The sequence below is a fragment of the Dicentrarchus labrax genome, unplaced genomic scaffold (genome assembly GCF_905237075.1).
Source record: "Dicentrarchus labrax unplaced genomic scaffold, dlabrax2021, whole genome shotgun sequence".
NCBI classification, from domain to species: Eukaryota; Metazoa; Chordata; class Actinopteri; family Moronidae; genus Dicentrarchus; species Dicentrarchus labrax.
In genome coordinates, this window is record NW_026136720.1 from 23425536 (window position 1) to 23713893 (window position 288358).

Genomic DNA, 288358 nt, shown 5'->3' on the forward strand with positions numbered 1-288358 from the left:
TATTGTCTCAGTTAAATATTCTGTATATATATTTTTTATTGGCAATGTTCAAGTTTTATTTAAGCACATTTTGTGGGTTGCTTTTGTAACACAAACAAATACCTGTTCTACTTTAGAGCCAGAGCCTTCCTTCTGCTTATTTAACTTCTTTTGCTGCTTTCATATGTAATAAATTTGACTTACATATTGAATATTGTGATTCACGCTTGCCCTACAGACCAGTTATCCTTAATGTATCTTGTTTTGAATTGAGGATTGGCTCCCCTAGGTCTTTCCTATATCTAGAGTACACAAATGTGTGCATTCTTTGTGTCTGATACAGTTGCAGTTTGAGCAAGTTCAGTGCTACACAGTACACCAGTGTCACTGTGCAGAGTTTGATCATTTGTCCACCTCTGAGCTGAAATGAAACCTGCCCCACTGCTGTTTATGTCACTTTAACTTAAATAAAGACTGATGTAGATTTTCTCCCATTATACCATCTTTATTCATCAAGCAAAAACTTGATAGGATTATTACATTGGCTTTTTGCAGTGCATTTGTATTACTTGTTCTCTTGGGTAGCTGGGTAGTGCGTAGGGAAATCCTGACTTTATAGCCAGAAGGCTGCCCTGCTGCTTCAGTCCAACAGATAGTTATGGGGACCAATTGAGCATTTCTTCCAGCAGACCCACCCAGCCTGTGTGTCATTCTTAAAGTAAGTAACTGAAGTGTGCTGAAAGTGAAGAAGGCTTATTACCACATCTTCACATTTTATCTCTGTTCCCGTATGGAATGTCAGGAGGTTTTGATCCTCCCTCTCCTGAAACTGTACGTAACCTGAAACTGATAATAATAATAAAAACAGTTTCAAGTTCTTTTAGATGTCCCAGACAGTTTCTGATATTTTGTGAATGATAGTGAAGCAGCTGACTGGAGTGAAATAAGCAACAGCTTCTGGGATGAGTTTCTACTATAAAGCTTTTAGGCTCTGTTATGTTTATCTGGTCATTTATACTGACATAGAACAAAGAGGACACTTCTTACACACTGTATGAGAGACATTAAGACCAGGCCATGCTGTTCAGATGTTCTCTTTCATGTTAACACATGGGTGAGTGTTGTTTCATTTGACTGTCATCCACATGATCATATGTTTACCCATATAAAATATTTTCAGTTTATTTGGGAGGGGCAAGAGGCTTTTACAATTAAGTTGATTAAGGTTTTTCAAAGCTCCATCAGCACCACCTCCCAGTTTGGAAAATGTTTCCATTTTTTTTTAAATATCTGATTTGGAAACTATGCGAAGGGGTTGTGAAGTTATCTTGTGAACATTTTAGGAATGATTCTTTAGGCAAGACATATTTATTAGCACATTTTATATGCATACTTTCAAATAAAACTGGATTTGCTCTGATTGAAATTAAAGTGCATTAAAAAAAAAATGCCACAGCTCCCTCAGGCCACGCACTGGGAGACAGGAGTTGTATATGGATCAATATGTGACTGCGAAAGCGGCCTCATTGGGATCAGCTGGCTTTACTTCTTCTACTTGTTGCCACAATATGCAACCTGAGGCTCGTCGGCGTGGAAATGACGTGTGGAGACACGTTTTGGCGAGCTCATAAAGGATGGACTGTCCTCTCGCTGTCGCACTGAAGGAGAGAGCAAGACAACGGGAGCGGAAAGAGCGAGCGGGGCCAGAGAAGACCAGAGGATAGAGATACCGGTCTCGATTTGGGGGAGGAAGATAACTTAAGAGTGACATCATATCTACCGGAGGCACAAAGTGGAGGATAAAACAGGCGAGCACCCTATGTGTGTGGGGACGGAGCCACTCAGGGGACACACAGATGTGAGCGACGCGCACGAAAAACGACTCAGGTGCAGAGAACCCAAACTGGCGGCGCAATTATAGGATGCAGAAGTCACCAGTGGAAGATGCAAACTTCTTTTCCAAATATTTCTTCTGGTAAGACATGTTTCATCTACATCCTTTTATCTTTGGGTACTCGCGCACTTGACTCGCATGTGAGAAAATCATCACCAATCATCAGTTGGTAATTATTAGGCATGTTTGGAGCTTCCGAAAGACCATTGGTGAAGTTTTGTGAGGAAATAAAAGCCACATAAAACCTTGGAAACAAGTGTGATTGTGTTCTTGAGTGCTGTACACACTGTCGTGGACCGCTTTGGTGTCCTGTTTTCTTTCCAAATGAGATCACAACAATATATTTAACTCAAAGTGTCAGTGAGACGGTGGTTGTCGGCTTAAATTGCGTGCGTAAAATGCGCACCTGACTCGAAATGTGAGTTGTGCTCCGAAACCGATGAGGAACTTGTTCTAGAAAATTCTGTCAGGTGGGAGTGGATGCTTTTGATTTTTTGCGAAGTCCTTAAAAATTTGTGGAGTGTGGTCATTAAGATGAATAAAAACATGATTATTAACGATATTAACTTTACAGTTGAGATTTAAAGGGCGATTATATGGTAACTTTATTATATATTTTTGATAATCTTTATGAATATTCTCCCCCCAGTATGTATATATATAACTCTAACCCACTAATGAGAGGTCCCAAAGAAAGAAGCAGACCAAATAATCAGATGATGTAATTGTTACAGCCTTTCTTTAAATGGTTTAGTCACAGGGACTAGAAAACATCTGACTTTATGTCCCTTCTACAGCAGTTTACATTAAAGGTTCCAGACACTGTGCCTAATGCCAAAGGCTTAACTTGTAACCACACAAAAACAAATGCATTCAATATAATCTTTAACATATCTTTACCTAATTATATCATGTATTTTATATGTGTTTAATACATGATATGCCCACAGTGTCTTTCAGCTGGGGATAAAATAAAAAATGCATCCCAGTGCACTTTGAATACATACTGTACATATCAATAACAAATAGATTTTGTAGCCAATTTGTGCATATGTTGGACTGTAAATATTAGCATATTCCCAAATACATACATTTGTTTGCCTGGTTTCAAACAGCTGATATCCAACAATAGTTAAATCTGTGGTTTCCGTGCAGGTGGGCATCACCGCTGCTGAAGAAGGGCTTTACAAAGAAGTTGGAGCTGTCAGATGTGTATAAGGCTCCTTCCTTTGATCTGGCAGACAACCTCTCTGAGAGACTCGAAAGGTTTGTGCACTTCTGTAACTTACTGGGTTGTTTTTTTTTTCAGTGTTTTACGTCCCTGCATTCTGGCTGGTAATTGACCTGCTGTAGACCAGGTTCATAAAGAGATTTAGATTATGGCACAGGTCAGAGGTAGTGTTCTCCCTGATTCACTGATTGTCACTTTTGCACAGTGGGTTCCTCAGGTGTGATAGGGTTAAGAAGTCTTGTTTTTGATTAGTTTTTAAGCAAGTTGTCTGGCGTGCATAAGTTCCAACCATATTGGAATGCTGCATTATACCTAATTGATATGTAAATCAAATTGCCATTATGTAATACGTACTCTGAAATAAACATGAGCCTGTCACCTGTCTGGTAGTTAGAGATGATATAAAAGTGAGGAGTTTCATTTAAAGGAGCAGTTTTTGTCATTTACCCTAACCCCAAAGTTACTAGTACGGTGAACTGTTCTCTTTAAAAGGGCAGAAAAATCCATCCAGACCTATATCAACACCTTAAAATAAGCATTTATGGGTCCGTTCTATTGTTTGGTGTGGCACATTTCACATTAAGTGCTTGCTGAACACAAACAAGGTGATCTCTTAGCATATCTTCTGCATTTTCAATGGGGTGTGCCACCAGCACTAATCTAAACCATCAACAGTAAACATCCAATTTTTGGCATCAGTCCATCAGAATCAAAGACCAAAGGCCTCTTTGGACAGCCTCCGTTTGCACCAATTGTCAGTTAACCCCATTTGTTTTGAAGCTGGTTGTAGGGAATTCTAGGAAATGCATGAAATCACTGACTGACATGCATCTACAAATAATGAAAATACAGAAATTGTCTAGGTATGAAACTATTTACTGTATCAACTACAGCCATCTACCTAGAAGTCTGCATGCTCAATGTTTTTCATACGTGCCCTTTACATGTGTTTATAGTAGCCATTCTACCCTCAGACTAAGGTTAAAATATGGGCTGGCATTTAAACCGAGCTAGACACAAACCAAATGTGTGTGCCAAACAAACAACCAGGCAACAGATGATGGACAAGGTTAACTTTTCTCTCTGTACTTTCAATTGTCAATCTGCCTCGGTTCATCTTTTCTCATGTTATTTCCCTTTCTCACCAAGCAACTCCTTTTTTCTGTTTATGATCCTCTCTCTCTCTCTCTCTCTCTCTTCCTCTCCCTCATTCTTTTGTTAAATTGAATAAACCTTGCATTCGCTTGACTTTTATTCTCTCTTTCTCCTTTCTGTGACTGTCAGTTTTATACCCCTCTTTTCCCTGCCTCATTGAAATGGCAAATTTAAAATTCAAAATATTTTAACTTTAAAACTCTGTTTCTGATATCTGCAAATACTGTTTCTACTTTGTCTCTTTTTCTTTCATTTTTTTTTCTTTTTCCATCATTACGTTGCTCTCTTCTGTTAATTCCTTCCCTTCTTTCTCCTCTCCATCCTGTATTTTACTGAAGATTTTATAGTGAGCAAATGCCAAACCTTTGACAAAATTTTATTTGCTAACCCAAAGATTAAATAGTCCTGTGTCTTCTTTCTTTTATTTGTATTTTTTACCTTGCCTAACAACCACAGCAGTGTCCTACATTAGCCTTGCCTCTTGGGTTACCCAGGGGCCCACGTCACGCTGAATGGTGCCAGCAAGCCAGTTAATGTACATGGGTGTTAAAAAGTCGACCTTTAGAAAGGGCCCGATGCCCACCGAGTGATGAATGAGCAGTGGTGGGTGATTTTGCTTTCATTATTCTGATCAGGCAAACAGTGAAGGCTTCTGGGAATGTGAACTTTACCTTCCATTAAAGCATGCTGTGTACCTTCAGCCCCTTCATCACCCACTCAGTTCAATTGAATGAGCTTTTCTGGCATGGAAAGTATTTCATTATGCTGATATTGTAAACATCAAAACCTAGAAAGAAATATCAGTAAAGAAATATACAAAACATAGATTATAAAGTTAGCATTTTAAAAATACATTTCCTATAGAAAATAACCAATATAAGTGGTATTATTACAGTAAACAAATACTGTTTGCTTGCCTCTAACACTTTAGTGTAGTGCTAGCAATTGTCCCTCATGCGCCAACCATATTTCCCATTAGTTTTGTTAAATCATCTACAAGCTCTAGAAGAAGAACTAGAAGAAGATACATTTGATGAAAGTATTTTTTCATCCTGTTTGCCATTGACCACCACCAGCAACCCTGAGAGCTCCACTTCTGTTTGTTTTAAAGGGAAAAAAGACTGCTTCCTGTTTCGTGCTATAAAGCCATTTTTTTCAAATTTACCTGGTGGTGATTTATAACATTTATATATTGGCTGTGCACTATTGAAAATGATAACAAATTCACTTTGAACTGAGTGATATGAATCTGAGATGGTGTCCATCCATTTGTGTTTACACTGTTCCAGGGTGTGGGCATGACGTGGACCCTGACCAGGTCATCAGTGTTAACTCTAAACCAATGGGCAATTTAGACTTTCCATACGTCTATCAATTGTTGTTTAACTTCAGGATATCAATTGGGTAACACTTAAGTCTTTGTCCTCTTACTCTGTTTTTATCACTTTCTTCCTTGATGGTGTCCCCTCCGTCCTTGTCCACTTCTTGTCCCATCACTCACTGTTGAACTGGTCAGCCAAATCACCCTGGTTGTAAATGACCCTCAGAGAACAATGCAGCTACTTACTTTAGCTGTAACTGCTTGCCAGGGAAGTTGTGGGAAGTTAATCAACAACAGTGTTGTAACAAGGGCAACAAAACTTGAAGCCACAATAGCCGATATCCAATAATATGTGTAGAAAAATTTATAAAACTTGATGACCAACAGCATGAACATAAATGAAAATAAATTAATACATTTCAGCTTCTTACTTTGTCACTGAAGCACCTGCCAAAGTTAAGATAGGACTCTGGAAACCTCTGAAAACTGGACGGCTGGTTTGTTGCCAAAACAGTAATAGATAAATAGAACTTTGCTGGCATTTGGCTGGTGGATGTTATTCTCCTACCCTGCTTGCACTGCTGTTAAACTGTGTTGTAACTATGTCCTTGTTGTAGAGAATGGGACAGAGAGGTGGTCTCAGCCAAGAACCAGCCCAGGCTGATGAAAGCGCTGGCCCGCTGCTTCATTGGCCCGTTCGCCTTCTTTGGTGTCCTCCTCTACCTCGGGGTGAGTCTGTCGGTCTCTCTGGAGGAAACGGACATGCTGTAACTCAACTTAGAAAGTGTGGTGTTAAGTCTGTCATAATGGATCATACTTGTACCATTGAGTTACCGAGGTACAGTTGTCATTCTTATTTTATGCTCATCAAACAACACAAACTACAGGTATGAATAAATACAGTATCAGGTAATGTCGAGCTCCACCTGTATGTGTCTGTTGGTGTGGAGTGGTGAGGGCCTATGGAGCTACAATGCCCTGATGCACACAAACATCACAAGCATGTCGCACCATAGTGTCGGAAACCATCTCACTGTCCAGGATTTACAGGAAGGTGGTCGCGTCACTTAGTACAGTTGTAGGTGGTTGTCATGACAACAAGAATGCCTGTTAGATGTTAAGAGGCTATGTGAGAAAACAGAAACGTTTTAGAGAAGAAGACAAAAGAGTTTGTGGTTGATTAAGGTTCTTAGATATTTAACACAATCTAACTTATGTTACAGTTTAATGTCAAATTGTGATATTGACACTGATGTCCTCTTATATTGGCCATCTTGGTTAGCTGGACATGTTCTGATCCAGATATGAATCCATACATTTTGGTGTCCAAAAAATGGTGTGACATTGGGTGTTATGTAACATTTTTAAAAAAATATATTTTTATATACTACAGCACTGAATTATCAAAGATATAAATTGAAATTTCAAAATTATTGGAAATATTAGGATTATGCACCCTAGCAGGGGTATGCATTAGTGATATCTATTTTTAAGCTAGACACCTGAAAGTTAGGACACCAAACAAGCTGACTGATTTGTGTTTCTCAACCAGAAAGAAAAATGTAAAAGTCAATCAGATCAGTTAATCTCTTCTCTTATTGTCACATCTTTTGGTGTAGGAGGCTTCCAAGACAGTGCAGCCACAGCTTCTGGGTCGCATCATTGCCTCCTTCGACCCGTTCCACGCTCCGGAGCGGAGCCAGGGTTACTTCCTGGCCCTCGGTCTCTGCCTTCTCTTCACCGCCCGCTTCCTCCTGCTGCAACCTGCCATCTTTGGCCTGCATCACCTGGGCATGCAGATCCGCATCGCCCTTTTCAGTCTTATATACAAGAAGGTAAGGAGAGGACAGGGTATACTTATGAAACTGGGACTTAGTTGTTTCTTTATTTGTGTAAAACCTCACCTGGTTTTCACAGGATGGTCGATTTTCCAACCTCATTTCCTTTTTTAAGCTCTCTGTCCAAAGATATGTCTAAAAGGTACAAACAATAATATTTAATTATTTATTATTTTATTATCTTTATTATTTAAATTGCAACATAGTGAGGGTAAAAAGTATAATATTTGCCTCTGAAAGGTTAATTAGAAAATTTCCAAAAACATGTAGCCAGTGGCACTGTGGGCCTTTTTCTCTGATTATACTTGAATGAAACACTCGCTACTTAAAGTCACTGCTGGAACAACCAGTTGTTGGAACAAAACAAAACCACCTAACTGATAAGATGGTAAGACAGTTGCATGTGAGCATTTGTTTGCTTTTTTCTTTCCATTGTTTTTAAGATTGGACAGAATAATCAACTGAATGCTTGTTTAGCATTCGTGACCAGAAAGCATCTCATATGAGGAAGTCCAATAGTGGTGATCCACAGGCAGCTGAGGGGGGTGTGGCAGCCTGGTGTCAAATCATGGCCACGTGTCACTGACTTCCTCTCAACCAATTCACTTTCACCCTTTCTGCTTCAACTGACCCTAACCTTTGACCTTTTCAGACCCTAAAGCTGTCCAGTCGAGTCTTGGACAAGATCAGCACTGGTCAGCTGGTCAGTCTGATGTCCGCCCACCTCAACAAGCTGGATGAGGTGAGAAAACCAAAGTATTTTGTCTACTTCAACTTTTAAATCAGGTTTCTTTTTTTATTTTACTATCCCACAAACCACTAATCTGGCAATTTGGATGCTCCAAATCCAAATGCAAGGTACCTCTCGTACACTGTCTAGTGCCAGTGTTTGGTTTGTCCCTTCTAGGCTACTGCGGCAAACTCCATATCTGTAGATATAAAAGGCTCATTCTAAGGTAAAAGAAACATAACGATTCCTATATTCAGGTGATTATACACATATTAAAACATAGATATGAATATTATATTACATTTCTGCCAATAGATCCTCCTACATGTCACACACTGGATCTTTAAATCAAAGGAACAGTACTGTAGTTTTACACTCATAATTTGCTGGGAGAAAGTTGTTGTCTCCACAGGCAGGATGAGGCACAAGAGAACTGACAGTTCACACCCTCACTGACTTCAGTGTGTCTGCTTCATTACCCCACACCTTCATACTGAGGGTCAATTACATGACAATAGATCTGGAACAATACACACACATATACCATGCAAATAAACACACACAATTAGGTGTGTGTGCCTAAACAAAGTATTCTGTAACTGTAAATCAGTGTTGAAAAACAAAATTCAATGCAAGACAACATAGCTTGTGTAGGTGTGTGTGTGTAGACTGAACTCAGTCTCGCCTTGGGTCTCACTGAGGCGTTGAATTTGGAAACACTCTGACACATCACAACCTGCTTTGAGACAATTATCACCTGGCTTGGATGTGGCTTGGCCAATGCACCGCTCTCTCCTAATAATGACTAGTTGGGGTTACCTAGGCTTTTCGTGTGTGTGTGTGTGTGTGTGTGTGTGTGTGTGTGTGTGTGTGTGTGTGTGTGTGTGTTTGAGTTGATTCCTTTGTAAGTGAGTAGATGGATAAGAGCTTATTCAGGTGAGAGCTGACAGTTTCTCACTTACAGTACAGCTGAGGCTCAAATGTCTGAATGAAAGAATTCCTCTAAACATAAAGTTTGTTTGATACATTCACTCTTCTATCTTTATTTCTTTCTTGACTAATTCTGTCTAGTTGTCAGTCATTGTAATAATGCATTAATTAATTCAAATATGTGTAGGGAATGGAGAATTTACATTAAGTAATCCTGCCAAAATGCCATCTGGTTAACCCTGCACTCTGACCTCACTGAGGTAAATAAAGGTGTAGCTGAATGTGTGCCACAGTGGTTGAGAGGGCTTTACTTTTACAGTAGGACCAGGTTCAAATATTTGACATTCTTAAAGTAATACTCATACAGAATGTTTTAGTGTTGCATACTGACTCCTCTAGTCAGCTTGGATTCACAGCAGTTCCAAATTATTCTTATGGTGACCCAATTCAGCAGAAAAGTAATTGAAGTAACATAGTTATACACGTCACATTTAGGTGCCAGACATTATGTAATAGTCTAGCATAGCATAATCCACTTGCAATACTATACCCAAACTGCATGTTTTCACAAAAATATGGCGAAATATGTATTTGAGTGGATGATAGTATTCCTTGAATCTGATCTTTAACCTCTTTGTGGTCAGGAGCAAAACAACATTTCCAGTATTGCTCCTGCAATCAAGCCATATCCCAATGTGTACCCAATGTACACTAATGTCATCATTGTGTACTGTGTATGTTTATTCCAGAGCTTGGGTCTGGCCCACTTTGTATGGATCACCCCTCTGCAGTGTATATTGTGTGTGGGTCTGATCTGGGAGCTGATCGAGGTGAACGGCTTTTGTGCTCTGGCAGCTTTGACTCTGCTGGGCATCATCCAGGCTTGGCTCAGCCAGAAGATGGGACCACACCGGTGAGCAAACCACACATCCTCTCATAGTATAGAACATATATCAGTGTCAGTATATGTAATCTCTGTATGTGTGTGTGTGTGTACACTTGCCTGTGTATCTTCGTTTACATTTGTTTCAGTGTGTACATCATTGACAGTATATATTAGGTGGACATACAGAAATCCGCTTCTATGCATATATGATGCTGCCATAAGTTGGTAAAAAAAAACTGTATCCTGTAAACAGGATGAAGCGTGCAGGGATGATCAACCGCCGCCTGGCTCTCACCTCAGAGATTGTGGAGAACATCCACTCTGTGAAGGCGTATGGTTGGGAGGACGTGATGGAGACCATCATCAAGAACATCAGACAGTAAGAGACCAAAACACATAACAAAGGGAACATTTCCTACTGCTTTTTTTGATTGTTTTAATACCCAAGTTTAGAATAGTTTAGTCATGTTTGCTTCATGCTGACTGCTCTGGTCATACGTAAGTCTGCATACTGTGTACAACTCCTCATCTTTTAAGTCATCCATCTCTCTAGTATCTTTTCATATACTATCTGTGAATTGGTGATATAGATTGAGTCAGCCGACATCTGTTTCAAAAGGCTTTGACTGAACAGTAGAAATGGAATCAACCTGGTGCTAAAACTGAGAGAGAGATGTTAAAACATGTGGTCAACCAGCAGAGCCACGCTGGCGTCACTGGTGGCTGCCAGAATCCGGATCACAGTAATTGACAAGTACAATAAACGTACGGGAAAGAGTTTTGGTGTCATGGTGCAGAAATATGTTGATAAGTATCAGAGATAACACAGAGCCACCAAGACTTCACATTTAATTGATAATAGCAGCATGAAAAACTAACATGCTGTTAACCAAAACCTTTTTGGGTGTTGGTTTTTCTTTGAAAGCAAAAGACAATTCCTCTTAGTCTGAGAATTCAGGCATTAAGTCTATACGAAGTCACTGAAATCAATAATATGACCTGAATAACAATGTTTTTTACTTTCCCAACCTCCTCAGGGACGAGATGACGCTGACAAGGAAGATTGGTTCTCTGCGGTATTTCTACAGCGCCTCGTACTTCTTTTCCGCCATCTTGGTCATTGTATCTGCCATTGTACCACACGCACTCAGTAAAGGAATCATCCTGCGCCGTATCTTCACCACAGCCTCCTACTGCATGGTGCTGCGTATGACACTGACTCGCCAGCTGCCAGGATCCATCCAGATGTGGTACGACACGCTCGCACTGGTCAAGAAGATCGAGGTAGGTTTCTGAGGGGGTATGCCTGCTAGAAATGATCATCAACAGATTAAATATGGCTTCCAACAGCTAATAACGATTGAGCAGTACATAATTAATGTATATTTAATACTGATGTACCTGCCTGTGTTTTGTTTTCTCTAGGAATTCCTGATGAAGGAAGAATACAGAGTGCTGGAGTACAACCTAACCACCACCGAAGTGGAGCTGGTCAACGTGTCTGCATCTTGGGACGAGGTTTGTTCATCTCTGTGTGCCAAAACTGAATGTTAGTGTCACTCAGCAGTTATACAAAGTACTGTATGTACCAGTTGAGAACATTACTGCCTAAACTCGAGTAACACCAAAAATGAAAACACTAACATTCCCAAATCTCAGTGTGGCTTGATTGGATGCTATATCAAGAAGGAAATATAGCCTCCTTGGATCTGTTGATTGCAAACAAAAGTCTTACGTCTTTAAGTCTTTAAGTCTTTTATTTAGGTGCCATGCTCACATCATACCCTCTGATATGGGTGGCTTAAGGTGCAGTCCTGCTGAAAACACCTTGGAAACCGATCCCTCTGGCTTATACAAATAAGATATATGTTTGTCCAACTGAGAGTACTGTAACATATTAAATACTATAAGCTGATAAATCATTATCTGACTTACAAATGTCGATATTGGTACTGGTAACAATCCAGTATTGAAGAGGCTAGTACATTTACTGTAAGAGAGCAAGGCATGTATTACAGGTATAATGGTTAATTCCTCGCCATCACTGTGAGTGGGTAGTATAATCTTATCTATAGGCAGGGGCTGTAAACTTAGTCTAACAGGTGTGATTCATTGACCACCCAATACCGTGAGAAAACCATCGTCCAACTGTGTTTTTTTCCGTCACTTTGCATAATTGATTATCCCAGTGTCGTCACCATGCTTTGCCTTTGCTGGGAACACTCTGAATCTCCCTATTGAGATTCAGAGTTGTTCATCACCTAATTCCCAGATTCTCCTCTTGCCTTCTCCTCTTCCTGGAATGTGCCATTCGCAGATGAATGGGAGGGGTGTTGCCTTTCTTTACTGCCGACAGCACGTACGTCAGTTCATTAGAATGAGAATCACACGGACAAACGTATACGAACCACAGCAAGTCCCGGCACTAGAGGAACGGTGAACCATAAAATGTCACAGGGGTCAGTCATTAAGCTGGCGAGTCAAGCAGAGTTCCCCTTTTCTAACAGTGAGATGTGTCACCCGTTAATCTTTACAGAGGCAGTGACAGATGAGGTGAAATGAGGCCATTGTAAGACTTTGGGAGTCTTCTTCTGTCTTCGGAGAATCTCTTGTTTCTCACAGCAGTTTGACCTGGTGCTACTGTCTGAAGGCACAGCATGACAGACACACTAATTCAGCCCTGAAGCAGGCAGTTATGTAAACTAAAGGAAAAACAATAATCAACTGCATGCCATGCACACTTACAAGCACAGAATGATGGCTACTTAAGCATAGTATGGAATAGTATTTTAAAGTATAGTGTAGTGTATTGTAAAAGTATACTGTTGCACCAAAGCATGTGGCACTGTACCCTAGTATAGTAGAATATGGAATAATATAGCACATTGTAGTACAGTGAAGTATTATAATATGTATAATGAACTACTGTATAGTTGAGGCTAGTTGTTTTTATTATGTACACTATTAGAGATCATGTTAAATCTCTGTAATAAAAATCAAGTGTGGATTTCTGATTATACAAATGTCATTATTATTTTTTGTACATAAAAAAACAAACCAAACAAAACATGGAGAAATGGTTAAATATGAACTTATGCTAATATGATCATTTTATACTATTCCCCTTGTACTTATTACTGTTACTGGAAGCATATTCTGAGCTGTTTGTTTTGAACAGTGTAGACTTGCTAACCTGATTTCGCCAAATGATTTGTTACACAGAACTTGATACATCTTTGGTGTTTATTCCAACAGTGAAGAATGATTTTGAATTGTAGGGCATTGGCGAGCTGTTTGAGAAGATCAAGCAGGAGAACAAAGCAAACGGACACCTGAACGGTGACGCCGGCCTCTTCTTCACTAACCTGTACGTCACACCTGTTCTCAAAAACATCAGCCTGTACCTGGAGAAGGGAAAAATGCTGGCGGTGGCTGGATCCACTGGCTCAGGGAAGGTAGGTCAAAGAAATCATCTCATCCAAATGTGAGTGTTTATGAAGACTATGCTGACTCTGCAAGTGCTACTGAATCCATCTACTGGTCAAAGTGCCCTCAAGCAAGGCATGTTGTACATGTTGACTCATTGCAGGCTGCTACAACTACCTTTTGCCTGAGAATAAAAATGTAGCACAAAAAAGTGTGACCAGTTTTTTCCCTGTTTATACCAGAGCTCCCTGCTCATGATGATCCTGGGAGAGTTGGTGCCTTCAGAGGGTAAAATCAGACACAGCGGTCGCATCTCCTTCTCACCACAGACCTCCTGGATCATACCGGGGACAATACGAGACAACATCTTGTTTGGCCTGACCTATGACGAGTACCGCTACACCTCCGTCATCAAGGCCTGCCAGCTGGAGGAGGTAACTTCACTTTATCATACTATACATTATTTTTTCCTTCCCTGCTTCTTCACACTTTGTGACGTGCAGATGAAGTGGATTTATGTAGGTGTGTGTAACCTGGAGCACTATTACTCATGCAAACTACACAGATCGTCTGTTTGTTCCAAACATAAACACTTCTTTAGTAGTAGAAGATTTGTGGTAAATTGGTGCATTTGGTCAATGTTTTCACCCAGGTAGCAATGTTCTCAACCCTCTCAAAACACTTCAGGATAATTTACTGAGCATTCTAGTCAATATGGTCAGGGAACCTCAAACATAAAATACCCATATTGTGCTGAAAACATAAGCATTTGGAACATGTGAGTGTTCAAAACATAGAAACAAACTATGTTTAGCCGTACTTTCAGAAAATGTGGGTGTTTGGAACATAATAAGAATATGGAAAAACAATGGAAGTGATCACACTATAGTAACAGTTTTTGTGCCGCCATGAAAACTCCACTCAAAGCTTACCACAGCCACTCTTCTCAATGGAAAAAGTACAAACAAGTGTCAGTGAGAATATGTTGAGTCACTATAAATCAGCGACACAGAGTAGCAACATGTATTGCTACTTCAGTTGCAAACTTTTCCAGCTTCCTCCTCAAGTCCTCTTCTCTTTCATTGGACTGATGCTCTCTGCTCAGTTGTCTGTTTGGAGCCTCTGCTCAGGTTTCCCAAGTCCACATTTACACCCATTATGTCCCTCACACACACAAAGACACACATGTTTGCACGTTCTCTGCCTCTTACACTGATACACGTACACACGCACTCGCACTCTCATAAGCCTCAGTGTTGAGTGACGGCCCCTCAGCAGAATAATGTCTCCTCTGTTGCCATGGAAATCTCTCGTTATATCACTGGGATGGAATATGAGCTTGTTGGTTCCCAGTGACAGACGTTGCAATACAGACGAGCTGTATGGACAAACCATCAGCTCTGTGGGCTTGTTAGGTCTCTGATTAAATATTAACTTATCAAATATTTTTTACATTGATGAGCATACAAACATGATGTTACATACATGAAAGTGAAGTAGGTGTTTATTATGATTAACTTGTTTTATATTTTTGTATATACTGTATATACACTGCTGTACATATATACATAAATTATTTAAATTTCAACATCCCAAATTCAGAAATTATGACATCTGATAGTCATAGGGTATAAAATAAGTCATTATTTCTGTGAATATATAGGAATAAATAATGTAGCACATTACAGTGACAAAGTATATTAAATAATGAACTGTTGCATCCATCTGAACTACCGCAACCATTTAAAAAATGTCCATAATCAAATTTTTTGAATAATTTTTGTAACTTATGTAAATATATAGTTTATACTGACAATCGTGTGACATTTCCTTATTATGTTGATATTTTAAATACACCGAGGGTGACACCATCATATTTATTTACTACCACGCCCCATCTCCTGTGGCACTGACGGTGCCTCAATGGTTTTGACAAAAACACAACATGGTGTCACAGCAAACAAAGCTAGCATGCAATATTGACCTCTCTGTAAAAAACAACCTCCATTTTGTCTTTGAGGAGAGGCGTCAAACTCTGGTAGAAGCAGCATGAAGAGGTGTCATCAGTCCTGCTTTGTACTGTGTGTAAATGACAAATGACTTCTGATTGTGGGTGTTGAGGCAGACAAACCGGAGAGACTATGCCTCTGAAGTATTGTTAAAAGAGCCTTTAACAATGACACAGTGTTAAAAAGTAGCTTACCTTCACACAGTGTTGGGGCTGATGCATTGTTTGAAGTAGTCAGTTGTGGTTACCAGCCAAGTTTAAGATATTAATGTCTCTCTTAAATTGGCTATAGGATTTAGTGACATCTAGTGGTGAAGTTGCAGATTACAATAATATGAATACAGCTCAGCCTTCCAAGCGTGTAGGAGAAACTACAGTGGCTGTGATACTCGGGAAAGACCCTATCGAGAACCAGTGTTTGGTTTATCTTTTCTGGGCTCCTGTAGAAACATGGCAGTTCAACATGGCGGCCTAAGTAGAAGAGGACCTGCTCCCTCTGTAGATAAAAACAGCTCATTGTAAGGTAACGAAAACACAATGATTCTTATTTTCAGGTTATTATGTATATATATTATATATATTATAGTTTTAGTCTTTCCTGTGTAAGACCTGTAAATCAATTTGATAGTGATGACAGGTTTAAATCTTAAGTTTTTTTTACCAAACACACCAATTGTGCCTTTGAAAAAAACACTTGTCTGTGTCTGCCAAATTACTTTAAATATGAATACATGATATGAATAGTTTTCAACTGATCATTAATAGATGCTAGGCAGCATAAGCTCTGTAGTAGCCAATCCAAATAACATAAAAGCATTTGAAGGTTACCTGTAGCTTTTTAGAAGTACAAATTCTGAACATTAATTCTCGATGCATTGTCTCACCAATCACTTCAAGACGCTCAAAATTTCTTAAGAAGAGGAGCGAAGGTTTACTCTGTACTTTATGCTATAGGAAAAAAAATCCCAAGGCAACCCTGTCAGACAGGAGTGACAACTAGAGTAGATTTCTCCAGACAGAGACAAGGCGTTTAGTGGGCTTGTGACTGCAATTCCTCACTATTGTTGCCCCCTGAAGCACCAGACAGACTGCGGTGGGTGGTCTTTCCTCTGTAAACTCATCATTTGCCTCCAGCCTCTAGCTGCTGGCGCGTCAGGTGCTTTTTGTTCACAGCGAGACACACAACATGTCTTTTTACTGTGGTGCCTTATTTAACAAGCTGTTAAACAACATGTTAACTTGATTCCCTATGCGCTGCTGTCAGGACAGCGGAAGCTGCCGTTAAAAAGGTAGGACGTTTTAACGATGATAAACTTGTGCTGTCACTTCATCTTTATTGGTGTGGGCATCTATTTTCATTATTAATTACCACCGAACACAACTATATGTCTCTACTTGTGACATCCCTCATGTGTCTATCCCAACTGTGGTTTGTGCTTTTTGTGTGGTTTGAACTTTGACAATGAATCTGTTAGCCTATGATCATGAATTAATTTGATTACTAGGTAAAAGTCATGTATACTATAAAATACATCTTTTGTGCATATTAGTTAAAGATTTTATTAGGATCACTAAATATTATTTTAATGTTTAATGTGCTTGAAATAGTCAGGGGCGGATCTGAAGAAATATTCTCAGAGGGTGGCATTAAGACTTTAGGGGGCGGCAGAAATATATGTTGATTCAATTGAAAACAATCACATATGTCAATATTTGCTTGAAAAGGCCCAAATTAAGACATTTTAATTTTAAAAAATTACATTATTGTGGCAAGAAATATCTAAGTGTGGAAAATCAAAATCTTAAGACAGTTTTCCAAATACGTGGACTTTTTCATTGAACTTAAACCTATCACTTAGTCTAAAATGTTATCATAGCAGATCAGTGAATTCTCGTTTTTAAATGTGTTACTTTTAAATCAATGTGTTCAATTTGACAGCATTTGACACCAAACCAGGAGCTAGGGTGGGCAGGCATTTCTTAGGGGTGGCAACATCCACCCCATTCCACCCCTCTAGATCTGACCCTGGAAACAGCAATTGCCCATACGAAACAATTGTATATTTCTTCTTTTTTTTTTTTTTTTTGTTAAATTTTCTGGTGAAAACCCTGTTTTCCCTTTGACTGCATGGTGCCAAAATTCAGTGCCGTTTCAAGCTACCACTGGTGTTTTCCATTGAGAAACTATTGTATTTCCTTGCATAGAACACATTGGAAAATCACCAGATCCCAAAAACAACTATTACTAACCAATAACTAACACGTTGTGTAGCAACACAAATGTTACAAGGGGCTTTGCAGCAATTTTCTGCCCCTAAAAAGAGTTGAGGGTGGGCAGGGAAAAGTGTGTTAGGTAGGGTGATAGTCGGCACAAGGACTGTGCAAGGACAACAGGCCCACATACAGTGCAAAGGGGACAGTTCAAGATGTCACACTTCAACTATTCAAGTGGTAAAAGTGGCATGAGACACAAACAAAGCTTTAGTTTTCCTGTTTCAATGTCCCAGCCTTGCATATTGCAAACATAACATTTCATCTGCTAGACGTATCCATGTTTTTAACATTCAAGACCATCAACTTTTGTCCCAGTGGCCTAATATTAATGTTGTGTTTTTATTCTGTATTATAAGTTATCAGAATGAGTAGATAACATTTGAGTTAACTCATTGACCTAGTTTGAGTAAGTGTAGCATTTAGCACAGTGGAGTGCACCTTGCACCCTGTTTATTTAATTTAAGCGTTTAACTAATATACTAAGTACAGTGTGCAATTAATTAAATTAAATCTGTCCTCACTGTTTTTGTCCTTTCGTCAAGCTCTCTGCTGTCACACACTCCCTCTTGTTGTTGTATAAGAGGTGATCATTGCATGGATGCGTTTGACCCGCTGACCCCTCGTTTTCCTCTCTAGGACTTTGCCTTGCTGCCTGAGAAAGACAAGACGCACCTCATCGAAGGAGGGGTGACCCTCAGCGGCGGTCAAAGGGCACGTCTTGGCCTGGCCAGGTACTTTCTGTCACACCTGAGCATCTGTCAGCATGCCAGACCACCTCTGCTGATTAGTCATAATTACGGCCTTTGTCCAACCATTATAGGAACATGTTGTACAGAGGACACAAATAGAACATGTTTTAAGATTTGAGTCATACTTCTAATTGATGAAGAGGTCTGGAGAGGTAAATATAGCAAGCAGTGGGTTGTTTTTAGAGATCATCAAGAATAGAATCTGCAATATGATATGGTTCAATAAGAAATGGGAATTTAATTGCCTTTGTAGTTTAAGAAGGAGTTCAAAGGGACAGAATATCAGCCGCTCCACAGCGCATGGATCAAAGGGAGCAGCTCAAATAAATGACTGAAGAATACACCAAACAACATTTTTTTCCTTAAAAAACCCAACACATGTTCACTTCTGCAACCTTTATCTACATCAGAGGTCTGCATACACACTGTAGCTCACAATGAATACATTTAAAACATCAACCATAAACTAATCAGTGTTATTAATATTATTATTATCCAAGGTAAGAGGTCCCAAATAAAATGTCTATTAAATAATAAGTATCTCTGATTTGACGTCTTTGGCAATGCTTCAAGGTTCAGTGTTGGTTCCCAACAGTGTAAAGGATCGAGCCTCTTCTGTAAATAGTCGTCACCTTCCAAAGCCAACAACCATTACCTGTCATTCTTATCTGTCTGTCTGCACGCAGTACACTGCTTTATGGTCTCACGTTTTAATGAGTGCTTTCTACAGCCCCAGCAGAGCTTTATTACTCCATTAAATCTTTGTGTAGATTACAACAGTCAGACACTCTCATATTCCCATGCATTATTTATTGGTTTAGTGTCCTGGCATCAATTTGTCGCCATTCGTTGGTTTTTGGTTTCTGCTATCAGTGTAATCAGTGTAATATTCACTGGAAGTGATTTATCCCCACGGGGACCTGACTTCCTCATTTACACTATTTTGATTGAGTTTTCCTCTCTTTCTGTTTTTCTTATATTCTCTTTTCTCTTACCCTGACATTTTTAGTTTTCTCAGCACATGTCATTATTTCTCACACTTTCTCATACATTTGCTTCACCTTTCCCTCTGACTCACTATGTGTGTTTTTATACCTCAGGGCTGTGTATAAAGATGCAGACCTCTACCTGCTGGATGCACCTTTCACCCACCTGGACATCGTGACAGAGAAAGAGATCTTTGAGAAGTGAGTATCCCAACAGAGAGTCTTTCATGTTGAGGAGGTGGGGGTGGTTGAGCTAAAGTTTAAGTTCAAGGTCAAGGTTAGCTCTTGTTGTGTCAGACATGCTGGGGTTGACTTTGGTGAGTAGTGAGTGCTTCATCATACTGTAACCTTCACAGGAAATGGGCTTTTTTTTCAAGTCGGGGGGGGGATTATCCTTTGATGAAATGTGGACTTTGGCAATCTTTCAAAGGAGAAAATCAGGAAAAATCATTGCTGAATAAACATTTTTGTTATGTAGTCAAACTCTGAACATGGTAATAAACACATACAGCAGCTTGTTAAGTTTGAGTGCTAGTTATTCCTTGAAGACTTGATTTGTTCTTTTTTTTAAATAAGCAGCAGTTCTTTTGTTTGACAGTAAAGCTTGGAGAAATATATAATAGTTGACACATAATATATGATATTTATAAATATATATATCTTTACAATCTCCATTTTCTGTATCACTGCACAGATGCGTCTGTAAACTCATGGCCTCCAAGACACGTATTGTGGTCACCAGCAAGATGGAGCATCTCAAACGAGCAGACAAAATCCTCCTGCTGCACAACGGAGACTGCTACTTCTACGGCACCTTCTCAGAGCTGCAGGCCAAGCGGCCTGACTTCAGCTCCCTCCTCCTCGGCCTGGAAGCTTATGACAACATCAACGCAGAGCGACGTAGCTCCATCCTCACAGAAACTCTACGCAGGGTATCCATTGACGAAACCGCTGTCTTCCGAGGCCCAGAGTCAATTCGCCAGTCATTCCGCCAGCCACCACCTCCAATAACCGTCTCCGGATCCCAAGGCCATCCTGGAGGTGATGGCTACCCAGAAAAACGCAAACAGTCCCTCATCCTCAGTCCCTTGGCAGCTGCTCGCAAATTCTCCTTCATCGGGAACTCCCAACAAACTGCAAATACTACCCAGTCCATGACAATGGAGGACGGGGTTCGTGAACTTTCTGAAAGGAAATTCTCTGTCGTACCTGAGGATGATCAAGTAGAGGAGGTGCTCCCCAGGGGGAACATGTACCATCATGGGTTGCAGCACCTCAACGGGCAGCGGCGCCAGTCTGTCCTGGCGTTCATCACCAACTCTCAGGGCCAGGAGCGCCGAGAGCAGATACAGTCTTCCTTCAGGAAAAAGCTGTCAATCACACCACAGTGCGACCTGGCGTCTGAGCTGGACATTTACGCCCGCCGCCTGTCCAAGGACAGCGTTTATGATATTAGTGAGGAAGTGGATGAAGAAGACATGGAGGTAGAGATTTGTTAGAGCCTTCTTCAAGGCATATTAGAGTACATGATACATTTTTATGTTTAGACATCCAAGAATCTGTTTTCTTTACCTTCATTTTCAAGATCTTGTTAATACCCTCAAAATGTACTTGATTTTGTCTCCAATTAAGGCTTTGCTGGATATACAGAGTAGCTGATTTTAGTTGGGGTCTGTATGGTGACATTTCTGTTTTCTTCACAGCAATGCTTTGCAGATGAACGTGAGAACATCTTTGAAACTACCTCATGGAGCACTTATCTACGCTACATCACCACCAACAGGAGCTTAGTCTACGTCCTAATTTTCATCGTCTTTGTCTTCATCATTGAGGTTAAAATCATTACAATTTTTATTTATTTATTTATTTATTTATAAGATTATTTATAAGAACAAATGTTTCTGTTTTTTTCCACCAATAGGTTGCTGGTTCGGTCATTGGCATTTTCCTCATTACAGAGTAAGTGTCATGTTTCATGTTCCTTGAGAGACACTGAGACTAAAACAGCAAAAGACATCAGTGTCGTTGTTATTTCAGCCTGTACTGAACTGTTGGCATTTCCAGTATTTGATGCCCACATAAATAACCGTTATGTAAACTTTTTTTATTTGACAAAAGTATTTGTTGACTAAAGTGATGTTTTTTTTGTAGTTGATGGTTAATCAGAATAATTGTTAGCAGCATAGTGGTTTTGTGGTAATTCTTACCAAAAGACTTTATTTTGAACAATAAGATATATAATTATATTAATGTTAAATATATTAAACATATGTTTAAAAAAGTTGAAATTGCCAAGTAAAATGTAATACTAAAACTAAACTAAAACTGGTAATCGTTATGATGAATGATTGCTTTTAAATGTTGGATTTTATAAGTTGAAGATGTGTTCATATTATTTTGCGTATTATGCATGCATATCATTCATTCAGCCTTTTTTGTTATTATTTGTTATGCTCCCTATTATGATTTTTACTCTAGTAGGTGTCTCATGACCGACAGATCTACACTACAGTCTGTTTCATTCTCAATCCTTTGCTCTGTTCGACCAGCACGATCTGGAGGGACGGCGCCAACCCTTCATCACCCAACTACATCGATGAGCAGCACCCCAATGCTTCGTCGACCCCCGTCCACCTGGCAGTCATCGTCACACCGACCAGTGCTTACTACATTATCTACATCTACGTGGCCACATCGGAGAGCGTGCTGGCTTTGGGATTCTTCAGGGGTCTCCCACTAGTGCACACATTACTCACTGTGTCCAAAAGACTGCATGAACAGATGCTTAGCGCTGTAATACGAGCACCCATGGCTATGCTCAATACTATGAAGACAGGTGATTGTCTTAGTTTTTCTTAACGCTGATTCTGTTTTGTCTGAAGAACTAGCCGAAAATGCAAATGTCGTAAATGTCATGGTACAATATCCTTGCATTCACCTGGTTACTTTTTTTTCTACTTGTAGAACCACATCTGTTTATCCATATTGAATGCCACATTGGCATACTCATTCACTTCAATGCTAGAGTTTTTCCTAATTTCTTCCAGGCCGCATCATGAACAGATTTACTAAGGACATGGCCACCATAGATGACATGCTGCCTCTGGTGCTGTTTGACCTCATACAGGTATTTAACCAACACAGTGGAAAACGTAACACAGTATGCAATATATCCCTCAATTTAACAGGCATTCAGTATCTGACCAACATCAGAGCATGCAAAATACAACAATGCAATGTAACGTAGTATTACAAAGGAATAATAATAGTCAGTATGAATGGCGGTTCATTCAGTAGAGCTACGTCATGCATCTTTATTAACACTGACCCACCTCTGCTGCAAACATCATGTGGCGCAACTTTTATCAATCTATTATTAAAGGACCAGTGTGTAGGATTTAGTGGCATCTGATTCCTGTTACCTACACTCATTAAGTACGGGTCCACAGCCCCAAATGATACACATTCTGTCCACAGCCCACTGTGTATCATTTTGGGGTCCTCGACACCAAAAAGGTTGAGAACCACTGAAATGCATCCTAGGTAGTACACCTGTCCAAGAGATATAATGCAAACTCCACAACAGTATTGAAGTTCCTGAATCCCTTCAGTTCCTCAAATGTTGCACTGATGTTCACTCAGGTTTTAAAGGAAAGAAACAAATCTAGTAATTCAATGTTTTTAGTGGGACTTTACACATGTAATAATGTAAGTACAAACGCTAGTTCTGATTCTCCTCTTTTTTTTTCTCCTCACACCAGCTTACATTGATTGTTACGGGGGCCATCTTCACTGTGTCAATCATGCGGCCTTACATCTTCCTCGCTGCCATCCCATTGGCTATCATCTTTGTTGTCCTCAGAAAGTATTTCTTACGAACTGGACAGCAACTCAAGCTACTGGAGGCTGAAGGTGAGAGTCGGGGAGAAATGATGTATGTGTGACATTGCATTATTATTGTAGGAATAGTGCAATGCTGTTTTGTTGTTGTGAAGAGAAATAACATAATAATAAGTACCAGAAAGGACAAGCAAAGAAAATTTAAATGTAAAAATCTGCTGCCACTTGATGGATATATTTAATTAAATGTAGCAAATGCCTTCTTAAATTTCAAATATAGATTAGGATTGTCACTTAAATTGCATTCTGAAACCATTCAGATATATTTTATAATATACCTATGTACATAAGGTGAGTACTACAGAATGTTTTCTTTGTAAATGTAAAAATCTAAATGCTTTCTTGTAATACTATGCAATAGAAGTTTATTGTGCATTGTGGATAAAATATAACCTATAAAATATATCCATTTTGCTGAAGTATTCTTGAATAGCAGGTTATATTTTACATTTCTTTTATTTGACGATTTAATGTGTGAGGACGAGAGGCACAGAAGAAATCTTCAAGAGTTAAAATATTCAGGAGTAAAAGTGAGAACATGATAGGAAAACCAACAGAGCGAACAGAGGAAGCGGGACTTTGGGACAGATGTTGCAGTCATCATAACTGCCCGCCAGCAGGCAGAGCTGGTGGATGGCGCAGGGCCAAGGGGGGCAAAGGTTAGGCTGGATAACAAAAACATGACAGAGGAAGGGTTGAATGAGAGGATGGATGGGCTGCCGCAGAGGGGCGGGAACAGTTAAAGGAAGTGAAGCAGGGTGAATAACATAACTGTGATCCTTCAATTAGCTAAGAGTTTGATATCCATGTGAAAGGAATTTAGACATTTCTAAAAGCTTTTAAGTGTTTAGGCATCAGTGACCACATGACATCATGGGGTTTGTAGGGGTATATTTGCAGGACAATCTCTAAAACTACAATACTCCCCAAGTAGGAGTCCTGTTATCAGTGGTGTGTTGCAGGAATGGTTTGTCTGCTGAAATTGCTCTGCTAGTGATGAGTAAGGGGGCATGGAAGCTGCTTTGACCAGTTTTCCTACAGTTTAAACCACCAAAACCTCCCCTTGATTCAGAGCAGCCAGCAGGTAGCCAGCACTGCAGTGCGGTTCTGCACAACCAAAGGATGAGAAAACAGGTGTACTGCTGACTGAAGTTTTTATTGAGTTTTCGCAGAGATAAAAAGAGAACAACACAATAAAATAATACAATAAGAAATAGCAATAAACTCCTCTCCTTAATTTGTATTTTTCTACAACAACAGTCCACATTTCTAGTGTGAATGCTGCTCTGCTACTGTGACTTCCCTGTTCTGCTCGCAACTCTGTGGCATTAATGTGTGTTTTGGTGATGATGCCGGGGTCTTTCCGGAGCCGCTGAAAGCATGACGGGGTCAGACAGAAGAGCTGAGCTGGGATTTCCTCCAACCCCATCCTGGTATCACAAGCAGCATGTCAGATAAAATAAAGTGGAAATTATGTGAAGTAGTCACTCAAATGTTTATTTGAATGTTTCTGCTTTTTGGCAGCATTGTTTTATTTACACTACTGAAAGAAATGTGTGCCCCAAAAGGATTTAGAAAATAACGTGACTACAACTGCCAAATCTGTTAGTCAGTTAGAAGTGAAAAAGTCAATATATCGAAGGTGGAAACGATTAATCGATTATCAAAATAGTTAACTACTTGTTTCAGCTCTACCCATGACTTCACACAACTGTAGAATGAATGAGTCAGCACTGTACCTTGATAGTGTTTGTGTTCTCTGCTCACTAAGCCACATGCAGAGTTTTATCTCTTCATAAGCAGCTTTTTTCTGGCCATTGACCACTCTTCTTAATCACTTCTTTTCATCTGTTGTCTGCCTTTTTTTCCTTTCAAATCTCCATGACTATTTAGGCAATATTTACTATTTGTTTGGTGTACTGTCCCTTTTTCCCATCTTACACTGGTAGGCCTCCAAATTCCTATAGCTCTTGCTTTTACCTCTTATCACTTGCTTATTATTGATCACCAATTACTGATCATTTTAGCTTAAAACTGTGTGCACTCAAACCTTAGAAAACTTGTAAGATCATGTGTCCCTTCTCCTCACCTGCAGCTCGCAGCCCAATCTTCTCCCACCTCATCATCTCGCTGAAGGGTTTATGGACAATTCGGGCATTTGGGCGTCAGACCTACTTTGAGACACTGTTTCACAAGGCGCTGAACACTCACACAGCCACCTGGTTCCACTACCTGGCCACACTGCGATGGTTCCTCTTCCGCTGTGACATGATCTTTGTCCTGTTCTTCACCGCCGCTGCCTTCATCGCCGTGGGAACCAACCGTGAGTGACAGGGTGACTGTGGGTAGACAGATGGCGTTATGCACATATGAATTAATGATGGATTACAGGATTCCCAGGCGATAAACAGGCTTGTTTAATACCTTGAGCACAGCATACAAGGTTCATACAGTAAGTTGAGGATTGAGAAAAACTGTAGCCAATTAACACAGTATGCTATAACTGTGTTATTTGGCTACAGTTTTTCTCCATCGATTTCATACGACAAAGGTGATATGTGCTCCAAATTTGGTGAAACTGAGAAAACTGCATGAGGTCATTCTGTGAGTGGACCCTTTAAGAGAATGAGAGCAGCAGCAGTAGTTTGTACACATAAATCCCAGGAAGGGCGAAGGAACTTCTTGAAATTCCAGTAAGTTAGTTAGTTAGTAAACACCGTAGTATTTTCCACCGGGCCTATCAAGTGAAGAAGCTTCAGTCTTATCTGTGTGTTACAGTGTGTAGAGTCAGATATCAGGATCATAACAGACAGTTTGTCTGTGAAAACTGTTCGAATGCCACTGGATAAAATGTCATGTACAAAAGGAAGTGTGTGTTCGATTAAACAAATGGGAAACACAAGGACATACACACGTACACACAAACAAACACGTGTTGTTGTATTATACCCTGTGTTTATGTTTTGAGCAGATTAAAGGGTCATTTCATGTCTCATTAGTTTCCAATAGAGCCAGTAGCAGAGATGCAATACCTGAGTGCTGGTCTGACATCAGAGAGAGCAGCCTTGATTGGACAATATAAATGACTGTGTGTGTGTGTGTGTGTGTGTGTGTGTGTGTGTGTGTGCGTGTGTGTGTGCACTCTACAGAGGACAAACCAGGAGAGGTTGGCATCATCGTGGCCCTAGCCATGCTCATTCTGGGGACTTTCCAATGGGCTGTCATCACCAGCATCACTGTAGATGGACTGGTATGTGATCCACACACACTAAAATCTGTCATGGTTTGCATCACATCAACACCTGAACTGCATTAAAATACCACACAACCAATGGCCAGTCGAGAGTGTATCACAAACCCACATGTATGAGTTGTTGTGTTTTTGAACACTTGGGTCAGCAACCAGATCTCTGCAGCGAAGGGATTTCTGCTCATCTGGTGTTCAACCTTCCTAAATTTTCCCACACCTCTCCACCTCACCATTCATTACACCAACTCCCTATTCTTCAAAACATGGACCTACATTCTGGACGATTGGCTGCCCTGTCACAAAGAGGAGGTGATTGTGGTCAATCCTCTTGGTTGACATGTGTTTTTTTTTTTATACAATATGGAGACCCAATCCCCTGCCCCCGTGGAAGGATACAGCCAGACATGTGCTACCTCAGGGATACAGGATGTCACCAGCTGCCAACACTACTATTCAACAGCCAAAAATATGATTCACCAGGAGGGTATAACATGTGGGAGGATCAAGCTTGAATCAGTTTGTACCCACCCAGCCGTTGTTTTCACCCACATTTTGGTTAGTGGAACTGACGGAGCTTATCACCGTGCAGAACATCTTGTTCAGTATGCACACATACACACACACGTGCACACACATTCACACAAGTGTGTTTTTGGGGGAGTTGGCAACGTTCTTCACAGTGTTACTGATTCTAATGTAAGAAAAAACTCATAACAGTGACTCCCTCTGAATAACATGGTCAGTGGTAGTAAGGGAAGCTACTAAAATGTCTCTCAAGCACGAGTGTGTTTAGTTTGCTTTTGCTTAAATATGGTCTGAGTAACAAAACCATTTATCTCCAAAGAGACAACAACCCTGTTTTCAGCTTTATGAGAGTGTACATTTCACAAATTTAATTTAATTTAAAATAGTTTTTTTTTTTTAGCTTAATAAGTAGGAACCATTCTCAAACCTTTAAGAACACTTTATACTTTAGTTTATCATGAAAATAAAAAATCACAAAATTTAAAGATGAATGGTTGGATGCCATAGAATAATGGGAAATGAATTCAAACTAGGTTCATGCTGTTAAGTACAATATTTCAGTCAAAACAAAAAGGAATATCACTGTATTTACTCACTTCTAAAACGTGTACAACAGGATGTGATTAATTCTACGGTTAAACACCAGGAGCAGCGGTGGTCTACAGTTATAGAAAAGCTGCCTCAACAGCTCAATGAAGAACAACTGTACATACAGGTAACAGGGTGCCCCGGTAGCTCACAGGTAGAGCCTGTACCATGTGGTAAGACTGAGGTCCAGATATGAGTCCAGCCTGAAAATTTGTGCTGCATGTCATCCCCTCTCTCTCCCCTGCCTTTCCTGTCAATCATTGGTGGTCTTATCTGATAAAAAGCATACATTATAAGTGTATATATGTATACACTGATCAGCCATAACATTATGACCACCTGGGTACCCCCCCTGATATATCCCATCCTCTGACAGGTGCCATGATAACCAGATAATCAGTGTTATTCACTGCACCAGTCAGTGCTCATAATGTTATGGCTGATCTGTGTATATGTGTGTATATATAAATGTAGTATATATATATGTATATATACTGGCTACTCCCAGTGACCTATGGCATGCCTCACCCTCTCAATCTATTTCTCTCTCTCTTCCCCCTTCTCCTCCTCTCAGATGCGTTCGGTAGATCGAGTGTTTAAGTTCATCGACTTGCCAACAGAGGAGCCGATGCCAGGGAAATCCGGTGGTAAAGGAGGCCCCGACCTCGTCATCGACAACCCTCATGCCCAAGACTATTGGCCCAACCGCGGTCAGATGGACGTCCAGGGCCTCACTGTGAAATACACAGAGGCTGGACGTGCTGTCCTCAATGACATCTCCTTCTCTGTGGATGGTGGTCAGAGCGTAAGTACTGAGGGATGGGTAAAGGGTGTTTGTGTGTGTGTGTGTGTGTGTGTGTGTATGACTGGATTTTAATGAAACTTTGCAGAGTAATGTATGTTAGCTCTCCTTTATTTGATTTTAAAACATCAAAACACTAATTAGTCCAAGAGGGGCGATTTAAAGGGTAGGGTAGGATCAGAAAGGTTATAACAAGGTGTTTTATAGCCAGCAGGAAGGCTGTGTAACATTTGTGGTTACTTGTCAGCTACTTTTAGCTCATTGTTTTGATTTTCTGGCTGCAATTACACTGTTTTTTTTAGTCTCACCACACTCATCGGTGTCATTTCTAGATGCAGCCGTTAGCTGTTTTCAGTAAAGGAGTGATTGATGGCTTACAAGCAGCAAAACGACAGACAAAGATAGTGACTATCTGGTGAAGAAAGGAGTTGTGAATATTATTCTTATCAAAATTTGAATAGACAAAATGTAATTCCCCTCTGGGGCTAAAGAACAAACAAAAGGCAACCAGGCGGGCGCCCGGTTAGCTCAGTCGGTAGAGCTGGCGACCCATGTACGGAGCTGCTGCAGCAGCCCAGGGTTCAAGTCCAACCTGCGACCCTTTGCTGCGTGTCACCCCCAGTCTGTCTACCCACCCTTCCTGTCTATCTTCAGCTGTCTCTATCAAATAAAGGCAATGAAAGGCCAAAAATAACTTAAAAGAAAAAATACAGAATGTTTGAAATAATGGAAACATTAGTGACAAACAAGTTCTTGCTTACCGAAAACACTTCCCATTTTTTATTATTATTTCAACTCACATTCATATCTGTAATATTTCCCTTGTATCTCGATTTCAAATGCTATTTAGTTAGGGCAGAGGAACTCAGGCAGTAGTGGCCAAATAGCTTTCAGTGGAAAGAGACAAAACATGTAATATGTGACCGTTCTCTCTCTCTATGCTCCTGGCAGTAATTATAGTCAGTATGAGCTCCGCATAATGAATCCTGGAGGACAGCAGAGCTCAGTCAGTGTCAGCACTTTCGCCGCGTCCCATTTGCTTCTCTATGGCCTCCTGATAAATGGACTAATTGTTGCTGCGAGGCTGCATAAGAAAGGTTGGAGAGCTTTTAGACTAGTTCATTTTACAGTGTCATGATGAGTACACTTTACTTGCATCAATATGAACTGAAGTTTTTTTTAGCTGAAAAGTTAGAAGTGCATTAAAAGCGGATTAAAATGTTTCTGTTCCGTGTGTGTGTGTGTGTGTGTGTGTGTGTGTGTGTGCAGATTGGTCTGCTGGGTCGAACAGGTTCAGGGAAGAGCACCCTGCTCTCCGCTCTGCTGCGTCTTGCCTCCACTGACGGAGAAATCTCCATTGATGGAGTCTCCTGGAGCTCTGTCTCCCTGCACACGTGGAGGAAGGCCTTTGGAGTGGTTCCACAGGTACGTCTATGGCTGCTGAGCTGCCTTTCAACAAGACATATGGCTATATATGGCTGCTGGCTCATATTCAAATACTGTTTTAAAATGACTTGGGTGAAGTTGAATGAGAAACACATTTAAAAAAAGCTGATATCAGTAGAATGACAATATGGAAGTGCAGCCAGGAAGGTAAGAAAGTCTTTTAAATTGATTTATGTAACTTCTGCCCAACATGAATGACTTCTAATACACTCCATTCATACTGTTCACATTTGGAAACCTAGAGAGTAGTTGATAAATATAGTGCCTACTGCAACATTATATTTCCTGTGGTATTCACTTCCTCACACCACCTTAAATAGCCAAAGACTTGTAACCTGTTACACTGGCAGATGAGAGGTATTTGTAACTGTAACCATTGCAACTGATCCAAATGATTATTATTATGAGAATTTTGTAATCCAGCCTCCTTGACTATGTGATTTAAATGTTTTCTCTGGTTTGTGTTTGAACAGAGAGTCTTTATTCTGACCGGCACTTTCCGGATGAACCTGGACCCACACGGACGTTACAGTGATGAGGAGCTGTGGAGGGTAGCTGAGGAGGTGAGGCCCTCTTTTCTCTTGTCCTCTGCTGTGATGTGATTGAATCGTACATGCAGAGGAAAGTCTGTTCTAACAGTTCTACAGACAGATGTTTAATCAATCAAGTAGTTGTGAGTCTGGGGAGTTTCTAGATACGGTTTGCATTGGATTTTCTTCTCACGTTAGTAGAAAAAAATAAAGGTCCAGTGTGTAACATTTAGGAGTACAATCATACTGAGTGTGTTTTCGTAACCTTAGAATGAGCTGTTTCTATCCACCATGTTGATTGGACACACCAAACCTTTAGCATTTTTTGCAGCCACCCTAGTTTCTCTTTCACGCTTGGAAGGCTGAGCTGTATTCAGATGGTTGCAATCTGCAACTTCACCACTGGATGCCACTAAATCCTACACACTGCTCCTTCAATAGCACATTCCCTTTCAGAAATGTTGCTTTGTGAGTGAACCTAACCCCTGAGATGAAAACACAAATCCAGGATGGTCAGGGGAGTGAATTCTAAAGTCAGATCTGTCCTGTGTGTCCTCAGGTGGGTTTGAAGTCGGTGATCGAGCAGTTTCCAGACAAGCTGGACTTTCAGCTGGAGGATGGAGGCAACGTGTTGAGCAACGGACACAAACAACTGCTGTGTCTCGCCCGCTCCATCCTCAGCAAGGCACGCATCCTGCTGCTGGACGAACCCTCCGCCTACCTCGACCCCATGTTAGTATTAACGCCAAAACGCTCTAATCCGTGTGTGTGTGTGTGTGTGTGTGTGTGTGTGTGTGTGTGTTTGGGTGTGTGGAATCTGAAAAAAATAAAACAGTTTTCAGCAAAAAAAAAAAAATAGAGGAAAGATGCTTAGTTTGTTTGTGGCCACCTATTTAAAAATGTAAATACAAGAATCAGAATATTATATCAAACACATGGTAATGGCATTTAAATGTTTTAGAATATTTAAGATTTTACAAGATGAACCTGCAGACAGGCTGAAACAGACAGGGGCTTTGCATACACTTTAGATCTACTCATCCCGTCGGCCTGCGTTACTGTAGTCTCTTTTTTTTTATATTTCTTTTGCTCCTTGTGTGCTTTTGCGTAATGTGTTTGTGTAATGTCCTTACTGTACACTTAAACACAGCTGATGCTGAAGCTGATCCAGGGCTTGTATCCATTTCCTCTGTGTGTCTGTGTGTGTGTGTGTGTGTGTGTGTGTGTGTGTGTGTGTGTGTGTTTGTGGCATCCTGAGGTCACGGTGCAGCAGAAGTCACCCAAATCCAACATGGGTGGTGCTCCTGTCACTGCATATGGTGACAATCTCAAGTGCTTACAGTAATTCTGACTGTACGTGGTAGTGTGTGTGTGTGTGGGTGTGTGTGTATGTGTGTGTGTAGATGGTAAATGAAGCCTGTAATGAGCGATCTAGGTCAACCTGAGGCCAGCGCTGCCTGTTCTTTCATGTGGGCCTCAGCAGGAACAGAACGCTGAGCTAATGTGTTAGCAGTAGAGAGAGACGGCCTTTGATGATGATGATGATGATGATGATTGTGGTGTGTGTGTGTGTGTGTGTGTGTGTGTGTGAGCAGAACGTTACAGGTCCTGAGGAAGACGCTGAAGCAGTCGTTCTCTGACTGCACCGTCATCCTATCAGAGCACAGAGTGGAGCCGCTGCTGGAGTGTCAGTCATTCCTGGTAAGTTTTGGATTTAAGTTGGATTTTACATTTAAAGCTCAGGTGTTGTAGAACCTGCTACAAAGAGTTTAACTGGCTATGAAACAGTCTAAATTCAACCAAGAAGAACAGGTCAGATTCCCCTTGAAATCAATGAAACGAGAGTTGTTGTTGCTGTTATGAAGTGACAGGAGATTAAGCCCCTTTCTTTTGTGCTGGCTGTGGGCGTGTGGGTCTGCACGTGTGTGTTGGAGTGGTTGTCTGCATGTTAGCAATGGGGGTCTGTTTGTGGAACAAGCTGTTGCCGTGACGGACAAAAAAATGATAGAATTTTCCAGATATTTTAAAGCACTCAAATCTCCTGTTACCTTTAAAAGACCAATTTATTCACACAAAACCTGGAAAATAATTTATTTTACAAAATGAATTCCCTGCAAAATGTCCATCTCAATCAGCTTTATTTTTAAAAAACTTAGAAACATCATATTTTGCAAGAAGACACAACATTAGAGGCCCAGATAAACTCGCATCCTCTCCTCCCTGTCTGTGCAGATGATTGAAGGCAGCTCCATGAAAAGTTACGACTCCATCCAGAAGCTGCTGAACGAGACAAGTCATCTGAAACAGGCCATGAGCCCCGCTGACCGGCTCCGCCTCTTCCCAACACTGCACCGCCTCAACTCTAGCAAGAGGGCGCCGCCGCAGACCGCCAAGATCTCGTCCCTGCCAGAGGAAGCTGAGGATGAAGTCCACGACACTCGCCTCTAACCGGCCAGACACACACACACACACACACACGCACCTCTAACTCTAATGGACAAAAAGGAGGGTTTGACCCAGTGTTTTGATACTGAGTGTTCAGTAGTTTTACGTTTTTGAGCAGTTATTCCCTCAAATTAAAAGTGAGACAGCATCTCAGTCACTGTGGGACACTAAAACCCTCAACCGGTACCCAGACAAATTATTTTATATAACTGTAGGAAAACTCACTTCACACTGAATAATTAGAGAATAAAATCAAAAAGTAAATGTGAGAAAATTTTCATCATATTGACATCAAACAAAATTGACTTGTTTATTCTTGATTTTAAGTAAACAAACACCAATGTATATATTTAACCCTCATATGCATACATGTAACACGTACAGTAAAAACACAGCAAAGAGCCGTCCACTGACATGCATTTCACTGTCTCACAATGATGCTGATGTATGGAGCTCATTTATTGGTGGGAATATACACGAAAAGAAGTGGTAGAGGAAGTCTTGCACACAATAAATTAAATTCTAGATGGATTTAAACAATGTACAGGGAAGAATGAGGGCTGAGGTTACAGAAGTAGAACTTCAAATTACAAGTGTGCAACACTACATCTTGAATGTTGACCAACACAGTACAACATAGCTGCAAGTTTAGAAAAGATATTAGTAAAAACAAAAATCTGCAGGTACCAAAATTGAAACGTTTGTTCTGTGTGTCACTAAATTAGTATGAAAGATAAACTCCTCCATGTAACATGGACCACCTGGGAGCAGAGCCAGATAGAAAAAAGAAGTAAATGTGGTGTGTAAATTAAGCACATAATAACTTCTGCAAAATCTATGCTTCAGTCTGACTGACTGGACACTTTTTTTTAACCATTTGAGTGCCTTTGCAGGTTTCAGTCAGTCAGTTTGCCCTGCAACAAAAAAAAAAAAAGTTTTTGCTCTGAAAATGCAGAAACTGTTTAAATAAAAATGTAATTGACTTGAATTAATGGATTACTTTCTGTTCTGACTAGTGAACAACCAGCCTTTCGTTTGTTTTAACTCAGACTGAACACAGAATAGCAGCCACTGTAGAAATCTGACTCGCTGTATGTATCTTGCATCCGGGAGTGATCAGATTGGAGCTTCCTTCTCCTGTAATTACAATGTGTAACTCAGCAGTGTGAGCAAACAGACAGTAAGGACTTCACAGCACAACATTAACCCATCGTATGCACATAATCCAATCAGCTTCAGGTAGCTAGCAGGAACCCTTCGTGTTTGTTAGTGTTGCTTCTGCTCTGGGGGTGCTTCACAATCCTGCCGGCAGACATCCCATCGTCTACATGTTATGAACTGTAAAGGTTATTATCTAGATATATAATGATCAATCAAGGCACCCAGCTTCACTGTTTGCTGGCAATAAATAAAAATATAGTGCTGCTTTATTCTTAAATGCTGCTTGTGGAGGCTTGTTGAAAACCATTTTTTTTCCGATTGACTTTGTGATATTAAGCAGCCTGGTGAGCAGTCAGTCCAGCCACTGGCGATTCAAACAGCTGCAGCATATGTTAGAATCAGCGTACACTGAATGGATGGATGCATCAGTAGTGCTTAATTACCGCTGACTGTCTTGCTTCTGATGTGAATTCCCAGTCAAACCTCGGCTCAGTTTGAATAAATCTCACATTTTAGTGTGGACGAGGAAAACAAAGCTCCTCCAGCACTTTCATGTTAAGAGAACTACTTTCTTGTGGCTCAATGAATCATTGCTGCAATCATTTCAGCGATACAGACGTTATACCTTATTTAATGTTATCACACAACAAGTATTTGATTAATGTCGCTGTTGTGAACAGAAAGCATTAATGAGCAAAGGACAAATATCACCGTTTATATAACAGAATAATTCACTATATAGTAACACTACTGCTGCTAACACACAGTTTAAGCACTCTGTTTGTATACAGGCTGTTGTATGTACAAACTGTACGTAATAGGCTGGAAAGAGACAAAAAAAAAAAGGAAAAATCTGAATATCCTACAGATAAAGAGAGATCAGAGCTCTGTGAAACACTTGTAGAGAATCAAAGGAAACTGCAGCTCAGAGTCTTCTACAGTGGCTTCGAAAATCTTCTGAATGTTTGCTTTAGTATCTTTGGTTAGTCAGCATAAGCCTGCAGTAACTTCACACACACACACACACACACCAAAGGTGACGCTGTTCTCTCCGACTCTTCTGACGAGTGTTGACTCAGATACCCTTATTTTTCTATCTGAATGCACTTTAGAGACACCCTGAGGTACTCATCAGCTTCCACAGCAAACAGTCAGATGATTAAACGCTTTTCAATTCCTCCATAAAATGAAGTGTAGATGTAGAATTGTGACCTTTGATAACAAATTATTCTTTTTACTTTCATTTTTCAGCCTCTGTTGCTTGATGAATTACAGAGAGGAGCCAGTCATTCATCCAAGAAACAAACATTTTCTATGTGAAATAAAGTATATTTTTTCAGAGCCTGTGCTGTACAAACGCAAACATTAAGCATTTCTTTTTTTTTTTTATCATTTTCCAAGTTCTATCTGTACTTTCCTCGGAAACTGGAAAGCATTTTGACTCTTCTAACGTCTTTATTTTCTTTGGTTGAGGGAAGAGTGCGTTGCTCCTATCTTTCTGAATAAGAGTTTTGTAAAGCAGTGATGCAGAAAATGAAGGTACCATGGAGAAATGCCTTGATGTGTTAACTGTGACCAATGAGAGTTTTTTTATTACAAAGTAAATTAAGAAAAAAGCTGTTTCTTACTCATAGGAAAAAGGGACACAGATGTCCAAAACATGTATAAATGTATTTGTTCAATCAACTATATTTCCAGTAAAAATAAGATTTTGAGAATTTTCAGTGTGGTTGTGTCATTTTTGTTAAAAGCTGACGAATTGTGTTGTAGGGAATTTGTTAAATTGTTTTTGGTGTGACGTAAAAGTTGCATGAATTCTAATACTACTGTTCACGCTGACGTCACATTGCAATCAGACCTGTATTTAGACCACATATGTAAGTGTCCCAAATCAGAATGGAAAAGATCTGATTCCATGTGAAAAACAGATCTGAGTCACAAACAAAATAATCAGATCTGGGTCCCTGAGTGCCTGCAGTGTGGACGTAATGAGGTCTGATTCGCAGTCAGTATTCCAGGTCAGTCTGTGCAGGCCACTCAAATTATTACTCACCAAACTGGGACCACAATACATTTATATGCGAAACAATGATCTGAACATTAGAACAGACTTACTTTAACTGGGACTGGGTGCTAAAGACAATACTATAAAAAGATCCAAAATGTGTGCACACAAGATTAATATTTTGGTACTTTGGGGGCTCTGTAAGGCCCTGTGTTTCATTAAAAATGAAAAATGGAGAATAAAATAACAGAAAAAGTCCGGTGGGGATTTTTAACAGTGCCATTTTAATGTTTGTGCTTGAAAGACAATTCTTTAAACCTCAAACAGCTATCGTACAGATCAAAATCATAGCTTGACTAAAATCTCTCCTGTACATATGTATAGATTTATTTTTTATTCATGATTTTATATATAAACAGTGTCCCCTTAAAATAAAACTTAAAAGTAAAAACATACGAAGAACACAGTGATAATGGAAAGCAAAACAGAAAGTCTGAATTACACTGTAGGGCTCAGCGAGGGTTAAATTGAACATGACTCGGGGGGAAATGATGGGCATTTAAAATATTTATTATGGCTTACAGTTGATTGAGGACATCCTGTGTTTATACAGTTCTATTACTTATTGCCACAACCCCTTCACTTTGAAACAAGTGAAGGGTTCAGAACCAAACTCGTTTTACAAACACTATGTACAAGTTCTTTTTTTTCAGCAGTTTTGCTTTAAGGTTTCGTCACTGTACAAGCGTCATACCACATACACCAATCTATAGAGCATTTAAACTTACTAATTCTTATTTACAAATATATTTGGTAAAACCCTGATTAATTTCAACAGTATTTAAACCAACCTTGCAACTATTTAAAGATAAAACAATTGAATATCTGAAAAATACTTAATAGCAAAAACAAAAAAAAAAAGAAAATTAAAACCTGCTTGTTACTTTCTTTGATCCAAAAACACTTTTCACTAAAAGGTATAATCTGTAAGTACCTTCAGTTACTCTCCAATGGCCTTATACCAGTAGAATTACAGTATTTCACTTTAAGTACACAAAAATACTGTCAGTACTGTTTTGAGGCAGTTTTCACCGGTCAAATACTTTATATATCCTAGTCATAGTCATCATAGTCCTTACACTGTATCCTGTCTACTCAATACTGTCATATAATACGCAGGTTGATACACTGGAATAAGGCAACAGTAAAGTAACCTGCTGCATTACCTTCTGTCGTTTTTACCCAAGTTAAATCTTACCAAACCAAACGATCAAATACTTCAAATACTGTAATAGAATATAACTATGGTCCCCAAGTACACAACTGTAGTACAGTGTAACAAGTACGGATAACAAGTACAAATACTAAGAGTCAAAGGTCGTCAGGTACCTAGTCTTTACATTATGGAGGGAGGTTCACAGCGGAATCATGGGGGGGGGCAGGGGTCTACTTGCTGTTGATGTTATTTTCATGCAGGTCTCTGTGGAGGATCCAGATGTCCTCGTGTGATTGGTTGTTGTCGATGTTGTTGCGGTAGTAGTTGTTGTTGCTGCTGCTGCTGCTGCTGCTGCTGCTGGGGGGGGCCTGCTTTGTTCTGCTGCTGCTGTTGTTGGTGGTGGTTCTGCTGCGGCTGGGGGGCGTCTGGGTTCGACAGGGGCTGCTGCTGCTGCTGCTGCTGCTGCTGCTGTTATTGTTGCTGCTGGTGGCAGCAGTGGAAACTCGTGTCTGCTGCCCCCTGCTGCTGGGGACGGGGAGCTGAGATTTGGCGCGAGGGCCTGAACGCCGGTCGCTGTTCTGGACGGCTGCCTGGCTGGAACTGCGGCTGGACTGACGGACAACAGTCTGCACAAATAAACAGAGAGTTTGGTTGGTCACTTACTGAATTAATTGTTTATAGTTGCTTCGCTACTTTCAGGCTGAAGCACTATGACGCAAACTAACACCTTCAGAGGACAGATTTCAATCATTAGACTGTTTTACACTCTGTTCATGCCGGGGGTTAACACAAAATACAAAGCAAGAAAAACAGTCCGAAATCTAGAAGGATATTCAGTAATAAAGAGAAAAATGTGTGTATGTTCTTCAAGGTCTGTCCATTGGTATTGAAATTATTCAAAGATCTCTTCTTTATTGATAGAATAGCTTTTTTCCAGCAGTTCTGGTGGTGAAGGTCCTGAAAAGGTTTAATGTCAGGATCCAGTCATAGTTGTTCAGAAATGCAAAATAAATGCAGTGCAAATAATTCATACATGAGACCATCAATCTTCTATAACACAGAAACAATGAGCTTAAAGAAGCTAAAAAGGCCCCACAAAGCTGCCGTACACCGACCTTACAGCTACAAGTAAACCTGAAGTAATGACACATGGTACAACAGTACAGTCCTAAAACTCTTAATGCTGAACAGGTCAATTATGTGTGAGGCAACGCCAAACACAGCACAGACACATGATTAAAAGTTGCACAAAACAATCTCACACACACTCATTTTAAATTTGAGTCACTGGTTTGTGGCTCAGTCGGGATGCTTAGTGGAGTGATGATAACAGAGGGTAGAACAAAAAATCATAAAAAATAGTTGCTGCAGGTAAAAATGCACTTAAAAGTAGTATTCTTTAATATATCCCTGTGATTTAATAATGGTGTATGTTTAAATAGCCTTTAACTATTCTGTTGGGTCAACATACACACAGGTTATATACAGTATTATTAGTAGTAGTGATGTATTTGCACTCGTTCTCACCGTCTGTGGTCTCTGCTGGGTGGCGGTTTCCTGCTCGGCCTTGTGGGGGGCCATCGCCTCACTGGGAGAGCTGGAGAACAGGATCAAGTCGTCTTTGGCCCGAGAGATCTGCAGGAGATGAAGGAGAGGGAACGTTAAGCGGCAGGTCAAACCTCGACTGAAGGCAGGTAACAACACGCAGCTTACGCAGCGTGCCTGTTGGCGTGCAGCTGGTCATTATTTTTGCAGTAAATAACCGGGTGGGATGCTGGTGATGAGGAGTCACCTGCATCAGGCTCATGCAGGTGAAGGTCCAAGATTAGCAGGGCTACTTTTTAAAGGTCAATTCTGATACCAGTAATTTAGAGACAAAGCTGTTAAGAGATTGTGTTTTGGGGATAGTTGGTGAGTATTTCTGTGAGGGATCTTTGCGTCTTCGGACACCAAACACTCCACTGAATGTCAGAAACTCAGATTAGACACTTTAGATAACTTATTAAATGGTAGCCAGGTTTTAGAGAGTCACACCCCTGAACCAATACACTAGAATCATTTCTTGTTTAGTAATTTTTAAATCTTAAAAATCAAAAGTCCAATATCTAGTTCTACTCCTCATCTCAAACAGCGCAGGAGCTAGTTTAAGCTGAAGGTCATTACCATGGCAGTGCGGTGCCCCGGACACACCTAGGGTCTCTATATTTGGAAGGATGACAGCGACGAATTAAAGAGTCAGGCATGAGTCAAAACATGTGACCTAAAAGCCCAGTGTTTGGAAATGTCAGTGTAATTAAGACCCATGTGGCTTCTGAACGGCCAAATTGTTTTCTGCGGAGGTTTATTTTGAATTTTCCTGGTTGACAGAAACACACGGTCCTCCAGAGGTCCTTCATTAAAGAGAGCTCATTCTATACCGCTTCAATCTGCTGTACTTCCCAATGTACATTTGTTGTAGCAAACACAAGTATTAGATTAAAGCCCTACAAGGAGTATTCATATTGTGTTGTTTCTGGCGCCCCTTGTGGACAGTGGTAGTGGTTTCTACTGCCCCATTCATTGATTTCAAGGGTAATCGGACCTGTTAGCAGGCATTAAGAATAACTGTATAAACATATCCAGTCTTCCTATTGTTTTTCTTTTTTGTTTAAGTAGTTCATACAGAGGCATCAGAATTAAATTTTGATTTTGTTTCATAACCAGTTTAAAACTCCTTGTAGTAGCTTTAAATAGATTAGTCTATCTAAATGAGTTCACGCTGCTATAAAAGATGGAGAATATTACAAAATGGACTGTCATGTTAGTCTAAACCTGCAAGGGGGGTTATGAATGTATGAGTGGCAGTACCTTGCTGATGTCTGGCTCGGACTTGCTGGAGCACATGGTCTGCAGCTCTCTGATTAAATCAGTCTCATCATCAGAGAACACAGACAGACCAACAGGCTCCCTGAAAGCAGAATGAAACACAATGAAGCGTCATTTTCTAGCTGTTAATACAGGGACATGTCCTATGACAACAAACGAATGCTGCTATTTAACACGCTTATTATTACACACTCATTGGTGCTGTCTGAGTTCTGTTTATGTGACTGAACCAGACACCAGTTTTATGATTGAGACGAGTCTGCTCTCTGCTGTCTTACTGCTGCAGTGCCAGTGCTGCACTGTTGGACCAATACTACTGCTACTACTAATATTGCATAATAATAATAATAATAACAATAATAACACATAGACAGAACACCAACCTCTGATCTTTGTCGTTGGAGATGAAGCTGACATCAGTGCTAGACAGTGAACCTGCAACACAAACATATATGAACCAATTTCAGTTCACTCAAATTACAAAAACATATTTTCACACTTACTCCTACATGAATCTATCCGAGGAAATACTTTTATCCCCATACAGTGAAGGTGAATGGAATTTTGTTTGCTGTACATACAGCATTAGTCTATTACATTTAAAAATAACTAAACAGCCTATTAAACACCGCCCTCTTGTGGATACTGCTGACAAAGCCAGCGTCAGTCAGTTCGGGGCTGGATCCATTTCTAGACCTCTACACCTCACAATGGGTCAACAAAGTCTGTCTCATTTCCAAGAACCCTTCAATTGCAGATCCTTTGCAGCCCTCTACATCCTATGGTCTGTTGTGCAATAACATTTAAAGGAGCATTCAAGTCCTCTTCAACTTGTAGAGTCAGGAATGATCACATATATTTTATATTATATCATATAATAAAGGTGTTTGAAGCCAGCATATGTCATTAATAAGAAACATATAAGTCATACAGATATTCGTACCATTTAGCCTGTGCCAACCTTCCATCATGTTATGTTAACTTAATATGGAACCTGTCCAAGTTCATATCACTTGTCTTTACACTTTACAAGTTTGAGGGAAGGTTCCTGGTGATACTTGTGGTATTTTTGGACTTTACAAAGTGACCAGGAGTGGCTGAATTCCCCATTAGATTTGTCCCCGTGAGGCCATATCCATGGGGGACAAAGTCATTTGGGGAAGAGAAGCAACAGGTTCAGTCTGACTTCAAGGTGATCTGAAGGACAGAGCATCCAAACCCCTGAACTAGCAGCCACCTTACCATCTCTAAAGGAACCGCCACAGCTCCAGTTTAAGGCGGGACTTCCCTTCTTCCGAGGGCTGGTGTTGGATCGTCTCAACTTGCTGCCATCACGTCCCTTTCTACCTCCTCCTCCGCCGCTGCTCCCTTTATAGGAGCCGATGGCTGACAGAGGGAAGGTCCCACCTCGAAATTCCAGCAGGTATCTGTCAATCTCTGCAGGAGATGACGGAAAAAATACAAATCAGTATCGTCTCATGTCCTACAACTCAAACACCGGCTGATGCAACATGTGAATGAAGCCTCTCTATCATCTGTGACGCCCACACACCGTGCCGAGGCAGAGGGCAGCCCAGGAGAACAGCCTTGTTGACCAGGATGCTGAGGGCGGCTTTCACCACAGCCTGCTGCCCGGCACTTAGCCCACAGTTGCTAGGAGACTGTCGCTGCGACGACGGCGAGGAGGAAGAGGAGGTAGTGGTGGAGGAGGAGCGCTTGGCTGTTACCCGGGAGATGATGGCTTCTTCCACACGGGGAACGACCACGGCGTTCCAGAGCCGAGCCAGCCACCTGAACACACACACACACACACACACACACACACACACACACACACACACACACACACACACACACACACACACACACACACACCATTAGTTATGGTTTATAAAACTACTAGTTTCTAGTTTAACTTCACAGTAATATTTCACGGCAATATTTGTCTTCCCAGTTCCCAGAGAAACAAGGAAAAAGATTTTTTTGTGGTGTTTGTCTGTTGGTCAAACACATTTTGCAGAGGTCACCTTGGGCTCCTAAAATATGCAATAGAGCGCTGCAGGCTGTGGCGCAGAGGCAGATCAGGTCGTCCCCTAATCGCAAGGTTGTTGGTTTGATCCCCGGCTCCTGGTGCCACATGTCGAAGTATCCTTGAGCAAGATACTGAACCCCAAATTGCTACCGATGCCGTGCATCGGTGTGTGAATGTGTATGAATGAGTGAGTTTCTGTTTGATGGGCTTCGCCATCGCTCTTCTATTCGTGTGAAAGGGTGAATGTGGCACGCAGTGTAAAAGCGCTTTGAGTGGTTGGAAGACTAGAAAGGCGCTTTACAAGTACAAGTACAGGTCCATTTACCATTAACCATATGCAGGGATGATATATTTTGTAGGCCAGCCTGGAAGCATAATCCTACTTCCTTTGACAAAACGTCAATGGGGGTTTTTCCATTGGATTTTGGATTATTGCAGAAAATAAACTCTGTGGCCAAAAGGTTTATGATACATGTTCTGCTCAGTGAGAGAATAAATTTTCTCATAAGGAAGGAACAGTTAAATATTCAATGTGATAACATAAGGAAAAATAGGTCAGGCCTGGAGCAGGCTTGTGACAGAAGCTAACATGTTAGCCAATGTAGCTTGCCATTGTTGGCCAACCAGGCTGTCTTGAACTAGCCTGTGTCTGCTATTGTAAACTAAACCTGAAAGAATGAGATCATTAACATGTTTACTCTGTATTCATTAACGCAGTAACACAAACACACACCTGACGATTGCCTGTGTGTTGTTTGGGACCACAGGACAGGATAGGAAGAGCTGCGGGCCCAGCAAAGCCTCACTGGTCCCCAGGCGGGACAGACAGGCATTGAGCTGCTGCCAAACCTGGTTCACCCACAACACCGACCGCTCCATGACGCCATCAGGTGACCAAACTCCAGTCCCCATCTGGAAGAGGAGTGGTGGAAGATTCAAGATTTAACATTTGTTTCTTTTGAAGAAGAAGATATACTTTATTGATCCCCTAGGGGAAATTGTCTAGCTGATAATAAAACACAACAAACAAGACAGTGATGGAACAAAAAAAGAGGTTCATCATTGAATTTCTTGACAGGTAAATCAATTAAAACAGTGCTTGACAACAAAACAGCTCGTTATTTATTCTGAGGATGTCTCCATGAATATATTCTTTATTTTACTGCCACAGCACTCTGATGGAGCACAATAAATACTGACTGAAACTAAACGTGTTTTGGAATTACAATTCTTATAACAATGCTTGATTCTAGTCAACAACTTGTTGAACCAACCATCTATTATTTGGTTATTTTTTTACCATTAACCATTTTAACACTTTTGCATTTATTTTTGTCACACAGTGGCAAAGATGGTGGCGAATTTGAGAAAGCTTTATCCAGGGAAAAAATATCTATAATTAAAACACCTACACTTACTCATTTCAGTCCAAAAAAAATTTAAAATCTAAATTAATATATTAATGTTTTGGGAAAAGAACAGATTCAGAACAGAGAGGATTTTATAAGCGTTTGGTAACAGTGAAAAAAAGGTCTGACCTTATGAAGCAGCTTCCTGCGGAGGTGCCTTCCCAGCAGGCCGTGCAGTGGCTCCTGGTCCCAGCGCAGTGATACCCAGCGGAAGTGCTGCTGGAGGCGGAGCTCGGATCCCTGTAGGCGGGGCTTTGACAGTGTGGCAACCAGGAAGCTGCCTTCATGAAAGTGGTGGGGACCTGAGGGATGAATAAACAGGAGGGTAGTTGTTATCTTGTTTTATAAAGATGACAATCTTGTTTTAATTATCTGACAGTTTTACCCAAAGTCACATCCATTAAGCCCAATTCTTGTACATTTCTCACTTGTTGGACAGTTATTCTGACTTTGGTTCAAACATTGTAACATAGTCTTACATATCAGATACTGCACAAACATGGCTAACTATATCTGAAAGGTTAATAGTGAATTAAATCTTTTGTAGAAAATAGACAAATTAATGCTATTCGCTTATTCGATAAGAAAGATCTCTGGTTATGTTAAAGCTACATTAATCAAATTGAATGGTTTTATGTCTATTCTTAGATAAGTTTAATTCTCTATTTCTTTTTTCCTCCACAAATAAACCAGCTTTTGACTTTTTAACACTGCTCTAAAACAGTACAACTATACAATCTTAGGTGCAGGCTTTTTATTACCGTACTTTTTACCCCCATAACACTATGGGGGTAAACGAGTATGCAGTAATGCTATTATCATAGAATTCTAGCACAGAGACTTTAAGGAGTCAAAGCCTGGCTGCAGTGAGTCATACCAGTGTTGAGAACCAGAGGTGAAGCAGAGCTCCGGTTGTCCAGACTGTGGCAGACGTCTCCCAGCAGGCCTGTTAGAGATGAAGCCTTCTCCAGTCCCTCCAGCAGCACTACTACACAGTGACCGGTTTGACCCCCCGACCCCACCGCCGGCACCAGGAAACCTGAGGCAGGAAGAGGCATTAGCCAACAGTAAAAGTGTTTCAGTCATGTTGGGACAGTCCTGTGGTTGTTAGCAAAATGGACATAGTGGACAAATAGGACGGTGATGTGTATCATACGTAATTAACTTCAAGTCTGAAAAGTAACAGTGAAAATGTCTCTCCCTAAAATCACCATGGCAACAGGAAGGCAGTTATGGACTGGCAACCCACCGCTGCCAGACGTTTCTTCAGATTGAAACAGTGCTGAGCTTACTCAAAAAGTAATGATTTACACATTACTCATGACTTTTTTTTTTAAACAAATGCATTACTTAACTTAATTACTCCCTGTAGAAAGTTTGTTTACCATTTTTTTTGCATAAGTCTACTCCAACAACATCGCACACAATATGAACTGCATTTAATGCAAACACAAACACACTCACTGGAGTTAACTACGGCTTTACAGTGGACCAGTCCAGCTTATTGAACGTGTTTATCACTAAAGCCTCAAGTCTCCCAAATTGAAAATCAAATTACATTACTGTATGTATGTGATTACAGTAATGCATTACACCCAACACACTAAAACATAGATAAACCCAAGAGGGTACATTAAGGAACCTTTAATTCTGACAATCTACACCTTGATTTAATATTAGCTGCTGCAGGTTTTACTGCTAGGTAGGTACTGATACTTGTTTCTTACACAGATGTGCTCCAGACTGCCTGACTGACCCTTTTATGTGAGGCCTTTCAGTTCCAGGTTAGCCCAGATTTCCTTGTTTTCATACTAAAGAACCTCATTTATAAATGTCACTACCTAATGGTATTTTTTTAAACACACTAACAAACATGTAGGGATTCTCTGATAAAAACTTTTTTGTTATGGAACTGTTGAATGATTGTCAAGTGGGAATGCGTCCCAATGATTATTCTCATTATCGATTAATCAAAGGATTATTTTCTGATTTGATTAACTGATAATTTGGTCTAAAGTGTCAGAAAGTAGTGAAAATGTAAAGAAAAACGGAGTCTTCTATGATAATAAATGGAGTGTCTAAGAAGAATTAAATATTCACATTTGAAACCAGAATGGATGCTGACACCAGTGATTTTTTGCTTAAATAATTGATTATAAAAACTGATTCAACTACTAATTATTTCTCTAAATGACTGCATCCAAAAATAATCTACTAATATAATAATCTAAAAATCTCATTGCTGCTGCTGTGTGAAACCTGCATTTGCTGTGCATGTACAGTATGTGTGTTTGTGTGTCAGTGTATTCCTGTCAGTGTGTGCATTATATATTTATACATTGGTGTGCTTGCGAGTATTTAAAAGCACCTGTATCTGCGTGTGTGTGTGTGTGTGTCTGTGTGTGTGTGTGTCCCTACCACAGGTGATGAAAGTCTGCAGCAGCTGCTCTTTGGTCAGGCTCTCCTCCACTTCCACCCTCACCACGTCACAGCCAAGCCCCCCCGCCTCCTGCTTTGACTGGTGGAGAGAGAGATGGGTGGGGGAGATGAGTGAAGAGACAGAGAGGTGAGAAGGGAGCACGTTGTCATGGAAACAAAGGAAATCTACTACTACTACTATGCGCTGTGAGAAATGGAGCAAGAGGAGAATTTGAATGAGCATAAAGGGCTTTTCCAGACACATCGCTGTTATCAGAGTACGGTCGAGATGAAGCTGCTGAAGACATCTTCCTTCCTTTCTTCATTTCTTTTTACATGTCATAGTATAACACACATGTTTTAAATGATATGGCATAACATCAACAGTGACAGGTTGAAAAGGCAGAGGTAAGAAGCAGTACTGGGGAAAAACAGGTGACAGAGAAAGAATAGATATGTATTCAGCGGTTCTCGAACTGAATTCATATTAATTAATTAAACACCATCAAGTAGGAGAGGACAAGTTGTTTTTCAAAGAGGTCAATGTACATAAAACCTTTTTCATTGCATACATTTAACAATTTTCAGCACCAATTTATTCTTTATACTATCACATTCACTTCATCTGCTCATATCAGATTTCTGTTCCGCTGCAGAAAAAAAACATTGATGCCATGGTAACACGAGTCATGAAAACACTACAAAATGTGCTCTGACCGGTAGAAATTATACCAATGATACAAATGTCATCCCTACTGGTGTTCATTTCTACTGTATTACTGAGTTATCCTTAAATCCCAGACATGTAGACATACCCAAGCAGGACTGGGTCAGTGGCTGACCTCAGGTCTCTTGCCCTTTGCATCCAATTTCTCTTTCATTGCATCACACTGTGGAACAGAGTCAAATTGAACTTTCCCAAACTTTTTAATCTCAGAAACCTCTGACATGAAAAAAGGTCAGAATTTCACCTCTCTCACAGTCCTCTTGTGTGGCCGTGAAAGAATTTGCTTTGAAGAGGAATCGATTTAAGAAGGGCTGCAATGTTTGACAGATGGTTGACAGTTCTCTCCTTCACTCAGACATCTACATGAAACCTTACTTCACCTGACTGGACAGGCGCACCACTCGCTGGTATGCTGTTGGCATTTGGGTCTGACCACAGTAGCTATTCTGGGATTAAATCCTTCCTGAACTACGGGAAGGAGCATTAGCGTCATATATATATGTGTATCTATGTTGGTAGCTACAATTTACTGTCAGTGAATACTTAACTGAAATGGATTTTTCTTTAATTTCAATTACTGGGATGACGTACCTTGATGCGGTGGGCAACCAGATTGGCGATGTACTCCTGACAGCTGCCCTCAAGCCCGTGAAAGATGAGGTTCCCGTACTGTTCCACCTGGATGGATAAAAGAGTTAGTCAATTAACTGACAAACAAAAGTGTTAGAGTACTAGTGAGAATTATGTAATAATGAATGTAGTGATGATGATGTACGAATTGCTGCACTCTTTAAAACTCACTCTGGTTCAGGGCATGAACTAAATACATGTTGCATTGTATTTAAGGTAATCACAAAATAAACAAGAATCTGTATTAAGGCGAGAATGAAATGAATGAATTGGTTTTTGGGTAAATTGAACTTATTTTTTTGATAAATAGTTTTTTATAAATTCCTAATGTTCCTCCTTTTTGTGTTCTTATAAATAAAATACTTGATTAAATGCAACATACGTGGATTTGTAATAATAATGATAGTTGCAGCAGAAACTACCTTAATTCAGTTGCATGCTACAGCAGTGATCTAAGCTGTGAAACATATTTCACTGACACACTTTCAAGTCGCTGTGGATTAAAGCATCGACTTACTGTCAAAATGTAAATCAGTTGTGAAAAGTAGGACAATAAACATTTACAGATGCTGCTGGATAAGATCTCAGCCCAGAGATTGTTCAGTTCCTTAGTCTGTACTGTCACTGATGTTTCTTTTATCTTCATGTGCTACCATGAGTTTTATTCTCTCGTAAAATGTTCTCTTGTGATGACAAAATCTCGCCTCAATTCCCTTCAGCTCTCACTTCTTCACCTCGACACAGCCAGCAGGGGGCACTGTAGCTGTTAGAAATATTGAGCACTTTAATCCTCCCTCTCTCGCTACTTCCTTTCATGTGTCCATCACCTCATCTCTCTCTCTCTCCTTTGCCTCTCTTTACCATTCTCTTGTTGCAGTCTTCGAGCTTCCTCTCCATTTTTCAACGTCTTACTCATCTAATCCCTCGCGGTCCTTTGTGTGTGTTTGCATGTGTGTGTGTGCATGCTTGCGCGTACCAGGCGGACGTAGTTGTGCAGCAGCGGCAGGGGGAAGAGGTATTCCAGAGCCAACTCATCGAGACACGACTCAGACAGACCTGTCAAAAACACACACACACACACACGCACAAGAATCACACAATAAATCCTCAAATCCGCTCTGGTTTACATGCTCAGTGTCAGCAGCCGACAAGAGCAAGCTTTAACTCTTCAGTTACATCACCAAGCGTCAGACCTCAAGGTGCCCTTGTGGTTAGACTGTACTGAAACTTAAACCCCACACGTTCAATGCCCACAACATTCATCAGCCGTTGGTCCTGAGGTACGTTTCAGCTAAGGCCCTGCAATATAGGAAATGTAAGCACGAGTGGAGATTAATTAGAGCAGAATGAGCGGTCAGTGTGGCTGTTTACTCACTTAATAATTCTTAATGTTTTATATCAATGAGTAGGATGAATCACAGCTGTCAGAGGTTTTAATCTGCTTCCTGAGGAAATACACACTAAATCAAAAGCACTTAACTCCTCCTCCCTCAAGGATTCCCATTAAACAGCTTTTCAGATGCTCCAAGAGTCCTCTCTAATTTTGAAAGCTTTTGTAATTATATTTGATGCACTGCTAAACATCAGCTTGACACGTCAATGAATCTACTACTGCCTCAAATCTTCTTGCTTCAAATGCAAGAAGATTGCTGAATCCAGTAGAGTAATTAGTCTTAATTACATTATTCTGGTTAGTCCTTTAATGTCTTATTCTTTCTTTAAAGATACAGACAATTGCTTCAAATCACCAGCAATGACTCGTATGCATCGACAACATCCATTGTTTTCTCTGCGAGACCACGGCACACGCCTACAGCTCCTTCAAACGTGTCCAGACAGTTCCATTTAAACCCAAGTATATATTCATTTTCTTTAATGCGAATGACATTCTATATACATGTTGAACTGTATCTGTACTTGTAGACCAATCAACATTCTTCCATGTTCAGCTGACCCGCTGTGCACTAACAAAAAGACTCCTGATTAAGCTAGCAATTCATTTGAATGAACTGATTGGAGGCGTATGAATACCGTCTCCATTTCCCCTATAATTAGTCCTGAATTACGCAAGTCTTTCCAGGAGCCTTCATATGAATTTCAAGTTACATATTAGATCCTTTCTGGGAATTTGAGGAAAGTTTGAGGCAAAGAAGAAGAAAGTAAAGATGAAAATGAAGAAGAAACTTGAGGGGTGAAATATGCTTGGATTTTATGGGTGTGAGTGATAAGTATCAACCATTATTTTACACACTGTCTCTTAAGCGTCTCTTATCATATTTCCTGGGAGGCAATGAGTATTAGATTTATTATTACAGCTGTTCAGTAATAGATTTTCTTCCACTGAATCCCGTGAATGCTGTGAGTGAAAGACAAGAGAACAAGAGGAGGGTGAAAACTGAAGCGTTGGATGTTTCCTGGCACAGTAATGGTGGGCGGACGGACGGACGGACGGACAGGCAGGCCGATACTCCTACTATATACCCCACACACACACACACACACACACACACACACACACACACACACACACACACACACCTTCATACAGATGCACTCCTCATTTCATGTCACGTATTCTGAAGGGAGATGGGTCAGAAAGACGGAGATGAAGGCAGACATGGAGAAAGACGCCTAGAGAGGCAGAAAAAGAGAAAATGAACTGATGAACGAGTGGACAGCGGAGGTGGAGAGAGAAGGAAAGCTTGGCTGCTGCTCACTCTGATTTCCACAGTGCCAGACTATTGTTAAGTCTTTTTTTCCCCTGACTCACTGAGACGAGAAATGCACTAGATAAAGCAATTGAAGGAACGGAGGCAGCAAAACAGAAGCAGCAGCAGACAGTAAGAAAGATTATTCCAATATCTGTAGAATGAGAGTGTCTGCCGCTGTGACTCATCTATAATCATTAACAGTGGTATCTAAGGAGCCATTCTGGTTCTATCTGCGGCCCTGTTCTGCTCCCAGGTATGTCTTCAGAAATGGTGTAAAACAAAGATTAATTTCATTTAGGGACCGCTTGGATATTTACAATGCCAACATGACTAACACATAAAACAGTATTGTGTATCTCCAGTGTAGTGAGTGTATCATTATCAGGCATAGAAGCTGAGAGTGGAGGTGGTTGCAATCAATTTGGTTTGGTATCCTCACTGGTGACCATTTCCCCTGGTTGGAGACAGAGTCCAATCAACTGGGAAGCCATCTTTCACTATTAATGTAGATTGTCTAGCTAGGTAGTTTGTTTTTAGCTAACTTAAGATGTGACTATATATGTTGCTTTTATCTTTTCAGTCTAGCACATAGCCTATCTAAGTACAGGAAAGGAGAAAGCTAACCGAGGTTCTGACCGAGTCCTGCACAACTTATTGGAGCACACAGCAAATGGGAGCGGGACTTCGGAAAGGTCAGTTCAGTCTAATTATCTGGGCAGGTTGCCTCCACATGCAAAACTACCAAAACTGGAAACAAAACATCTGTTTAAGCTATACAACGTTGTATAAACTCTTGTGTTCATTCTGTTAAACCATCTATCACTGCAGATATTTTTCTATTTTTCCTATCATGACAATACAGATTTTGTCTTTTTTTGTCACATCATAATTCTGTGCTTCCACATTAGATGTCTGTCACAGGTCTACATGTAACAATAAAAATCTGAGGCAAGAAAAAGAAAGAAGAAGATGATGAAGCCAGCAGCGGCTGGCCTTGGTAACCCATGTTATTTTTCAGCAGTCCACAAAACTAAATCAGAGTGAAACTGGCATGTGTAAACCCAACTCAAGATTGAGCGATGTCTGTCTCTTTTTAAGTGTCAATCGCACTTGTGACAAATAGGTTGACTTGCTTCATTTCCTCTCAATCAGACCTTGTGTCCCTGTGCAGCCTCGGTGTCCCTCGCAGCCGCGAAAACGCCCAGAATGTGCCTCCACGTCTATCATTAGTGTTGTTATTTTTTGCACGTACTGGAAGAGCAGCAAGCAGCACATTTTCATTTTTTGAAATAAAACTGACAGGCTGTTCATCTATGTGTGGATTGAGACCTGAGGACAGACCTATCCTCTGTGCCAATGGACAATCATCACTTATGATAATTTATAAACTCTGATTTAGTTTGGATTTTGACTGATTGTTACTTCAAGTATTCAAAATACTTGAAAATGTTCTGGCTCAAATTTTCCTTCATGCAGTGTAGCTCAGTAGGCAGATCCTGGTCCATCTCTGCCCACGCTACAAATGCATCCAAACTGATTTGTAAGGGCCTTTCATCCACCAAATGGCGTTTGTTACCAGTTGTGATAGCTCTGATTCCTGTTTTGGCTTTTTGCTGCTGAATGAAAACTCTGGTCGGCAGGTTTGTACCTTTCAGGCGGATCGTGATGCACTGGCTGAGAGGCTTTCTGACCAGGTCCCAGGGGGATACAGGCAGCTCCTGACCTGGCACCCACTCAGTATCTCCTGGAAGAGAAAAGCAGAGACATAGACGCATTAGGATAATAAGGCTGTACACACACTTGTTGTACAGAGTGTAAATGAGTACACTCACACACACACACACACACACACACACACACACACACACACACACACACACACACACACACACACACACACACACACACACACACACACAGTGTATGCATAAATTATATATACTAAATATTCTCCTTCTTTAATATATGATGCAGGAGAAACAGTATGACTGCTTCTCTCACAGGAACTAATTAGAGCAAATACACATCGCATTAGGACATGCAAGATGATGCATCATATGGGACATTTTAGAAATTAAAATGTAATCTGCATTTCCTGGAGAGTGGAGCAGGTCCCTACCCTACTGTCCCATGAATAGAGAACCAGTATGAAAGTAGAGGATACAGTTTGAGAAAACCAGCGGATGCTAAAAAAGATTTTTACATCTTCTCTCCTACTAGACTACATACAATATGTTTACCATGTATCATGTGAACACTGTCTTTAATAGGAGAGCTGCGCCTGGAATCAAACTGGATAGGTAGAAGTTTTTCCTTCTACCTTCCCACAGGCATCTGAATGCATTGAAACAGTTTTTTAAACAGTTCCTGCTCTCAAGGGCCTCACCATGCAATATCACAACAACCCGTTTTTGTAAAATGTGTTTATCATCACACCGACATGAATGGAAACCAGTGTCTGCCTAGAGAAATACAATTATCTTTCAATCACTCTAAAACCCAAATATCCATTTTAAAAAGTGGTCAGCACAGATTGTCTTTTGGTTGTGAGACATAGTGCTTATGTATGATAACTATACAGGTAAAACCACATCCCTGCAGCTTACTTAGGGCCACATCATTTGAACATTGTTCTGAGGACAGGTAGCAATGGGGAAATAATAAAGCCATTTGGCAATTGAACACAGGGGCTGACAGTTCAGCTAGAGGCTCAGTGACAGATGACTCAAACCTGCAGTTTTAAAGGGGGGCCGCTCTACACTCTACAGTAAAGTCATAAAGCTTCCAGAAGTGGGGGTTTCATTCCCCTGTGGTGAAATACAGCACCGCTTTTGTAGAAGTCCCAATTTATCCTGAGTTAAAGTTACCAAACTATTGCTGCACTTTTGTTTCATCCCCAAGAGAAACTGTTAAGGAAAAAGGAGGGTTCTCTCTCTAACTGAACATGAAAAACTTTTTACAAACAACTAAACTTCCTCTACTGTAAAAAGTAACTGAAGAGTACAAAGCAACATAAGAGCAGAAGTTGCTGGTTGTATTCCCACTGGAACTAGCCGTGTAGAAACCAGGGCAACAACTAATTATTTTCAGTATTGATTACACCGTTATTTTCAATTGATCTTTTTAGTTATAAAATGGCATTGTAAAAAAAATGACCATGGTAAGGCCAAGGTGACATTTTTAAATTGCTTGTTTTAACCAACCAAAAGTCCAAAACCCAAAGTTACTCAGGGTATAGGGTGGGGCGATATGACGATATATTACATGCAATGGTAGAATTTAGCTCTCTGCTGATTTGGACAGCAGGACTGCTTACTAACGTTATCATGTGATGTGAGAGCGATAGTTGGTGGCAGTAATGCACCTCTAGCTAGTTTGCCAACAACCGCAGAAGAAGAGAGTGACAAGAAAACAAGGAGGAGGAAATTGTAAATTACATAAATAACACTTAAATATTTTATTTTTAACCAAGTTTTGACAGTCCAGAACTATATACTACAGTGTAGGACACTGAAACGCAGCAAAGTCTCACATTTGAAAACCTGTTACCATCATATTTACAGATCAAATTATCAACTAATGATTGATTGATTGATTGATTGATTGATTGATTATCAGAATAGCAGCCGATTAATCCTCTGTCAAATAACTTATTAATTAATGACTTATCATTACACTTTTTAGGTGAAGCTTAGGCATTTTTGTTCAAAAATCATTCAAATCAACATCTGATAATCAATTAATAATTTGACTACTAATTGTTTCAGCTCAAAAATGTTTTACAACCTCTAAGTTCTTTGTGCTGTGGCTATCTTGCTCAGGACATTCCTCTAAAATATTGCTTACTTTTCTGCTGACTAATTGATCAGCTGACTATGGGATTAAGCACTAGTTGAAACATGTAAGAAGTTTTAGTGCAGTCAAAAGGCTGCCATCAAACTGCAGGGATCTCATGAGAATTGCCCTCAAAAGTATACAGTCCTGAGCCACACCCACACACCCACCCACCCACACAGAGGGAACTGAGAAATATATGCAGACACACACAGACACAAAGCCAGACACCAAAGAGTGTCTGGATGTCAGCAGTTTGATCCCGGTTGACACAGAAGACAGACATTTTCTCCTAAATTGGCATCTTCCTCCACCCCCCCATCTCATCCATTATGCATCCCTCCTCTGCTACTGCTTTCTTTCATCATCAGCCCCAAACCCCCCCCCCCCCCCCACCACACACACACACACACACACACACACACACACACACACACACACACACACACTTTTCCTTATTGCCCTGAAAACACAGTAACAGTATGAGAGGCCGTTAACGTGTGACACAAAGATGCGAGGTGAGACTAATGCAGACAGACAGAGAGAGAAGCAGTCGTTGCCATTTGAGGTAGAGGGCATCAGTTTACTTTTTATTAGTCTCTATCCGTCAGATGGACCTGCACTGCAACACACAAATACACACACATGTAACTCTAACCCTAAACCAGCCGCTCGTTGAGGAGAACCAACCACACACTGATGACATCTGATCACCAGAAAATCAGACCCAGAGGCAACATATGCACCGACAGATTAATTATTCATCAATTCAAAGAAAAAGAAAAACGGTATCGTGTTTGAAGCTCTGACCCTCCGCCAAACAAACAGCGTGTCATCTAACACTGCACATCTTGTTCCAGCTGAACATACGGGGAGTAGCTTCACATTAAACTCTAGAGGTTTTACAGTTTAACAGGTAACAGCCAGTCTGAGATAGACTTAAGTAACAGAGAAAAATAAATTTCATAGTGGTTCTTACTCAATATATCAATATAGACCAAGTGACAGGTTTGTGAGGAACACCTAGCTAATACAACAGCCCTACCCCCACATCATACATTCACAAAGGTTTTAATGTAGGATGGCATTCTGCCGAGCTCATGACATTTCATTCGCTTGGCAGATTTACATTTGTGAGTGAGTCTGGCAATGCTGTGCCAGGTTAGTTAATGTTCAGTTGTTGATCAAACTGTTTTAGGGAAGTGCTGATTGAACTGTATGGTCATTCTGAAGGCTGTGCTTTGTAGAGCTGTTTCTTAAAGGTTGTGTGCCCCATTTATATCAGTTAGGGTGGACTAAACATCTCAGTATAAAATAAACTAAAATAAAGCACAAACTACAGACTCCAACATAATCCTAAAGTTTAATCAACAGCTCACTGAAACAGTTTCTATTAAAACTGAACATTATAACCTTTAAGATGGGAGGGTTTCTCGCAATTGTGTCACTGTACAACATTACGCTAATCAAGTAGACTTCTGAGCTCCGATTTTCATGATTTTATGCGACACATTTTAAAAACTGACACAATTCAATACCTTTAACATCGAACTAGTCAGCTAATCTAGCCCGCAGCTTAAAGGCCAAATAATGGACTTAAGCGTCAACACACAAGTACTAGAGATGCTAGTAGATTAACTTATGGTTATGTTCCTGAAACAGGTACAATGATTGATAAGTAACTATATAAACACAGAATCAGGCAAATGAGTCAATGTTATTTTCCCCATCAGCACAGAAAGAGCTTATTTACATTTAACTTAATCAGCTGTTTACCACTACACGGACAGACGCTGGCAACATAAACCTGTAGTTACACTGAGTGAAACACAACAAGAGGGAATGGACCACTGCCAACAAGATTCACCTCACCCCATTATTTATCACATTTAGGTGCCGGCAGCTACTGTAATTGAAAAAAGGTACATGGGAAGGCTCAGAGCAAACTAAGAGCAGCAGCTTAAACATCAACAGATAGAGATAAATCAAGGCGGGCAGAGATATAAAATTACACGTCTCCTCACCTATAAGGATGGAGGCGATACTGGCAGGCCCGAGGCCTAGTGGTGGGCGTTGTGCCTCCTCACTAGCGGTCTGAGATTCTCCACAGAGGGTCTGGAGATAGGAGGTAAAGGCGTGGCTGAGGGCGGAGCTCAGCTGAGACCAACGCATCGATCGGTCTACTGACACTCTGCCCAGCACCAACTGGCTGCTGGTGACGCCCTTCGTCTCTTCCTCCAGGGCCTCCACAGGACACATGGACCCCGCTCCCCCTCCACCTGAACACTGGAGACGCACCAGGACCCGGTACAAGTCTAGAGGCAGAGGGAACAGAGGAGGAAAGAAGTGTCTTATACATGTATATACAAGTACACATTTTCAGGCCTATATATATATATATATATATATATCTTGCAGATCTCATACTGCTTTTCAACCTTTAAGTGATGTAAATAAAATGGATAATTAGGTAGTATATAATTATTATATTACAGTAATTGTCCTGTTAATATGATCAGAAGTACAAAAAAGATTGGGCCACTGAAAATGTGTAAACCATCTTTGTTTTAGAATCAACCTGCCCTGACTTATATTAGGAATGTTGTCAGTATGACCATGACTCAACAGTGCTGTGATCTCAGCTTGTCTCAACCTGTCTGATCACATGACCGCTCATATCTTTTCCAATGTTGGACTATACTTGACATGTAATCATCGCCATGTCCCTAAATCAGCAATGGAAAATGGAGTTATATTGTAACCAATAAGAATGATAGCCAAAATGGCAAAATAAGACCCGTGTATTTAATAAGCAGAATCTGTCTTTAAGGCATGAAACCCATGTGCTAATACACACAGACACACTCACACAGGTTTTCAAGTAGATCTTTGCAGTCATCAGTTGCCACATCATGAATAGTGCGATTACACTTGTCCCTCCTCTCAATGTCCTGTTCACTGTGGCTGCACAGCACCTCCAGACACTCCTACGTGCACACACACATGCACACATACAGATCACAATCACAAAACAATTTGATGACAAGACAAAAAAGCTTTTTTCAGATGGACAGCTTATTTGGTCTTTGTGAGTAGTGTACAGTCTGTATATAAAGAATTTTTGCAACACAAGCTCTTGTGTGTCATGAAAGCACATATTATTGACTGGTCTTCATTCATATTCAAGTCAGACTCTCCGTCTAGTTTAGTCTGGAGTCTCCTGCATTCGTTTGAGCTGAGCGGGATGTTTCAGCCAGCAAGGTCAACAGTCCCATTAGCCTGCCACTGTGGAGACTGATGGAAGGGCTGGACACAGACAGAGTGGACCGATCATAATCAGTCAGGGTAGTGTACATAAATACACACAATGGTGGAAACATTTTAACAGTATATCGACTATAGCAGTAGATGAGTAATGAAAGCAGGAGGTTGACTTAATGTAGAACCACTGAGATTAAAACAGTCCTTTTGGCCACCAGGCCCAGATACATTACGCTTTATACAGTTAATGTTAGTGAGCTATTGCCTATTTACACATCAGGCAGCCATGGAGCAACATTAGCATTCATTTGAATTCGGTCCATCTAATGAATGTAAGGCCACTGCTCTGCCTGCCCTTTGGCGGGTACAGTATCAGAACTTAAACCACGCAGAAAATGTGCCTTGAAGCCAAAACAATAAACTTAAAAGAGGCCAAAGAGCTCTGTAGTTGTGCACACTGTATAACTGTGGTTCAGCCTTACAAGTTAACCCTTTTACACATCAACATCACTTACTTTTTTTACTACATCAAACATAGTTCAAGTTAATTCATTGTAATAATACATTTTGGTGGCTCTTCCTCACCTTGAGGCCCAGGGCAGCAGCCATGTGTGCAGCCGTCCAGCCGTCATTGTTGGCCTGGTTCAGCAGGGCAGCAGGCAGAGCCAGTGTGGTGGGGGGATCAGGGGTCACAGTGGGATCACCCTGAGTCGGGTGGCAGAGGAGGAGACGCAGCGTGTCCACGTGTCCTGAGCGCACCGCCGAATGGAGAGCCGTGCAGCCGTCCTGTAGAGATAAAGGGGAATTTATATCCATATGCACATTGTTACTACTAACACCAGACTCTGACTTTAGCTTTAAGGAAACCAGTGAATATTCCCATTCAAACTTTACTGAAATGATTGATAGAAAATCTGAATTGTTACTGATTCATTTTCTGTTGATGAACTAATCAATCAATCAACTAACTGTTTTGGCTTTAGTTTATACACACAGAAGCACACATTATGATACATACACCTCAAATTCTCAGTCTAAGTTTTTACTCAAAGTCACAGAAAAATACCCAGAATCCTTGACCATTTTAAGCTCATTTCCACCTCCACTCGTATAAAAGTTGGCGCCAGCTCTACCAGGTGAGCTACCAGGGTAACCTGTCAAGACTGCTTTTTACCCAAATTTTTATATTTTGTATTATGAATCTACAACATGAAAAATGAACCCCAATACAAACAAATTTTTAAAAAAAAATCAAGCTCTGACTGTACTGATTGCACATTGAGACTGTACTCTCATATCACAGCATAGTACTCTTCCTCGGTGTTAAATCGTTACGTTTGACCCAACACACGGGCCAACATTTCTGGTGTCTAAAAATACATCTGTGCTGAAGAGGTCAGATATGCTATAGAGACTTTGGCAGCTCTCTGGCTCAGCAGGGAAGCCAAGCTAAATGTAGAACAAAGCAGGTAACTAAATATAGGGCCTCATCACATGCTGCCACGGCAACTAACAGGAACCTATGGTTACCATGGAGACCCTGGAAGCCCATACATCAATTAGCTTGCACCAATTAGACAACGGAACCCCTGAGAATGCTTAAATCCTTTACATGAAGCAAGATATGTGTGAAACAGTGAAGAGTAACAAGTGACACAATGTGAGAAACACCAGACCAAAGTAGGAAACAGGAAATATATCTGTAAGGCTACATTCCTGTGTCCAAATTATTGTATATACTGATACTATACTGACTATTTTACACAAGATCTTGTGTCAAACACAGTTGCGCCATAACTCTAGAATCTAGGAACAAACACTATCTTGATATTTAAGGAGCAGCAAAAATGGGAGCACCATGCAGAGCTGCCTGTGTTATTCACAGGAGATCAAATGTTTTCTTACTGTCCAAAATTAATTTCCTAATGTTTAAATCTTGTCTGGTACATCTACAGCCAATGGCCAGTATGCCTGGAGCAGACTTACCGTAGGTGTGAGCGAGCGATCGGCTCCGGCGCTCAGCAGGACCCGGACACAGTCCAGCCTGCCGGCCTCACAGGCCAGTAAAAGAGGAGTCTGTCCCCCTGCCGCCGCCAGATCCACAGCAGCTCCTGCAGCCAGCAGCACCTCCACACAGCTGGGAGGCAGGGTGGGGTAAGAAACACACATGCACAAACAAACATATAAATATATATACTATACAGAATACGCACATACTGTACGGTGTTAACTCATACTGTGTAATATATTGGTCTGGCAGATATTAATGGTTGATAATATTTGTTAATTCTGTATTGTAAGAAGGGCATGATATGCAGACACCTTTTTGGTCAAAAATATATTTGTTCATCTCACATATATCTGTATGTGTGTACATTTGGGCAGATGCATTTTTTTTATTATTTTACCTTCATTTTTATTATTTAGTTTATTATATATATTGTGTTGTATACAGACATTCTCATTTTGCTGTACATACACATATGTAAACCTATAGACAAAAGAAATGCATGCAATAATTACACATGTAAACTTCTGAGTCTGAGCAGAAACTGCTCAGAGACAAGAGAAGACATCAATCAGCCCTCCACCGGTAACTGATCATCTGAGGAAAATTGAGCCTGTCTGCTAACACGACAACTGAGTCACGACCACCGAAAAAACAGTTAACCCCATCAAATTGTTGTGTGGGGGGGTGTGTGTGTGTGTGTGTGTGTGTGTGTGTGTGTGTGTGTGTGTGTGTGTGTGTGTGTGTGTGTGTGTGTGTCAGCATGCCTTCTGGATATCCCCACTCCATAAATAACAGTGTGATCAGATATTACAACACTGCACATTCCCCAGCTGGTCCTGGGCATCACACAACACACACAGACACACACAGACACACACAGACACACACAGACACACACACACACACACACTTCAGTTGACAAAGCCTCTCTGGCTTTGAGCTTGGGATTCATCCTGGATCAATACGTGTGATCAGAACTGGCTGTGTATAGTGTAGGAGAAGATGTTTCCATCATCATTAATAATGAATAATGAGAGCTCTGGCAACGTCTGAGGGGAAACTACCAGCTGGAATGATATCAAGCTACAAACATGAATGACAGCTGCCTGTCATTGGGCTTATTTTAGCTGTGGGAAATCACCCCATAAAGCTTCATGAGTGATGCAGAACTAGTCTTAACCTGACAGTCTATACTGTATGCCACAAAGCTGCCAGTTCATACTGGTGCGCTGACACTACCGAACAGACATGCTGGCACTGCTTTTGGCACCCAATCCCAACGTGGTTAACGGCACTGGTCTAGCAGCCGTATTTCACACATGGGACGTTCCAGCTGTGCTCGCCTCGCAGCAAAACATGTGATGAGTCATCAATTGAAAACTCATACAATACTGTGATAATGTCACAATCAATAACATTGTCACAGTGATACATGAGGAGAGGTCCCAAACATCAAGAACAGTATAAAGGCTCTTAAATCCCATTTTCACGGGACGAGTATTACCAGTGGACCTCTAGTCATTTTTCATAATTGCAGAGGTCAGCTAACAACCTCAGCTTAACAAGTAAAGCCTCAAATTACCATATTTCACCAAAAACAGAGGTCCTGTGGTATTATTAGAGCGATTTGGCATCTCTTTAATGTGGGATCTTTTTTTTTTTGCAAGGTGTCAAACTGTTATTTTAATGTGAGTGAGCGGAACTTAACGTGGAGAGGCAGGGGGAGGGGGAGAAATATGGTCCTGCATGCATACAGATCATTGATGTATTAAGATCAGTACAGTTTTTTTCTGTGTGGAGCGAAGTGATTTCCTGCAGCTGTCTGCAGTGTTTCAGGCTTTTATCCACATTTCAGCACTGAGATTGGTCTATAATGAAAATGGGAGTGCAAACGCCTTTTCTGTTGTATCGCATCTAGAACATAATCTACTGAAATGTCCATCAAAATACAGCTATTAATGTGACTGTGCAGGTCTGAAACGAGTTAGATTAATGAATCTTACAATAATGTCGTTCAGGTGTCGCTGAATGAGTTTGGCATGATGGATGTTTGCTCTCCACAGCTGGCTGCGTGTCACATTCTTTCCTTCGACTTAATTCAATATTTGCAGCATCACACAGCAGCAGAAACCATAAGTGAGTCTTTAAATTGAGAGCATGTGACACAGCGGGGGTAGCTTCAGTAACATGTAACTTTGGGGACGATGTCAGCAAATTCAAGTAAAATGCAGACTATCCTGTGTGAATGAGCTGTATGAAGCACAGACTTTTATACTCACATCCTGGTTAATAATAGTTCTACAAGGCTAACCATGTGTGTTGAGGTTAAGACTTTTTAGTTAAAGCTGGAATAAGTGGTGGTGAAACAATTAGCTGATTAATAATGAGTCAATTTTGATTATTGATTAGCTGTTTATGTGATATATTGAGGTATAATGCCAGACACTTACCAGTTCTAGCTACTCAAATGTGACGGTGATTTTCTCAGTTTTATATCGTTTCCTGCTGGTAAGACATTTGAAGATGCCAGTTTGGGCTCTGTGTACTTACGATTGGCATTTTTCAGCATTTTGAATTTATTTTAAGGACTGCATAATTAACTTATTAATACAAAACATGAACAGAATTTAGGTGAGAATATGGTGGAGCTACATCCCAAAGATATAGGCTGTGGTGCAGAGGCACAAGTAAAATTTAATATAATACTCTTCCATGATATAAAAAAAAAAATCAATTTCATCTATTTTAAAATATTTAAAAGGTCGGGTTAGGCCTTGGGGGTATAAAAGAGTGATCTTAGCCTGTCGTATTCGATATATTTTTCTGCAGCCTCCCAGCTGAGATTAAGGTTAGGTTTGGAGTTGGGGGCTGGGCATGTAGCGGTTTAAGTAAAGGTAAGTGTCTAGGGAGTGACACGAAGTCAATACAATGTTATCACAAGTACTAAAACCACTGTTGAGTGTGAGTGTGTGAGTGTGTGAGTGTGTGTGTGTGTGTGTGTGTGTGTGTGTGTGTGTGTCACCTGCTGTGGCCGTGGGCGGCAGCAAAGTGTAAAGGTGTGAATCCATTTTCATCCGATACATCAGCAGGTGATCCCGAAGACAGCAGCAGCTTCACACACTCTGACAGAGAAGGAGAGATGATAATGTAGTAGCTTACTGTTGTACAGCGTGAAACTTAACTGTAACAGTAGATGTGAGCAGACAGAGTGAACTAACTCTAGTAATTATAGCCTAAAATATCATAAAAAGGACTAAACATCTCAGAGTAAACAACCACAAACAAAATGTTGGATAATGTAGGTAGTGTGGTAGATATGACACTATAGGTAAAGTCAGTGTTAGTCAATTTATGAAAGAGCTTTATATTTATCACTTGGTAGCACACAATGCCATGAATGTCATTTTAAGTCCGCAGTCCTGCCACCTTTTTAAGCTAGCTTCTGTTCCACCTACCTCAGCCTGTGTTTGCGTTCACTGGGTGTTATAAAAAGATGAAACATTATACAGTACTGCTTTTTCCTTTCAATATTCTGAAATACATATGTACTTCTCAACTGGACAGTGAAGTTTCAGCACCTCCTCATTTTAAAATAACAAAGATAAATCAACAATAATTGTTGTGGTGTTCAACTACTACATTTCCCACAAATTTAGCCATAGAGGTCTTTTATCTTTATTAAAATTACATGTCGTCCAAATTTTACTTTCCAGTACAACAGCATAGCACCCATTTATCTTTGAATATGGACAGAATTCCCCTGGAAAGTGTTCCAGCTTTTCAGAAAGACTGATGAAAGAGACCTTTTATGAGAAATTACACTCAATATTAAAAGCTAGTGGAAAAGAAATGGGGCAGGACTTCAGCCCTCTCTGGTGACATCAGCCTATACATAACAATTTTAACAAATACAATCACTGTACAGCATGTTCTGTTCTCATTTATTAAAAGCAAGCTAAATAAATGCATAAAAGGGATCACCTTAGTGGTGCCTTTAATAATGCAGTTGTAGACACATTCATGGCTCAAGAGTGAAATTGTAGAATAGCAACTCAGTAGTGCAATAACAAGGTAGCTATGGCTTACTGCTACATAGCATGAATCTAATTTTACTTTATTTGAATAAATCAATTAGTAGTCATCCGTGGAGTTTGTGCAGTGCAGATGTCTCTTAATCCCGTTATGAACATTTTCTGTTGAGTGTAGTGAACTTGGAATTGTTATTTGGTTCCAAGAGGTAATATTGTTGGTAACAGCTACGTCTTTTTCCCCAGTTTTAACTGGAATTGCAAGATTATAATACATTTTTAATAATAGAACCTTGTAGATTGTATAGAGGGTTACCAAAGTTTTTTTCTAGTTGACTAACGGTTTAGTTGACTATTAGGAGACAGCCCTAGCCTGAAAACCAAGGGGAGGTTGGCCATTTTGAATTTAGTTGTAATTTTTGGTGATTCACCCACATTAGAATAGGAGGTTTGATAACGCAAACAGATACATACAGATGATGCTTTTAAATGAAAGCATGGCAGCATAAAAGACAGGTGTCCGCTCCTTGGCCTGCTTGAGAAGAAAACAGCTTATTCCACATGAGAACTACTTCCTGTACAGACAGGTGACTTCCTGTTCACACAAAACCCCAGCTATGAGGCGCTACAACACTGCTTAAAGAACCCAAAGCCTGGGGCAGGACACGACACATCCGGTGCTATATGGACCAATCAGAACAACATGCAGAGTTAATACAGAGTAAATTGAATGTAATATATCAAGTTTTTCTTGATTCTTTCTACCCTCAAACCATTTGCCTGTCTGTTTCATGGCTTCCTATTGCATGTTACTCAGTGTATGTTTCATGTTACCAGTGTTGTTGCACTGTACCTCCCCTGTCAGACAGAATTTTGCAGTTAAGTGCACTGTAGGATTACCACTACAGGTAAAAAATAAAAAATACATTATGGGAAGGTTTGTGGTCTTTCATGTTTTCACATTGAACACTCGACCATCCATGTGTGGTTTACAACGCAGAAACATGACTGTTGGTTTGGGAAATGAAGCAAGTGAGGGAGGAGAGGTAAAAGGGTCTCAGATTATCAGATCAGATGAGAAGGAAAGCTCTTGGGAAAAACAAAGGACAATTAAATATTGATGGGAGAAAGAAGCCTGTGTGGTGTGTGTGTGTGTGTCCTCTCTGTAGGTCCACCTATAAGCCTTCAGCACAGCTGTCCTTTGGATGCATTAGTCGTATTCGTGGATCTATACTGCTCGACTGACAGTGTGTTACTAAACATCTCAGCAGGGAGGCAAATCCTGATAGACCTGCAGTGGGAATGTGTGTCCGTGTGTGTGTACACTTTGGTCCACATGCATTAATTACTCTGTGTGTGTGACGGCATGCTCGGCACTGCCAGCATTGGTAATTCTGTGTGTGTTGTCTCAGCTGAACGAGTATGTAGTCAACATCCATGCTGAGATTACAGCCCTGACATGACAGTCCATCTCATTTAATGGCAGCCAACATAATGGGATCAGCAGCAGCTCATACAATTACAGGATTTACAACAGCACAGAGTGTTTATCAGCACCATGTCTTTGTCCTCTCACTGCATCTTCATCTAGTGGCGAGAGGCACAACCAAGGAACTGCTTGCTTTACAATGCTACAGTATGCAGAGTCTTTATGGGTTAGCTTAACTAATCAGTTTAACCCAGGGCTATTGAATTACAGGTTTAATTGGACCAGATTTGAAAACCAGGAAAAGGTAGATGGGCGAGACATTTTCAGCATTTAAAACCCCTATTTTTAGCTTTTGATAATAAGATATTTTAAACAAAGACAAAGCAAGATTGCAGATTCATAAACTACTTCCACACACACAATACGCCGATCAGCTATAACATTATGACCACCTGGACACCCTGGTGGTCATCATTTTCTGCAGCCCCTTACCAACAAACTATGATGCACTGTGTTCTGACCCCTTTCTATCAGGACCAGCATTAACTTCACAGGTTTAGAGATGCTCTGACCCAGTCGTCTAGCCATCACAATTTGGCCATTGTCAAAGTCGCTCAAATTCTCACACTACCCATTTGTCCTGCTTCTCTTCATCAACTTGTTCAACAAAATGTTGATGATACTTGCTGCCTAATATATCCCATCCTCTGACAGGTGCCATGATAACCAGATAATCAGTGTTATACACTTCACCAGTGAGTGCTCATAATGTTATGGCTGATGAGTGTATTTTGTCATATCGGATTAATGTATGCTGGGCCACTCGGAGATTGCTTCAGGGCTGGATTGAACTATTTTACCATTAGGTTGTGCGAGAAATTACAAAGAGAGTTAAAATCACAAACCAGACTAACCCAGTGGTTAGAGACTTTCTTGTTTGTGTTTATGAATTATGAAATAAAGCTGCTATAATCAATATTTACATATTAACAGTCGATCATATGACTACTTGTGTGTGACAGGAAGCGCTCCTCGTGACAGCCCCAGAGAGAATTATCACATGACTGAGACTCTATCCGCAACTTCACTGTTTTGGTTCAGCCTGACCATAACATGCAGCTGAATTCAGTTCAGCAGACAGACAAAGTTACAACTCGATGGTGAAAACAGTGCAACCTCCAGCTGATAAAGAGACCGAGACGCTTGGTGGAGACCAAAACAGAGTTAAAATTACAGTGAATATTGGACTTATACTCATCAAGTGAACACTACATGACTTCAAATGAATGCTCATGTTTTGTACCTGCTGGATGTTTAAATAAACAAATGTATGCAAGAAATTTTCCATATCAGCTTTATATTGTGTTTACAACTGCCATCAAGTGGCCAAAAATCTGTTATTGCAGTTTTAAGATAAATTGAGTTACGCTCAAAAATCTCCTGAGTTTGTTTAAATAATAATGTCTTTTACTTTGTATGTCAGTGCCATATGCAACCTGTGTGATGTGAGTAACTGAAACACATAGTAACTCTAAAATAAAGTTTTACTTAGCTTTTTATCATCTCTTCTCAGTCAGTGCAACATCAGCTGAACCAGGTGCAAGTTTATGACATGTTTCCTTTGTCTTGTCAATCTGAATACTTAACCTAATGATTCCTCATGCATATAAATCAGAACCTGAATTTTCGTCAATAAAGCCTGTACTACAAGTGATGCTGCATGAAAGAGGAAATCTTTTATTCAAACTGAGCATTAGCATTTGATTTTCGTTTCACTAAAGGCCAACAAAAGCACAACATCATGTATAATTTAGCTGAAATGAAAATCTCATGAAAAGACCGTGTTTCTTCGGGGACTATTAGTCGTGAAACCATGTGTCAGGGGGATTTGGGGTTAGAGTATCTCTTTAAAACAGAAATGTCACAGATTTGATGTCTCGAACAGCTCAAGTCATGTTCCTTCTGAGGGTTTATTTCTGCAAGATATTCAACCTTCACCCACTGTGAGCTTCTCTGGAGAAGGGCAGCAACTAAATGACTAAAACAGAAAAATCTCTATGGAGGTGTATAGTGTCTAACCAGTGAGTCAAGTCTCTTATCAATGTAAACCTTCTTTCTACTCTTCATTTAACAGAAAGTCAGTGGAGCAACGGGCTCTTCTTTAGCAATGATCTTTATATTTCTGCACTTCTACATAGTCACACCTGAGAAAAGAACCTTATTCAAATGCCACTCTGTGAGGGCTGTTGACAGAGGGAAAAACATTATCACAGGTATGTTTACAGCAGTTAACTCAAACTGTAGAGCCTATGCAGTTTGTTTGTGCGGACTTGAACAATATAACTGAATCTTAGGTGTCACCTGAACACACAACTGCTCCTGAGGAGAGTCTTTTTCTTACCTGAATCGAAAGGAAGGACAGAGGGTATTGTACACTGTGCAGATTTCAAAGGACGCGAGGCAAACTGTGATTTGTAATTTTGGGCTGTATAAAATTTGACTGACCTTGTGAAAACACACATTGTACTACACTATTGTTTCAAAGATGGCAGAGTACATTTGTTTCCCTTTTCCATTTTACCTTTGATGTGCAGTAAAAGGAAAATGCTGAATACCAGAAAAAAATTTATGTATTTATGGATTTACTTTATAATCACTACTATGGTGGTGTGTTGTGATCCTGTGTGGATTGCAGCACATATTTCAGTCAGTCACGCTCATAGAACAATCAATCCTGTGTGAAACTTTGTATTTTAATGTATCACCATCTCTTTACCAATCAATACAAATCAATAAAAGCCTCTGTGCGTTCCTTGAAGACTAATCAATCAACCAGCCAACCACTGACCAAAACCACCGACACGGATTCCATTCCCACCGGGTTCACCTACACTTTAAAATACACAAAGTGTGTGGTGCTCTTTGGACGGGAAGTTTGCTGTCCTCAAACTGAGAAGCACCTGATTCAGCTGCTTACTACAGGAAGACACCCATCTGCTAAAATACTACTACCCATCCAATAGTTTGAGAAATCAAGTCTTTGTGAAGGTCACAAGTGTATCATCAAGGACCAGTGTGTAGGATTGAGTGGCATCTAGCAGTGAAGTAGAGCTAACCCTTCCAAGCGTGTAGGAGAAATTACAGCGGCTGCGAAACCGGCAAAAAACACAAAACAGCCATCTATCTATAGCTAGTGTTTGGTTTGTCTGTTCTGCGCTACTGTAGAAAAATGGCAGTTCAACAAGCGTGAAAGGTAAGGTAGGTGGTCATACACTAATGAAAACGTTCCATGTCTGCCAATAGATCCTCCTCAATGTTACACACTGGACCTTGAAGAAAATGTGTGTTTATCTGATTTCTGAAGGTCAAGAGTTCCACTACACCCACCCACAGAAGGATTCAGTCACCAAAAATAAAGTATGTAATGTTTTATTGTTCACATTTTGCATTTATCAAGATTTTGGATTTATTTAATTTCTGTTGGCCTAAAAGTACTCAAATCTAATTATACTGAGACTAAATACACTAGAATCAGTCTACAAATGTAGACTATTCCCAGGTCTCTAAAACACCCAAATTCCCATAAAACTAACATAGTGGACATGCCCCCTTGTCTGCATTAAGAAAGAGGCAATCATGCCCAATACGTGCAGTGACTTATTTACCACAAGTCAACCAGTATTGATTAATCAAATGTCAGTTACCTGTGTGTCCATTCTGAACAGCAGCAAACAAGGCAGAGGTTTGGTTGTAGTTGTGGTAGAGGTGGTGGTCTTGGTCAAGATGATTGGGTTTGTTCTCCATGGCGGTGGTAGAGGTGGTGTTGGTGGACGTGTTGGTGGACGTGGAGGTGGTGGTAGTGGAGGTGATGGTGGTTGGGTCTGGTTGGTTAAGCAGCATTGACAATAAAGTGACATTTCCCTGGGAAGCAGCTTGGGAGAGCAGGGGGCGCCCACCGTCCAGGGCAGCAGGCCCACCGCCGCTAGGAGAGGAGACTACGGAGGGACACCAGCCTGCAGGGGGAAGGAGGAGTAGGAGCAGCACAGGTTAAACTAGGAGGAGAAAGAGTGGGAGGAAGAGGAAGCTTCTAGAAGTGCTGAGCATGAGAGAGCAAGGTTTAAGAAGGTGGGCGGGTTGGAAGGGAAGGAGGGCACACTTCAGTTCAGCACATTCTGTAGTACAGTCTCTTTTCTCTGAGCAGCAGGCGGAGTAAAGTAGGAGATTGATTGTTAACGGGTCAGAGAGTACAAGTTCATGTTGTGCAGCCAAACATTGTTCAAATCCCCATATCGTTATTTCAAATTCTAGTGGAGATCCCAAAGTTAAAAAAACACGTCAGGCTAGATTTGTGGAAAATTTTTATAAAATGAGGCAAAGGATATCTACAATAGGGTGTAGCCATGAAAACAAGGAGTCTTGGGTCTTGATCTTAAACTCAGTGTAAACATCATATAGATGTGATGAAGCGTGAGAACAACATTCATTTTTAAAATATAATATATATATATATATATATATATATAGTGTGATATTGTCAGACATTGAGGAATACAAGGATTTTTACAACCTTAAAGATACTTAAAGGGGAATAAAAAGGGGAAAGTGTTTTCTAGCTTTCTACACTGAACGTCCAGAATGTGTGTTTGGAATTGCGAAATGCTCTGCTTAGAGACCTTTCCATAAGGGTAGGTGCTCTTATTCCAGTTAGTACCACAGAAATCAAATATTCAACCACCCAGTTGGTTTCTGTCTCTGTAGCCCGAAGCTATTATTGGCTAAATCCCATGTGGTGGTTAGTTATGTTGTGAACAAATCAGTAGGATTATGGGAAAAACATGTAGACAGGTAAAGTGACACACTGAGGTTTTATTTCAGCTTTAGCTGGAACTCATCCAGGGACACTGTGTGGTTAAAGCTCCACCCGCTTTACTCAGCAAGTGAGATTATCTCTCCCCTCAGACCTGCTGTGAGAAATATCTGTTTAAATAAAACTCCAAACTCAGTGTGAAGCTGGACAAACAATACCCAAATTACAACTCTTGTTACCACCTTATCAAGCCCATTAAAACTCCTGATTACCTCCTTAAAATGACCTTTAAGTGTGTGGTTTCTACAAGTGTAGAAAAAGAACATGTTTCACACCATATCACAGTATCATATATATTGTGCACTGTATTAAGCTTTTGAACTTGCCATGTTTTAATAGCTGACAAACAAAAATATTACAGGTGTCTGGTTCATCATATTTGGCGTCTTTGGACACTTTGGGATCACCGCTAGAATAAAAAAAAAAATCTCAGTTTGAACAATACTTTGCTACACAACACACAGCCTGTGAATATTAACCCACTAGTAAGTCTAGCAGAGTTTAAATGTTAGGGAGATGAACAACAAATTCAAGTGTCATAAATCAATGTAGGACACAGAAAAATAACTGCTGTTAAATGTGCTTCAAGTGAATTTAAAAAAAAAAAAGGTGCAGGATTTAAATTGTCGGAACAGGACAAAACCTCCCAAACTTGAGCACGATATTACATTCTTGCATTCGCTCATCTTGTGTTTCATAAAAACAAGATTTTTAGATACTTTCATCATTTTTCACATAAATGGTTTAGTGTGGTAACACATCATATTTTTATTATATCCTCCCCTGCCCCAACTTGCAACTTAAGTTCAAAACCTTTCCAGGGATTTCTCAATACGCAGGAACTTAATTCAATCTAGATCATTTAGTCAACATGTGAAGCGTACTGCTGACAAAAGAGTCTGTCATTGCATCAGATTATAAGCGAGATGATAGATAGCATTCATCTTTCAGTGCAATCATTCATCCACAATATTCACACCGTGGACAGAAAACATACATACATTATTTAGAAGGACACTGGAATGATACAGCATTATTTTAAATGATTAAACACAACAAACAGAAAAAAAGACCTAATTACTAAAGTCCACAACTACTAAAATGACTAACTAAACAGCTACTCAGAGGTGTCATGCTACTTTAACCTAGCTTTATACGGCTGTTCTGAACTAGGAAGGTCAGAAATGAATTGGAAAAGGGCAGAACGGAGAATTTCAGTGCAGAAATGTATCTCAAAGACTGAAGAGAGATACAAAACAGACTAAAGGAAAAGTGCAGCAGAGAACCTCAAGGACACAGATAATGATAAAGGCAGCTGTTTTGGTTGCACTTTCTGTCTGATTGGGTGGTGGTGGGGAATAGGAAAATCACAAAGTTTACAATAACATATCTGGCTGCTGATAGGTGAGATTGTGGACCTGCTTTGAAACTGTGATAAATAAGTCTAGGAAGAGCAGGATTTCTACTCCACAGCTTTATCAGATTTGTAAGTGAGAGATGGTGCAATCAAATGCAATGGAAACCGAAAGGTCGGCAAAACTGGAGTTAACCATTTTTACTTGAGATCAGTTTGCTGTAACAAAAATATAATTTTAGTCTTGCCGCACTCAGATGGACCATGTTTTAAGTGATTGCCACATCAGCAGATCTGAAGACTTTTTCAGAGGAGCAATAATATGACCATCGACAAAAACATGGTATGACTCATGTTTCAATGGAGTGCAGCATTTTTAATGATTAGTTTTAAATTTACTTTCAGGTCTTTTGTTCTTGGCAAAGCACTTGGTTATGTGACTGGATAGAGCAGCTATATATATATATATATATATATATATATATATATATATATATATATATATATATATATATATATATATATATATATATATATATATATATATATATATATATTTTTTTTTTTTTTTTTTTTTATTTGGTATACATCTGCATGCAAAAAACAGGACTTTGACAAATGCAAACCTAGTTGTCAGATTTCACAGGATCCTTTAAAAATTAATTCCAGCTTATTACAACTTCAGTCTTGTTGTCCTATGTTTCATCATCATTTCTTCTGATATGATAACTGGGAACAGAATTTAGATGGGGCAAGACACATGAGCAGCCACATGATCAGACAGCTGGAAGACGAGACTTAAGCCAAATTATCTAAGAGGTTAAGAGACCTTTTTCACAGCAGCCACTTTGACATGAAATAGTAGGATAAACTCAGGTGTTACCAATGATCTAGTATGTGTAGCAGAGCCTTTCCAGTGAGCCACCATGCACAATAACATGATTTTGTTTGACCTGAACAGAATTGAACCTTAATTACTGTCATTGGTAACACCTGTGTTTACCCTACTATTTCATGTCAAAATGCCTGTTGTGAAAAAGGTCTACTGGAGGTAAAACCGACAGTGAGCGCAACCAAACTGTTGGTAATAACCCCTCAATGAAAAGTGTGCGCACTTGGGTAACAAGTTTCCTCTTCCAAACCTGTCCGACCACCTGACCGCTCGTATTTCTTTCCCCACCTGGCTAATGTTGCCATCGTTACTGATCTCTTAAATACACTTCCTGAGATGTCGATCACAGTGAATACAATGTTGTTATTACAGATAGAAATGTCGGCCAAAACTATGGAAATAAGTCTAAGTAATAAACTGGAATTATTCTTTAAATCGTGCTACACAGTCCAACCAAGCATTGCACTAAAAGCACATCACAAGGTAAATATAAATGCCAACATGTATAAATAAATGATTAAACTGCATTCAGAGAGCCGTCAGTGACACAGGAAGCAGAATGGACAGGAGGTCAGTGGGACAAGTTAATGGAAGCTGAAACAAGATGAGTGCAGGAAGTAGAAGAGTGGTCATGGCATGCTACTGGAGCATGGAAAAGGGAAGGGGAGGAGAGAGCAGCCTCTGGCATCAGCTTCAGAGAGGACAGGGGTTACTGGTGGGAGGGCCTACAAACCAATCTGAATACACGAGAGGGGAAACATCTGCTTTACCTCAGTTCACCCTGACATGCTTCTTCTGCTGTGGGATGGCTAACCTCTAGTCCCTGAGCAACAGTCAGGCACATGTTAGCAACATGTTGTCACTGTCCGCTGTTGATGCTAATTACGACAGGGTGACAACATGGGAGACGAAAGGTGCCCAGAGGGAGGACATATCAAGGGCAGAGAGAGAGGGGAGTAAAGAGAGAATGCAGTGAGTGACATCGGGTCTTTTAATTATTAATTAGGGTTGAGGGATAGAATCTGTCACAAACTGAATTGACCCATGTGCTATTCTGAGTTGCATTTCAGTGTTTAGAGCAGTTTCCCTGTGATCTGATTGCTATGCTATGCTATGCTATGCTATGCTAGGGTCATGGAAAGACAGTCGAAGAAAAGAGGCAGTGGGGAGAACTGGAGGGAGATGGAGCATGGAGGAGCCCCTTTACCTGATGCTGTTGCCAGGGGGCTGCCTGCTGAGGCACGGGAGCTACGGGAGGATGGAGCACTAATGGAAGAGGAGGTGGAGGGGGGGTTTATGGAGGAGGGGCTACTGACAGTGGTGGCAGGGCTGGTGATGGGGGGGTACTCTGCACATGCTGCTGCCGGCTGCCGCTGAGGGCCCAGACCAGGCCCTGGGGAGCGGGAGGAGGGGCAGGCACCCACCTGAGAGGCCGTCAGGGCTGGGACCAGGTCCATGGCGGGTTTGGGCGGTAGCTGGGGCGTGGCTGGTTTTACCCCAGCCCCAGTGGGGCGGCTGCTGTCCCCCACCACCTTGATGGGTGGATGAGGAGGGGAGGGGGTCTGGGAAAGCCCAGGCTTTTTGGGAGGGATAGGGGGAGGGTTTCCCCTGTCGATCCTGGCCACCGTGGGCGACTTGAGGCCAATGGGATGGCTCAGGCGGCCGGGAAAAGGGCCTCCCTCTGAGGCAGAATGGGGCAGGCCTGGACGCAGGGGTCCGGCACCTCCTGCAGGAGGGCTGGTGAAGCGTGACAAGACCTGTGTGACGGTGTGGCGTGCTTGCTGCTTGGCGGCAAAGTTGTCCCGATTGGTGGGGGAGAGATCACGGGCCGGAGGACTCTGGGACGCCGTGCCATTTTGGTCCTGTTCCTGGAACTTGTAGCGGGCCGCCTGGACACGGGGACTGACTCCGCTGGGTAAGCCGTGAGGGGCTTGGCCCTCTGAGCCATTCTCTGTCTGTGCCAGTCCTCCTGAGCTGCTGTGGACGATCCCACGGCCAGTCGTCTTTGGCAGACTCAGGCCCACATAGTTGGCAGGCGTTGGTTTGACGGGTATAGTGAGGGGAGTCTTCTTGGGACCCTCCACCTCAGTGGGGGGCAGGTCCGTTTGGCAAGACACTGTTCGAGAGCTGATGGGCTCTGTGGCTACAGAAACAGACGTCAGAGCTTTAGGTTCAGGTGGTAGTCTGGTGGCAGCAGCAGGTTCTGCTCCAGCAGCAGCAGGCTGGGCAACAGCAGCGCCATCCTTCCCATCGCTTCGTTCAGTCCTGAGCTGCTCCACCTGCTGTCGCAGACTCTGGCTCTCAGCCTCCTCGCGGCCCAGCCTGGCACGCAGCTGTTCCCGCTCCGTGTCAAACTCCGACAGCTGCTTTTCCATCTTGGCCTCCATCTGTTGGCTACGCTGCCGCTCTGTGCTCAGTTCCTCCTGCATCCGGCCAGAGGTGCGACTCTCCTCGTCCAGGCGAGCCTGGAGCTCGTCAAAGCGCTGCGACTCCTCTACCACCCGTGTGGCAAGCTGCTTGCACTCGCGCACCAACATCATGACAATATGCTTGTTCTTCTCGCGCTCGTCCTTCAGCTGCGCCGTCAGCTTGCGGTGCTCCTGCTCCAGACTCTGGAGCTGTAGCTTCTCCATCTCCAGCTGGAAGAAAAAATACACACAAAGTCAGGGGACAGTAGCATAGATCAATGTGATATTTGACAAATAGACAGAAAAATAAGTACAGAGAATCCTAACATGGGTTTTAGAAGTTTGAGTTGGGCTTAGATCTACACAACACAAAGCCTTTATCTAGTGCTGAAATGATTAGTCAATTGATCTCTCACAATAGAGAGAAAGATAATGGTCAACAATTTTCATAATCAATTCATTGTTTCACTAATTTACAGACGAGAATACCAAACATTTGCTGGTTCGAGTTTCGACTTCCTGATTTATTTGTTTTGCAAACTGATCTCTTATCACTATCTTCTGATATTTGATCCACTAAACAATTAATTGAAAAAAAAAATAAATAAATCTACAACTTAATTGATGAAAAAAATTAAAACAGTTAGCTCCAGCACTGTGTTCAGCATTACATGGGAACAGATACCAGAGTGCACAAAAGAAGTGTCTTGTTACAGCATTACCACCTGACGGTGATAGATATGTGAGACCTGTGAGACACTGACATAAGCCACGGACATCTTTTCCTCCCTTTTAACACAGCTCATCTGCAAACCACCACCCATACCGACTGTACATACTGTACAAGCTCCATGAACTTCACATCTTCCACAGAAACATTTCACACACATGAGTTGCAACCATCATGTCTCAACAGCAATTCATCTATGAGATACTGGATCTTGGCACACTGGGAGCCACATGTATGCTGGAAATATCATCAATCACCTGAATAACTCACAATTAAGTCTGTAATTGAGTATTAGATAGAAAACTGCGTGTATTCTGGGTAATGCAGCCATCCAAATCTGAATATGGAGTCATTGGTCAGTCACAAAGCTAAACTGAACCTGAACAATTTTCTCAAGAAGAGCACAGACAAACCAGATTAATCAAATGAGCTAGACAAAATAACTTGATTTAAATAGACAGGCAAGATAGATCGTTAAACGGATATTTACACAAACACTTTATTAATCCACGTGGTAGCTTGGGGAAAGAGTCCAATTTATCTATTCAGAGACACAGCGTCTCTGCATACGGTTGAATTTCGATGACTTGTCAAAGCTCTGGCCTCTATATCTGGAGTGTCACTGCTATTGTTAGCTCAGAGCTGGCTTCTCAGAGGGTAACAAGGCTTAACCGGGGCTCTCCACCCAATTGCCAAGACCCCATCGCTCTAACAAGCCTCAAACAAAAGAGTCAACACCCCGCCACCCCAGTCCCAAACGAGACCCCCCCCTCCCTTCCCTCCTCCACCCCCCTACCCTCCTCCACTATTCCAACACCATCAGGGAGTGCATATAACCACCAGCTGATGCTGAGGAGGAGCGAGGGGTTAATAAGCAATGGGGAGCAACAAGGGAACGCTAGTCATTACTCAAAGGGAGGTGCTACAACTAGCTGCTAATTGGGTGAGGATTATGTCTGTTGTAAGTCAGTCTAATGCCTCGGAAAGACAAATGTAGGGATGCTGGAGGTAGTGACACACTGGACAGCGTAGAGTGAAAGCAGGCAGGATTAAGACGAGTTTAAAATCTGTATGGCAATTAGGTATAGCAAACGCCACCACTGATGCACTATAACCCACATGCACTGCTGGAAAAGCTTTCAATCTGTGATCACTAAAGGGGTAAATATGCTTGAACAGAAGTGCCTACAGCTCCCCCCCTTCCCCCACAACATCACAATTTTGGAATTGTGGTGGCAGGGTCCGATATTCTGTAACTTTCCAAAGACGACAATCTGGCATTCACACCCACTTCACAAAGGCTATATTCACACTGCAAGCATAAGTAGCCCAAATCTTTTTATTTATTTTGCTCACATGTGAGCTTGACAGTGTGAACTGCACAAATCACATGAAATCTGATCTTTTCCATTCTGATCTGGGCCACTTTCATATTGTGGTCCAAATAAGATACTTTACAAAAAAATCTGACCTGTGACCTCAGGAATCTGATCTGAGCCACATTCAAAAAATAATGTGAACAGCCAAAAAAAAGGTTGTTCTGAGCAATAAATCAGAACTAAATGCTAATGCTTGCAGTGTGAGAGTAGCCATAGTGATTGCATCAGGCGTGAGAAGGAGAGAAAGTTCAAACCTTACTTCGTTTGAGCTTTCTGTGACTTTGCATGTGCAACAATATGAATGCTTTTCAGGAGAGAAGTGTATACCCATATTATTGCCTCGCCTCTCTCTATGATGAGTGTTGCCGTTTGCCCTTTTGCCTTCTGACGTGGTCGGACAACACGTCCCACAAACCAGTTATTTTTAAGCATAACCTAACTATGAGTTAGGTAACCACAAAAATAATTTTTAATTCTCAGGAAAGTGCATGAAGACTCCTTTTTAGCATCTGCTTCACATTCATAAAAGTTCCACACATCCACACTGGGAGCTGCCAAGTATAACAAGTTGTCTAGAAAGAGTAGGAGCTAGAGGACTTCCTCTAAGGAGTAATTTCAGACAGAGGGACGTTTCTCTCCTTTTGTATCCAGGACAGGGTTCTGAAATAGCAAACTTTCCAGCTTTAGACTTATTTCAAGGCTCTCCATGAAGCCATGTCCAGACTGACACCAGCACATAACCATCCATCCATTATTTTCTTTTAGGCAAATTTTTACGACTGTAGAGTTTTCTCAGCTGATGTCATTTCTACTCCATCTTGACACTTGCACAATGCTACAAGCTACAAGGTATTCTATCTGGTCTTCCTTGCTGGCTGTTGAACTCCACTGTGGTAAAATCTGAGTCAGGATGAGCTCTTTTGCTGGATGATCCTAGAATTTATTTTTCTGCAGGAACCCCTATGTGGCAGCAAGCCCCTGGAGCCAACACCATGGTCTCATTAAAGTTAACAAGACAACAAACAGTGTTGTTCTGAATGCATAGCTAGAATCCTACTTGATAAGATTTTTCCTCTGCAAATCTCTTCTGAGACCATTTTTTTTGTTTTATATAATATAATACAGCATAATGAAGTGGTTAACCATAGCAGAGTAAAATCTGTGCTGATACTTGTCATCCATATGCATAAGCTCATTCCGCCATCATCTACAGAGTGAAATAATAATGACATTAAACTGGAACTCGTTTTTGTAGAGATATCTTGCAGGCACCTCAGGCAGCACCTCAGGTAGCACCAGTGCTGCTTGGACTGCACTACTTACTGAAATATTTAAATAAAGCTTATAAGTTGAATCCCTCCAGGTCTATTCTTACACCTGAAAAGTTGCAGCACAGAGGTATCAGCTAGCCGTTCGGCTGAATAAAGCAGCCTATTCACACTGTGGAGAAGTAGGGATGAGAGAAAAAGGACGAGGCCTGAGGACTATTTTAAGATAAAGGAATTTCAGCACCGGCGGTTGTGACCTCGCCTCCAAATTCAGCCTCACAACACAACATCAACAACACTTAGGTTTTGTGGATACACATGCTGCCAAACAGATACAGTGTTTCTTCGTCACTGTTAGGGTAGAGGAGGGTGGGGGGCTTTCTCCAACTTCATGACTGATTCATGGAGGGGGGAGATGAGGGAGTAGAGGTGTCTTCATTATGCCCATAAACCGATTCAGAGTGTGTTATGTATAACTGCCTGCCTTCAGCTTGCCTAAGACCTCATGGATAATTCAACAACTTACTCACAAGAGAACGGTAAAGGGTGGAAATGGAGGAAGGGGATAAAGATAGCATGGACAAACCTGGTGAAATTCACTCTACCCAGCAACCGGAACATCCCGCCGAGTACGCCGAGCCTGTGTCTTACAGCAGTGCTGGTTTGTTGTTGTTGTGTCATTCAGAACCATTTATCCCTGCCTGTTGGGTTCGTACCCTGTTGTTGACAATTTAGGTACAACTGTGTAATCAGCTGTGGCACGGTGATTTATTCTGCGCTTGAGAGGGTAAACCGTTATTTTGTGGTCGGTGCCTCTACATTTACACACATTTTCAGGGTCAAAAGAGGCAAAAACCTCTCAAGGACGACACTGTCTTGCATAGCTGTTTTTCTGATGATATTGAGAGTGCCTCTAGAGGAGGAGTAGATCTTAGACGGCAGGGTTTCAGGTGACATGTGGGCCCTTTTCAACCAAATATGTGTGATGAGAGCCCTGAATAACCATGACGACATAAAGGCAGTAAAACCAAGGTAACAAAAGCATTTCAATATGCGTACCCAGCACTAGTGAAAGTATACTATGATAAGTGGTCACAATCAGGCCAGAACTCCCTGAAATAAAAACTTAAATAGTGTACATTTATATTTGATGGACGAACACAAATACACTCCAAACTGCTTTTCCTGTGGAAACAGCGACTTCCTACCTCTCCCTTCCTTCTCCCATACCTCCTCCTCATCTGTGGAAGTGTGTTTGTGTTGTTAAAGGTTCCATTTGGCTCAAAAGTATATCATCTATGTTATTATTACAGAGTTCAGGGACAGGACACACACACACACAGACACACACACTTTACTATTACTCACCCACATTCACTCTGCCAGTCTATCATCCAAACCCTTTCACACATCCATATTCCTCAACACAGAGAGCAGAGAGAGAGAAAATGGGACAGGGCCACAGCAGACATCTGGCTGTCCAGTTAATCACAGCCACATAATCCTAAAGAGACCTGGAACAAACAAATACACACACACACACACACACACACACACACACACTCTCTCTCTCACACTCATATACACACACATTCACTCACTCACTCAGTCATACACACAACCGTCAAAAACAGAAATGATACAATTACGTTCAAACACAAAATCCTGCTCTGATCTGTTGGCTGTGTGAATACTTTCTACAAATAACACACACACACACACACACACACACACACACACACACACACACACACACACACACACACACACACACACACACACACACACACACACACACACACACACACACACACACACACACACACACACACACACACACACACACACTCTTTCAAATTCAAATAATGCTCATTCATACACCAAAAACATTAATACACACAGACAAGCAAATCATTCTCTCTTAGCTGCGTTGTCCTCTGGAGGATTTGAGCCACAGAGATTTGATTCATGTGTAAATAAACACAATCTGTGGTCAAACAGAAGAAATCCCTCTTCCACATCTGCTGATGTAAACACTGACGCATCTCAATTTTTTTATTTCTCTTTATTTAATGTGACTATTGACTCAAAGCAATTAAACAGAATTTTTATACAAATTTAAAATGGTGCTTTTTGTAATACATAATAGATTTTTTGTCAAGCTATAGTAGCTGCAGCTCTAAAGAATAGAGAGTGAAAAATCTGTTGAAGCTAGTAGACGTTCATGGTCCAGAGGGGATGAATCTGAATTAGTTTCCTATAGTTTTCACCAGTGTTAATGTTCAACTTCATTCAACATGATACCTAAAGAACTAACAATTAAAGATTAATGCTACAAGTGTAACCAACTAGTTGAGCAGTATCAGATTAATGTTGACAGGCAAATTACGAATGAAAGTATTGTGAAAGAACAACTGGATCTTTATTGGCTTTAAGAAATAAATGTTCTACATTTCTGTTACCCCTGCGCCCTTATCTGTTTCCCCCCACTATACTGTGTTGTTTTTAAATGCTATGTACATTTAAAAATAAACATAACAAAATCAAACTTTTTAAAAAGCGTTAATGTCATAACCTATTTGCTGTATAAAACAATCCAACCATGCACACCACACTGTTTTTCTGTTGCATACTATTTTTATTTCTTCTACAATGATAATGAAAGTGGTCAGTGGTCTGCACTCCATTCATAAATGCCTGTTCATGCATTTTGTAAGTAATATGGATGAGAATGATGGGCAGCAACGGACTCAGAAGCAAACAATTACAGTTATGAAACACCTCATACTACGTGTTTTCTTTCTCTGATGCTCAACCCCAACTGGCCCAGACTGTAACAGAATCAGTCACGATGCCCTAACATAACGATTACTGGCCCAACATTTGTAATATGTGCCCCTCGCTTGTAGTATTTGTTAATCATAAACCCTGTAATGGAGTTTCCACTGACATGAAGGGTAAAAGCTAATAACAGTATTAAGGAAACACAGTGCCAATCGCTACACTAATGAAAATTTAGAACTAAATTTCAATGTGTGAATTTTGTTCACAAAACAACAAACACCCACCAATAGGTGCCCTGGTGTCTTACCCTTTTTTGGCGGCTCTCTGCGGCAGCCAGCTGGGCTGACATGCGCTCCTGCATCTTCCTGCAGTGGGCCATGACAGCCTCCAGGACAGAGATGGGGCTAGAGCCGAGTGGCCGCCGCTCCTTGTCTCCTCCAGGGACTCCGCATTCAAAGTCCCTCTGAAGTGCCAGGAAGGGGTCGGTCAGGCTGTAGTGACCGTATCGCTCTTGGAGAAACACCTCCTTCCTCTGAGCCTAGAGAAAAAAGAAAAAGGGAGCAAATATTATTTAATTGAACGTTTCTGTGTGATATGTTGCAATATACTGTAGTCATCCACCCACCACTAAAAAGAAGCTGATTTTATAAACAGCACTTTCACTAAAATCCCTACAAAATGGGGTTTAAGGAGCCAAAAAGGTTAGGAACCACTGAACTAGACACAAGGTACATTTATACACAAATCCATGTGGGATATCAACCCTTACAAATTAGTCAAGATACATTTCAGTTTCTGCAGTCTCAAGCCTGTCCCCAGCTTCAGCTCAAGATCTCTGCAGGCTGTCAATCAAAGAAAAGTTTGTGCATCTGCTGACATCAAACCACAGATAATGAGAGAGCGCAAGCAAATATCTATGGTTATAATAAGGCTTTAATGGTGCTACTACTCTATGATAAGTCCAAGCAGGAACAGCACACAGCCCCTGTTGTGCCCTTATCCCCAGGCCGGTCCATCAGATCGTGCTGTAGACCCTGAACCCCCAAACACTCGCCACACTGACCACTGTGAGCCCGACTGCCTGACTCCACAACCACTCAGCACTGCAGCAGGCACGGCTGCTCTCAGGTTACACAGACAGATGGAGATGGAGTCCTCTGAGCTGGTCAGAGGTAGTATGATCACATGTTGAACTGGGTTTCACAGCCAGACCAGTTATCACAGAGCTCATATTAGGCCTCAACTGTCAACTGAGAATCTGCAAAATGCTAAAAAAAAAAAAGTATTTCTGTGGATAATTTAACTCAATGAGCCTCAGTTGACTGCAAACTTCCACCATGGCTCAGAAATTCTTCAGCTGCACAGCTGCAGCCCCTAATGTTTATCATTCATCTTCTCACTCTGACTTCCAAGAGAATGTAAATACAATGATGTTCAGCAGATAAATCGGAAGCCCAAGATGGTAAACTTTCCAACTGCGGCATAACGGTTACAGCTAGAAAACAAAAACAAAAAGGAAACAGCCATAATGCTCAATAACATTTGGCAGAGATCTATGTTCTCACCAAATGAAGTGAAGCTGCACTGAATTTTTTTGTGGAAAATAAATCTAAAATTTATGTAACTCAACGCCAACTTGCTTGAATTCATACGCCTTTGGAAATAAGTGTTGGTTGGCCGTACACAAAGCAGCCTTTTCCTCCTGTTCTTCAGATGATTGCTGATGCTGACATTTGGGTGAAAGTTTACATCATTCCCATGTGTCGACACGCAGCAGGTGTGACGCCACCAAAATAAAAACATGACAAAGATAGACAGACAATTGTAGACAAGAACAGATCTACTCTCTTGTTTCTTCTTAAAGCTGCAGTAGGTAACTTCTATGAAAATAATTTGCTGAAACTTACAGTGGTAAGTGAGACAGAAAATCTGGTTTCTCTGGCTCCTCCTAGTGCTCTTAATGGCATTGGCAAGAATCCACCGGGTCTAAACGAAAACAACCAATCAGAGCCAAGAAAGAATTAGTCTCACTGGTCATATACAGACACTTTGGGTTGGTAGCTTGCAGATATTGTTGAGAAATAAGGCTCAACAATTATCATCTTCCTTGGCTCTGATTGGTTGTTTTTGTGGATTCTTGCAAATACTTAAAGTTTGAGCAAATGTGATAGAAAATTGTTTTTTATAAAAGTTACCCTAGTGCAGCTTTAAAGTCTGTTTTACTAGATGAAATATGGTGGTGAAAATTATTAAAATACATGAATTACTTTGTCGGACTGCTGGACAGACAAAATAGTTAGACAAGTTAATTCTGGCCCATGGTTTGATACCATAATAAATGGTAAATGGTAAATGGACCTGTGCTTGTATAGCGCCTTTCTAGTCTTTCGACCACTCAAAGCGTTTTACAGTACATGCCACATTCACCCTTTCACACACATTCCCTCAGCGATGGCAAAGCCCATTGAACAGAAACTAACGCATTCATACTCATTCACACTAAGATGCACAGCATCTGAAGCAATTTGGTGTTCAGTATCTTGCTCAAGGATACTTCGACATGTGGCAGCAGGAGCCGGGGATCAAACCAACAACCTTCCGATTAAAAGAACGACCCTCTCTTCTTCTGAGCCACAGCCGCACATATTCACTCCCTGTCAACTTCCCCCAGCCAGGTTTTTAGATAGGTGCTCACTCTAAACAGCTAAAGGGATCGTTGTAAAGTCCAGTGTTATCCAAACTGCTGCTCCGAGCAGAAGCTGGCATCGGTTGGCCCAGAGTACAGTTCAGTAACATTAGCCTCTCGTCAAACCTGCTCTTAATCATTCTGACCACAACCAGATGACCACACGCAGTAATCCAACGGTCAAATAATACCAGACAAAAAAAAAAAAACACCTGGCTGCAGTACAGCAGCTGCACAGAGACCAAACCCTCTGACCATAAGTGGTGGTGAGAGAGGGAGTAATGACTCAGAAACATCCACAGAGTAATTCACACAAACATAAACGCAGAATTTAGTAGAGTATGAGAAAGTGATGAGGATTTATTTTTTCCTATTTAGGTTTAATGAATGAGTCATAGATTTAAAATGGAGATAAAGTTCTATTATGAATGTAAATAAATAACAAGGTCTTTCAATCACGTTTTCAAATCAGTCACTTGTCGAGGCCAAGCGTGTGTTTAATCTTTAAGCTGCTTTTCTCTTTCACAATGTCAACTGCAGGCGTGGATTAAAAGTTTTTTTTTTAATGTTTTTTTTTTTTTTTTTAGAAGAGTCGTTATTCATATCCATCAGTGGCAGAAGGTTGGTGAAGGAGTTACTGAATAATAATGTGTGAGAGACGTTTAAATTAAATGTGGAGGCGAGAAAAAGACAAAGATCCAGAGTGTGAGAGGCTGAGGAACAGACAAAGAGGAACGAACGATAGGAAGGTGTTGCGAGAAGCTTTGCCAAAGAAGGAGATGGAGTTTGTAGACTGAACACACACACACACACACACACACACACACACACACACACACACACACACACACACACACACACACACACACACACACACACACACACACACACACACACACACACACACACACACACACACACACACACACACACACACACACACACACACACACACACACACACACACACACACACACACACACACACGTTAAGATTGATGGTGAATGCAGAGAAGACTCTTGATGTTGATGGCTGACTGTGAGCAGCCCAATATAAACACAGCGCAGAGAAAAGGGGTGTGTGTGTGTTGTGTGTGTTTGTGCGCGTGTGTGTGTGTGAGAGGTTGAGAGAGAAACAACAGATAGATTAAAAATTATTCAGAGGATGAAAAAGCAAACAAAGTGGATTCAGACAGATAGGTAAGACGAGAATTAAATAGAAAGTTATTTCAACTTCAAATCTCCAAATCCTCTCTCAGTCTCTAATAAACACACACTTTTCTCTGCGCTGTGTTTATGTTGGCCTTGTCTTCTTACCTCTGCTCACAGTCAACCCAGTTAACATTTGAAACCACACTAATCTAAATAAGCAGTTGTTACCTGCGCTAATTACACGTTTGCTGCCTAAATTTTCCACTCAGTCAACAACAACTAACCTTTTTGAATAAATGTTATGGTTTTCTAAAGCCCAAGTTGACGTCTTCAAATAACTTTTTTCCGATCAGCAGTTCAGAAACCCCAAATTAGTGAATTACGTACAAAAAAAAACAGCTAATCGTCACAATTACGGAGCTGGAACCGCGTTTGCTTGGATAAATTGCAGTTATTGGATTATCAAAGTAGCTGCCAGTTGACTCTAAAGTCAACAGATAGATGCCTCAACTCTAAAGCTGAAATACCCAGAAGCCCTTCTGAACCGTATGAAGGGATTCCTCCACAAAGCTCCAGAGTAAATAATTGTGATGCCATCTTTAAACTGCCCTTCACCTCTCAGGACCTTCCTATAAATATTTACACAGAACCAGAGACCATCAGTCAGGAGGCTGCTGCTCTTCACTTCCACATGAGGATCATCACTTTTCAGACTGAAGGCTTTCGGTTGCTTAAGTGTGTTCCCGGGTGTTCATACCAGACAAAAGAAGACCTTTAAAATGCTGCAGTATCCTAATTAAATCCTACAGGCCTCAACTCGTAATCCTGGTTTGCTGTTGCCTTTTTCTTTATTTAAGGCGAAGGTGTGACTTCAGTGCACCATCATTTGATATATTCCTGTTTCTTCCTCTGATAATTAGCCTTATATTTTTAATTATTTTGTATATTGTTACCTTGTATACTTAATTATATTATAATTTTGTCATCTGGAAGAGGTTATGACCTTTAAACTCATAAAGAAGCAAGCTTTTAAAGATTATCAAATGGTTTGATCTGGTGTTCAGTGTCTTTTTTCAAAAATAAGAGTCTAAGTTAAATAAACTAGGAATTACATTTTTTTATGTTTTGATGTTTAATTATACTTTTGTAAAGAAATTCTTAATTTGAAAGTAGTAATAGGAGTCAGAGTTTCTATCGTCAGTGGCACAAAAGCTAGTGGTTCATTGCTATTAAAGTGATCCTTTCTAATACATTTCCAACTACTGAATCTTTTCTCTCATTCAGCTTGGCTTGTTTCTCTTTGGAGCTATGGAAAGATTTGTCAATATTTCCTACTTGTGAGGCTCAGGGTCATGGGTCAGCCTATTACAGCATCCGTGTTAGAGCCAAATCCTTTGAGATCGCATCAGCTGTCAAATGCTAGGCTGCCCCGAGGCTCTATTGATCCCATAGATCCATTGGTTGTCATTAGAGGAAAGCCACTGGATACAGTAGGGTTTAACCAGTATAGCTTCGGTAGGGTGATGTTTTTAGACTGAAGCTTCCATAAGAAAACATTTAGTGCCTTTATTCTATATCTTTACATTAAGTTGTTGTTGCAATAATTTTGAAAAGTCCTATTGACATGTGCGTACGATCATAAGATCAAGGAATTCCAAACACTGGCAATAACTTATACCTGTATTGATAACAAATAAATCTAAACTCAGGATCCAGTTACTATGTCATGGACAACTCTTGAAAAAGTTAGACAAACTGACCATAAGCTGATATTTCTTTTTCGTTTATTTACTTATGTGTCTTTATTGACTGTTTTCAAGGTCAATAATGAACTAATGAATAATGAAGCTTCATCATGAATTGACAATTACGGTCCTACAGTGAGATCTTTTTTTTTTTAGTTTAGCAATCTTTATTGATTTTCCATTAAACCTAACATACATTTGTTTAAGGCCACAAACTTTGTTAATGAAATTGATTTTTCTGTTCCATCTCAGTACTTTTACCTCTGCAGAGTAGGTTCTGTTTTTGGTGCCATTTGTTGTTTGTCTGTCAGAAGCATTATGGGAAAACTACTGCCCCAGTTTGAAACTTGGCAGTGGAAGGGTGTAGCATGGGCCATAAAAGCCATAAATAAATAATAAATTTGTTTCGGATTCCCGAGGCGGAAACACAAATTATTTTTTGCTTTCGTTAACATTACGAGAAGGGTTTTGTTCTCAACAAATTCAGTAACACTGGTGTGTTACTGAATTTGTTGAGCATGCGTAAACCCATCGTAATTAAAGTGAATGGTGTTTAGTGTATGACTAAACATACAACAAAACAAAAGCCCTTGATGAAGGTTTGCCCTTGCTTATTGCAGCATTTTGAGAGAAATAAAGCCTCTGAAACAACTTTGAAGGGACAAACTCATGTTGCCATGATGCTTCAAAACACTCAAGATTATTTTCTCCTATGTGTGTGGCCTGCTGAGAATACACTACTGTCCTTTTCACAAATTTTACTGCTGTCATTCATTCATTCATTCATTCATTCATTCATTCATTCATTCATCTGGACAACAACATCTTGACTACTACATCTGCTTGTGCGACGCATCCAATATAAGCTACAGGGGTCACATGACAAGAAATAACGACGGCTGGTGATTTGCCCTTAGACTGTGAGTGAACGTACAAAATGAAAGCGTTTTAGGGATGGCAGCACTTCAAGGCACTCAACATGTCTATGTTTCAGCCAACTGAGGCTTCTGGCAATCATAGGTCTCAGTAAGATGTTTGCACACTGGTTTGGAGGAGGCTACTGTATTTACAAGAGAAGCAGCAGTAATGCTATAGTAATACTATAGTATTTACAAGTGCAGCCGTGGTGGAGGGCTCTGAGTTGAGACCTCAGTATTATTAGCATCAACCTTTACAGGCATGCTGCTCTCAGTGGGTGAGAGGGTTCAGGGAACACAGCCAGAAAGAGAGAGTTTGTCTTAGTGGAGAAACAGAGATGGATCGCTGCAGGAGGAGATGGAAAAGAGTGGAAGACAGATGAGAGAAGTGGGAAAATGACAAACGCTGCGAGGAAGGACGGCAGCAACATATACAATCAGATAGAAAAGAGAGAGAAAAGAAAGAGACAGAGGGCACTGCAGCAGGAAAAAGCCTAGCAACTGGGGCACAGAAAGGCCGTCAGCAGAAAAAAGCAGAGGGTACGCCGAACTTTATATGGCGGAGAAAAGAGCAGCATGTATTCAAGTGTCTCATTTCACTCCATTCATGAGCGTGTGAATGTCAAGTCAGTGGCCGTCTGCCAATCCAGCTCTGATATAAAACTCATCAGGTCAAACAGAGGAGCTGTTCATGTCCGGAAAAATACACAAGCAAACGTTTAGATCGTGAGAGAAGGATGTGCTCGAGGGGTGCTGGGTTCAAGTGTCTGATGCTCAAGATGCCGCTCAGTTCAGTGTCCAACAGCAGAGTGTGAAAAAAACCGCAAAAAAAACCCCCAACAGAGTGAATGAGAAGGACTCTCCTCTTTCAGTAGCTGACCCAGTCTCCGCCCCAATGATGAGTGTTCACAATCAGCTGGTTAAGATTAAAAGGAACATAAATAAGAAATTAGATGAGAAAAAGAAACATCCTCTTAATGCTGTATCCAAAATGTCTCTCACAATGTCCTGTAGGAGGCATAAAAGCGGTCATAATTTGTGATGCACTCAGTCTAATAGGTGTCGTGTTCCAAACTGACTCTCTGATAAATCACACCTCTACATCAGATCCCCGTTTCTCTCTGCCAGCAGCCGGCTGTTCATCACAATAGTGTTTTTTTTATTCAGTCTGAGAAATGTGCAGAGCTGTATCCCAGTGGCAATGTGAATGTAAAGGTATAACATCCAGGTCATGGTATATGTAGAGGTGCAAAGTCAAAGCAACTTACTAATCTAAACTTCACTGCACTAAGTACTGGCACAGAGTCTCTACATCTACAATTTAAGACCCATAGCTTTAAAACCATGTTAAAACCATTGATTCAAGAATTACATCTTGAGAATATTGATTTTATCAACTAATTCATTTTTAAGCAAAAATACTCAAATGTGAGCATTTGCTGTATGTTTCCACTTTATCTTTGTAGATTATATATTGTAGGGTTTTAGACTGTTACATAGACAAAACAAGCTTTTTGAAGATTTAACCATTTTTGACATCTTATAGACTAGAATTAATAATAATAATAATAATAATAATAATAATAATAATAATAATAATAATAATGTTGCAACCCAAGTTAAACCTTTAAAAACACCATAAATGTCAATATAGACACCCAAAGCATAAACACTGAGACTGTTGCCTATGGAAATACAGTTCTGTCACATGGCTGGATGCTGACTGATGTCATAACGCTCAAATGAAAGTCTAACTTATAATATTAAAAAGACACAGAAAGTCCCCTTTTCTATTTCAATGTAAAAGTAAAATGATAATGTAATTGAAAAAGCTCTCTAGCAACTGTACTGGAAACACTTTAACGTACATTTTGAGAATAGACGCCTGTAAATATCCTTTTATATTAAACACTAAGTACAATCATGCAACAGTGCAGGCAGCAGGAGTCCAGCAGAGAGATGAAACAACCCTGAATATGATAGAAATGTATGGAATGGAGCCTCGAGGAGCAAACAATCGCAGCTGCTAAAGCGTTTTTTCATAAAGTGGTGCCGGTTTCCTGCCACTGGGCTTTTAATCAACACTTCCTGTCAGCGGCTGTGTTGCCGGTTGCGTCTGTGTCGGCGCTCGCTGGGAGGACGGTCGCGTCAATATATCGACCTTTCCCTCTGCGGGTTCTTGGTTTCAGCCACACAGGGTCGGGTCACTGCAGGTTGTCAACTGTTCAGTCCGACCTTTACCTTCAAGCTGAAGCAGCTCTAATATCTGGGATTTTTTCTGTGATGTGTTGTGACTGATGCCGTGTGTGACAGCAGGGCTCAGCGCCTGCTCAAGGACACTTGGCATTTGAACGTTCGCTCAAGTGCTATTATTCACTTTATCCTGTGTAATTTATGTTGTGAGATTTTTACTTATTTTTCATAACGTGACTGAGTGACGCCCTCTAACTCGGTTACTGTGACTAGAGAGTATACGAATACACTTGATTTTAACATATTAAAGAATATAGATACTGTATATAAAAATAATAATAACCTTCGGCTTAATACAAGCAACACATACATGGAAAATTTCAGCAAACCCTGAATTTTTGTGCTGAATTTACAGACTTCCACTTTGCCTAAAGCCTTCTTTCACATACTCGGAAGCATAAATCTATGCCATCACGACCACAAGAAATTTTGAGGGTACGAATGTGAGAAATTACATCTTAGAGCATCAACGACTCCAAAGCTTCTCTGCATGATAACCAACCTAATTTATGTTGCACTCCTGAGGTCCCTCCTCATTGACTCCAATCTCGATTCGGTTTTGTAGGTCAGAGCGACGACAGGCTGACAAACAGCATCGAGCGAGGAGTGAATTAGGAGCCGGGATTGGCTGAGGATGTTGTGGGGGGGCGGTGATCTTTTTGGATCAATTTCTGGTCTCTGGAGATCTAGATCCAAAACATTGGAGGACTCTCTCCTATCTGTGTGTGTGTGTGTGTGTGTGTGTGTGTGTGTGTGTGTGTGTGTGTGTGTGTGTGTGTGTGTGTGTGTGTAGTCCCTCAGGATGCACTGGCCCTGGGGATGTTGGCAGCAATCCCGAGGCCCATCTGTCATTCACACACACCAATTAACCCATCTTCGCTTCAACGCGCATTGTACCAAATGATCAGTCAATGAGCCATGATTTGGCAGTGACATTTAAACCCAATAAACGGTGGAACATTAAACAAACCTCAGACGCTTGTGACTGACAAGTGGTCACCTACACCTCACATAAAACTAAAGCTAAAGAAGGTCACCAGCTACAACCACAAGACTCTACGACAAACGTTGCCGCAATCAACAAACGGCACGAAGGAACCATCTCACTTCCACAAGTTCAGGACATGACAGACTGGTGCTGTATACTCTTAAAGTCTAAAACCAGCCCCAGTATGGACCAGTGGAAGGCAGCAATACATTAAACTATACCTGCCGGAAAGAAAAAGTAGAAGTATCGATGGTTGCAAAACAGACCATTGCTCTTGTAACACAGAAGTCCACCCCACATCTATAGCTGAAAATCAACCCGATCCAATAAATATATATAAAAACGTATATCAACTCTTTTAATTTACCATGCTAGCCTATCTTTGGTGCTAGCAACGGTAAAGTTGCCATACACAGGGGAGGGATGATGTTATACCGTGTTGAAATAAATGAACTCAATGTTCAGTGTACCTGCTGTTTGTTCCGACACAATCAGAATAATTAACCCGTTTGACGTTAGCAGGCGGTGTTTCGGTTCGGTTCATGTGACTGAGATGATTGTGAGGCAATACGTAGGTGGTGCAAAGCACTGAGTGTGTGTGTGTGTTTAAATGTGAGGATGCCTCTCGAACACATCACATAGATCTCAATCAGTATGCAGAGTGATGTTGGTTGATGGTTACTGGAACACTGAATCAGAGATCTATCCCAGCGGTGAGTGAAAGCGAGCATCTGACACTCGACCTGTAATCACAAGGGATTTCACTTTGCTGGGGGGATCGATATGAGCAAAAAGATTTGATTTGACAAAGAGAAACAGATAACGGAGCATGAGCTACAGTATGGACGGGGGAGGCGGAGGAGGTACAGTATAAATTAGATTGAGATAAAAGGGAAGAATAGAGGTTCAGAGGGAAAAAAGTATGGGGAAACGGGAAGAAAAAGCCTGGGAGAGACTGAAAGGCCCCCCCCCTTTCAGTCTCTCCCAGGCTTTTTGAACGGCATCATCTTTTTATCATCCAAAACTCATCCAACACAGAGATCATGTTTCAGTTAATCATGTGGGAGAGGCAGCAGTGTAGATGCAACTATTCTTTTATTGATTCATTAGTCAATTATTTCCTCTGATGAATGAGTCACTTTTTGAGACAGAAAAGTGAAGAATGCCCATCCTGATTTCAAACAGCAGAGAGTGACACCTTCACATATTTGAGAAGCTTTAACCAGTTAATATATGGCATTTTTGCTTCATAAATGGAGTTACGCAAATAATTTATTAATTGATTTATATCTAGAAATTGACTTTGAAATTAACTGAATTGTTTCATAATACTCCACTTCCACAGTTACTACCATTGCAATGACAAGCAAGGTATGTCATCCACATTAATAGACTGAGGTTGAACTGGGCAGGTGCAGGTGTAAAAGTATAACTATATGAGCACAAAGTCAACTGTTAGAGAAAAGCTGGATGTATTCTTATACAGATTGCCTACATGCTACTTTGTGTACTATATTTACCTTACGCCACCGTAGCTGGGTCAGAATAGTAGTGTGCAACCTTCAGCTTTTAATTGCAGTGTCTACTTTTGGCTTCCATAAATAAAGTTTAAGTTTAGAGCTATGTAAGACATGTCAAAAACCAAAACATAATGAAGGTGTACTGCTATTGTGGAGGTTTGACGTTTTGAATTTGATAAAAAAAAAAAAAAAAAAAAAAAAAAAAAAAAAGAAAAAAAAAAAAAAAAAAAAGGGGAAAAAAAAAAAAAAAAGGAAAAAAAAAGACACACAGAATGCTCTCAATAGCAGTGGAAAAGTGGTATTGATGGATCCCCAACAATGCGTGTGTGACCTTTTATATATGTGTACAGCAGATATCAGGTGTTAAGAACTGGGTAGCTTAAGAAAATCAGTTTGAAAACAAAACAGTTTTGCCATTTAAGCTACACGTTCCGACAGAAATCGTGTAGCTAAAATGGATTGTTTTTCTGAAGTTGATTGATTTTCCTTCATACTGGTGGTCGTGCTGTACAAACTAAAACCTCAGTGCCTGCTTGTGGCGTCACGTCTGCAGACTATTTAAGTTGATTGGCCCCACGAGTGGCAGTGATTCCAGTCATTTCTCTCTCAGTGTGTCGGTAGCTGGGTTGAGGCGGGGGGGGGTTGGTCTTTGTGTTGCCCTGGGGCATCGGTGCTGTCAGACAGCTGACATCACTCTGACATCAATGAGGAAACAGGACATTGTTATATAACCAGCCCAACAACAGGGCAGGAAGGGTTCGCTCCTGGTGTTTCCAACTGTAGTTCGGCTACAGTGGAGGCCAACAAAGCGCAAGTGATGTGTTCTCACAATATTTCTTTAGCAGGTCCAAAGAAAGAACCGTGAACTTTGACAATATTTATCTATGTTTCTATTCAGGCTATTGTACTAGAGCAGTTACTATAAGCCAAATAAAGACGGCAATTATAATTAGATTTTTGTTCATTTAAAAAAATTTAACAATTCATCTCCACAACTTTAAGGTTGCTAGCTCTGAATTGTCAACTACTTTGATAACCGAATGATTAAAAAAGCCAAACATTCTCTGGTTCTTTGTCAGATGTGTGGATTTGATGCTTTTCTCTGTTTTCTGTCATTGTAAACCAAATAACTTTGGGGTTTTGGACATTTTTTCACCCCTTTCTGACATCAACCCGCTTCTAAAATAGCCTGACAAGTCTGATAATGTCTGAAAATGTCTGAAAACTTTGGGATCTACACTATAATTCAAAAGAGCTTTCATGGGTGTGGCTGCAAAGTATAAGTTTGCAATGACTGATCCAGCAGGAGGTTGATGAGGTTTAAGGAGTTTATCAGATATAAATCTAAAAAATATTATTCCGCCACATCTTCTCAACTTGTAAGATTTTGTTTTTGGAGTTAGGGTATGTAAGCATATGATGCACATTGGTGTGGTAAGAGCTAATGTCTAGTGTGGGGTCATACTATGTACTATGTGTCTTGCGATTGCTTTTTTCAAATTAATTCGAACAAACTGAGTGTCATTTCTAATTTGTTTTAAGTTTAAGTTTTTGGCACCCCAATCATACACCTCTAGTCTTTACTGTATGTGTTACTATGCAGACTAGAGACTGAAGGAGCCCTCATGTGGGAATATTTTTACCCAGAATCCCACGCAGTGGAAGCTTTCTCCACTCATGTTTAATGAGCTCAGCTGACAGCCTCAATGAAAGTTTGATGAAGCCCCAGATATTGTATGCCCACACACACAGACACACACAAAACACAACAAAATACAAAGACACACAGGGGACAGAAAACACACACACTGTAAACCCGTACTCTCACAGCTTGCAGCAGAGTTATCTGCTGTGTGAAAAAGTAGCTTACGATCCGATGATAAGTAATCCTCATGTGAATGAGCACAGAGACCCACTTTATACTGTCATGTGATGTTTCATCACTGCACGCTAAGTCTCTCTCTCTCCTACACACAGTAACCGATGAAAATCACGATTCAACATTCCCAGGACTTCCTAACCTTCCTATCCTAAATCTCTTGCTCTCCACACACACACACACACACACAATGCAACACTCACAATACAGCAACCACAATAAATTGGGCTCCTATGGATCACTGGATATCAGCCAATCGCCCACTGACCAAGATGGAGGTTCCGCCTTCACCACAGACTTTAAAACCTACAATTTCTTTTTAATGGTCACAGTCTTTAAATGGCTCCAGGCTAAGAGCATTAAATGTGTCTCCAGTGTCCGATGATGGTCTGAATGCGGTTTCCACCCTGAAGTGAATTCAGACTTAAATCAAGCCAACTATGGCACCCCTGCTGACTGACAAACTACAGTTTTATATTTAACATTTTAGGAATTATACTTACGCTCCGTCTTTCTGAGAGCGAGACTGATACCAACCTGGTCCTTAAGTCTGGAGCTAAAGCCTTTTAACTTAGCTTAGCATGAAGACTGGAAGCAGAGGGAAACAGCTAGCCTGGCTCTGTCCAACACAATACAACATGTTATTTACTGAGCTTTAAAGATGTTAGTAGACGTATTTTTGAACTTTAGACACTAGCAGTTTAACCCTGTTTCCAGGCTTTATGCTAAGCTAGGCTAAATATGTCTCAACTCCAGCTTCATACTTCACCCACAGACATAAAGTTTGATATTGATCTCACTCTCAGAAGTATATTTCTCAAAATGGTGAACTAATCCTTTAACGCATATGTATGGAGCAGTTTAGCATGGATTGTTAAATAAAAAATCCCATTGGCACTATCAAATATGTTTACACAATACACAATACTAGGTTTACTTTTCACAGACGACAATAACAATAAATACAACAACAGTAACATTTAAACAGCTTCAGTGAAAATGTAATTATGAATTAATACAGAGTCAAATACAGCTAGTCAACATTGGCTTTATGCACATCTGCCTTTTTTAACTAACCACGCACACGCACTTAGAACTTGAAATCCTTCAGCTATATGCAAAAGTTGTTCTTAAAAACATAATGCTGGAGAGACAGACACAACATACAGAGGCAAACGCTTCAGAGCAAGCACACAATAAGTTTAATGCACACACAAACACACACACACACACACACACACACAGAGCATGACTTGCAGCTGTGTGGCTGTGATGCCGAGTAGAGTCAGCTCCTTCTAGCCTATTTTTATCCTTAATGCCACAGTAAACCAACACAGGCCTGCTGCTTGATTAAACCTCATAGTCCCTGTGGGCAGAAGCACAAAAAGCCCCCCCAACATCTGATAGGGCTGAAAGTGTGTTTAATACTTAGTCTGTGTGTGTGTGTGTGTGTGTGTGTGTGTGTGTGTCAAAAGTTTGTGGTGCAGTCATGTGCATACATATACATTTTTCTGATTAAATGTGTGTCAGCACTTTATATCCGGCTGATTAACCCCATGCTGAAAAAAAAAAAATCCTGCAAGCACAATACAGACAGACACACAGAAACATGCAAACACATATAGTAAGTGGACAAATCCAAAAACTGAAGGAATATTTTATGGCTACTTTGTGGATAAATACAACATTTAGTAAGTTGTTGTTACAACATAACATAAGTACAACTCAGGTGTTAGACAGACACACACACACACACACACACACACACACACACACACACACACACACACACACACACACACACACACACACACACACACACACACACACACACACACACACACACACACACACACACACACACACACCTCAGTACATGTAAACACTTGAACCTGAATGTGTGTATTACCACCAGCTTGGCAAGGGAGGCGAGATGAAAAAGGCAGAGGCCCAAGCCCAAGGGCTTGTTTCCAACAGCTCCTCTGATATCGCACATCAGTTCAAAATCACAGAGCTCAGCAACTGGACACCTGACCCCCCCCCCCACACACACACACACACAGCCCTATCACAAACACAAATATAGACAGAAAAACACTGTGATGCTCCAGGCAGGAAATTAAATTGTTTGTCATAAGGCCACAGCAGCCAGTAAACACTGAAATTTCACCATTACCAGAAATTACACTTTTAGAAGGAAACGAGGCGTCTGAATGATGGTTTACCTGCCAAAGTGGCTAGTAGGGAAGACAGAACGCCACAGCCACAACCACCCTCTTTTTATAGAACATTTTGGTTATGGCTGGTGGTCACTTGTCACCCTGGGAAATACTGCCGTGTGTTCACAACAGCACTGAGGCCTGTGTGTGTTTTCACTGTTCAGACTCCCAGCAGGAGCGCAGAACAAAACTCAACAGATCAAAATGTGTCTAGAATTTACATGTTTCCAGCAGAGTTTTGTAGTGAAGGTGGACTCAGAAATATGGAGCAACTTCTGCCAATGTCAGAAGAAATATTAAGTGGAGTTAACTTGAGAGAAAACAGTTACATAACACAGCAAAGACCACGTATTTAATAAGAGCTAATTGTTTATATACCACCTCCACTAACCAAATCTGGAGACACCCTGAATTCATCTAAAGCTTCCCAGGGTACAAAGTAACAAATTCTCACATTTCTCAGGAAATGTATTTAAAGAAATCTTCAAAATAGGAAAAAGTTAGGGATATTATCTTCACATCTTTCCTTTGTGCTTCTACCATTAGTATTTAATCACCACACAATGGCTGTAACCCTCACAACTGGGGGCTTATCAAGTCAGTGATCTAAAATTTTAATTTCACTCAATCATTGCTCGCCACAGAGCAGGAAGTCAGTCTGAGAAAACATCTTAAACGTGATGTAAACGCAAAAGGATGGCAGTAAAAAAAAAAAAAAGAGAGAGACGAAAACAAAGAGCGAAAAGGTGGCGAAAGCAGGCGGTAACCCAATGTGGGAAAAAAAAAATCAATAGGATCACCAAGGAACTGTGTAGTAAGAGAAAGACAGAAAAGGACATGGAGGTGTGAGGGGAGTCTGGATCAGTCTCTCGCAGCCATTAGCTATAATATGTCTGGAGCGACGGGTGTGGGCTCCTGCTGAAGTTCCCAATGACAAACAGCCCTGAGCACACAGGAGCTCCACAGAACCTGCCTGCACGCCTGCTCTCATGTGGACTGACAGGATTATCTACCAGCCTTTTACATTTCTGCTTTAATTTAAAGTAACTTGCAAGGAAGAGGAGGGAAATAATTCAGATTATTGGCCCAGAGAACTTTCTACCGGTTAGGTAGTTGCAGATGGCAGCTCCCTCACTTCACCCTCCCCTTTCTTGGGCAAAGGAGAAACGGCAGTCACAACAGAACACATGAAAAAACGCACACACTCCTATCTAGAGTCAGTGTTTGGTTTGTCCCTTCTGGGCTACTGTAGAAAGATGGTAGTTCATTCTGAGGTAACGAGCACAACGATTCTGATATTCATGTGATTATAACCTATGAATATTATATTCCATTTCTGCCAACAGATCCTCCTAAATGTTACACACTGGACCTTTAAGTACAGACATGGAAGTAAGAAGTAAGGAAATGGCGCTACAGCTCTCTAAAGTGGAAAATATCGGTGGTTGAACATTGGTGAACTACTTATCAAGTGCACTTAAAAAAGGTTAATGCTCAACCAATCTTTAAAACCAGGATGTTCTCTGGCTTTGTGTTTCCCATTACAATTGGCTACAAGACCATCACTTCTACTCACCACTGTATGTTTATTGGATCACAATTTCCCTTCCAGCTGTTCAGGATAATGTCACACACACAGAGGGAATATTCAACCAATACTATTGATTGGCCTGAGGCAGCCTATAAAAGGGCACTTAGGGAAGAAGAGACTTTCAAACAGGATGTACAATCTATGAGGGAAAAGATTAAGTGGTAAAGGTTAATTAAGATGTTTTAATTCACAATACTTATGAGTGCCACAACAGAATATGTTTCAATTACTAAATGACAGACAGTATAAGAGACCAGGTATCAGTCACAGTGATGCTCTTTGTGATATTGTCATTCTATGTAAGATAACGAGGTACAAGGATGGGTGCCCGGTTAGCTCAGTCGGTAGAGCTGGCGACCCATATACGGTGTTGCTGCAGCGGCCCGGGTTTGAATCCGACCTGGGCCCCTTGCTGCATGTCATCCTCTCCCTCTCTCTCTACCCACCCTTCCTGTCTATCTACAGCTGTCACCTTAAAAATAAAGCCAAGGCCAAAAAAAAAAAAAGAGTACAAGGAGAGGAACAGCAGAGGAGAAAGGTAGAAGGGTTTCTTTATTCTCACATAAGAGGTTATTAGAGTCAGGAGAGAGGAAGTGGGGGAGATAAAGTGTGTGGACAGAGGAACATTTTTCATGAGGCGAGGTCATTCTGTCAGATTGTCTTGTGTGAAAAGAGTCAAAACTGGAGACGTTTCGCTGGTTGGTCAGGTGTGGCCGAGCTGAAATCTGATAGCAGCACAAAAAGGGAAAAAAGAAGGAAAAAAACTAAGAAGGAATGGGAGAGAAAGCACTTCTGAAACCTCTCTGTCACACATCAGCCGAACATCTGAGCCTTGGATACACAATAGTAACAACATCTGTACAAGATGATGCAAAACGTTTTATAATGATTTTTAAATGCAGGTCTCTTGTAATGGATTGTGTTATACTAAAAAAAAGGTTCAGGCTTCAGATGAACAAGTCTGATCAGTTCAATTTACTGTTTGATGGAGCTGCTCACATGTCAAACATGCGCGCTGCATGCAAGGCAAGTAGTATTTGGTTTGGTTTGTGTTAAGGGGTCTCAAGCTAAAAAAGGTTGTGGTTCTGGTCAAGTTCAATTGGAAGGAGATTTTGTATTTGATGCACTTGTACCATTTTAGCAGGTAGCCAGAGTGCTACTTTTTGCTACTGGATAGCAATCCAATCTGAAGTGATGCATGAAGTAGTCTGTAAAAGTAGAAGTGTAAATGGGCCATATGACACCATCCGAATAGGTCAACGCGTGTCATCTGACCTGGCCTCAGGATCTTTCAGGGTTAAACAGACAGTGCCCAGCCTCCAGCAGGAAGGCAACTTTGTTTATTGTACATGACAGTTACATGACATCTAGGAACATTTCTACACTACCTACATGGCAGAACATACACTAGTGATCGATGTGAAAATAAACTACAAAACAGACACTAATTTATGTTGTTCTTCATAATTCGGTATATGTAATGCAGTGGTTTAGCAGTGATGGGTGTGGAACTGTGTGTCAGACCAATGGGTCTTTAAAAAGTTGTGACAGCAGCCTAATATGAAAGGGGTCAATAGAGGGTTAAATGCATTCAGTAACACGCATCATATTGCAGGAAAGAAAGGGGTATGTTACACGCAAATTAGTACATGCTATATGAATGTGTTCCGTGTCACCACACTCCTCTCTTCATCATCCAAAAACTCATAACGTTCATACATGAAACCCATTTTTTATGACCTCTGAGAACTCACTCTTGGGAAACTTTCACTGCTTTCCTCATAACCACAACTTAACATTTCAGTACGTATCTCAGCCTAATCTTAATTAAACCTTAAACCTAAACCCGAGTTCCATTTTGGTTCCTGGAAGAAGTGACAACCAGCCAAAACTTTGCAAAAATGTCTTCATTCTAAAGTATTTTCATGACTCTCCTCACAAAAGATAGAAAAACTGGACACACACACACACACACGCGCACACGCACGCACGCACGCACGCAGAAGACAACCATTGGTGACTCAACATAGGCTCAACATGCGCTCCAAACACCCCCTGTCCCTTTTTTAATCCCTCCTCCCTTCACAAAACCTCTAATGTACATACCAGGGCTTCCCATAAAGAAACCACGCTGTAATGACGCAGTGCCTCCTGGCACTGTTAAAAACAACATCTCACAGAGCGGAATTAAATCAGCCTGGGAAGGGCAGAACAAAACCAACACCAACGATGAAGGCCTGTGGTGTAAACGGAGCAGTAAAAAGACACTGGCCCGACCACAAACTGGCTTTAACGTCTTCTCTAGTATTCAGCTTGATGAACAACAATAAGCTTGGTAAACAGTTTTATTAAATCTGGGTGTGTGGAATCATTAGTGTTAAATAGCAAAATTGTTTGGAATCAAGGCATTTGGTGTATAGCTGCAATAAATTACATTCCTTATCAATTGATCTGTCCATTGTTTTTCAATTAAATTAGTATTTAAAATGTAAAGGAATGATGACAAATGCTCTTTAAAATTTCCAAGTAATGTTGGTAAATTGTTAGTTTACAATCCAAAATCCAAAAGATATTCAAATACAATCAATAAAACTGAGAAAAACAGCAAATCCTCACATTTGAGGTGAAAACATTTTTGCTTGATAAAAGACAATGATCAAAACTGTTCAACTGCTTCACTAACTATATTTATATTCAAATCAACCCATCATTTCAGAGCTAACTTGATGCTTTTAATTATTTCCCAGTGATATACTGTATATTTTCAGACGTCTCCTATAGCGCTAAGTGATCACTGCTGCCAACTTTTCCATTAAGAATGAGGGTTTTAATTCCAACAGTATTATCAAAACACAGATCATTTTATCCCCACAAATGTAAGCAAAAGTCCTGAACTAATTTCTGATTCTTAACAGCACCCCACAATGTGCACAGTCTGTCATTTTTTCTGCCAACAAGTATTCTAAAGTGCATACATTTTGCCATTAGTGTTAATCTTTTGGGATCAGACGGTTTAAATCTTTTAAAAGTCCGGCCCTAGAGTTACAGCTGAGAGATTATATATTTCTAGTATGACCAAAAAACATTTGTTTTTTCAGAAAAGCACTTGGCTCGCAATCGTGTAGAATCACACTTTCTGTAGGCTGGAGCTCCTTTCACACCACCAACATGACCTGGGCGTCCAAACAACGCTGGCACAGTCCAATCCCACCACGTGGCCAGTTGGCGAGGTGAGAACCAGCCCTGGTGTGAAACAGGGGCTCACTGGCACACACCAGCAGGGCCGGAGCAGCAGGTACGCCCTCTTCTGTGTCTGTCGTACAGAGAAGACCTGGCACTTTCTAAAACAGTTATTCTGTGCCATTAAAGCCCCGCAGTGTGCAGGTTTTTATTCCAACAAACCACCACAGTGGCGGATTCTGCTGATTAGCCTGGTATTCACCCAGAGATGGGGAAACCAATTAGTGAAATGAGCTGGATGGACTAAAAGCCTGCACACAGTCAGGCCTCGATGACACCAGGATGAGAGCTACTGCCTAAAACAACTGGAGCGCCAAGGTTGGATGATTCTTCACAAATAAGCTACATTTCTTTTTAGATCAGTTGTGACATAAGAGAAATTAATTATCAATATTCAGAATGTGGCCACAAATCTACCAGTGGTTTCAACATTTTCTGAAGTCGATTCATTGATTAATTTACCATCAAGTCAAGTATCAAGCTAGAAGTCCAACATTCACAGTTAGTTAGTAGTTAATACTGACAGCAACTGTACTTCTCAGACACTGGTCATGTATGGTTACCACTTAAATGCAACCTTTAATTCAATTTGTTTGTGAGAAAAGTAGGGATGTAATGATATGCTTAACTCACGATGCGGAGTTCAAGAAATTATTTTCTCAATTTAACAAAATGAGGCTGAAGACAAATTGTGACTCCTTTTCTTTCTCAGACAAAAATCAACAAAATGTTTTCTTTTTTATTCCTGAGGTAGGGTATGAACTGTGAAAAACAATGCATATTGCCTATTCTTTACACAGCTACTACTGCTGAACAAAGTCAAAAGCAGATAGCACCCTCTCCTATTTAAAGAGTATCAGGATCCTTTTTTATCTCGCTGATTTGAATCTTCACGTATTTGTATCTCAACTTTATCTGCCTCATGATATTTTGTTACATTCCTAGTGAAAAGCATTACTCTGCACCTGCATGTGTATTTATATAAGCCCCACATGATTCCCCAAACTCATCTTACATCAGGGGCATCTTAATTCATTTACTTTTGAAGGAACAAAGGCTGTGTGTGAATGACACATTCACATGGAATGGTTAAATAACTGCATTAAAAGTACCAACTTTAAGGGTTTGATTCTCACTTACAGTAAAAAAAAGATTTATTTATTTACATTTCTGTTGTTTTGGATAGACTTAAAATGAAACTAGTAAACGAAACCACAGTATAGTCCAACAGGTGTGACTCGCTGTACCCAGTCTGTCAGATGTCAGATGCAAAATGCCTCAAGATGAGAAGCAACAGACATGTAAGAGCGCATTTTTTTCCCCCACAGAAACCTCGCTTTCTGCAGATTTGACCAGGAATTGCTGTCAAGGGCAAGAACAGAGCTGCCAGTGTTTCTCTGGAACTCAGTGTCTAGACAAAGCAGTAGCTGTGTTGAAGCAGAACTCACAACACCCTTGACAGCACTTTCTTCCCCCACATCAGTCACGACCTGCAGCCCCCTCAGGGTTCACCCTGAACAGAATAGCGCGAGCATCACACCATGAAGAACATAAAAGTGGAGATGGAGAGGAGGGCTGGGTGTTTGTTACTGCCGTTGCCTTGGAGAAGAATGGTGAATACGGGAGCAAAAAAAAAAACAAAAAGAAAAACCGAGATGTAGTGCTGTAGTAGCTGCTGAATGCTTGTAAATTTAATTGCTTTCGCTACAATGCATTACTGTGAAGCCAACAGGGAGAGAGTAAGTCGTGCTGTAGGGAGGTGTAATCGATTAATGGCTCAAATGGAGAACCCACACTGACTCAACTAAAAACTCCAGCACTCAGGAACATCAGGAACTGATGATGGTTAAAACAACGATGAATATGCTAAATACCAGGGGTCGATTCACCCAAGTATTATGATTTTTACGTTGTGTTTTTTTATTCCTGAATGGTTTTTATATATGTAAATAACTAGTGCGATCGATAGACGTCTGAAAAACGTTGTCTCCCTGACGCCATCTCTCATCCTGTGTTCACAATCCCACATAACTGACATCCGTCATTTTGTAATGACTCAGAGTCTTTCTTTGACATTTAGATTACAGCGTCTCCTCCACTCACAGCCTCTCACACACCTCCTACCATCATTTAGACTCAGCCGCCATCTTTCTATCACCATCTCGTACGCAAGCTCGACAAATCTGCCTCTTGGCAAACCCCCCTGTGACACTCATACAGTACATTCACCTGAGATGTTAGACCACTGCTGGGTGGGTTGTTCAGTTCATTTTGCTCAGGGGCACTTCAACAGAGGGGAGCTTGAGAAATACCCTGAAGTGTACCTTTCACAGGATTCTCTCTCTCTTCCTGTCTATTTTTAAAGCTCCACCAATACAGCACAGGAAGCATTGCTAAATCATTAAAAGATGAATAGTTCTGAGCACAAAGGATTGAAATGTGGAGTGGAAATTAAGAACCAGGCCCTCATTTAGGTCTGCAAAAATGAAAGGCCATTATTGAAAGGCTGCTTTAATTGTTGGCAAATTGCTTTCCTCATCAGAATATCATTTTTAAATTAATTGTGATATCTTTCTGGAAATGACACTGTATTGTTGGTGTTGGTGCATCTCAAAGTTGAGACCATATTTCCCCTGAGCTGTAAGAATATAGCTGTAAAAAAAGATTCACTTAGACACAGTCATACTGCATTTTAGATGCATTAAACCTCAGAGTGTCGCTAGTGACACCACAACAAACAGTGTCATAGCAGGTGTTATTTTGTGATTATGTATTAATTGCATCTGGTCTCATTTGTACCACAGCTAATAGCAGTTAAGTTATATCTGCTGGGTTCTCTTTGAGCTTCTCGTCCTACTGCTGCAGCTGGAAAACTCCCACGCTCCTCTCTGCGGCCTCTGGCTACACCGGCAACAGCGGCACCAACAGCAGCAAGAGAGAGGCGGGTTAACAGGCCGAGCACATAACCACAAATATTATTTCATGTACAGAAATAAAGAAGAAGACAGGACAATAGCACTGAAAAGATGAAAAACCGAACAAGAAGGTCCTTCATATTTTTAGTGTTCCACTCTCCCCCTCTCTCTCGCGCTCTCTCTCTATGGTAACCTGAAGTCGGCCACAGCTGCTGCTCTCATTCTGCTTCAGTTGAACACCCACACTATTAAATGCAGTTTATGTGTGTGTGTGTCACTCTTACACACCAACACACACCTAAAGGCACTGTGTTGCTAGTGCTAAGAGTGACAGAGTGAGAGTGTCAATGGAGGTGAGAGAGTGAGAATGTGTGCGAGATAGAAATATGCACATTTACAGTATGTGTGCGTGTGTAAGTTATCATCATGTCTATTGGTTTGAATCCTATAAAGCACATCATGGGCAGGCAGTCAGTTACCCCACAGCCTGTTGCTGCTATGAAGTCAACATATACAGTAGCTAAACAAAATGGCAGGTAACTAAAATAGCACCCGCTGGGGTCGAGCAATGTGAAGATACACGCTCAGCGGCCACTTAGGTACACAAAATATAATGCAATGCAACACAACAGCTCAGCCATAAATGATGCTGTTTACAGGATTCACTATTAGATGGTCGGCTTGATTTATCTTTAGAGTGGACAGACCATCAAACCGAACTCCACTCTGAAAAGCAGGTGTTTTATGGTAGGTGGGGATGCATTATATGGATTTGTTTTTCAGTCGATACAATAACTGATAATGACCTGCTTCTTGCGGTCAATACAGATAAGATCATTTCCCATTTTTGTATTTCAAATAGAAGTTCATAAACTGTAGTCTTTATACACCTGGGGGTAGGAAAGGCTAAGATGTAGAGAGCAAAGATAATTTAATTTAAAAAAAGACTCTTTTCTGATTCCCTTCGATCTACAGGCACCATCTGCTCTTACTCAGTAAATTCATAAACTAACCTGTGATGAAGTGTTTGCCACAGATGGAACGTACACATATTGACTGGCCGGCTCAAACTGTTTACCATTTTTATGGTCTAGGTGGATGGCCTGAATGCAGGGTTGTTGTTGAGTCATGTCACAGGAGTGTGTGAATACTTTCTAGAAATACGAAACACACAGCAATAATTAAGGCAGCAGAGTGGACTATTTCGGCGTTTGTATAATCATCTCTCGTGTGTGTGTTTGCGTGTGTGAGTTTCAGTGTTCATGGCGCTTTCAGCCCACATCAAACAGCAGCCATATCATCAAACCAACTGGCCGAGAGACCCTGAGAGAGAGGAGTAACAGAGAAAGGTAGAGGATGAAAGAGAGAAGGGCGAGAAGCACAGAGAGATTTTGGACTGAACTGCTTCATGAAACACGTACATTATACATAAAGAAGGAAAAAACTTGAGGAGGAAGAGCAGAGCAGAAATTACACAATATTTAATGTAAAATAAAAAAAATAAAAAAAGCTTAATTTAGGGTATGTTCAACGTCACATGTACGCTTTAATACAGTTCAGTAACTCTGCAATCAATACAACATTCAGAATATTAGCTATATTAAACTCTATTGTCTGGATTATTCATGTTATTTTATCACCGTATGTACGGGGAGACAAACTGTGGCTAAAATAGAGACGAGGAACTCGTTGACACTAATTGAGAAACCACAGATCTGAAAACAAATCATCCAAAGGAAACACATAATGGAGGTATTTTCCTCTAAGTCCTTTCTGTCCCCTTAAAAGCATCAGCAGGCGTGGTAAAGTGGATGTTACCTCTCCCTTTTATATGCAGCAACAAATCAGGGAAGCTACTCAGACCAGCTTTCAAACAGTGATTAGTTGATTAATCATGTAATTAAATCAAAAGGACATTTATCAATTCTTACTAATTTGTTGCTGTCTGTTATTACAGCTTCTCAACTGGGGATTTGTTGCTTTTCTATTTGGTATCTTTGTAAATTTAATATCTTAGGACAAGACAAGACATTTAAAAAGATGTCAATTTGGGTTCTGGGAACTTCCTAAATCACATTATTGCCTACTTCCCTCTGAACTTGTGCATACAGTAACCATCTAACAGCACTGTGATGTTTTTCTGAAAGAACTATGCAGCCAGAAAAAATGCTCGATGCTTGATTATATTCCTGACCCAGAAACACCAAAACACACAGTCAGGTGACTTGAGAACATCCCACTGAATGCAGAGCAAAGCACTGATCATTGCCAGGGTTGGAGGTTCAACTCCCACCGGGGCCACCCATGTTATAGACGTATGCACCCGCAGCACTGTGAGGCACTTAAGATAAAAGCCGCCACATAACGGCATGTGTTATATAATTATGTCAACAATGAGGAGAGGGAAGGGAGACCGAGGAGTGAAATATAGGCCTATAAAAAAAAAAAAAAAGGGGGGGGGGGGGGGGGTGGTACAGTTAGAGAGAAAGGATTAAGAGAGAAAGAGAGTGATAGGGACGGTTGCTATGACCTACTTCCTAAGCACTTCACCAATCGTTTCGTTTCACAGTGAAGATTTTCGCAGGCACACGACACACGCAGTGAACACACACACCGACACATACATACAAACACACAAAAATAAGACAGGAAAGAGGTACTGTACAGATAAATGCTTAAATACTTACATTCAGTGGTCCACCAAACACAAAACAAATGCAAAGGCCTGTTACACGTGCATTAAGTCTTTAAAGTCCTTTAAATCTGGGCCCTGTTTTTAAATATTTGGAGTCTAAATGAATAACGGGTACAAAAAGTTTTGAAGTTGGTGCAGATCATCACCTCAGCTGGCAGCCGCGAAAGGGGCTGCAACTTAATCCTTGGGGCCAAATGTGCTGATCAAAAGTATGTACACTAAAAGCTTGTTTTTGAAACTGATTGCTCAGATTGTTATTCTACTTGTCTGACAACATCAGGGAAAGATCCCAACAGAGATAGACCTTTCTGTTAGAGTAAGATCCTTTTTGTTTAAGCAGAATCAGAGGTCTCACTCAAGGAGAGGTGGAAAGGGATTTATCAACGGTTTTAATAATTGGTTATCATTTATATCCTTACTCAAGCAAAAATGCCAAATAAACTAAATATGTATTGAAATTGGAATTTGATGTAGTCACCTTGGCCTGTGGGAACTTGTGATGAGCTTTATTAAAATCACTTTATAGACTAAATGCGGAATTGATTCATCCAAGAAAAATAACTGATAGATTCGTCAACATGAAAATACTTTGCCCTATATACATTATACATGCATATAAACACACACTCGCTCACTCAGACATGCTCTTTCAACTCTGAGACAGTCCACACCCATGGGAGTGATCCCTGTCTTCTGCACTGACTGACAGCACTTCAAAAACCACCCCAACCACAAAAAACATAAAAAAAACAGGCTCTCCGAAGACGTCCACTAACGGGTCGTACCACTTCCCTCGAAATGGGGGGGGGGTTGGCGGTGGTGGCTTGAGTAAGATTGACTCTCTGAGTCTTTGTAGCCTCATTCCTAAGTGTCATGGTAGTGGGTGGCAGTGAAACACGAGCCTGGGAGCTTGTGAAGGAAGGAAGGTCCTGGTTGAGGGGGGGTCTGGTTGCTAGGCAGCCAACAGATCAGAGCAGGATGCTGATTGGCTTGTGTGTGTGTGTGTGTGTGTGTGTGTGTGTGTGTGTGTGTGTGTGTGTGTGTGTGTGTGTGTGTGTGTGTTGTGTGTGTGTGTCTCTGAGGTTAACCCAACAAGTGTAGAACAGATTTTTTTAAAAAGACAGAGACAAAGAAACATACAAATATACAAAGGTTGTCTTTTATGCTCTAACTGTATTTAGAAAATTTTGCATTACATTTGCATACTTAAACATTACAAATATTAAAATTGTTGTGCTCTATGTGTAGGGCTTTGTCTAACAGTAAAGATTTACTTGCCAAACAGCTCCAGCAACAGTGGTTTTGACTAACAATCATGCCAACACACACCATGCCAGGGTGCTGACAGAAAAAATTACTTCTCTTGGTTGACGGGCGTTCTCGTCCCAATTTCATTTCCACTATCTACAAAACTTCCCCAAAAATATGGGTCAGGTGTGGATGATGATAATATTGCTCAGTATTTTGTTCCGTTTGAACAAAATGAAAAGATTATTTCCCTTGGCCTGTGGGGTCACAAATTTTGCACAGCACAACTGAACTTGTTGGGGAACCTTTCAAAAAAGCATCCTTCTCTCTCAGGGAGGGAAAAAAACTGGCAGTTTCTTGTGATTCAGGGAGTGCGCTGTGATTTTTAATATATTTCGGATTAGCCGTGCAGCCCAAAGAGAAGGGGGGTGGGGGGGGATGCAGCATGAGGAGGACAAAAATTCAAAGATTTATGTCAAGACTGCAATAAAGACAGTAATGATGAGCAATGAGCTCCACACTATCTGTCCAAAGAGATAGGAAGACAGAAAGTAGCAGTGAGCGACAGGGAGCAACACTGAGACAGGGCAGTGTGTCCAAAAAAAAAAACGGATTTACGGGAACAAAAAGAAATGAAGACCTACAGAAGATGACAAACGTTGCATATATGTGTGTGTGGGGAGGGGGCTGGAAAAGCCCAGCAACAGGGCATGCCTTAAATAGCAAGATGGTCGGAAATAACGTGATGCTTGAGAAAGCCTGATGGCTCGGGGCATGTGTTGTGTTGTCCTAAGCATGTGCCAGCTCACAGCAGCTCCATGGGTTCTCTTAGTCATATGGTAGATCACATGACCTCCCGGGGAAGCCTGCCCGCATGAGGCCAGATGCTGGTGGGCAGAAACGCCGACCGACCATCTGAATTCCCAAACATCGCCGTCTGTGGGGATGTTACCCCAGTGCACCTCCAGAACAGCACTCAGTCAGTGTAACAGAGAAAACCCATTTGTTTATGGTTTATTCAGGAGTAAAAGCATTGAACGTTTATAACACTTTAAGCATGCAGCTGCCACAGAAAGGTACCACCAACCCTAGCAGGGATACCATTACCTTATCTCAGTCATAGCACTACTTATCAAGCTGAAGAGGACGACTAATGTATTAGAGTTGCAACAGGATGCCATTCATTGTCAATCAAACCTCTAAAAAAATATGGTGGTGCCACACAGCATTACTCAAAGATGAAGGGACGTCAAGAATTATTCAACTATAGAGAACAGTGTGCGTTTATTTTAAGAGAGAGATACAAGCACATCTTTGTTTTCTTCTCTGCTCAAATATGTAAAAGTACATCATACAAAACAGTGGAACAGCTAATCATCTTGGCCAATGGCTTCCAATTCTACTTCAAGTAAGAACATAACTGTCCTATTTCATTATTCAAAAGGAATACTATGGAGGATTTGTCTGTTGCTGTTTCTAAACGCACCATTCAAAGTTGGCCCCTCCTCTCCAGCTAGAGCGAGCCAGAGAGAGCACAAACAAACACAACCACATCTCCGCACAACCCTGCAGGAAGGAGCCATATTCCTGGATTTCGTGTGACTGCAGCTGAAACATAGCTTCATCCATCTGCCCTCGGTCAAACAGACACTGACTTGTTGCTCGATATGCATCCGTGACACAGACAGAGAGATAGACAGAGACAGCAATGTGACCTGGTTGCTACATTTTAGCCCTGAACTCCCTGCACGCTGCCCAAACGACCCCATAGACAACAAAATAAGAAAATACAGGCATCATCAGTATCAACATGATATCAGCCTCTTTGGTTGTCTACAACTAGTTTTAAAAGGTTTTAAGATACTTTCTCATTGGCCTTCCACTAATTAGTCCTTGCCAGTGAAATCATCACATTAAGTCATTTTCACAAAAGCACAGATGTCCAATCTGGTCACCTCCGTCTGTACAATCCTTCTCTCCTGCTGAGACCAAAGCTCACATAGCATAACTGCCCAACAGTTACAAACTGTCCAACTGGCCAGGATGTCTAGATTAGAGTTTGTTAGAGTATTATTATTTTTAAAATGAACTACTAACCTGATGTTATTACTACTGAATCAAATCAATCTGCCATTAGCCTTCAGTATCTTTTAGCTTCTATTAGCTTCACACAGGCTGCATGGTTGGTCTGTAGAATTAGAAGGGGCCATTATAAGCCAGGTCAGACAACGTTAACTTCCCAACCTACCCAGCAAGGACAAAGCAGAGAGCAGAAGTAAATGACTAACTGGTAGACAAAATGAAACATCTAGCAGCCAGCAGGAGTTGGTGGAGAACAAACCAGAGCTAAAACCATCATCTACTGCTCATCTACCACTACTTACTAGTGGTTATTTCATTCCAGTGGCTCACAAACATTTACTTCTTACCTGTGTGGGAATGGACATATCAAGGATGTTTAAAAAGTGCTTTAATGACTGAAGTTTTCTCATTTGATTCTCTGAAGAGGCTTTACACAGTGTCTTTGTAAAACTATTTCTTTGTGTACCACTTACCACTGGCCATCAGCCAAGGGCTTAGCCTTGGTTCTCAAGTTTATCCACTTTCACTCAAGCAGCTTCTCAGCCATCCAACCAAAATCTCCTTTTTTGTAAGATAGTGAAAGCAGCTACATCATTTTGGAAATGCACCTTACATGTGTGACTTGTCAATACAAATTAAACAGTTTGTGTTTTGCTGTTGGAACTGGGTAAAGATGCAGTCACCAAATTCCCTCTGAAAAGCTCTTGGCGTGGATGAATGGGTGACTTGTGTAGCCGTCGGCCACGGTAATCATGTGATATCACTGTTGTTTGGTTAATCTGTTTACAGCTTTCTCTCTCTTTTCTCCAGGATGAACCCTGATACGGCAGCTCAGCCAGCTTTAGCCACACGCTAATTAATCTGCGGCACCAAAGCTTTCTAATAAAACCCAACGCCAAAAACAATCGTTGTAGTTGTGCCAAGCCATGGAAGTTTGGTCCAAGCTTTTGGTGTGGGAGCAGTAAAAATGGTACGGCGGGGGAATTGGTAGTATGTAGATAGAGGACCTGCACTAAAACCGCCATGTCTGAGGGTTCAGTTCCCTGTGTAGCTCTTTGTAACTGTGCCACTGCAAGGTGCTTTGGGAATGCTGACTAATACGGTTGGTTAGCTTGAGTTTGTGGTATGATTTAAGGAAAAAAAAAAAAAAAAAAACGGACAGCATTGTGCAATGACATTGATAGCCCTGCAGCTGGTGGCCAGATGATTCTTTCCAGTTTTCTATCCAACCCCCCGCAAATAGCCAAAAGAAAAGCAAGTGGATGGGGGAGTCGGCTTAATCCTCTCTGTCACACTGTCCCGCTTTGCCAGAAACTATCAGTCTTCCATTTTTTACCCTCTTTTTCTGCATCTCACCCGTCCTCCATCGCTTTGCACTGATTTGAACCGATGATCCGAGCTTCTCACTTTAGATATATCTTTCTTAACTCTTTTCTTTTTAATTTCTCGCCCCCTTCTTCATAGCTGTCCCTCCTCCTGTCTGCCTCTCTGTCTCTCGAATGAGGCTTATCAGCGACAGAACAAACAGGCTCATTGTGTTTTCCACAAGCCGTCAGGGCACGGAGAGTAGGCTTATTTCATTGAAACCTGGATAGGAAATCCATTCACAGGGGAGATTGGGCCTACAGGGATTCCTAATGCCAGCAGAAAACATGGGTGAAGTGGCAGTGAGGGTGGAAGAGTAAAACAACCAATACCAGAAACACAAAGAGACAGAGAAGAAGTGACATTGGGGCACAGACTGCCCTACATTTAAAGAAAGGGAGATAGCCAACATGATAGATGAAGCAAGACAGATAAACCTGCATGAAAAAAAAGAGCAGGAATACAGCAAACAAATAAGAAAATATAAAAAGATTCAAATTACAGTCTGAAGCCAAAGATGCGATGCAAGGCGAGGTAGAGAGTCACTAAGTGCTGTTCAATATCAGCAAAGTCGATGACTGTAAAGCCACACATGGGCTCAATATCAGGAAAATTTAATAAAATGTCTGCAAGCTGAACAGCTTGCCAACAGCGGAAAAAGGAACAGCAACAGGGACAGCTATCAAAGGCTGCTATGCCACTTAAAAAGGTCACCGGTTCGATCCCTGCATCATGTGTAAAGTGTTTGTAGCGCAACAGTGCAAGACATTCAGGCTTTTACTTGTTTCAGAGGATCACCAACGGTGTAACATTTGATCGGAACATCTCTCTGCTTCCCTGTAGTCCCAACACTGAATGAGTTGCACATTAACAGCCTATTAAAAAAAGCCTGCGAGGACAGCGTTAAAACGGAGGTGCAGATCCTGACCTAAATACAGAACTGCAAAGAGAGAGAGAGAGAGAGAGAGGGGGACATTCAAAGGTTTGTTCGGAAATAACACGGAATTTGAACGAGCGACAACGTGAGGGCGAGACAAGCTCTTCAGAATGCCACACATCAACTGTGCAACGCCAGTAGTCAGTGACCACAGATCAATACATCATCCATTTAAACTCATGCCAACCATCGCAATCATCGCTCTGCCACCACGTGGGTCGTGTGTGTATGTATATATATATATATATATATATATATATACACACACACACACACACACACACACACACACACACACACACACACACACACACACACACACACACACACACACACACACACACACACATCAGAATCACTTCAACCATCAAGGACAAATATATTACAAATATATTACAACGTCACAGTTTGACAGTGCAAACAGCAACTTATGTCTTATTTTATACTGTTTAAATAAAGTGCAGAACATACCGCACAGTGCAAAATATAACCACAAGTAGTCCACCTGCAGACTTTACGCCCCTTAGTCCAACACTCATTACAGCTTTTAAACTCGGTTCAAACACCACACTGGTCTGCCATGTGTGACTCCTCGAACCCTTTCCACACCCCCTCTTATTTTTTTTTTTGATTACAAAATGGTGTCTCTACTGGAGAAGTTTTTAGGACCAAGGAATAAGTGATTTCATTTTGATTTGGAGTTCTCCTTTAAAACCATGATTGCTTTTTAACCCTAATAAGAAAAGTTACATCAGCAGCAGCAGCAGAGCTTAGTAGAGATTAACTGATGAGTTGTCAACTATTCCGTTAATCTCTAACTGTTTTGATAATCAATTAATCGTTTTGAGCAATTTATTATGAAAAAAATTCCAAATTACAGCTTCTCAGACATGAATATTTTCTGGTTTATTTGGTCCTCTACGACAAAAAACTGAATATCTTTGGGTTGTGGACAAAACAAGATATTTAAAAAAGGACATCAAATTGGGATCTGGGAAACAGTGAAAGACATGTCATAATTCTCCAAATTTACTGCCTTACCATCCAGTTACATTTTTAGAAAAGAGCAGAATTCTCCAGGTTGCCTGGCGGATGAAGCTGGTTGAATAGACTAACTCAAAATTGACTAAATGCATAGTTGTATTCCCCTAGACACAAATTCCACAACCAAAACAAAAACGATTTCACCTTTTACTCAAACAGCATCTTCCTAATTGGTTTTCAATAGTCACTAAGGAACAACAGGAGCCAGAAGCAGTGACTCTTACTGTTAGCCAAGCAGGTGGTTCTGTGCGGACACAAGGATTTGATCACACTGGCATTTCTGGCAAGAAAATAAATGCTAACCAGTCACTCAGCCAGCTCCCATTCAACAAAGGCAATTAGAGAGGCTGCTTATCAGCGGGTTCTTACAAAGGAAAGAAAGAAACAGTGGGGCAGAGTCTTTCATCGTGATCACACAAGTGTTCTGAACATTTCTGGGAAAAAGCCACCGACTCAGATTGTGTGATATTGCATTCATTTAGCACCCTTCATGACTATTCATCATCCATTAAACTAACTCTGATACTAACTCAATTCTGGGTCACAATTACAGCTAATCATCTCATCTAAAGCCTTTCACAAAGGCAATCTGCTCCGAATAGGTTGTGTTCAATTTAACCAGACAATGGCTAAGATGGTGGAGGCTTAGCTAATGAGTACAGGAGTGTGTTAGTGTGTTGTCTGGACTCACCCTCAGGGCCTCTATGACCAGGTCGCGGGCCTCCAGCTCTCCCTCCATGATACTCAGCAGGGTGAGCAGCTCTGGCTTGCTCAGGTTATCCATGTTGAAGTCACATTTCTGCAACACAGGCCAGAAACAGCATTTCAGAAACATACTATACAATATATAACTATATAACAGTGCATTTTCAATTCAGGGCTTGGTATAAGCCCCTAATACTTCTGGCACCCACCTACCTGAATTCCCCCATACAGGTGAGCCTTTTTGTTCACTAAGATCTGCAGATGAACAAAGACTAGTCCCTCTGTGGTGTAATGAGTTTATGTGCTTTCTGTCTTCAAACATCCTAAGAAGACCTAGCCTACCTCTTCTGAGAGTCCTTGATCATTAATATGCTCTCTCTTTTTCTCAATTCTTCTGAGCCTAAAAACATGGTCACTTACGTTATTTCATGCAGCTGCAAGCCTTGTGGGACTTCTTCGTCAGGTGCAGCTTGACGGCTTAGATTGTACCGCATGTGTACGTCGCTTTAGACAAAAGCGAGCACTATGTATGACCGTGGACCCTCATCAGCCTACTAACCAACCAAGAGACCTACAGCGCGGACGCTAGCTAAAAATGTCTTACCAATTTAAAAGCTAGCCTACTTAAATACAACGCTATTTTGCAGCAAAGTCTCAGGCGTCTTATTTCACTCATCCTTATCCCTCATGCACAATGATAAAAGCAAACCAAAACTAAATATTTGTCAACTCATCCAACATTTCATCGGCTGTTACGACTCCAACATCTCCAGCTGGTCTCATTAAGTGCATCCCTCCGATTAGGCTGGATGTCCCATCCTACCTCGAAGCTATTAAAAAGTCTAATTACATCTAGCTAGGTCATTAAGCACCTATTTGGTCAGTAGCGACCGCAGGGCTAACGGGTGGAGACGACTGTAATTGTGAGTGACCAGACCACTTCATGCTTCCTCTCATGTCAATTAAAAGCTTTTTCCAGTCTACTTATAAAAAGCAAAACTGCTGTGCGGTGCCTCTAGTCTGTTCACAGGATGAAGGCATGAGTGACAATTCGCTCCTTCAGCATTATGTTAATTCCATGTCAATTAATCAGTAACAATAATGATAAAGCAATATAATGTATATACAGCAGACTAATAATAATACATAATAATAATAATAATAATAATAAATTAATAATTTAAAGGTCCAGTGTGTAACATTTATAAGGATCTATTGGCAAATGGAATATAATATAATATTCAGACGTATGTTCTCATTATAAATCACCTGAATATAAGAATGAGCTGTTTATCTACAGTGGGAGTGGGTCCTCTTCTGTGGAGTCCGCCCAAGCCCCCAGGAAGAGACTTTGAAGTGCCGAAGTTTGACAAAGTGGCCAAACTGTAATTACAGTGTCGCCGTATACGTGATGCACACCGGCCCAAAAAAAGACCTTTTCCCATAAGGTTACATTGTGAAATTAGTGTTTTTTGAGCATCCCCACCCCACACCATGTGGAAGATCTGGGTAACTTGTCATACTATTTTTGGCTTCATGCACCTCTGAGCAGCTTCCACAGAATGACCAGAGCCCGCCCCCATGGTTGCATCCAACTCTTAATACATTCATGAGTCCGCCATGTTGAGCCACCATGTTTCTTCAGTAGCCCAGAATGGACAAACCAAACACTGGCTCCAGATAGTAAAAACATGGTGGCCTCCATAAAAGGCAACCTGCAGCGTCTGTAGTTTAAAACTCCTCCCTCTAAAAAAGTTACAAAAACATAACTATTCTTATTTTAAGGTGATCATATACTAAAGAAAACATAGGTATTCATATATTATATTCCATTTCTGTCAGTAGATCCTTTTAAATGTTACACACTGGACCTGCATCTGAGTATTTCTTCAAAGACTGTTTTGTCATTAATTTAAGTTTAGAAAGTGAGTGACAGAAAATGTGACATAAGCTTGAGCTTTCCAGAGCTAAGATGTAAAATTCAACATTTAACTGAGACTCAATTGTTCTCAAGACATCATGACTTGGGACAATGCAGTGAGTCCTATTCACCTCTGATTCCTCAGAGTGAGACAACAGCATCTGGTTAGTTGACATTCCAAAGCACAGCGTCAAATTGTTGTGTTAAGGGACGTTGAAGGAGATGAACTCATTCAAGGCTAAACATAAGTGAGGAAAATGAAAGAAATTCTTGGCTGTACAGTCAAAAAAAATGAGGTAACTGTACATAAAAAGGCCAAAAGATAACATTGGAGCCCAGTCAAAGAAGACTTTCCAATTACCATGTTGGCGAGTAGTGCAGCCATCTGCTGAAAAAGCCACATCCAGCTGCATTACCAATATCTTGACTAAAGTACTTGTTCAATTAAACCTTAAATAATCCAAAGACAGGAGATGCAAATCTAGGAGGTGAAATGCAGCTCAGTCTCTGGTGCACATCAGCCAGATTGCTACCTGCTCAATTCGGTTGATGTTTAGTTGTCAGCCAGCCATTTAAGCCTGATTTACAAGCCTACATCCAAACCACAGCCAAGATTATTCCATTTCATCAAGGAGTCCCACATGTCTCCAGAGGCCTTACGCACAGAATATGACTTTGAATATGCCGGTGTGAGACAGATTTCAACAAGCTGCTGCCTTCTCGGAGTCCTGTGACATTGCTTATTTCCCAGTATGGGGGAAAAGTTCATGCTCAAAACAAGGGGAACACATGTTATTAATCCATATGAATAAACAGGCCAACACTCTCTCCTTTAAAAGCGTTTGGGATGTTTTAGCCAATAAAGCCTTCTCAGGACAGGTGCTGAAAAATCACTCAGGTTTTAACAATGGATGATTTGTGTCCTCTCACTCTAATATGGACCTTCTTTTCAGAACAAGGAGCTGGAAAGTGTTAGGTCAATCACATGTTTCAGTTAAGTCAAACCACGTTTTTATCCCGATGCCATCACAGCGAGCCTGGAAATAAAAGCAAGGAGGGATTCCAAGAGATTGATTCATTCGCATGGAGCCTTCCAATCGATCCCAGAGCCCCCTTTTTCCCGGCAGCATTTTCACCACTCAGAGAATTGGACGACTCAGGGAGCCTTGATGGACGGCAACCCTGAGCCCTGAGCTGTCCTGTCATGGGGCATCGGATGGTGGGTGAGGGTGGGGGTGTGGGGCCGCTTCTCTCTGGCATTTCTGCACAGTGAGCAGGTGAGGGAAGCGAACACTAATTTGTTCCATGAGCCGTGTGCTGCGCGCCAAGGGCACGAGCAGCCTGGCCGGCGCTCAGAGGCTCGCTGTTAGCCTCGGTCCACCTAATGAGGCCTGTGTCATTTCACTCTGAGCCACAAGGGAAAGGAAGTGCCCACTCTGTGCAAGTTCCTCTACTGTGTTCTGCTGGCAAAAGCATTCTTAGGCCTGTAGGTTTCTCACAGACACAAATCCTGTTACTGCGAGCGCAAAACTGTGTCATTTGACAGCCTGTAAATGGATGCCTGTGAGGGGTTACCAATGGTTACGAGGAAAATCCCACCAAGTTGGGTGGCAAGTGTTCAACACTTACTATCACATAAAACAAAGGACAACTGCAAATCACCCCAATTAAGAGGCTCAAACAAGAGGACCTTAGTTCGAAACATTATTTAAATGATTAACCAATTATCAAAATTCACAAATCAACCAATTGTTTGAGCTCTACTGTGGATTATACAGAGTTACAGAGACAAAAAAACACATACAAAATGTGAATACCTCACTGTGTGGGACTCGTTAGAATAATTTATTAAGTCAGGTAATATGAAACCAGGGATTGTGGACTGAAGCCCGCTGTGACTGAATGAACAGAATGGTCACATCATGGCCAATACCTGATCCACCTAATTGGGTCAGTATCAGAGCCAATACCATACCAAAATGCAACTCCAGCTGGGAGCAACACAAACAAAACCTAACGCACCTCCATTGTATTGGGATGGCAGCATTAATCAGAGAGATATCTCAAAAACTGGACAAATTAAACAAACTGATTCTGCATGGTAATTAAGAACTTGTGTGTTTTCTGTAATTTGATTGAACTGGCCCTTTAATAGATGGTACAATTATACTTAATCTTCTCTGATGACCTCTCCAACTTGTTTACAGGGTCATTTAAACCCCCCAGTATCTGGGCACAGACATTTTGTTGTCAAGAAGAAGGAGCAATGATATCACAACCAGTCATGTTAAATGGAACTGCTCCAGCATGGCAGCATATCCCACATAACCGCTGCTGACCCCACTCAGGCTTCCATTACACAATAGTCCTGCCAGGAAATAAAGCAGGGTCTGAAGATGAGGCTGAACAGGTAGCTGCACAACATTTAAAAAAAGAAAATTATGCTTTTTAAACAAAGCTTTTTTGAAGTTTTGCCCTACATTGCTATTTGTTAATGATAGCATTTTACCCATGAACTTAATTTCTGTATAACAGGATAAGGGACACAAGCAGTCAGACAATCAGACCAGTTTTACTCAACTTATTGTTGTTGTGTCAACAACAGTGATGGGTTGGCTCAGAGCTATTGGATATTAAATCATCCATATTTGCTCACTACATCTGCACCCTCAGGTGTCTAAAAACTACAGGTTATGAACTTATTTTTCAAATACAAAAATGTGACATTATCGGCAACGTATCAGCAGAAAACAATCTATAATGTGTATCTCTAACTGGTGACAGATCAGCTGGATCAGCTGTAGATAGTTAACATTAATTCTATAAACAGCTAAAATTAAAGTTTGTCTGTATTCTGACAAAGAAGCAATCCCAGTGCAGTTAAATCCCAGTTAGACTTTCGTTCTATTAGATCAACATTTTAATCTGCTCAATTTAAAAAGGTCCAGTCTGGAGCGGGTCCACTTCCAGGGAGGCCGCCATGTTGAACCACAATGTTTCTACAGTAGCCCAGAATGGACAAACCAAACACTGGCTCTAGATAGGGCCTTTTGTGTTTTTCGCAAGTTTCACGGCCACCATAGTTTTACTCTTGGAAGGAATGCAGTATTCAGTTGTTTGCAATCTGCTAATTCACCACTAGCTGCCACTAAACCCTACACACTGGTCCTTTAATAGCTCTAAAACTGGAGTATTTGCCATTAAGTAAAGTAGCTGGTGAAGTACAATTGGCTGAAGTTGTTAACTGATTAACATTTCATACATTTTGCTGCCCCATCTCATTTTCATGTTGTAGGAACAGGTTGTGAAAATGAGCTACAATGAAGCTGTTTCTGCCTTCTCAGCTAACAGCTGACAATAGCTATTTTAGATAAAATACTATCGAGCCCCATTCTCATTCATCTTTGTCTCTTGGACTCAAAATCCCCAAAAACACAAAAATAAGACCTAGATTCGACATAACAGGCTGTAAACACGCTATGTGCGCCACAATAACGTGTACTGTGGTAAATGGGTGGGATGTGACCAGTAGAGTGCCATTTTCATTGACCTCTGACCCCTCTCTGGACCATGAGGACCGGTCCTTCAGAGTCCTCACAAACGAAAAACTTCCCCCACCTCAGGCCAACAACAGAGAGTCTAACAGGGGTGAGCAAAGAGCAAAGTGCTTTATTTAACCACGGCAGGCATGATGGTGGTTGTTGGGAGGGGGGGGTTGGGTGGGAGGGCACGGAGGCGGAAGCCCCCTCGTTGGCTGGAGCCTGGGGAAGGAAGAGCGTGGCTGGCAGAGCGACGGGTGAACTGAGGAGGCTGCCCAGCTCCCATGTCTCTGGAGCACCTGTTCACCTCAACGCTAAATGTAAAGTAACCTCGAGGCAGTTCTGAGCGCGCTCAGAAGAGGGGGGCTGGCTGACACGGTACTCCCAGCTATGCCAGCTGAGTCACTGAAATTAAGACCAATTTAGAAAGGTGTCTGGTGAACAGGGCCTCCACCCCCTCCTCCATCGGGCTGCCTCTGCCCTCCATCCACCCCCGCAGCTCTTCTCCCACCTTTTTCTCTACTATCTCTTCAGCTTGCCGCTCAAACCTACCCCCACCTCAACACCCACACTACCACCCACCCACCTCAGGGACCATGGCTGCTTTCTATTCCAGCAATTCCACACATTTGCACCAGCCTACCTTTTCAATCTCAAATCCCAAAAAGTGCTTTTTTTTGGCCATTTTACTGGATGTGGTACAAAGGTTCAATAAAGTTCAATAAAACAGAGCAGGGACAAAACCTCATATGGCAAAAGCGCCCCTGCCTATTTTTGCATTAGTTGTCGATAACACTCTGACAGGTTGCATCATGGAGCCAGCACAGAGAAGGGAAAGGTTTCATGACCTCCCGTTGGTCGGGGGCCACAGATTGATCAAGCTGCACAGACAAGTGGGCAGCTGGTGCACTGGCAGATACGCTGCAACCTGGGAAGGGGCAAGTGTGAGAAATCCCAACTAGGTGAGTATAAACAAGTGAAGCTCAAACCTAGTTAGTGACAACAAAGGGCTACTTTTAGAGAAATACTTTGCCTCGAGTCAATCCTCTGGTCTGACAATCAGTGTAAACCTGTGGATGGACTCACAGCTTCTTAAAAAGGTGAGCTGTTACAATCTATGGAAGCCTGTGAGGATCCATGTAGGACTGACTGGTGGAGGACCACTTCAGTTAAAACAAACATGTTTTAATGCCACAACCAGCTCCGCAGGCCAGGTGAATATCATCTGAAAATGTAAATAAGAGATTTAAAGAAAAAGGTGGAATAAAATGTTTTCACCTTTAGCTGGGAGAAAACCAACCAGCAGCCTTTAAAAATCTTCCATGTTCAGATTTCTCTCTCTCCTGCAGCCGCTTGAAGTCTCTGCGTATTAACCCATTTACTGTATATATATATATATATATATATATATATATATATATATATATATATATATATATATATATATATATATATATATATATATGAGCTCCAACCTGTGTAGCCAGCGACGCTTTCTCTGCGATCAGACGCAGGATAACGTTACAGCGGCGGGATGAATGTTCACAGCAGCCGGTAGAGGCGAACAAAAGAATTCACTATAATGTTAGAATTCAAGAAAACACACCATAGTGGCCTCTTGAGAGCCGCGGCAGAGCATTTCTGAGTCATTTACGACCCTAAAACGAACACAAACCCCATGTTTTTCTCCAGACACTGTCGCGAGGCTCCCGCTGGCCACCGCTGTTGCTTCACGAGCCTGTGCGAAATAGATGCGCACTGCATTTCTCCCTCCTTTCCCCGAGGCTTCTTCACCGCCACACCGACTAAAAAAAACACCCGTGTAGCTTTCGTGTTTTCTTTAACCCTCATGTCTTACCGTGTCGACACTTCCCAGGACCGCGGTTGCCAGTGTTTGTACAGGAGGAGGCTGCTCCCCGCTGGCTCCCTCCGACGCCATCTTCGTACTGTAGCGGTCTGCTGGAGTGAGGGCGCATCCGGCACTCATTAACTATTGCGCTGCTGAATGCAAATCACGCCACGGACGGCCATTGAAAGGAAAGAGAGACGAGATTTGACAGATTGAAGGAGCTGTAAAGGGGGAGAGGGCGACAGATCTCCGTCCGTGAGAAGCCCACAGAAGAGTGTGCGGGCTGCGGCGGAGGAGGCGGGCAGTCTTGTAGGCGTGGACCGACCGACGCGTAAAATCCAGATGCGAAGCCCCGGTGCGCTCCCAACTGGAAAGGAGGTGCGTCTCCACAGACTGATTGACAACAGCATTTGTCGGCCTCTGTAGCTATAAAATAAGCCGGTGAGTAGTTCCCAAACTGGGGCTCAGGACCGGTGCACCAGTAACATGACAAAGGTACTTCAGAATAGGTGAATAAAGCTCGTTTAAGAGCCATTTTAGGATGTATTGGATCCTTTCATTGTAAATCACTATATATTGTTTTATGTGGCTTATTTGAGCATGTACAAAATCAAGCAGTGGATGTAGAAATACTTAAGTCATGAGCCCAAACAGCAAATTCAGTTCCATGAATAACTTCTTTCTCCACAAATACATAAGTTCCACATTATGGCACCAGTGTAAAAAATGAGCCTCTGGCTGCATTTGAGGCTTTTGGGGGGGGCAACATCCGGTCTGTTTCCAGAGGTGGAAGAAGCATTGCTTTTATTTCAAGTAAAAATTGCAATTCCACACTGCAATATATTCCAATCACCATCAAAATGTACTTCAAAATGAAAGTACTCAATTGAGTGTTTTTGTCTGTGTTCAAATTATTGTATGTCAGTTCTGTACTATAGTGACATAAATTGTTGTTATTGCCGATGCATTCATGCAACCTGTAAGCAATATTTGAATGTTATTTTAACTTACTTGAGGTGCATACAGGCACAAGCAATATATATGGCAAGTCCTCATAACTGAACAACAGAGTGGGTTTGTTTCATTGCTTTCCAAAGCAACTGTTTTCTAAAATGATTTATTTAAACATATGGGATAAACAGAAACAATGTACTGGGGTAAACATGTATAATATGTGTCATGAATATCATTGGAGCTGATATTAACTAATACTGTTGTATAATTAAGATAAATATAACAATGCATCACATTTTATTGTTTATTATGTTTTATATGTAGTTTCTTAATCTTCAAAACAAGTAGCAGTCCGCAGTAACGTGTATGTGCAAAGTTACTTTCTTCAGTGGTCTTTTCTTTTGTGACAATGTGGGTAGGTTCACTTATTTCAACTCCAAGAAAATGAGATCTGAGTCTTTCCTCTTCTGTGCAACACATTATGTACAAAATGAACCTGTATGTAATGTAATGGCTGTCTGAAAATACAACCTTCAACAAGAAATCTCCCTGTAATTTGCCCTAACATTGTAGGTCATTTCATTTGATGGACTACATGTATACACTGAAACCAAAAAAGCAAAGGATTCAAACCAAACGCCCAAAGTTAATCTTACACGAGTCGATGCTCAGAGTTCAGATCTCTCAGCGCGGGTCTGTTTATCCCAGAGAAGCAGAGAGAGGATAGGGGGCCTCTCAGTTCCCAGATGTGGCATTTAGGATTAACTGATGCTGATCCAGCCTGGTCATCCAGAATGAGGTTATTAAGTCCCTATTTAGGTCAAATGTTGCATGATCGACGTTCACTGGCAGCAATGAGAAAACGTAACCGTGTGATGACTTAAGGGATCTTTAGTGGCTTAACTTGAGAATGTTTTAAAAAAAAATGTCCTGTATTATACTATATTATTGTATTGTATTGCAGCAATAGAAAGTGTGGAAAATTAGATACATAGATGTGTTGAAATATGTCTCTCTCAGCTCTCTATGATGGCAACTCCCACACACACACACACACACACACACACACACACACACACACACACACACACACACACAAAGGTACCTACAGATCAGCGTAGATGGAGCTATCATGTAGAGATAAACCCCCCTCCCCGCCAGAAAAAGGAAGCTTGTCATTAGCCAGTGATTATGGGGGGACTCCAGAGATGTGGCTTGGAAACAACAACCTCCTCCCTCCTCCTCCCCCTTCTCCTTCTCCTCCTCCTCTCCAAGTTGAAGCTGGCTGTGACCTTAAAGTTCCAGGGAGTTTTGTGATTATCTGTAGTAATTTACTGTTTTGGTGAAAACATTCTCCTGAGGGATTCCCAGAGAAAGAGTTTATCGGTGCAACGGTGACAGTGAGGGCACAGGAGGAGAGAAAGCTCAGAAAAAGTGAGAGTCGTGCCTCTTTATTAAATACAGTACATGTCTCTGGCCTCTTTTCTGCTGCTGTGGGTGTATACATTGGTTTCTAACTGCACCTGTCCTACATTTGATTTCTCACTCCAACAGTGACTTTGATTTAAAAAATGTAGCTCTAAAAAGAAACTCCTTGTCAATGAGGGACTGATATCAAAACATGAAAATAATGTCCCAAGGCAAACCACATGGCAAGCATTTCTATATGACTGTCTGGCAGTGCATACAGGCACAAGCAGTATATACGGCAAGTCCTTATAACTGAACAACAGAGTGGGTTTGTTTCATTGCTTTCCAAAGCAACTGTTTCTAAAATGATTTATGTAAACATATGGGATAAACAGCAACAATGTCCTGGGATAAACATGTATAATATGTGTCATGAATATCAGTTAATACATATGTTCAATATACTCTTCAGATTGATGGATTCCTTTTGATATTGATCTCTAAGAAAGAAGGTGTTGAATACGACATAAAGGATATGATCCTGATATGATCTGAGTAACAGAAATGTTTGTTTGAAAAAGAGACTTTGAAATGGGAAAGTTATTTAGTGGACGCATTGGGAGTTCAGGAAAAAGACCTTATCAATAAGAACTGTATGATTATTAGTGTGATTTCTTATTACTATGGTGGCTGTAAAAAAAAAACTAGAGCCAATGTTTGGTTTGTCCATTCTAGGCTACTGTAGAAACATGATGGTTCAACATGACAGACTTAATGGAAGGCGACAAAGATTCATTTCCAGCCTTCTTTGCCTACTGGGTTCTACATGAAAATAGACATGCACGACTTGAAACCAGCTTCAGATAGACAATTCAATACAGTAAACAGTCTGTCAAAGTAACACTGCTGTTGTGAGTACTGCTGAAGCTTGTGCAACATAGTATGTTTCGCAGTCTGCAGTTCTTGGCAGCCTCTGAAGTCAACCCTACACAGAGCATGAAACATAAATGAGCAGTTGGGCCAGAAACACAAGTTGGCATGCCAGCTGTCTATTGTTTGATATCACGCTGAACAACATACTTGAAACATAATAAGGTAATGTGAAGGTCTTGCTCTGCTCTCTTCAGGTAAAAGAGTATGCTGAGGGTTTTAACTGTATTTAAAGGTCCTGGTCTTATCATGAAGAATAAACATGAACAAGTTTGAAACTAGTATTTATTATTAAACTTACTCAATAATTTGCTTATGAAGTTGTGAACACAGATCAGCACTGTCTGTAAATATACACATTTGTTACCTGTACAGTGTTGAGCTGGGCTTAACCAGCATTCACTGAGGTGACACTTGATTGACACAGGTTTTCTCTACCTGTCTGATCCTGTTCACACAGTGAGTGAGCTGGAGCCAACTGTGACAATCATGACAAGTTGCTCATGAACATGGATAGATTAATTCCTGCAATATGGCTACAGTTGGAGTATCTGATCCACCTGACTTAAATGTATTTGGACTGAAGGAAACGGAGGTTGCACAGGGTGACATGTTCCTTCATCACCATGAACATACACACACACACACACACACACACACACACACACACTGCAGTTTATTTTGACTCAATCTTACATACACTGCACCAAATACACACTACAGCATCATGTGTGTTAATCCGCAGCTGAAACTAGTCCCTAATAAATATACAGTGTTGAGAACATTTGCCAAAAACTAAAGTGCCCAGCGTTTTTCTTAAATAAAAGTATATATTTAACAACCATTTTTAAAGATTTATGTCTTCAGCATGAACAGGGCTTCATGCTCAAATCAGAAAGTTTTGAAAGATGGACTAAGATGTTGTTGGTTTTGTTCTTTTCACTACATTTGTTGAAAAATCTACAACAACACCAAATCTTTCCTTTAATACTTAACTTTCTGTCATGCTTCTTCCATACTCCTATATTTCCTAGACATATAGTGACAGCGTCCTTCCATTGTCAGAGTCATCCGTCACTGTCGATGAACTTTTGATCCGTTTCATCCATTCTGTGAATCCAGGAATTGCAGATGTAGTCTGCATTTTGTACAAGCAGCTATGGGGAACTGCTGTTCCCACTGGTTTGATCTAACCGAAAACCAAATGTGCTTAATCATGTTTGCTCTAATTGACTTGACTGGTGTTAAAAGGGGGGTCTGCACAGTCACAGAGGAAACTATTGATTCATGGAAGAGGGATTGTGGATAACCTTGCCTCCAAATTTGGAATCTCAAATGATGTTAGGACCTGAGGAACATCTGTAGCATATGAGCGCATGTGAATGCTAATGGGAGGAAGTCTCATGCACATGATGAACATGCGGTTCCGCACATGATAATTATCCCAGAGATGGGACATTTTTACCCAGAGGAGGGTTCCACATTTAGTCTTATTTTTAAGTCGAAAGAGAGCGACAGCGACCGACAGCGATGCAATAATAAAGATAATAGCAACAATAACAACTATAAAAGTATAAATATAACTAATATTAATAATGATAATGATGATATATAATGAATAATAATAACAATAATATTACCAGTGGGTGTCAAGCAGGACCATGGCAGCAGGTGCAACCACAATCCATGGGAAACGTTGAGACCAGAAAGTGAGACATTTCTATACAGAATCTATTGACATTACTGAAATAGTGATATAAATATTCTGAGCGTTTGCATACATATTAATAGCCGTATTACAATATAAAAATGTGTACTCTGTTATAAAGTCCTACAATCAAAATCTTATCAGTTTTAGCAGCACAATGTACTTGAAGTATTAAAAAGTAAAAATATTCATGCAGGTGTTGCAACTGATGGAGGTGAAGCTAATAATAAATACTTCTATTGGCTATTTTAAAGGACCAGATTGTAGGAGTTAGCGGCATCTAGTGGTGAAGTTGCAGTTTGCAACCAACAGAATACTGCTGAATACTGCGTCCATTAAAAGTGCTTGTTTTTGCAAGTAATAGGCTCAGACTGTTACTGTTAGTGTCTGACAGCATTATGAAAACGATTCCTTTTGTACTGCTATCACTCGCCACCAGATACACAAAACAATTATTTATGGCTTTTCACTGTTCCACAATTGCCAACTCTTCTCTGTTGAAATAAATCCTAGTTTTGCAGACATACATGAGAAAAACAGTAGTTTTCTAGTCACTCTCCTCAGTTGGAAACAGAAGGATTTACATGCATGCACAGACCGAGAGGCTGGGATAACAACACAGGCAAAGGGAGTGTGATGTCACCATTACTTCACTATATCTTTACACAGAAAATAGTGTTTATTATTGTCACCATAACAATGAAGGTCCCCTCGCCTCAACAAAGTACTTATTTTAACCCAAACCAAGATGTTTTCCTAAACCTAACCAAGTCGATTTTGAGCCTACACCAAACCAAACCGGTAATCAGATCATAAAACGGACAAATGATGTCGTCCCACTTATTCTTTGTGTTATTCTGGAGGGCAACGGCAAACAAACACATTTTTTTTATTTTGTAGTTTTAATTTAGAGGACTTGTTACAAGGACTTGTTAAATTGCTCATGTTCAATTGGTAATAATGCATCATAGTTTACAAACTGATCTCATGTTTTCCTGTAAAATGTGGAGCAGAAGTATAAAGCAGCATACAGTTGAACTACTTGAGGATCCTGAAATCTTACTGATGTTTTTGAGTAAATGTATTTTATGTTACATTCCATCACAGGGACTAGATTACTGTAGTTGTAGGCCTACAGTGCTTCTCTGTACGTGTTGGAAGCGATGCATAGATGACCCATAAACCATGTCCGCAGGGTCCATTGCAGAGAGGGCAAGCAGGGATGTGAGGACAAGCCAGCAGCCCCGAGCTGAAATGATGAGGAGAGAGGAGAACCGGGAGAAAGCAGTGCAACCGGAGACAACGAGACAGACACTGATGGATGGGGCCAGAGTCAGGGAGCGGCAGCAGGGACTCTGAGGCAGAGCCCCCCTGCCTCATTCCTGTGGGAATACTTGGCTCATATTAACTCGCTCATTGTTGGGACACACAGCAGGCACAATGACTCCCTTTTTGTCGACGAGGGCATAGTGGACTGAGAGGGCAGCCGGGCGGCCAGTCGGCCATCACTGGGTCCTATGTGCTGTGGCTCTGAAGCTGGGTCGGCCAGCAGGCTGACAGGAAAGAATAAAGAGAGTGAGACAGTGAGCCCCGGATCCCATATCCTGGCCAGAGCTTCAAATGGGAGGACATGGAAGGTCTAGATAGTGACTCTACTGACAGAGAGGGAGGAAATAGAGAGAAGGAGGAGGAGGAGGAGGGCCGGGATCTGGGCCACATCTCTGTCTGATTGTCCCTGAGGGGCTGCCAGTAGCTGAACCAGACCTCTGTTCACTCACCATCCCTGCTGATCTGAAGTCAGCGCTGTTCTGTCTTCTTCTTTTCCCCCTCTGAGTTATAATCTCACCCAGTTTAGTTCGATGTCTTCTCTTCACTTTCTCCCACACACTGTCTCTCTCTGTGCAACCAACCCATGACTGTGGAGTGCAGGGAGCAGGTGCTTCTACTGAAAGGCTCCAGTCACTGTTTTTGTCCTAAAGTCAAGGATTCAATGTAACCACCCAGAGAGGAAAAGTATAAATACTGAAATTTGATATGTATAAGGTTCATGTGACAGTGGTAAAGAGTGAACTTGTACAAATAGTTTGTCTGCTCTCACCCTCAATCTCAGTTTAATGTGTACATATGAGCTTGTCAAACAACTAGTTTCATGGTCCAATATACAATATATAATTACATAAGTGCCACGTGGAAACTTCCAGAGCATAAACACTGAGAATGGACTTTTCAGTGAAGTAGTAAACACCTTGTGTCTTGCAGTTAAACATTTGAAACAAACACTGTTCGCATATTTTCCAATTTCTTCGGTGAGGGAGAAGGAGTAAAGGTTATTTTAGGATTTTTTAAAGAGGTAATGAAACCTATTTATGGAAAACCCCATATCAGACATGAATTCTGAAGTCTGGATGAGATTTAAAACTAAACTTTATACGTAAAGTTCTATCTTTAAGATCTTTTAAACTTGCTACAAGGAGTTTTTAACTGGTTATAAAATAGTCTAAATGTAATACTGATGGCTCTATATGACCTACATAAAGACCAGAGAAGATTGGCTGTTTCTATATAGTTATTCTTAATGCCTGCCGAATCATTCAGGGCCGGATTCTGCGAAAAATCAATGAAACGAAGCAGTGGAAACGTTACCACTTTTACACCTTTATCAACAAAAAATTAAAGTTCCCTGTTGCTGCTTTAACTAACGAAGAGAAAAAGAATGGCCCTATAAAAAAAATAAGAAAATATAAGTATAATTTTGAGGGATACTTTTTTATTTGTTCTACTTTCGACTTTATATACTTTATATATTACAGTGAAGTTAAAGATTATACAAACAAATCTAATCTTGTAAAATATGTTTCCTTGTAAGATTCACACTACTTTACACATTTACAACATATAAGTGCTACTGAATGAATCTGTGATGACAATCCAATAACATGATATAGCACTCTTACAGGGGCCATTCTGGCACTTAAGTATACTTTTAAATTTGATGTTTGATGATTTCTGAACATTCAGCCAATCCAGTGCTTGTTGTAAAGTCTTCATGTTTATTCTAGGAAACATGTTTACAAAAGCACCCACATCGAAAATCAATAAATACCAGGGGCTGGACCGAAGTACATGTGAAGAACAGAGAAATAAAAAGTAAAAAAGTAGATAAACTAGATAATATTTTCCTCCTCTCAAATGCCAATAAATATAAGTATAAGCATAATAATTTACCTGATGGTTCTGTTTTGATCTACTTCAGTGGCTTGGGACATGGTGGACATTTGAATTGTACTTATAGGGTTCATTGTATCATTGTATATAATTATTGTATTTACTGCATTTATTATCTTTGGTTCACTATTTGTTACCTTGGTGACCTCTCTGGGCACATATAACTTAATGCCTGAAAAAGGGCTCATGCCTGAAACGTCACATGTTGGTATACCAATAAATGTTCATGGGAGCAGTCTCTACTTTGCAAACTCTACATGTTTCTGTTCTTTAGTGTTTATCCAAACTTCCTTGTTATGATATTAGGATTTAGTTGCACATACCCACCACAATGCACCATAGTTTCTTGGTGTCCTTCTCTGAGACTTATTGTGTGCTCATTCTGAGAGAACGATCACAATGCACACTTATGTAACTAGTCCTTCAAATACTCACCTTGACATTTTTTGCGAAAGGATGTGAAACATTTAAGGAATAAAAACCGGCATCAGAGGAAATCAGATAAAGCGAGAGAAGAAGAGGCTTTGGTCAGAAAATCCAACGTCTACACTTTGGGCCGGGGCACATGACAGAGTTGAGCCCTCGCTGATTCAGTGTCTCATCCGGTCCAACCAGCATGTGGTTGGGGTCACAACCCTGATACTTGGCACCCGGTTTCAGGGAGAGTGAAAGTCTAGCTCAGAACCTGCTCCGATCTAGATGCCAAAATGAGTCACCCACAGCACGGAGCTGTGATCTCCTCTAGCATGTTCTCCTTCTCAAACGTTACGGTCTGCTTGTTCTACCAGAGTCTCGCCCTGATTAAACATCAACAATGTTTTGGATGAAGTGTTTTGTTTTTTTTTAACTTTCATCCAGGCTTTACCTACAAAGATCACAGGCTGAAAAAAAGCAGGCAGCTGTCCTAGGGGCTAAAACCAATGTGGGGTCAGACGCCTATTTGTTCACTACATTGTGGAAATTAAATGAATTGCAAATGTATTAGTTAATAGTGTATGCATCACTAAAGAAAAGCAGCAAGGGGCTGCAGGTCAGATTCAAACCCTGGGTTGCTGCAGCAAGGACTCAGCCTTGGTACATGGGTGGCCAGCTCTACCCACTGAGCTAACCGGGCGCCCCTTGCTCTTTAAACTAATACTGCTATACTACTATTGCGACTGACTCAGGTGGTAGGGTGGATCGTCTAGTAATTGGAAGGTTGGATGGTTCGATCCCCAGCTTCCCCTGTCCAGTCGAAGTGTCCTTGGGCAAGATATGAACCCCAAAGTTCTCCAGATGAGTGTGCCATCGGTGTGTGAGTGAACGTGTTTATGGGTGAGCTTAGTATCATTGTGAGCTTTGGATAGGAAGCGCTGAATCGCTTGTGATGAGCAGTGTTGCACCTCATGTGGCAGCCTCTGCCATCAGTGTATGAATGTGTGTGTATGAATGGGCGAATGTGACAAGTGCGGCCCAGAAAAGTCTATTTACCATTTCTAAATATTATTCTTAATATATAATAATTCATATTATTATTCAGACTCTGTCAGTCTCATTTCCTCTTCTGATATATGGCGTTTTGATATGATGAGATTTAAGTGAAATATTCTGGTTATACATCTGTGTGAAATTAAGTCGTAATTACCCTATCAATTCTGGAGTTATTACCAAAAACGTGTTTGTCAAGGTCATTTTAAGGTCACAGTGACCTTTGACCTTTAAGTCAAAAGTGTCACCAATTCATTGTTTGGCTCATTGTGAAACTTGGTTATCAGGTCTTAAGTTGTGGCCAAAAATGTGTTTTGTGATGTGACCTTTGACCTATGACCACCAAATTCTAATCAGTTCATCCTTGAGTCCAAGTGGACATTTGTGCCAGGTTTGAAGACGTTCCTGAGATACTGTGTCGACAAGAATGGGACGGATGGACTTAGCTGACTTCAAACAAGTGGAAAGGACTATTTGATCAATTAAACTGTATGGTGTATATTTTACAATCAGATTATGACAATTGTGTGAATTGGTTTTGGTTATGCACCGGATATGATTTGTATGGATTAGTGATATATTGTAATCCCATATAGAATGGTATACACTCTGTAGCTAATTTTGCAATATATATATTTATTGCTGCTAATATTAACACTGGAACTATCTCTACTACTACTTCTTATATAATGAATACTATTAGTGTAATACATACATAATATTATATATGCTGAGAGACAGATGCATATCTCTTCTGGCACACACATTACATGGTATTGTTTGCTCTTAAGTAATACTATAAAGTCTGACATGTTTAGATTGTTACTTCTGCAAATAATCTGCACTTCCTCTCGGAATAAAACTCCTGATGTGACACTTCATGCCTCAGGGCAGCATCAGCTCTGCCACGGTGACAGACTGTCATTGATTTCAGACGACCTGTCAATCACAGCTCCAGTCACTGAAGAATGTCGGAGATCCAGTTTAGGATGGTTCAGGTGACTTCACATGAGAGAGAGTCTTAAAACTACAAGCTTTTAAAGCAGTGATTAATCAATCCAGTGGAGGGATGTGTTCATTGCAGTCACTGTTTCAAGACTTTTCCTGAATCAAATGACAATATTTTGAAACACAACAGATCGCCTCACTATCATCACAATGGTAGCAGATCTAAGAAATGTACTGAACAGTGGTGGAAGAAGTATTCAGATGGCAAGCAGCAATATCACGGTGTAAAAATACTCTCTAGTTCAAAGGCATCAAAATATTCTTAAAGTACCAAAAGTAAAAATACTCAGAATGCAGAATGGCCTATAAGTGGATTATAATTTGTGAAGGTAAAGGTAAAGCTACCTTTAATTACTGTATATGGGTATCTTAATCTATAACAATACATCATCATTTATTTGTTGATTTATGTTTAGTGTTTTTTATCTGAATCTGCCAAGTAACTAAAGCTGATATAAATGTAGCACAGTAAAAAGTACAATATTTCCCTCTGAAATGTGGTGGAGTAAAAATATAAAGTAGCATAAAATGTACATTTCATGCTTACTAAGCCAAAGTCCTTGAATAAAGGTCCTTAGGTCCTCATCTTCCCACCCTGAGGAATGCCGACCCCTGCGTCCTACGTGGTTGTATGTGGCCTAAAGCCACTGATGGCAAGGTCTACATTCCCTATGTCATAGCTAACCATTACTGTAAGTGCCTCCATACATTGCCCTGTTAACGGTTACATAGACAGATAAAAAAAAAGTTATCATCTTTGTGCTTTCTTAAATAAGCTAAACCTGACTTTCAATAACCAATACTGGACAAGAAATGGTGACAGTGGGTCTCTGTATGTGCAAAGTCATTGAGAACTGTGATGAAGTGTCGCCTCCTAGTGGACAATAAGTGAAGTTGGTTTGAGAGAGCAGCAGTGCAGCCACGTCACAAACAACCTGAATCACAGACCTTTTTCACAGCAGCCATTTTGACATGAAATAGTAGGGTAAACACAGGTGTTACCAATGATACTAATTAAGGCTTTGTTCCATTTAGTGTAGCAGAGCTTTTCCAACATGCACAACAGCAGCACCCTGACTCTGTTTGACCTGAACGGAACCGCAGCTGCCTCGTCTTAGTTGTTCAAAGCCAAACCTGCTCTCTTCTTTTCAACCCTTTGCACACTTCTGACCTTTGCCATGATTTTGCACCAAATGAAATACATCTTTAAAATAGTGTTTTTATTTTAATTATATATGAAGGGGTAATGTATATTGATATGACACAACTAGAAAAAATATTTTAAAACAAAATCTTGTGGCAGGATTGTATTATATTTTTGCCTTCATGTTTTGGGCTGGAGGGCCGGGAGTTTAAGATCCCTGTGCTAACTCTCCTAGTTGACTTTAGATCAGGATAATTTTTATCTTATCAACATACCAATCCTTACAAAATACAATAAGTAAATACAGGGCTGATCAAATACTGGGCCTGTCTCATGGTTCATGATATATCATGCTGGATGTGCGCCAGGATGTTTCAGCTGTAAATGTATCACGTTTTGACATGTTAAATGTAAGGTAAAATCAGGTGAGGTGATGGGGGTGTCAACAAACAGATGATAATCAATGGCGCAATTAAACTGACATTGAAATGTTTGGGAGTTCCTGTCACTCAACAGAACTGAAAAGCCTCAAACATCTTCAAGTCTACAATTTCAGTCCAGGATCCCCCAGTGCAACATAGGGCCAGGACAGGGCCAGCTATGGTCATACAGTTGGCTGAGATATGGCTATGTTTGGGCCATAATTGGCTACCAGATCTGGCCTACATGTGGACTCTAATTCACTGCTGTGTCTGGGAGTAAGCGTAAATAGGCCATCACTGAGCCCAACTGTGCTGTGTAAAAACTCACAGACATCTGAAACTTGAGAAGGAGCCCCAGCTAGACACTTGACACTAGAAAACAAGCCAAAAAGGTTGGGTTGAGTTACACTTTTTTCAAATTTGTCAAATCTAAATATAATGGACTAAAACTATAAAGTAGTATAAAATGGAAATACTCAAGTTCAAGCACCTTTGTATTGTACTGAAGTTTAGTATTTGAGTAAATGTAATTGGTTAAGTTCCACCACCAAACAACAGTCATAGTAACAGTGGTTCTTGTAGTGATAGCAGTAGCGTTGGTTGTAGTTGTAAGCACTGGTGGTACAACCGGTAGAGACGGTAGTAACAGTAACAATGGTGGTGGTAGAGCTTTAATAGATGTGTTCAGCAAATAATCTCTGTCTATGGAGTAGCTCACAGCAAAGGCCTGTTGTCAGGGTCAACTCTGTACAAGGCCACCATTGTTCATTCATTAAGTCAGTAAAGGTTCATTAAAGACAAGCACACAGAAGGGACACTTTTAAACCTGACAGATTCATTTGGCCGTGTTTCAGTGGCAGGCTGTCAACCTCTGTGGCCTCTTCAAAAACACTCCCATAGCATCTGTAAGCGACTCCCACTATGTTCCCAGACGATGAACACTTAATCCCAAAGCAGTTAGGATTCTTAGTCAAGATCAATATCAACATTAAACACTTCTTACACCTTCTTCGATGTCCTGGATTAGTGTGGCCATATATCTGCACCCTGTGTCAGTAAGAAAGATGTGAAAAATCAACTTAATGGTTAATGAGGTTCAAGAAGGTAAACACGTATTAGCAGGATTAGGGAGATAATTCCCTCCATATTTACTGCTGAAGGTGGACCTCTACAGGTTTTGATATAAAAGAGGCTGACTGCTGCCTTCACAGAGCATCACATTTCCAACATTCCTACCTGAAATAAAAGGAGAAAGGTAAGTGAATAATAATGCCTGCCTGCTCTTCATGCTCCTAACTTTTTCTGTTTTATTTCAGCCTTCAAGTTTTTCTGTAACATGGCAGCGATGAAATGCATTGTGGGTCTCCTGGCCCTGCTTGCAGTCTCAGCCTAGACCGAGGCGGGGGTAAGTCCCACGACTGGAGCTTTCACTCAGGTCTTCATCTCTTCAGCATCACATTAACAGTTATTTTCCCTATAAAGTGCAACTTCAAACACATTTATAGCTACAGCAGAAAGTTTGTTATAAGGAGATTGTCATTTTTCATTTTCTGACTACTTTACAGACATCTTGTCCATGTTGGATTCAAAGTTGAGGTTAAAAGTTAATTCCCGACCTTGCTGGAGTTGACTACACAATCTCAACACAAGGTCCATTTGGTGCATTTATTATTATATTATTTTTGTAATATTTTTAAGTCATGAATAGCTGCTATTGTGTTGTGTGTACAAATACAAAAATAATATTGAATACGTACTTACAGAATATATAGACAGGGCAGTTAAGTTGAGTTAATTAATTATTTTATTTTTATGAGTTATTAATACATTTTACTACGTCATTTATACATATATTTTAGGGTTTTTATGAGTAGAATAACAGAAGCTACAAGCTGAATTTCATTATTACAACCCAGTGTTGTAAAATAACAATTAAATTACTTTGTGTTATGGTAGTTAAGGGGCATTTTGAAGCTCATTGTTACTCACCTCACATTGAAAGTTCTTCCAGAGGATTTGTAGTAGTAGCAGTAGTGTCTGAAACAACAGGAGCTCTGCAACATTATCAGCACGTCTCTACCGTCCAGAGTGAAGTCACTCAACCTAACAAGACAAATGTATCTATATAAGATAATTCATATTATAATAATATAGTAGATATACATTTTTTATCCACCGCTGGTTGCTTGATAATGCATCAGAAACGCTGTCACTTTCTGTTTACAGGTTGTAAAGAAATTTGTCAAAATTGGCTCAACCAATTAGCTTTCTACGAACACTCTTAAATTCCTACAGTCGTTTCTCAAAGCAGCACCAAAGAAGAGAGCTTCTTACTGTTGACCGTCCGTAATGCTGCATTTTTTTACTGTGTGTAAGTTGTGATATGTGTATTTTTAGATATACATAAGTGCTGTAAATGACACCAATTGTTTGTGATTTGTTTAAAGGTTTCATGAACATGTATGTCATTTGTTGTGAATGTCATTCTATATTAGACTGGCTGTGGAAAACAACTTGTGCACCATAAATAAAAAGTACATAGATGATATATACGGCAAGTGAAAACATTGCATCAGGAAAATGACACTTAGGCAAAAAGGATGAATATTAGGTAAGAAGAGGGGGGGTGAGGAGGAAGGTAATGGGATTTTTTGAGAGGATTCAGATGTGTGTTGCACACTACTGCTGCGTCTAACTACTGTTATTGAACAGGCTAAATCAGTTGCAGCAATCAACAGTTTGATTGTTTTGTGCTTTCCAACCCTAATAATGTGCAAACAGGACCAGTATCCCCTAAGCCATCTTACATTGTAAGAAGCTGGATGTCATCAAAAGAGGCCTCAACTCCTTCTCCTATTCCACCTGCATTTGCTTCTTTCCCCGCACTAACCAGAGGGTCTACCTCAACATTCAGTCTCTGGATGGGTACGTAGAGGATGTCTGTTAATGTGATATAATCTTTAGTTGGTGGTTCATTCCCATGCCTCAATGACATTCGCACAGAACATAATCAGTATGAAAGCAGCTGTTTAAAGTGTCTTGCTGAAGGAGGGAACTTACTGTCCAATCCATCATCTCTGCAGATGCTACTCCTATGTAGGACGCCAAGGCAACGTCCAGACCGTGTCTCTGAGCCGTTTTGGCTGCATTTACTACGGAACAGTCCAGCATGAGCTGCTCCACGCCCTGGGCTTCAACCAGGAACATTGCTCTCTGACAGGAACCAGCACATCCGGGCCCTGCTGCAGAACATCATCAAAGGTAGGCTCCAGCGATGAGCAGGCAGAAAAAACAGATTCCTCTCAGTTTACTGTCATCGTTTTAAAAACTAAAACATCAACAGTAAACTTTGGATTTGAAGTTTTGAATTATGAAACTGCCATATAAATGTGCTATATTTTAAACTGTATATAATGTAACTGAAATACCCTCCAAAGACTGCTTCATTCTCAGACCAACAGTGGTGGAAAGTTTTTTTGGTTTTTTTATGATTCAGAGGTGACAGAGCCAGGTTAATTTTGGAGTTATTTAACTTGAGCAAGCACATAGTCATCCACTGCAGTGATCTCTGGTGTACAATCACATGTTGCTCATTACCTACGTTTATATAGAAAAAGGGAAAGTAGTTCATTCAGCTCCATTTAAAAACTGCATGTACAGGCATAATCAAAATCACAAAAATCACAGATTCAACCACACGTATATATAGAGTTAGAGTGGGTCATCCAACAATCATGAAGGTTGGTGGTTTCGATCCCCAGCTCCTCTCGATCAAGTATCCTTGAGAATGATACCGAGCCCCATGTTGCTCATGATGCTGTGCCATCAGTGTATGAATGTGTGAAGCAGTTGGCACCTTTAATGGCAGCCTCTGTCATCAGTGTGTAAATGGGTGAATGTGACATGTAGTGTAAAATGCTCCATTTCACTTTTGATTTAAAACAGGAGAGTTTTTACTTTCTCAGTTTTCTGTCAGGGCAGCGTTTGCATGCTGAAGAGTCAGCAAGCAGCACTGACACTGAACAAAAAATCTACAGGTGACACATGGATGATTTTGTATGTTTGATCCCATAATCACATTAATAAAACGAAAACCAAATAAGTCCATCTCTCAACACTTTCTGACCTCTCTACACTGTCTGTGGCTAACACCTCGAAATAAATATATAGTTTCACTTTTTAAAAAGTAATAAAATAGATTTCTAAAATAGATTAACACTGCAGTTTTCAACAAACAAAAATAGTGAATTTGTTATTACCTATTAACTATTTTCAGCAGATCAAGAGGATCATTTCATTGTTGTTGTTTTTTAGATTTTTTTTTAAATAAGAATAATATTGAATATCACCAGACTTATCCTTTAAGGACCACATGTCTTTTATAATAACTGATGACTCTGGTGGTTCACTCTACTCTCTGGTAGTTTTTTCCTAAACAGGGAAAGTCTGGATTTATGTAAGGTAAAGGATTTTCCTGTTTGCTCAAAGGTGGTGGGAGTCACATTTCCAAATTATTTTAATCATTAAATGTTCATCTAACACATGTTTGTTTGTTCTTTCATTTAAAAATATTTGTTCTCACGATAGATATTGTTTAACTACTGCGTACCTATTCTATTTTTATTAGGTATGTATGACCATAGAACTGAGCAAAAATATAGATGTTTCAGGGAAGAGTAAGGAGTTCTGCATCCCTTAATAAATCTGATTTTATTTATTACCAACAAACAAATCAAAATAAGTTTATTATCACAATACACAGTAGGCTACCACACACACTGACATTTGTTCTCTGAATTTAACCAATCACATTAGGAGCAAACAGGCAAACTTCATTGTTCCTTTATAAGCATTACAGTAAGAAAAATCCAGAGAAATGAGGCCATGATCGTGTTTTTTTGTGACATTTTATTGAAGCTGTTGACCTCAAATCAAGGTCAATCTATGTGTATTTTGATTGAGAGTCTCAGTGTAGAGGCCTTGTTGTAGCTGATGTGTATTTCAACCATTACCATAATCAAACATAATTTGGACTGCTGCTCTCACAGAAGGGCATCCGTTTGGTAGCTGAACCCCTGGAAGAGACTCCTGTGTTGGGCCTTAGACAGAAAAATTTAAATCAGACAGAAATCGTATATATATTTATTTTATTACTTTTCTTTTTTTTAACATCTGTAACACCCCAGTGTGGAAAAACAGCAAAACATCCACAATTTGTCATTATATATATATATATAGAACATATTATCATTTCAACAACAGGCCATAATATTTCTTTCAAGAAAATACTCTGATTCTGGAAGGGTACACTGGGTGCTCTGCTACAGTGACAGTCAATACTTTGGCCTCAGTTTACAAGAAATACACACAATTTATTCATTAAGTAATGAATGGGTGTATTTATTTTGTCACCTAAAGATGACACACATTCAGGCCCTCACCTCTACATTCAGCTGAATTCATGTGTGTGTGTGTGTGTGTGTGTGTGTGTGTGTGTGTGTGTGTGTGTGTGTGTGTGTGTGTGTGTACTTACTAGTCTGGTTTATCTGCAGTTGTACAGCCTGTTGAGCCTGGTGATGTCGTTCTGGCTCATCTCAGTGGCCGTACCAAAGTCCACATTTGAGTCAGGGATCGGCACCATGGTGGGCTGGTTGTTCTTGGAGAAGGCGTACCTGGAATTATACACATTATACTCTGAAAGTGGCTGATGGAAGCTATAAGGCGCAGGTATCTGCGCCACTGTGGGTCAGATTCATGCTGAAATGTTGTTGAATACATAAATGAGTCAGATTTTATGTTGTCTTGGTTCTGTCTGCCCTGAGGAGGACAAATCACTGAGACTATTTGGTTTAAACGGTGCAGAAGAAATGTCATTAAATTAACTTAAAACACATTGGGGTCTCTGTACTTACTTGCTGTACTGCATAACTGAGTTGTAGTCATAGGGGGTTCCCTGGTTAAGAGTGTTGATCTTGTCAAAGGCATACTCCCAACCTCAAAGGAGAGCAACCAAGCAAAGCATTGTATTAGTACTGACCAGTGAGTACTAGTAAGTATTGCTATGTTTCCTCAACATTAGTTGTACTGCACAGTGCCAAGTCTTCAACACATGCATTTGTTCCACAGTGCCCATAGCCAAGGCCAACTTGTGACGCCCCCTCCTCCAAACAAAGCGTGTCTGTACTTTTGTAGCTTCTTACTGACTCTTTTGAGTGCAATCTCCCTCCAATGTGCCCGTCCATACCCTCACATATTATATAATTGTTAGTATGTCCTGCTGCTGCTCCTGTTCACTGGCTGCTAGTGGGTAGCAAACCAGTAGGCGGTGTTTATTGTAAACCAGCTATAACAAATGCAATTAAAGGGGTCAAGTGGGGTCAATAAAATAAAAGGGTTTGTCCTCTTGAATGTGTTCAGTAAATTTCTTGGCAGTCAGATTTTGTCTCACATGTAACTTTTTCTAAAAAAAAGATTTCGCAAAAAAGTATAGGGGTCACCAAAACTATTTGGGTTCATCTTGGGGACAATGCACATAGGCCAGAAAGTTGATATTGGATGATCGGGCAAATGTGCCTCACAACCATTACTTTCCTCCTCATTACATAAAGGGGCACAATACTTCATACATTCTAGGATAGGACATTTTGAGCTGATGGAACCAATAGACAAAAGGTCAGGGTGTCACCCACCAGGTATGACGTTCTCCCACAGGATGCGGATGTGTTGGTCTCGGTCGGAGCGGCACTGCTCGTGTTTAAAGCCCAGAGCGTGCAGCAACTCGTGCTGCACCACGTCATGGTACAGGCAGCCCTGTCGCTTCAGAGACAGAGCCTGTTCGTTGAAACGCCGACCCACATAGGAGAAGCACCTGGGAGATCAACAGTGTGTATATTATATGTATGTGTTTAAGTATGGACGGACATAGTTAGTTATATTAGTTTCACATTAAAATAAGCAATTGAAAGTGGAATTGTAAATACTTAAGAAAAGTCTTTTTGATATTAATCAAATATTAAAATGAATATCAGTTTTACCATCTGGATGCCTAACATTTTGAAATGATCAAGTAGTAATCTGTTTTTAAGAACAGCTGTTTCCTCATGAATGAACTTTATCACCAAATGGAGATTCAATTACATGAGTGTAGCAATCTTATATGCTGAAGTTACTGTATGTTATTATTATGAGGCAGTTTGAATGTCTCATACACATTCATTGATATGATTAAACCATAACATTTACTGCACCATAGAACCTAATTAAGCTCAGGTAAAGTGGTTTTCTGGGAGTTTATATTTCTAAAGGATTCCTCAAGTAGAAAAAGTACAACTGCACAAAGGGTTGATCAGAAATGTGGTAAAACATAAGATTAGAAACCTCTGTCTGTCATTATGTCTACATTAGTGAGTGAAATAAAGGCCGAACCCATCCAGAGACTGGATGTGGATGTAGTCTCTTTCACTGGCTCGAGGGACAAATCGGATGCAGGAAACACTGTGGAAGGACTGCAGGCCACGTTCAATGACAGCCCGCTCTCTAGAGCCTGAAAATGTTGGAACAAACTCATCATTACATAATTCAGGTTAATTGGACAAACATTCTACTGTCATACCACTGATCAAATCAAATAACTTATTGGCTTTCTTGTTAAGAGTTAAATGAAGAGATCAATACCACTCTGATGTTTATATGCTAAATCTGAAATTACTGCCAATAACTGCTTAGCTTAGCTTAGCTTAGCATAAAGGCTGGGAACAAGGGGAAAACAGCTAGCCTGTCCAGAGAAAAGTTCCACCTCAGCACATCTAAAGCTATCTAATTACCACATTAAATCTTGTTTATTTAATTTGTACAAAAAATAAAGGGTGAAAACTTAAAAGAATAGTCAGGTGCCCATATGAACACTGAGCTTTGCTTGGAGTCCCCCATCTCTTACATTAGAAGCACATTAGGAGAGGATCTCTTCATGGCCAGTAGGAGGAATGATTACAGCAAACACAACCTGTTTCAGTGCTCATGTGGGCACCAGACTATTTTTTAAAGACAGACCAGTGAAACCACCACTGGAGTGAAAACTGCAAAGATCTGACACTCACTGTAGTCGTTTGCGATGACGTAGGGCACGTAGACCAGACCATCACTGGCCTGGTCCCATTTGCAGTTGTGGGAGGTGCAGGGGTCGGCGTTCCTCTCACTCTCAGAATCATAAACAATGTCACCCTCCAGGAAGAGCCCATCAAGAGATCCGACTGAGATCCGTCAGTGTGACGTGGAAGACCAAAGAGGACAAAACAACCAAAATAAAGAGACAGTATTTAACCTGACATTTGTATTCATTCATTTAGGGATGAATCCCAGTTGGGTAATTGGGACAACAGGTGGGAAATAATGGGATTCAGGGATTATTTCCCATGGATTTTACGATACGAAACTTAAGGTGGTAATGACATTACGTACATTTTTCTATGTTGAAATTAAAGTTATAAAAGGTCTGAGATCAGTTTCCTTTACATCAAGTTTGAAAATCCACAATGTCTCTCTCTGGTTGAGCGTACGCTGATAAATTGTTTAAGCCATTCCAGACCTGTACGATCACTGCTGCTATGTGTCTCCTTAAAATGCTTCGCTACTGGATAATCCACATTGTTCAAATAAAGCATTCAAATGTCAAATAATACCTGTACCAATCTGGGTGAATAATAAAAGTTATTAACAAAGTTTTGAATTCTTATAAAATATCTCACCAATGTTTGTGTTTGTTTCCTCAATCCGCTCAGAGACAGATTTAGCCTGTGATGAGAAAAATAGAACAGTGTTATGATTTATAGTCTTGAGATCTTTTAACTTAAGTAAAATAATATAAAAGCACTCCTTCTTAAATCCGTCTTAAAAGTACAGAAGTATTAGTATAGCAAAATATACTTAAATTATGAAACGTAAAAGTACTTGTTCTGCAGAACATTGGCCGCTGTGACTGATATATCATTATCTATTTTATCATTAAGCAGTTAGGATTAATGCATCATTGCTTAAGCAGCAGTTTACAGTTGTAGATGGAGTAACTTTTCTTCTGTTTTGATTTGCTTCAGTTGAAGTTTAGCGGCAGAAAACTCTCCAAATTATTATTAGAAATTTACTGATGAGGTGAATTCATGAAATAAACTCACTAATAAACTATTACTCACTGATTTAACTCATTAAATTCAAACGACATTGATAAAGAAGGAGATGCAGATAAAGAGAAGCAGACTGTACAACTCACATTTTATACACTTGGGGATACAGTTTATGTTTTTATTTTCCTTCTTTGATTTCCTTTGATTTTGGTGTATTTGATAACCCTGAACCTTTTTTTTAAAATGTGCTAGCAAATTTTTTTTTTAAATTTTAAGCAAAAAAACTCACCTTATTCTCATCAGCTGTGATGGAAACCACCATCAGAGCCAGAAGACCCAGAGTGCACCTCAGACCAGCCATGTCTTCTGAAAACCTGACGTTAATAACGCTCACACCAAAATGCTCAACAGAAAGTTAGGTCAGTGGTTGTGAGCAGCTTTGGATAAGAGCTGTTCTTGTACTCTGGGTAGAAAATGATTGGAGATATAAATAAACACATTGCAACAGATAAGACTATTTCACCTTGATGCCAGATGCTTATTCCCATCATTCTGTTTCCTAAAAGAGTCCATGGAGTATGCCATAAGGGAAATTATAATATATATATAATATAATTATAAACACAGAGTGATTCATTTAATTCACATTTTACACGACACTGGGACTGCCAGGGCTCGCTATATAGTATTAAATGTACATTTATATTTTAATATGTCATTTTCTTTAGCTTTACTTCTGAAACATCACTGAATGATGATGATCTAAATGGATTTAATTTCAAAGGGCTAAGCCAAAATTGTTCAAATCAACTGGACCAGGAGATTTTGACTTTGTTTTTGGCTTTATTGCTGAAACACTATTACCTATGACAGAAATAGCCGACAGTCATCAGAAAAGGAAGCGTGGAGTTTGAATTACACAGAGAGGAAGACAGCTGGGATAGAAACCATGCTGGCCGAGTTAGGCTGCTCCTGGCTAATGATGATGAAATGGGACTCAGGCTGGCCAGACAACAGGAAAACAGACACTGTTGCAACCACATCTTTACAGAGACCTGCTCCATTAACATCCCAGATCAGGCACTTGACTCTGTTTACACTGATGCACTGTGCTCAAATTCAGTTAAAGGGGACACTGTTTCTTTTTATGTGAAGATGAAGTTAATCAGTTTGAGTTAATCAGGAATGACTCATGAAGAAAGTGGTCTTTATGATTGATTGACAGATATTTATTAACTTATCATTACCTAATGATTCATTAATACAGAATCTCCCATTCATTTCTGCAGGTGGAGGCGAGCAGATGCTGAGAGCTTCGTCAGTGTGTGTGAGAGGCTGATAGAAAGCATAGATGAGAAAGCAAATACACAGGAAAATGAGAGTAAAACTCAAAGAGACTGTATGTTTGAATCCAAATGTATTGATGTTGATTTAATCAAACAGCATTTGTTGTCAACCCAGTGACTGAATGAAGACGTGATGATGATGATTCTCTTTCTGAAGTATGCAGGGCCTCATTCACACCTGTTTAAAAAGAGAACGTTATAGTTGATTGACAGATCAACTTAAAGAAATATAGCTGAGAATATGTTGCTGTGGTTGAAAGGACGTGTTGTGATAGTTAATGACCTGTTCAGCATTTGTACAGCTTGTTGAGCCTGATGATGTCCATCTGGCTCATCTCAGAGGCCAGGCCAAATTGAACACTGGAGTCAGGGATGGCAACCAAGGTGGGCTGGTTGTTCTTAGAGAAAGCATATCTGAAACCACAAAAAGCAAAAAGTTGATGAGTTTTGTACTTAAAATGTATGTGTTTGCTTAATATTTTCATTTTTAAGCTAATTGTTTTAATATATTTTTTTTATTATATATGTAAAGGGAATTTTATTAAATTTAAAGTGTAATAGTGCCCAGTGTGCAGCCCATTGTCTTTAATAATTACACTACTGTTTATCACAATAACGATAAATAATTATTCATACACAATTATCATAATAAATAATGATAAATGTGACAGATAATTGAAGAAAAAAATAAGCTATTCCTGACATTTTAGTAAAAAATCCTGCATTCTTACATAAGTGGGGGAGTCATTTTTAAAAGTAGGTAGACGAGAGAGGACATCCTTGTCTTTTGCCTCATCAATAGTTGATGAACATCCCCTCAGTTTTCACTCGTAACACCTGCTGTGTTCATCTCTAAGGCCACGAACAGACTCCAGCCTTCTTATTCATTTGAATGAAAAAAGTTTAACCTGGCTCCATTTTTGCCAGACTGTGATATCATCTGGGAAGGCACTGTGATGGCCAATCATGGCAGATTTTACTCTCAATAAATTGCGACCATGATAATTTTCCAGAGTTGTAAAATCCCTCCTCATAGTGTTATAAACCACTGCGCAGTTATATGCATTACTCTCATACTCAAATTGGACTTCCTGGATCAAATTTAATTGTCTTGCCAGTACCTGAAACAACACACCCCCACCAACCCAGCCCCTTGCATTTTTTAAATATTCTCAAACACAACAGCCACAGTCCCCACACAACAACCTACTGGTGATAATGCATAACAGAGCCGTAGTCGTAGGCGGTTCCCTGGTTCAGAGTATTGATTTTGTCAAAGTTGTGCTCCAGTCCTAAAGATTTGAAAAGAAAACAGAATTACCATGAGATCCATCTGTGTTTGTGTTCAATATTCACATATTAAGTGGTACCTAGAGCTAAGTCCTGCCTATCTATGGTTGTGGTAACATATATTGATGTTAAAGGAACACTTTACCTACATTTGCCTCCTTATTTGCTTCCTTGCAGGTAGTTTTATTGGGTTTGTAAGATTATTTCTTGGCTACAGGATTCAAAAGACTTTTTTTCACAGCAGCCGCTTTAACATGAACTACTAGGGTAAACACAGGTGTTCCCAATGATACTAATTAAGGTTCCATTCCATTTAGTGTAGCAGAGCCTTTATAGTGTGCCAACATGTACAATAGCAGCAGCCTGACTCTGTTTGACTAAAAAGCTGTTTCCAGACTGTGCTAAGCTAAGCTAACAGGCTGATAGCTTCATAGACAGACATGAGACAGGTATCAATCTTCTCACCTGGCTTCCAGAAAACTACAAAACAAGCGTATTTCCCAAAATGTTGAACTTTTATCTCGTTTAATATCATCTTATCCATCTCCTGTAAGTCATTTCATCCTTCAATTCAACAATTAAATAAAGTGAAAAGCAACATTTTCGCCTGTTCAGTTATTAAATTACCAGGGGTGACGTTGGCCAGCACGATGCGGATGTACTGGTCACGGTCAGAGCGTTTCTGCTCATGGTGGAAGCCCAGGGCGTGGAGCACCTCATGCTGGACGGTGTGGTGGTAAACGCAGCCTGAGCGCGACAGGGACAGATCCTGCCCGTTTTTAAGATTGCCAATGTAGGAGTAGCACCTAAGACGGTTCAGAACAGATCTCAGTTCATTCACTCATGTTGTTTCCTTTTTTGTTTTGTTTTAGCAAACAGTGAAATACCTCAAGAGATTAAATAAATGAGAACGTTTTATAAAAAGCTACCTACTAAAGAAAAACCTGTCCCCTAGAAATTAGGCCAAAACTGGGACAACAATTTAGTACTACATCATTTCTAAAAGGTAGGATTGCTAAAGGAAAACAAGCAACTAGAACAAATCAGGGTGACATGCAAAGTGTTTTCTACACATGCTGTCACACATCTTTACCCATTTAAGGACTGGATGTTCAGGTAGTCTCTCTGATTGCTGCGTCTGACAAAGCGGATACAAGAGACATCGTGGAAGGACTGCAGACCACGCTCGATGATTGACAGCTCACGAGTGCCTGGAAAATCAGAAGTGATGCTACACAAGAGTGTCATGATGCTGTGCTATTAATGTGATATATCTTAGAGGATAAACTGTGAGCTGTGTAGAGGAAACATTGGAACTACTGCTATACTACTGTATTTAATTATGAGCTGTAGAGAGACTCCTAGAGAGTTACTTTTATGTCTTCACTTCCAATCGGATTTAAGGGTCACAGTATGAGCTACTCACTGAACACTCTGGAAATGGTGTAGGCTATGTAGACTTTCCCGTCGGTGGACTTAGGCCACATGCAGCCTCGAGATGTACAGGGGTCAGCATTTCTCTCAGTCTCAGACTTGTAGGCAACATCGTCCTCTATATACGGCTCATCAGGAGAACGGACTGCGGCACACCAGGGGATCAAAATAAAAACATTTTTCACTAATTCATTCATTTTCTTCCATCGATAAGATCGGATTTGTAGTTTGTAGTGGATCACAGGACTGATAACTCTAAGTTTAGGTCCTCTGTACTGGATGGAGGATATTAGGTGGTTTCCAGCCTTTCTGAGACTACATATATGAACTGTTGACCAACTAATAAATAAATTAAGGATTCAGTATTTTCCCACCAGATTTGTATTCCTGGAAGGAGAAATCAAACCTTCATGTTGGAAAAAAATAATGAAAAAATGTATATATTTTATTATTTCTATTGTCCTTGTGGAAGAGGAACCAGGTGGTCTTATCTTGGATCAGTGCTAAAACTAAAAGCTTAAACTTAACTTAACTATAAAAAATCTTACCAACATCCTTGTTGACTCTCTCAATCTGCTCTGAAGCACTCAGAGCCTTGGGAACCTGATTGATTGAAGACATATTGAGGTTTTAGTTTATAAACTGAGCTGAATGACACTTTGATAAAGATTTTAAAACTTCACTTTAAAAATCTAATCTGATTATAATATTTGGATTTTAAAAAAAATGGCAAACTTACACAATCAGGAGTTTTCCAGAAATTGTACATTAAGAGAAAAGGAGACAGGAAAACAAATTTAGACTAAAAAACTATGTACATTTACTCAACTTTTGTACTTCAGTGCAAGTGAGGTACTTGTAGTTTGATAGATTTTATACTTCTACTTCACTCTGTTTCAGAGGGAAATATCACGGATACAGTAACACATGCATTATTAAAGACTGAACTAGGTTCAGCTTGTGACTTGTTACAAAACAACAGCGTCTAGTCGGGCCTCTTGTTATGTTTCAGATGTCTATGAGTTGTTAGCAGTTCCCCTCAGCCTTCTCACATGGTTTATTTTAGAGCCAAAAGAGGTGAAATTATTGAATAATTTACACACACACACACGCATACACACAAAGAAAAATCATTAGTGAAAAAATAATAATATAGATGTGCGTAGTAACCTTTAGTTTTATCTGGTGACCCTTTGGGGGAGCCAAACCCTGAGGTTACATCATTGTTGCATCAGTATTGTCGCTTTAATAATGTCACATATAACAAGGCCATTTTTCTTTACTTTTATACTTTTGATACTTTAACTACAATTAGCTCGTAATACTTCTGTGCTTTTAATTACAGCAAGTGTCATTTTGAATGCAGATATTTTTACATTCATGTATTGGTATTTTTACTTAAGAAAAAGATCTTTATACTTCTTCCACTACTAAAAATGTGTGTGGTTGTTGAGCCAATTGGAGCAAAACTCACCTCCTCCTCAGCCCAAGCTGACACAGCCACCAGGACCACAAGGCCCAGAATGCACTTCACTTCCATCCTAACAGATAACCTGCAGCAAGACACAAACAACCAACAAGACATCTAACCAATGACTTCATTTCCCTGTAATCAGACTTTTGTCACTTCGGTTAGTCAAAAAACAGCATATAAAATTACATTATTAAAATAACATTAATGAGAAGGTATAAATGATACTTACTACTAACCCTGAGGCGAGAGAGACACAGCGAGTAAGTGGTGCAACATCACATTATAAAGCATAAACTGCACCGGAATAAAATCCTTTTAAGGATAGTTTATGTAGGGCAGTGAGGGAAGCAACAGAGTGGAAACAGACCTCAGAGCCTGATAAGAATATTTCACCTTGATGCCACATTGCGTATTCCCGTAATTAGAGCCTTTTAATCTTGTTTGATTTGGATACAAAGATTCCCCGTCAACAGTCGGCATGTTTTTCACATACTGTTTTACTGAGGCAGGGGATTTATTATACATTGTAAGTGTTTATCAATTCAATTTTAAACTTAGTTCATTCCAGACTGAATTGTGCACAGAAAAAATTATTTCAAATAGTTTTCACTACACGTATCACTGTTCGTTTACCTTTTTTCTGAGCCCAAATGCATTGTTCCATTTAGTCTTGTGACATCTTAATAGAGTCACTCATCACATATATTTATGCCTGTACTCATAATACATTATCCACATAGACACATGTACAGGCACACAGTCTGTTTGATCAGTTCTGTTGTCTTTTTCCTGAATCTGTTTTATCCACATATTTGTTTATCTGTTTTTATCTTTAAATAACTTCAGTTAGACAACTGATGCATTGGTTCTCAGTGTTTATCTGTAATGTCCCTGCTAAAAAAGCTAAAAAACTACTAGTGTTAGTTACTTTTCAACCATTGATGTTGCATTATCAATAGACATTCAGTAAAAAGTGGATTCCTCAAATCTTCAGTTCCTAAATTATTCCTAACTTGTGCACTTTCTCTGCTCGGTGTGGTCACCACTCCAAACCCTGATGCAGCATTTTATAATAGTTTTCACTGGCCCAGTCTTTTTTGCGGCACATGGAAAAGATAGAACCGACACCAGCCTCTGCAGATGGTGAGCCTGCCATGGAGCTCCATGGTGTGGTAAGTTAACAATGATTAACATTGGCATTTTGGCCTACTTAGTATCAAATTATGATTTTAAAAGTGAAGCAAAGTAGATAGACATAGTGTAATGCATACTTACTAAAAGAATAAAATTACAGGCTTAAAAAAATTATTTAATTACAATACTATAAGTAGTTGTAATTAGTTACTTCCACCTTTGGAGGCAGTCATAAGGAGAAAATATTAAGCTGTCCCTCCAGTAGGCCTTTATTACAGCAGACACAGGTGTAAATATTAAACATTAATGGCTGAATTCCATTTAGCTGCTTTAGTTTCATGGTCCTGGTGTCGCGCATTCTGGCTCACTGTCACACTGTCAAGGCACTGCATTGGTTGACACTCTAACAGCCCCGCCCATTTTTAAGGAGGAAGCTGAGACGATGTACCAGTGGTGCGAGGAGCACTTTGTGAGGAAGACAAAGGTCAAACTAGGGAGGGTGATCACCTTGGGGTCTAAGCTCTGTGGAAAGCAGCGCTCAAACCTCCAGATGCTCCATGACCAGAAAACGGTAAAGAAAGCAACTTAGACTGCAGATTGATTTATTATTGTTTGTCTGTTAGTATGACACTGACCTGAGCTAAATTAGTTTAAACTAGGTTCGGGAACAAAGACCACACCCCGAACTCACCTCATTTCCGCTCAAAACATACTTAAGCACACATTATCCGTTCACTCCCTCCTTGACTCATTTTCTACATCCCTGCCCCCCTTAACCCTATTTTATTTCTCTCCCTCTCTTATCCAAATACAGGAACCACTGGGGCTCTTGAAGAGATAAAGAGACAGCTCCCCCACTCAGCGTCTCAGCACCCACTCTGTTCCCTCTGACCGTTTCGCTGAACTTCTCCCTCCATCCACCTACCTAACCAGTCTTCCTTCCTTTCTATCAATCCTCACCCGTCCTTCCCATACCCCCTCATCCCTCGACCCCTTCTCCTCATCCCTCGAAACTTTCCCCTCCATCCCTTAACCATTTTTCCTCCCTCAGTATTCCACATTCGTTCATAATGTGTAATAAACTTTTCTTATTCCATACAGCTGTTGGCGTGGTTTTTGTTAGTGAATTTCCCTTTGGGCACAATAAAGAACATCTGCTCTAATCTAAAATGTTATTATATGATATGTTATCGTGGAGCATAAAGACAGCTTTAATCTGAACTGAAGCTGTTGTCAGCTGATGTTACAGCATCAGTTCACAATAAATATTTTAAAAAGTATATTTTGAGGGGTATCTAACCACGCAGATGGTTATGGTCTGCTGCCCCCTCCAAACACCACTGCCATTATGAGAGGGTGGGAGGAAAACCCCCCTGGGATACATGTAAGCCAATTCAATCAGATGGTGCAAGAAGACCTGGACCTCATTATGTAGGTGCTGAGGATCCAGTTTAACAATATATCTGTGATACAAGCTGCCAGTGTAATTACTGTCATTGTAAACTGGTTCAACTCTGAATTCAGGAGCATTTGATACAACAGTGTCAAACAAACAAGGTTTCAATATTTGAAGGTTTATTTTCAATACAATGTCTTAGATTGTATTAAAAAGTGAGAAAACATTGTCAGAATTTTAAACAGCAAGTTTGATGTGTCAGGTGGCTCCATGTTGTCAGGGTTGTTTTCATCGCCTGTTGGAAAAAGAAACAGAAACACGTTAAAGGCGACAAACACACATTTTCTTATGTGTCTCTCCAAACCATAAATTAGATTCATAGAGGGAACACTCACAGCAACAGAAGTATAGCATACAGACAAACCCAATGTGTGTTCTCTTACTGTTTAACATCTGTACAGACTGTTCAGTCTGGTGATGTCATTCCTGCTCATCTGTTGGGCTGTGCCAAACTCGACATTTGCGTTGGGGATAGGCACCATGGTGGGCTTATTGTTCGCGGAGAATGCATACCTGCAATTATAATGAGTACAGAGGATGAATTGTTTTTGGTTTGTATATAAAATGGAAACTATTAGTTTATTGTTTAAAGGGTCACTCACTCACGTTACAAAAAACAAACAAAAGTAAACAAAACTAAAAAGTGCCACAATTAGCTTCATCAACTAGATCTCTTGTGTTGCCCATTGTGTGGATGGCTAAATAATGAATTTTTGTGTAAATGAGAAAAAGGACATTAATTAGGGACTGTATGAAAATGATTAACTAATTAATTCCTTCCTGTTGATGTTTATTGTAAAAACGTTTTTTAAGACATCACAAAGATGGCTGGGGTTGAACTAGAGGGGTGGCAGCTGCCACTGCTATAAAATAACTGGCCACTACAATTTGGTGGCAAACGCTGTCAAATTTAACATAATGATTCAGATAAATAAAAATAACATGTTAAAAAAGCAGAATTTATTTATTGATTTGTAATGCCACCTTTAGATAGTTCTATTAAATTCTTTACAGATGTGCCGCAATAATCTAATGTTATTTAGTTAAAATATTTTATTAAATTAAATATAAGACTCAGCCACCCTCTTTACCCAACATTTTTCATACAGTCCCTTAGTTAAAGGTACTTTCAAAAATGAGGAAACAAAGATATATGATTTATGTTTATCTGAATAAAGAGATGAATGGTAGCCTTTCAACCTGTGGTACTGCATGACAGAGTTGTAGTCGTAGGGAGTGTTCAGGTTCAGAGTGTTGATCTTGTCGAAGGCATACGCCAAACCTGAGAGAATACAATCAGGACAAAGGGTCAGAAAAGACAGAAAATGACAAGCATTCGGTAAACTGTCTTTAAGAGTGTCTGTTCAGATCTTTGCACTTTGGATCGATCGTCAGTGATAATCCCATTAATTGACATAATAATCTCCAGATGAATTAATAACTAAAACATGAATTACTTGCAGCCTCAGATTAGTGATCATTTTAATGCTGTAATGTGTGTGGAGGCCGAAGTACAGACCGGACTGGATGTTCTCCCACAGGACCCGGATGTGCTGGTCCCTGTCAGAGCGGCACTGTTCGTGGTTGAAGCCGAGGGCGTGGAGCAGTTCGTGCTGGACGGTGCTGTGATAGAGGCATCCCTGACGGTCCAGAGACAGAGTCTGGGAATAACCACGGCGGCCGACGTAGGAGTAACAGCTGCATTCGTACAATTAGATAAAAAATGGGGCGGATTGGATGAAATAATGCAGAAAACATATTTGAATTTTGAGCAGCTATGTGCACTCTCAAGGGAAAGGGAACTCTAAGACAAATGTAAGTCAAGGTCAACTTAAGGGCAACTTCCAAATTAAAGATTTAATCACTGATAGCTGATGTTAATGATGCATTATTTTGTCATACACAAGCAGAGGTTTGAGTTAATGCACTGCATGTAGTTTACACACACACAGAGACACACAGTTTGTTACCCATTGTCGGACTTGATGCTCAGATAGTCTCTCTGGCTGGTGCGTTGGACGAAGCGGATGCAAGAGACGTCGTGGAAGGACAGCAGCCCACGCTCGATGATGGAGCGCTCACGAGAAGCTGACAAGACACAAGCAGGTCAGAGGAGATACATATGATCAGTACGTACACACACCTATCTGCAGCCAACACAACAAACCCTCCAAAATAAACAACAAAATATGATCGATGTGATAACTCTATGATTACGGTTTGATTTGGTTTAGTCGTATAAATGACTTGGTTAGGTTTAGGGAAAGATGTTGGTTTGGGTTAAAATAAGTACTTTGATAAGGTTAGGACAACATAATGGTACTGAGTCAAAATTACTACTTCATTTAAGTTAGGGGCAGTGCTGGAGCACTCAAGTCTGGACTCGAATTTGTCTTGGACTCACTGGTACTTTTACTCTGACTTGTCTCAGACTGGGCCATTGGTCTCACCAAATATTCTAACTGGTCTCGACTGAGTCCAAAAATATATGGGGTTTTCTCTAAAGCAACATCCTCCTTCAAAATAAAACCACGGATGAAGTGAGCTTGTTCAGAAAAGGATCATCCTACTGGTTTAATTCAAAATCCATCTAGAACGGACAGATAGATTGTCAAGACCTGGTCATGGACTTGACAAATGTGGTCTTGACCAACTTAGGGGACTTTTGTCACCGTGGTTATAATAAACACTAGTTAGGGAATGACAGTGATCATGGTGTTAACAAAAGAAATAGCATTGACTGTCAGTCATGTTGACGTTTTGTTGATCCGTCCATCCCCCCTCGACATCATCTGAACTGCTCCTTTGTTCCCAGCATAATGCCTACAGCCACTAGAGGGCGCTGTCAGTTGAACATAAACTTGTACTGGGACGCTTACTTGATCTAACAATTTGATCAGAGGAAGCTTGGTTTGAAAAACAAGTAATAAAGGATATTACCAAATTTGTGATCACCTGAGATCAAACAACAATTCAACTACAACGTTTATTTTTTTTAAATAGCTTCATAATGAAAGCTGTAAATTTACACTAGTTGATTTTATTTGAAACATTAAGCACATTAGATCCCACGTTATAACTCTACATTACATCCAATCTTTTGGTCAACTATTTCAAATATAGTCACTTACAGAAATGTGAGGCGATGACATAGGGCACATAGACCTTTCCATCGGAAGATTTGCCCCACATGCAGCCGCTGGAGGTGCAGGGATCAGCGTTTCTCTCATTTTCATTGTCATAAGCAATGTCATCAAGGACGAAGGGCTCGTCCTCCCTGCGCACTGTTGGAGGAGGACATTGAAGGCTCAATCAGTAATTCAATCATATAAATGAGTTATTTTCCCTTTAAAACTATATCAGTGTATTACTAGAAAGATGGACTAGGATGAAGCTTTAAATCTGTTTTTACTTTATTAGGCAACAAACAACTTTTCTTATAATCGGTGAAATGTGTCCATTGAACCATTTCCTCAAACCCACAGTCAGTGTGATCTGCTGGCTGCCATTGTAATAACAACTGGCACAAATGCTAACAGATAAGTTTGCCAGCGATCATGCTGCCCACATTCGTCATGTGACCTTTGACTTTCAGGTTGTAGTGGTCCATCAAAAGTGTCTTACTAACTATATCCTTGGGTAAAGTGAAAAACTCAGTACTTTGCCACCAACAGGATATCTGGATCAGGTCCAGAACCAACAGACGAATCCTTAAACTAATGTCTAAAATAACTGTGAATGAAGATTTCCCTTAACTGGAACAAAGAGGTCCAAACCATGTAAAACAGAAGGAGGACAGGCGTGTGAATACACTTCTGGCATTATAATCTATAGCTATCCTGCTATCACCATGTTAGTCCTTATGCATGTCTGTTATTGTGTGATTTATGGATTTCATTTACTGTGTGTGTGTGTTTTTCAGTGGTGGTAGAAGTCTTCAGATCTTAAGTAAAAATACCACAACGTCAAAGAACTTGAAAGACTTTTATACGTAACAGAATACAAGTAAAAGTCCTGTGTTTAAAATCCTTCTTCAGTAAAAGTATAATCAGCTAAATAAATTTTTTTATTTAGTATTAAAAGTACATTTGCCCCTGTTCCTGGTATACTGGCAACATTTCACAGCTGGTTGAGGTGGAGCTAGTTTTGACTATTTTATATACAGTTGTATATTCCACCACTGGTGCTTTTATGTCTGTGTACTGTACACTTCCACTTTGCATGTTTATTAATGTTCTGCATGATCATAAATGATTTCAATAGTTTGTCACTTCTTATATTGTTTGTCAGGATGACTTTGTAACATGTGTACAGAGCTACAGATTCAATTTACAGCAATGTTTATCAGTGTACACTGTTCCATCTATCGCATAAAAATATATAAAAAAATGTGGACATGTGTGGTGTCTTACCAACATCCTTGTTTGCCTTCCAGAGGAGCTCAGAGACAGACAGATCCTAGATCAGGGAGATGATGTCACTGTTCGTTAAATGTAGTTATGTAGAGTGGTATGCACAGTCTGCTGTCTATTTGTATGGTTCTAACATAGGACATACTCTCCTCCTGTATGGATGTATGGCTGGACCTGTGTATGTCTGCATTAACATCAGGAGGATCCAATGCACTGCAGTGGCTTTCTAAGTGGTTCTATTTGCATGTTATATCATTGAATTTGTAATATATCTGTAATAAGTCTTCTTGGAATCTGATAACACCTTTAAATTACATTTTTCTTGAATCTTCCCTAGATTATTTGTGCATCATATTATCCACATTCCCTTAATTTAATTTAGCATGAATTGTTTAGTGTTCTTTGGATTTGGGTCAGGATTTTAAATGAATTTACAAAGATATTAAAGTCAGAATCACCCGGTCGTCATGCAGCAAAAACAGGACTAAAGAAGATTACCAATTAATGTAAATCTGTGAATCTTGCTCTTTATGAAATGTTAACACAAATGTTAAGATATAACACACGTCTTCACCTTCTCTTCGGCCAAGGAGCAGTCACAGACCACAAGGAGGACGAGGAGACCGAGTGCGTTCTGTAAGAAAGCCATGTTACCAGTCTGCAGGTGTACAGTGTTAACAACTGGCTCCTGCTGCAGTCGCTGTTTATAGCCGTCAGTTAACTCCTGATAAAAACACTGCTTTGCTCAGTGATAAGATGCACATTGCCTTGAAAACATACTGACGATTCCCACCTTAACTAACCTAAAAAAAAAAATCAGCTTGAGGTGGCAAAAAATGTTCTGGAAAACCTTTATGTGACCTTGTGAGACTGATGGCCCTCCGGACACCTGCTTAATGATGTATAATGTGGTTTATGGATCCTGGGCTGCCTGATGCATGATGGATAAACCAGATAAGTTGGACAGATTTTCTTTAAAAAGTCATTTTTAGACAAAATACAAAGAAAATACAAATTTAAAGTAAAATCATCTGGTTCTGACTGTATGTAAACAACACTGAAATCTTCCAAGCACATTATTTGTTATGTGATTGCACTTCTGAGAAACAGGCAGCTGACACTTTGGCACTCAGTCATGTTTTAAGATAAAGGCACTTTCCAGTTTTCTGTCCATTGATCACATCCTCGTGACCGTGATAGCTCAGGAACACCTCGAGGATGACCTGATCAGAATCTGGTGGTCAAAGGTCGAGGTGCAGGTCCCTGGGACCTCACATTACACATTTTTGGCCATAAGTCAAGGATTTATATGCTAATTATGACAATTTCATAATTCCCAATAAGATAAAATTATGACATTTAAGATCAAAGTTCAGCTTCACTGTGGCATCATGATAATTGTGCAAAAACATTTTTTCAGCCATTATTCAACACCACAGCTCAGGAACTCCTCAGGAAGGAGAGACTGTGACAATATTTCACATTTGGTCAGATACTGAATGGGTGACACTAATCTTGGGTGCCCACCTTAAAACTGCAGCCAAGTGTGTGAAGCATCCTTGTTTAGAGCTTGTAGCTTCTTTGCAACAACATCCATATTTGAAGCATTGTCTGCTGTCATGGAAACCACTTCACTGGGCAAGCAATAGGTAGAATATGACACTTTGGACAGCAGTAGTCCACCACAAGCAGATGATTCAGATGTCATTGCTCTCAGGCCTCTGTAAAAAAGATAGTCTCCAAGTGAAGACAGCATGTTTCTTTGTGGAAATTAATTACTGGAATCATACATACATACATATATAAATAAATAAGTGACAACTTGGGGTGCTCAGTTAGCTCTCCTAGTAGAGTGGGTGCCACACGTACCAGGACTAAGTCCTTGCTGCAGCACTAATGGGTTTGAATCCTTTGCTGCATGCCTTCTCTCTCCCCCCTCCCGCTCCTCAGATGTCACTGTCAATGAAAAAGGCAATAAAAGCCCAAATAGATTTAAAAAAAAGAATAAAATAAAGTGACAGCTTCCATCTTCCCAAAAAAATGCACTTAATACATTTTATTAAATCCCTTCAGTCTTTACTACATATATTACATGAGTCTGACTCTGGACAGACATGGATCTAAACTGCAACTTGACACAGGAGCAGGAACGTTTACAGTAGTGACATAAACAACATTTATTCAGACATCAATAAGAGCAGCAAGACGGAGACAAATAAAATTACAATCAGGTGCAGAAAAACTTCAGCAACCTTTGAATATTTTCATCATTTAAAACACAATACTCTGCTTCAGTAAAGACCACTGATTAAAACTCTGACGTTAACTGGATTATTATTTGAGTTTCTAAAGAGACAGAGGAGTCCAGTTTAGTGTAGATTCCATCAGATCCAGGTCTTTAGGAGGATCTGGATCAGAAGGACAAGTTGATGAGTGGGGCGTTGTTCTCCCTCTTGTCTTCTGGGCTCCACTTGATAAGCGGAGAGGTCAGGTCGATCAGCTGCTGAAACCAATAAAAACCAAACAAGTTTAATTTAAAGGCCGCCCTTCAGATATGTTTTAATACAAATATAAAATACTCTGCTCTCAGTTTGAGGATATAACCAGGTGAGGGGTCAGTTACCTGGGATGTGGTGCAGGTCTTGTTGCCGGTCCGGATAAGGTCGGGGGTGTTGGTCAAGTCGATGAGAAGTTTCTCCTGAGGCTGCAGAGTCGGAGCTGGAAGATCCAACAGGAGAACCTGAGGAGAGAACAGAGCGTTGTTCGCATTTTTGTGCATTTTGTGGCCACGTAATTATTATTATACGTAATTATGTTTAATTAAATGCTGCAAACCCACTATTACTCTATTATTACTCATGACGTGTAACCAATCAGACAGTGCTGTGGGTAAGACAGTGAGCGAGACAACAGAGTGGTGACTGCAGACAGAGAGAGGTGGCTGCATCAGAGCCAAAGTGGATCCAGAATCAGTCGTGGGCAGGTGATAAAAAGTGATGTTGTGCAAACTTACAACTGGGGTGTGTGTTTATGTGTGTGAGGCCTGACCTCCTGTGTCTTGCTGTTGCTCTCCGTAGTCTCTAGTTCGATCAGGTTTTTGGCGGGCTCTAATTCGCCCTTATTCTGTGCTCCAAGATCCATGCTCTCTGATTGGTCAGACTGTGGAGGGCTGGCGGGCAGGGCAGCAGGGGGCTCCTCTTCCTCGAGACAGAAGGGCTGGATGTCGGGGGCATCAACAGGTTCCGCCTCCTGTATGCAGGCAGGGGTGGGGCTACGCAAAAACAACAACACAGTGATAAATGATTAAGCGAGACCCCTGTTTGTGTTGCTATGGTAACAGGCAGGTGACATGCTGCAATAGGACTGCACCCTCAGAGGTCAGGGCAGCATTCCAATTAGTCGACAGCCGTTCAAAGCATTTCACCTGCAGCTTCTTTCTCTGCTGGCCGAGGTGGTGCTGAGGGCGGGGTCAGATTCAGGGGTGGGTGGCGGTCTTGTGGGTCGGGTCTGGTTGGTGGGTGTGGCAACAGGGATGGCAGACATCCTGCGCCTCACTGGGGTGGGGAGGGCCGAGGGACGCCGCGCCTTCACCTGCAGCGACTTGCAGCTGCCAGAAGAAGGTGTCAGAGGACCAACAGAGGGCTTCTGAGGAAGACTACAGGAGAGGAAGGGGTTTATTGATGACTTATTGATGGTAGAATTTAGTCCCAACATCAGACGTAAGATGCGAGAGGGGACAGAAGGTGCAGGTGTTAAGGGATGTTACAAGTGTTTGTTTTAGCTGGAAGACATGTTTTCGATCTAGAAATATTCTTTAGTATTTAGAGGTTACCTCCAGTTTCACATTGTCATTGGTTATAACAAGCTGAGCGATGAAGTGTTCTTGTAAACAAAGTTTTGTTTACCTTCTTTTTTCAGGTCACCAAACCCGCTTTAACTGCAAAAAATTGCTGTAAGATGCCACTGTGTCCACTCAATGCCCTCACATTGCCACATTAGGCTACCTGTTCTGCTCTGATTGTGGGAATGTTTCATTCACAGAAGTTACTAAATAGAAAAAAATTGAACTGAACACTGCAGAGCTTGAAGTCGTGAACAATCTCAGCAGTGTCAGTAAATCTTCGGTATTACATAAACATGAATGACGTAAATGTAAATAACAATGGGGTAGTGTGATGTCATCTACCTGTCTATGCTGCTTGCTGACATCAACCTCTTTGGCTTCAACATCTTTGAGACATCTGGAGACAAAACACAAAGACAGACAGACAAAGTGAGAGACAGACAGGTGTATCAGAGAATTAAACACAGGAACAGTCCTAATTTAGTTTGAACCAAAAGATTGAAATTAAAACTCATGAGTTCAGTCCTGAAGGTAAAGACCAGACCGGCTAAAACATAAAAAATAAATTCAATATTATAATTATTATTATCATTATTATTATTATTATTATTATTATTATTGAGAACCTCTGTGTGGTCTAATTTAAGCTCTACTCTTGGTAATCAGCAAATTAAATTGAGAGACTGATGCAAAATAGTGGGCCCCTGAGAATAATAGGCAGAGAGGTTTGTGGTTCAGCTGTTGATCCGCTGCTGTAGCCGAGTTCAGGCTTCAGGATCAGAATTCATATTTTTGTGTATCGAATATGTTTTTTGATTGAAAGAATCCAAACTGAATATCAGTTTTCTGTACAAACTCCAGGATAAAACAAACCGGAAACTTATCTCATGACTGAATAAACCAAATGGCTCTGACATCCTCAGCGTCTCTCACCGTCTCCATGGAGGACTCCTCTGACTCCTCCATTGGGTGTTGGGGGGACCAGGGCCTCCGGTTTGGATTTGGTCTTCAATCCGCTCTGTGGCCAGGCTGAGGCGGCGGTGGGGATCGATGCAGTCCTCTCCAAAACTCTCTTGGCAGGAGTTAGCTGGAGGGGCGTGGTCTCAGCTCTCTTCAGTGGCGTGGACCTTGTGGCTTTGACACGTTCCACCTCAGGCAGCTTCCTGGTCTGGGCGGACAGTGAGCGGCGGCCGGCGGTGGAGGGAGCTGGCGCTGCTGTGGCATAAATGGTGGAGCGGCGGGGCTTGCTTTGATTTGCTGGTCTGCTGATGCTGCTGGGAGCGGGGCCAGTGGAGCTGCTCAGACTCCGGTTCACAGAAGAGTTCAGTTTACCTGAGAGGAGACAACACTTGATGAGAGCTGGAGGATATTCAGTTAGAAGCAGCTGGTCAGTTAGCGGCTGACTGTTGGCTAAACACAGCTAAATCAGCTATGTGTTAATTACAAGGGATTTTGGAATTGTCGGAGCATCAAAGGTATATTATAGTATATTATCACCTGAACATGAGAGTCATAGATCGTCCGTCCTTAGAATGAGCCTTTCATATCTACCAACACTGCGGGTCGGCTTCCATGGAGGCCTCCATGTTTCTACAGTAGCCCAAAACGGACAAACCAAACACTGGCAACAACTCTTTTTTTTTTTTTTTTTTTACCCGTTTTGCAGCCACCGTAGTTTCCCCTTCATGCTTGGAGTGTGAAGCGAGGGAGTTGCAAATCTGCAACTCACTCACTAGATACCACTAAATCCTACATGTGTTTGTTTGCAGCATACAGGACGGATAATTGTTAGTTGTAAATGTCTGTGTTAATGTTAATGTGTGTTTTGGAAGTCACACTGACCATAAAGGCTTAGCAAGTGACAGTTAGCTGTTAGCGTACCTTTAGCGGGGGACAGAGACATGCTGGAGTTGAAGCTGGACACTGAGGACGAGGATGAAGATGTGTTCTTCCTGTCCATCACCCTCCTGCTCTGAAGGGGCGGAGCTTTCACACTTGACAAGTTCCTCTGATGGAGAAAAGAATTCAATAATCAGTTATTTTTACAATATAAATCATTTATATGATCAATTTCAATTAAAGTGTCTGGCTGACTTTGTCCGACGGTTGCAGTTTGACCAGATTTCTATGATATATCAACCAGACTGTTTTGAAAAGGTGTGTTACCTTGGTGGGCGGAGCCAGCATGCGTTTTCCTAGCAAGCTGGAGTTGAGGGAGGAGTCGCTGATGTCAGACGCCACGCTCGTCGAATCAGAGAGCAGATCCTCACATGACTCTGCCCTGCTGGAGGGGCGAGAGGCCGGGCTCCGTTTCCAACTCCCTACTGCCTGAAATAAGAAAAAGAAAGGAATCAACAGGTGGTATCACCATATATTCATTCATCTATTAACACAGTGGAATCCAAACTGAAGGTCGGGACCCCTGTTGTGGATCACCAGATAAACTCTGAGGGGTCAGAGTTCTAAAACACAATCTGTACCCTCACTCACAAAAAACCTTAACTCAAGGGCGACTTACTGGCTTTTTCTAAAGCTTTCTCTAGACAACATGCAATTCATGGCTGTGCGATTCCTCTGTCACTTTACACTCTGTGGCTGTGTTATATTAGGGTTGAATAGAGGGAACGCAGACCCCAGTATTCCAAAATCTCCTCCTGTTTCTCAGGTAAAATACCTGTGGGAGCCTGATGTTTCTTATTGTGCATGTACCTGTCTGCTGGTAATGACCTGAACTGATACAAAGACACCATCTTTGAGGTGAACTTCTAAGAGGATATGTTGCTCTACTGCCACAAAAACTAAAGAATAGCATAATTCTTTCTTTTAACAATGTCTAATTAATTATTTATAGCTTGGTTGTGTTTATAGTCCAAAACTTAAAATGTGGGAAAAGAGTGACATATTCCCAGGTGGTGATCATTTTAAAATCAGCACCTTGTACCAAAGACTCACAAGGTTCTGTAAGCTCAGGTTCTGGGAGGAACAAGTTTTAAAGTTGTTGAGTTCCTGTTGAGGAAGGCCTACAAGAGAGCCGCTGTTACAGGCTGACAGCAGACTACCTTTGACAATTGTTTGGGTGTTTTTATAGACGAAATGTTTCACCTAATAATTGAAAAGTAAAAGATACATAAATCTCCTACTTTGCTCGGTGGTTGCAGTCTGGGTTTCTCCACTCTGCTCTTGCTGGCTGAACAGGAAGTTGTTGGGGCAGCCGGTTTGCTCGGCAGTACTACACCCAGTGTGGCTTTCCCTCGCAGTCCTGTCCTGGCCTGAGTCTTGGCCCTGGTCAGAGGGCTGGAGGTGCTAAGTCTGGCAGCTGGGCGGGTGAATGAATTTGTGTTGGCAGAGGCATGCCGGGTGGATAAACGTGCGTTGGCAGGGCGGGTGGATGGCGCTGCTTTGGAGCTGCTTCCTCTCAGCAGGCTGCGCTGGACAGCAGGTGGCAGCTGCTTCATGGGACTGTCCTGCACACAGAAGGTCTGGCGTTTGATGGGGCTGAGCGTATTGGCGCTCTGACCGAGCACACCCAGTTTGGCCTCAGAGTCCTGGACAAACTCCTCCCTGCCGGTTGTGGTGTCAGTGGACATGTTGGTGATCTTATCATCCTCGCTGTGTGCCAGGCTCAGCTCGTTGCTCTGTAGCTGGTCGGCCAGTCTGTGGGCTTCCTCACACACCGCCTCCAGCTGATCTCCGGTCAGCGGACTCCAGCTGGCCCGCGTGCCACCATTGCTGTCCTCAAGCCGAGACGCCACGTTAACAGAGACACACTTCTCCTTATGGCTGACTGGACCCACGAACACCTCATCTTCATCTTCGTCACCTTTGGAGCTGCAGAGTGGAGAGACATAACAGACATCAGAGATGACAGGAACACACAGAGCTTAGGAGTGATGTGAGAGAGCTAAAACTCAAGGAGGAAGAAGGTGAAAGCTCTAAAACTGAGCTCAGCTTTTACAGTTTGAAGATGTAAATGTTTTTTAAATAATGTTTGTTTGTTTGTTTGTTAAACCAAAAAAGATGAGCTCAGTCATGAAGTCTTACAGTTAATGTAGTACCAGTAGTTCACCAGCAGATGTCAACATTTTGACAGTCCAAAACAAACTGCTATTGATCATAATGCTAATGTAACAGAAAGAATACATGTGGTGTAAGCTAAAGCTCCATATCACTTTCTCACTGTACAATAAGGTTTACTTTCATGATTTAGCCCCATTTGAGACCTCAGTGCATATCCTATGCAAGATTTAAGGGAGTTTTTCCACATATTTTATCTTCAAAAGACGTATTGTTGTGATTTGACAGACTGTTTGAACTGATAAAACGTTCCCTGAAACCAAGTTTTCAATCCAAAGTATACACAGTGCCACTTACTGCCCCAGTCTGCCATAGGTAGAGCAGTGAAGAAATATGGTATGGAAATATTTTACTTAAATGTTGATTTTCACCCAAGTGAACATTGTATCATTCATAGATGTTGATAACATCACAAAGATTACCTGGATAGCAGGCTGAAAAACAAACCTGACCTTATAACTGTGAGTAGTGACTGAAGGAGAGTCATTATGAGAATTAACATGTTGATCGGCTCCTCTCTTGTAACCCTAACCCTCTGCACCACCCAGAACATCATTGGTATCCATCCGCAGAGCCCAGAGGATACTAAAAGACCAGATCCCCCCCCCACCGAACCACAGCCTGGTCCCCCTGCTGATACAGTATCTGCTGCACCGCCAGACTATTCACGTGGAACTCTTCTGTAATACATCTGACAGGTTGTACATTACCACACCATTACCTTGTGACTACCCTCATTTTTCATCCTGTATAGTATCATAATGGCAAAGCTGAACCTTCAACCTTGACCTACAGAGATTTAAAAAGATCAAGCTGAAAGTGGCTGGGGCAAAACAAGATTTTATAAATAGAGAGAGTTGTTAATGATGCTTTTACTTGATAAATTATAACCCTGACATGACAGTTCACAAGACCAACAGGTATTGGTATCAGTGGGAGTACTGGTGATTCTGGTCCTGATCATACCTCCCACTACCTAAAACTGAGTTTACCAGAACCCGTCCTGGGTTTCCTACCTGGCAGGTGACAGAGAAACATCGAAGTCAAACTTCTCATCAGGCAGAAAGAACAGATCTGTTCAGAGACACAAACGTGGTTCATGAAACAGTTAATAAAACACATGACCGTGGGTTAACTGTGTACCAGTGCTGACTCAGGGTCAGTGAGTGTGAACGTACCGCTGTTAGGTCGACAGTCCATCCCGCTGCTGGTTCCTCTCTGTGGGTTACAGATTGATCCGGATCAGACCTGCAGCGGTACAACCACACATTCAACTATAATAATATATATATTTTTTTTCACGCGAGCACACCGGAGAGAGTTGAACGTTAAACGTAATGCTAACTTTAACGTTACCTAGCCCATTAGCTAACCATCTAACCGCTAGCGTCAATGTGAACGGAGCTTTAAAGTGAGAATTTAAACCTGAACTTTGTCTCATTCAGCGGCTCACGGGACTCACACGGAGTCACTGCTTAGTTAAAGTAAAAACTACAAACCTCAGGTTCCTCGGAAAACTCTCTAATCTTCTTTTATGCTCAGTGCTTCGCATTCAAACTGCAAACACACATATCCACACCAACAATTCAAATCTGCTGCGCTGCTGGTCACGTGATTCAGACGCACTCAGCCATTGGTTGGAGGTGTCTGACGGGGGAGGGACCAGAGTTGTGGGGATTGTAGTCCACAGAGTAGTTTCCGGGTTGGTTTAAACCGGTTTTAAATCCGATTCAAAGTTTGTTTCTAATAAAATAAATAAAAATGAACTTTCATATGAAAAAATAATATAAAATAATAATGTGGCCATACATTATTTTAATATATAACTGCTTTACAGCAACATCTCTGAGTTTTAGCCACGAAAAAGAAAACGTTTATCTTAAACTGTAATTAGTTAGTAAAATATTACCTTTTTTACCCTGGGGATTGTTCATTTTTTCAAAGGTTTATTAGTAAGTGAAACTCAATGAATGAATCAAAGCGATTCATTAAAGGATAGACTAAAGAAACGAAGAATACAATTCATAAAGAATGAAAGTAGTTGCCTAACAGAAGTAGAAATAGGACATTTTTGCTGTTATTGGATAGTGGCAGCTGTTATTGGATAGTGGCAGGTGAAGGTGTAGACGGAAAACAGGGGAGAGCATGTGATACAGGTTTACCCGTACTCTTCTGTAATATATATACAAAAAGAAATCAAAACAGCTTTAAATGTAGAATAGAAATTATACATGAAAGCTAAGAGGACATTTTCTGTCACACAGAAACAAGCCTGAAAAGGTTGACAATCCCACCACAAGGTCCTTTTAGACACCTGAGCTGTCAGTCTATATAACCTTTACCAGTTGACATGGAAAAGTAGGACACAATTTGAAAAGTGTCTGCTCAGGCTATTCTAACCACTGTCAGTCTGTGTCTTGGAAGTCAGACGCAGTGCCATTTGTAATCGAATAATTTTCATTTTTAATAAGCAAAATACATGTATTCATATATAAAGTCACACACACACACACACACACACACACACACACACACACACACAGGCCTATTAATTCAACGTTCCACAGACCCCTGTAATACTGACACACACCACTAGAGGTCCACAGATGCCTTGATGAGAAACAGTGCTTCAGGCCAGTGATTCATTACCAGGGTCACTTGTATCCAGGAGGAGCTTCTGCAGGTCCCAGGGGCTGCATGAAAGGAATTATACAATACCAAATAGAAAGAATAAAATTATGATATGATTAAAAAAGGCTGCAACTTATTTAAACTTAATATTTTTTCGTTTGGTCAATACAATGTCACATGTAGGTCCCCAAAGATGAAAGGATGTCTCACTTAGTGAAATGCTTGTTCCCTTCACTCCTTTCTCCTTTTGTCTCTTCTCAGATGCGAGGGCAGGAGGTGAGGAAAGGAACTGAGGATGTACGAACTGAGAAATGAGAAGAGGGAAGTATTATGTATTAATAAGGCAAAGCCTGAAACCGGAGTAATGAATTATTGTTGTAAATGCATTATGAAGGAGGCGGAGCTTCAGCAGGTCACAGTGAAGCTGCTTCAGGGTTTCCACTCTTTTCCAGTTTTCCTGACCATATAGGACAGCACTTTCTCACAGACGGTCATATAACTAATCTGTAGGCCTCGTATTTTAACATCTTCCCCAGTTTTATTCCTCTTTATTTAATGATGCAGGACTCATGAAGAACGTTCATTACAGGTAGGTGGTCAGCATTTCCTAAACTAAACCACAGGGGATTTCACTACAGGTCAGTAGTTTTCCTCTAACCTAGGTCTACGTAGGCAATCTGAGTGAGGGGTTAAAATTAAAAAAATAAAACATTTCTAGACAATCTTGATTATTTCCAGGATATTTGGTCATTTTATTACATTTCCAGGTGTTTCCATGACTGGAAAACAAGTCTTTCCAGGATGCGTGGAACGCTGTTCTTCTAACTCTCCACAGAAACAGTCAGTAGACAGTTTGACTTGTTGTTAATCTTCTGGAGGTAAAGATGCCTTTAAAGAGTTATTTATACATTGGATATAAAGGACAAAAGGAATCATCATTTCTTCTTCTATCTGATGTGAAGGTGGGTCACAAAGATCCTGCTCTGGAAGTTGTTTTTTTAAACTTTTAATAACTTTAAGATTTACATCTTTTGAAACAACAACAACAACCTAAAACATTTTTTACAAAAACACTAGAATAAAATCCAACGTAAGACATTTACTACATTTCAGTCACAGATCCTTAAAGTTAAACCTTGACATAAAACTAACCCGAACTCGTCACCGTCACCTCACATCAGCTCGGTTGCTGACAAACTGACAGGATGCAGATCAAAACGAGCTCTGACTACGTCTGAACATCAACATGAATATTTACAGATCAGAAACTGATTATTGATCGACCACCTCACAAACACTCTTTCTCCTAAATAACAACTGCAGAGTTCATGTCTATTAAAGTAAAGAAGGAAACATAAGTCTGTGAACCTGCCACCGCCGCTCAGCTCACAACCACAAACACACCTGGAAACATTTCTGCTTCCTGGATCCTAAAAACCAGCAGGTGAACTCCTGACGAGAACCAATCAGACAAGTCTGTTTTTAAAATGTTTTTTTTTTCATTCTTTGGCTCTCAGAAGAACCAGAACTCTCGCCGTAACAAACAGTAAGAGCAGACCAACAGTAACAAAAGGTGGTCAGGTCAGGGGGTGGGGCTTCAGAGTGAGGTCTCCAGGCTGTGGAGGGGGCTCCCCGGACATGGCGGCAAACCTGCTGAGTTGGGCGGGATTAGACCGGACCTGGAGGCGTCCTTGTGCAGTGGGACAATGCGGTCCAGGGCGCTGTTGTTCTGATTGGGTGAGGACGGGAGAGGCGGCAGGTGGGACAATCCAGTTAGCGGTGGCGGGATGACAATGGAGTTGCGTTTGGTGGGGGCCTCTTCCTCGCCTTCTACCTCATCGATAAGGGGTATCTGAGGCTCAGAGTCCTCGATGCGGAACTCAGGGTGGCTCATGAAGTTGTGGATGGAGCTGCGGGACTCGGGCGTCTCCAGACCTTCGTAGGGAGAGACGCTGTCTCTGAAGGCGTTCACTACACGAATCTGAAAGATGAAGGAGAACAATTTAGGGTCTAATGGCGGAGGAAAGTTCTGGTGGTTTTACTACCTGGGTTTTATTCTCAACGAGTCTGTTGTGACTATGGATCTGACTATGCAGCTCCACTAGAGCGGCTGGGGTTAAGGGCCTTGCTCAAGGGAACCTCAGTGATGGTATAATAATAATATCTGATATAAACACATAAGACAAAGCAGCACTAATAAAACAATATTTCCTGTTTACTTGTGTTTGGTCTCAGAAACAACTATTCAAAATGTTTTATGTAAAACTGAAGTTTATCTGAAAGCTCCAGCTGAAGTCTCAATGTACTGTACGTTGTTACAGTTCCTGAATATCTTCAATGAAGAGTCCAGAGTTACGATAACCCACAATTCAGACTGGACGCTGTCATGAGAATAGGACCCAGTTGGAATTTTCCTTTAAAGGTGAAACCATACCTGCGTCTGGATGCGGTTGAGGCCGCGGCACCAGAGCACTTGGCCCCTCTTCAGCTCCATTTCAGCGTGGTCAATCTCATCCAGGTCCTTCATCTCCTCCAGCTCATCCTCAGAGATCTCGTCCTGCTGGGTGCCGTGACCTGCTGTCTTCAGGAACCTCAGCCAGCTAGTGGGGACACTGGACACCAGCTGAGAGGGGGACCAACACAATTAAGGGTTAGAGCCAGTTTCTTGTGTAATGACGATGATTTCTAACTTTTTTACAAGTTGATCTGTAAATGTTAACCCTGACTCACTGAGCCCTGCTGCCCCTACTTTTTTAAAATCACAGCTAAAGCCTTGCTGACCATGTAATCCCCATCCCTCCTCTTTCTCACCTAATTTTCTGTCTTCTGTCTACTATCAAAATAATGGTAAAATGTGTCTCACCTGTCCCCACAGGAGGCTGCCGAGGCCCAGGAAGACACACCACAGCCACTGCTCGATGGTCAGACGCACACAGCTGAACGGTTTACCACCAAACTGCACGATGGCGATCTACAGGACAAAAGAAAGACGACATCATACAAGTCTTTTTTTATCACCTCAGACTGTGAGCTTGACAGTAACCTCGGCTCTCACAGATTACCTGTGTGACGAGGGTTCCCAGGACGATGGAGCAGAAGATGGGGTTTTTGAAGATTCCCTCAAACACATTCCTCTCACCATGTATCTTGCGAGCATTGAGCTCGTTAAATATCTGCATCAAGACGAACGTGTTGAACACAATGGTGTAGTGCTCAGAGGGCGGGGCATGGAGGGGGGCATTCCTGCCACTGTCGATGTCAAATATCTTCTCACCTGTGAGAGAAGGTGTAGAAATCAACTCAATCCCTCCTATGCTTTTACATCAACATTCCAGTTGTGTACACATTAATAATGATGGAATTAAAGTATTGTTAATGGGATATCAGGAGGATAATTAAGGTTTTTGCACCTTAATAATTCCCTTAATTCCCTTAATATTTGATTTATCGGCCAAGTATATTTATACATACAGGGAATTTGACTTTCAGTGTGCTTACACACAGTTACAAGAACAATGTTAAGGAAGATACACAGAAATACAGCGAAAACAAGGACAACAAAGCTTAACAAAGGTAAGCAAACACAAATAAATAGTAACTACTATGTACTATATGTTAATAATAGTAGAGGTAAATGCATATATATGTAAGGGATAATACCTGATATTAATGGTTCACATTGCTGAAGGAACTCAAGCCTCTGCTCTAGTGTCAACTTTCATGTCGCTTTGCAAGCCCCTCTAGCTTCTATTGGGATTTTTACATTTTCCTGTTTTCCTTTTCTGTATATTTGTGTTTTTCATGTTCATATGTATTATCATCTTTTTGATTCAATATATGCACAAATTGCATCTCATATAAAAGGAAGGTGCCCCAGCCTAATTGTTATTTTTTCTTTTTCAAGAATATTTCATTCACCAGTATGGTTCATTGTCTAAGACCTCCGATAATCAATACTGTACGACATGCACAGAAACACGTTAGCAAATCCTTATCTGCATTTCAATGGACAGCAATCTTAGCACATCTAATTGTATTAAGATGTGTTAAGATACAGAATTATGTGGATCTGTGCCTTAAACACAAACTGAGTCTGTTTCAGACCATGAAACTGTGGTGCGTTCACTGACCAATGAAGAGCAGGGTGAAGATTATGGTTAGCTGGTAGATGGCATGTCCCAGGATGTTCTTCATCATGGTCCGGGAAATGAGCGGCTTGTTGCGGCCGTACGGATTTCTGAGCAGTAGTGCCTCGGTCGGTGGCTCGGTGGCGAGAGCCAGCGAAGCAAAGGTGTCCATGATGAGGTTGACCCACAACATCTGCACGGCTTTCAGAGGAGAGTCCTGGAAACACACACAGATCTACAGTCAGTATCAGCCAGCAGAGAAACCACAAACCAATCAACCTGGAGTTTCAGAACTGTTTAGTGTCCATTTAAAACATAAAAACAAATTTGATATTTCCTACAAAAATCATAAATTCACACATCTTTAGACTAATAATGATCTTCTGAATATAGTGTTTGCTGAGTCTCAGGAAGTTTTTGGTTGACTTTATACAGTATTTGACTTTTAGAGGTTAGTGTATGTCATGTACTCTTCTGTTATGTTGTTTGTCTTCAGCTAAGAGGCACTGCTGCCAGCTGTGGCCTGGAAAATCTTGAAAAAGAGATTTGTAATGTAAAATACATTTTCCTGTTTAAAGTAGAAGTCTGGTGTAGCCTAGGAGGCAAGACACTGAATCGTTCCCAGGACAGACTAACAACTTACATGGATGCTCAACTGTATTGTTGTGCCACTTGTGTGAGTGTGTGGCTGAATGAAAGTGTTTTGGTAAAAGTGCTATACAAATGCAGTCCATGTATTAGTATCTGTTCTTTTATTTGCAGACAAAACCAGTATTTTTTTTACTGCAAGGGAAACCTTAAAGTCCCTGAAAACTTAAGAAAGGATAAACATTTATTAATTAAGGGTAACTCATAGCACCAACAGCAGAAGAAGAATGATACACAGGTGCAGGTAAGAGTACAGAACCAAACCAGGGTAATATGAATAAAAATATAAATCAACTTCTAATTTGTTTAATCAGGATTGTTTGGGAGTGGTATGATCAGAACGGCCTGATGTCATAAGGAAACAAACTGATGTTCATCATAACTTTTTTATTCAAATGAGGCCAACCTCTGATAGGTGCATGGAAGCGACATCACCTTTTTCAAAATACATTTGTTGTAATTGGACAATATTTGCTCTAATTAGTTTGATCTGCAATCTCTATAAACGCCGATCAGAAGAGGTGATCAGCTAACACATTTATTTTATTCCACAGGAAGGTTATTCAGTCTTTAACACATATATTTACTTGGGCATGTTGTGTTCAGGGACTTGTTTTAGTATTTTGCAGAGAAAAGCAACAGCATCGTTTTCGATATGCAACATCATTAACGAGCCTCCGTTTAATGCACGGCTCACCTGGGGCAGTAAAAACTAAATCGCGTGTGAAAACATTCAAAAGGCAAGTTGTGTTTTATAAAACGTACTGCTGATCAACAAAGTAAGCAGAATGAATCAAAACTTATCTGACAAAGTCCCCACTGTCACTTAGATTGGACTGTTAGACTGTCAAACATTAGTGTTATTTTGTCCACCCTTTATGTAAGTAGCAGCAGTATTAGATGGCTCAGACCTGGGTGATGCAGGCTCCGGTGAAGGCCACGATGACGGCGACCACATTGACAGTGAGCTGGAACTGAAGGAACTTGGAGATGCTATCGTAGACGTTCCTGCCCCACATCACGGCCTTCACAATACTTGTGAAGTTATCGTCAGTCAGGATGATGTCAGATGCCTCCTTTGCTACGTCCGTCCCTGCGATGCCCTGCAAAACACAGCATGTAGGTTAGCTTACGTAAACCTAAAACTGAACCTGGTCGTGAGCCTTGGTTAAGACCAGGGGGTTCAGGACTCTCCTGAACTTGTCTGCTATCAGTCTACATGTGAAGAACGCTGATGACTGAAGGACATGATGTAATCAGCTAAATGCGCCTCACACATTTCTGATTGGTCAGGATCAACTGAGTGGAGTTATACGAGGCAGTAGAGAGAGGCTGAAGGTTACATAGGATAGGTTTAGGTTGCCGTTCTTATGATAATAACAGACCAATAAAGCTAGAATAAACAATTGTTTGTCTTTTTTGACCTGCTGTCTGCTCTGGATTAGAACCTGGTAAAAACATTTAAAAAAAAACGGTCAGAATGACCTGAAGGTCTGAGAGGATGGGGCCACAACAGAAAACAGCAGAAGTTTTAACTTTAATCTAGATTCAAGTTTAATTTCCTTAAACTTGAAAATGTAGCCATTTAATATAAATCGTATATATCTGAATATTTAATGACATATTAATACATTTACAAATAAGTTCACAACTTAAGTTACTTACTTTTTATCATGTATGTACTGCTTACTATTTCAACTGTTTTATAAACACTAATGGCAAACTTTAGTTTACAAAAACTGTTAACTAGGCGCAGCAGTTTGATGACATTGGCAGCAATCGTTACCATGGCGAAGCCGACGTCCGCTTTCTTGAGGGCAGGACCGTCATTTGTACCATCACCTGTTACAGCGACAACCTGCCTCTGCTCCAGCACAGTACTGTCAATGATACCTGAGATGACAACACACAGACACACAGCTAAGACACACTTACTGACCAAATAAGGATCCAAAGTGTGTATTAACTCTGACCGGCTCTTATTTTGTTTTCATATCTGTTTTAATTTTATATCAGGGTTGCATATGAATTTAAACTTATGCTCACATTTTCTTTTTTTCACTATCTTATTCATTTAAATGTTTACATGTATGTAAATCACTGTAAAACTGCCTTGTGAAGATTGTCCTGTATAAGATAAAGAAAAGATAAAATGAACTTGCCTTTGCTTTATATGTCTCAATACCATCTGTCTCACCCATACGTCTATCTAACTTCCTGTCTTCCTCTGCCCTTCTTGACTTGGTTAAAGTGTGCCTAACCTTTGACCAGGGTATGTTTATCCGTTGGAGATGATCGGGCGAGGACTCTCAGCTTTGGCCAAATCTTGTCAATACGCTCCTGCTCAATCTGCAGAGAGAAAGAGAATACATAAATAAGTCTACAATGCAAAAAGATTTATTATTTGTAGACTTTTCTGAACCTGTATTGTTTTGCCTTTACAGGTACTTAGAAATATTCAACCCTCTAGTGTACATTAGAGCCACAAATCAAAAACAAAAAAGTTTTAGATTGACTGCTGTCTTTTGGTCCAGTCTGACCTCTCCCAGCTCGTTGTGTATCCGTCGGTTGAACTCTTTCCCCTCCATACACAGGAAGTCGTCTCCAGGTTGCAGGATACCACATTTTGTAGCGATGGCCCGGGCGGTGTTGATGTTGTCTCCGGTAACCATGCGGACAGTGATCCCGGCCCGCTGGCACTTTCTGATGGCTTCTGGTACCTGATGAGAACACCAGTGGAAACATCAACAATGATACATGTTGAGGTTTACTGAGGCCTCCAGACAGATGACAGAACACTGAAGAAATTAAGAAACAATATGATGGAAAGAACAAAAACTGATGACTGTCAGACAGCTTCTTCACACACTTGTTATAGCTATTTAAGTCCAAAGAAATGTTGGTCCTGTGGGGTGTAAAGAGTGTGGTTTATTGTTGGCTGTGATCCAACCCTTCAGACATCTGCAAAGGCACATGGTTAAATATGCCAAAATATAATGCCAAAATAAATAAATAACTTACATCTCATAATGCTATTTACCAATGAGCCATTTTAACAGGCTGTTAGTAAATGGCAAAGCACTGCAGCGTGAAAACATCTACACAAAGTAAAAGAGTAGTAAATCTGACAATCACACAACCTGTATTAATATGCAGAATCTTGCATGTAACGTACAATACTGCACATGCAGCAATGAGGTCACAAACCATCTGTGGGCTGCAGTTTGTTTTGCCAGATTAACCTCACTCTGATGTGTAAGGAGATGGATAAATTTGCACATTATCTGAGGAGCTGTACGAGCGATCAATAAACTTTCTTTGCCCTAGAAGAGAATTATCACTGTTGGAAAGCAGCATTTCCCCTCTTAATTTGAGGTTTTGAGGACCTCAGTTTCTTAAGAGTAAGCATGTGAGCTCTTTAAATCCTACACTGTATATTTGTTAATAAGTATTCCCAAATCCACTCTTCTCCATTCCCTGAATCCATGACCTCTTCAATACCAGCCCACATAGGAGTCAGACTGAGTTTCTTACCCTAAGACAATTGAATAAATAATATTAATACATTTAGTATTTTGCAGAGAAAAGCAACTGTTTCGTTCTCCATATGCAACATCATTAACAAGCCTCCAAGTTAATGTACACATTAATACATGCCATTATTTTACTAGAGAAAAGGCCTAATGTACTTTTAGATCAACAAGTCTTAAAATAAGAATGGACCAGTGTTTAAGGGAGCTCTTCTTCAGATGTTCTATGAATAATTTTATATGGAGTACGGTCTAGACCTACTCTATTTGAAGTGTCATGAGATTACTTTTATTATGAACTGGCGCTATAAAAATAAATCTGAATTGAATTGAGTAGTGACTCATACTGTTGGTAGTTCAACTGTGATTGGCTGGTTGCCTCTATGCATCCCGGTGTAAAGAGAGGGCTAACTTACCTCAGGTCGTACAGGGTCTTCAATGCCAACCACGGCGATGCAGGTGAGGTTGGTGAGGATGTGGGCCTCCTCGTCCCACTCAGGCTCTCCATCAGCAGCGGGGAAATCTCTGTAGGCAAGGCAGATGGTTCTGAGGCCCTCCGACGCCATCGGCTCAATCACCTTTTTCACCAGGTCGTCTCGGTCCCGAGGTTTAAACGCTTTGGCCTCGCCGCTGGCCGTCAGGATCTTACAGCACCTGCAACCAAAGTAAAGAGTCATGTGATCATCATGTAACTGAGCACAGAGTTGGGCGAGCAGCAGCAGCAGCATGAAACGTACTTCCTGAGCAGGATCTCAGAGGCCCCCTTGCTGTACATTCGGTAGCTGCCGTCATGCATCTTTAGCACAGTGCTCATGGACTTCCTCACAGAGTTGAAGGTGTAGACCTTGAACAGCTTCTCTTCTGGGATTTCGTTGCGGATGGTCTGGTAGTCTCGGTGCAGTTTGATGGAGAGTCCCAGTAAGGCACATTCAGTCTTGTTTCCCACCTGGCGAGCCAGCCCGCCCTCCTTCTCTGGAGGCTGGAGGAAGGAGCAAGAAAGATGTTAAATCACACTTTAAGTTTGAGCTTTTCATAACTAATCAGCTCCTTTTTACGTGGTATGGGAATTAAACTCACAACGGCAGCAGCATATGACAATAACATCAATCCAATAGCAGCAATGAGATACAAGTTTCAACAAACACAGGTAACCCTAACCCTAAGGTTAAATGTTCCATGTGTAAGATTCTGAAGCATTTTACAGTTAATTGTATTTATTAATCACTTTTTACTGCCAATTAGTAAATGGGATGTCACGTAAGTTAAAAATGAGACCTTACCCAAATTTCTCAGTTGCCTATGGACTGATTTAGATGTAACATTTACCATCTCTCTTTGCTTCACTACAGTGTAAACAGCTGTTAGCTTATAAATGGAGTCCCCTAACATCTACAAATGACCGAGTCCAACATAAAGACCAAAGTCGAAGCTAACATTACTGCACAGTTGTGAAATATATTGTGATGCACGCAGACAAACTGCTAGGTAGCTTATATAAAAAAATACTGTCAGCTGCTTCATCCAGATTCTTGGGGCTGATCTGGTTGGCTTGACCTTTGCAGACATTTTGTGTAGCAGTAATACTTTGTCTTTCTTGTATATTTTGTTTTTTAATTTTTGGTATCTCACGATCCCTTAGTTTTATTAGGTGACCCATTAGAGGGAACCACTAAACAATAAATCTGTTAATCCAGAAAATAACTGCCACTAACTGATAATGAAAATGCTTGTCTGAAGACAGTCACTGCAGAGGGTTTTATCTGATAAATAAAATACTTGTTTGTCTCCTCTGATCTCTGCAGTGGATCCAGGAGACAGTGATCAGATGAGTCTTGAGCTGCTGTGGCAGCTCTCCAAACCAACCAGCTCTAGGCCAAATGCTTAACTCACAAAGCTTCCTGAATGGATAGCTATTCTTACAGCTCACCATAATCTTGGTGGTGTAGGCGCAGTTGACCCCGATGCCTGTGATGAGCAGTTCCAGGATCTTGGCAGGAATCAGGTCCGGTTCTGGCACCTTTTTGTAGTACCGTCCTGCGATGTAGGTCTGCACCACTGTCATGCGGTTCATTGTGAGAGTGCCTGTCTTGTCGGAGCAGATGGCCGTAGCATTACCCATTGTCTCACAGGCATCCAGGTGGCGGACCAGGTTGTTATCTTTCATCATTTTCTGAAAGAAAAGTGTTAACTGAATCTGAGTACTTTGTTCTGAATGTATTTGACAATGTAAGACATTTACAGAATGAACAGTGTTTAATCCAGGATTGTCTGGAGGGGGCCAAAGAGTAGTAAATCTGACCGAATCTTGTGTGTTTTAGCCCACATTGTCTGTAAAGGACATTATATTCATAATACATAATCACATATATAAAAATGACATTATTTATGAAATTCATATAACATTTAAAACTATGCCTGTTCCTGACTGATCAGAACTTTTGTAATAAGAATGATTAGACCTTATTTGTTATTTATTAATTGACACCTTTACTGTAAGGTTTATCATATGCTACAGTGATGGTTAATGTATTATTTCACGTTGTAGGATATTTTAAACTGTAAAGTTACAGGTTTAGGCTGAGGCGTAACCTATTCCTCAAATGATATGGGTGTTACTTTGACAACATTGCCTGTTTTAGTCTGTGTTTGTGTGTGTAGTGTGGCATCTGTAGATAAAACCGTCTCATTCTGAGATGACCACACACACAACCATTCCTATATTCACTACATTATACACTAATGAAAACATACCTATAAATATTACATTTCTTTTCTGCCAATAGATCCTCCTAAATGTTACACACTGGACCAAAGCCTATCAACACGCACAAACACACATTCATATAGAGCATGTGGGTGGAACTGATAAAAACAGATGCACGTTTCACAGGTCTGAGTACTAAAAATAAAAAAAATGATATTAAAACGTAGTATTTGATGCACTATATTGGACATTTAACTAAGGCAACTTCTGATTACACTAAGCTAATGTCATTTTTGGGGGTAATTATAATATCATATGGGAAACAGGAAAAGGAAAAGAACAGAATCTGGAGGAAAGTGTACAGTATACAAACAGACCTTGACTGAATATGCCAGGGAGATGGTGACAGCCAGAGGGAGACCTTCAGGCACAGCCACCACCAGCACTGTCACACCAATGATGAAGAACTTGACCAAGAACTGCACGTAGATGGGAATACACTCAGTGTTCCAGGGAACCGCCTGAATCCAGAAGGTATCGATCAGGAAGCGAACAATGAGGATGATGACAGTGAGAGCTGACATAAACAGACCTGAGGACACAGACAGAGACATGGAGAGTTCAGTTATAAAGGTGATCATAAGCACAACAGATGTTGTTTACAGGGTTCTGGGTCTGTATTTATCAAGTGTTACCTATACAATCATATAATTTGACACTGACTAGTGCAGCGCCATGTGCGGAGATGATGTCATGAACATAAACATAATAAAAACATCTGGACATTACAAAAAGCAACAACAGTGGCCCCATTACTAATAGATGTTTTCTTATTTACTTAATTCACTACTTAACACATACACTACTTTAATCTGCTCACTTTGCTTTTACCATCACACATACACACCAGCCTGGCCCTCCCTGCCCCTTTGTTTCTCTCTCCCTGTATGTGTCTCTGTTGACTTTCTTCTGCTGTAAGTTTTTACAGAGTTGCTTAAAAAAAAAAAAAAACTCATCCTTGGGATTTTTTCACGCGCAATTCCATTTTAACAACTTCAGGTGAGCCCTGTGTGGAGGAGGCTTGTTGTTAATGACGTACAAACAGATCAAAAACAATGCGGTACCGTATGACACTGTTACCTGCTGATGTGTTTACTGCTGTTCACTCTTGCTTTACCTGGTCCATACTTGTGCTACTGCATAAAATTCCCCCAGTATCTGTGCCAGACAGCGTCTCTGCCAAGCATGTACTAACACCCATTTTTCAGATCTTTGGCATAGTGATATCTCTAACAGTTAGTTGATATATTGCATGTATTTGCTGTACATTAAGTAGCTAAAGAGTCTTCGCTTCCTTGTCATCTCTATTGAGAGTTGCATATGCAGAGTACTGGCTGGGCACTAAGTCAATGAACTGAAGCAAGCATTTCAATTATCCTGGAAATGGAAGTTTAGTTGGGTTGTGTTTGAGGATTTAAACCGCTTATAACCGAGGTTTCTATAGGGGCAAGTCATGTACTTGGGGCAAGTATATTTCTGACCCACTTGCACAGTTGAAAAAATAAACATTATTTTAACATGTTGAACCCCCCTCAGGTAAAATACATTTTTTTTTAATGTTTTTTTAAATTACGTTCTATATTCATTAATTAATAAGTAATAAGTTGTATACCACAATATCGTTCATGAAATCGCTCTGAATGTGATCCCAACAATATAATTTGCCACTGTCATTGCTGTTTTAGTTGAAAAAATATAAATTTTTAGCCAAAGAACAAGGCTGCAAGGATCTTAGGAGAACATGTGCTCATTCTAAGGTGATAAAAAGTCAAATGTTACACACTGGACCTTTAAATAAAACAATTGATTCTCAAGTTTAGGGAAAGGGTTGCTGTGACATACAGTGCATACTTTGTTTCTTGCTGTATTTGTTTGTTTTTGATATGTATTTTGTGTCAAATGTTAAATTAATCAAGTATTAAAAAAAAAATAGAATATTGGATAAATTAGTTGTTAGTCGCTAAAAAATGTATCGTTATGTACAGTCCTAGTTAGGGGACCTTCTGGAACTCTTCTAAATATCAGCACTGCACTTATCAACATAGGTGATACAATGCTTTTAGTAGTATTACTAGTATTAAGACTAGGACCAAATATTCGTCACCAAGAATCTTTGGACAGTTAGGACCTACTTTGAGATGCTTGATGGACACTGACTCTAGTTGGTACTATTTTTCTACAGCACTGTAGGTACCAGGGATGCAATTCTTCCAGACCAGACAGGGCAGCATATGTGGCTACAAATATTCTAGTCACACCATCGCGGGCGGGGCTGAGCTCCTGGTCAGAGGTGAGACAGCAGTGGAGAGCCACACACTCACTACGCCACTGCAAGTGCAACAAAAGCTCCGCAAACAAAAATCCATTAAGAGTCATTTACAATGTAATCTGCACAAAAGATGTATGGACCAGGAAATAAACACTCAGCAGAATACACTTCGTTCAGGTAACTCAGGTAAAGCCTGCACTGAAGCAACAAACTCTGCAGGAGACTTTTAAAGGGAGAGAGAAATTCCCTGGAGACAGCAGCCCCCCCAAAAAAGATTACATGGTTTGTTAAGCTATATTATACTAATTTGTAGTAGTACTTTGTTATTTAGTGAAGTTGTACTGCTCTTGAAAACATTATAGAGAAAAAAGATAAAAAATCATACAAAATGATTCACACATTCAAATTACTACTAAAGCAAAAAGCAGCACTATACTGTGTAAAAAAATACAGCACAACTGCCACAACTACAAGTGACAGTCAGTCAGTGTACAGAGTTAGCTACTGCTGTATACTAGCTAATTATTTACACATATTACTCACAGACAAATAGTCTCCAAGGGAGAAGCGTGTCAGATATACATTCAGCATCAACATGTATCCAGCACTGTCTGTCTTGCCTGTCTGTGCTCAACTGAAGAATGTACTTGACTGCAGAAATAGCCCAGACCAGTAGAGGGTAGCACACAATATGAACCAATGCAAATAAATTAAATGATTTTAATGTATTAATTTAATAATCTCACTTTTTAAACTAAGAATTTATTTAAATTACTAACTTTAAAGGCAGCACATAAGTATATATATATATATATATATAAAGACAATAAGGAACAGCTTGGATGCAGGCAATTCTATTATCTAGGGGGGCTCCTGGTCAGAGACAGTGGGGAGCTGCACACCACGCCACTGCAAGTGTAACAAAAGCCCCACAAACAAAAAGCAAATAAGCGTGATTTATTAATGTAATCTGCGCAAAAGATGTACAGACGAGGAAATAAACGCTCAGCAGAATACACTTAACTCAGGTAAAGGGTGCACTGAAGCAACAAACTCTGTAAGAGACTTTTAAATTCCCTGGAGACAGTGACAATACCAGATTGACAAAATCAAAAAAAGATTGGTAATTAGTAAGCAAGTAATTAAGTATAAAATACATATATAATAGGCTATATTAAAATCAATGTATTATGTATAAAAAACATTAAGGAACAGCTTGGTTGCAGGCAATTTCGTTTCTTAATGCAATGCAGAGCTCACCTGTATTATTAAGGAAAATACAAGTATTGGATCAGGACTCGGTATCAGTAGATATTCAATGGGGATCAGGAGCAAAAACACTTTACTGGGACATTTTTACTGTGGTATCGAATATTGTGAAATTTCACTGGTACTGGTATTGACTACTTAGTATCTGGTATGTATTGGTATTTATTTTTTGCACTTTGGTGCATGCTAAACTGCATTTCATTGTCTCAGCACTTGCACTGCAATGACAATGAAGTTTAATCTAATCTAATATTCACACTTGACATTTATCTGATTCTCTGTTCATACCTGCTTTTCCGATCTGCACAGTCATTTTGGTGAGCTTCCCCTGGAGGACAGACTTCTCTTTCTTTGGCAGGCTTGTCTTTTTCTCTGGTTCTCCGTCCTCATTGAGTGGTGTCATTTCCACGGAGGCTCCATCCTTGCTTTTTCCTGAAGAGTACACAGAAAGTCAGTAAAACACAGCCATCAAAACTGCCACTAATAGTTTGAGTCAGGTCAAGGAAAATTAATTTATTGAGGTCTCAGGGCTGACCATTATATCGTATTTTCACTCCAATGAACACATTGGGTAAATAAGAAAAATAATTTTATGTAGGGATGAGTATAGAATTCAACTTCAATGAGTGACATGTCTGTTCTTGTTTGGATTGCTGTTGCATTATAGGAATGTGTATTACACTTTATACTTATAATTTATTAAGATAACATTTAAACATGGAGAGTTGAGTTTGCAAACTAAAACAGGGGCAAATCAGACAACAGGGAGGATCCTTACTAAAATATGATTCCATATGCTTGTAATAACACAGCAGAACTGGAGGATGATGATGTCAGTATGTGGGTCATACTATCCACTTTTCCATCACACAACTAACATTTTGTCATCAGGATAAAGTTAAAGCCATTAAAGTACTGGACAAAGAGTGGAGGGCGGGGCTACGATGCTGTGTGTCAAATGTTTGTCTAATCCAAGTCTGAGTTTATTGTGCTGTGTTGTTTAACTTCACGTAGAGTCAGAGAGCAGACCTCCAAACTAACTTACTGACAACAAACCAACAAGCTCACTAACCTGAATACATTATCTCTGTTCCCTCTGGATCACTACAGAAACAATTAACAGCACTACAAACAGAGTCCACTGACACTGTAGCTCTGTGACAGAGTGTGAGGTATCTGCAGGTGTGTGTGTGTGTGTGTGTGAATTTGTTTCTCTGTGTGTGTGAGCGTGCTGATCCCAGCTCAGTAATGAGGTTATTAGTGGACAGGCAGGCAGCAGCAGGCAGGAGAAGAAAGCAGCTGCCGAGCTTAAGGCTGATAATCTGCTTGGTCCTAATCACCATCAACAGAGTCAGGAGCACCTGCTGCTGCTGCTCAGACCACAGGGACATACACTGCACCATGTGGGACCAAAAGGACCACTAGCAGAACCAGGGAAACCCAGAAATGACAGACTTCAGATGAGATGCACTTCAGACCCCTAATGTCCTGCAGGATATTTGACTTGTCTGACCAGAACCACCTCTTGTAAATGTAAATATAAGATTCTGAAGCACAAATGAATCAGTTTTTACTGCCAATGTGTGAACAGGCTTTAACGTAACTTAAAAAACTAAGACCCTCCACCAACGTTCTCGGTTTCCAGACTTTTTTGACCATGCAAACACCACGTTCCTCTTTCACTCATTCAACCACCTTTTTGAAATGTTGGAATTGCGACATTTACGTTTATCTGAAAATCTGTTGATATCAAAGTCTTTCAGAAACCGGTAAAAACCCCAATTGAGACGCATATTCCGAATGTATAAACGTCCAAAGAATGCTCCTAAAACCTGAATAATATTGGTATATCCCACATGTCTTAATTGGAAAAATTGGGAATAAAGCATAATTAGGCATATCCAAACAGAATATGAGAATATTTGTCATATTTGGAATTATAGTGGAAAAGTAGTGTGCATGTAAATGTAGTCACTAATTACATTTCACAAGAACAGAAACACACAAAAAACAATGTCTCACAGGTTTGATCCAGACTGTTGCATTTCTGTCAAGTCAGAGACTGAATCTTTACAACCCTCACCATAATTAGGAAGAGAAACACTACACACATCTAAGGAGGACAGATCAGCTGCGACTGTGTGATACCGTCTGACCCCTGACAGCCTGTTGACTTCTATACTGCCTCACAGAACACATAGCCTACTGTACATACAGCCAACATGACAGATGAATAAAAACATTAATAAGGCAGTTCCACAGACATAACTAATGTTACCAGCTGTTGTTGCAGCTCAGAACCACCAGAGCTCAGAAAAAACAGCCCGCCTCAGGTAACAGATGGACAGATGAACTGAAAATGCTGCTATTCAGTTCAACCTTCACATCCACTCAGAGTCATATACGGTAACTCACAGTGCTAAAGTGGCTCACCTTTCTTTTCTTTGTCATCTTTTTTACCTGCAAAGGAAAAACATGTAAGAACAGCCATTAGTTAGTCATACAAATGGAACAAAACATCAATAAACCATTAAAAAGACAACAAAGATCCCTATTTTCTAAACTTACTTTTCTTGTCCATCTTCTCTTTCTTTTTCCGCTCCTCTTTTTTCTTCTCTTTCTCCTTCTTCCTTTTCTCTTTCTCAGCCTTGTCCTCACCATCATCACCTTCTTCACTAGCACCGAGCAGCATGAGGATGATTCCAGTTTGAGAGTTCACACCTACAGCGGTGACCAACATCTTTCCAGAGCCCTCCATCACATGGGTACCTGAGGGAGACAGGTATTTTACCATATTGGTAGTATTTGGAAATATTTTGTGGAAATACACACAATTATCAGACAAGGAAGGTAAGAGGGTTCCCCAACCAAAGACCAATGCTATGAAAAAAAAAAACAATAATGTCATATGCCACAGGAACAGTTTGTTGTCCTTGATATCTCAAGAATCTACAACAAATACAATCCACCACCTCCAGGTCTGGCTAGTGGAGAGATGAAAGAACAATATTAGGGTTTTTATTACTCCAAGAAGAATATATTTACAGAATGCTAGACCAGATTCAATGCTGGAGACAATGTTATAATTCAATGGCTAATCACTTTCACATATTTTGGAATCGTCCACTAATCCAATCCGATTGGCTACAGATACTAAAAAAATAAAATCAATAATGGGTTTTGAGTATTGATTATAGTTTTGGCACCATACATTTAGTTAAAATTTCAACTGAATTTAACACAACATAGGATAAGTATGTTGTTAAAATACTATTTGTAGCTAGCAAAAAAGCAATAATTAAGAAATGGTTAGATAAGGACCCACCAGCAAAAGGAGAGTTGATAGCAATAAGAAAACAAATGTATGAAATGGAGAAACTGACCTGAGACTTTTTTCTATGACTTTGTATCAATAAAGTATTGGTCCAAATGGTGTATACACATGAATATAGATATTTTATAGAGCTCTCCTTCCTCTTGGTTGTGGTCTACTAGTATTATCAAATGTATAATTCATTCACCGTATTCCTGTGATGAATTTGTTCAGTGAACTCATACTGGGTTTGTATGTGTATTTGGATGTCAGCAGGCTTTTTAATTCCCTTTGAGCATATGGACTGGAAGCGATCCCTACTTGATGCCGTGCTGGTGTTTTCTTTGTATGCCTCTCCCTTCCTGGGACTATGGGAGTAATGGCAAGTAACTCTTAACACACACCTAACTGCTGCCAATCATCAATAAGGAGTCATGTGCAGTCAGTGTGGCTGCTGACTGTGATGTTTAAAATTTTGCAACACACACTGGGTTCAAGCACCCTGTGTGCACCCTAATGTGTTAATGTGTTCTGTATGTCATCTGTAAACGCAAAACCTTGTGCAGATTCAGCGAGCCAAACACACCTGGTGCCTATATGAGCATAAGAACCACAGGCTATAAATTTATGGTCTAATAGGCTGTCTCCAAAAACTATATATTCCTAAATTATCACTTTACTGTTAGTGGAGTGACTCTGCCTAAACCATAAAATCAATTCAAATTCAGTCATTTCTGGTTCAAAGTTGTATAATTACATTGTAGGAAGAGCTTTAATGTTAATCTTAGGTGTGAAAACTACAGAGTTGATTTAATTTAACAGTGGAAAATCAGCAGCAAGGAAAGGCTGGTAAGAGCTGGCAATAACAATGCAGGTCACACTGAACGTGGCTGCAATTTGATGTGAATGGAGTAGAGTGAAGCACCTGACAGCAACATGGGGTCTCTGTCGAGACTCTTCTTGACATGATCTGACTCTCCGGTCAGCGAGCTCTCATCAATCTTTAGATCGTTGCTCTGAATCAGGACACCATCAGTAGGGAGGAGGTCACCTGGAAAAACGACACACACACACACACACACACACACACACACACACACACACACACACACACACACACAGTGTAACAACAGCTCACCCTCATCAGGTCATTATGTTACATCATCATTATGGCAAGAACCCACCAGTCTGTCACATGACAACTAATAGAGAAAAGAAATTACATTTTTAAAATTTAAAATTAAGGTTTGATGATCCCTTGAAGGCTGTTGTTCAGGCGAATAGGGGACAATAAATAACATTGTGGTTTAAATCAAAAAACTAAAAACTAATAGTACTAAAGTTTTATATCAAGCTCTAAAAATCACTCAGGGAACTTGATTTTAAACCAGTGTTATGCTCTGTTATACTTTGTTTCTCTAACCATATTTGACTTGAGCGATGTCTCCAACAACGAGCTCGGACACTTGGATCTGGATCACCTGCCCCCCTCGCACCACGGTGAACTTCTGCTCCTGCTCAATGCGGCTCTGGAGGCCACGGAACTGCTTCTCTTTGCTCCAGTCATTGAAGGCTGTCACCAGGACCACGCACACCACCGACAAAAGGATGGCAGCACCTTCGATCCATCCAGCCTCCGCCTCACTCTCCTCTTCCACGCCGCCAGCCGCACTGCCACAGTCTGAACACAAACAATACAGGCTGGAGTTTGTTCTCTAAATATGTGTCAATGCCTCTTTAATTTTCCATAGCTTCTTTACACACTCAAACAGTGCAGCCTAACAGGAAGGGATGTCTGACCTTCCTGCACAGGAGGATCCAGGTCTTAACTTTGAGAGGAGAGCTGCTGTGAAGCAAAAAGTTATAACCTTATGCATGCAGATGTGAGCTGTGTAGTTGCCTGAACATGTTCATAGAGTTAACTCTGACACATGAAATCCTGTGGACTGTCAGATGAGGAGGCAGCTTGAATGAAAATGATCACTTAAAACACTTTAAAGGTCCAGCATGTAACATTTAGGAGGATTGGCAGAAAATGGAATACAATATTCATAGGTATGTTTTCATTAGTGTGCAATCACCTGAAAATAAGATTCATGGTGTTTTAGCTACCTCAGAATAAGCAGTTTTTGTTTACAGATGCTGCGGGTCACCTTCTGTGGAGGCCGCCATGTTGAACCACTGTGTTTCTACGTTATCCGAGAATGGACAAACCTAACATTGACTTTAGATAGGGCCTTTTGTTTCACCTATACACTTCATAGCTTGTTCTCATTCCCATTGCTAGATGCCACTAAATCTTACACTGGTCCTTTAAAGCAGCAGCCTATACCATTCAAAAGATAAACAATTTATTGGTGAACTTGATTAACTAAAAAGTGTCAGTTCAATCAGATATATCTGGCACCCTGTCCTGTATACGGTTCAATATATGGTAGTTGGTCTATCTGGCTAATAGCGCATTCAGACTTAATAACACACATCTGAATGTGTAAAAGCATATCAGCCAACTGTCTTTCTCAACTCTCCTCCCGAACAGGGTCAGATGCAGCCTGGCTTTGGTTAACTGACCTTTCTGTCAGGAATGGAAGCTGATAATTTACACACTACATAATTGATTCACAGACAAAACAGAATCCATGCATATGGACTCAGCGAGAAAGCTTTTATTTTGTACTAATATAACGTATTGATTTCACTGTAGGTCTGTGGTGTATGAACTATGCCACAGACTGGAGTCTCTGCTGAGATGAAGCTGTGACAGTTGTCTCATATGAACAGCTCCAACAGAAATAAGACTTGAGTGGACCCACATGCTATACATGTCTCCTGTAGGAAGAGTTTGACCGAACTATAACCAGATGCCAACTCGCCTCTTATTGTGTTTAAGTCTGTTTTCACAGAGTTTAACAAATAAAACCTTGACCTGTATGTTTCAGTCTGAGGCGGTTGCTCAGCAGGTGAGCTAGACTGGATAATATAGTATTTCTCATATGCTAGGTAAGAAGTATTGATGGAAAACATCAGAAACAATGCTGAATCTATTTAAAAATGAATAAATGTCTATATTTAAGAAGCTGCTTCTCAGCTGGTCACTGTGTGAACATCATTTTTATGAACCAGTGTTATCACAAATACTGCTGATGTAAAGTATCACAGGAAGTCCCAAAAGCCCTCACTGACTGAAGCCTGATGACGAGACATTTAGACAGACAGGAAACAAATTTTGAACATCGGATCACCTGACAGCTGTGCTCATATCTCATCACAATGTCTCTGTAAACAAGTTCAGTGAGACACCTGGTTACACACAGGCTCAAGATAAGATACAAAGGTTTCATTTGAACAATTAAACGGATAAACTCACTCTGTCTCCCAGCATCTGGCGGACTGTAGAAAGAAAGGCCTAGTGAAATGATGGCTGCCACCTCCAGGATGATGAGCGTGACATCCTGCAGGGCTTCCCACACTAACTGCACAAAGGTTTTTGGCTTTTTAGGAGGGATGAGGTTCTGTCCAAACTCCTGTTTCCTTCTGTCGATGTCCTCAGAGTTTCCATCTAAACCTGCAGCAGGAGACACAAAGACAACATCAGTGACATGTCCTCCTTTGAGCCTGTTTTACACCATTAAACTGACTTTATATTTAATCTAACATCTGTTAATCCAAGATAATGCTTAATCCCAACCTCTTCATATGGTGTAAACTCTGAAACTCTGCCCAACATTACAAGTCTTTGGGGTTAAACAAGGTTCAGAATCATCAGATTATTTGACTCATTCATCCCGAAAGTGTGAGCCTAAGACTGTGGATATGGGTTAGAACTGGCAGGTCTGTTGCCTTATGATGGGGTGGAATACTACTAACATATACTGTGAGCATATGATATTAAAAAATCTGAATATGACAGCACACTTACTAACTAACATAACTAACTAAAACTGGATTTAAGTCAGAGATCCTAAAGAACTGTTGCATCATTACATTTTTGAAAGCGTGTCATACTAAAACAGGGCTCCAGACTAACTTTTTGCATTGGTTGCACTGGTGCGCCTAACTTTTTTTTTTTTAGGTGCACCAGCACAAAATGTAGGTGCGCCCAAATTTTTCATTGTGTCGCCTTTAAAAAAAACTTTTTGGTCGCACTCTGGAGCCCTGTAAAACAATATAGTCTGAGGACTAGATCTGTTTCCTTTGTGTTCTGCTTTCATCCTGCAGCTGAATCCTGCTCAGGTTGATGTGCACACTGTCTGTGAAAAACAGCCCACAGTGGAAGCATGAACATATATGCAGCCATTGACCAGAAGAAAGTCATAGCCAGATTAACCTTAACCTGTATGAAGTTCATACAGTTTTTCCATAAAGTTTTAAAGGATGAAACCTCTCCAGTTGTGCTCATGAGGGCTGTTGTTTTTTATTTGAAATTCCAACTACTATGTGAATGTAGAAAAAGATCTAATAGCCAATCTGCAATAATCTGTCTGAATGCCGTATCATATACTCCACTGTTCCTAAAATGCACTGTCCATCTCACCCACTGCATGTCCTGTTTTTATCTGTAAAACCAGACTGTTGCTCTCCTCTTTGACACACACAGTATTAAACAAATTCTGTGCTGTACAGATGATCAGAACACCAAAACAACAGAGAACTAATGTGAAGAAACATTTTGGATTTAACACTATAGAAGTACTTTGAAACTATGCCTACAATTAACCTTGCAAGGCAGCCAGACTCACAAGATTATGAAATCATGCAAGAATCCATCTTGCCAGGAGACCACAGTGGTTCAGACCAATCAGCGTCCTATAAGGAGCTACTGGCAGCTGTGACATTAGCTACGGGTGTGGTTTAACGCTAGGTGTGTGACAAGATGTGAAAAGTGAGGCACTCGGTTAGCTGATCTGGTAGAGCTGGCACCCCATGTACCAAGGCTGAGTCCTTGCTGCAGTGGCCCAGGGTTCGTATTTGACCTGTATCCCTTTGCTGCATGTCATCCCCTCTCTCTGCCCCCCTTTCCTGTCTATCTTCGGGCTGTCACTATCAATTAAACGCAATAAAAGCCCCAAAAAATATAAAATAAAAACTGGAGAATATTTCTTCATTAAAAGAAGAGCAAAGAACGGAACTCAAAGCTTTTCTCGAAAAGATGTTTTCACTCTTCTCCCAAAACTTTAGTTTGACTACGCTATATGGTTCGTTGATCTGATTGGTTGAAGTTTGCTCATGATAGATAATGATAGACAGATGGTTCATCCAATCACCTACTGATTATTTTTGAAAGCGCCTGCTCTTTTTTAAACTGTTTCCTGTACTAGGAAGTAGAAATACTACTATTACTACTACTACTAGTAGAACTAATGTCAATTCCAATCATTAGTGCCCGAGCACCAAGCGTGCTAGGACCCTATTGAAATGCAAGGAATTATTAGAATAATATTATTATTCTGCATTTTTGGAGGCTTTAGCATACTCGGAAACTCATGAAACTTTTTTTTTGTTGAAAATTCTACGGTAGGAGAAATTTACGTATTCTATTCTTCCCTAACATCAGCATTCGCAAAATGGCTTAGCCACGCTCCCAAGACATGTACAACTGCCATGTAAGCGAGGGACCAATCATTCCTGCTTGCAGCTTTAATTTAAAAATGATTTTTTTTTAATGAAAATTTGCACATGGTTTATCATGCCTGGTGTTTGTGTCTCTCTACAGTAGTGTGGTGTTGTGTGGGAGCAGAGAGCAGACTGGTTTGCTCTGTGGAGCAGAACGTGTCACGACTTGCTCAGATCCCTTTGGACACACGGCAGCTGCTGCATGGCTGCAGCTGACTCGGTCAGTCTGAACAGGTTTTTAATGCAGCACCTTTCTTCGTGTTGTCTGAAAATGAAACTCAGTGAGCAAAGCACTGAGCATGCTCTGTGCTTTCAGATGAGTGGGATTACACTGAAAGTTAATGGATCTGCACCCCAGCTGTCACCACACAGACACACAGACAAGTAAAGCAGTGTGATGGATTTTCCAGTGATTTCAAGCTGCTGTTGACATTTTACCTCTCTCTGGCAGCAGGAGTCAAAACTCTGACGGTGTTTACTGAGAGTGTGAAAGATGGACAGACTGAATGAATTAATGATGAGGAGAAAAATGTCAAAGGGCAGACAAATGAGACACCACTGAATCCACTGTAGTTCAGTGTGAGACACATTGAATCTACTGTCTGTAGCTCAATGTGGGACACATCCACATCTTAACCACACCGTAGCAGAACATTACCAAAGCAATAAAGTTTGGCTAATCTCAAGTGTGATGGACTATGTCTCTATGGGTGTATGGTAGAAAGCAAATCTAATCTAATCTAAAAACAAGTGGATAATGGAATTTTTTTTTGTAATGAACTTATGATTTGTAATAAAAGTGCAAAAACGTACAAACAGCAGGATGTTCATCAAAGCAGCTCAGTGTTCTGTCTAAACCCGCAGTCACCGGGGCATGGAGTCTAAGTTTAGCATTTAAAGTCAAATGCAAAACTCCTCTGGTCATCCTCTGCATGAGATCATACAGGACACATCCTCCAGGGTTCAGCAGAGGTCACTGAGGTCATCATGTAGAAAGGTTTTACATGCTGATCAGACAAGATGAGCATCACTGCTCAACAAAAACTAATATTACAGTGGTGGATTTTTAAAAATTTAAGTTTTATCTTTGTTACACAGTTAGGTATTTCCTGACCTTGAAATTCGCTTTCCCCCTCTGCGTGGTGTTTTGGTGCCCAGCGCTTCGAGCGCAGTACACAGGGAAAAGAAATGCTAACAGGTGGAAGGTTCATTTAAATGGGCAGCATAAAGCTAGTTTGTTTTGTTTGTTGATATTTTGGTGGAAACTCAGACTGCGTCTCTTTCTGGTGCCACGCCCCTCTGTAAAAGTAATTAACCACAGATTTAGGTCACATTTATGAATGCACAGATCTGGCTTTTTCTCTGCCGATACAGCGTACTGATAAAATACCAGTGCTCATTTTTTCCTAAATTTTAACTCTTTATAGCACTACTTCCTCACTATGTGAAGCTAGTGTTGTTTTTTCTTCAGTCGTAAAAGCGCAGCTGCACTGATTGTGAAAGTTAGTTAGTTAGTGTCACTCTACTGAGTGTGCACCTGATCTGCTTAATAAGGTCACAACCAATATAAGTCAAATGACTGTTTGCTCAAATGATCAGTGCATCCCTACTTAAAGACACACACACACTGCGATTTTCTTACAGCATCCACCAACGTTTCTTCTCAGGTCACTGTTGATGTTGAACAATCCCAATAAAGTGCTTTAGACCACAAGACATCACCAAAATGAAGCGCCGGTAGCACACCTGACAGAGTGTGTACCATGTATCAACGTTCAAGTCCCTACTGCAGTGGCCCAGGTTTGAGTTCAGCCTTTTGCAGCATGTCATCTCCTCTCTCTCTTGTGCATTTCCTGTCTCTCTTTACTGTACTGTCAAATAATATAGCAAATGTGAAAAAAATTATAATCTTGTCCTCGCTGTCTAAATCCTCCATTTGAAATTGTCCTAATTTAAATGCAGAATTTACAGACTGGAACATGCTGTGTTTGTCTTATATTGTCCTGAAGCTGACAGAGAGTAGGGCAGGATCAACAGAGGCTGCAGGTCACGGTTGACTTTGACCATCACACAGTCAACAGTGCCTTAAGCCAGACTAAACCAATACGTCCTACGTCGGTTTGATGGTGCCTGCACCAGGGGGAGGGGTTTGTGAGTCACTGGTGAAGGGGCATTAGATTGGCTCTGACTGAAAACACCAAACTGTAATTAGAAAGGAGCATCACACTGACTGACTGTCTTGCCAAATTGGGCGGTTTTGGGTTCCATTGCCTACAATTCTCTCTCAGTCTCGCTTTTCCTCTTCATGCATCTTCATTTTAGGTAAAAACCTATTTGTTATTTGAGCTGTCCCATTATTGTTTCTTTATTTTTAAGGCAAAAGTCAGAAATGTAAAATAGTTTATAGTTACACTGTATGATGTAGCCTCCTCTCTGTTCTAGCTGTAGCACACAATGCTTGAATTTTACAACAGTAAAAGTTTTATTATTGTGAAAAGTTGAGATTAGCCGCGATACTGTTTCTAGTCTTTATGAATTCATTAGTATTATTATTGTTTATCATAGATAACAGAGTTTCTGAACATATTTACCTTCAACAGGTGAGGTCCTCAGTCTGGCACACAGTCCGTTAACATCTCCATAACACTCCTGGATCTTGGTCAGTGACTCAGCTCCCCTCAGCTCCATGAGCGAGCGCAGCTCCTGTAGTGAGCAGCTGAACTCCCCTTCGTGGTTGGCCTCGCCATGTCGTCCATGTTTGGACCCACGAAAAGAGTTGTTAGCCATGTCTCCTTCCTCTGGGACTCGACAGAGGCCTTCCCAAAAAACACAGACTCAGTGGTCGGCCCGAGTTGCAAATCTGGCCGTACAGGGACTCTGTGACTGTAGGGGGATAGACAAATCAGGTTATTTCAGAAGTCTCATGGGAAAACAAATAAGTAACTCTATGGGAAAATTGTAGAGAATATCACCACACAAAGGGCGTGATTGGACACAGGTCATGTCCTTGGTATTTGGTATTGTCTCTGGGAATGTGGGGGTTTTCATTCTACAACTACATACATATTTATATTTGACTTTTTCTGGCGAGAAATGTGATGTCAAAAAAGTATGCGGGATTCATTACTTTACTAGCAAATTCATATTCATGGGATTATGGAGGTTTTGAAATGGCATTTAGAACATAATTTAGAAAGATCGAATTTAGTGTAAATATAATAAGTTCTTGAGGGAGGTGGGAATACGATGGGGGACGTCGACTCATTTATAAAATCCTGGCAACAGCACTAGATGGGCAATATGGCTAAATTAATTATCACCATAGTTAACAATAGTTTGCCAATATCAACTACCATCAATCATCAAATGGCAGATGTTGGCTAAATTACATAAAAATACATTTATTTTATATGTAATTTGGTTGACTACTTTAAATAATCAATAAAGTGCGTTCCAAAACAATAAACCGCTGTGTTCCTCTGGCATGCAATAAATCAAACTTTAAAAAAAACTTAAATATTCAATAACTATTTTCATTTTTTGAAACTACAGCACACTCTGAATAACAAATGATGACAACAAATGATGGGAGAACAATTAGATCATATCATCGTGGTATGCTTCATCCGAAAGCTGATTTAATATTCAAATATTGTATAGTCAAAAACTGTTTAGCAATCAGTTTGGAGAGAAACTGAGTTTAACATGAAGTCTCCCTCCACAAAATATATATATATATATATATATATATATATTTATCTTCTTGTTCCTACAGTTGTATGTTTGAGCTTCTGTGCAGAATGATGTCTGTGCAGAGTTTGACACTAGAAGGATGGTTTCACATTCATCTGCTATAAGTACAAAGTTTCTCTGTGCTCACTGAAAATCTCAATTTAATGGGCTATAAAAATGTAAAAAACCACAGAAAGATCAATCTTCTTCCAGTATGTAACTTACTCAAGTGTGCAGTTGAACTTAAGGCCACCAGTGCACATACACTGAGAACAGACTTTACAGTGAAGTAGAAGTCATTTTGTGTCCAGCAGAAAAACTTCAGAAATGAAAGGTTCCCTTTGCATGATTTCTGAATGTTCAATGGGCTAGAATGAACCTTTTTAAGGGTTTTAATGACAATATTATTGTTTTTTGCAGAAACAACACATCAGACAAACATTACTGTCCCAAACAGAGTATTTGTATATAACTTTAATGTTGCCTAATGAGCTTGTTGAACTGAACTGAACTGAAAAACTTGAAATGCTGGTAGTGACAGGTTAATGTGTCATGTGTAAATAAATAAAGTAAAAATAAAATGAAATAAACTCCAGCTCAAAGAACAGTACTTTGCTCAAGGGCAGCAGCAGGAGTAAAAATGAAATCAAGGCAAGAACAAACTTATTGACAAAAATTACTATCTATGTCTTGGGCGGCAGGACTAGTGTGTCACGTTGTACTTGTTACATCGTCTTACCTCATCACTGTTAGTAACCAGCTGTATGCGTGTGAAGCAAGACAGTCAAGACCTGCCAGACCTGATCAAACCTCCAGCCATCAGACTGCTCTATTCTTAAAACCTTAGTTAACTAAAAACTAACAAGTACATTTTAACTGTTCATTCACTTTGAACAGACTGAATCTGAATGGATATTTGTGTGTGCTGTAGAGTATTGTGCCTGCTCATATGTGAACTGAAAGCCTTTATACTTGTTCTTCACAGGTTGTGACCTCTGTGCCTTCAGCTGTAATCTGTCAATCAGTCAGCCGAGGCTTAATCTGAGCAAGAGAGAAGCAACCTGTTTGAGGCTGATGGAGAAAAAGCTATTGAGAGGTGACCAGGCTGAACTTAAGTTATATCAGTGAAATTGCTAGAGCCTCTTGAGTGATTACAACATACGGTCCCAAAACACAAAGAGATTTGACAAATGGATGCCCAAAAAAGACAGTAAATCCTCACTTTAGAGAGGCTGCAACAAGATAATTTAGATTTTTATTGGAGAATTCTTTGTTGATCAATTACTAATGAACTAATCATTGCAGCAGTAGCCAGCCCTCCACACCGAGGAAATACATTCAAGCTTTTGAAAAAAACAACAAACAAAACAACAAACAAAAAAAAAAAAACAAAAAAACCCCACACTATTAAGAATGTGTAATTCCTGATAAAACATTATTATCATTTCATTAGTGCAGCACTGCGGAGAAGAAAGGCTTTACTTACAGAAATTTCCCCCATCGCCTCCTGTTAGCAGCAGCAGCAGGTATTAGTGGCAGTCTGATTACTCTGAGCAGCGTCACACTCACAGCTCCAGAAACAGCCCATAACCTGGCCACAGCTTCGGCAGTATGCAGACCTGCTCCAAGACCACAATTTACACACAAAACCAGCCTGTTTTTTAGAAATTCCGTTTGACCTTCAGCAAGCTCACAGTCACAAGCAGCGCTCCATCGGAGGAAAAAACAGGAGCTGGCTAAATGATTATCTGAGGAAAGCCTTGCTTAATCTAATTAGACAATCTGTGGCTTCAGTGAGCGCCAGATAGACTCTGCTGCAGCTCCTCCTGCTGAGAGAGACACACCATGTCTACACACACTAGGTCTACACAGACTACAACTAAACCTGCAGCAGCTCGTCCTATTGAGAGGGACATGCCAGGTCAACATAAACCAGGTCTACACACCAGGTCTAAACAGACTTGAGGAGATGTTAGACTGAAGACAGGTGGTCAGACTGAACAACTTGAGGAGCAACCACCAAAAGATACCATAGCAACCAGTTGCATCCCCTAGGAACCACTAAGAAGAAAGAAAAAGAAACCAGCTAGCACACCTTAGCAACCATTAAGAAAATCTCAAGCAACCACCATGAAAAACCCTGGCAACCAGCTAGTATATCTTAGCAACAACCAAGAAACAGAATGTCATGTCTATCCTGTTCTTAGTGCTCTAGCTGCATTAGTTGTTGTTCATTACTGTTGTTTTCATTTCTTACAGACACACACAAAACTCATGTAGACTTCCCTTCCCCCCGCAGGCTGACGTCAGGTGGCACACACACACACACACACACACACACACAGGTGGATTACAGCACATAGAGACACAGGAGGATTAACTGAGCACACTCATACACACATACACACAGGGTGATATCACTGTTTCACATTTGCATGATAGTGTTTTCACACTGAGCTAACATGACCTTTGACCCTACACTCTAAAGAGAACTACCACTGCAGTAGTTTAACAACTTATTGAACCGATCAGCCAGGGATTGCCCATGCCCCCAAATCCCCCACACTGATACAAATTTCTGATAAACCCTCTTCTTGTACACACTTAACTGCATGTTACAACTCAGATGATAAGGTGAGTAATCCAGAGACTATTATAGTTCAAATAGATAAATTAATCTCAAAAACAAGATTAAAGTTTGTGAAATAAACTTGCTTGATAAATTCATTCTGGGTGAATTGGTTCAGTCAGCACTGGGCAAGTTGACATGGGATCAGCTCATCTGTCTATTTGGTGTGTGTGTGTGTGTGTGTGTGTGTGCGCCACCCAGTGGTCACAGATAGTCAACACACGCCACACACTCACACTACCTTGGACCTTTCTCATTTCTCTAATTTGTGCCTCCTCGTCTCCTCTCTCCTCTGTCCTCCTGCCTGAGACCCGGAAATCAATCTCAGTGCGCCATCTTGAAGGACGTCTCAATTCCTAAATTGCATCTGGAGGAGACGAGAGGAGGCACGCTGGAGGAGTTATGAGCGAGGGTGCACATGTGTATCCTTTGTGGATGTCTTTTCAATGTTTTCAGCACCGTTGACACATAAAAGAGGCGTGACACAGAGCTGGAATATACAAACCATGGCGGGAGCTCTGTACAGATGTACTCATAAGTTGTATTAGTTATTGAAGATGATCAAACTTTCTGCCCTTTATTGTTTGTGTAGCGCTTCGTAAGGCACTGTTCTAACAGCATTCCTTAAAGATATGTTATGTATTACTATGGTAACGGCCAAAAAACCTCCTCAAATACCACAACACACATAATTATAGACGGTGAGTTAACAGTGTTATGAGCACTTACTATAGTGAGAAATAATTAAAATGGTCCGCCTCTCATTCCCACATCCTTTTCCCACTGACACTGTTGCAAGCTGAGAAGACAAAATCGTCAAAAAGTTAATCTTTATGGATTATATTGATGCCCAATTGACAAGAAGACTGTGGTCACTTTATCTCGTGCTTCTGGAGTTACGTGTTGTTACGGACACGTAAGGCACAATGCCTTACGTGTCCGTAATATTTCTTAAAGGGAGTTAGGCGCTATATATTCCCTGAAAGTACAGAACAGAATGAAGAACAAATATTTTTATATACAATAGTAAAAGAGCAGCTTTATAGGTTGTGATCAAAATAGAAATGTATGACATCCGTAGACTACATTCTTGCCACATTATGCCATGTTGTCAATTAAATTAAAAATCAATATACAATAATTGTTATGAACACTGTTCATCTGACAGCATACAGCAGTAATATATAAGAAAACAATAGGCAGATGATGCAGCTGTGCAGTTGTTGACTCTGATTCAAGGACATATTGTTAAATGCCTGTTGTCTTGACTCCTCTCTCCTGGCTTCCTCCACTTGCATCTCTGGTGGCAGGGACTAAGATGCGAGGAGAGGAATCAAGGATGTACAAACGGGGAAATGAGAAAGGCCTCTTCAGTCTAGGAATACCACCTCTACCATTGGAGGAAAAGCTTCCTTCCATCTACCACATTACACCACTATAACCGCTTTGTGCTGTGAATGATACTACATTGTTTAATGATGTCTTGCTTGTTGTTTGGCTGCACAATACAGATGCTGAATGTTTTGTTTTTTCCTAAACCCCATTTTGTCTTTCATGTATTATCATTACATTGCAGTCACAGAGCTCAGCTTCAGTTTTTCTTGAAAACCACATACCTCTTTGTTTGATTTGTACATCAGGCACCAAAACGTTGTATCATTAGTTACACTCATCTATAATGATGCTGTATATTTTTCTTTGTAATTTAAATTATAAATTTAAATGATAAATGATTACATTTCATCTGGTTAAGGAGACAATTTTATAATTTGAAATAAACTGGGTTGATCAAAATATTTTAGTGTTTTATGTACTATTGTTGTTGTTGTTATTATTTTTTGTTTATTTGATTAAGGGGTAGATAACTCTGGTCCACAGTCCAACATCGTAGGTGGCTGTAATGCGCCTTAATGCGGTTTGCCACTCCAATTAAAACCGAAAGAGGAACACAAACAGGAGCTGTGGAGGAGTGTGCTTTCCAGGGGGAGTGGCCATGATCACATGGGTCTATCAAACCTGTGAGCAGCTGATCGTGACATCACTCGTCAACATGGCGGACTGGAACCGAGGTATTGTTTTTGACACGTCTTCAGCTCTTAATGTTCAGCCTTTAACTGTCCGCACAGTACAGAGCTAATGTTACAGCCGTGTGGTGGAGTGTACAATATAAACGATAGATCAGACCAGCAGCTTGTTTGGTGTTTGGATCTGTAGTTACTTCACTTAGAGCCGAGCACAAGTATGAAGCTTAGCTAGCAGGCTAACTAGCTAAAGAGTGTAGCTGTTAAGTATAGATTAGTATAATATATAACGTTATATATATATAGCTGTCCTAACATCAAACAAGTCTTAACTATCGTTAACGCACTATGAACGGACAGGTTTAGTCACTCCGCAACAACTGATGAACTAGGTCATCAGATGGTTAAACAGGTCGCTTTTTTCCTGCAAGCTAGAGATAAGCTTATATTTAATATGTGCACATAGTTACCATCTAACTTTAAAGGGATAAAGTTAACTTTTAGTAAATAATGTATGTTAGTGACCGATCGACAAAGTTGGCTTGATTACTGTGGCTGAATTGTAGAAACCAAAGTCAACCCCAACCAGTCGTCTTCTGAGATGGTTAGCCCAACCAAAGAGGAAGACATCATTTTAACTTGAGGGAAACACAATTTGAAGGGGAGACAGACTTAAACACACAAACACCAACTGCGCGGTCTCCACATGGAAACAATACTGTGAGCTGTTACTTTGGTTTGTTATAACCGTGAGATATTGGTACCGATGCTGGTTGCTGGTTGGAATTAATTCAGTTGCTAGGGGCGGAGCTCAACATTCTACTTCTGATGATTCATCATTACAATCCACTAAAACCTCCTCATCAGACTCTTATATTCTACTACAACACACACACATACATACATAACGTTATTTAATTAATTAAGTTGACGTCTTGTACTGTATATAATAATACTACCGCGAAACTAGGAGCGCTGGACACAGACGCGCGTGAAAACCCATACGGTGGTGTGTAAATATATAAGTTATATAACGTATATATAAGTTATATATTACAATATGGCGACCGCGCAGACTCAAGTCTAATTGAAAACCAGATATCTTCGTTCCCGCTGACTCCTAATGCTAGAATAAAATATAGCGAACTTTTAGCTCGTTAAATTATAGCTACAAAAGCCTTACATCATGACAACATGCAAGCAACAAATGTGATTAAAAGTTTAAATATATTCCTCCTTTTGCTGTTACAACCCACTCAAGGACAGGTGGTCCTGAACAGTTTGAAAATCACTGCTCTAACATGATTTCTTCCAACAATAATGTTTTTGTTACCAAGTTTGTTTTACCTCGATATCGCCCCTCGGCACTTGGCCTGTCCTTCTACGTTATAATCCTCAATTTATGTCAGGGCTGGTTGATGGAGAAGAGTCTTGCTTGCATGGTTTGTTTTACAGTAAAGTGAATTTCCCGCCGAAAGTGTCCATGGCGTCCCAGCAGGACTCCAACGTTAAACCCCTCTGAGAGCCACAGGGCCACTGGATAACCAGAACTGTAGCGTCAAATCCACCGTGGTGTGTGTTTGTTGAACCCCCACACAGCAGAGGATAGAAGCAGCATTCAAACTGAGCTCTTATTGAATATTATATTACAATATGGCGACCGCGCAGACGCGGGTCTAACTGATTGAGAACGCGCGGTGTCTACGTTGAGGCGTTGCTAACGTTACCATAAGATCGCTGCTCTTGCAAGTGCTAGCTTAAATCGCCTAAAGTAAACCAAAAATCGCCTTTTCATCATAGCAAAAAAATATCTTCCTCCTTTTGCCGGGGGACCCCCTTACAACCCACTCAAGGACCCCCGTTTGAAAATCACCGCTCTAACATATAGAAGTTATATTAACGTTAGTTCTTAACAATAATACGTTTTTTGTAAAGTTACCAAGTTTGTCTTACCTCTAGATATCGCGCTTGGCCAGTCCTTCCAGATTATAATCCTCAATTTATGTCAACTGCTATCTGGGTGTGCTGGTTAATGGAGGAGAGGCTGTTGCATCGTTTGTTTTACAGTAAAATTAATTTCCCGCCGAAAGTGTCGACGGAGTGCTCGACGATGACTGCCTACAGGACTGGTTAAAGCCTGCTGACAGAGGCTGTGCACTGGCTGTCACCGGTCTACACTATTAAAGAGACAAATCCACCAATCATCAACCTTAGAAGTGGCCCACATTTTTTATTTTTTAAACGTTTCCAGTTTGAATTTAATTATTAAAATGTCTGTAAATATCTATCTTTTAGATTCACCAAAGTAAAAACAGATAAATTGCAGAACAAAAGCTTTTAATTTGAAGTATTAATGTCAATTTTAAATGTTTAGAACTTTATTTAGACTTTAGCAATAGTCATTCAAGAGGTCAAGTTTATGGCTGTAGAGTTGATATTATAAGATATAGAACCCATAAGTTATTTATTTATAAATTTCATATTTGTAAATTAATAGTAGGAATCTAACCACATAACCTATTGAGGACTTAACACAGAAACATAATATCTACAACAGATATTAAAGTCAACACTTTAACCGCAGTTTCATTTCTCATCTAACGTGTTGGTGTGTTTCCAGGTCATGGCTCTGTGGACGACATGTTGGATGCTGAAAACAAACGGCTGGCTGAGAACCTGGCCACCAAAGTCTCCAGACTGAAATCTGTGAGTGACACTTCATGTGACTCTGATATGAATCAGGAAAGGGGTACACAGATTGTAAATTAGTGATATGGTGCTTTTTAAATACCTTTATGTTCTCTCATCTGTCTGTAGTTTGATACTGAGATGATGGGAACATTCATTCGATGTCATTAACTAATTTATTTTCTAAAAACTGATAAACTCAAGTGTAAGAACCTGCCATTTTAACTTTTAATCATCTGTCCTGTCTCTGAATCTGACAGCTGGCGTACGACATCGACAGAGAGGCTGATGATCAGAATGAGTATCTGGACAACATGGTGAGTGAAGCAATATAAAAGAAGAAGCCTTGCAGACGCTCCTACAAACATGCCCCCTACAAACTAAACGCCTATTACCACTATTTGTTAGTGCCCCTCCACCCTGTGACTTTTGGTTTGAGCTGTCTGACAAAAGACAAGACAATCTAGTTTCTGCATTATTTTTTCACTTATTCACTGGGACATCAGTCTGCAAGTTGCTATTTAATAAAGGGAGAGAGATGCTGTGAAATCATTGGTTGTCAATCCATAATGGTGGTCCTAGAACACGGGGACGCCAAATGTGCTTCATATTAGATTTACTTAACCAAAAGTGCTAGAGAAATTTTAAAAAAGAAGTGAGAAAAAGTCTTAGACTGTGTGGATTGGTACAATTGATAAAATAGTCTATCTGTTAAAATAAGGCTGCTGGTGATCTACAGACACTTCCGCAGGACTCCCCTGGATTTTAACACATAGTTTAAATATGTGAAGGGACGTTCTAGCTAAAATGGAGTGTAAAATAACATTTTCTCATTTTCATTTTCTCTTCAGTTTATAAAAGACCCTTCACAATTTTCCTCCCTCTTCTCTTTTACCTTTCAGGACTCAAACTTCCTGAGTGCCACAGGCCTTCTGAGCGGCAGCGTGAAACGTTTCTCCACCATGGTCCGATCCGGCAGAGATAACCGCCGCATCCTTTGCTATGTCTCTGTGGGCCTGGTCTTGCTCTTCTTCCTGCTTTACTACATGGTCTCCAGGATTCAACGCTGACTGGAAAAGCGGATCACCAAGGAGCTGGACCTGATGTGGAGCTCAGGCTGTAGACTCTGACATTATAATCATCTCTGTGATTCTCCTGCACAGGAGACGACTTTTTATTCTGCACCAAAGTGAGGAAACAAACAGGAAGAAAAAAACATTTTGTTGAATTGTTGAACTGGGCAGCGGGGAGTGTCGGCCAGCAGGGGAAATGGTAGTGGGTGTTGTCTTACCAAAGATGCTGGTGTTAATAACAAAAAATGCCTGGACTTCCACACTTTACTTTCCACTTGCCGCCAACTTTGTACCTTCCTGTGATGTGGTCCTACCGTCCCAATATGGTCAAAGAGAAGGTGGGGCCTGAATACGGCTCAGGTGGGAGTGTAGCCCACCACAGTTAAGTGTGATAGGCTTATGAACCTGTCAAGACAAATCTGCCCCACAACATGCTTTCATTACAGTGTACACAGTGGCTGTGTCTTAGTTCCAGACTGCACAATACTTTATTTAAAGAAAGTGTTGAGTTGTAGCTTGTCTGTTCAAACTGCAGAAGTGAAATACTCCAAAATATATTCTACAGACTAAAGAAATCGAGAGAGAAAATTGAGAGTGCTGTTTTATGTACGCTCGCATATCAGTGCACAAAGGAAATGAAGGAACGACTCAGAGCTGCAGAAACTCAAATTGAGTTTGATGGCAACATAGCTACAGAAATGTTGAGGTGAAAAATATTAAACCACCGTAAAACATTGTATGAATAAATGAATTGTAATTGGCAGGGTTATTCCAAGATGAAAGTTTGATTGACATAGAGGTACATATTTTATTATTTTCCCTCAGTATGAAACAGAAGTTTAAAAAAAAAAGATGTTTAGTATACAAATAGCAAAAACACTATTATATGACAGTTAATATATTATAGGCACTGTCTGCCAATTTGTATGTAGTGTGGAATTTGGACCATTTGGACACAGCAGGTGACAATCTGCTGGTGCGAGCAGGAAGTGACGTGACCACTGGCTGTTTGCTGGTATTCAGTGTGCCAGGTGATATCACTGTGACTTTAAGGATTGTCAACCAACTGTTTGATCTTCCTGCCCTTTTTTTTTTTTTTTTAACATCTGTATATGTTAACAAAAGTTTGTGTTAGCATGTAGCTTCTGTAAATGTCTAATGAATCTTTATTAACATTGCAGTTCATTGACAGGAGATACACACACCAAATATTGTAACATGTGATTTTATTCTCCTGTCCTCTTTTAATAATCCATCTTAAATGTTTGGACCTGTTCTGTTTGTGGTTTACATAGGGCTGTTTTGTATCATAACATTTTGTATTTTTTATTCCACATCCAGTCGGTCTGCTCAGCAAATCACAGGTGAGACCGGAGGAGATTAAAGAGGGTTCAAAAGAGTTTCCTTTCTCTATGGGTTTACATTCCAGCTGTCTGGACTGTTAATCAGCCACAGCCAACATTTAATACTATTCTTAATACACATGTAATACATGGTTTTAATTGTGGAACTTGTTGGGGAGAATTGCTCCTTTTTTACATGGTATATATAGTTTCAGGGCATTATGTGAGGTATGGTAGAAATAATTTATGACTGGCACTTTTACAGTCTTCAGTAAAAGAGGTGTATATTTTTATTTTTATAATCATAGTATGACTTTGAGAAAATTATAAAGATTTTATTTTGATAACATATGAGAATAAATTATAATTCAATAAAAGCCCCAACAGGACAGATTTCAATATCACATCAGTGTCATTTTAAATGAAACTGTTAATTGTCCATATTACCCACATATTGTTGTACCTTAGACACAGGGCTGTATTTCAGAAATACTGAATGTACCCATGTCTCCCTTCAAATCTTATTATAATTTAGATTTTTTTTTAACGGTTATAGTTGTGTGCATTTGATTTCCCAACATAAAGCTCTAAATGCTGTTTCTAACCAGGATTGATTGGAAAGTATAGTATCTTAAACTTTGTCTTAAAGTATAATGAAAGATTAAAAACATATATGGAATTGCACTTTAAATGTATCAATTTATCTTGTTCTTGATATTATACATAATTATGTACTATTTATATTTTATTATGCATGCCATGTGTAAGTTTTAGTTAGAGAATGCAAACTAACCCACATACCCATCATGTTGTATTCCCCACTTCCTCTCAGCACTTTTTTACTATGGTATGTTCAGGTGAAATCACAGACAGTGAAACAAATGTTCTTCATCAGAAATAAGTTTATGAGTCAGTCCTGCGGTAACCAATCAGTAAATAAAAACAAATATAATCTTCAAACGCAACAAAAAATAAATTGAATGAATGGAAACACAGTGGTGGGTTGATATTATACTGAAAGTGTAATAAATTGCCTATACATTTAGATGATCCGGTTCCTGTCGCTGTGTAGCTGGGTATCGGCCACACTGTGTCGCTTCGGATCCGTTCGTGTTCTTTCGGCAGTCTCCGCTGCATCTCTTTCCTGACTTCGTGAAAAACAAACAGCCGAGCAGCCGTTCTCTCTCCGGATTTGGCCGCCGGGTTCCCTGACGTTTCCTTAAATGTGTTAAATACTCTTGATTATTTTATTTTTTTTTACCGATTATTGTTAACGGGTTCCGTGTTTGCGGTTCCTCTCTGGTTCGTACCCGGCTCGGCTACGTTCGGACCCCGCTCTGCCCCGCGAACTGCTCGTCCACATTCGGCTCTTGTCGTTAGGCGGAAGAATGGACGAGGCGGACTCGGCCACGAAGGCACTCGGGCTGGATGAACCGCCTATCGGCATGCAGCCGGTGGACGGCTCGGATACCGAGTCGGAGGCCGAAGTCACCACGATGGCTGTGATGGCCGAACCGGGAAACATCGACATGGGAGCCGAGTCCTTGCCGAACCCAGACGAGGCCGAGGCTGCATTTGCAGGCAAGGCGGGCTTAAGCTAGCAGCAGGCCGGGGTGGCGCTAAAACACAAAGTGTGATGATGATGCTAGTACCGTTAGCTTAACTCAGTGTCAACACGATGAGAAGACAGATGCCTGGTTCATGTATCTGATCAATTAAAGTGAATCGGCAGTGATTCACACACTTAACTGCGCAGCCTTTCAGTAAGCACAACAATCATCGTAGTTGCTACATAGCAGTAATACTGCTGTTGCCAGACTCCGTTCAATTATTGTGCAATTTAAAGATATTTATCCTATCGATAGCACATACCACACATATGTTACACCGCATATATTCAGTTTACTAAGTGAGCGCATGTCTCCATATTCGGCAATTACAGATATCATTAAGCCCCTATGCAACCTTAAAATTACAACTCATAGAGTTGTTTTCCACTGCTGGCCCACTGCCCACCACAGTGTGTTCACTGGTGGATTAATATAGTTGACTGGATATGATTAACCGTGTTTGAAGTCTATGTTTTACTGACATCACATATTTATTTTAATGTAGTTTGATGAGAAATGATAATAATGTAACTTTCATATCTTAGGAAAATAAATTCTGCTTTAGATTTCTCCCACTCACATTGATGTCTGAAATATTGATCAGCTCAATAGGCATTCATTGTAACTTCCATCACTGTGCAGTCTACTGACAGGGACATCAGCTGAAATGTTTGATTAGTGATTTTCCTTACTTAACCTATTTTGGTATATATGTTATTAGATAAGGTCTTCTGATTCTGATTTTATCGTTTTCCATATTGTCCCGTGTAGCACTACATGCTGTTATAACACTGGGTTTGGATATTTTATCTTTACATTACTGGATTACTGTAGTAGCTATAATGCAATGGACCTACTGAAAATGTATGTGATTATAAAATATTTGTATTTCTTGACTTTGATCAGAGGTGACGGCTGTGACGGTGGCAGACGTTCAAGCGGAGGACAATGTTTTTACCACGACGGTTGCCACGTCAGGAAGTCTCCCTGAACACATGCTGGTAGATAGACAACACACACTGATGGTCACGCTACTGCACATGCTCAGTGTCACCCTGTATGTACAGTCTATGCTGTCAGATCAGATCAGCTTCAAAGAGCAGCTTCATGGTTGTCACTCCACACCTTATTAAACTGATGTTTCTTATCATTAATAATCCAAAACAACCTCATTGTGCTCTGAGTAATCAGAGCACAATATAGACGGCAGAAACAGTCAGTTGTTAGAACATAGGAAGTAGAGTTAGACAGCTCCGCTTTCTACCTGGATTTGTTCTTTTGGTTAAACTCTGGAAACTTGACTGGTGCAAATTAATATCAGTAAAAAGTGAAGCTGAACTCATAATTTCTAAAAGCACAATTGTTAATTGAAGGCACCATTAAAGTGATAAACTGTATAAAATAACTACCTGACTGTTTAAAATAAAGAATGAGAATTAAACCACAACTTGAACACGACCAGTACATTCGATTTCTGTCCAGTTAGGTATTGACCACTTTCTGATAAATAGTACTCATATTGTCAAATGAACAGCGAGGAGGACCAACGTGCACCTGTGTATGGTTGAATATGTGGTTTAGTTCCATCAGAAATTGTACTGGTGAAATTAGCTTTCTGAAAGGGTTCCTGACACACTGCTGCAAAAAGGTTAAAGCTTAAATTGAAACAGTGCACACTGCCATCTGCTGGTAAAACAATGTGCTTGCATCTGAATCTTCTTTCATCAGACAGTCAGCCACAGACGTTCAGACGTAACAGTTTAAAAACATGTGTACATTAATTACTCTTAGTATTTTGTATTAGCAATCAGTAATTTGTATCCTCAAATGACTCATGTTGAAGATGAAGAACTTCAGATGCTGATCTGCTGATTTAGAGAACTTGCGACTTATTTCTTTCAGTTTGATTTCACTCCTCAGTAATGGTGGTGGAGACTCTTAAGGGTCCCAAAATGTGTTCAACCTCTTAAAGGAAACCTAGAAAAACCCCTAAAGGCCCTCTGGAACCTCACTGGGCTCTCTGTGTTACCAGTTCCAGTAAGCTGAGCCTGCTTATATCTGCACCATCTTCGTAGGTGTAGATAAACACTGTTTGTGTGTATGTGTGTGTGTCACACAGAGTGGAAGGGCAACCCTCCAGCTCAGTGAAGGTCTCAGTACCCAGAAGGCCACTTTGATTGTGGTTCACACTGACGGCAGCATTGTGGAGGCTGGCCTCAAGTCTGCTGCCGCCATCGCATCAGGTACGTGTGTGTGTGTGTGTGTGTGTGTGTGTGTGTGTGTGTGTGTGTGTGTGTGTGTGTGTGTGTGTGTTACAACACTGGGAAGGTACCGCTGTCTCTGGGGTGTCCATATTGAACTAGTCCGTTTTTGTATGTAAATGTCTAAATTAAAAACGCTGACTGACTATTTGAGTCTAGATTTATTGGTTCTTCTAAACTGGTTTAAAATCCAACTGAAACGTTGTCATAGCAACAAGTCCTCAAGCCTAACCTACTAAAATGCAGACTTATCAACTGTTAGCTAGATCATGACCAAGGCTTTTTGCTGCATCCCTCAGGCCCACAGACTCCGCCCACCCCTTTGACTCCACCCCAAGAGAAAGACTCGTGTTCCAAGTACAACTGGGACCCCTCGGTCTACAACAACGAGCTGCCGGTCCGCTGCAGGAACACTAGTGGCGTCCTCTACAAGAGCCGACTGGGATCAGGTGATCAACACAAAATCACTATGCCCGATTTCAGGCATAGAGCTGCTTTAAATGAATATAATAGTTTTCACACTCAATCACAAATCACAAATCTTTCCTTGCTTTAATCCCTGTATTATAAGTGTCTGACAGCATTATTTAAAGGATCCCTACAGAGATGGACCTTTTTGTTAAAGCATTAGATCACTTTTGTTTAACCAGAAACGGCTCTCGCTCACCACCAGACTCAACACCAGAACAGTAAATTTACCTCACAGATCATCGTCAAACACACTTCATTCGAACAACATCATAAAACTCACCAAAACCATCTTTGTTTTTCTTTTCGTTGTCCCAACAACAACCAACTCACTGATGTAGATGAGAAAAGAAACAGCCACTATATCACTCTGCTCAAAGCCAACAGTTTCACAGGCAGAGAAACCAAGCACAGAGAAGCTCAGTTACAACACACACAGAGCGAGTGTGACGTCATTCTCTGCTCAGGACACCGCAACTCTGCTATCTCAGAACCACTGGCCTAAGAGAACATGAATCAGACCGTTAATGTAATTACCCACTTCACTACTCTATCGTACTGTGTTCTTTGAGTAATTTGTCTTGTTATCACCGAGACTGACAGTGTTGTGTTGTGTTCAGGTGGTAAAGGTCGCTGCATCAGACACAACCAGCAGTGGTACACTCCCACTGAGTTTGAAGGTCTGGCAGGAAGAGCGAGCAGCAAAGACTGGAAGAGGAGTATCAGATACGCTGGCAGACCTCTGCTCTGCCTCATACAGGTACCTCTGCAATACTGTCTATCTACACTGTCCTAATGCTGTACTATTTTACCACACTTAGTACTACACAAAGCACTTCTTCAGTCTGCATACAGATCAACTCATTATGACCAAAAGGTCAAGTTTAACCTTGTCTGTGTGTCTGTGTGTGTGCGTAGGAGCGTATCCTGAATCCCCACGCGGCGTCCTGTACCTGTGCAGCCTGTTGTGATGACCTGACAGGAGTAAGTCAGCAGGACTGGTCCTGGTCCTGGACAACCTGCAGGTCCAGGGAAGAGTTTAGCTCAGGAAGCAGAGTCAAGGAAGAAGATCGTGTTTTTTCAGTGAGCTAACAAGTGATGAAATAAGTCATAAGTTAGTTAGTTGATTAGTTATTAGTGTTAGTGTTGGTAATTTCTTGTTAAATATTCAAACATTATCTGCTCAGTGTTTCCAGATTGGGATTTCCACCCTGTTGGGCTGTTTTTGAAACCTGATTGAAACTTTCAGCTGAATAAAAGTTGTAAGTCACATTATAATCGATGGATCGTGGATTGGCAGTCTGCGCTCTGAGTTCAATAGACTCGACACACAGTGACCCATATTAACTGGTGGCCGACAAGTGTAATTTCAGTTTATCACAAATAGGGTTCAAAAACAATTTGGTGACAAAGTCATAGCTGTGTGTTAAAGCCTCATTTGTTCATGACTTTTTCTGTTCAAAAGGAGATATTTTTCATTTTTGGAATTTTGGGTTCCTCTAAAGAAAACTGGAGGTGCAACTTAACCAAATGCTTTATTTTATTCTTAGACTCAGTCACATAACAATAGGAAAGCCCCTGATGATTATTACATAATAATAATATAATTATATCATTTTCTACACTGTTTCTGGAAGCAGTTTCTATGACCTGATCTCTTGATCTGTTTGAACCTGTTTGTGTTGTCAGACTGAACAAACGGGTTGAAGAATCACTTTGGAAACATAAGACTGATGTTTGCTGTCATTTCAATAAACTAAAGGGTTAATTGATCAATTGAAAGCATGGTTGTTATTCCGAAACATCTGATCAGTCAGACAGCAGGCAGATCGAGTTTGTGTTTGTCTTATTCTCCTGTTCTTCTCCTCTTTCTTCAGTGTCCAAAGGAAACAGACTCCATGGCCGCTGAAAACATCAGTATGGTAAATTTAATCTTTATTTCTGTAATTGAGACCTCATAATCCCAACCTGTTTTTAGACTGCTCTGTATTTGTATTCATTACCTGAATAATAGGCTTTCTCTTTATCTCAGGTTGCGTTGTAATGACATTTCAATATGCCAATTAGCTATGGATTACTGATAGACTGAAACACCAGGGGTCAGTTTCAGGAGATATCTTCGACTGGTCTGTAGCGTTAGGTCAGTCTTGATTTTGATTTAGATTTGTCCGATAAATTATTTAAATTAATTAGTTTCACAAAAATAAGAACTGGCTTATCTTAAGCCTAAAAGGTTAGCCATCATACTCCCAGACTAACTCAGATGATGAGAATGACGAACTGCTTTAATCTGCTCACCTTGCTTTTCCCTTCAGTTCTCTGTTACACACACCTACACCTCTGGTCACTTCCTGCACACAAACTTGCTTGCTCTACCTCTTTCTGTTTCTCTCTCCAGGTGTGTGTTTGCTCGTTAACTGTTTTTTTTTGTCAGCAGAATGTTTTATAAAGCTGCCTAAAGTCCCGCCCCTTTTTGCGCTGTGCTCCAATAAGAGTTGAGCAAGCCTCAGTCAGCTTTCTCCTTTCCTGTACTTAAATATGCTATGTGCTAGGCTTGTCTATATTGAAAAGGCAACTGTAGTCACATCATGTTTTCGTATTCTTTGATCAGAGTTAGTTTCTGGTCGTTTCACCAGTATTAGATAAATGTCTTGTATGGCTGCTTGTGTTTAGGCAACATTTAATATTTGGCGTTATCACTGTTGTTGGACGTTGTGTTGATTTCATCGCTCTCTCCGTCTCCTATCTGTAGACTGGTCCAGTCCGCCTCTTCGTCCCATACAAGAGACGGAAGAAGGATAATGAGCCTCCGGTCACCCCTCCCAAAAAGGAACTTCCTGCCACCAAAAACATCACACTGGCCCCGGGCACAACGTGTACGTCATGTGACCTCAGTCTGATGTGTGACTGGAGGAGTGGTGGAGCCTCAGTGTTACACAGCTTGACGGGAAAAGATAGTTTGTTTGTTTTGCCCCTGAATTCAATACAATATTGAATTATTTCAATTAATAAAATAGTGATGAACATATTGCCTGTACAGTAGTTGGTGGTCCTCTGAATAAGACATGAAAAGTGATTGGAAGTTATTGAGTTTCCATCAGGTCTTTGGTGTGAACATTTAAACTTTAACCTCAGAAGTTACTGACAGTCCAAACACTTCTGTCCTCCCAACAGTCACGGTGTCTCCGTCAGGACAGTTCACCACTTCCGGTACCTTGACCTTTGACCGGACTCAAGCGGGTGACGCCACCGCCGCTGCCGCTGCTGCCATCATCTCGGAAGGCTCAGCGCAGAGCGAAGTGTTCGCCAGCACAGCAGGTACCATCATCACTGTGACTGTCCATCGTCTGTGCTACATTGGTGTATTGTGAGCTGTATCTGAGTGTCAGACATGGATGTGTCTCCTGGAGTGAATATGAAGCAGATTAGGTTTCCCTGTCCATTTTAAGAGCTTTTAGGACAAGAAATAGGAGCACCGCACGTCATAAATAATAATAAGATAGTTTCCTTGAAATGTTGAGATCCTGATCTTGTAAATATAATAAGATGGTTTCTTCGTAATAATCTATTCTCTTCATTACAAGACAGTAAGTCATTACAAAAAACAAAAAGAAAAACAAAAAAAGCATCATGAACTCTTTGAATGTACATATTGTATAACAGTATTATTTCAAAGGTGCACTGTGCAAATGTAAATCACTTTGTCAGAGACTTTCTTGCCCATAACACACTCAGGGCGGTTTTCCGGGAAAATCCAAAGGATGTGACACTTTGAGTGCCTTCTCTTCCGCTCCCCTACAGTGCCAACAGTGTACAACACTAGTGCACATTAACGTCTACAAATGACTGACACCCAACACGACACAGTTTCCAAAGTCAAAGCTAACATTACTGCAAAGCATGTGAAATATATTATGATATTGCGGGTTTAGCTGGCTAATGTTAGCAAATTTTAGCTTGCTTGCTAAAGTGAAATTGCTAGCTAGCTCACATAGCAAAATCCTGTCTTGAGTGGATAACGTCAGCTAATTCATCCAGACTCCCTGGGCTGGTGAATTGGCTGTCTTGCCCAGCTTTATGAAGCGACCAACGCCAGACCCGTGCACTGGCTTGCTCGCTAACGTTATCGCTATGTTCATTGTCTATCTTGCAGAAATACTCACCAGCTGAGTAGAAGTGATCGGTGATACTAACTTATGTGTCATGACAGTGTTAATTTTAGCCTACAATAGATGATGTAACGGTACAGAGCAAAGGTGTATAACTAACGATTGCTTTCTACTGGCCAAGAGTGATGCAAGCATTGTGCAACACTGAGCTCTTTAGTTCAGTAGCAAAGTGTCTCTCTGTTTCCTCTGAATGTTTTGCCTTCCTCCGGTCATCCAGGATTTTTAATGTGAATGCCCTGCATCGCTACTGACCTGTAGCCTATCCATCATCCTATCAGGTGTTAGGGAAGCACCCCAGCTCCTTTCTGATTGGCTGCCATGCTGCTGTAATGAGCTCTCAAGAGAGTCCAGCGCCGTAGGTGTGAGCGCTGTGTGATTAATTTCTCTGTCCGATCCTAACCTACTCTTTAAAGGACCAATCAGAGATCTCCCGTACCTCCTCACTCCTTCTCCTAACACAGGGACTAACACTGAACGGCTAAATCAGAGTTATTCGTGTTTCTGAGGTTAATATTTTCTCTTATGATCAGCTGGAAAACACACAAACTGATGAAAATACATGTAACTTAAATGGGAGAAACCATTACTAATTGGATCACTACTACTATCACCGGGACTCTTCGGATTGGCTGGAAGGCTTCTGATGTCTCCATCTGACTTCTAGGAAATATGTACACACACAGCAGTGATCCAGCTGTCAGTACTGTCTCTCTGTCCTTCACCCTGAGGTTAATGAAGCACCCTGGGCCTCTGTGTGTGTGTGTGTGTGTGTGTGTGTGTGTGTGTGTGTGTGTGTGTGTGTGTGTGTGTGTGTGTGTGTGTGTGTGTGTGTGTGTGTGTGTGTGTGTGTGTGTGTGTGTTTCAGATGAAGAGATATGCATCAGAAAATAAGTGAAAGATTTCGTTATATCAACTGGTATGCACAGATATTCATATTCAAACTAAATCAGTCAAATGAGGTATAAAGGTTGAGTTTGGATGAAGAGAAGAAACTGATTTTAAAATGAACGAATGATGAAGCTGTTTGGTCTGATTTATTTTTATCTTGAGCTGGGGAACAGTAGAGGGCAGTGAAGTCTCTGCTGCAGATCAAACACAGTCCAGAGAATTAAAGCCAGAAGCTGTTTGGACAGATGAGACACTTTGATTCAGGACAGAAACACACAGCACAGAAACAACTGCATACATTCTTTATACAACCTGATATAACGAGAAACTGATTGACCTGGAAAGTAAAAAAATAACTGCTGTTTTATTTTCAGATTACCTGCACTTTACAAACACAGTGGGAATGAAATTAGTATCTGAATAGTCTCTGTAGTATTAATGCACCCTAATTAAATCATGTTAAGTTTCTTTGATAGAGACCTGATACTTATATATATATATATATATATAAAATAATGTATTTGAATCTTTACAGCAAATTGCTCGGTGCTTTACTGTGTTATCTTTGCCTAATGTTTGATCCTAGTATCTTTTTAGGACAATATTATCAATAAATACGAATATATTGCGCAAAAAAAGTTTAAATACTCTTTTGAAATATTCTTTTCCGTAGGAGTACTACTCACCTTTTCAGACCTGTAAACGGTACTTCTTTGCTGAGAAGTCCCCCAAACTCCACCAGGAAGTGAGGACAGCCGCTATGTATAAACCCAGTACTGTACTAACTGTAAACTTTTGCTTTTCAATTATAATTCTACCAAATGACATAACCCTTTCCAAAAAGTGAAAGATTTAACAGTCACACAGCAATTTCTTCTTCTAGAAAATTACTGGGAAATTTTCCCAAAGATCAGAAGAAAAATAAGAGTCGAGAAAAAGTGAACTGAAAGTTGAACCGATGAAATCAGCTGATGACATCAACACACCTTCATTTACCTGCGAGAACACGTATGCCTTTTCCCCAGGACATGTTATATCAGAGTCTGAGATGGATGTGCAGTTATTTTTGGACTCGTCTGTTCCCAGCGGAGCCCCGAGCTGTCAGTGTACCACCGCAGGAATATAAACAGACATTACAGCACGAATGTAGGTCAGCAGTGAATGTATGGAGGACGCACAGACACAGTGACCTGGATCTGTTCACAACACCTGCTCTGTTTAAGTCTACATACTTGTTTAAGGGGCTGATGTAAACCTCAGAAACAGCAGGCATCCAGTTGCTTTAGCTGTCAACAGACAGTGAACTGCTGCCGCTCAAACTCCAGGAGCCCCACCTTCAAGTTCTGTATTACTGTCAGATACAATATACAATGGGGAAACTCCAATACTCAACTGGACCAATGGTGTAACTTCACTCACACTCAGTAATTGACTCCAGCCGAAGATGAATAATAAATCCTGTCCCTCTTCCTCTCTCTCAGTGCTGACGGCGTTGCCGGCACTGGCCATGGCTCCTCAGCCGGTTCAGGCCAAGATGACGGTGGCAACTGTGGCGTCCCCGTCAGCGGGGCTGGTGAGCGGGCTCGAAGTGGGGCCCGTTGGAGGGGCGGGGCCATCGGTCAGCGAGGGGCAGAAGAACACCTGGCTGTACCTGGAGGAGCTGGCCAACACGCTGCTGAGCAACGTCCAGCAGCTGAAGGCTCTGATCGAACAGGCCAAAAGCTCTCCGGGGGACACGGCAGGGATCAAAGGTCAGGGAGGCAGGAAAGAGGTGAGAAGACACACTAACACACGCTGACATACATAATCTCTAGATTAGTAACCAGACGCATGGTAATTAAAAATGTATTACTGATAATATATTACTTTAATACTGAGTCACTGACTGTGTGTGTGTGTGTGTGTGTGTGTGTGTGTGTGTGTGTGTGTGTGTGTGTGTGTGTGTGTGTGTGTGTGTGTGTGTGTGTGTGTGTGTGTGTGTGTGTGTGTGTGCGCGCAGTGTGGTCTCAGTCAGTCATTTCAGAACCAGAACTTGTTTCATCAGCCGGACGACTCAGAGGCCAAGAGGAGCACTGAAATCACAGAGATCATCATCAATGTAAGACACACACACACACACCTTAAAAACTTCTTGAAAGTCTTGAAAATTCCTTATATTTTGTGAAAAGTAAAGCTTAATGCAATACTCCAACATGATCCTTCAAGCTCTGAAATCACGTCTCTGCACTATCAGCCCGTATGGTTGCTTTATATCTGTGCGTGTGCCATCAGACGACTGAAAATACCTGATGCAGATATTGAGATACTGGAAGTGACGGGGACATATTCAAGCTGAAATAGGATGTAAAGTTGTTAGTGATATTTACTTTGCAGTGACCTCTAATGGCACATGGAGAAACTACAAAAACATTCAGACATTTAAACATCGTTCCTATCACCTGAGGGCTGTACTACGAAGGGAGCTGATCCTACGCAGATATAACTCAAGGAAAGTCCGGGTTGACAAACCCTGATTGTCTACACTGGTGTTAAATAGAAGTATGACTGTGATTAAGATGTTAGTGAGTTAGTTTACATTACAACGGTACATTTCCAAGATTAAAGTGGTAAATTAAGGGGGAAAAAATCTCAGAAATTGACCCATTAATTAATTAACAGGGATTAAAGCAAGAAAGTTATCTGGGAAGAAATGTGTACAATGTATTGAGGAAGTATTATATGAATTTTAAACCCTGAATTAAAATCTACTCTTTACAGCACTGAGGCTGAAGGTCTACCTGTATGAATGTAGTGCTAATGTTTGAATAAGAGTACAGTCAGTCGCACCAATCTGGATTCCTCTGGAAATTAAGTGTTCTGTATATAGGCCTAGTCTATGTATTTCTATATTGTGAATTACTGGCGACTGCATAAAAAGCCTCTTTGATCTTTATAAAGATTAAATGGGAACATAAATGCATTCTGGTTTTAGGAGCTGGCAGAGATACTGAACTCCCTCAGATCAATCAATATCTTTTATAGAGAACATCATCGGGGTAAACTAGAGGATTTTGACGGTCTCTTAACACCCTCGCCCTCCGCAGTGAGCCTCTCACAATTCATGCGCCACGTCTTCCAAATGTCTTCCAGTTATTGCCAAAAGATTGTAGGCGGAGGAGAGAGAGGTTTATAGGGTAACATTGAGAAAACCATGAAGAAAACCTGCTCAGAGCAGTTTAGACATGGAGAGTAAATTTCCATTACAACATACCTCAGGTAAGACTTATTCAGCTTTTGAAGCACCAGTTAACCTGGAAGTTACACCTGACATCCCAGAGTTACACCTGAAGTTACCTGGATAAGTGACCTTGCTTCGTAGTCCAGCCCTCTGTCCTACTCTCATGTGTTCATATGTGTTCTCCTGTTCTGGTTCTGCAGCAGATGTGTGTGAACTGTGGTCGGGTGGCGATGAGTGAGTGTACAGGCTGTCACAAGGTCAACTACTGCTCCACGTTCTGTCAGAGGAAGGTAAGACCCACCTGAACGATCCGAGTAAAGTCCGGTTTTTCTTTAGAGTTCACCACTTTCTTTTTACAAAGAAAGCCTCAGTAAAAATATCTTATTCAAGAGTATCCTGGCCATAATAGCTGTAACAGTGCTGCAAAAAAATATCGGTTCCTGTATAGACTGCATGTGTTATCTTCATCTTGCTCAAAGTCTGTCACTAAAATAACTCCTCATACGTCTTCTTCAAAACTGTGTCTCTTACTAAGCACATTGTTGCCAAGCACTGATTTTCCTTCTCTGAGATGCTTGAAAATCAGCTGTTATGGACGCCTTATCAGGATGACAGTAAAGAGAAATGTATGCATATAAACGATCTTTGAATCAGATTAGTTTGTGTTTTCCCTGCAGGACTGGAAGGATCATCAGCACACCTGCTGTCAGTCAGCAGGGGGCGTGGCTGTTCAGGAGGAGCCAATCACAGCCATGGACATGGACAAAGTGAAATGAGGTGTAACCCGCAATGTTCATGAAAACATGAGCAGAGAGGTCATGTGACAGGAAGCTCTTATGTGGGCAAAGAGGAGACTTTTCTGAACATATCTGTGCTGAAGACTTAAAATCTCCCTTCTGGAACTTTTATAGTGAAAGTTCCTCCTCAGACGACATGAAAAGGAGCTCTTTGATCTTCTGGGAGCCGAGCTTGTTGTATAAAAACTGCAATGACTTGGAAGTCGAGTGTGTTCTCCATTCACTTCAATACGGTCAGAGTTTGTTCACAGCAGTCTCTGGTGGACATTAGAGGAACTGCAGCTCAACACACTTCATCACACACTGGACACTGCACGTGAAGGTGATCTGAACTTAATGTTTCAGTAAAGGTCAAAGTACCACCAGTATAACATGTTTCATAAAGTAAGGTAAGATGGTAAAAAGGGTTAGGGCTGCAACTAACTATTATTTTCATTATTGATTAATCTGGCAATTATTTTCTCAGTTAATTTACTTAATTATTTTATCAGTATTTTTCTTATCTTGGCTCAGCGACTGACAAACAGTCTGTTGTTTTACGAAACATTGTTTTTGCTGCCCTTTTAACTGTTGTTAAGCAGATTTAAATCTCCAGAGACCGTCCTGGATAAATAAAGGTCAAACACATCGATAAAATAAAATATTTTATTAAATGAACCCCTCCCATCCCCGTCCAATACTTAGAGATGCATTATCTGTCGTCTGTTAATGGTATTGTGGTATTTATTTTAAATCATTATGAGTCTGGAAAAACTATGACTCGACTTTGTTGTCTGAATCAAAAAATACTCTTATTTTTTTTCTTCCAGCTAAAACAGGGGTCAGCAACTTTTATTATCAAAAGAGCAATTTCTGAGCCCACCCAAAAACATAAAACATCTGTCTGGAGCCGCAAAACATATTTGAGCCTTATAATGTTTATTCCTCGCCACAGATCAAGCGTACAGGTCAGCCAGCAGCATTGGTGACAGCAAATGAATCGCTCCACACGCTATTAAACTCTTAATCTTCCTCCAAAACTTTTCTTGTTTTGGATTTGGAGTCGATAACTAGCCTAGTTAGGGAGACACTACTACTGAGGTTCAGCAAAATATAAAGGAAAAGGCGCATGGTCAGGATGAAATGTATGACCACATTTTAGCTGATGAACATTTATTTATTCGGTGTGTAATTGCTACACATTTTTACAATTGTAGAATGTTGGAATCAATAGAAGGAATTTAGGCCTTAAACAATGAAAATAAATAACCAGGAGCCACTGGAGAGGGCCTCTGGAGCTAAAACAAAATTTGTTTTTATTTTCACAGTATGTGGAAGTTTCAGTTTAAGTCTGTTTTATTATCTTGTGTACAAGATTAAATCTTCATCTTTCAGGACTTTGAAGCTTTGTAGTTTTCTTTTGGTAATTGTGATTCAAACTTAGAAGTTCAGAAAGACAGAAAGAAAAAGAACTTGCAGCAGTCGTATGTGTGAGTCCAGATCTGTCAGTATTAAATAATTAAATGAGCCTGAAATGTAATTTTCCATATGTATGACCATAGTGCATGATGTATGGATACCCTGCCAGAAAGCAGACAGGTGTATTTCACCTGATCAGATCATGTGTCTCACCCAGTGGATCGTAAATTCGACTTTGACAGAATTTAGGGGGAAGTCAGGAAGAACGACATTTCTGTTTCACAGAAAATAACCAAATTCAGTACTGAGTTGACATTTTAAGGCCCAGTTACTTTTTATATTTTTAATGAATTGACATTTTGTGTTATTTCTTTTCATTTTTTTTTTCAAATCAAATTTTAATTTGAACAATTTTGCCTCCCAGCAACCCTGAACAAAATCACTAACAGATTATAAAAAATAAAAAAACACTGAAGGTTTTCTGAGGCACTTTTTAGGATCATAAATCAGCTTTTATTCTGATCTACAATCAAAACATAAAATCAACCGTGTTTTCTATCAGACTTCTTTATTTTCCTCTGACTCTGTTCAGGACGTCTTTTCTTCCATCAGCAGGACTCGGAAGAGACTTCTGTCCCTCTGTCTTTATTCATTTTCTCAGATGTTTATTTAATAAGTTAAGTTATTAATGAAATACAAATTCCAGGTTTATTTTTATCCAACTAGAGTCTCGAGAGGGCAAACTCAGCGTCATTCCTCCTGCAGGACTGTTCCTGCAGACAGATTTGTGTGTTCTGTTTCACATTTAGCTTTTATATTTAGTTATTCCGTGTTTAGCAGCTGAAGACAGAGTTTAGTTTGATAATATTTCTGACAGTCAGCAGTCAGGTGATCTGTCGGAGCGGCCCTTGATGAATCGCCTCAGACGTGATGACATTTGATTCTGCTGTGTCTCAGTCCCAGCGGCGCTCAGGTGTCTGCTGCTGCTCACTGACAGTGAAAGGGACCCCCCCAGGACCAGACATTTCCTGCTTTAACAGCCAACTGTAAATGTAGGAAAACTTGAACAGGGGCAACTGCAGTCTTTTCAAACATCTCCGCAGTTTTTTTTTCTTTAAAAGACTTTTAAAAAATAGTAAAGTGCTCATGTGAACATGTTCATACTGAAAGTGAATAAATCGCTTCCTTAAGCACTTCCAATGTAAATGATGGGGCACAAAATCCAAATACATTCAGAAGTTTACTTTTAGTTAATACAAGGCTTTAGTACTCTGTCTACAAAGCTTGTTTACAGGCTTGTGTTTTAAGCCCGACTTATACTTCTGCACCAAATTAGACACATTACAGAGACACAGACAACTGGGATCGGTCCGCTTGGTTGGCGTGCATTGCCTGAGAATGGGAGGCGAACCCAGATGGGTCAACAATGTTGTTTGAGAATCCCTCTTGAAACACACACACACACAAACAGGCACAGGTGGGACACTGCCTAGCTGCATTACATGCTCGTCCGTCACCTCATATTCCCTCGTCTGTTCTTTTCACGGGGGGGGGCTAGGAAACTAGGACTAGGAAAACACACGACAGATTGAGGAGAGGCACAAGGGAGAGTTTAAGTTTAGTCTGTACACTCCAGCACACAAGTATAAATGCTCACAACAGCAGAGCCTACGTACAACTATAAATCAACCGTTACTCTCGCTATACACTGCCAAACCACAGGCCGCATTCTCAGTCCTGTACCTGAATGCATCCTGTGCAGATGCTGCTGGAGGCCTGAAACAGCTGCTGCTCTCCTCACATGCTGAGTAGGCACTGTGTTGGACAGCTCAAGTGAGTGTTTTCCAAAGTTAGTTACTTTTTTGTATAAAGTGTTCAAGTATCTGTATTGTATTGTACATATTCTTTCACTCTTTACATTTGTATATAGCGAGATCCACTATATATTCTTATTGTCTCTATTTTTTATTTTATCTTTATTTATAATTTCCTACACTTGATTGTGATTCTTATGCACCAATGAATCATGGCAAATTCCTTGTATGTGAAAGCTTTTTTTCCAAATAAACCTGATTCAATTCAAATGAACATTGGAATACACATATGTACATAATGAGGACTGTGGATTTTATCCCCCATCTCTTTAATTGGAAGCATGTTAGGAAAGGATCTCTTTCTCAAAGCTCTCTTTCCTTAAGCTGCAGATTGAATCTGCAACGTTAGCAAGACGAAAGAGCTGATTGTGAACTAAGCCTCCCCTGACTTCTGTACCCAACCGGGGGGAGAAAGTCGAGGTGGGTCACACCTACTAATAGTTGTGCAACTGGACGACAGACTAGAGTGGGAACAAAGGGGCCATCTACAGGAAGGGCCAGAGCCGGCTGTACTTCCTGTGGAGGCTTTAATGTCTGGAACAAGATGCTGTACCAGTCTATCTTTTATGCTGCCGTGTGCTGGGGCCGGAGCGTGAGGCGAGAGATTCTACCAAGCTCAAATGCCGGCTCAGTGATTGGAAGAGGAGGTGATGGAGAAGAGGATTCTGTACAAGTTGGTTAGCATCCTAAACAATGTGGCTGCACTAGTCTTTGTCCCGTGTGGTTTGTTGGTGTACTGCTGCTGTGACATTGAAATTCCCCCCACAGTAAATAAAGTTCTTTCTTTCTTTCTTAACGGCCAGTATGAACAGGAGGGATTCATCCACCTCTACAGAGGGCGGGACCAGGAGTTCTAAAATAATCGGAAAGAAACACCAGAGGCATCAGGAGTGCGGTGTACTCTCTCTCTCTGTGTTTCTGTGTTGTTGCGGTAGTCTGTCCTTAGAGATTTCAGCTCTTTTGACTCTGATGAAATCTGCTGAGAAGCTTTAAAAGCTTCATGTCAGTTTGTTGTCTCTTACTTATCATCATCAAACTTTAATGACCTTCAAATGACATTGTGGAGGTCCAAATCGTGCAGGGAGCCTGGATAATCTGGACTCTGCTGAGGAATTATAGACCATCACTAACTGAAGATGCTTTTGTTCTCTGAGTTTATCCTTCAGACAGCACTTCTTCTCCCCAGGTTTGAGACTGTCAACGGGCTGTACACATTTTGCCTGGGAGGAGGCCTTGCCTTAAAGACTAAATTCAGGGAATTAAAATCCCTAGTTCAGCATACTCCACAGGTTATATAAAAGATCATAACATGATTGGCTGCAGCCTTACTAGGACACACTGACATGTATATTTGGGTATTCTAGGTAGATATACAGCACCGTTGCATATAAGTACCATTTTGGTTGATTTGACCTCAAACAGAAGTTTCTGAAATTCCAACTGACCTAATATTTCAAATCAGCTACAGACCACAGTTGTCTGCATTGCTCCACAAACACACAACTCCTAACCATTTTTTTTTTAGTGAAAACATTTATTCTGAAAAGATGAATTTCAACTTATAAAATCAGTTCTTGTTGGTTGTGTGATGTAGACGTGTTGCTGATCCTCTGAACAGTTTGTTTCTCAGACTGAAGCTTCTTCACAGGAAACATGAAGCTCAAACAAACTTTGCTGTCGGCACATGTAGAAAAATAAAACCTCACAGAGGAAGGAAACAATGGCAACATACTGTACACGGACTACAGACACTAAATCAACAGACAGTAGCGTCTCTTTCAGCTGTTGTGCATTTAAACATTGTCCATTCAGCAGCAGTGTCCTTATCGGGTGCTCTTAGAGCAGCAGCGGTGCAGGAACTTCTTGAAGAAGTTCCTGAACTCAGTGTTGAAGACAGTGTAAATGATGGGGTTGAGAGCGCTGTTGACGTAGCCAAGCCACGTCACCACGCTCATCAGGGCCGGTGGGACATGGCAGTCCTGACAGCGAGCTCGCATGGTGTGGAGGACAAAGAAGGGAGTCCAGCAGAACAGGAAGGCACCTGCAGAAAGAGAAGAATAAAAAGAGTTTGTCTAGAGAAAGACAGGAACACCAAGAACCTCACTTTGATTTTACCTGCATTTAGGTAAACCCTCTTCTACCCAGAGTCAGATGTTTCAGTTTCATCTCTGTGCGACCAGTACAGAGGTGCTCCAGGGCATGTTTAGCCTAACTTAGTACAAAGATAAGAAGCAGGGGGAAACTGTTACTCTCCATCAAAAAGATAAATATCCAAAGGAAATCTGTGTGACATCTTCTGTTCACTCTAACTCTTGAGATAATCTTTTACTGGATCAGAGGAGAATCCCAAAACATTTCCCTCAGGTTGGGCGGAACGCCTGCATATTTTTATATTAACATCTTGCCTACCAACCTACAAACCTATATCATACTACCAACTGACCATTTGGTTCTACTCTTGGGGCTCAGGTGGTAAAGCGGGTCATCTAGTAATATGAGGGTTGCTGATTTGATCCCCTGTTTATTCCAGTCAAAGTGTCCCTGGCAAGATGTTACTCCTGATGGCGTCTAGTAAGTGTGAGTGTGTGTACGGGTGAGCTTAGTATCATTGTGAGCGCTTTGGATAGGAAGTGCTGTATTGCTCTTGATGAGCACGTTGGTGTGGTAGGAATGTGTGTGGGTGAATGTGGTAAGTGCTTGGTAGACCTGAGTGCTGTATAAATACAGGTCCATTTACCATTTACTCTCAAGTTGCCTCTTGAATAGTCAGATGAATTACCTATAAAACGACTAATTTACCTATCTAGCAGCCTACCAACTAACCTACAAACCGACAATCAACCAACTTGCGTTCAGCCCTACACTCAGCCCTCCTTAATTGTCAGATGAGCTAATGAAGCAGAGCATCCCCTACCTACCCACCAATTTATGTACATACTTTACAAGCCTACCAAAGTCCCTACTTTTCTACCTACCCTACTAACTTACCTTACTACCTAAAAACCTACCTACCAATCAACCAATTAAAGATTACTTTCGGGGTTGCCACCTGATTAATGAGATGATAATGCAGCAAAGCCTCCCCTACCTGCTTACTTACAACAACTGGCATACAACTACTGTACCAACTTACCTACCGACCTGCTGCTGAATCTGTTGAGCTAATGAGGCAGAGCTTCACCTACCTAACAACTTACTTACCTCTCTACCTAACTACACTACACTCATTTACCTACCTACAAACCCCCAGTCTACCTAACTACCTCCAAATCTACCTACCTACACAACTACTAATTTCTCTATCTATTACCCTACCAACTCCCTTACAAACGTACCTACCTATTAACCAACAGTAACAGCATGTAGCTAAGATAGATAACTAGATCAGTTTATACCTCGAACATTATTTTCTTGTTGAATACTATATAATACAAGAGTGGAGATTAATTTTTTCAAAGGATTTTTGTGGTCAGACAATTTGCAATGTTCTCTATATTGTTGAGCCTAACTCTCAGCCAAGGGAAATGTAAAGTGAACTTATGAAGCAGGGATGCATGAGAACTACCTGCACACTGACCAAGCTTACGTAATAATTGGATTTCAGATTAAGGAGCTGCCGGATTAGCTGCTGTGTGCTAAAGGGAAGCACTTCTACGCATTAGGACCAACACTGGCATCTATTATTAGGGTGACCTTTTCTGAACTGATGTGTTAGTGCCTCTGAGCAGACATCAGAGGTGGAGATGTGGCGTTCAAGTACCTGCAGCCTCTGAACAGACATCAGAAGTGTAAGTGTGGCGTTCAGGTACCTGCAGTGCCCATTATATCACTGTCCATGTAAGTGTATGTGTAGATGGATAACTTTTTACTGAATCTTTTCTAACTCTAATTCATTTAAATGTTTATGAGGTAATGTTTGTTCCGCGTGTTACCAAACACATTACTCTTGGCTGATGGCCTTTCAGTTCCTCTTTGTTTTTCTGGAAATCAAAACTTCAGCAGCACTTTTAGTACAAAGAACAATTTTATTGTGTACAACTTTATTGTGGAACACAACTTGGCTTGTGGCCTTCTTTAGGGTCCAGGTTCTATCAAAAAGAAGGCCACAAGTATTTACAATACACTTTCCAATCCCACAAACTCTGATAATTTGGCATTTTGTTGCCTTTTTCACTGGTTTACTAGGATTTGGAAGGGGGGGTGATATTAGTTTTGTGTCTGTGAAGTTCAGTGGACAAACATGTCCCGGATATGTTATGCCGGACAGACAGCTTACAGATTAAGCAAGATTGTAACCCTAACTAATTTTGGAAAAGATTCCAACAGATCGACCATCATTTGATGATCCATTTGATCAATCATCAATCTGCAACTAAGTTCTGTCTACAAACCAAATGCAACTGGTCTCATAGTAAAGTTTTTGCTAGAGTTTTGACTCTCTGTCCATGCACCTTGGAAGCAGGTGAAGTTGTGCCAGAAACCCCCCACTCTCGGCCTAAGAACTCATAACTTTATTGAGACATTGATGAGCTTCGGTTTGTAGCATTCATCAGGCTCACAGTAAAGTTGTTCTTAATACTGTTGCTGAATTTTGGATCCTTTAACCTGCATCCTGGTTGCTCAGTTTGTTGGTAATCCAGCACTGCCAGCACTGATGATGCTAAACAGGAAGTGAACTCACCCACAACGACAGGAAGCACCTTCATGGCCTTCCTCTCCCGGCTGTTGATCTTGGCCGTCTTCCTCCTGCGAATGTCAGGGTTGAACTTGATCTCTGCAAAGCTGACCGTAGGCACAGGGCCGTCTTTGTACTTTGACGAGTGAAAGGGCCGGTCTGGGGATGGGTAGGTGGACGGCTCATCCAGGGTATCTGTCTGTTCCCTCTCTATGATGGGTGGCAGCGGCGGCGGCAGTGAGGCCAGTGGTGGCAGCGATGCAGCGGCTTCCTGGAGCTTGCGACAGGCCTGGATGCTGTTCCTCAGCTTGGCTTTACGTGCCTCCTCCCAGCGCCGCAGGCCGCGGAACATGCCACAGTACAGCAGCACCATGATGGGACAGGGGATAAAGAAAGAGCACACAGAAGAGTAAAGGACGTAGTCGTCGTTCTCCAGTTTACACTCGCTGGGGTCTCGGCCCGGCACGTTGTTGATTCCGAATATGACAGGCGAGGCCACGGCCAGGGCCAGGATCCAGGTGGCTGACAGCAGCACTGTCTGCCGCAGGTCCACGTGCTTCCTGTTGTAGTTGAGAGGGATTAACACGGCGATGAACCTGCAACAAGTGAGAGAAATTTTACAATCTGCTGCACCTGAAATGACACCACTGAACGCCTGAAAAAAAACCAGAAAAAACTGAGAGCTGCCACATGATTAGTTATGGAAAAGTTTTATTCATGGTATTCATAGCTTGTCATGTTAGAGCTGATGGAATTTTCTTGTGAGAAATAACGTTCTTTAGACAAGGAGCCCTGAGCCTGACATCCTGCTAGTGTGCCCTAGAGACAGACAATATGAACAAAGAACATTCTGATGATATAATCATTCTGAAAACCTTACCAGAAGTGGAGCTAAAGATGTAAGGCTTGTCTTGAAGGTGGTGCTAGAGGAAAGGTCATGGGGTTATTAAAATCTAAAGGTCCTCCCTCCCGGGAGCAGGAATATGACAAGGACATTTCAGTACAAGCAGTATAGAAGTTTAAGATATTTTGGCAGAAATCTTGATATTTTCTTCAGCAGGCAGCACTACGAAAGAGCTGCTCTCATCTCGTCCTCGAACCACGACACAGATGAGTTTATCAACTTTTCTCAAGACCTTCTCTTATCTGAATGTTGGTTGGTTAGTACAGAGATCAACATTAAACTATAAAACAACAGAAAAGGAAAGGCTAACCCTAACCCAGTGGAAATGATTCCCCTTGAGTTCATCCTCTGAGGACCATGAATATTCACACCATATTTTATGTCTGTCTCTTAGTGGGCTGCAAGACCAGCCTCACCCAAGGCCGTTACACCTGGCGACACACCCAGGTGCTAAAGTGTCTTGCAGCAGTGCTGGAAATGCGACGGAAGAGTGTGAACGCCCTTCAACCCCCATCATCCCGCTGGCAGGCAACAACATTTGTCTGGAAGGGTGAGGGTCAAGCCAGTCTCACCACTTCAAGACCAGATGCTGGGCAGTTGAGCGGGGCATGTGATTGGAAGTTGCTGGTACACTTAAACCAAAAGTTGTGCTTCCCAACTGAAATCGCGTCCACCAAACTGCGACCAGACCTTGTGCTGTGGTCAGCTTCGCTCAAGCACGTGTACATCATTGAGCTCACGGTCCCCTGGGAGAGTGCAGTAGAGGAGGCCTACGAGCGCAAGAAGCTGACGTACACAGAGCTTGCAGCCGATGCACAACAACGAGGCTGGACAGCGAGGGTCCGACCAGAGGAGGTAGGCTGCAGAGGGTTTGTAGCCACCTCAACATCCAGGCTACTTCGGGAGATGGGAGTGCGAGGGAAGGCCCATCGGCAGGCAGTCAAGGACCTCTCCAGAGTTGCTGAAGAGGGGAGTCAGTGGCTGTGGATAAAGAGGAAAGACTCCACCTAGGCCCTCAAGTGAGTAGATGGGATCTAGGGGGTGAACCTGGGACACTGGGATTCACTGCTGAACCCTCTGGAGGTGTCGTGGGTCTATCAGCGAAACATCTAGGAAGGAGGGCGCCCACTTGATAACCCAGAGGATGCCATCACTCACTTGACCATCCCACAGAGTCTTAGTAGTGTCTCAGGAATGCAATAAGGGATATCAACATGTAGTCCTACACAACAGATCTGTCTGGACAGTCTTTGTTAAGATATCTATCTCTGATTGAATGTTAGATGGATGGACTGAAAGCCCTGATATATATCAAAGAGAAAAGTTGAATTTTGTTAAAATAACATTATCAAGATGACATGGACTCTTGACTGCATGTTTTGTTTCATGGATCTTTGTCATTAATTTCTGTTGGAAAATGTAACTTTTTGACACAAAACCTTTAAGATTGAGCAGTGGGGTGTTTTTTTGTCTAAATAAATCTTCTTAACCTGGATCTTGACAGTTTGTGGCAGAATCCAAGCACTCTTGTTTCTTTATTGCTCCCAAATTAATCTTTTTACAACACTTTGACTTTTCACAACCAGAAAATTGCTGGTGGAACTAATAACATTAATGGAGCTTCCTTCCAGCAGTTACTGCAAAGCAGCAATTAATAAAGTCATTAGTTACACTTGGGATTGACGGATTAAAATTTCCTTTTTAAAAAGGCTTGTCCATAAGGGAACATATGCAGTAAGACCATGGACCAAAACACACAACAGTGGTTGGACATTAAGAAAAACTATGAGTGAAAAAGTATTATATTCAGAAACCTTTTGTAACTCATTCAATTTCTGAGCATTATAGTACTCAAAAAACAGTTTTTCCAAATTGTGTTTGGAGCTGTAGTTCAGAAGAAGTAAAAAAAAAAGACCTGACATTATATTGCCGAGATCAGAGACAGTTTTTTGCAGTAGAGCTTAATAGGTCAACGCAGTGCACCTCCCTTGTGTTGGTTAAAGAGGACCACCCAAAGTTTTATGCAAGATCTCCCGCTACATGCTTCTGCACACAGTAGAGCGAAGAATTTATCACAGACTGTGAAGTCAAGTGAGTCAAGAATTCTCTTCTGCCATTTTGTTTCATCAACATTGAAAACAAGCTCATGTTGAATGAGAGTGTACTTTAAGTTCCAAGACAAAGTCCATCTTACACTGTGTGTCTCATGTGGGTGGTTTTTTGTTGGCCAACAGCCCTTAACTAAAACTGGCAAAAAGCTCAGCAAATTAACACAATAAACCTTCTGGGTGTAACTATCTGAACATATAAATGTTGTCATAAAAATGGGAAGACAACTCAGTATGAAGGAAGTGACCTTTCTGGACGACTAATAATTGAACATTCTGAAAGGCACCATTTTGCACAGTGAATACTTTTATACTTTTACTTGTAAGAGAGTATTTCGACACCATGGTATTGTTACTTTTACTTAAGTAAAGGATCTGAGTACTTTTCCCACCACCAGCTGTTCATCAAATCATCAAAACCAGCTGATATCCGTGGAACCTCAGGGACCATGTTTTTGTAACAGAGCTCTTCTAAATCCGACCGTTTAAATAGCTTTACACTCACACACTTTAGGATTCAAGGATTCAAAATGATATGAATATAACTTACATCAGACTTGGTGGACAGATCAATATTGTGAGGATAGTATAGAATACTATACCGAAATCTATGTGTTAAATAACAATAATCAACAGTTGGTCAACTCATCCCACTCCTACACAGCTGTCTATGGAGAGATGTGCAGGATCTGTTCTGGCCAAATGTTCATTGAAAGATCTAAGCTCATGATCAGGAGCAAAAATGTCATGAGAACAAAGAATTGACCTCTCTGACTTTCAAACAGGAAACATTAATAACAGAAACTTCATTCAGAGGTTTTCCTGGCTTAGGGGGGCCCTCAGCCCAATCCATCCATGACTGACAGCAAGTCATCAGTCAGTTTGCTGTTAAAACCATCAAAACCTGCAGAGAGACCAGAAGATTTCCCCCTTCAGTCTGCGGACAGAAGCAGGTGGACTCTCTGCAGACCTTCAGGATGTTTCCTGCTCAGCCTTTTGAATTATTCAGCCACTGTCATCCAGTTAAACCTCTAACTGCTGTCGGCTGCTTCAAAAAGCTTCTGATCATCAGCATCAGTCCAAGTTAGTCTCACTGCCTCCATCAGTCTCTGATGTAATCATATTTTCTGGAGTTGGGACATCGGATTTGAGGAGCAGCTCGGGTTTTCGTCTCAGATTTTCATCCTTCAACATCAGCCGAGAGTTCAGCTAATCTCATCAAGTCAAACTAATGAGTGCAGAGCGAAGCTGGCAGTTCATCACTGCAGACACATCCTTCATTTGGGGCTTTAAATTGTTCTGTCTGCTCTAATTTTTCATCTTTTCGTGCTTTTACAGGAAACAGACTAAAGGTCATCGTCATATTTCCACATCAGAGCGAACTGTGGCGTGACTGTCTGACCCTGCCGACCTTCAGATGGAAAACTGAAACTCTCAGCGAGGTATCCCGTGTGGTCCTGACAGACCATCCAGGGTCCTGGTTTGATTAATCAACTGCTTGTTGCTGGATGACCCTGGGGCCGATTAAAGCTCTGGTTATGACACAGAGTTTGTGAGTTATGGTTGAACTTTGACCTCTTCCTTTTAATCAACTGCACAGAGTCCTGCGGGAGTTTCAGGGTTTGTTTGGTTGCAGAGCTGCATCTGAATCATGTGCATCTTCGTCACTACAGAAAAAAATTCAGTCTGATCTGAGGATCATTGTTAAACCCCAGGCCAATACCTTCGTTTTAGCAACACTAGCTGCATGGGTCTAGGGATGCAGTCAGTCATTGTATCACAGGCGCTTTGTGCAGACAAGCGTAATCCCAAGACGATGAATCCTACTGACTTTGGTAATTCCCTGACTTTTCCTCCAGCGCCACCATCAGGTTGTAATTTGTGTCTAATTTAACGTCATTCCTGTTTTGTCTTTTGTTTTAAGGTTGGTAAGGGTTTAGGTTTGGTTTCAGAAGTTGAGGTGACACAATTAAGGTTATTTGTATATTACATATATACACGTTGATACAGTGTCTACATTACCCACAATGCAATACGACACAATTCACTCGACTGTGCAGATTCTGGTGTGTTATGCTTATAGCGCCGCATTGGGCCGCTAGTCTCACGTAGAGATGAGGAGGGGCTACAGAGGTCTGGTAAGCTCAGTTCTTTCTAATTTCACACCTCCAGACTTTTTCTTTTTCAAACTTGAAGTCTTCAGCCCCAACCTACACTGACTCAAGTGACATCACTTGAGGCTATTTATCAGATTTCATACAGCTCAAAAAGGCTTGCCCGTAAATTCAGCGGAGCTTTCCTTTAAGAATAGCTACACTATCAGCATGTTGTTACATGTTGGAGTTAAAGAATAATTACTGTACTGACTAGTTCAAACTTCATAATCTTCAGCACATCCCAGGTCAAGGGTCAGATAACAACTGATATCAACATTTATATCATATTTTCATATAGACTGACCTACTGTTTACTTGTTGATTCCTTGCTGTCTGCTGTGTGTACTTGTACAGGTGAGCACTGACCTGTCGACGCTGATGGCGCAGAGGTTGAAGATGGAGGCTGTGCACAGCATCACGTCCATGGTCATCAGACAGTCACAGATGGTGGTGTTGAGGGTCCATACACCGTCCTGAAACTGACACACAGAAAAATTGCTCAGTGAGTTCCCTCATACCGGTGTCAGTTTGAAAAACATAAAAAGGGCACCAGCGTACAGAAAGTATTGTGGTAAAACAATTCTAAATCCTTTTCTAGCACGTAGGACAACCTATATGGAGCTGCATCGCGTTTTCTCCACTGAACCTGTCCTATGTACCTAAAGTACACTTTGACAATACTTATTTACTTTCACTTGAATAAATATTTGGACAAAAACACAATATAAATCTTCCAAGACAGGTCAGTGCTCACCAGTACAGACACACACAACAGATTGACACATATACCCACATATATTAAATTAATGAATTATTTGTACACAAGTAAATAAAAATATGAATAATTCATCCATAAACATACAAATATGTCTAAGATAAAAAATATATATGCATAAAAAACTAACTAATAAAATGCACACAAATAATGAATAAATGAAATAAAATATAAATACACTGAAAATCATTAAAGATACATTAATACCTTCATGAAAATAAAAAATATAAATACGTATATACAAATTATTAAAGAAATGATATATATATATTTGTTTAAACCCTCTAAAATTATTTTACTTTCTGCAGAATTTATTAATTACTATTCACTTTTACCTCTGAAAACACACTGAACACCTTAAATCAAGCCAGAAATCCTTAAATATGTCCATTAATTATCTTATTTTGACATTGTGGTAATACTTCTTTTACTTAAGTAAAGGGTCTTAATAATATTTTGTCCACCACAGTGCAGATATCTGCAGAAAGACCCAAAAGCTGAAATGTGAATCAGCTGATTGGCCCTGATTCAAATGTTTGATGTTGATAAAAACGCTTAGAAAACAACACACACAAAAATAAACTCATAAAGAAACGCCAGGAAATAAACACACAAAAGAAGATGAGGACAAAAGACTGAACACCAACTGATAAACATGGACTCATTCTTATTGTTTTCAACGTTTTCCTAACATCCATTGTTATTGTGGGGCCCCGTGGTTGGCCTCCGACCCCTGGAACAGAGCTGACGTCAGACGGAATGTAGAGACTGTTTTTCTCTGAGCTCTGACAGACAAAGCCTGACTGTACCAGGACAAGTGCTCAGGTTAATTTAAAATGATCTTTTATGGATGAAAATATCCTGTCTCCATCATTTTGCCATCACTCTGAAGAGTAAGATAAAACAAGAGACATTCAAGATTCATCGTTCATATAATGGACCTTCAAAATCAGAGTAAATAATATTAAATATGAGTTTTCAGACTTCATCACAGGGTCAGCTGGAGTTCAGAGCTGATGGTTGAAGGCACAGTTCACTGAATATAAAACCCAGATCTTGCGAACATGTTGGTTCCCTGCAGGATCATAGACAGCAGTTTAAACACTGACATCCAATTAATTAACACTAATTCAATTAATTAGATTCAAGATACAAAAACATGATCTCCACCAGCGCAAGAACTTTCGTCATGTAGACTGTATATATTTAAACTTTACATTATTCTGAGCATGACTTGTTTTCTATGCTGACTTAGAAGTTGACATCTGCTGATGAAGCCTTTGTGATACAGTCGAAAGCTCCCAAACAAGCAAGCAAGTGGACCACGACTGAGATAGCTTTGTTAGCTGTTGTTTCCGAGATCAACAATGAACTGTCAGAAGCAACTTTTAAGTCAATGTGGATGAGGAGTTCCAGAGATATTCAGAGAATTAATAAAATAATTTACAATTTAGTCTCAATATGCTGATGAAGACGGTGTGACACAGTTGAAAACTCCAGGACAGGCGGGTCGGTGGAACTTGGTTCATCTTGGCTGTTACGTTTCTACAAACTGAAGCTACCACTGTGGTTGTGTTGTTAAGTAAAACATTATGTTAATGAGGTCTTGGCTGTAAAAACACTGAACTGATCCTTTAAGCCAGTGCTGAAGGTCTTTTTTTTCACACTGTGGTGTTACAATGTTTGCCACAGTAAAATAAGTATTCAGGTCTTTTACTGTGGCAAACATTGTAACACCACAATGTGAAAATACTCTTCTGTTGTTACGAGTCTCACATTTAAAATCTTTTACTTAAAAAAAGGAGTCGGGTCGACTTCCCCTTGAAATAAATATATAAATAAAATACTTACCAGAGGACAGGTGAGTAGCTTAATCTATACATCATAACTTATAAGATGATTCATATTTTCTATTAATTATCTGAGTCTGCAAAGTAACAAGTAACTAATCTTTGGGACTTTCCTCTAATCTTTGCATCTTCTTTCATGTGAAACTCAGTTTTTCTCGTTTAATGCTGCTCTCTGATAACATTGCCTACAATATTTAGACATGCAATGAGTTGCTTTATATTCAGTTGGAACTGAGCCAAACGCTGGCTTCCCACCACACTGTTTAAGTGAGGCTTGCACAATAATCAGTTGGTCTATCCTGTTGCAAATCAACAAATCAATAGCCTTGGTCCTTAGAAGCAAGTTAATGATTGATCAAACTTGGTCGTAACTCGAGCATCAAAGTGTGGTTGTGTTACAAATTTATCATTAATAAAACCTAACAGATTAGTTGTGTGACTGTTGTCACATGTGGCATCTTCAAAATTTTAATAAAATGCATTTTGTAGCTTTTTCTGAGAGAACTTAAATAGTACATGTGTACAGAATCCATTGCAACTATTCACTTCAAATTAGTCTTTGTCAGGAAATCCTGTTAATGCTGAAAAAGAACATGTACATCCATATTTGAAGCTAATGGGAGATGGGGGAGATGGATAAAAATTCAGTTTTGGCATTAAACTAATAAAAACACCAATGTCCTGATTTAAACCACTTATACAGTCTTTTTTCGTTGGTACAGATGTATTTGTCAAAACATTTAACTCTTCCTGCCAAAATGGAAAAAATGTCTGAAGATTTGAAAATGAAAGAATTTATTGATTTCTAAAGCCAGCTTTAGATATTTCTATTCAATGCGTTACTAATGCCCCACAATAATGTGTTTGAGTTCCAGTATATATAGCTGATATTCACTTATATTGCTTAAACTTCAGGAAGAGAAAGTCAGGTCGGTTGCACAAAGATAGACTTTGACTGCAGTCAAACTCCTGATAGACGCCTACATTGATCCGTTATATATACTGTAAATATATATATGCTATATAAAAACTCAGATTATGAGCCATGTTTGCTCTTCTTTGTCATTTGGTGCCGCTGATCAGCAGCTTTCACTGATTGTTACCATCAGTGGTGGAATGTAACTAAATACATTTACTCAAGTAATGCACTTAAATACAAGTTTGAGGTACTTGTGTGTTTCCATTTTCTGCAAATTCAGATTAATATTACAAAATATAATTAACAAATCAATTACAATGTATTATTATAGATAAGACAGATTCACAAGCTACCCAGCAGTATAAAGTCAATAAAAGTAACTCCACCTTTACCAGCTGCTGCATTAAAGTGATGAATACATTCATACATAGATAATTATAATCCAATAATATAATATATAGTACATTATTCTGAAATAGGCCATTCTGTTTGGTGAGTTCTTTTTGTACTTTAGGTATGTTTTGATGCTAATACTACATTTTGAATGCATGTATTTTACTTGTAACAGTTAAAAAGAGTCTTACACATGTGGTATTACTGCTTTAACTCATGTTACCACATTGTTATTTATTGTATTTTGTGTGTATAATACAGTGCAATGTGTTTCGTAATGTTTAATCACACTTTTATTAACACAACTCTATCACAGAAAATACGTACCATCCTCTCTGAGAGATAAAGGTTTAAGTTTCTGTTTTTTTTTCTTACTCGGCTGGCAACCCTGTTCATATTGTTTCCTTTATTCTCTTAATGTCTTCAACTGTCTTAATGTTCTTTTTAAATGTATTTATTTTTTCCCTCATGTGGGACAGTGGGGTTTAGTGGTTTATAAGCATGGGTTAGGTTGTAAAAACCTATTACCAACACCTGACCAAATGACATGACCCAAATAGGGCCTGCCTTAATTGAAATAGCCTTTAATTTTCAATTTACATGTTAATTGTGTGATGACTTTCCAGCTCTTTGGTTAATTCTGAGAGGTTTTCAGTCATTAACAACCCTTTAATCCAAGCAGATAATCAATAAAAATATCCATAATATATTATAATCCATGAATTAATCAACTGTGAATTGGTTGATGCTGGTGTTGCTGCAGATTGGGTGTGTAGAAGACAAAAAGTGGTAACACCAGTCTAATGTTCCTGTCAGCAGCAGCTAATTAATATGTAAATTAAGGGGAACTTCGTTAAAATATGCTTAATTTGATAATTAAGGGCTCTTTTATGAGTTTTTCCTCTTGACAATGCGTTATATGCCTCAATAACAGCTTAATGAACATGAAATGGGCTTGGTTGTGCGTTTCCAAATGAATCGATTACCATCTAAATCTAGATTACGGTGTGTTTTCAGCAGTAAATCTGAGTTTATCTGGATACTTTAAGACACATCTGCATCTAAACTCCGAAGACTTAACATTTAAAGCCTCAAGCGACTCTGTGGGGCCCCTGAAACAGCGAGGGGCCCCTCTGGAGCTCTGGGTTAAAAAAATGAACATAAAGAACATCTCACCTCGGAGTAGACGAAGAGCGGCAGCACGAGCACCGCGAGCATCAGATCCGCCACCGCCAGGCTGACGATGAAGTAGTTGGTGGTGGTCTTCAGCGCCTTCTCCGTGAACACGCTCAGACACACCAGCAGGTTCCCGCAGATGATCACCACGATCAGCAGCACCCCGAACAACAGGGCCGGCACATTGTGTCCCCTGGCGGCCGCCTCCGGGGCCGCCACCGCAGCGGTCAGGTTGGCCGCCATCTCCACCGCGGCTCCTCCGCTCCGTCCCGGTCCCAGCCGCAGCAGTGCGGCCAGCGGGCTCTCATGAAGGCCGGGCCGGACTCTTGTCCCCGCACTGTGGTGTCATCATGGTGTCACCGAGACTCAGACTCTACCAGACTCTCCCGCGGAGCTCCAGAGCGCTCCGGTGCGCACTTTACGCAAAAAACCTCCGCGTAAAACAGGATGGAAACAGGTGGAGTTTGGTCTTATTCACCGTTAACTCATAATTATTAAATAGATGCTGATAAAGTTCCGCCTGTCTTCGTGAGAAAGACCATTCTGCGCCGTGAAGATGAAAAAAAAACTTGATCAAAAGTGCATTATATCCCTCAAATAATTAGAAAGTTGAGGAGGAAATTCATGTTTCCTCAGGTAAAAGCTCAGGTTGGAGAGTGACGACCACCCGGAGCTTCTCCGCGGTCTGCCCACGGTGAGTGTGTCGGGCAGCGGGTGTTTTTAGATCCGGTGTGTTTACCTGCAGCCTGCTAAAGGCCACCGAGGCCAAATTAGCCGATTAAAGCCGCTTATCAGCTGCGCTTTACGGTGTCCTTCAGTCCTTGAGCTCCAGCAGGAGACACAGTTTGCCCATCTGTCTGTCTGTCTGTTCATCTGTACGCGCCTGTGTAAGGAGAGGAGAGTCCGCTGCAAAAAATATCCACTACTTTATTTAACAGTTAATTAAAATGAAAGAGGACAGTAAATGTCACAGCCGGGAACAACACGCAGTGAAATTGATATTTATATACAATAGAATATGCAGCATAATACACATCAATTACGTTGTTTTAATAGGATTATTTTAATTAATCTACACAGTTTAAGTTCATATGAATTTTAAGTAGTGGAAGAAGTACTCTGATATTTTACTTTAGTAAAATTATACCACAAATTATAAATACTCTGTTACAAGTAAAGCATTAGCATCAAAATATGTTTAAAGAACAAAGAGTATTCTTCCTCATTACAGAATGTCCCATTTCAGAATTATAATAATATATTACTGGATTATTATTGATGTGTTCATCACTTTAATGTTGGGCCATTATTATTTTGTATTAATAATCTGAATCTGTAGAGAAACAAACAGGGCTGTCAAAGACACGTAGTGAAGTAAAATGTGCACTTTCCCCTGTGAAGTCGACTCGAGTATGGAAAAAGTAAAGTTCAAATATCTCAAAATTGTACCTAAGTACAGAACTTGAGTAAATGTACTTAGTTACTTCCCACCATGGTTTTCACTATAAAAAAAGGAACCCCTTGAAATATTGATAATAAATAATATATTTGGAAACTTTGTGATCTCCACTATGAAGGAATTTTTGTTGCCGTTTAAACCAAAGTGTCTGTGGGGAATAAAGAGTCAGAGTCAAAGTCCAGGAGAGATTTAGTGGCTAAAACATGTTGGTGGGACATTTTTTGCAGTGTAAAGTGAAGGACTGAGGGTTAAACTGAGCAGAGAGCTGCAGGGCCAGAAGGCAGAGAGGAGGAATCCCCCCTCAGAGAGCAAACTGCTGGAAATCTCTGTCACTGTTTAGTCTCAACATCTGGATTTATTTAAAGGGACCTGTTATGCTTGCCCTTATTTTCTGTCATATATAATGTTACAGCGTCACATGTTCGTTTTAAATGTGGACAAATTTGAAATAATGATGCAAACGTATTTAAAAATATGTTCCTTTTTTCTACTGTCACAACAACCTTACGTACAGTAAGATCATAGATTTCTTTATGTGGCCAGATTGTTTTACTTGTTGCTAGGGTATCTAACCACTAAGTGTTGTTGCCTCTAGCTCAGTTGGCTAGCCGTCCAAAAGAAAGCCGGCTAAAGTAACTGCTAATAACAAGTGAAGCTATCTGTCTATCAGGAAACTGTGAATTGAGTTGTGTAAAATATGATTGCTTTACCAAAATCTGTGAATAAAGTTTTAAAAGTGTGTTTTTGTACAGTAACCAGTGAGGCCACAGGCCATGAAACACTCTGTTCTGGTGGCGTCTATCGTTTTCTAACCTTATTCTCATTTGTGGTTTGAGAAACAATAAATTCATAAAATTTAGTGCCTCCTATCGCTTTTTTCCAAGCTTCAGACAGAGGGTAAATAGAGGGGCTTTTTAACCTGTGAATCATGCAAAGGTAGAGTCCCAGAATAAAAATATAGAGCTCAAAATGAGCGTAACAGGTCCTCTTTAAATCGAGGACGGACACATCGGGTGAGGCAGATTAGAACCAAAGTGAAATTATGAACTATTTTCTTCGGTTGCATTCTCGTGCTCAATCCCTGCACACTTTTTAATAAGAACACTATAAACACAACAACCAGCAGAATACCAGTCTAAAGTGCTGCTACAATCCCCTAGAGGCTGCAGGGCTCATTACAGCCACAATATAAACAAACAATATGTGCAACTAAACCAAGTCACTAACTTTTGAATATTAAATATCTTATAGAGAATGTCATAGGTGCTGCAATAGTGTTACCAACTGGCTGCTAAATGGTTGCTACAGTGTCACTAGTGGTTACTAGGGTGTTTTAAGGAAACAGGTTAACAGGTTGCTTAATACGATGTTGGTTTATGGCTGGGGTGGTTGCTCAGTGATTCCTGGAATGTTGGGGTGGTTGCCACATTGTTATCAGGTGGTTGTTGTGGTGTTGTCCATGTGTTACTATGTGGTCACTGTGGCGTTTTTCTAGCATTAGCATCAAAGAATAGGAAAGCGTGAATGCTCCAGAAAGAGGTTTTAACTGTAATGAAATGCGAAGGTTCACATATTTCACAGTTCCTTCAGATAACAAGAGTCTCTTCCAGTTGTCCAACAGGAGGCTAAAAATAGTCTTCAGAGTGAGGTTACACTCGGTCCCTCGGGAAACTGTACTGATAAGGCAGACTGCTGGTCTCCTACGCTCTGTAGTTTATGTTAATCAGATGTACTGTATGAACAGGTATGAACAAGTTTCCATCATTCAGATCCAGAGTGTTTTTTAGGACGTCAGAGCTCAGCTGCTGTTTTCACTCAGGCAGTCAGAAATCCCCCCCGCCGGTCAGACTGAACATCTGAACATCAGTCTGCCTCTCAGGAAACATGAGCTGGGATCAAATGAGATGATGCTGTCAAATGACCTCACCTGCTTCTAGGTGTTGTAGCTGTTTTGAGTCTAGTGTGTATCACAGTCTTGGTGCAGAGATCTTCTCTAACCTGTGAGTGAGCTCAATGATATATTACGGGAAAATGCTGCTTTCACGTTACAGGGATCTCCATGCTTTCTCCTTATTAATACTTACATTTTATGAAAAGTATGTCAAGGAACTATATTGTGAAAGACATGAAGGACAACTTCTGTTTGTTTAGGTTTTTTTTCAGTGATCTGCAGCTGATTGAGAACCAGCAGAAACTGCATCATGGTTTATTAATGTAGAATAAAAACAAGCGTTCAAAGTCTGTGATGTAAAAGTGTAACAATGACAGAGCCAATCAGCATAGACAAAAGTAAATAATTAGTTAATTTATAATTAATTAATAATTTATCATATTGGCACTGTTGGTTCTGGGAATTTAAGGCTTTAATGACCTGATGAGTAATGAGGTTTTTAGGACTAGATCAGATTTTGTTCTTCAACATTTTCAGTCCAAAAATATCTAATTCAATTATATTATGAAACGATTTAGGATTTTTCCCTCCAAAATGGTTCATTTTACATTTAGAACATCAATTGGGAAACTTAAGATTTACTGAAAATCTTATTGATCAATAAATAAATACAATGTATAAATAACATTGTATGGAGCGTGATTGATCACAAATGTCTTATATAGGTGGGGTGTGTCAATATTACTAAAATCATGTCTGATGGGACTGAGCTGTGCAGGAAACTATCTTTGATATTATATCGTTTTTATTTCATAATTTGTTAGTTAAAAAACAAACCAAAAAAAGTTCAGTCAGTAAGTATTTTCAGACTGTTTTCACATGTTTTATCACTGTCATTTTCCTTCTCCCGCTGCCTCACAGTTTGCTTCAGGATCCAACAGATGCTACAGAATCCTCCTCCTCCTCCTCCTCTTCCTCCTCCTCCTCCTCCTCCTCCTCCATCACATCCCTCCACCCTGACCTTCCTGCCTGTGGCTGAGAGCAGAGGAAGCAGAGAAAATAAAAGATGAGGGAGAATCCTTGCTGATAGTCTCATGATATACTTCCTTTTTTTTACCAACATCTACATGTAAGCATCTGCAGCTCTTCTCTACTGCAGTAATAACCAACCTGTAATACTGTTTATCCCAGAACCTGAACTTTAAGGAACCTTTGATAGGAGGCACTTTTTGTGTGGGGATGTTTTAGATTAATGATATGCATCATTAATAAAGCGGAGAAATCAGGACGACAACGTCATTTTTATGTTGTTTGGTGGGAGAGGGGAGTCAGCGATGGAAGAAGTGTAGCTGGTGATCAGACTTACTCCGAATTCAGGTTCCTACTGAGACTGCCACAGATTGGTCGGTGAGGAAATCATTTAGTTTTGCTACGCAGCAGCATTTATTTTACTTTAATCCGGTTTGGTCTGGATGTTTTTCTTGCTCTGTTTGGCTTTGTGTTGAACGTCTGAGAACTCTTTTAGTTTCCAATCACTGACTCTAACTCATTCTGAACAGGCTCTTCATAAATCCTGATGAGGGCCTCTCTTCTCATTTGATTCTGGTCTGGAGGCCATGAGGTGATTTTTAATTTGGAGACCTTGTGGACTGCAGTTAAGCAGTGATGTCATCCAAACCTCCAGGGACGATGGCGCTGCACTGGACACACCTCCTGTCTGTCTCCAGAAATAGACCTATAACACAGCTCCATTTATAATTTAGTATTACAGTATAATTTAGTCTACCTTCCAGCAGCTGTGTAGACAGTGGACCAGTTGATGCTGTGTCTGTTTTTGGCTGATGGTGACATTTAACTCCAGTTTGTGTACACCACAAATGTTCTTATGACCTTAAGTGACCTCTCGTTCCTTAAAGGAAAAGTTAAGTATGTTCCAACCATAAATGTGTCTATTGTGACTCTATGGGTAACTTTGCACTCACCATCTCTATTGTAAGTTGCCCCTGTTGTGCAGTTAGCAAACATGGCTATTCTGTTGGACTTGAAAAGATTTGTGTAACAATCATGTTTGTTTGGAAAGCCGTAATAGGCTTGTGCACCTTGCTTCGATATACGTTGTTTCATTAACTGAATCTCAACAATGGAGGTGGCAAATGCAAATTATTCTGACCCATGTAGATGCCAGGTTGAAATAAATAAGAATTTTCCTTTAAGGCCACTGGACCTCCTGAAAGACCCCTTGCTCCACCTCAAGGACCATTCAGTGATAACCTCCTCAAGGGCCCGTGGAACCACCTTAAAACTAACCATAAACCGTAAAACTGACCCCTAAAACCTACTCAGGGACCCCTGAACCACCCGAAAGACCACAGGAACCACCTTAAAAATTTCTACAAGAATCACTGGGATCTCTTTGAGGACCACTGGAACCTTTTTAAGGATAACTAGGACCTTCTCAAGAACCATTGGAACCCACTACAAGGTAACCCTTTTCAAGGAACACTGGGAGAAGACCACCTCAAGGGACAGTGGAATCTTCTAAAACATAACCAGAACCGTCTCTGGGGACATCAGAACCACATTATGGAGCCACAAAACTTCCTCAAGGACCATGGGACCTGCTCAAAAAGCCACATATCCCTCGCTCTTCACAAAGACCACTACAACCTTTAGGACTGCTGAAACCTCCTGAAAGACCTCCAAACCTACTCAGGGGCAGGTAAGAAATGAAAACCAACAACAAATGTACCTTGATATCATTTTACTGAAATGATACACAGATGTACTGATGAAATAAAATTAAAACACGTGTGAGCACCAGTGTTCAGTAAGAGAAGTGTAACAATAACTGACTGAATTAGTTTGTGAAGGTTTGAACAGAAACTTTCTGCAGGCAGCAGCAGAAATGAACCTTCCTGGAGGTTCATTTCTTAAAATTAAAGATGTGTTTTGTTCAGGAGGCGGAGCTGAACAGGAGCTGGTAATTGCAGTGTTCAACAGAAACCTTACTCAAAATAATGAAAACAAGGTCTTTTTCTGTTCCAGATCATCTGACTATATGAGACTGTCAGAAACAGACTACCACAGTGAGCTGCCTCATTTAACTGAACATGTTTTAATTTGTGGCAGTAGAGATGAGACGGCGGCTCCTGATGACATCAGTTCAGCCTCCGTCAGGTTTACATCCTCTCACGAGTAAAAGGCTCAGGCTGTAGCTCTGATTACATCCATTAGTCAATCTATAAAATGTTCTCAAGGACCCCTTCCTGAACAACCCCTGAACCTGGAATAGGCTGAGGGGAGCCTCCCCTAGAATCTCTGGGGTCTTATCCAGGATTCAGCCATTTCAAGACCCCCTGAAGCCTCTTCATGGACCCATGAAATGTCCCAAGGACCACTAGTGCATCTTCAAGAACTCCTGCAACTTCCTAAGGAACCTCTTCAAGGACTCTTGGAACCTCAAACAGTGTTGCTGCAGCCTATTTACAGACTGCTGGAACCTCCCCAAGGATCACATGGAGCCTCTTTATAGATTGCATGAATCCTGGAACCTCCTTAAAAGAACCAGTGTGTCGGATTTATCATCTAGCAATAAAGTTGCAGACTGCAACTAACTGAACATGGCTCATGTCTGTTTTTTAAATTAATTAATTTAAATGTCTTTTCTGAGGGAAAACTGGCCAAGACAGCACACAATTTGACAACCTGGGAATGAGAACGGGCTGTGAAGCGTTTAGGAGAAACTATGGTGGCTGTGTAAGGCCCTATCAAGAGCCCTTGTTTGGTTTGTTTGTTCTGAGCTAATGTAGAAACATGGTGGTTCAACATGGTGGACTCAACGATTCTTATCAGGTGATTATACACTAATGAAAACATACTTATGAATATTATATTCCATTTCTGCCAATAGATCCTCCTAAATGTTACACACTTGACCTTTAAATATACAAACTGTAGAATGATTATTTAATTAGCACACTGTTTTATATGAACAGTCTCTTTGTGTGTGTGTGTGTGTGTGTTTGTGTCTTAAACGCTGCAGTTTTTACTGACTGAAGTTCTCTGCTGCCACCTGCTGGTCTTCTTTCAACATCACAGCAACAAAAACACCACATGCGTGACTGTACTTCCCTTTTCTTTTTACAGTTTTTTGCAATTGCTAAGACACAAAAACTTGTATTTGTGGCACAGTTGGGTATGCTAAACCAAAAGCAGAATGTCGGCTTTTACAATCGGTTTTAAATTCTAAAACAGCTTCTTGCAAATAACTTGTTACTTTAGGTGGCAAGTGGACAGCTATTTGGTGTTTGTGTGTAATGTCGTGATGCAAAAATAATTTTTTTAGTTTTGAATAAAGGATTTGCTTTTGCAAGAGATATGTATATATGTTTTTATATTTTGTGTGTAGAGTTTGGACAAAGACTGCCCTGTGTTTCAGCAATAGTAAAAAAAACTAACATTTTCTATAGGATATCTTCCATAACCACATATCAAGACCACAGGTGTGGTAATGGGACAGACAAGAGACACATAAGTTATTGCCTTGTGTGGACAAAAAACATATTTTTTTGTGACCTCAGGGGCTCTAGAATATCTCACTGTTTTAACATTTCAGAAAATAATGATCAGGTGGCATACTCATTTAAAACCACTAAAGCACAGAAACAAATATCTCTTAAAATATACATTAGAAATGAGCTGCAAACCTGCATTCAGTCTGATTTAAGGCTCAACAAACGTGTCTGCTGGAGGACTGAAACACATCCATTCCAACCACAATGTATCATACACATCAGTAGACACAAGGGGTTAAACACCTGAAGGAGTCAGTTTAACTTAATTCTGATCTGAACCACAGCTGTTCTCCACTCTAGTCCACACCAGTTCCAGCATTAAGGGTCAAAGGTCAGAGACAATAACAGTAACAGAGTTGGTCAGATTTCTGTGAAATATCAAAGCTAGACTGCCCCCTACTGGACTATAACAGAGTTACACACATGCTGATTTGTTAGATGTATTTATATCATCCATTTGTCTCAAAACAATGTTTACATGTCAAAAAAATATATACCCATTTTACTTCTGTGTAACAGCGTCCAATCCTGTGGTTTGAATTTTGGTGGTGGGCGGGGCTTCACTTAGCTTTACATCATGATGATTGATTGGTTCCTTAAGGCTCAATTAACTACTTAAGTGCATATTGAGGGTTTGGCAGCTTGTTTCAAAGACAGTGAAGTTCTTTGTGAGGTCATGTGACAGCACATCCTCTCATGATGTCATCACTCCTCCAGGTTTCTGAAGCCTTCGCTGAGCAGGAAGTGAGGTCGGAGTAGTGACACGATGGGGCCCTGTGGGGCCCCGGCCAGGCAATACGCCTCATCCACGCTGACGCCGCGGGACCGCAGCTTCTGCAAGGCACCGCTGCAGCTTTCCCTGCCACCACGAGATGTCACCAGGACGATACTGAGAGGGCTGTTGAACACGCCGAACCTCTGCCGCATCTCGCCAAGCTGAGTCGAGAAACTCTGTAGAGGAAGAATGTGACTTGAATGAAGAAGTCTTCTGCATGAATTAAAAAGTAAAGGTGACGTATCAGCAGAATGTTACCTGAGCGACCTGTCGGCTCGCTGGCGTTGGGCCAGTGTCGGGCTGGACGATGGCGTCCCCACAGAACATTACTCTGAGCTGCTCTGGAGGACAGGAAGCAATCTGCTGGTCCAGCAGCGCCGAGAGAACACCTGGACCAATGACAAAGAGGATTATTCACCTTCTAACTTCACAATCACCAAGACATCAACACATTATCAAAACACATGAAATGGGGGAAACTACGCAACTTGAAAGTGACCAACATTGCTAATAATGCTTATGACTAGTAAAGTACAACTGTTAAGCAAAACAAATTCTGGATGCCAGACACTTGTTCTGAAACCTTACTTGAAAATGTCTGCTAAACAATGCTTAAAAAGGTTTCCACCTTAAGGGCACCATTCATGGTATGGTGACAGAGATATCAAACTATATTCTGAGATTGCATTTTAAATGTCAAACTGTTATTCTCTGATAAATGTTTTATCTAATTTTCTCTTTAACCAAATCAGGATTTTCAGGCTCCACGACCTGACAGAGACTGTGATCCGCTGTAAAAAGCCTCTGGAGGTTCGTATCCATCACACATGAGCTGTGATAAATGACAGCAGAAAAAAACACAACTCTTTACCACTTTGTGATGCTTGCGTTGCCTCGTTTCTGTCTGTTGTCAGGAAGAGCTGCACGCCATTTGTCAGTAAACTCTCAATGAAATCCTCCTCGCTGGAAAAACAGAACCTGCTGACTTCGAGACCTGCAATAGAGTGGTGATGACATTGTGACAGGAAGTCAACACTGTCACCAACAAGACCACAAACTTCCAACAACTCATCAGCTACTAACTGTCATCTGTCTGCTGAAGGCTAAAGTTAGATTACTGATTACCGTAATGTCTGGTGCTGCTGCTGATGCGGGAGCTCTGCTGCTGTTGCTGGCTACTGGTGGTGATCAGCACGACATCAAACAGCAGCGACTCAGCTGGATTTTCCTCCAGCAGACGTTCATTCACTCTCTGCAGCGCCTGAAGAGTAAAACAATTTATTGGAATTAAGATTATCTGACATTTTCCTTCCAAGCTTCGGTCTGGTGTTATTCTATAGTTTTCTTATTGTCAACATGTCCACTGGACCTCCGAATCCCCACCCTGTCTGTGGCTCTGAGCTCCAGGCCCATTGGTTCCCACTGAAGACTTAAATCTTTAAAAAATGCGAACAAACAGTCATTTCCAGCTGTTTAATGTAGTTTTTAGCAAACATTACCCAAACAGGCCGACATAGTGCATTTGTTGGGGACTATTTTCAGAGGCAGATTGAAACACGTGAGTATTTGGGGCAGCAGGACAGTGTATGTGGGATTGAGTCAAAACAAACTACAGTGTGTGTGTTCATGGTGATGTAGGAACATGTCACCCAGTGCAACACTGATGTGTTTGGAATAGTTTTTGACTACAGTGGAGCTCTATGGCACAGAGGAAGAAGATATATCAGGCTTTAGATACACATTAGAAATCAAATTATTGTTGGTCTGCATATGGGATTTTTTAATACTTTACAAACACAAAGAGAGGGGGATGTTGTCATTCATTTGGCATGAGTGAATATCACTGCTATTACATACATGCTTTTAAGATGGCTAACACACTTTTGGTGTTCTCACCTGCAGCAGCGGGAAAGCCACGCCCACTCCGCAAACGTCATCGCCACCACCGACTCCACAGTCAAACACAGCGCGAGACGTTACCGCGACAACCGCAGCACGAGCAGCATCTTTCTGCAGAGGAGACACAAACACCTGATCTTCATCTGCACTTCATTCAGAAATCAGCAGTACAACACACACAGAAGCAGCACCGAACCACAACATAATGGAATCACTTAGACACCTGAACAGGACCATCATGCAACACTGCTCACAGTGCGATTAAAATGACAGAATTTGAAGTGAAACCTGAATTTAAACTCATTGGCACATTTTAAATTAATATTGTTACACATATGTTTGTGCAGGAGAAAACGCCATGTTATTGTGCGGGGTTTTTTTTACTGTCTGAAAGAGTAGTGTCGCTTGTTGTGTGCAGACAGCTTTTCTTGAAATTCTGCACAGGTTTTCCTAATTTTTACCCTCATATTCTCCGGGCCGAATTCCTGTTATAAAATATGCGATTTAAGCATTGCGTCGCTAACGGGTTAAAGTATATCACAGTTAAAAAGAACGGAGCTGTATATTAAATCATATTATAAATAATCATCAATTCGGCATACATTGCAAACACTACACAGACATTTTAATATATTAAGAAATCATTTAAATAATAAAACCGGTCATTTTTAACTTTCTCTTTAAAGAACTTTAGTGCAATAGTGGGCTGTATAATTATTTAAGAGCTGAATTTTACCGAAGTGGCATTAAAATACCTGTTTTTTTAAATGTAGTTTGGTGGGAAAACTCTGTGAAACTGCACAAAATACAGTGTGATACTTCTAATGTTCGTCGGGGCTGAGTTGCAGTGTTTCTACAGGTATGTGATCTCACCTGTCTCACTCTTTCGGGGTGAGACAGATACAGACTGATCCCTGATCCGCCCCTGATATTTCCTGTAGCTCCCCCATCGGCTCACGTATCCAGTGTAACATCTCAGCATCGACTAAATGGGGGTCCCGATAAGTTTTAGCACAGACATCCACGGTGGTTCCCCAGAAGATGAACCCATAAGGCCTCAGGTGAGTCTTACCTGCTTCACGTCGGTGTTCTGGATCGTGGAGACCATGTCCGCCTCTCAGCAACACCGTCTCTAACAGCTGGATCTACTGACCTGTTCACCGTCGCAGCAGCACCACAGTGTCTGAACCAGCTGTCAAACTAACTTACTTCAAAGTTCCTCCAGAAACAGAGGACAGCCTGTTTGGGTTCCGCCTGCCTCGACCCGGACGTTCGCTTTAAGAGTGCAGCGTGATGGCGTCACTTCCTTGTTTGTCTGCCGCTAGCCACCCCGCCCACAGCAGTGATTATTGTGTCAGGTAGGGAGACACGGTCTGGTTTCACCCCCTAAAAACACCCACATCTGGACTAACTGTCGGGACAGAGAAAGGGGGGGGGCTGATCTGGAGCGGATCTGAGAGTAGCCCGGTCCGGTTTGGAGCGGATTTGACTCGTTTGGGAGCGGGTTTGTAACGGGTGTGGACCGCCTGGAAAGAAAGGAGGAGGGAAAGTTTGTTTCATTTTCTGTTCAAGGTGAGAAACTCTTCATCTGTCCTCTCTTTCCTTCCTTTATTACTTCCTACTCTTTTCATCGCGGTCCTCTGAGGTGTCCCGGTGTGTTCAACCTAGACCCCGCGGTCCTGTCGAGGTCCTGTAGGTCCTCCTTGAGGTCCGCAGGTAAGCAGCAGCTGATTGGCTGTCACCGACCAGGTGGCAACAGAACCGACACTGGTTTCTGTCCTCAGAGACAGACTGCCTGTCAGTCAGTCAATACCCGTCAGTCAGTCAGTCAGTCAGTCAGTCTCTGTCAGTCAGTCTCTGTCAGTCAGTCAGTCAGTCAGTCAGTCAGTAGGCAGTGTCTGACAAACCAATTCATTTCATTCTACATGTTCAGACAGATATAGAAGCAGTCAGTCCAGTCAGACGGCTCCGTAATCTTCAGACTGAACAACACCTTCAGTCTTTCACAGTCAGCTGTCTACCTCTGATCTTCTTCTGATGTCCCTCTGTGGACAGAATAAGTAGTATGATAGAGGCTACAACCAGCAACTGGTTAACATAGAGTGGCATAAAGAGTGGATACAGGGGGAAACGGCTAGCTTTGGCTCTGTCTAAAGGTAACAGCATCAACCTACCAGATCCTTTAAAGCTCACTAATTAATACACTGTGATATTTATCCGATACTTCAACCCACCGCCCAGCCTGAATATATGCATTACATTAATGCACTTCCCCTGGTTTGTATCTTTGCCTATTGCAAATATAATTATGTGTCACACTGCTAACTTGCAGATTCCCCTGACAGTTTTTTGCACATTCCTGTACAGCTCTTCACTCATTTGTTTAAGTATTTGGCCATATTGTATATATTGTCTCTTTTTGTTGTCTCTATTTTTATCTTTATGAATATTTTTCTAGATTTAATTGTTATGCTCTAACTTACCAAGGCAAACTCCTTGTATGTGAAAACCTACTTAGCAAAAAAAACCTGATTCTGATTATATTCTGTTTATTTAATCTGTACTGAAACTGAAATGTAAAAAACACATTTTAGCATTTTGCCGCAGTTATTTGCCGGACTATGTCATGCAGCTACCAGGCATTAAGTGGAGAGTAAGTTACTGGTCCCAACCAAGAAATAGTTCAACACATAACCCTCTGTAAATCTGTGTTTTTATGCTTTGGTTTTTGTATTAAACAAACCAGATGCAATGTGTATATTTGTGAACTCAAGAGGTGGTGATAGGTGGCTTTTGTTTTCTTTGGACAGGCCAGCCGTTTCCCCCTGTTTCTAGTCTTCATGTTAAGCTACGCTAACTGGCTGCTGGCTGTAGCCTCATATTTAACAGACATGAGATAGTGGTATTGATCTTGACATCTAACTCTCTGGCTAAAAGGGAATAAGCATATTTCCAAAGATGTCAACCTGTTTGTGTTGACTGACGGGTGTGTCTGTCAGTCTGTGTTTAAGATGAGTGGGTTTGGAGTCCACACAGACTCTACAGTCATGTTTTATGGCCCCCCTGTGTCGGGCCGGAGAGCAGATGATGAAACATTTCCTCCTCCCTGAACAAACAGTACGGTCCCTGTGGAACATCTGATTTGCTGTTTGTATACGTCTTTAAGTGAGCTGGCAGACGTGTTGAGTGCTCTCTCCCTTTGTGAAGCGTATGATCAGTTAATGTTGAAGGAGCCTCACATTCAGGTCAGTCAGAAGACATGTGTGTTCATTTTCAGACATTTTGGTTTATTGTTTCTGCTTTTCATCCAGCTCCAGTTTCAGGTTCAGTGGATCTATTTCCTTACTGTCAGGCTGTTGTCTCTGTTGATTTTAATATGTTGAATCGCTCAAAAAATGCTAATGTCAACCTTGTGGTGGTGGTAGAAGAAAAGTAAGGGGGTCAGCAAAGTCATTAGGACCTCTGGGACCCAATATCTGTACAAAATGTCATGGCAATCCAACAGTTGAGATATTTCAGTCTGGACCAAAGTGGTGGACTGACACAGCAGCACTGCCATCCTTAGAGCCATGCTGCACAGCTCTCAGTTGGTTATTGAATGTTTTGTGGATCATTTCTCCATGTTCCTCTTCTCTTTCAGTCTCTGCAGCACAGTTGTCAGTCATGTGTAGGTAGAGACTGGCTCCACGGCGCCCACCATGCGAAAGCATCTGGACAGGATCCGGTTCCGGGGTCAGAGACGGGACGAGTTCCTGGATCTGGCCGAGTCGCCCAACACGTCAGACACAGAATGCACCGAGGAGATTGTGATTAAGCCACGTACCTCCGTCAAAGAGACGGAGGAGCTGAGGGAGGCGGAGGGAGAGCAGCAGAGTGAAGCTCAGGTACACAAACACACCTGATCTGATCTGTAATAGAGAATCTGGTGGTATTTTTCATTTGACACAAACACGGACAAAATGTTTTGAAACATGAATTTATCAAGCCTTGGAGCTTTGGTATCATCTGTCCATCTCTATAGACTGTGAATATAGCAGGTGAATATAGGAGGACCTAGGGTTGAACCTTGTGGCACCCCACATATAAGAAAAACCACAAGCTAGTTTACTGTTACTTTAGTTTCTTGAAACAGATTTTTCCCCCACTGTTCATCAATAATATTTTCTACACTGTCTGGTTATTTAATATTTCTGTCTGTGTGTTTGTGTTACAGGCTGGTCCAGGATCATTTTCTGCAGCTCTCCAAGAGGACCAGAGAACAGATCTCAACGAGGTCAAAGGTCACCTAGAAATCGCCTTGTTAGAGAAACACTTCTTACGTGAGTAGTCTGACCAGAACTGTAATTTGTGTGGAGTTTTATAAAACTTCAATTACATAATGTGAAACTACAAACAAAGTAACTGGTTCACAGATCGGTTTTAGCTTTAAGCATCATCCGGGTCTTTATGTGTGGAATGAAATCTGTGAATTTTATCTTCATATTTCCAAAGTAAATTTTTCTCTGTGAGATTTTATTAAGAATATTTATTAGTGCTGTCAGTTTAACACGTTATTAACGGTGTTAATGCAAAGTAATTGGCTTACCTTTTATTGGTAACCGTTACTGTTCATTCTTTCTGAAATAAGAGGCTGGGTTGAGCCTCTGGTGAATAAAGAGCAGTAGCCTGACTGCTATGTTCAAAGCAAACTTGAAAACGTATTAAGCCATGGTTTAACTGCACTATAGGCTGAGTCCTAGTTTACCTTACATGTGCACTTTGTAATTTTATTTTCTATCGCCATGTTTTGATCCCTTAGAAAGGGCTGTTGAAGGGGCTGTTTGTGTGACAAAGTATTTTTTTCACCCTTTTATTGATGGACAGTGTTACATTGTGTGAGAGATTATTTGCTCCAAGTGAGAATGTTAGTGTGAAATTGAACACTACAGTATATACCTATGTTGTTTTCAATAAAAACAACATTTTCACAAAGCAAGCTGATCCACTTTTCCATGTTGATAAGAGCATTAAAATGAGAAAAAATAATGGGACAAAAAGAAATCAAGGGACATTTAGAATAGATAAAAATGTGCGATTAATTGCGATTAATTGCGAGTTAACTATGACATTAATGCGATTAATCGCGATTAAATATTTTAATCGTTTGACAGCACTAACATTTATTAAGAAAAAACCACTGAGATTCAGACCATTTAGTCAGACCCAGAGCCAATTTGTTGTTCCAGTATCCCTCTCTTTCCTCTCAGTTGCTACATTTGGTTTCCCACCAAAAAATCTTAATAACAAAATCCAAATTTCTGTACGCTTGTAGTTGGGTCATCGAGATAGGCAGTAGGTGGCGCTAATGCTCCAGGCAGGTGCCATTGTACTATAGTAGAAGAAGAGGGTGCAACAAGATGACATAGTTAAGAGCGCCACTTAAAATTCAAATGGAGGATAGAAAATTAAAAAACACGATGGAAATATGGCATTTGTGTTTGTTTCCTGTATTGATTTTAAGGAAGGTTACAATCTCTTCATTACTCCACTCAGATCTGATGTTTTCTTGCCAACATTTATGAATACGTCTCTATTGAACCTTGTTGCATTTTCTTTTAATTCATACACCAACGTCTCCACTTCCCCCAAGCCTAAAAACTTTCTTATTGATATCTTGACTTTTTAAACTTAAAATATGTGGCCTTTCCACTCAGTGTTCTTCATGCGCAAATTGAAAATGCACATTAAAACAGGTGGATGGAAACCCACCTACTACACTGACATGTTTCGGCCGGGGTAAAGCTCAAGTAGACCTTGATTTAATATTATTTTGTCAGTCTATCACGGTCAAAAAAAAAAACAAAAAACAATAGAAAAACAAAAAAAAGTAAACTGCCCCTTTTTAATCAGTGCAGGAACAGTGTGTGTTGATTTGCTGGTCATTGTGGACTGCAGTCCAACAGTACAACAGCACGCTGGGTAATCCATCAATATCTGCTACTGCTTTATGTAACACACACACAGCTATTAATAACTATGCTGACCTGATCTGACACGCCCCACCCGACCACACACACACACACCCACACTCACACAGAGTGGTGAAAAAGGACCTTGTGTTTCCTTCAGTAACAGTTGTAACAGTGTTTAACTTAATGCCCCCTCATGCTCTGCTTGGTCAGCGTTAGACGTTATAAACCAGGAAGAAAAGTTCTCTAATAAGTGGTGAAACTAACATGTGTTAGTGAGAAGAGGAGGTGAGTGTTAAAATCCATCACTGATGCAGAGGCTGCATTTTAAATTCATGAGCTCTGGTACCTTTAAAGGACAGGTTCACAATTTTTCAAGTCAGTCTTAAAACAACATTTTAAGTCCGTTTGTACTTGGCTGCTGTATTAGTCCCATAACAGGCCATAAAAAGGCCCCTTCATAATGCAATTGCTGCTGCTTGACCCAATACTGTGTGGTTACCTCCCAAATTCTGTACCATACGTCAAAGGCTGCTGCAGTCCACCTTGTATAATCTCATCACACGGCTAAATAGAGCAGATTGCAGCTTAAAATTATTGCAGCTGATAACAGGTTTATTATAGCAAGTTTGTTAACTTATATCATAAATGTTGTTCATTGGTCCAGACCTGATAATCAGGCTTTGAAGCTGATGTTGCTGCAGTACCGTTTTTTTCTTCATTGATCTGGTTTCATCATCATACCAGTAAAAACAGCTCTCTCGCTGGGATTTATGTAATCGCCATGATCACTAAATCTAAAAAGTAAAATAATTCTCTTAGTGTCACTATCCCTCCACTGCAGCTCAGCAAGGAAACACTGTGGGGAAACATAAAACTTTATACTAAAGAGACCATAACTTTGGGAGATATTTACTTGATGTGGCTAACTCTTATACAAAAAAAGATTGTGGATTTTGTTCCCCATCACTGACATTGGAAGCATGTTAGAAAGGGATGTCTCCACAATACGTACGGACATGTACTTTTACAACAACCAACTGTTTTAATGTGCTTATGGGCATAGGAGTATTGTTTTAAGACTTGAAAACAGTGAACCTATGCTTTAATGCTCTGACTTATCTGTTTCAGAGGAGGAGCTGAGGAAACTTAAAGAGGAGTCCAATGTGGAGTCACTGAAACAGGAGCTGGAGAGGGAGCGCAGCAGATGCAACGAGCTGGAGCAGAAGATCAACGACGTCTTGAGATCCAGGTGGTTGTTTGATAAAAACTTTATTTAATGATTGTGGAGACATCAGACAGAGAGGTTTGTTCCTGTTGTGTTATGCTGCTCTGACAGGTTGTCTGTTCTTCTGTCTGCTGGTCACTTCACAGCCTGGAAGACTCACCTTCTCAGACACCTAAACCATCGCCCCCACTCCCTCCTCCATCTACTGTCAGCAGCACAGGTGAGCTGCAAGAACGCTCTCTCTCTTTTAGTAGAAGGTCTGCCTTTGAGTTAATCTGTGCTCCGTGCTCAGTAGAGTTGCAAAGTGGGAGATCTGTTGTCCTCAATGTAACTTAACATGCACTCAGTGGCCACTTTATTAGGTACACCTATGCAATATAATGCAATCTCAGCCATAAATTCTACCTTTAGAAAGATCAAAATGTCAGATTTGACTGACACTGTTAAGAGAGGTGTTATACCCAGAGGTTTATGCTATAGCCACCAGTTTTACCCTTGCCTCTGAGAAGTCATTTGTTTGGCTGAAATACAACAATGCCCATGAGCCTCAGCCAAAGACAGACAGAGGCGTGAATCAGAGCAGCAGCAAATGTGAAAGGCTTTGCTCTGTGGGAGTGGGCAGTGGGAAACAAGCTGCAGATTGTATTAGCAGCTTGTTGTTCGCGATGCCCATAACATACTCTGAAGCTGTGTAATTGGATGTGTCTTGCTGAAATGCACCATGGGAGACAAAGTTTAAGTTCTTCCTTCTCTCCCAATGTCCACTTTGTTGCACATTCAGCTTTTTATTAAAGAAACAGATATTTTCTAACAGGGTCCAAAATTAACTTTTGGCAATTAAAACGAAGTAAAAATATTTTTTACCGGCAATAAAACTACATCATGCACCGACTAAAAATAATTACCTCAAGTTCTGAGACCTCCTGAGCCTTTTGAGCTTCATATTTGGGCCAAATCTCAGGGCTCGTTCTTCATCATTCAGACGCCACCTCTCGCAAAAACGCGTGTTTTCACATTTTCAGACATCCGTCTCTCAGATTTTCATACAGGACAAAGTTTGGTCCAAACCTTTGTATATAAACTTGAATAAGTGTTAATGAATGTGTTGGTTCAGACTCTTTTGTTTTCCTGTCCTCAGACAAACAGAAGGACAAGCTGTCTGACAGCTTCCTGAAATGGCTTTACAATCGTTTCGGCGTTTATATCGAGGATTTCCGTTTCCAACCGGAGGAGCAGACGGTGGAAACGGAGGAGCCACTGAGTGCCAAGAGGTGAGACGGAAAAATCCAGAAACTGTCAGAGACCATTCAGGACACATCCACTTGCTTTAGGAGTGATTTCTTGAAAACACAGCAGATAAACACAACACAATGATTCAAAGCAACTAAAGCTGTAACATATTTTGTTTATTGTGTTAGAGCTGTATTTGTCTTCAATCTAAATAAATATCTGGTTTCTTATTCACAGGTTGACTGAAAACATGAGACGGCTCAGTGAGTATTTCTGTCTTACACATCAAATATACCAAACCAGAAAAAGAGCAGCCCCAAAACCAAAGTACAGGGGTGTCCAAATACTTTTGGCCACATAGTGTACTTGTGGGAGAAGCAGTTTAGATGCTTTATTTAAAACATACAGAGAAAGGTTTCTCTGTTGTGATACATGTCTGTGATTGGTCAGCTGATCTGTTGTTGCGTTTCCAGAACGGGGATTCAGACCTGTGACCAACTTCAAGAGGAATCTTTCTGCCTTATCCAGCTGGTACTCTGTTTACACGTCGGCCATCGCCTTCATTGTGAGTCCACACAGAGACAGTGAGCACGTTACTGATGCTCAGCAGAAAGCAAGATGTAGATGTGTAAAATAACGATAACAATGTGAGAAAGAAACAATAATATCATTTTACGATTGTTTATACATCAGAAACTATAGGATTGTTTTGTTGTTTTGTGTATTTATCATGAATCTGCTTCATGAATTATTTTAAGAGATTCAAGTACTCAGTCTTTTGCACTTTTTACTTTTATTATTTTTGGTCACGGTATTTTATGTTTTGAGTTATACATATTGGTATGACGGATGTCTTGGTTTGGTCACACAAACACGTTTCAGGATAAGAACACATTTTTCAGTTGAAGCATTTTCATCTCACATAGATGTGTCTTCATCTTGGTTCATGCCACCTTCACTGAATTCACCTTATCTGTCTGTATCCACACACACTGCCTCAAGATTCACACTGTGTGTGTGTGTGTGTGTGTGTGTGTGTGTGTGTGTGTGTGTGTGTTTCTTCCCCACAGGTCTACATGTATGCAGCGTGGCACGGCTGGGCCGTCCCCATGTTCCTGTTCCTCGCCATCCTCCGCCTCTCCTTAAATTATCTCATCGCCAGGTCAGTGCATGCCCTGCCCTTGGCCCTTCTGGGCTACTGTAGAAACATGGCGGTTCAACATGGCGGACACCATGGAGGGCGACCCGTCTGTAGATATAAGCGGCTCATTCTAAAATAAACAAAACATTAGACTCCTATATTCAGGTGATTATACACTAATGAAAACATGTGAATGTTATACTCCATTTCTGCCTCTTCAATGTTACACTCCGGACCTTTAAATAAAGTGCTTCAGTAAGGCTCACCTCACTGATTTTAAAAATGACTCAGTTACACATAAAAGTTTCTTGTTTCAGTGATTTATTATTTATTATTAATTTATTTTTTATTTCAGTACTGACACACAGATAATGTAGTGAGTATGAAATGATCTCATATATACCTGTGTGTTCCCATGATGCACTGCTCTCAGAGGCTGGAGGATCCAGTGGAGCATCGTACCTGAAGTCTCAGAGCCTGTGGTGAGAAATCTCTTTTCACTCCTGCAGCCACTTTATGATGTCCAGTGTTTGTTTGTTGACAGGTGAACAGGAAGAAATAGCTGCACAGACAGCGACAATTACATGTAAAATAGAGGAATGACGCTTTTTTGTTTTGATTGACGTGATTGATGAATAATTGATTGAATCAACATTTAACAGTTGGACCTGGTGTGCAGGTGATTGACAGGCATCAGTGTTTATTTCTCCTCTGTTTTCCAGGAGCCTCCTAAAGAAGACCTGACGGTGTCGGAGAAGTTCCAGCTGGTTCTGGACGTCGCTCAGAAAGCTCAGGTGAGATGTGGCGGACATTCAGAGCCTCTACGTCACAGCCGACACCCCCAGGCAGATTTCACAACAACTTTGTTTCTGTTCTTTTGTTTTGTCCTCACAGAATCTGTTTGGCAAGATGGCAAACATCCTGGAGAAAATAAAGAAGTGAGTTTGTCTGCACACTGATTGTTCCTGGTCAGAGAGAACTGAGGCTCCACATACAGGATCTTTAATACTCTGTGTGTGTGTGTGTGTGTGTGTGTGTGTGTGTGTGTGTGTGTGTGTGTGTGTGTGTGTGTGTGTGTGTGTGTGTGTGTGTGTGTGTGTGTGTGTGTGTGTGCGCGTGTGTGCGCGCACGCAGTCTGTTCATGTGGGTTCAACCAGAGTTGACTCAGAAGCTGTATGTTGGTCTGTGGTTGGCCTTCATCTCCTCCTGCCTGCTGCCTTACAAACTGCTGGGATTCATCATAGGTACGTCATATAAAGTGTACACTGTTACACACACACGTCACTGTTTTACACCTGGTATTAGAATGTGTCTTAGGTGATCTGGTCATAAGTGGACAGCTCTAAATGCAACTGTAAACGACCACCGAGACACATTGTGATCCAATTACTCAAACCACTTGCCGAGGTGGTCTGAGACACATTTGACCACATATCTTTTGTAGCGTAAACGCTAATGGCAGGTAAAAGCAACAAGCTAGAGTGCCACAGAACTGACAATTGACTGACAACATTTTGATTAGGGTACATCCCTATAGTGTTTATTTGCATTGATTGGGAAGTGAGCTCTGATCACAAGTGGTTACTGGAGACGGGTGTGGAGACTAATGCCAGGTGTAAGCTGATGAAATCTGGAATTGTTATTTTGGGGGCAGAAAAACTCAAAAAGAAACTGAGGCCCACAACTCTGACATGTTATCAGCTTATACAGTAACTGTGGCTAACATGTTAGGAAACAGCTGTCCACTTTTATTCAGATAAGTGTAAGAGTTGTTTTTCGTCTACCTGATAAATGTAAGGCAAATACTCTGAATGACACCCTGAAGAGTCCACTTCATATTTCAGTGTCTCTGATTTGTGTCCTCCTCCTCCTCCTCCTCCTCAGGTGTGTACGCAGGTATAAAGTTCTTCATCATTGACTTCATCTTTAAGAGTTGTCCCAAGCTGAGGCAGCGCTACGACACACCCTACATCATCTGGACCAATTTACCCACTGACCTGCAGCTGAAGGAGCGCAGCAACACCACGCTGAGCAGACGGGTCAGTCCACACTCTGAAACATCAAGACATACAGCTCCCAGACCACAACGCTGGTCTGAAGTCAGTCAGTGTGTCGCTTGCTTCATCATCATCATGACAGGAGAAAACAAGTCCCTCGGTTCTGTTGTTTTGCTAATGCGCAAGTCGGAATTCTGTAAATCAAAGTTTGTCTCTCTTAATGGGAAATCATATGTATTTAAAGGAGTACTGCACCAATTTAGCATTATACTAACATTGTTGACTCACAATGGCTGGTTTTTTTTTTAAAAAAAAGATCAAAATTGATGCAAGACTGGTGCCTGGTTAGCTCAGTCGGTAGAGCTGGCGACCCATATACAGAGTTCTTCACCTCAACCACCGATAGTTTTGAGATTCGGTGGGTTATGCTAGTAGTAGCTAATGTAGCCTCATGCAGATATCAGGGTGGCTACTGAGGTCTGATAAGCTTTCAAACTTGTAGTCTTAAGCCCCAACTGATGTTTAATCATCGCTTCATTCAGCTCCCTTTGCAGCCCCAGAGGCTTTAAACAGCTTTACACAAGAGCTGTAAATTGTTAAGATGTCTGAAATCACTGGTGTCTGAGCAAAGTGTTCTTTAAAAATTCCTGAATTCCCATTTTTGAGCACAGATTGTGATGGTTGTTGTGTAGGTCGCGGTTAACAAGAAGAAGAAGATATACTTTATTGATCCCCTAGGGGAAATTCTTCTTTTCACTCTTTTTATTCTTACACACACATACAGGCTGCAATACACACTTCACACTTGTGGACATGCAACAGGGAGAGAGATGGTGGAGTGATGGTTCCCAAGCCAAGTCCCTACACACCGAGCTACTGCCGCCCCAATTAATGGGGACCTTTGTATAAATACTGATATTTTACATTGAAATTCCAGAAGAGTCTGTTATCATCAGGAGATGTGATGTTACAGGCTCAGCTGGACCCCGAAACTCAACAAGTTCTGTCCACTGATGTTGTCTTCTAGTAGACCCTCTCAGGGTTAATGCAGGTTTTTTTCCCCAAGATAATCTCCTCCATTAATCTCATTATCTAAACTTGAATAGAAAGTTACATTCAGACTCATTTTAGAAATAACTGAAACATCTGAGATCTGCAGAGGAAAGGTCGACCAGTGCAAACTGGATCAGTGGGTTACTGGTTCTTACTGGTCCCTGTAGGTTGTCTCTGGTCTGTCTGGTTTCAGTTCTCTGTTGTTTTTCTCTCTCAGCTGTCTGAGTGTGAACAGGTAGGATCCTGCTGTGTGTGTTGTGTGTATTTATAGGTCAGTAGTGTGTACTGTAGTTAGAGATGTAGAGTCCTCCGACCGGTCTGATACTGATATCACTGACTGCTGTTTCTCTGTTTAAGGCTGAGATATCCCAACAGCTACAGGTCAGATTGTCAGTAAATGTGTCATTCCTGCTCTCAAGAAGATAAATCCTTTAGCTGTTAATGACCCCTTCCTCTTCCTCTAGTGGCTCCTTCAAACTCCGGTCAGATCTTACTTCAGTTTTCAGGGTTTTACCGATCCGAACTATCTATATGTTTCACTGAACAAAAAGAAGTAGTCAGGTGAAATGTGTCAATCACGGGAGAGAATGTGATCAAATTACTGTTTTTCTGGAGAGTTCCTGCAGGTGTTTGCTGCCTATTTGACAAAGAAGTACATTTTTATAATCAAAGTAGAAGATTTTTGTCCTAAAACCACTTTACACATTAAAGCTTTAAAAAAATATAGAGAAAATGGGGCCCCTATAGCTTACCAGGTACAGCGGGTTGCCGATGTACCAAGGCTGAGTCCTCCTGCGTGTAATCCCCCCCCAACAGTTTACACATTGATGTATCACATCAGGAGTTTGTACCCTTTAGATTTTAGTGACCCTTTTCCTCTAGTGCCACCCTCAGGACAAACTTAGATTAGATCATAACAAAATTTTAGGTTTGTATCAACATTTTATTTGTTAAAAAAAATTGTTTTGTGTTTTTGGTCATATTTTACTACCATTTTGAGGATTTTACACCATTTTCTTTTTTTACATGAATGTTTACATTGGTTCTTTACTCTAATGCCACCCTCAGAACAAACGTGACATTTTTAGTCCCACTGCTAAAAAATCACTATATCATCAGCATATTGTTTTTTCAATTCAGTTCAATTCAAAATTTAAGGCAGGCAGGTGTGCAAACAGAACTACGCAAAAACAATTCCTTTACAAACAAAATTGTTTGCCTGCAGCTTAACTCTCTGACTGTGCTAATCCAGAACCTGTCTGGCCCCCCTTCTGTCCACATGTTCAGGTTCCTGCGGCGGGGGGGCGAGGCAGCTTCGGTGCTGCAGCTCCACTGGGTGTCAGCCGGGACGAGGACGGAGGGCGATACTACAGCACCAAGAGAGGAACTTTTCACGAAGTCTTCAATCTACCGGAGTGTGAGCACCCTCTGACAGGTAGGGGAGGAACTGCACCGGGGATCAGATTCAGACTGAAACACAGCAGATAAAAACCTGGTCTGATCAGGTTCTCATTCTAGAATTTTGCTTGGAAATACTTAATTCTTAATAATTTAATATACAAAATCTAAAAACACTGGAGTCAAGAACATGACCGTGCTCATAGCTACCGCCCTGGTTACAGTGAAGGCTTCTGATGGTGAACTGCAGCAGGTGATGTAAACTGTTGTCTGACCCGGTTTGTTCTGGTATTCTTTGTGTCTCAGTGTGTGAGAACGGCTGGCGCTGCTGCCTCATCAACAGAGACCGGAAGACACCGACAGACTACATCCGCAATGGAGTCCTCTATGTCACTGAGAAGTGAGTCTGTAGCCACTTGTTAGCAACCACCTTTTTAAAGACATATAAACCTTCATATAAATGTGTTTTTCATTTATATGAAGGAGGCATCCTGCTGCCACCCACTGACCTTTTTGGGTATAGCACCAAAATAATAGTTTGTATGTAACTGAATGAAAGAGTGACATTTATATTCTTTTGAAGCAGATAAGACATACAAAGGAAAGGTGTTATTGCTGGTGTTTAACTTGTGAACAGCTGTGTTAATGTTTCCCTCTGGTAACACAACTTGCGTTGCAAGTGCAACAGGTCAAAAAGCTAAATCAACTTGCAAGCGGGGATATTATTGGCTAGTGGAAGATACTGTTTGACCAATCAGGAACTACAGTGTGCTTAATCACTCAGGTTGACTTATTAAAACAGTAATTAGTTTAATTATACATTCATTGGACACTGTCTCTGTTCCTGTCTTTCACTCAATCTAAGTAAAGGGGGGATTAATTGAATCTTCTCTGTCTCCTCAGTCATCTGTGTTTCGAGAGCTCCAGTTCCAGGTCTGGATCCTCTAAGAGGAACAAAGTCATCAAACTCACCGACATCACCGACATCCAGAAGGTAAGCAGAGTCCCTGATTCTGTCTCAGCGTCCCCTCTAAGATGCCTGACTGAGTTAGCTTGATCTTAATTGTTGAGAATTTGACACCAGTCTGGATTTTTCAGTTTTTCAGGATTTAATTGTATCTGAAAAAGAAAGATTATGATGGGTTTTGTCGTTTGAACAGTAAAATTCATGATCTGTAATTGTATCTTAAATTAATCAGTACATTAGAAGTGAAGTAACTACAGACACATTATTTTCTGTTCCAGACACTATTGGCTGGAATAGTTTGAAATGAAATCTGCTTAATCTTGTCTGCTGCAGGAAGATATAGCAGCTTTATTCATTAAGCTGTACATCCCTTATGATGAGTTCCTGTTATTGCTGGTCATTTAGCGTTTTATTAACATATTGTTTCTTTATGTTGTAAGCGTTCTTTTAAAACGGTTACTGATGCTGATTCATTAAAATAAAGTTTATTTTGAATGTGGATTTAGATGCGTGGTCTTCTCTGTCCCTCACAGTACAAAGTTTTGTCCGTGCTGCCGGGATCTGGGATGGGGATCTCCATAGCAACGCCCTCCACCCAAAAGGTAAGGGGGTCAGAGGGAGGAGCCCTTTTACGCTGCGGGCACTATGATCTAATCTCATGTTGAAGTTAGAATGAGTTTACTCTTATGCCGTGTGAAAATAAACATGGCATGTAAACAACAGTGAGACCCAGGCGGAGACTGTCACCAGTGGTGGAAGAAGCACTCAGAGCTTTACTTAAGTAGAGCACTACTACAGTGTAAACATACCTGTACAAGTGCTGCATCGATGTGTGGGTAAGACAGTGTTTGATTGACATCTCCCTCACCTCTCTGTTGGTTTTGTTGTTCCTATTAGGCCGGGGCAAACCTACCCAGTTATCATCCTTATTAACACATAGATTTTGGTGACATAATGTAATTCCCGGCAGACCCCCACTCAACTTCCATGAGACTAGATGTTGAAAACGCCTGAGTGGGTGTGCAGAGCCTTTAATTTGCCAAATACTGTAAGTAGTAGGTATATCTGTAAAATAAATGTAGTGTAGTAGTAAAAAGTACAATACTTGTACTAAAGTTGCATAACATAGAAATACTTGTATTTTATTTACTTTGTATATTTGTTGTTTATAAAGCACTTTGGATCTCTGTGTCAAAAAGGTGCTATATAAATAAAGCTTTACTTACCTACTTACTTATCTACAGTACAAATTGTACTTAAGTATGGCACTTATGTACATATACTTCACTTCATATACTTTCCACCACTGACTTTGGTTACTGCAGCTAGAAACTGACAGGCTTCCTCTCTGTTGAGGCTCAATCCGTTGTTCCTCTGTTTCTGTTGCAGCCGATGGTGTTCGGTGCCATGATCCACAGAGACGAGGCCTTCGACGCCATCAACACTCAGTACATGAAGATCAATGGCATTGCTACAGCCACCAACCCAGAGACATAGTAACACCTTCATAAGATGGCTGCCTTTACACAAACACCGGACATCTTCACACAGCTGCTGAACTTTAGTTTGAGTTGCTTCCATGTGATTAGGGATACTTGCTTAGTCATCAAAACTAAATGATTTTCTGACATTAAATCACTGATTACAGTAATATTACATTATCCGATTCCAACAGATCACTGACTTTATGTCAGAATCAGCCAAACCAATACTAATCACTGTTCTTAAACAGTTTTACAGAAAGTTCCCTCAAAATAGGCCAGTTTATGGCACAGTATTAGTTTACTGTATATTCTCCAGTTAATTGCTGGTATTTAAATTATGTCTTCTCATTGACTCAGTTTACATGCACAAAATGTTACTGTTTTTGTCCTTATTTTGAAGACAATATTCCTACTAATCTCCGTGGAGCTCAACATTTCCTGGGCAGATGCTTCACAATAAAAGCCTTCCAAGGGCACAATCTTTCCTATACTTGGCAGGCTTTTAATGTGAAACATCTACAGCTCATTATTCAAGCTACAGTTGTTAAGTTCTCAGAGATAATCAGTGGTTTACGATGTAAGAAGAATGTGATTGATCAGTTTGTTCAGACTGATCGGCTGAACCAACACACCGTCACCTGCAGCTCATCAGTCAGCTGTGTCATGTGACTGGCTGCAGGTTGTGTCATTTCAGCTTACTACCACAGAGGTCTGTTAAACTGATTATATATTACAGCGGGAAGTTTAAGACAGAATTAATCAACAACTACTTTGATAATCAATGTGTCATTTAATTAACTTATTAATCAGAATCTCCAATCATTCTTGGCTGTTACTTCTCCAGTGTGAGGATTTGCTGCTTTTCTCTGTTTTATGTATCATTGTAAACTAAGTGCACTGTTAGCAGGACAAAACAAGATGTCAACTTGGATTCTGGATATTTTGAAGTTTTCAGACATTTGAGTGCGATGGATATCTGTCTGCAGTTGATGTAGTGAATAAGTTCACTAAGAGACAAAAATATTAAAGAACAGATAAAGTATCAGGGAAGACACCTGTATCAAACAATAACAGGGCGTCTTCCTCTGTAAATTTAGTTACTAACGGTAGCATCAAAAATGAAATTTGCAACCCTTGAGTCAACAATCACAGCCAAACTGAACTTTAAAGTGCAGCTGCAACCAGCGATTATTAATCAAATAATGCTGGTCTGCTGATATTTTCTCAATTAATCGATTTGGTCTAGAAAACAAATAATGACAACAGTTATTTTGCTTTGCCTGGCGAACAGCTGAAACCCTAAAAGTATTCAGTTTAGAATAATGTAAAACTGAGAAAATCAGCTCATCGTCTCTCTCATTACTGCTGCGTCCTGTCTGTCCTGGTAATGTATTAGATGGGAAAGTTTACTGCACAACCTGTCAGTGCTGAAACGATTAGCCTGCTTGATTTTCTGATCATATTCCACCTACATCTGAAGGAAAAAAAAAGTTGTTTTTACAGTGTTATTGTCGGATAAACACGTTTAAACCTCATATTAATTTACATTAGTGTCTTCAGGGAAAATCTTCATTATGACTCTGTATTGTACTTAGCAGCTAAGCCTTACAGTCCGTTAATATTAGTGTGTTGTTTTTTTACGTGGTGGTAAGAGACTGTACCCTATATGAATGTTCAAGAACTAGCTTCTGTGCAACATTTAATGTAAACCACAAAATTAACTTTTACCCCCTTTTTTTTTTTTTTGTCCGAGCTAAGAAGCTAAAGCTAACAAAACAGACACAAACTGTAATACTGAAGTTTTGTCAAATCATGGTTTATTCACATTATGCTTTAGCTTTAAAAAGCCACAAACTAAAATCAGATATTTGTTTAAACTTTAGCTTTTGTTCTATAGCTTGAAACTAATTGGCTTAAGGTTAACAATTGAAAACAACATAATAACCTGATATGCACGTTTTTGTCACAGCTCTGTTATCTTTCAGCTAAGCTTCTAAGCTAAGAGGCTAAAAGAAGCTGAAATGTTGACCTTTTTTTGTTCATCTTCTGTTTAACTTCAGCTTTTTTTCTAACCCTAGCTAACAGGCTAAAGCTAAACAAGTTTTAGTTTTTTATTTTTGCGCAAACCACTAATTGTTGCTCTTAAATGAATGATTAGTGCTCTCACATTGCTATCAATCTGGTCTGAATGAGCTTGGATTTTAAAAGTTTTAATTTTGAGGTCTGCGATATTCTTTAGATTTTCCTTTGACATCCTAACATCCATAAACATGTATGCTTATTATTTGTCCTTAACAGCTGAATAATGAGGACATCTCTTCTGGCAGCCAGCTAATGTGCAGTTATGTAGATTTTTAAATGTGTCTGTTCCTGCCGATCACCACCTGTCTGTAACTGTGTATTAACTACGTATTAACTATAAGTCTGATGGCTGTCACACCAGCATGTGTTACTTATATTTCATGTCAAATTCACTCCATTTTAATGAAAATGTTAGAAATCTGACCAAAATGGAGGACGCTGTCTTTTAGTGAGTAAATCATTTTCTAACCTGCACTTGAAACATCCAGCATAAAGGAAGTAGTTTATTTCCTCCTCAAGCCTCAACACATTAATCCTTCTCACTGGTGTGATTGGGTCTCTCAAAGCTTTTTTGCTGCCAAATCTTTTGTCTTTTGTAGTATTTAATTATGTTTCATATTAAAAAGTTTTAACTGTTTTAATTTTTGCAATATTGATGCCAGTTAACGCCATTTTGCCTCCTTCAGACTCTTTGCTTTTTGCGGTTCTTGACTGTTTTAACCCCCCTTATCTTCCTTAGTCTGTCTTTGTGATTCCTCAGGTTTCGTTTCTCTCCTGTTTACGTTAACGCTGTGAACATTTCTCTGTCGACCTGTTGTGTCTTTTAGGATTTAATGGTTTTATAAAATGGTGTCATTGTACAAACAGGTGTAATTTTTTTAACTAAAATGATTTCTGTTGTGCAGAGGGGATGTACATTTTTTTATTCAAGTAAAATCAAATGTAAAACACTGGCAGCCTCCTGTTGTTGTTTCTGTGCGGCGGCCTTGGCCAGTTGGTGTCGCCACCTGGAGGTTGGATTCTTCCTCTGTGGTTTCAGAAGGAAAGTTTGCCTTCTGTTTTTGTGTAAACACCAAAATATTCTGATAATAAAATGAGGAGATTGACTGCATGAACCACATATTCAATATAAGCAGTAAGTTTGTATTTACATCACGTCATCTTTATTTAATCCAATTTGGTCAACCACTCATTACTTACTTGTTTTTTGCTGAGTTTAAAAAATCACAAAAGTTGGAAAGTAATTTTAAACCACCTCATTCCATGTTTTAAATGTTTATTATTATTAATATACATTTTTTAAAATTAATTTTGGTTTGAGTCAAACATCAACAGACTTATTTACATCAGTTTTCTGCTCTTAAGTTCAAAATGAGCATTAATTCTCTCAGTGAAACTGCTGACAAACATTTCTGACAACTAATGTGGATTACTGAATAGAAGTTCAGAGTTTGTTTCAGTCATAATGTTTTACAGTCTTCACTATCAGCAGGGAGGGTTTTATTATCACAGACACAGATGTTTCTGTCTTTATCACCTGCTGTTTCTCTCTGTGCAGTTATAGGTTTAGATGACATAAAATATCCCATCAGCAATGAACAACCAACACAACCAGTAAATAATTAACCCAAAATACCAGTAACTCAGGTAAATTTGATATTTTCCCAGACTTTTCCTCTTTCCAGTTTCCAACCATATTTACTGGTTGCTCTGCAAAGTAGATGCGATACAAACTATTTTAAAATAGCTGATTCCTCCTGCTGTTACCTGATATTATGTCTTTATAAGTTATATCAAGTGTATCTCTATGCACCTGTGTGCCCTACTGAAGCTATACTGCCTTAACACACAGCTATAAATCCACCTTAGTGGTTGTCAGCTGGTGTCTTGAAGATTTTTGTAATCTAATAATGAAAAGTAAGTTAAAATACATGTCTGATTTTTTTTTTTGTTAGAATAAATCAGTGAATACACATACTTTTAATCTTCCACTGACACCCTGCAATACTAGCAATGACCACTAGGGGTCCATACAAACGTTTCGTCTCCATTCCTCCTTTGCCACTACACTGCAGCCTATAATCAGGTTACTCTACATGAATTATATACATAAAGAATAAAAGTAGCAAAAGGTTCAATTTACTCAAAATCTAAACCTTCACACAGGGCGAGGCTTGGAAATTCAATTCAGATTCACAATTTATGTTCATTTATCTTTCCATAAGGCGTGTTCAGTCCTGGATCTGTGTCACTGGTCCTCTGTAATGGACTGATAAGGCTGAGTGTTGCAGGACTGACTGCTGATAAATCATCATTAGATTTTATTAAGGGTGGTTCCCGCCATGTCCTCGTCTTTCCTTTTGGCGTCTCTCACAGATCAGCGGTCAGCATTTCGTCACCATCTGAGTCCCCTTCTGGATCCTCCATCTTCACCCCGAGTCCGCTGTCCATATCTGCATCGTTAAAGATGACTCTCTGGGTTTTTTTCTGCGGGTTGTCGTCTTCGTCCTCCTCTTTGCTGCTGGATGGCTGTTCCTCGTCTTCCTCTTCACTGTCGCTCTCTCTGCTGTCTGGAATGATGACCACCTCCTCCTTGGCATCAGGGTCGATGTCCTCCTTGAACCAGACTGACTTGTATCCCTCATCCATGCGTCTCTCCTTGGTCAGGATAGGTTTCACCTCCTTCTCACTGTCGGCCTTGTCTGAGCCTGCCTGGCTGGTGTTGTCATTCAAGAGGGCGTGCAGCGGCACTGAAGATGTCATGACAGCCTCAAAGGGCGTGAAGTTCCCTGCTGCTTTCTGTGGCTCTCCAACAGCCATTACGCTTCCCCCCTCTGGACCACCGGAGCCAGTGCTGTCTCCATCTTCATCTTTCTGGAAGGCGTCATTGGTGTACTGTATGCCCTCCTTCTGACCCCCTGAACCTTGACCCAGCTGTGGAAAGACACATTCAGGGGAAGAAGACAATTTAAAAAAGAGATTAACAGTTTAAAGCCCTGCTGGTGACCCCTAAATGCTAATCAAATAAACTGGACTTTGGATCCGGGTCCAGGTCCCAGATGTGAAAGCCTCCTAAGGAGAACTGGATACAGTGTTCAGAGATGGTGGTATGAAAGCAGGTGTGTTAAAGACTTCCGCTGAACGAGCCTACTGACTTTCTGTTGGCTCCTTGCACACATGAAAATAATTCATACAACTCTTCTAGACTTTCCAAATATTATTGGGCTGAATAGATAAAGTCCTTTTTGGAGGTTTGTGACTCTGAAGCTGTATTCAAATGTAAATTGAATATTGTGCTATATGACCAGAAGTAGGACTCATTCATACCCGCAGCAAATTTCATGGAAATTCTACCGGTAGCTGTAAAAAGTGTTGGACAGATTCCAAAAAGTTAGATGTGGTAAAAGGTACAATAATCGTATGTCGGGGCAGAGGTATGTCTGGATGGTTAGAAAAGGTTTCTACACTTAGTGTACTTGACCTTAGTTGCCTTTAACAACCATGTGAACTTACAGAGCTTCGGAACATGCTGGTTTCGTAGATTTTTCGCCAATCTGCTTTGCCCCTCCTAATGTTAAAGATGAGCACCCCGATGACCACCAGACAGATGAACAGCAGGACACCCAGGGTTGCACCGAGCACTGCCATGTCCGTCGGCCCATAGCCACCGGACGGAATGATCACTGCAATTACAAGGTCACTAAATACAGCTATCATCAAAAAACAGCTAACTAACTGGAAGTTGAATCTTTAAAGAGTAACAAATGAAAGATTCTGACTAGATAGATATACTAGATAGCTAGATATACTAGCCATATTTACTCATGATCAATGTCCCTCTTAAAGTGATTGAGTTTTTTCCCAGCAGAATGGCTGAAAATCGGTTCTGTGATGAATACTAAACCTTAGAAAGAAAGAACTAAAGAAAGAGTATTAGACTCATGGTCTTATGGGCAAAGACTTCTTGGTGTGAGGAATTCTTTACGTGATTGTGAATTTTATGCTCACTGGCAGTTTAGTTTAATCCAAACAGTCTAGAAGGTAACCAAAAGCATAATAACATTACAGAAGCTAAACATAAGTAACTTAATTAACAGGGTTTAGGGTCTGGGTTATTGTGTTGTGTTGGTGTAGACCCAAATTACGAAGTTTAGATTTTATGCGGTGAGTCGCCCAGTGGCTAAATTAGACACTATGTGTAGTTTAAGGTAGGTCTATTTAAGTTTCGTAGCCCCTTCTCATACATGACTGCTGTCACTGTAGGACAAAGCAGTGCTCCGTGGTTGGTTGCTCTGATTGTCAACGACAATTTTTTTTTCCATCAAAGTAGGCTGCACTTGAACACACTGTGATCACTAATATTACAAGAACTCGGTTGCCCCCTCACAATTCAAGAAAGTGCCTGGATTCCAGATTACCTACGATTTACTAAGGTAATATAAAATATTTAATATGACTGAAGCTACTGAGAGAAAACCACCTGTGTGAGCGTGAGTTGTACTGACACTTCCTTCACTGGTCAGACTGGGATTAGTGGTTGAAACAATGCCTTCAGTAGACATATTGGAGATGGTAGTTGAGACGCTGGGGTCAGTGGGCGTACTGGGGTTGATGGTGGACACGGTATCGTCGGTGGTCTTGCTGTTGGTGGTGGATTCCCCTATGGACGTCGTGTTCATACTGTCTGTAGTGCTCAGAGGCACACCGGTGGTGGTGACACCTGGGAGGAGAGCACACTTTTATGTCCCTATTTTCTCTGAACCTTAAAGGGACTTTAGACTGGTTGCAAAGTGAAATTTCACCTTGATTTATTTGCATGAGCCTGGCTGCCGGAGGGTTTTTTTAAAAACTGGCTACAAAGAGCCAGTGGTCCAGGAACTGCGGGTGTTCCCTTTAGTCTTTAAATTTTCTTGTCCTTACTGTACATGTTCATGAAGTGGAATCAAGCTTCAGGGTATGCACGCATCTTTTGCCGAAGTTGAAAGACGTTGCTGAAATGAACTTTTTGCTCTCTCACACACAATCTAAAAAAGCTTTCCCACCTGAAGCTGTGTGGTTTAAACAGACTCAGGTGTGTTGGCCCATTCAGTCTGGTTAAGTTAAGTTGATAAAAATACTGCCAATCAAAAACTGTTTTCCAAAGAACTGCACCAAGACTGCATGAAAAGGTCTTTGTCGTAATACAATTGAACTCGTTTTTGGTGACATCCGAGCAGACCAACCACAAACAAAAACATAACTAAACGCAATTGACAGGGAAGAGTCGGCCTCTGTCTCCCACGCAATGGATTTGATAGTCCGATCTAGGCTACGCAGCCCTAAAGTTACGCCCTGGTTCCACTGGTTGAAATGCCAGTAAATTCTTCCTGAATTCATTACAAGGTTCCTGGAAAGGTTTTGTGTCTGTCATTAGGTAAGGAAAGGCAAGGATATTTTGGTCTGGAGGGATTAAGAGCTGATTTGCCCAATGTTACAAGCTACAAGCTCTTTCTGGCGCTGATGTTTCAAGCAGTACATAGGAGCATAATACTGCATTGAGCCATTAAAAACTTCAGTAGAGCCCTCTGTGAAGGTTTTCCTCCTACCTGATTTCACCTCCACTGAGAGCTGAGCTGTAACTGAGTCGTCGTTAGTCATGTCTTTTGCCACCACCTGGAAGTGCAAAGATGAAGTTCAGTGCTTATTGAGAAAATGTACCAATCAATCAGTCATTTTAAGTTTGGCTTGATTTGTAAACTCACTTGCAGAGATAACGTCTCCTCTGGGAGATCCTTAGTCATAAATAAATAGCCGTCAATGATGGAGAAATCACTGCTCCCAATAATGTCATATGAGATGTAGGGATTTAGACCCTGTTTGAACAGAAATGAATAGGTTAGTGGTGCACATCGAGTAGACAGAAGACTTCCTCATCAAACAACCAAAACAGATTTGACGTATACGCAGTTAAACACTTTTTCACAGTGAAGCTGCTTTAGCCAGTGCAATTAGCTGAAGTTAAGAGGATTTACCAAACATGTTGTCTGGCGTGAGAACTCACCACCCACATCTCAAATGTACAGCTATTATAAAAGACACTTTGTTTGTATTATGCATTTTCAAACTATAAAGATTAAATAGTACTAAATATATTCAGAGTAAAAAAAAAACCAAACACCTCACATCCACTGGACATAACACCCAGGTTAGCCAAACTTATTTGCAAGAGCAAACAGTTGAATGGTAAAAGTTTTTTCCAAACTTCCTGCTTCAGTTTTGACCATCTTGACTTACTGTAGCTGTGCAATGAGGGATAATTCCAGACACTTTCAGTTTGACCTCTAAATAAAGTGTTGTTTTTATGTTGTGGTTTGTTTAAAGCCCGTCTTGATCGATAGACGATTAGTGTTTCTTGACATGTCACAGTGTTTCTCAGCTATTAACCTACTGAGTACAATGTTTTTATTATTAGAAAGGATGGACAAAACTAGATCCAAGTTGTAATTAACCAGAATTTGAAAAGTTGAAAAAAAATATATAAATTTAGATTATTATTAAGTTGATTGAGAACAGCTGGTGAAGTATCATCAGTCAAACCTTAACCAAACATGAATGATGTGGAAAACATGCATTTTTTCAAAGTTTGTTTTATGTATTCATTTGAGGAATGTTCCAGTCTCCTCATCTTTCCACACAGATCTGTTTTCATCTGCTGCAGTTTTTTTCTTCTCTTTTATCCTCAGCCAAGTGGTTTTGAATAAACAAATACACAGAAAAACAGTTTGATGTACTGAACTAGAGAAGTGTAGGCAGTCAGTTAGTGGAATCAGTTTTTTACCCCAGTGACAACGTAGTCATCATCTGTGGCGAGGATTTTCAGTGGCTCATCCTTGTTCTTCGGATCCACTGCCATTTCACCCACTGCAGTGACGACGCCCTCATATTGAGACCTCTGAAAGCGTGGAGGGTGGAGACTCTTCACCTGGACACTGATTGTGACGGGGGTGGAGGCAAACTGATAACTGTTCTTCTTCTGAGCAGCCTGGGAGAGAAACACATACCCAATGGAAGATTTTAGGCCAAAAACAGACACAGACTGTCTTGTTTCTGAGCACAAAAAGACTTTGAGAGGTTTGGTGGTTTGCAGGTGAAAAGCAGGACTCCACTCCACACCAAACTCACTAAAATACATTGTTAAAAATGACAGCATTCACATGTTATAAATGAATTTAACCATTTTCTGTTTATTCTATCTCCTTACACTTTGGTTTATATTGTTGTTTGAAAGCCCAGATCCAGTACTAAATAAATTTGATTTCAAATCCAACTGAGATCACATTAAATCGTCCCTCTTTGCAGTCAAAAATCATGCATTTAATATGTATTGTTAGAGTTGAAACACTTCCAATCCATCCAATTAATCAGTCAATCAACATAAAATAAATGAAAACTATTTTTTTAAAAGGCACAAAAGTTACTGGCATGATGTTCTTAAATATTAATGTGTGCTGGTTTTCTAACTCTCCTATGATATTAAACTGAATATATAAAATTTCATGATGAAACAAACAATCTGAAGACGTCAACTTGGGCTTTGCAAAGTTGTAAAGGCATTTGCTGGTATTTTTAAGGTCCATTTTATAAGACCAGATGATTTATCGATTAGTCAATAACTAAAAGTCTAATAACTTGGACTTAGCAGCGATTTAGTCCGAAATATATTGCATCACACTACAAAAAAACGAACTACAAATATATCATGTTTGTAATATAGAATGTAAACTCTTTTTTTCCATGTCATTATAAACCCTCCTACAAATATGACTGAGGACATCAGTGGTTGCTATGGCTCTGGTGAGAGAATCTTAAAGCTTAAAATCAGGCAACATTTAATTTTTTGTTTGTCAAAGACTCATATGACAACAATGTGTGGCCAAAGTGGGCAAAAGAAATTGAATGTTTACATTACCAGCACTGTCAGACTGATAGTCTCCAACACGTCAGCTGGCTTCAGCATGCTGATGTTCCCCGTGTTTGGGTTGATCTGAAAGAGGCCGCCAGCATCTCCTAAAACACAAACAGACTAAGCTGCTTCTACCTGCCAATAATCAACAACTTATTTCTGCAAACATACACGTCAGACAGTAAAACAAACCACTGTTTATTATAATCTGTTTACCGTTTAGGAACGAGTATGTTATCTCCTCATTTATCCCAGAGTCTCCGTCAATGGCATAAAGCGGTCCTGGTTTCAGCGGTAACGCTCCGATCTGCAGAGAAAACACTCATCATCATATGTCTGACACAGTGGTGAAAGTCGTTCTTTAGCACAATGGTCAATTTAACAGCATCTGAAACCTCCATTCTGACAGCGCAATTGGCTGGAGCTGCATCCGACAATTTATGTAACTTTCTGAAAACGACAATTCAACAATCGTGCAGTCTTTACGCAAGGATTGGTGAGTGTGAGGTGCAAAAGTAGGGGTTTGAACTTTTCTCTCAAGCACTTTTCTGTCTCTTTTGGTATTCTCAACCCAGTGCAACACAATTATTGTCTCTAAGAAGAGACTGTTTGAAAGTGTGTGCTGTTATCCCCATATGTATGATTTATGGCATCTACAAGGATCCATAGAAGACACAGCGTTGTTGGCGAGACACAGAGGCAGTGGGATAGGGGTGGGCAATCTGACCATTTTAGATTTTCACTTTTCAGGTGAATTGTAGAAATCACTGTATTTAATGTTCTTTCATGTTTCCACACTTCACAAACCAGTAGCCTCACTGACTCGTGGATCCATGCCACATGAACAAACCAATGGAGTGGTGCCAGCTATGCTGACTGGACAAACTAGTTCACGCGGCTCTTCCTTTGGTGACGTATTGTAAATAGTACTTAATAAGTGTTATTTCATGTTTATCTTATTGCTTATGTTTTCAACTTCATATTAATCACCATTTTGAAACCTTTGTAGTATCTTCAGTGCAATATTGTGTTTTAATGATGCTAAATGTAGAAATGCATAGGCTATTTAAAGTCTGGCTATGTCCGAATGTAGACTCTACTGGGCATGCCAAAAATTGTGAAAAAGATTGTAATTTAGATCATAGATCGTGATGCGATTATAAAGATTGTGATATCATTTATTTGTCCAGATCGCCCACCCCTGCAGCCAGGAGGAGGCTATGATGGCGGGCTTTTCACCCGCCTTCAAATTACAACTAGTTCCTTTCAAATATATCTGGATCTTCAGGGAGCTCATTGATTGGCTCCTCCTAGCCTCTACTTTAGTTGAGGCAAAATCACATTGCTTCAGCCCGTATTCAATTGTCCCCTGACGGTTCCGAATCAGTACTGGACTTTCCGGATAAAGTGTTACCACAATGGCAGTGTCGCACCTCTTGTTCGTTTAAGTTGACCCTGCCAGTGTAGCCGGAGTTCTGGCAGATCAAAGCTCCGCCGACCTCATGCTCCGTGCAGGGCTGGAACCACGGCGGTCTGGTGTCCACATCTAAGATGGTGACCATGATGGTGGCGGAGGCAGTGAACGAAGGGCCGGGACTGGGCGATTCCAACGGTGTGTCCTTAAAAAAAAGAAAAATGACAATCTGTCAAACTGTTCCATTCAGGTCAAACAGAGTCAGTGTGCTGCTATTGTGGATGTTAGCTCACTGGATCCGCTACACTTGGGTCTACTAAACTGTTATTTCAAGTCAAAATGGCTGCGGTGGAAAAGGTCTATTCAGTTCCTTGTCTTCCTCAAGAACCCTTTAACATGTGGACAATAGGAGCCGGTTGTCTGCATTAACGTTTAAGAGAACATGTCTGACCTCTAGAGAAAGAAAGAAATATTGGATTTGATTGAGTTGGAAGAACAAAATCAGTGTTTTGAACTAACAGTGAACAGCACTCACCTGAGCATATAACATAAGCTGGACATTTTTGACTTTGTCGTAGTCGAGAGGCGTCTTAACAAGGATATCCGGGTTGGTAGCTGACCTCAGTTTAAAGGCATTCTGCAGAAATCAAACAGGACACTTAACACTGTTTAGATCTGCCTTAGTTTCCCACTGCTTCTGGACCTATCTCTTTATGGGAGATTACATTAATATTTCATCTGACTCAGAGGAAGAAAACAACAGCAGGATTTATCTAAATGTCAGACCTACTGAGAAACAAAGGAAAAATAATTACGAGGTCTTACAAGTTCAGATGTCAGATTGTAGTAGAGCGGTGTCCCATCTAAGTCTGTGGCAGTGAAGCGGCCTACACTTTTGTCTACAGGAGACAGCTGGGACAAAACAGTTCAAACAATCAGTGTGATATTAACATGAAACACAGTTTTCAAAATGTCAATCAATTATTCACTGTAGCATCCCTCAATTAAAACACTGATTAGTCCTGTGTGCTGAAAAGGAATTAGCTCCTAAAGTTTGGCTGCCAGTCAGCATTCCCGTTCATCCCATATAAGAAATCTGAAAGCAGACGTTTCATGAGTGCACAGAATTAGCCTGAGTGCAAGGAAATGGGCTGAAGTTGGAATGCGGAAAATCTGTGCAAGCAACAATATATATGGGTGCACCGCGCACGCATACAGTTTGAAAAAATATATAGACATGGTGTCCACAAACTTTTGGCCATATAGTGTAATTTAGCTACAAAGCAATATCCAGAGCATCTGCGATTTAAAAACGAGATAATGTTGCAAAAACACAAATTCAGATGAACTTCAAAAGAAATGAATTAATTAAAACATTTTGTCATTGGTCAGGATGAAAAAAGTGATTCTGTGAGGCAAAACAGTAAACAAAAAACTAATATCATGAAGAATTCCTGCTTTGTTAAATGTATTTATCAGACTCTTACCTCGTCAACGTTGATACTGTAGGCACTCTGTGCAAATACTGGAGGGTTATCATTCTCATTGGTCACAATCACAATAATGATGACGTTCAACTGGAAACAAAGAAACAATCCTTGTTTAAATGACTTATATGGATATTGCTACTTATATTATTTATGACTAATATGCATTTTTACAACAACTTTTAAATAATATGCTACTAAAAAAAAAAATCTGACGTCTTTGAGCTGCATATAGATCCTGATATCATATATCATATACCAAGGATTTTCTGTCTGCATGACCTACTTGTGTTAATATGTGGAATAACAGAAACTCTAAAACGTCATCAAGAACCACTTCACAATCTCTGCAACTATGGACTGTATAAATAAATCTTTCCAAGCACATGGAGAACCTCCTCACACACATTTAAAATGTTTTATGAACCTGCACAACATCTTCAAGAATCTGTAAAACATTTTCAACCACCTGGTGAACCTTTCTGAGAACTTCTTCGTGAATGCAAACAACCTCCTTTAGCACCTGTATAAAATCTTCAAGCACATGTACAACCTTCTCTTGAAGGTGTACAACCTTGTCAAGCCTCTGGAGAATCATTATAACCTCCAAGAAGTACCAAGAATCTGCTCAAGAACCCATTAAAGCACACAGACAACCTTTTCAAAAGCCTGTACGACCTTCTCCAGAAAAATACAGGTTCCTTAAGTTCCTGTATAACCTCTTCAAGAACATCTATGTCCTCCTTAGGAACCTAGAGAACCTCTTCAAGCCTTTCAAGAGGTTTCAGAAAAAATAGGTCCCTTAGTGCTGTTTTGCTTCTTTCTCCCTCATTTATGTTGAGTCTGTGTCTATCTGCATGTTGCAATTCAAACAATTCACCATGATCATCATCATATTTGAACAGTTTCAACACACCACAAAGTGAAACATTAAAAGTTAGAATTAGTACAGTATAATGCAGATTTCACACATTTCGGTTGAACATGTTTAGTGTATGAAGACAGTTTTACCGTGAGGCCTGTGGTTGCAGTGCAGGTGAGCTCGACAACATGAGTTTCTGCAGTCTGCAAACACAACAAACTACATGCTAAACAGCCAGGTATTTTCACAGACCAAAATCTGAACTGAGATATGGGTTTGGATCTGGTGCTATGAGACATGACCTACGGTACCTCAAAGTCCAACACCCTTGCTGCTATCAGCTGGTTTCCATCAAGCTTGAATGGGTTGTTGGGATTTGCAGGAGGTGGTTTGAAATTGACAGTGACATTTGGTTGGAGAGTGATAGTTGCCACGGTATCATCCACCATGTTGTTTTCGGCAAAGTTCACAGACTCAGGAACAGAGCAGACTGTTGGGAGAGAAGAACACAGCACAGAGACCGTAGCAACATTTAGCAAAATGCTGTTCTTTCTTCTCCAAAGTCAGATTAGAAAATTGTTATTAATTTCATCTCTGTGTGTTGAAAAATCAAAGTGCTAGCCTAATGCTCAAAAACATGAACAACTTTAAAGTTTAGAGGGTTAAGAGAGAAATAAAAGCCTGCAGACTGTTGCATCACCTGTATGTTTAAACGTATTTATGAGTTATGTTCTGACTAAAAAATGGTCGCACCATACAAGTACAATGCATGTGATTTTATTCTGTGTTCACTTGAGATGGGAATTACAGCTGTACGTCAATTTATCGATCTCTTTAAGCAGTAGTTGAACCTAAAAACAAACCAATAAAAAAGGTGGTCGGCCACTCCATTCTACAAATGAGATCTATTTCCACATCCACTTTGTCCCAGCTGTGGTAAAATATAGGGCTGCACAATTAATTGAAATATTATCAAAATCGCAGTATGACCAAGTTCGAGCAAATGAAATGTTTGGCAAAACAGCATTATAATGAATGAATGTTCTCCAGATGTAAGAAAACATGTTTGTTTGGTACAGACCGCCAACAATTTTTCATCATCATGATTTTAATAGTTTTCTTCAGTGAAAATAAAATGTCTGATGCAAAAAGGATCATTCCCACTAATTCTTGGGGGTCCGAGTATGACCCTCTGCTAACAAGTTTGTCTGAGCAGGAGGAAACACAAGCTGCACAATCCACTGAAACATGAAGGCTGCTTCTGCCACCGCAGTCTGAAGGCGTCAGGTCAGGGTCACTTGAATCTACCTCGCCAACTTCTCTGTTGTTGGCTGCAAGAATCAACACAAACTTCTACTCCCACCATCTGAGGAAGTGAAGACCCACCCAGAATATAAACTTCTCTATATTCTCAATAAAAATGTGTTGTCAACAAGGCCCAGTACTGAGCTGAGACACAACGGGATCTGTTGTCACTTTTAACTTTAGATAATGTATTCTGTCTTTTCCTACGTGTGCATTGTATCTGTATACCGTACTGTCACTTGTAATGTTTCTATTTTTGCTACCTTTCTTGGGACTATTCAATTCAATTCAATTCAATTCAATTCAATTCCATTTTATTTGTATAGCGCCAATTCATAACAGAAGTTATCTCAGGACACTTTCCAAATAGAGCAGGTGTAGACCGAACTCCTTATAACATAACAGATGTAAATTGGCATTCTTGCAAACTCCAGCCTGTTTATATCTTTCATTTTCATGTCGATGTTCATTACAGGCTCTGTCCCTATCAAATAAACAGATAAAATAAAAAACTTGAGTCAGGTAAAACAAACAGGCCTCGGTTGAACCAGCAGGTTTCAGTACTCACTGGACTGGGCCTCAGTGGATGTTTGAAGCACAATCAGAAGTAGAACGCTGAAGAACGTCCTCATAGTGAAGTGTGGACAAAGCCCGTCCATGTCTCCGTCCGTCCTGTCTGAACTGATCATTATCCGTCTCTGTTCTCTGCTTATCACCTCGGCTTTATGGCTGAAGTGGACTTTCTCCCCATCATAAAAACACAACACACACTTCTGTTTGCCGGGAAGTCACATAAGATCTTTTTTTTCTTTCCTTTTTTGAATTATCTTTTATTTGAAAGATTTGGAGTGGAAAGTGGAAAGAATTAATGATAGGATCAATGAAGTTTTCTATCAACTATATGTCCTCATATAAGAACCTCTATGAGCCTCCTCTCCTCTGTCCCTCGATCAAGAGTTCATGTTTCCTGGTTTCCATTTATGGTTGACAACAATGATGGAACAAACATACTCATAACAACACCTAAATACAGAGAATAAAACATAGTTAGACCTCATAAATATATTGAATGTGGAAGGTCAGATTTCAGTGGGTTGTATCCAAAATGATTATGACCTGTTACTTCTGTCTTCAGAAAAACAAAATGTCAACTTGTTCCATTCAAACCATGATGTGTGGTTACACTGTAACCTCTGTTCCGGGAGAGCTCTCCTGCTTTTAGGCTGCTCAGATATAAATAATAAAAATTACAGTGAAACAATTTGGGGATTAAAAAACAAACTAATCACCAACATCATCTGCATGTAAAGAAATGATCACGTGTCACTGACGTTTATACTGTGTAGTTTTATTGCTTATTTAATGACCTATATATTCACATCCAGACCGGAGTTCATCACAACACCTTCATTCATTTCAATGGGACACACAAGCATCAACATCACATCAGAGTCATATAATATAGATACTATTATCAGTGGGCAGTAACTCATTACAAGTAATAATATTATTGGTAATGATATTACCTTCTTCCTCCTCAGTAACTAGAGGTTTAGTTAATAACTAATACATTTCAGTAATAATATCACAGTTATTAGGTAAGTAAGTCGGATGACAGAAACACTTACATTCAGCAGCTGGAAATATAATTCATCAAATCTCAAGACACAACTTGAATAAACATGTATTAATAATTATTATTAACATGTCATCTACAGTATACCTGGATGTTTTTAGTAATATCCGATCCATGTGCCTTTCTATTTACACCTGGTATTAACAAGCTTCTCTTTGTGATCACATTTTCATATGCAAATTCGGGCTTGCTTAAAGAGCCCCTCCAGACATGTGTTAAGATATACAGTATATACTTCTACCTCAATAAAAATGATAGAATATACAAATTTGCAAATTTAGTGACTTTTAAAAAAAAAGTTTAAAGTTTTCCTGCTGGACACAAGATGTCTCCTACTTCACTGTAAACTCCATTCTCAGTGTCTGTGCACTGGTGGCTTCAAGCTTCGTCACGCTGTATAAGTTGCATACTGGACCAGGACTGACTTCTAAACTATTTGTGATGTCACAAATCATGCTCCTAGGTACTTTGAAGATACACACCTTAAAATCAGATTTTCAGTGAGCAGAGAAACTTTCCACTTTGAGCAGATGAATGTGAAAACATCCTCCTAGTGTCAAACTCTGCACAGACAGCATTCTGCACAGTGAAGCTCAAACATACAGTTGTAGGAACAAGAAGAAAAACACATTTTTGAGTAGAGTGGGACTTTAAGCTAGCATGAGGAGGCAGAGTTGGTGACCTTTCAACTTGCTGAGCGGTTTTCTTTCTTAAGAATTTGCTCATGCAGTTTATTTACATTTACCAGGATGTTTTCCTAGTAACATTGCTGAGAATGGAATATCTAAAATAGCTAAATGAAGGGCAATCGGCCTGGATCTAGATTCTGCAAGATGTTTTTGATTAGAATCTAAACAACTTTAAGAATCTAAAGCAAGTCAAGTTGCCCTTTACTTAGCACTTCTAGATATACTTTGACTTGGATGACTGAGAGTCTTTGTAGCAGAGCTGGTCCGCCCTACAGCATACAACACAAGCTACATAGGGCCATGTAAATTTGCATGGGTGTCAACGTTTACAGCTTTGATGAGAGAATGAACAGAGCTATCTCTCAGAAAAAGAAGGGGAAAAAACACAAGAGTGAATTGTGGCAACAGGAATCAGGTAAACTTGTGTTCCCTCTAAGTTCGATGTCAGTAAATAATAACATGTACAGTACATGTGCAGTGAACCTCTGTCCTCTGTGTCTATCTCACTAACAGCACAGTGTGGCTCTCTGTCTGTACGGGTCTGCCGGGGCTGTAAAATACAACTATTTATTATGTTTGATAAACACTAACACGCAGCGGTGTTTATTAACTGCAGCTCGGTAAAGATTAGATGGCACGGGCTTTGTTCACACGCGCATGCACAAAATGTAACTCGTGCTTTCAAGCAGACAATATATGGGTGCGATGGCTCTCCTCACAGACGCACAGAACTTTTATACAAGACAATGATTATCTATTTCTCTCAGTCAAGGTTTAGTTACAGTTTTGTAGTTTGAGATTGACATTGACTATTGATTTAATATTGAATTTAAATGTTGATTAGCTGGGCATACTGGGCAATATGGATGCAGACCTCTCAATAAATAATAACCATCAAGTATTCAGTAAAGCCATAGAATAAATAGTACTTTAAAGTGTATAAAAGGAAATGTTGGGGAGCCATGATGCAGATAGCTTGAGACTTAAAGCTGCAGTCAGAGCCTAAAGGCTTGTGTTTACATTGTATAGACAAAGCTATAGTAGTTAAGCAATAAAATAAAATCTCAGTTTTTATTATTTTCTACAATGTTAATGTTAATATTCACTTTATTCAAGTACTCTTCATGGTCAGGCCCCTTCATATCTTAAAGAGCTCATAGTACCCTATTACCCCACTAGAACATTACGTTCTCTGAATGCTTGGCTACTTGTGGTTCCTATAGTCTCTAAAAGTAGAACAGGAGCCAGAGCCTTCAGTTACCAAGCTCCTCTCCTGTGGAACCAGCTTCCAGTTGTGGTTCGGGAGGCAGACACCCTCACCACATTCAAGAGTAGGCTTAAGACAATTCCTCTTTGATAAAGCTTATAGTTAGGGCTGGATCAGGTGAGTCCTGAACCATCCCTTAGTTATGCTGCTATAGGCCTAGGCTGCGTTTCATTAGTCGTTCAACGCGCCCTCGTTCACTTGCCCTCGGGGGAATCCCCGCCGGCATCATGTGGAATGTGAAGTGTCGTTACAATTGTCTGGAAAACTGAAGTGAACTTGGTGAGATGGACCCTCGGAGGGCTGAGGGAGCGAGTGAACAACGATGGTCACTCCGAGGTGGATATCACCCACAATGCATTGCAGTTTACGTCATTGCCGCTATAACGCCGAGTAAGGGCAAGTGTGTTTCATTTAAATCCCCCGCTCCTCCCCCGCCCACTTTCCCTCCACGCTCCAAGTGGCCCCGGCATGCTGTAGAAATGAGGGGAAGTGACAGGGGGAGGGGAATATAATGAAAATCCTATGCACTAGCTCCTCTCCCCTCCCTCTTTCTCACCATTCTGTCTTATGCATTTACTCTTCACTTCCCCGATTTCTTAGGTTTTGGATCCTGGTGGAGCCTCCTGCCATGGTCCTGCTTGACCCCCACTGCTAATATTACTGAAATATTATGTTATTATTATTACAATTATTATAACTACAATTACTATTATTACTATAATCACTGCTCATTGTCCCCCATCGTTGTCGTCATCGTCATCATCTTCTTCATGTTCATCATCATCAGTCACTACTATTAGTGTAGTTGTTGCTACTGTTGTTGCTGTGCACCTCTCTCTGTCTGTCTCTCTCTGTCTCTGTCTGTCTGTCTGTCTGTCTGTCTGTCTCCCTCTCTGCCTCTCTCTCTCTCTCTCTCTTTCTCACCCCTTTGGGGGCTTTTTTCCTTTTATTAGACAAGAAATAGGGAGAGAGAGAGAGAGTTAAATGATCCTCATGACCTTCACTCTCGTGCCACCCTCAAGACAAACTTCATTCTTCTCATTTTAAAAATCAATACATCAGAATGGTTTGCTCCTTTCACTGAGATCAATAACTCAATATGTCCTTTTTAAGACTTCCAGTGTTTGTTATTATCCACTCATCAAACTGAATGTGTATAAATGGTGTGAGTGAACGTGAAATGCTCCACACAGTAAACACACTAAACACCATGAATACCTCATAAAACATATTTTAATAACAAAGATATCTGTGTTTCCACATTAAATATGATAACAGCTGCATTCATTCAGAACATCAGTAACATGTTTGTCCTTCTTACATCAGCTTGAATCCGTCTCTGAGTGTACTCTAGGCCTACAGGTCAGTCGGCCAGTTGTTGTAGACCGACGGGCACATGTACTGTTTCAGCAGCAGGTTCACTCGCTCCATGTCTCCTCCCACCCCACTGTGGACAAAAACACAGTGACAGTTAAACACACACACAACTGTTCTCTTTATAACAACATACAACTTACTAACTGATGTTGTTGTACAGAAAGAAGAAACCTTTAAAGTTAAGGAACTTTAATTTGGCTTTATTGGTTTTAAAGAACCTGACCATAGTTTGGGGGCTCAGTCCATGGGTATTTGACTTGGGAACCAGAGGGTGGCCCTAACTGCTTGAGGGGCACCTGACCATGTGGCAGGCCTCCATGATAACAGCATGCTTATGGCTCCTGTGGGTGTATGTGCACGTGCAGAACAATGTTATAATCTTAGTTTTTAAAGAGTGTCCAGTGCTTTTTATTAACCTCACCTGCAGGGAGAACCAGGCGTTTGTTTGAATCAGTCAGAGACACGCCTTTAGTTCTAGTACTCTCAATTATATTCAGTCATATTTTAGTAAGAAGCCTCCCTGTTTTCTGATCCGTCCCAGTTCTCGTTCACCATGTTTACCTGTTGTCTTAATGCGTTTAGTGTAACATACATTTCCACAGCATTAATTCCATCAGTACAACAGAGCCTTCCTAACACTATTTTCATTCACTGATTCTTTAAATTTGTTTTTCTAATTGCTGTTAAGCAGAGCAGCTCAAGGGCAGAACCCCTCCAATTCCATTATACTGAATTTATCATGGATATGATAACTTCACCACCTTCTGCCTTTATTTGTTAATCTGTTAATCCCACAGCTGTTATTTGATATTTATCTTGAATGGGTAATGGAGAAAAAAAATATCTTATCTTACCTCTTTAGAAAGTATATAATAGTATTATATAAAAGTAGTATAAAAGTATGTTGTTACTACAACAACGAAAGATATTATTTGAGCGTGACATTTCTGTCATTAAAACAAATATCTGAGTGGATTTTTGTAAGATCCTTTAGTCAGTCCAAGGGAGCAGGGAGTGAATTGCTATGAATGCACAGGGATAATTAAAAGCAACCTAGATGGACATCATTTTTTTTTATCAACTTCTCTTTTCTCCTCTTCAGATTTTAGTGAATAAATCAAACTGAAACCATAAAGGTGAGAAAGTGATACACCCCCCACCCTAAGAGGAAATGAATCCCTTCAGTGTATATGTATTTTTAATCTCTGATGTTATAACTGTAACATGTATCTCAGTGTTTGTACTGCGTGTCACTGTTGCTGTGATGTGTCTGATGTGTGTGTCTCACACCTCTTCTTGACACTCTGCATGCGGCGCAGGAAGGCGCAGATGGAGCTGTGTTTGGCCTTAGATCGCAGAAACTCTGCGTATCTGTTGGAGAACTCGATATCTCCTAGTTGCCTCCTGCGGTCCAAACCTGCTGACAGCAGCTGCCTGTAACACATTCACCTCAATAATCACAACACAATACACAATATATCCATATACTCAATATATTCAATGGGTTTTTAGAGCTTTTCACATTGTTTTGACATTGTCATTTCACACAATATCAACACTAGACACTTTAAGGGGCAATTTAATGAGCTCCAGGCTCCAGAGGGGAAGTGAGGATTCATTTTCTTCACCAAAATGTTTAATCCGAACTCACCTGAGTCTGGCCTCGAGCAGAGCGTCTCCAGAGTTCATCCCTGACAGAGACCACGGTGTGTTCAGGTGTCTGATCTGAGTCAGGAAACTCTCCACCTCATCTTCATCACTGAGGTCACATGACAGGACGACACACAACATTTAAACAAATACAAACAACAATATCAGAAAAATCTGGGAGAGATGTCTTGATTCTTAGGCTGTGTCTGTGAGATGTGTGCAGGTGATGGTACCTGACAGGAAGTGATGTGGTGAGATGGAGGAGGGCCAACAGCAAGAACACCTGAGTCACACTGATGGACGGCATTGTGAGGATGATGAAGATGAGGATGATGATTTCCTGAGGAGACAAGCTGATTTTTCACTATATTGAGCAACTGTTTGTGTTTGTTTCTGTATCTCTACTTGTATTTCCCAGAAAGCTTCCATATATCTGACTTTGCACAAAATAATAGGAGATAACAAATATGGACATCAGTATGGACATAGCCTGAAGTTCAACATTCAGGCTAATTAAACAAAATGTAATGTATATGGTTTTATCTTGTTTACATGAATACTCAGTTCACATTTTTGCATCAGTGTATAATCTCCTGAATATAGGAATTGTTATTTTATCGTTACTTTATAATGACTCTTTTATATCTGCTGATGGTACATGTCACCTTCCATGGAGTCCGCCATGTTGAGCCGCCACGTTTCTACAGTAGGCCAGTCCGGACTAACCAAACACTGGCTGTAGATACGGGTGTTTACGTTTTAACGCAACTACACTACTAACTACTAAAACAGGAATCTTTCCCACCTCTACAATTCATCCCATATGACATATATTTTATATTTTTCAGTCATGTTATATGTAAAGTATTCAGTACAAGTTCATAAAACAAAGATTACTGCTATAAAAACCACAAAATTATCCATAAACCCTTTTAAATGACGTAATATTTCTGTAGCCAGACTCCAGTGGAAAGCCAGAGGATTTCAGCAGCAGAGCAGCAGTTCAATGTCACTGGTTTTGACTTTTATTACAAACCGCTGCAGTGTTTAGCTGTCCACATACTTTTGGACAATAGTGTAATTCTTAATTAAAAAAAACCCTCAACCACATATTTTTTATAACCTCACCAATATAAAGAGAAAGAAGTGAATAGAACAACATTAACTGTGTGATAATCAAGAGAAGAAGAAAGAAAGAAAATAAAGTCTACATACAAATTCCGTCTTCAGACTCACCTGGACAGATTCTGCTCAGAGACCAGATCAGACCTGCAGACTGGCTGTTGGGGTCCGGGCCGCCTCCTTAAGTACCCCCTCAGGTATCGACCCTCCGACAGACTTCCCTCTGATTTTATTGTTCTGATTATTTACCGTGTCAACATGTTGAGTGAGGGATCAGATTTTCCAGCTGGAGTGTTGGTTTGTTCGACTTCCTTAATGAGGTCTAATTACCTGTGAGAGCTCTCTGCTGTTTGTTCACATTAAATCATCCTCCCATCAATGCAGAGTATTGATCCACAAACATGAGATTATATCTCTTTATTACTGTGATTTGTGCGTGTTTGCTCTGCCACAGCTGTTCCCAGTGGCAAATTTGACCTTAGAGAATTATTAGAAGGTTTTTGTGTCTTTGCGGACCCAACTGATAGCTAAACTCATAAGCTGTTACAGTATTACTTAGATGACAGACATTATTGTTGACGTACTAAAGCATTTCTCACTTTCCTTAGAGATTTTGGGGAAATAAATCTGTCCTGCCTATCTCTGCCTTCTCTTAGTGAGGGGTAAGAGGATGACCTGAAGAAATGTAATTTCTTTATTGATTCTGTTGGTGCCAACATTGAAGTGTTGAACAACCTGAAAGGCTGTGAGGCTTATCAGTACTTCCTCAGTCATTAAATCCACCTTCTAGCACCTCTAAAGCTAAGTAATGAACATTGTATTTTATTTATTTTATATTTCTTTAATCTGTACAAAAACAAAATGTGAAAACAACAAAATGCCATTATACAGATTTTTAAAAAAGTAGTAAAACTTGTTCATTAGTAAGCTTCAGAAGTGTTGGTAGGCCGACTTTGTTACCTTTGGGTGGCTAAGCTAACCGGCTGTAGTTGGTGGTTTCGTAATTACCATACAGACACAATATTCATCAAGTAAGAAATCTAAATACTTCCTCCATCTCTGCTATGATGTTGGAGTTAGATCTAACAAATTAATAAAAGGGAGTTATTTATTCTTCTCTGCCTAAAGGCTTTGTTTCTGTACTCAGAAAGTATGGTCCAGTACTCAGTACAGTACATGTTTTTTTACATTTAGTTTTACATTTCATAATTTGTGGCACGCTTTGTATAACATATAACATATTTGGATGATTTTCTATTGAAAAGGTGTAACCACAGCCTCTCTAAGACATGGAACATAAAATGTAATGTTGTCAACAGTACAATAAATTCACATACAACTTATAAAATAAATGTGTGTTTATATGCTCTCAAGTGTAAAAGGACATATCAGAGTCCCAAAAGTTACACAGGAAATAAATAACTAAATAAATAGGGCTTAAATAAGCATGATGAATTAAAAATCTAATTTGGTCTAAATTCAAACAATAACAACAAATAAAAAGATCAATGGGATAAGCATTTTCACCCCTCATTTTTTTACTTTATTTGTATTCTTTATATTTGTTATACCAGACCTCATACCTGTTTAAACACCAGTTACCTCTTGGGTAAATAAGGAACTTGGGAAGTCACCATCCACTACTTTGCACCTTAATAAATGGGAGGAATTATAGAGGATTTTAAGACCTGAATGTCTCCCACTGGGTGATTTTAAACTTCTAACTTTTAATCTTTTTGGTGATTTATGTGTTGGTCTTAGACACTGTATGCACTTGTGTTTGTTTTTCTTTCCATTTGCTCTCAATTCTCTCATACATAACCTCTTGGTTATAAACAACTATTTTGTCTACCTCATTTATACCGAGTAGGGTAGGCCAAATAACATCTCCTTCTAAAAGAATCAACAACTCTCTAAACCATTTCCAACAAACACTGAACATTACGACCTTGATGAAAGTTAAAATGTAATTAGAGTGCATTGGTTTTAGTTAGCTGTGCCTAATAAACGTGTGTATATCAAATTAAATCAGAGTTTAGTTTAGTAAAAGTACAGTACAGTACTTTAATACATTTCTGATGATGTATGATTGACAGGTGACCAGTTAAAAGTGACTATGCACACTATCCTCCAAAAGTGGCGCCACCGCAGAATGCTGTGATTCCCATTTCCAATACATGGCCCCACCAATACCTGTGCTGTATTCAGAGCTTATTAAGATATTCACAGCAACGTTAACTGCAACAAACAGCAGGGCTATGATTATGTAGTGATACTGCTGACAACACACACAGTGACTCACACAAAAGGCCATACATGTGCTTCTAGTGAGCTAGTAGCTCCAGGAATCTCCCTGTGTTCCCAGAAGAGACAGCAGAGTCTGAGAGTCTGACTACCAGCTCTACATCCCGTAGACAGAGTGGTGGTATCCCCTGTGAGAATGGAGGATGTTTACTAGCTGTGAAACCTGACAACAGACCTGAGAGGTCAAATAAATGCGTCATTCCCTGCAGTCCAACTGGGACTTCACCAGTGGTGAGTCTGAACCCAGGCGCCCAAACGCTGCAAGGACAGCGAGTTGGCAGCGTCGAGGGAGTGACGCTGACAAGAGGAAGGTCTTTGGGGCAAAATGAGAAGTCTAAACTGAAGTGGATCCTCTGGGAGACGACAGAAGGATATCCTGAAACAAACAAGGAGCGGTGGCAGGAAATGGGAAGGTAAAATCATCAGGGATTTCCTGTTTGATATAAAACTGTAGGGTTGTTTGGAGCATCTTGGAGGACAATGAAGGTGCTGGTCAGGTGATTGAGAGAAACTGCTCCAATAAATGGAAGAAAAGAAAGAATCCCTTAAACAACTTGTCAGCTACTGGAGCCATGTAGCAGAAACACATACAGAGAACTGATGTTAAGAATAAATTCACTGTACACATGGAATAGTTGAATACATTTTTAATTCCTGATAATGAAACAGCTACAGCAGAAGGTAAAGATCAGTTACAGCTCAGATTACAACTAGAGGTCGACTGATTCACTAGCTCAAACTAGTTTCCAGCGTCAGATTAAACTACAGTGTTGAAAATAACAATATTCCCTATTAGCTGGAGAGGTTTAAATTGGGAGAAACTAATGCTTCACAGAGCTAGATGTCTTTTTTGAATTAAAAAAATTAAGAAAGAAATGAAAAATCACTTTGGACATAATGTTTATTTTGAAATTTTAGAGATAACTAATCAGAAAGACAATTAAGACTAATCATTATTTGCAGTACTAGTCCTTAATGCTTCAATACCTAACACGACACTAGAGATGAATTGGTTATATCTTTAATTCTACCTGTTCAGTTACAATCGCGCTTTTAATGACATTTAATGTCAATTATAGTTATATCTGCAATCAGTGGATTCGCTATTGGGAGTTAAATTAATTTGTAAGAAGCCTTTGCATTGACTCTTAACTTGGACATGCAGATCTGTGCTGATCATCACATTCAAACCGTCTTGACAGTGTTGACCATTGAGGGAGAGTTGGGCCGTCCAAAATTGAGGACGCCATCATATAAGCTGTGTGCTACCATCCAGTTTTATATAAGTCTGCTCTGCTGGAGTACGCTCAGTCACCCAGTAGTCCATGATACTAACAGGTTCTCTTCATTAACTGTGTTATTGTCCGGTTAGCAGCATAGCTAGCCTGCTGACATGATGATTAGCTGACATAAACACAAATTCATGCTGCTGACTAATAGTGTTTCGAGATTAGTTAGCATTTTTGTACTTCCTGTTCCCTTGCCTAAAAGTCGGGGGGAGGGTTTGTGGTTTGTGGTTAACACAAGCTTAAGACATAGTCACCTTTTGTTGTATGACACAAAATATGCCAGTAAATTTCCTGTAGGGTAGGCCATGCTAAAATACGTCACGAGTATCACGCTGACTTAGCTTAGCTTGTTAGCTGTGTGTCCCCAACCAGTTTTATGAAAGTCCCGCTGTCACAGTATAAACTGCTCCACAACAGAGACGGTTTATAGACAATTATGAGACTAAACACTAAAGTCGATGGTACAATGTGTGAATTCATTGTCCCATCGCTGAATGCAGAGTTTGTCAACTCTTTGTTGAATAAAATGATGTACAATCCTAAAGCCAGTGTGCCTCTTCTTTTTTTTTCCAGTCTGTACGATTTGTGAACGCGACATTAGCTAGTAGCATGTTAGCAACTGAGCTAGCTATGTGAGCTATTATGGCTGGCTAGGACCAGCATGTTCTTGGCTAAATAGCTTGTTAGCGGTCAGCTCACCAGCTACTGTAGCTGGCCAAGTATTTACTACGTCACAAAGCCTCCAGCGATGTCTATTTCATGAAAACATACAAATGAATTGGCCAGTTTCTGGTTTAATTAATAGTAACAGCTCGCTAAATGTAAATAAATATTTGTAATCCACTTCAGTCATCTGTCATCAGTCGACCTCTGTGTGTGCGCATTTAACACATTTGGTTTGTTACTGTTTGGGGGTTTTACAGCAAACATTCAGACTCTGATTGTACATCA

General features: G+C 40.5%; 14 protein-coding genes, 3 long non-coding RNA genes and 1 pseudogene across 23 annotated transcripts in view; 8 read left to right on the forward strand and 10 right to left on the reverse strand.

The window, feature by feature from the left end:
• Positions 1-1625: 1625 nt before the first annotated feature.
• Positions 1626-35772, forward strand: cftr (CF transmembrane conductance regulator). Its single transcript, XM_051382575.1, has 27 exons — positions 1626-1954; positions 3029-3139; positions 6198-6309; positions 7200-7415; positions 8071-8160; positions 9828-9991; positions 10218-10343; positions 11002-11248; positions 11390-11482; positions 13243-13419; positions 13633-13824; positions 18309-18403; positions 19522-19608; positions 20102-20891; positions 21111-21239; positions 21329-21366; positions 21957-22243; positions 22455-22534; positions 23169-23319; positions 25403-25630; positions 26457-26557; positions 28245-28475; positions 29742-29897; positions 30392-30481; positions 31008-31180; positions 32044-32149; positions 32681-35772. Exons 1-27 carry the CDS (start codon positions 1902-1904, stop codon positions 32894-32896), a joined length of 4539 nt encoding a protein of 1512 aa, XP_051238535.1. The 5' UTR covers positions 1626-1901; the 3' UTR covers positions 32897-35772.
• Positions 35773-36320: 548 nt separating this feature from the next.
• On the reverse strand, positions 36321-121071 carry cttnbp2 (cortactin binding protein 2). The gene is made up of 23 exons (XM_051382574.1): positions 120811-121071; positions 113479-113586; positions 80620-80850; positions 72951-74382; positions 68335-68643; positions 62196-62295; positions 59149-59299; positions 57748-57948; positions 56771-56888; positions 55926-56216; positions 51716-51811; positions 48333-48412; positions 47318-47404; positions 46000-46099; positions 44459-44620; positions 43711-43883; positions 42906-43084; positions 41693-41931; positions 41383-41577; positions 40524-40575; positions 40123-40222; positions 38803-38910; positions 36321-37901 (listed from the first exon to the last, which is right to left on the reverse strand). Exons 1-23 carry the CDS (start codon positions 120937-120939, stop codon positions 37506-37508), a joined length of 5037 nt encoding a protein of 1678 aa, XP_051238534.1. The 5' UTR covers positions 120940-121071; the 3' UTR covers positions 36321-37505.
• Positions 121072-121087: 16 nt separating this feature from the next.
• On the forward strand, positions 121088-129284 carry LOC127353399 (uncharacterized). Its single transcript, XR_007881281.1, has 2 exons — positions 121088-121179; positions 126999-129284. It is a non-coding gene; the product is annotated as an uncharacterized LOC127353399 (long non-coding RNA).
• A 2517-nt stretch (positions 129285-131801) lies between these two features.
• On the forward strand, positions 131802-136347 carry LOC127352357 (low choriolytic enzyme-like; annotated as a pseudogene).
• Positions 136348-137957: 1610 nt separating this feature from the next.
• On the reverse strand, positions 137958-142634 carry LOC127353396 (high choriolytic enzyme 1-like). Its single transcript, XM_051382589.1, has 8 exons — positions 142475-142634; positions 141814-141859; positions 141166-141318; positions 140495-140612; positions 139759-139937; positions 138982-139063; positions 138603-138741; positions 137958-138168 (listed from the first exon to the last, which is right to left on the reverse strand). Exons 1-7 carry the CDS (start codon positions 142544-142546, stop codon positions 138612-138614), a joined length of 780 nt encoding a protein of 259 aa, XP_051238549.1. The 5' UTR covers positions 142547-142634; the 3' UTR covers positions 137958-138168; positions 138603-138611.
• Positions 142635-143392: 758 nt separating this feature from the next.
• Positions 143393-148021, reverse strand: LOC127353397 (hatching enzyme 1.2-like). 2 transcript variants are annotated; one of them, XM_051382591.1, is made up of 9 exons: positions 147959-148021; positions 147730-147808; positions 146804-146849; positions 146248-146400; positions 145915-146032; positions 145449-145627; positions 144742-144823; positions 143815-143945; positions 143393-143709 (listed from the first exon to the last, which is right to left on the reverse strand). In XM_051382591.1, the coding sequence occupies exons 2-8, from the start codon at positions 147793-147795 to the stop codon at positions 143819-143821; spliced, it is 771 nt and encodes a 256-aa protein (XP_051238551.1). In that variant the 5' UTR covers positions 147796-147808; positions 147959-148021; the 3' UTR covers positions 143393-143709; positions 143815-143818. The 2 variants fall into 2 exon arrangements, with proteins under 2 accessions (XP_051238551.1, XP_051238552.1); XM_051382592.1 differs by having other exon boundaries at positions 147966-147994.
• A 1284-nt stretch (positions 148022-149305) lies between these two features.
• On the forward strand, positions 149306-149959 carry LOC127353400 (uncharacterized). The gene is made up of 2 exons (XR_007881282.1): positions 149306-149434; positions 149678-149959. It is a non-coding gene; the product is annotated as an uncharacterized LOC127353400 (long non-coding RNA).
• A 462-nt stretch (positions 149960-150421) lies between these two features.
• LOC127353395 (high choriolytic enzyme 1-like) lies at positions 150422-155462 on the reverse strand. The gene is made up of 8 exons (XM_051382588.1): positions 155306-155462; positions 154732-154777; positions 153451-153603; positions 152290-152407; positions 151839-152017; positions 151520-151601; positions 150703-150832; positions 150422-150554 (listed from the first exon to the last, which is right to left on the reverse strand). The coding sequence occupies exons 1-7, from the start codon at positions 155378-155380 to the stop codon at positions 150706-150708; spliced, it is 780 nt and encodes a 259-aa protein (XP_051238548.1). The 5' UTR covers positions 155381-155462; the 3' UTR covers positions 150422-150554; positions 150703-150705.
• A 1298-nt stretch (positions 155463-156760) lies between these two features.
• Positions 156761-164244, reverse strand: gtse1 (G-2 and S-phase expressed 1). Of its 3 annotated transcripts, none has more exons than XM_051382581.1 (12): positions 164149-164244; positions 163828-163897; positions 163666-163723; positions 161716-162403; positions 160742-160903; positions 160457-160583; positions 159509-159907; positions 158918-158972; positions 158156-158386; positions 157780-158002; positions 157355-157471; positions 156761-157231 (listed from the first exon to the last, which is right to left on the reverse strand). In XM_051382581.1, exons 2-12 carry the CDS (start codon positions 163847-163849, stop codon positions 157145-157147), a joined length of 2169 nt encoding a protein of 722 aa, XP_051238541.1. In that variant the 5' UTR covers positions 163850-163897; positions 164149-164244; the 3' UTR covers positions 156761-157144. The 3 variants fall into 3 exon arrangements, with proteins under 3 accessions (XP_051238541.1, XP_051238539.1, XP_051238540.1); XM_051382579.1 differs by having other exon boundaries at positions 156761-157234; XM_051382580.1 differs by having other exon boundaries at positions 156761-157234; positions 163828-163867; positions 164149-164226.
• Positions 164245-166270: 2026 nt separating this feature from the next.
• Positions 166271-194772, reverse strand: LOC127353387 (plasma membrane calcium-transporting ATPase 1-like). The gene is made up of 21 exons (XM_051382576.1): positions 194032-194772; positions 191405-191696; positions 186568-186765; positions 184624-184881; positions 184126-184251; positions 182456-182656; positions 182321-182347; positions 180176-180319; positions 176667-176881; positions 175513-175755; positions 174323-174564; positions 174002-174239; positions 172596-172775; positions 172317-172404; positions 171842-171948; positions 170967-171158; positions 169411-169624; positions 168343-168554; positions 168144-168251; positions 167715-167903; positions 166271-167261 (listed from the first exon to the last, which is right to left on the reverse strand). The coding sequence occupies exons 2-21, from the start codon at positions 191598-191600 to the stop codon at positions 166878-166880; spliced, it is 3762 nt and encodes a 1253-aa protein (XP_051238536.1). The 5' UTR covers positions 191601-191696; positions 194032-194772; the 3' UTR covers positions 166271-166877.
• Positions 194773-197151: 2379 nt separating this feature from the next.
• On the forward strand, positions 197152-202983 carry bet1l (Bet1 golgi vesicular membrane trafficking protein-like). The gene is made up of 4 exons (XM_051382593.1): positions 197152-197243; positions 199816-199901; positions 200144-200200; positions 200786-202983. The coding sequence occupies exons 1-4, from the start codon at positions 197168-197170 to the stop codon at positions 200951-200953; spliced, it is 387 nt and encodes a 128-aa protein (XP_051238553.1). The 5' UTR covers positions 197152-197167; the 3' UTR covers positions 200954-202983.
• A 457-nt stretch (positions 202984-203440) lies between these two features.
• deaf1 (DEAF1 transcription factor) lies at positions 203441-217092 on the forward strand. 2 transcript variants are annotated; one of them, XM_051382584.1, is made up of 13 exons: positions 203441-203880; positions 204816-204910; positions 206029-206152; positions 206470-206619; positions 207259-207398; positions 207557-207721; positions 208516-208560; positions 209391-209514; positions 209813-209956; positions 213177-213466; positions 213695-213793; positions 215113-215202; positions 215590-217092. In XM_051382584.1, exons 1-13 carry the CDS (start codon positions 203688-203690, stop codon positions 215686-215688), a joined length of 1758 nt encoding a protein of 585 aa, XP_051238544.1. In that variant the 5' UTR covers positions 203441-203687; the 3' UTR covers positions 215689-217092. The 2 variants fall into 2 exon arrangements, with proteins under 2 accessions (XP_051238544.1, XP_051238545.1); XM_051382585.1 differs by having other exon boundaries at positions 207557-207622.
• Positions 217093-220504: 3412 nt separating this feature from the next.
• drd4a (dopamine receptor D4a) lies at positions 220505-234807 on the reverse strand. The gene is made up of 4 exons (XM_051382586.1): positions 233938-234807; positions 229191-229303; positions 223663-224252; positions 220505-221022 (listed from the first exon to the last, which is right to left on the reverse strand). Exons 1-4 carry the CDS (start codon positions 234178-234180, stop codon positions 220805-220807), a joined length of 1164 nt encoding a protein of 387 aa, XP_051238546.1. The 5' UTR covers positions 234181-234807; the 3' UTR covers positions 220505-220804.
• Positions 234309-238295, forward strand: LOC127353401 (uncharacterized). Its single transcript, XR_007881283.1, has 2 exons — positions 234309-234394; positions 238209-238295. It is a non-coding gene; the product is annotated as an uncharacterized LOC127353401 (long non-coding RNA).
• A 3993-nt stretch (positions 238296-242288) lies between these two features.
• Positions 242289-245817, reverse strand: LOC127353394 (cytosolic 5'-nucleotidase 1B). The gene is made up of 6 exons (XM_051382587.1): positions 245608-245817; positions 244533-244646; positions 243762-243897; positions 243508-243630; positions 242895-243025; positions 242289-242812 (listed from the first exon to the last, which is right to left on the reverse strand). The coding sequence occupies exons 1-6, from the start codon at positions 245641-245643 to the stop codon at positions 242567-242569; spliced, it is 786 nt and encodes a 261-aa protein (XP_051238547.1). The 5' UTR covers positions 245644-245817; the 3' UTR covers positions 242289-242566.
• A 149-nt stretch (positions 245818-245966) lies between these two features.
• Positions 245967-264013, forward strand: LOC127353391 (GRAM domain-containing protein 4). Its single transcript, XM_051382583.1, has 19 exons — positions 245967-246107; positions 248176-248419; positions 248749-248854; positions 251615-251735; positions 251858-251931; positions 252850-252982; positions 253179-253204; positions 253415-253506; positions 254012-254103; positions 254516-254564; positions 254805-254876; positions 254977-255020; positions 255217-255326; positions 255967-256121; positions 258420-258567; positions 258837-258930; positions 259434-259524; positions 260031-260099; positions 260887-264013. The coding sequence occupies exons 2-19, from the start codon at positions 248234-248236 to the stop codon at positions 260992-260994; spliced, it is 1770 nt and encodes a 589-aa protein (XP_051238543.1). The 5' UTR covers positions 245967-246107; positions 248176-248233; the 3' UTR covers positions 260995-264013.
• Positions 264014-264322: 309 nt separating this feature from the next.
• cdhr5b (cadherin-related family member 5b) lies at positions 264323-276753 on the reverse strand. 2 transcript variants are annotated; one of them, XM_051382577.1, is made up of 15 exons: positions 276642-276753; positions 275080-275258; positions 274918-274971; positions 273907-273996; positions 273245-273331; positions 272955-273056; positions 272439-272624; positions 271222-271312; positions 271012-271109; positions 269881-270084; positions 268805-268915; positions 268649-268715; positions 267544-267783; positions 266577-266746; positions 264323-265997 (listed from the first exon to the last, which is right to left on the reverse strand). In XM_051382577.1, exons 1-15 carry the CDS (start codon positions 276730-276732, stop codon positions 265434-265436), a joined length of 2334 nt encoding a protein of 777 aa, XP_051238537.1. In that variant the 5' UTR covers positions 276733-276753; the 3' UTR covers positions 264323-265433. The 2 variants fall into 2 exon arrangements, with proteins under 2 accessions (XP_051238537.1, XP_051238538.1); XM_051382578.1 differs by lacking the exon at positions 267544-267783.
• A 9997-nt stretch (positions 276754-286750) lies between these two features.
• LOC127352925 (ceramide kinase) overlaps positions 286751-288358 on the reverse strand; it is an 18077-nt gene continuing 16469 nt past the window's right edge. For both annotated transcript variants that reach the window (XM_051381813.1, XM_051381814.1), the window contains one exon: positions 286751-288358. This exon is cut by the window's right edge and continues 3329 nt beyond it. The gene's annotated coding sequence lies outside the window, so the exon portion shown is untranslated.

Coding starts and splice junctions, on each gene's coding strand:
- cftr (XM_051382575.1), top strand. CDS start 1,902: ATGCAGAAGTCACCAGTGGAAGATGCAAACTTCTTTTCCAAATATTTC. Junction 20,892..21,110: donor TGGATGAAGAAGACATGGAG/GTAGAGATTTGT, acceptor TTTTCTTCACAG/CAATGCTTTGCAGATGAACG. Junction 21,240..21,328: donor TCTTTGTCTTCATCATTGAG/GTTAAAATCATT, acceptor TTCCACCAATAG/GTTGCTGGTTCGGTCATTGG.
- cttnbp2 (XM_051382574.1), bottom strand. CDS start 120,939: ATGAGTGCCGGATGCGCCCTCACTCCAGCAGACCGCTACAGTACGAAG. Junction 46,100..47,317: donor TGGTTGCCCACCGCATCAAG/GTACGTCATCCC, acceptor TCTCTCCACCAG/TCAAAGCAGGAGGCGGGGGG. Junction 38,911..40,122: donor CCGAGCCAGACATCAGCAAG/GTACTGCCACTC, acceptor CATCTCCTGCAG/ATCTCTCGGGCCAAAGACGA.
- LOC127353396 (XM_051382589.1), bottom strand. CDS start 142,546: ATGGCTGGTCTGAGGTGCACTCTGGGTCTTCTGGCTCTGATGGTGGTT. Junction 141,860..142,474: donor TCACAGCTGATGAGAATAAG/GTGAGTTTTTTT, acceptor TTCTCATCACAG/GCTAAATCTGTCTCTGAGCG. Junction 138,742..138,981: donor TCAGTTATGCAGTACAGCAA/GTAAGTACAGAG, acceptor GTATAATTCCAG/GTACGCCTTCTCCAAGAACA.
- LOC127353397 (XM_051382591.1), bottom strand. CDS start 147,795: ATGGAAGTGAAGTGCATTCTGGGCCTTGTGGTCCTGGTGGCTGTGTCA. Junction 145,628..145,914: donor AACATCCAGTCCTTAAATGG/GTAAAGATGTGT, acceptor GAACCGTCTTAG/GTGCTACTCCTACATTGGCA. Junction 143,946..144,741: donor TCTGTTATGCATTATCACCA/GTAGGTTGTTGT, acceptor TTGTGGTTTCAG/ATATGCTTTCTCTAAGAACA.
- LOC127353395 (XM_051382588.1), bottom strand. CDS start 155,380: ATGGCTTTCTTACAGAACGCACTCGGTCTCCTCGTCCTCCTTGTGGTC. Junction 151,602..151,838: donor GTGGGAGAACATCCAGTCCG/GTCTGTACTTCG, acceptor GTATTCTCTCAG/GTTTGGCGTATGCCTTCGAC. Junction 150,833..151,519: donor TCTGTCATGCAGTACCACAG/GTTGAAAGGCTA, acceptor TTATAATTGCAG/GTATGCATTCTCCGCGAACA.
- gtse1 (XM_051382579.1), bottom strand. CDS start 163,849: ATGGACTGTCGACCTAACAGCG. Junction 158,003..158,155: donor AGCAGAGAAAGAAGCTGCAG/GTGAAATGCTTT, acceptor GTTTTTGCGTAG/CCCCACCCCTGCCTGCATAC. Junction 157,472..157,779: donor GCAACAGCAAGACACAGGAG/GTCAGGCCTCAC, acceptor TTCTCTCCTCAG/GTTCTCCTGTTGGATCTTCC.
- LOC127353387 (XM_051382576.1), bottom strand. CDS start 191,600: ATGGCTAACAACTCTTTTCGTGGGTCCAAACATGGACGACATGGCGAG. Junction 184,252..184,623: donor CATCGCTCAAGTCAAATATG/GTTAGAGAAACA, acceptor TCGTTTTTCCAG/GTGACCTCCTCCCTACTGAT. Junction 180,320..182,320: donor AGATGACAAAGAAAAGAAAG/GTGAGCCACTTT, acceptor TGTACTCTTCAG/GAAAAAGCAAGGATGGAGCC.
- bet1l (XM_051382593.1), top strand. CDS start 197,168: ATGATCACATGGGTCTATCAAACCTGTGAGCAGCTGATCGTGACATCA. Junction 199,902..200,143: donor AAGTCTCCAGACTGAAATCT/GTGAGTGACACT, acceptor TGAATCTGACAG/CTGGCGTACGACATCGACAG. Junction 200,201..200,785: donor ATGAGTATCTGGACAACATG/GTGAGTGAAGCA, acceptor TTTACCTTTCAG/GACTCAAACTTCCTGAGTGC.
- deaf1 (XM_051382584.1), top strand. CDS start 203,688: ATGGACGAGGCGGACTCGGCCACGAAGGCACTCGGGCTGGATGAACCG. Junction 206,153..206,469: donor TGCTGCCGCCATCGCATCAG/GTACGTGTGTGT, acceptor TGCATCCCTCAG/GCCCACAGACTCCGCCCACC. Junction 215,203..215,589: donor CCACGTTCTGTCAGAGGAAG/GTAAGACCCACC, acceptor TTTTCCCTGCAG/GACTGGAAGGATCATCAGCA.
- drd4a (XM_051382586.1), bottom strand. CDS start 234,180: ATGGCGGCCAACCTGACCGCTGCGGTGGCGGCCCCGGAGGCGGCCGCC. Junction 224,253..229,190: donor TGCGCCATCAGCGTCGACAG/GTCAGTGCTCAC, acceptor CACTTGTTGCAG/GTTCATCGCCGTGTTAATCC. Junction 221,023..223,662: donor GGTGCTTCCTGTCGTTGTGG/GTGAGTTCACTT, acceptor CTCTTTCTGCAG/GTGCCTTCCTGTTCTGCTGG.
- LOC127353394 (XM_051382587.1), bottom strand. CDS start 245,643: ATGGTCTCCACGATCCAGAACACCGACGTGAAGCAG. Junction 244,647..245,607: donor AGAACACCGACGTGAAGCAG/GTAAGACTCACC, acceptor TCTCCTCTGCAG/AAAGATGCTGCTCGTGCTGC. Junction 243,631..243,761: donor CAGCAGCACCAGACATTACG/GTAATCAGTAAT, acceptor ACTCTATTGCAG/GTCTCGAAGTCAGCAGGTTC.
- LOC127353391 (XM_051382583.1), top strand. CDS start 248,234: ATGCGAAAGCATCTGGACAGGATCCGGTTCCGGGGTCAGAGACGGGAC. Junction 248,420..248,748: donor AGCAGCAGAGTGAAGCTCAG/GTACACAAACAC, acceptor TTTGTGTTACAG/GCTGGTCCAGGATCATTTTC. Junction 254,104..254,515: donor TTAAATTATCTCATCGCCAG/GTCAGTGCATGC, acceptor CACTGCTCTCAG/AGGCTGGAGGATCCAGTGGA.
- cdhr5b (XM_051382577.1), bottom strand. CDS start 276,732: ATGGACGGGCTTTGTCCACACTTCACTATGAGGACGTTCTTCAGCGTT. Junction 271,313..272,438: donor TCAACTTAAACGAACAAGAG/GTGCGACACTGC, acceptor TTTTCTCTGCAG/ATCGGAGCGTTACCGCTGAA. Junction 265,998..266,576: donor CCAGCATGTTCCGAAGCTCT/GTAAGTTCACAT, acceptor GTCTTTCCACAG/CTGGGTCAAGGTTCAGGGGG.